The 209,174-nt window shown below is 47.9% G+C and overlaps 18 protein-coding genes and 1 long non-coding RNA gene across 56 annotated transcripts; 8 read left to right on the forward strand and 11 right to left on the reverse strand.

Moving 5' to 3' along the window:
• The first annotated feature begins 5,053 nt into the window (after nucleotides 1-5,053).
• Nucleotides 5,054-59,187, forward strand: LOC120906601 (low-density lipoprotein receptor-related protein 2). Of its 5 annotated transcripts, XM_040318393.1 has the most exons (17): nucleotides 20,375-20,707; nucleotides 25,826-25,835; nucleotides 26,113-26,779; nucleotides 34,444-34,587; nucleotides 34,667-34,798; nucleotides 37,325-37,597; nucleotides 37,676-37,930; nucleotides 38,006-40,324; nucleotides 43,285-49,145; nucleotides 50,639-51,045; nucleotides 51,129-52,636; nucleotides 52,731-53,043; nucleotides 53,865-55,630; nucleotides 55,715-55,876; nucleotides 55,959-56,226; nucleotides 57,017-57,285; nucleotides 57,369-59,187. In XM_040318393.1, exons 3-17 carry the CDS (start codon nucleotides 26,617-26,619, stop codon nucleotides 57,596-57,598), a joined length of 14,070 nt encoding a protein of 4,689 aa, XP_040174327.1. In that variant the 5' UTR covers nucleotides 20,375-20,707; nucleotides 25,826-25,835; nucleotides 26,113-26,616; the 3' UTR covers nucleotides 57,599-59,187. The 5 variants fall into 5 exon arrangements, with proteins under 5 accessions (XP_040174324.1, XP_040174325.1, XP_040174327.1 ...); XM_040318390.1 differs by lacking the exons at nucleotides 20,375-20,707; nucleotides 25,826-25,835 and adding an exon at nucleotides 5,054-5,304; XM_040318391.1 differs by lacking the exons at nucleotides 20,375-20,707; nucleotides 25,826-25,835 and adding an exon at nucleotides 5,054-5,255.
• A 1,548-nt stretch (nucleotides 59,188-60,735) lies between these two features.
• On the forward strand, nucleotides 60,736-64,120 carry LOC120906431. Its single transcript, XM_040318112.1, has 5 exons — nucleotides 60,736-61,433; nucleotides 61,503-61,981; nucleotides 62,842-63,126; nucleotides 63,328-63,395; nucleotides 63,491-64,120. Exons 1-5 carry the CDS (start codon nucleotides 61,296-61,298, stop codon nucleotides 63,559-63,561), a joined length of 1,041 nt encoding a protein of 346 aa, XP_040174046.1. The 5' UTR covers nucleotides 60,736-61,295; the 3' UTR covers nucleotides 63,562-64,120.
• A 972-nt stretch (nucleotides 64,121-65,092) lies between these two features.
• On the reverse strand, nucleotides 65,093-76,277 carry LOC120906429 (acetylcholine receptor subunit alpha-like). 10 transcript variants are annotated; one of them, XM_040318107.1, is made up of 11 exons: nucleotides 76,232-76,277; nucleotides 72,806-73,523; nucleotides 72,604-72,743; nucleotides 72,166-72,501; nucleotides 71,959-72,074; nucleotides 71,701-71,869; nucleotides 71,484-71,620; nucleotides 70,306-70,455; nucleotides 69,909-70,037; nucleotides 68,104-68,809; nucleotides 65,093-67,338 (listed from the first exon to the last, which is right to left on the reverse strand). In XM_040318107.1, exons 2-11 carry the CDS (start codon nucleotides 72,852-72,854, stop codon nucleotides 67,138-67,140), a joined length of 2,133 nt encoding a protein of 710 aa, XP_040174041.1. In that variant the 5' UTR covers nucleotides 72,855-73,523; nucleotides 76,232-76,277; the 3' UTR covers nucleotides 65,093-67,137. The 10 variants fall into 10 exon arrangements, with proteins under 10 accessions (XP_040174041.1, XP_040174038.1, XP_040174036.1 ...); XM_040318104.1 differs by lacking the exon at nucleotides 76,232-76,277 and adding an exon at nucleotides 75,536-75,684; XM_040318102.1 differs by lacking the exon at nucleotides 76,232-76,277 and adding an exon at nucleotides 75,526-75,684.
• A 2,782-nt stretch (nucleotides 76,278-79,059) lies between these two features.
• LOC120906432 (uncharacterized protein CG5902) lies at nucleotides 79,060-88,842 on the forward strand. The gene is made up of 6 exons (XM_040318113.1): nucleotides 79,060-79,326; nucleotides 80,893-81,331; nucleotides 84,105-84,781; nucleotides 86,116-86,201; nucleotides 86,300-86,530; nucleotides 86,615-88,842. Exons 3-6 carry the CDS (start codon nucleotides 84,354-84,356, stop codon nucleotides 86,809-86,811), a joined length of 942 nt encoding a protein of 313 aa, XP_040174047.1. The 5' UTR covers nucleotides 79,060-79,326; nucleotides 80,893-81,331; nucleotides 84,105-84,353; the 3' UTR covers nucleotides 86,812-88,842.
• Nucleotides 88,843-91,284: 2,442 nt separating this feature from the next.
• LOC120906430 (tyrosine aminotransferase) lies at nucleotides 91,285-94,939 on the forward strand. Its single transcript, XM_040318111.1, has 3 exons — nucleotides 91,285-92,107; nucleotides 93,533-94,332; nucleotides 94,422-94,939. The coding sequence occupies exons 1-3, from the start codon at nucleotides 91,915-91,917 to the stop codon at nucleotides 94,770-94,772; spliced, it is 1,344 nt and encodes a 447-aa protein (XP_040174045.1). The 5' UTR covers nucleotides 91,285-91,914; the 3' UTR covers nucleotides 94,773-94,939.
• Nucleotides 94,940-98,613: 3,674 nt separating this feature from the next.
• LOC120906433 (NADH dehydrogenase (ubiquinone) complex I, assembly factor 6 homolog) lies at nucleotides 98,614-100,083 on the reverse strand. Its single transcript, XM_040318115.1, has 2 exons — nucleotides 99,598-100,083; nucleotides 98,614-99,524 (listed from the first exon to the last, which is right to left on the reverse strand). The coding sequence occupies exons 1-2, from the start codon at nucleotides 99,696-99,698 to the stop codon at nucleotides 98,705-98,707; spliced, it is 921 nt and encodes a 306-aa protein (XP_040174049.1). The 5' UTR covers nucleotides 99,699-100,083; the 3' UTR covers nucleotides 98,614-98,704.
• Nucleotides 100,084-101,931: 1,848 nt separating this feature from the next.
• On the reverse strand, nucleotides 101,932-104,557 carry LOC120906386 (lysine--tRNA ligase). Of its 2 annotated transcripts, XM_040317998.1 has the most exons (3): nucleotides 104,397-104,557; nucleotides 103,958-104,231; nucleotides 101,932-103,786 (listed from the first exon to the last, which is right to left on the reverse strand). In XM_040317998.1, exons 2-3 carry the CDS (start codon nucleotides 104,131-104,133, stop codon nucleotides 102,067-102,069), a joined length of 1,896 nt encoding a protein of 631 aa, XP_040173932.1. In that variant the 5' UTR covers nucleotides 104,134-104,231; nucleotides 104,397-104,557; the 3' UTR covers nucleotides 101,932-102,066. The 2 variants fall into 2 exon arrangements, with proteins under 2 accessions (XP_040173932.1, XP_040173933.1); XM_040317999.1 differs by lacking the exon at nucleotides 103,958-104,231 and having other exon boundaries at nucleotides 104,295-104,557.
• A 3,270-nt stretch (nucleotides 104,558-107,827) lies between these two features.
• On the reverse strand, nucleotides 107,828-108,270 carry LOC120906211. Its single transcript, XR_005740059.1, has 2 exons — nucleotides 108,145-108,270; nucleotides 107,828-108,084 (listed from the first exon to the last, which is right to left on the reverse strand). It is a non-coding gene; the product is annotated as an uncharacterized LOC120906211 (long non-coding RNA).
• Nucleotides 108,271-109,094: 824 nt separating this feature from the next.
• Nucleotides 109,095-112,578, forward strand: LOC120906459 (hormone receptor 4-like). Its single transcript, XM_040318164.1, has 3 exons — nucleotides 109,095-109,356; nucleotides 109,444-111,233; nucleotides 111,342-112,578. Exons 2-3 carry the CDS (start codon nucleotides 109,487-109,489, stop codon nucleotides 111,464-111,466), a joined length of 1,872 nt encoding a protein of 623 aa, XP_040174098.1. The 5' UTR covers nucleotides 109,095-109,356; nucleotides 109,444-109,486; the 3' UTR covers nucleotides 111,467-112,578.
• Nucleotides 112,579-115,519: 2,941 nt separating this feature from the next.
• LOC120906685 (tRNA methyltransferase 10 homolog A) lies at nucleotides 115,520-118,050 on the reverse strand. 2 transcript variants are annotated; one of them, XM_040318541.1, is made up of 3 exons: nucleotides 117,836-118,050; nucleotides 117,657-117,759; nucleotides 115,520-116,794 (listed from the first exon to the last, which is right to left on the reverse strand). In XM_040318541.1, the coding sequence occupies exon 3, from the start codon at nucleotides 116,725-116,727 to the stop codon at nucleotides 115,687-115,689; it is 1,041 nt and encodes a 346-aa protein (XP_040174475.1). In that variant the 5' UTR covers nucleotides 116,728-116,794; nucleotides 117,657-117,759; nucleotides 117,836-118,050; the 3' UTR covers nucleotides 115,520-115,686. The 2 variants fall into 2 exon arrangements, with proteins under 2 accessions (XP_040174475.1, XP_040174476.1); XM_040318542.1 differs by lacking the exon at nucleotides 117,657-117,759.
• Nucleotides 118,051-118,387: 337 nt separating this feature from the next.
• Nucleotides 118,388-127,065, forward strand: LOC120905762 (centrosome-associated protein CEP250). 4 transcript variants are annotated; one of them, XM_040316857.1, is made up of 7 exons: nucleotides 118,388-118,627; nucleotides 118,765-124,059; nucleotides 124,991-125,074; nucleotides 125,156-125,330; nucleotides 125,435-125,652; nucleotides 125,831-126,145; nucleotides 126,690-127,065. In XM_040316857.1, exons 1-7 carry the CDS (start codon nucleotides 118,565-118,567, stop codon nucleotides 126,741-126,743), a joined length of 6,204 nt encoding a protein of 2,067 aa, XP_040172791.1. In that variant the 5' UTR covers nucleotides 118,388-118,564; the 3' UTR covers nucleotides 126,744-127,065. The 4 variants fall into 4 exon arrangements, with proteins under 4 accessions (XP_040172791.1, XP_040172792.1, XP_040172793.1 ...); XM_040316858.1 differs by lacking the exon at nucleotides 125,831-126,145; XM_040316859.1 differs by lacking the exon at nucleotides 126,690-127,065 and having other exon boundaries at nucleotides 125,860-126,000.
• Nucleotides 127,066-127,280: 215 nt separating this feature from the next.
• LOC120905763 (NECAP-like protein CG9132) lies at nucleotides 127,281-131,931 on the reverse strand. Its single transcript, XM_040316861.1, has 4 exons — nucleotides 131,121-131,931; nucleotides 130,458-131,042; nucleotides 130,193-130,383; nucleotides 127,281-129,900 (listed from the first exon to the last, which is right to left on the reverse strand). Exons 2-4 carry the CDS (start codon nucleotides 130,944-130,946, stop codon nucleotides 129,828-129,830), a joined length of 753 nt encoding a protein of 250 aa, XP_040172795.1. The 5' UTR covers nucleotides 130,947-131,042; nucleotides 131,121-131,931; the 3' UTR covers nucleotides 127,281-129,827.
• Nucleotides 131,932-134,290: 2,359 nt separating this feature from the next.
• Nucleotides 134,291-138,107, forward strand: LOC120905616 (basic salivary proline-rich protein 1-like). Of its 2 annotated transcripts, none has more exons than XM_040316576.1 (3): nucleotides 134,291-134,834; nucleotides 134,908-135,180; nucleotides 135,258-138,107. In XM_040316576.1, the coding sequence occupies exons 1-3, from the start codon at nucleotides 134,811-134,813 to the stop codon at nucleotides 137,205-137,207; spliced, it is 2,247 nt and encodes a 748-aa protein (XP_040172510.1). In that variant the 5' UTR covers nucleotides 134,291-134,810; the 3' UTR covers nucleotides 137,208-138,107. The 2 variants fall into 2 exon arrangements, with proteins under 2 accessions (XP_040172510.1, XP_040172511.1); XM_040316577.1 differs by having other exon boundaries at nucleotides 134,297-134,834; nucleotides 134,908-135,168.
• A 1,845-nt stretch (nucleotides 138,108-139,952) lies between these two features.
• Nucleotides 139,953-155,650, reverse strand: LOC120905617. Of its 5 annotated transcripts, none has more exons than XM_040316578.1 (9): nucleotides 155,430-155,650; nucleotides 146,113-146,520; nucleotides 145,838-146,041; nucleotides 145,640-145,759; nucleotides 145,259-145,450; nucleotides 144,250-144,358; nucleotides 143,880-144,139; nucleotides 143,599-143,673; nucleotides 139,953-141,540 (listed from the first exon to the last, which is right to left on the reverse strand). In XM_040316578.1, exons 2-9 carry the CDS (start codon nucleotides 146,399-146,401, stop codon nucleotides 140,639-140,641), a joined length of 2,151 nt encoding a protein of 716 aa, XP_040172512.1. In that variant the 5' UTR covers nucleotides 146,402-146,520; nucleotides 155,430-155,650; the 3' UTR covers nucleotides 139,953-140,638. The 5 variants fall into 5 exon arrangements, with proteins under 5 accessions (XP_040172512.1, XP_040172513.1, XP_040172514.1 ...); XM_040316579.1 differs by lacking the exon at nucleotides 155,430-155,650 and adding an exon at nucleotides 152,897-153,113; XM_040316580.1 differs by lacking the exon at nucleotides 143,599-143,673 and having other exon boundaries at nucleotides 155,430-155,639.
• Nucleotides 155,651-159,185: 3,535 nt separating this feature from the next.
• LOC120905433 (cytoplasmic dynein 1 intermediate chain) lies at nucleotides 159,186-176,957 on the reverse strand. 10 transcript variants are annotated; one of them, XM_040316180.1, is made up of 11 exons: nucleotides 176,809-176,957; nucleotides 175,339-175,529; nucleotides 175,085-175,231; nucleotides 174,868-174,992; nucleotides 171,210-171,242; nucleotides 169,305-169,325; nucleotides 166,011-166,058; nucleotides 162,014-162,163; nucleotides 161,779-161,935; nucleotides 161,331-161,703; nucleotides 159,186-160,853 (listed from the first exon to the last, which is right to left on the reverse strand). In XM_040316180.1, exons 2-11 carry the CDS (start codon nucleotides 175,482-175,484, stop codon nucleotides 160,023-160,025), a joined length of 2,031 nt encoding a protein of 676 aa, XP_040172114.1. In that variant the 5' UTR covers nucleotides 175,485-175,529; nucleotides 176,809-176,957; the 3' UTR covers nucleotides 159,186-160,022. The 10 variants fall into 10 exon arrangements, with proteins under 10 accessions (XP_040172114.1, XP_040172111.1, XP_040172112.1 ...); XM_040316177.1 differs by having other exon boundaries at nucleotides 171,210-171,272; XM_040316178.1 differs by lacking the exon at nucleotides 176,809-176,957 and adding an exon at nucleotides 176,044-176,802 and having other exon boundaries at nucleotides 171,210-171,272.
• A 2,642-nt stretch (nucleotides 176,958-179,599) lies between these two features.
• Nucleotides 179,600-181,378, reverse strand: LOC120906561 (osteopetrosis-associated transmembrane protein 1). Its single transcript, XM_040318322.1, has 2 exons — nucleotides 181,036-181,378; nucleotides 179,600-180,918 (listed from the first exon to the last, which is right to left on the reverse strand). The coding sequence occupies exons 1-2, from the start codon at nucleotides 181,077-181,079 to the stop codon at nucleotides 179,931-179,933; spliced, it is 1,032 nt and encodes a 343-aa protein (XP_040174256.1). The 5' UTR covers nucleotides 181,080-181,378; the 3' UTR covers nucleotides 179,600-179,930.
• A 2,028-nt stretch (nucleotides 181,379-183,406) lies between these two features.
• On the reverse strand, nucleotides 183,407-189,172 carry LOC120906125 (endoplasmic reticulum resident protein 44). Of its 5 annotated transcripts, none has more exons than XM_040317588.1 (9): nucleotides 189,037-189,167; nucleotides 188,434-188,609; nucleotides 188,110-188,185; nucleotides 187,498-187,589; nucleotides 185,940-186,333; nucleotides 185,795-185,806; nucleotides 185,411-185,677; nucleotides 185,135-185,333; nucleotides 183,407-185,014 (listed from the first exon to the last, which is right to left on the reverse strand). In XM_040317588.1, exons 2-9 carry the CDS (start codon nucleotides 188,473-188,475, stop codon nucleotides 184,867-184,869), a joined length of 1,230 nt encoding a protein of 409 aa, XP_040173522.1. In that variant the 5' UTR covers nucleotides 188,476-188,609; nucleotides 189,037-189,167; the 3' UTR covers nucleotides 183,407-184,866. The 5 variants fall into 5 exon arrangements, with proteins under 5 accessions (XP_040173522.1, XP_040173524.1, XP_040173523.1 ...); XM_040317590.1 differs by having other exon boundaries at nucleotides 189,134-189,152; XM_040317589.1 differs by having other exon boundaries at nucleotides 189,102-189,117.
• A 2,667-nt stretch (nucleotides 189,173-191,839) lies between these two features.
• Nucleotides 191,840-198,465, forward strand: LOC120906140 (dynactin subunit 4). The gene is made up of 3 exons (XM_040317614.1): nucleotides 191,840-192,119; nucleotides 192,241-193,502; nucleotides 198,058-198,465. Exons 1-3 carry the CDS (start codon nucleotides 191,991-191,993, stop codon nucleotides 198,320-198,322), a joined length of 1,656 nt encoding a protein of 551 aa, XP_040173548.1. The 5' UTR covers nucleotides 191,840-191,990; the 3' UTR covers nucleotides 198,323-198,465.
• Nucleotides 198,466-198,564: 99 nt separating this feature from the next.
• LOC120906139 (luciferin 4-monooxygenase-like) lies at nucleotides 198,565-202,431 on the reverse strand. 2 transcript variants are annotated; one of them, XM_040317613.1, is made up of 3 exons: nucleotides 201,863-202,431; nucleotides 199,925-200,695; nucleotides 198,565-199,828 (listed from the first exon to the last, which is right to left on the reverse strand). In XM_040317613.1, exons 2-3 carry the CDS (start codon nucleotides 200,635-200,637, stop codon nucleotides 198,733-198,735), a joined length of 1,809 nt encoding a protein of 602 aa, XP_040173547.1. In that variant the 5' UTR covers nucleotides 200,638-200,695; nucleotides 201,863-202,431; the 3' UTR covers nucleotides 198,565-198,732. The 2 variants fall into 2 exon arrangements, with proteins under 2 accessions (XP_040173547.1, XP_040173546.1); XM_040317612.1 differs by having other exon boundaries at nucleotides 201,808-202,431.
• Between the last annotated feature and the right edge of the window lie 6,743 nt (nucleotides 202,432-209,174).

The following is a 209,174-nucleotide window of genomic DNA, read 5'->3' on the forward strand; positions in this document are numbered from 1 at the left end:
TTTATTGGTATTTTCCGATTGGATATCAATACAATTGGACCAAAAAATTCTAAGGAACGACCAAAAAATCGTGGGAACGCACAAAAAAAATATGGGAACCCACCAAAAATTGATGGGAACCAACCAATAAATCGTGGGAAACCCTGTATATTAGGCGGATCGTGTGCACGATTCTAGATAAGTCTTAAGCATTAATCAATGGATGGATAGGGCCCTAGTCCTTCGCTCTCGCTTCTCATTGAATCCGTCGTGCAGTGTATGTCCAACAATGACACTGTTGGAGATCCCTCTGCAGTGGGAATGCGTTGAGCTTCACATAATGCATGGTTAGGAGAGATCGAGCAGGTTGGACGTAGGCTTTCGGAAAACACAATTGCAGGACCTCAGCACAATCTAGACACAATGTTCAAAATCGCTAATGAATCCATAGTAACGGAATCGCAAGATTTCATATGCTCACATGAATCTGTTCTAGCTCGATACTTATATTTCTCGTATTCCCCATTATTTCAAAATCTCCAGTCTCGTTAGCGTTGTTATATTTGACAGGCATTGATTCTGAGGCAATTTAGCAGAAGTTGCTTGCGCGGTCTTGCTCCAAATTTCCCTATCCACCAACAGGAAAAACAAAATGAAGATACAACATACAAAATTTTCTGACGGAATTGTACAGCCTGATGTCGGAACTAGTAGATAAGGCGGACCGTGTGCACGATTCTAGATAAGTCTTTAGCATTAATCAATTGATGGATAGGGCCCTAGTCCTTCGCTCTCGCTTCTCATTGAATCCGTCGTGCAGTGTATGCCAAACAATGATACTGTTGGAGAATCCTCTTCAGTGGGAATGCGTTGAGCTACACATAATGCATGGTTAGGAGAGATCGAGCAGGTTGGACGTAGGCTTTCGGAAAACACAATTGCAGGACCTCAGCACAATCTAGACACAATGTTCAAAATCGCTAATGAATCCATAGTAACGGAATCGCAAGATTTCATATGCTCAAGAATCTGTTCTAGCTCGATACTTATATTTCTCGTATTCCCCATTATTTCAAAAGCTCCAGTCTCGTTAGCGTGGTTATATTTGAAAATTATTGATTCTGAGGCAATTTAGCAGATGTTGTGTATGTGGTCTTGCTCCAAATTCCTCTATCCAACAAAGAACATAATGAAAATCACTTTAAAACATTTCCCGACAGAATTGTACAGCCTGATGTCGGAACTAGTAGATAAGGCGGATCGTGTGCACGATTCTAGATAAGTCTTTAGCATTAATCAATGGATGGATAGGGCCCTAGTCCTTCGCTCTCGCTTCTCATTGAATCCGTCGTGCAGTGTATGTCCAACAATGACACTGTTGGAGATCCCTCTGCAGTGGGAATGCGTTGAGCTTCACATAATGCATGGTTAGGAGAGATCGAGCAGGTTGGACGTAGGCTTTCGGTAAACACAATTGCAGGACCTCAGCACAATCTAGACACAATGTTCAAAATCGCTAATGAATCCATAGTAACGGAATCGCAAGATTTCATATGCTCACATGAATCTGTTCTAGCTCGATACTTATATTTCTCGTATTCCCCATTATTTCAAAATCTCCAGTCTCGTTAGCGTTGTTATATTTGACAGGCATTGATTCTGAGGCAATTTAGCAGAAGTTGCTTGCGCGGTCTTGCTCCAAATTTCCCTATCCACCAACAGGAAAAACAAAATGAAGATACAACATACAAAATTTTCTGACGGAATTGTACAGCCTGCTGTCGGAACTAGTAGATAAGGCGGACCGTGTGCACGATTCTAGATAAGTCTTTAGCATTAATCAATTGATGGATAGGGCCCTAGTCCTTCGCTCTCGCTTCTCATTGAATCCGTCGTGCAGTGTATGCCAAACAATGATACTGTTGGAGATTCCTCTTCAGTGGGAATGCGTTGAGCTACACATAATGCATGGTTAGGAGAGATCGAGCAGGTTGGACGTAGGCTTTCGGAAAACACAATTGCAGGACCTCAGCACAATCTAGACACAATGTTCAAAATCGCTAATGAATCCATAGTAACGGAATCGCAAGATTTCATATGCTCAAGAATCTGTTCTAGCTCGATACTTATATTTCTCGTATTCCCCATTATTTCAAAAGCTCCAGTCTCGTTAGCGTGGTTATATTTGAAAATTATTGATTCTGAGGCAATTTAGCAGATGTTGTGTATGTGGTCTTGCTCCAAATTCCTCTATCCAACAAAGAACATAATGAAAATCACTTTAAAACATTTCCCGACAGAATTGTACAGCCTGATGTCGGAACTAGTAGATAAGGCGGATCGTGTGCACGATTCTAGATAAGTCTTTAGCATTAATCAATGGATGGATAGGGCCCTAGTCCTTCGCTCTCGCTTCTCATTGAATCCGTCGTGCAGTGTATGCCAAACAATGATACTGTTGGAGATTCCTCTTCAGTGGGAATGCGTTGAGCTACACATAATGCATGGTTAGGAGAGATCGAGCAGGTTGGACGTAGGCTTTCGGAAAACACAATTGCAGGACCTCAGCACAATCTAGACACAATGTTCAAAATCGCTAATGAATCCATAGTAACGGAATCGCAAGATTTCATATGCTCACATGAATCTGTTCTAGCTCGATACTTATATTTCCTGTATTCCTCATTATTTCAAAAGCTCCAGTCTCGTTAGCGTTGTTATATTTGAAAGGAATTGATTCTGAGGCAATTTAGTAGAAGTTGCTTGCGTAGTCTTACTCCAAATTTCCCTTCGATAAAGGATCCGATGAAGAAACTAATATCTCAACAAAAATTGTACAGCCTGATGTCGGATTAGGCAGATGTTGTACACGATTCTAGATATGTCTTCAGTGTTAAATTTGGGATGGATAGATGGCCTTTATTTCGCTACATCAATGCCTCCGCCGTGCATCGTTGCGTTACGCTCAACTGCTAGATAACTTGAGCTGCACACTATGTCGTCTCACGCCCAATCGAAGAGGAGCACTGCTCGATAGTTACTACTTACTACATCTATTGAATTGTGACGGTTGCGTTCTGATTAATTTTGCCAGGAAAATACAGATGACTTTATTTAACGTTGTGGAACCGTGTCCACCAACATTTAGCACCACATCTAATATTTAAGAACACACCATAACCGATGCTTGAGATGAGCGTTTCGTGAGCCCACGAGTGGAATGGCATAGCATTTCCACGTGGAGCGTTCTGTGCTATGTCCACATGGCACTAAACGATAATGGGGTGGGCACACTCTCACAGTTTTGCCGTTTCTGACAACGAAACTACATCGCCAAACGCAAGGGACTTGCGCAAGAGTGACCGACAGGTTCCTGTCCGCAGCATGGGGTGCTCTGAATTATAATATTTTGAAGTGAAAAAAAAAAACGGCACCGAACCGTGTTAATTGCAGTAAGATGCGTACACAATATCTACAACCATTTTTTCTCCCTTTTTATATGAATATATTTGTAATAAAAATGAATCATAAAACAAACCCGTGGTAAACTGTTCCCAATGGATGCATTCTGTGAGTGCCACGCTGCGTAAAACACACTTAGGTGGCTGATTAATGGCTGATTTACAGTGAGCGCCGGCATTCGAGGGACGGCACCGCCGGTCTACCGCTGTGTGCCCCGTACGCTCAGAGGACACGCTTTGTTGGGGAAGGTGCGTAAAGCAGTACCATCATCATCGCCATCGCTCCCGGTCCGCGCGCATCGTCTTCACGCGCAAGCACGGGTGTCATCAGTGGCAAGCCGCGTGTTGTCGTCGTATCGTTGATTGAATAATGTGGGCTGCCTGAAAGCTGTCGCTGATTCAATTACACGCCCCCTTACCCTTACACCCAAAAGAAGATCACTCCACCACCGGTGTATGAGCTGCTCTTGTCGCATTAGCTGCACTTTATTTCTTTCTAGAAGGTCTCTGGCAGGGGAGAGCGAAGCGGATAGTGTTCTGAGGGCGGGCTGGTGGTGCTTGCTCGGTGACCCCCATGCTCCAGCCAGTACGAAATTAATCGTACGAGATTTATTGCGCAGGTTTGTTTGACAGCTTTGGTCGGCAGTGATTCCGGAGGGCGGCACGGGTAAGTGCGAGAGTGCGCCCGGTGGCGTGTCGCCTGGTATAAAGAGTTGTAATTGGTGAGTAAAACAAAACCAAAACATCACATCCGAATCTTCAATTCTGTACGCGGCTTATCAATCGTCCTCGCCGACTGTGTGCATGAGTGACGGCGTTCTTGCTGTGGGTTGTGGACGGGTTCTCACGAATACCCCCGGCAGATCAAACAACAAATCAAACACACCGCACACAAAAAAAAACGGTAGCGAACACGGATGCGATAAAACAGCGAATGGAAAAGTGTAGACACGACTGCAATATCACACAGGCACTCACAGTAAGTAGAATTAGCTTGGCAGAAGAGTTGAATCAACCACTACAGAGCTTGCCGGCACAATTAATAATTTGCGGGCACTCACGCTGCCGTCGTCGTCGCCTGCCGCTTTTACGTGTGTCTCGTTAGTCCGGAATGGGTTTTATTGCGACGGTGCACTGGCGAAAAGCAATCCATCGGGTGTGTGTGTGTGTGTGTGTGTGCTGGTTATGAATGTAGTGTGCAAAATTACATTATTACCGTGTGTCGCACAACCGTTTTTTTCCCACCGCGGCGCAGCCACAGTGTACACACACTCACACATACACACGGTCACTCTCGGATCTGCCTTCTCGATGTGTGCGCTGCATCACCTTTTTGCTTTTCTTTCCTCTTCTGTCCAGCTTATATCGTACCTTCCGCTTGTTGTTGTTCGAGTGCTCACTCGCAACGGTGTGAGTTCCTCGTTGCCGTGTGTGCCCAATCCGCTTCTCCTGCTTGCCTGCTGCTGTCTCTCAAACCGCCGGATGATGCTGCTGCTGCTGCTGCGATTGTCCAATGCAGCCTCCTCATCCCCCCCCCCGTTCCCTTCCCACTCCCGTTTCCAAATGGGGACCTGGGGATTGCCGGACGCACCATTCGCGCATCGGCTCTCCCCGAGCGCACCAGTTGCTTCTGAGACGCTTGCGCATACGGTCGCGCCCGTTCCCGACCGGACTAGAACGGTGTACGGCCCTGCCCAACGCTCCGACCCACCCAAAACCATCTCACCCCCTTCTTTCCCTATTCGGATCCTAGCTTCACTGTCGACGGTGGTGTTGCGTGTGGTGTTGTGTTGTGTGCAGCTAACAAGCAAAGAAGTGTGTTCCACTACCATATCTTTGTAGCGGTGTGTGTGTGTGTGTGTGTGTAAGTGTGCGCCCGTGTGTGCGATTTTTCGAGTGTGTGGGTGTTTGAGGGATGTGTCGCGGCGTGTAATTGCAATGTGCGGATGCGCGGGGTTGTGCTTGCTTTCTCCAAAGCTTTCCAGAACTCAATGCTTGCGTACCTGGATGGCCCGTTTTTTTTTTGTTACTTCTTCCAAAACACAACCCCCAAATGAAAGAAAACAGAAACGTTAAAAACAAACGCTTAAACGAAACACTTTTTGCCCTTTGTGGAGTTCGCGTCTTGTCAAGAGGCCCCGATCTGTGGGTGCGTTTTTACTAGGATAACTTACAACAGAAACGAAATTTTGGATGATCTCTGTATGTTCGTGTGCGTGCCGCTGCCTGTGCCCACTGAACTCGACCATCAACTAAACTTACCTGTCCGAACACGAAGAACCTGTTGGCTGCTGAGTTCCGTTTTTGCCAGTAGGCCTCAACCACAACGTGGATCGGCAGCCTGCACCAGTTGAGCAGGACACGAACCCCCAGCCATACGACACGCCACACACGGGTAAGTTCTACTAGCCGCACTAGTTCTTCCTCATCGCCGGCCGGGCTCTCATCCATTTCCCGAAACGGCGCGCCACTCATTCGGACACATTCATTCGCTCTAATCCCCGGCTGGTTTGGGGCCGGCGTGCAACGGCGTGGCTGGCAGCAGCGGTGATCGTGTTAAGGCCATCGCCACAATCTCCCGCAATCAGATCTTCCACCCCGGCTCTCACTCTCGCACTCTCTAACTCGTCGGTCAGCCGTCGGCTCTGTTGCCACTGATGCCGCGGCACTGCTACACCACTACACTACCTGCGTTTATCTTTTATCTGTGTCCGTTCCATCGCGTGTCCTCCTTTTGCGTGACCCCACGCATCTCCAGTTCCTCCCCCCCCTCCCTGTCCCCTGTACTTGTCCCACCAGTTCTGTTCCCTCTCACGTGATCATCGATTCCGAAGGGAAGGGTTTCGTGTGGCCCAAACTTCCCTCGCCTCCCCCTTGCCCACTTCTGGTTTGCTGGCCGTTGACGTTGGGGGTTTTCGTTCTACTTTCTGCCATCGATTCGTACGACTGCCACTACTCGTATTCTCTATTTCTCTTTCTTTTTTCTCTCTCTCTCTCTCTCTCTCTCACACACACACACACACATTACACATCTCTTTGCTTACGGGCAACGGGTTTTTGGAGTTTCATTTACAACGCTTCCCTCCTGCTTTCGGAGTACGTTTCTGCAGCCAGAGCACGTCTCCGCCAGGGTCTTTGCCTGTGTTTGTCTTGTCTTTCTTTCGCCATCGTCTCTGAAGGGTGGGGGGAGGTGGGGGAGAGGGAGGACCCAACAGAAACGTCGACGATCGTGACACATTGCGAAGCGCGAACCTTCTTCTCCGCCATCCGTCTTTGAAAGCCAGCCAGAAACACGTCACTTTGCTGTTTTCTAAGCGTTCTCTATCCGGTTCGAACTTCTAGAGAACATCTCGTGACCGAATGTGCTAAAGTTCCTAAAAAGTAAGTGGCTGAATCTGCACAGCGCGCCAGTGAAGAGCTTGCGCAAGATTATCTTATACCCTGGCCACTAGGGAGCAGCAAAAACGATTGTGTTGAAGAAGGAAGATTCGTTTTGTTGTTCGATATCCTCGTGGCTGGTGCGTTTGACCCTTCTACGCCCTCAAATATGTGGTCCTTCCACAAAAAAAAAACAAAGCTCCTGACTGCCGGCAGTAGTGCGCTTGTACATTACCGAAGCGCTACGGGCGTTATACCTTTGCCATCCGCAATTACATTGGCCCCATGGTCTTGTGATTCGGGGACAAGGGAAAGGGGAGTTGCTGCGAGGTGGAAAAAAGAGTGCGCGGGTTCAAAAAACCTAGCGCGGCCTGTAGTCGCTCGCAATGGCCAACGTGACATGGAAAATAAGAAAGTTCCTGCGGCGCTACGCGTCACGCTCCGTAGGCAAATTGTGTAGCTACATCTACTACCGACGTTTGTTTTTTTTTTTTTACTTTTGCTCCCTTGTGAGTGTGTGTGTGTGTGTTGCATGTGAGCGGTTTTTTTGTGTTGTTGGTTCAGACCTCTCAAACGTACGAAAAGCATCCGGCGTCATCGTTGGTCGTCGACGTTCGAAGATGGGCCGATTGTTTTTCGTCGGGCCGTCTTGGCAGTTGTTCGTGCCGGCATTAGCCGGGACGGAATGAAACAATTGTCTTTCGCTTTCGGGTTCGATTTTCGGTTTCGGGGATCTTCCGCAGCCACAGCCACGCACAGACCTGTGGAGGGGAGAGGGGGGGGTGCGCACGTACCGTGGAGGGTGCGATGAAGGTTCCAATGAAGTTTTCGCTTCATTAACATACCGGTGGCAAACAGTTAATAAGCATATCGTCATGGACGCCTGTCTCATCATCCCAGCGCCGTCCTCCATCCACAATCTCACCGACCACCAACCGACCACTTCCCGAAGCTCGGAAGACTTGCGGCGTCGGTATCGTTCGAACCGATTCCGGAAGTACCAATCGAGCGACATGAACACTTCCCGCTCTCTAGCACTAAGCAGCAAACGGTGGGGGGAAAGATATAAAAATTACTTCGATGCGTCTTTGTCTTCTTGCAAAACCATAATCGGCACAACTCGCATCGATCTGGCCAGACGTGGCGAACGGCAAAGTTGTGTGTCGAGCCGCTTTTTTATTTTTCCACCGTTGCCGATTGATGTGCCTCACGATTGATTGCGTTGAGAGCGCACGCAGGGAACACATCTTCCTCCTGACCTTATTACCGAGGTCTTAGGTTATTGTTTTAAGTGTTCTTCCTCTACTTTTGGTTTTGTTCCTCCGTGCCTTTCAAGCACACTAAGCACGAAACGGCCACACAAAAACGCGTCACCCCCGTTTCGCGCGCAAGATGAATACGATAATATTTATACGAATAAGCGCTCCGTCAGCGGGGTAAGCAAACTAAACAACAACAAACTTAAGCAAACAAATAATAATGCCACCATTGTCAGCGGTTTTTTTGCTGGTGTACTGTAAGCAACAAGAGCAGCGAGCTCTCGGCCCCTCTGGTGGTTGGGTGTTTTGGGGGGGGGGGGGGGTTTAGAAGACGTCGCAGCGCAGCGGGCAGACGAATCGCGATAAATGCAAACAATAACATAATGCCCGATTGCCCGGCACCAGCGTTCGTTTCTCTGTGTCTGTGTGAGTGGTTTAGTTAGAGATCTGTGACGGTAGAGAGATGCTTTAAGCTGTACAAATTCAAATCTGCGACGATAAAACGCTGCTGGTACAAGGGAGAGCCATTTTTTGTGGGCCTCCTCTTCTGTCCGCTCCCCGTGCAAGCTGTGTTGCAGGGGTTTTGTTACGGCACATGGTACTACAATCCGCAATTGTCGAGTAGAATTAGGAAGCAGAAAGCAAGAAAAACTACCGCTGGATGTCGCCAGAAAACGGGCCATATATTGGAGAGAAATTAACGACGGCTGCCTGGACGGGTAACATTAACAGATGACGGTAACAAGGTATCGGGAACTAAAACAGATACCTGGAACAGTAGAGATGTGGCTAGGTGAAGATATATGCAGTGCTGCAAAATGTCATGGGCATCACGAGATTTTCACCAACGAAAACAATGAACATATCCGTGGTAGCTTGATGCTCAATGCTGATACTCAATAAAATTGCGTTATGACGTGCTGAACACGACATGTGAATTTTTGAGTCCAACACGATACTCTGACTGAAAAGCTTAGCTTAATGCCGACGTAAGCATAATCATGATTTTTTCTGGCTTTGAACAGTGCTGCCAAATGCCACTGTTTCAGTCCTCCACACTCATGACTGAAACGAAGCTCAAATCAGATCACGTACACAACTGAGATGATCAGTGACGATACTTAAACAGTTGGGGAATCAATCACATGCTTGGTGACATTCAGTATAGCACCAAACTTTTGGTCACTCACTTGGTCGCGACATTTTCTATCGGTGATAATCACGGCATTCTTGGAATATACTTGGCGCGTGGGCTCTAGCAACACAATGAGCATGCTTTCTCCCTCTATCTGTTTTGATTATATGTCGGGTCAAACAGAGCGAGAAAACATGCTCATTTTGATTTCTTGGAACCACTCGCACGCACCGCATATCTCCCATGAATATCGTGATGACAGAAAATGTCATGACCATATGAGTGACCAAGAGTTGGGTGCTAAACAAAATGTCACCAAGCATGTGATGGTCGCACCAACCTGTTTGAGGCTCGCCTCTGATCATTACTGTAGAGCTCGTGACGCTGAGATGATTTTGTTTCAGCCGGAATTGGTTATGACTATGTCAGTGACATTTTGCAAAACTGATCACAGCAAAAGAAAGTCGTGAAATAGTGACTGACCAAGCGATGGTCGTAAACATGTCATGAGCATGTATTAGTCATACTAGCCGTTCTGAGTATCACCTCTGATTATCACATTTGAGTACGTGACGCTGATATGGATTTTGTTTCAGCCTGATTTTTTTATGACATCGACAGTAACATTTTGCAGCACTGGTTGCAGCCAACGGATCTTAAACGGATATATTGGCTGGTATCATTGAATCAGTTTGTAGGAGTAATATTAAGGTACAGGCTTAACATATAATACAACAAACATGTTGTGGCATCATTGTTCGTAAAAGAAAACGATACAGTCACATCGGGTTTAGGACAGGGCTTTAAGATTGATGTGGGGTAAACATCATTGGAATCTGTCTTCACCGGAGACAGTGCGGTTGGATAGTGCAAATGGCGATCGTCTGTTCTGCTAATGTTGTCTGCTGCTAATGAGCAGGAATACAACTGCACCAGAGCAGTGAAATCAATGTTGGCCCTGAAGAACAATAGCTCTTTTTGCTATTTGCATCTCTTTGGGTTGTTTTTGATTTACCATGTAAAGCTCGATCATCCAATTATTAAATTGTATAAAATATTCTTCTTTAAATCCTTAGATTTGTAGAATGGCTTTCAATCATGAATTCCTGATGAATCATGATGTGGGCAAATAATGACTGCTTTACATTGCGTTACAAGTAGTTTATAATTAGTTTTCATAATTTCTAGACACGTAATAAGATAAAATCATTCCAAATTCAATTATAATCAAAATGATGCTCTACAAACCTCAAACTTGATGTACAGAGCGATAAGTTTTACTTCAGTTTCGTGGATATCAGGTATTAGTTTTATACATGCAGTGTACTGCAGATTGCTTCTCTTAATAGGTAAATAAATTATTTGATATTATATATGATGTACCATACATTGGATAAATATTTGTCACGTGAAGGCTATGCGCAATATTCTTATACAGCAGGCCTTTTAGTGTTGCTCTATTAACGAAGGCATTAACAATATTGGTTACGAGTCAATAAGGCCCCCCTAGGGAAAAGACCATGAAGAACTACGACCATGAAAAGTGACGTTCTACGTGAAATTGGAAACGAAACAGGCGTTGAGCGGCAGGATTGGAACTCCTGTACCACAGTACACAGGACAACTTCGCAACGGACGCACCTGTAACCTAGGGCAAGGCCAGCGAAGGCCTTCGAAAGGGGCCGAACACTTATGCATGGGGACGGGGAAAATTACCCTTACCAAGCACGGTCCCCAGCTAGGTTAGGGACAGGGATAAAGAACGCGAACATATGCACCAGTATGCAACAGGAAGACAAAAAAACATAAACGCTTGCCAACCATCTTGCAATATGTGTGAGAAACCCTGTACGCGAAGCTCTCGCACACGGAATGTATCCCCCTCCGGCAGCCTGATTCGCAAACAGCGGGGAAAGGGAACGGGAAATCGGGGAACGAAGGCAACAACAAAAAACGCATAAAGCGATTGGGAATAACAAAATAGTAAGCCTAAAAGACGGAACGACGAAAAAGGTGCGGGAAATAGTCGCTCGATACAGGCCGCGAAAAAGCCGGCGCACAGCCATAGGACAACCTGGAATTGTTGAACCACACACGCACGCACACACACATGGAAAGACATAAAAACCACATCTTAAAGAAACCGCGGGCGCGCAAACAAATAGATGACACTGGCTTAAACACACACTAACAATACATGCAAAAAAAAAATAAAACGAAAAGAAAACGAAGAATCGCCCATTCCACGGGGAACATTGGTGGATGTTGTGTGCGTATGATTTCGAGCGCGCGTATGTGTGTGTGTATGTGTGTCGGATTTGTAGCTTCTTCTTCTTATTGTTACCTGGGCGATCTTTTGGAGGAAGAGAGGGTGAGAAGGGGGGTTAAGAGCAAGACGAAGTGGTGGAGTAATATCCCAACCGGGGCGGCAAAAGAGAGTTACACTGCTCACGGAGTCGTGGCAGAGCATCATCATCATCATCTTGCCGATGATGCCGATCATGATGATGATGAAGCTGAAGTTGACGAGCGGCTGAGGCGAAGATGAACCACCTCAGCATCCACATCTCGTTTTATGCCCCCCCCCCTCCCCCCCTTCCAACGCGTCCTCTTTCTTCTCGCCATAAATCCGTACTCCGTGCTGTGTGAGAAGGCGGAGGCGAACGATGGGAGGCACGCACGCATGCACGGACGGTGGTGGTTGGTGGGCCGTTGGGTGTCAGCGAGAGGTCATTCCAGAAAGTCAATCCCGTCAATTGATGGTGGACGGTTCGGTTTCGGAGCGCGCGCGAACGAGATGGAGAGCCGGCGGGAAGAAGGCGAAGCAACTCCAATTAACAGATTTTCGCTGGGCGACGCGCAAGCGGAAGTGCGGCTGAAAGCCGTACTCTGCAGCCGTCCACTGCCTGTTGGTTGGTGGTGACGGTGATGGTGACAACTTCGAACCAAGGCCTCGCAAGCCAATCCAAGTGCACCAAAGGGAGGAGAAAGGGAAGGGAAGGGGAGAAGAGTGCTGCGTACGAGTTAGCAGACGTAATGATGGGTTTGCGCGTGTGCTCACTGGAAGGGTAATATTGTCGTGCCGTCGTAAAGACCTCGCAGTACCAGTAAACCCCCTTTATGGTACCCCACGGTGTGTGCTCCATTCATCTCCGTGCTACGAGCCGGGACTCCGGGCGGCATTGTTGAATGAGCTGCCTGCCGCACGGGAACGGAGGTAATCGTAGAGCGTCGTTGCGTTCGGAAGTAGAGCTCTGGAGGACGTCTAGAGCTGGCGCTGAACGTAACAACCAAAACCCCAACTGCAACTACTGGCTTTGGTGCTTTGGTTTCGTTTGGATTTGAACTCCACCCAATAGCCTGAAGTCGGCGGAGAAAGATCTCGAACGCCCGCTAGACACGACACGATGTTCATCCATGTTCATCGTTCAAAATCGACAAAACTATACCCACTCCAATACGCTGAATATGTGAACGAAAATGAAACACGGAAAACGGCGAAGATACGAAAGAGAAAGCCCTGCCCCCCCCCCCCCCCGCTCGCTCTTTCCTTGTCGTCTAAACGAGCATGTGATCGCTCTTCTCGGGAAGCGCCGAAGAAGTTGCACCGCGATGGTGAACGGTATTGCAAAGTTTGACGAAATTCCAGGGTTTTGGTTTTCGAGTATTGCGAGATATGACACCGATTGGCTAGAAAGCTTGCAAAGATCTTGCCACGATGTGTGTGCGTGTGCCCGTCTAGCTCACTGGCAGCTAGACGAATGAACACAACACGAACTAGTTTCATCGTAGAGTTCCTGGGTGGCGCGCTGGGAGATCTGAGATGGTATGAGACGTTGGTTGGACCTCATGGCAAGATGTCTCGAAGTAGTAGAAGTAATAGTAGTAGTAGTGACGTGTAGGTTACGGCGAACGAAAAGAAAAAACACCCCCCCCTCCCAACCAGGGCCGGAATAGGAGATCAAAACAGGACTTCCAAAGATCAACGACCATAGATGGCCATAGCGAGGCTGCCAGCAGGCTTTGCTTTCCTCTTTCTCTTCGCTAGTGTGTACGCCGCGTGTTGTACACCGCACAACACCTACTTCGGCTAGGAGGAGGTAGATGGGGCAAAAGAGGAGGCGCTCGCCCAAAGGGAAAGGGCCCTTCGGGCGTTAGACGCTAGCGTGTGTGGCTATTACACTGCCTTTCGCCGGGCTGTTTGCTTCTCGCACTCTGTTTCTCTCTCTATCTCTCTGTTCGTGTGTTTGTTTCCTATCTTTCTTGCAGGGAGTTCAGGTTCGAGGTTCCTCACACTCGACGTGTACAGCCTCTCTCTCTCTCTCTCTCTTTTGGTATGCGTTTCTGGTCATGGAATACGCGTGTAAACAGAGCTGGGGCTGGGTCGCTGGTTGTCGGGCTACATTTCTCTTTCTCTTCCGGACATTCGCGGACTCCACGCGTTGAGCCTACCCTTGAAAAAGCGTTGAACTTCAGCTGTCAGGCAGGCGAATGTGGAGCGGCGTGCAATGGAAGGGAGCTAGTGTCCTGCGACGCAACAGCTCCCCCTTGTGTAGCTCGAAACACATGCCCGATGTATTGACGTTCACAGATCTTCATTGAAGATCTCTCGAGATTCGGTGGAGCTACCTCTAGGAACTCTGGGTAAGCGACGAACGTCGCAGTTTCTAGCGCTCAAACTCGGGTTCTCTCTTTCTCCTTATCTGTGTCTCTTTCTCTCTGTCTCTTTCTAATCCAAACATACTAGAAGTCAGAATTCCCAACTCTGAGGTTCTAATGGGGGTGTAAAAACCCCCAAAACAGGGCCCAGGGACCCGTTCGAGCTTTTTTTCTTTCTTCTCCCTCAGCTGGGGGGAATTCCTGCGTATCTAATCTCACTTTTTTGATGCTATTGATGCTATTGTTGTAATGTAGCTGGAAGATCACCTTTGCCATTTGTCGCACATTTGCTTGAAGGTCGTGTCGGCCAGCAGTATGTTGTGTTTGTGTGGCGCTATTTCGCAACCAGCTGCAAGCCCTGCAATGCAACCTGCAAATTACTTGCCTCGCACATGCACAAACAGAGCGGCAAACGAGGGGAGCAGAGCAAGTGCGCCAAGTCGTCCCCATCGTCCTCTCTGAGTGGCTGGGGCCCGACCGTCCGACCGTAGGGGCTCGCGGATCACTTCATCCGGTTATTTGCGCCCGAGCGCGACTCCGGGCCCCCGGTGGCATTACTAATACAATTAATTTTCGAGATGTTGCTGCTGCTGCTGCTGCTGTTGGTGCTGGTGCTCATTTAAATGCGCAACCCGTCGGCATCCCGTCCGCTCAGGGTGAGCGTGACCGTGTGTGAGCGCGCGCAAAGTCCTCGCACAGTCGCCCTTCCCAAAACCGGCCGTTCCGTGCCGTTTAGACCGTGCCGGAACCGGTTTAGGCGATGATGATGGTGCATCATCATCATCATCTTCCTCACAAACCCCACCGAACCCAGCGTGCGATGTGTGTGCGTGTGTGTGTGCGCGGTTTTAAGAGAAAACAGCAAAAGGGTTTCGAAGATGGCGCAAAATCCCCGCGAGCGCAAAACCGGACCAGAACCGTCCTGGCCGTCGCTAGGCGATTCCGTCGTGATTCCTAGCATCTTCAAGGTCACCATCACCAGCCGAGATATGGAGATGTCTCTCGCGCGTGTATGTGTGTGTTGGTGTGCTACCTGTTGCGCGTGCGCGAGGTCACCCAGGGCGGGAATTGCAATTACCTGTTCCAGCGTGCCTTGGCCAGCGGCCAGCCGGAAGCGGATGCGCCTCGATGGTCCTGTCGCGCCAGACAGATCGCCCGTGTTAAAGCGCGCCTCTCCGCGTAAAGCGATCTCCGGAGCCATTGCGTCAGCCGGCCATGTTTCGTAACTCCAAGCGCTCATCTCCATCGATCGAGACGCGATCCGCGATTCGATTGTCCGTGGTTGTGCGCGCGGATCGCACGATAAGCGAGGCGAAGCGACGAACTTTCCCATGTGCACGCGTGCGGTGCATGTTGCGCGAAGCCACTTTTTTTCGTTTTTGCGCGATGTAATTAGCGTTGCCGCGGTTCCGGGAGTTCGATCGGTACATTGGGTCCGAAACATGCACGTGCGCGCACCAAACGCACGCATTCCCGGTGCCCGTATCGCGCGGTGGGGCGTGGGAATGGCCTGCGTGAAACCTGCGCGAAACCGAGCGAATTGAGCCATTTCCGCAAGCGGGTTTCATGCTATTGCCGCCAGCTTTGGGGACACAGCTTGAAGCTTCGCCGAGCATCGAACGGCGGCACACGAAACTGCTGCAGCAGCAGCAGCAGCGGCACCTTCTCCGCTGTAACGGATGCAAACCCCGTTTAGCGGTAAACAAAGACCGGCGCAGTCGGCACAAACCCGCAAAAATGGTAAACAAGCAGCGACCGGGCGCTTCCGGCAACATCTTTTCCCCCCTTTTGTTTGCGCCAGAAGGTCAACCGGCAAATTTCTGCTGATGCCTTCCGTGAAAGTGGACAGCGAAGTTCTTGGATGGGTGGTCTTCTTTCGCATTTAGTTGTTGTTGTTGTTGTTGGTGGTTTTTGTTGGAAAAAGCGAAAGCGGGAAACGTTCCACGGAAACGGTGGCGGCTCTGTTTACATAACCGCCGAGTTTTGGTTTTTGGACCAAACAACCAAACAACCAAACAACTATTGCCCACCCTGAACTACACTGAGTCATGGCGTGTGTGTGTTTCTTGCTGCTTGTACCTTCCCTTGCCCAATTCTCGGCACAACGAGTGGGTAAAAGGTGAACGCTAGCTTGCGGTAGTGGCTCGCCGAGTGGCGAGGACTCTTGCAAGAAGGGAGGAAGGAGTGGCTGCATTGCCAAACGGTTCTCTCAGATCGTGCTGGCATTTGCAGTCGCTTCTTTGTGCCTCGTGACCTATGGGAATTGAGCACCTTGCTGCATTCTTGTTGCTCAGTCAAACTCCCAAAACCTCAGGGCCTACCTAGTCTATAGAGCAGAGCTGTCAAACATTCGTGGTTCGTTACTACAGGTGGTTCTGGGGATAGGTTCTAGATTCCGTTCGAATGTTTCATTCCGCTCTATTTCCCTGTCTAAAAGCATGGATGAGAATTAACGCCGAATCTTGGCAAAGTTATACCTGTTTTAGGTATTTTAATAAGTTCGGGCGGTTTTTAGATAGCCAAAAAAGAACCTTTATTACGACCATGTAGTAATTCAGGACATCTTTGTAATTGGAGAGCTTCTGGTGAGCCATCTAATGCTCCAACGACCACTGCAATGATTAACCGAAAGGATCAATGTCGAGGCTTTACAGCGGTGGATGAAAGAATGAATCTTCCAATTTCAGCTTTTCGTAATGCTATTTTACTGATGCCCGAGGAGCTGTTGCCCATTAGCCAACTAATGAGCGTTCTTCGTCTTGTAACTTCAGTTGACATGGGCATCGCTAGTCCACAGTCGTTCGCAATGCTTTTAATCGATGGTTAATGTCTTGCTGAGATACCTTAAGCGTCTATGAAAGTTCTTGATTTTTTTTTTGTAGTACAGGACTTTCATCGAGCCATCAAACTCAAATTTTAAGAGCTCCTGCCAAATGTTCTTTTTCTTCCAAAATAAAATTGCCAGTTTTAAACCGTGTAAAGCCAGCTAATGATCACCCCCAAAATACGATGACTTTCGGCAGCCATTTTCTTCGAATTGTCAATAGCAGTTTGGTGTATAAGTTACCGTGTTTGCATGCTTACAATCAACAATGTTGTATCTACAATAGCAAAATGACTATCAATGCAAAAGCAAAAGCCTAACGATGACTGCTTCAAAATGGCACTGGGTTGCCATTACTGCTACCAAAGTAAAATAAATTATCGACGACGCCTAGTCTGAAATCACACGAACTCATTGTCAGTCCCTAATAGATGTACGGGCAATTGGGATTGGATCACGAATCATCGAACATTCGGTGCAGCTAATGATGCAATTGTGAAACATGTTGCAAAGACTTTTGGTGCATTGAGATGTCTTTTGGTGCAATCGTGCAATGCAGCCTGCATTTAGTGCTATTTTAATGAGCTAGAATGTCTAGCACGGTGCAGCCGTCGACACACCAGAAAACCCATTCTTACCGGTGACACATCAGCCATGCACAAGACGAGACGCTCTGGGCTGGTCGTTCGTTGTGCCGTCCGTCTGCTGGGTGAGAACTGGTTCCTAATAGGCCGTCCCGCGTGTCTGTGGCTATTGAGCCTAACCGGACCCAGCAGCACCTGGCAGCAGAGGTCAAGTGCGCTTAATTGCGCTTTCACTTCTGGATTCTCGCCTTCTCGGGGACCGCCATCAGAGGGGTCAGGGCGAAATCTCAGTTGGTCTGGTTGGTCCGGTGCTGCCCGCAGACGAACCGGTTACCTTCCGACTTCCGGAATTTGCTGCTGCAGTACTGCTCTGCCGCAAAGCGATATTAGCAATAATGTGTACTTGGCAGGTTTGCTAATTTGAATTCCAAGCAACTGCGGGCAACACCACCACGCTGGCAAACTGACACCTGCTCTCCGGGGTATCGGGCAGCCCTGTCGGGTCGAACTAGAAACTTTGAACAATTCTTCAAACATTCTCAATGTTTGAGCCTCCGAAGAAGCCCGGAAGCGCAATTGCTGCATATGGTAGCGTGCTGGGAGATGATGACGATAAAGTCCGTCCCCTCTCTCTCTCCCTCTCTGTATCTCTCTCTCTGTCATTCTCTCTCGCTATCTATCTATCTCTGTCTCTTCAGCGTCATTTACAGCTCAGGTCGTCCGATAGTGCGGAAGAACCGGGCGGCCGTGCGCATATTGCACGCAGTACTGCACACACAATTACACGCCCGAGTTAACTTCGCATCATCATCATCATCATCATCATCATCATCGTTCTACCCAGTTGGCTTGTGTTTGCCGCCGTCGTCGTCAAGATCAAGATTGAAAGACTGCGGGTGCGCGTGATGTCTTCGCTGCTTGAGCCGCCCCAATTCACCGGGTCTGCGCGCGTACTGCGAAACTGTCACTGTTTTCCGGGCGTGATTTTGTGTGCGCTGCGTTGACTACCACCGTCCACCGCGCCTTACACACACCGGTACAATTATCGAAATCATCCGAATGTGCATTGCATTGGTTTTTTTTTTTGTTTAACTCTTCTTTGCTGCCATTTTTTTGTTTCGTTTGGTGTGAGCATGTACCACCACCAAACCCGCGCGTGTGGAGCGGTCGAAAAGCGGAACGGACTCGCTGAAAAGTGACTGAACATGGGGGAGGAGGAGAAGGTTGCTAGAGTAAAGCGGAGGAAGAATTAGTTAGATCATTGTTCCGTGCGCCTTCCGTAGACTGGGGCTGGGTGGGCGGGTTCTAGCGAGCGAGAGTTGTTTTTTTTATGTATATATTCTCTCCCAGTTTCAGGGAGAGGGGTAATAAAATACACCCTATCACCACCCCTCACTACCCCCACATTCACACACAGAACAGCACGCAAATCATGAAGAGAGAGATAGAGAGAGAGAGAGAGAGAAAGAGAGCAAGAATGAGGAGAATCAAATATGTAATCAGAAATATTTAGCGAAAGCTCCTCGCCGTAGTAGCTATTGTGGATTGTTTGTATGTGTGTGGTGCACTAGTGCTAAAATGAGCTTCTTCTTCTACTGATTTATACACACATACACACACACCCACACACACACACTACTCACCGCCGATTACACAATAAGACGTAACGATATGTTCAACAACAAACACCACGAGAAGAGTTGTTGATTGAAAAATGTGTTTCTAGAGGATCACACACCACCGTCAAGAGAGATTCGATCACATAACCCCACAACGGGTTGCGCACACTTATCGATTGCGCTATTCAGCCGGCTCGTTTGGGGCGCGTTCTATACTGGGTTTTGTTCTAAAGTACGTAACACATGCATTAAGCTTCTTACTTGTACAATCTGTATTTTAACGCGGAGAAACTTATTGTTACTATTTGACTGAAATTGAAAGCAACCAACAACAACAACAACAAAAAAGCATCATTTAGTTATTCCGCATTCCGGGGAAACCGATCGAGCCGAGCCGATCGAGTGCGGGGTGATCAGGTTGGAGCGTGAGAGCCAATCGATGATCGTTTCTTGGACGAACGATGAGATAAATTCCTGGAACCGACAAACCCCAACAGCACCGAACGAGGAAGGAAGGGTATCATCAACAACATCAACCTCATCGCTCCGATATGGAAGCATTCGAAGTGAAAGAGAAAGGCGCTCGGGCATTAGAGGAGGGTGGGGGGGTTAGTTGCGCCCCGGAAGGGTCTCGGAACGGTGTTTTCTCTCTCTCTCTCTCTCTCTCTCTCTCTCTCTCTCTCTCTGTGTTTTTGTGTATGCTACTCCTCGTGTGCTTCCGCCCACGTAAAATGTCGAGCCGAGGCGCTGTGAATGATCGTCACGCTGGTGCACCTTCGCCCTTCTGCGCCGATCGCCGATGGGAAAGTATGGGAAGGTAATGGTTTCAGCACAGAGGGTGAGAGAAAGAGCAAGAGAGAGAGAGAGAGAGAGAAGGATGACGGGATGAGATGTTGATGATTAGCAGCGGTAAGAGAGAGGTAAAGAGCGAAAGAGAGGGATGATGAAAAAGGCAGAAAAAGGTCGGTAGTGGGGCGGAAAGGTAATCGAAGCAATTTTGTGAGTGCCAATCCGAACTTTCGCTAAATCGGAGCTCACGAGAAAGATCGAGAGAGAACGAGAGAGAATATTTTGTCATTTGTTTGTTTTTTGTTTTCTTCTTCTGCCTTCTCAAGCGCGATTTGTCATATTTCTTCCCTTGAGCCCTTGGCCGCTGTTGGTCAATTGAAAAAAAACCCATTCAACCCAACAGCTCACAGTTGCTTGGGCTCGCACGTCGCGACTGGGACCGGCACTCACCCGGCGCTCCCCGTAGCTCTCCTGAGCCCCATCGCGCGGTGCCGGCCGGACCCGCTCGGGATGAGTGGCGCGCGCGCGCGCGATCGTGCTGGGTCTCGCGCGCTCTCTGTCCAGCGTACCGGTGCTGTACGGTGGCCACACACACACACACACGCTTGCGTGTCCGCGTGCATGCCACTCGCGAGCTTTAGCACGGTTCGCTCCCCGCGACAGCCAGTCGGGGCCGGACGCTGCGCGTTCAGTCTTTAGCGCACCACCGGACGGGCTCGATCGCGCTCCGTTCTGTCGCACCCCTGGCGCACCTTGGCAAAACAAAACCAAGGAGAAAAGAAGCGGAAGAAGAAGAAAAACAAAATACAGTAAAATAAAACAAAACAACAAACTCCCCGTGCGTACACGCACCCTCACAGCCACAGTACGTGCGTGAGCAGGTGTGTGTCCGTTTGTGCGTGTGTGTGAGAGAGAGAGAGACTGAAAGGTGAAACAAGTGGACAGAACGCGCCTGCAACATCAACAACAACAACAACAACAACACGGGCGGAAGGAAAAGCTACACTTCAGTCGCTACAGGTGAAGGAAAACCCATTCCACGCACAACCACACACACAGACACACAGAGTTGCGTTGTTGAAAACCCACACGGGGGTGGCGATCCAGGCAGTGCTTTTTGTTTGATTTCAAGCGGTTGTGGACATTGGAGAAAGGTGCGTTTCGGTGCCACTTCCGTTGCGTTCTGGTGGCGTTTTTTTGTGAGTGTGTTTTTTTCGGTTTCTTGTTTTTGTTGTGTTAATGTTGTTATTGTTTGTTGTTTTTTTTTCGCTGTTTCAAAGCGAACACACCAACGTAATCGGGCACACAGACACACACACACACACCAGCTCGGCCCGGGGAAGGTGTGTGCGTGATTCTGTCATCCATTCTTTAATGCTGCTGACCAACACTACAGCGTGTTAACGATCCGCTTCCTCTGGTTTGAGGTTTCCTCCTTTCAATCCTTTTTTTTTGCGTATCATTTGTACCGATGTGTATGCGTGTGTGTGTGTGTGAGCGTTTGAAGAAGTGTTCTTTCAAAGCCTGCACATGCATCCGTCAAATGTTGTGGTCAAGCCCATCAGGATCAATTAATAGCGATCGAACATTTTCAACAACAACAACAACAACAACAACAAAATTTGCTTTCAAATGGCTTTCAAACGCAAGACACACGCGCACACACACACGCAATAACAATTTGCGCACATAGAAAAAGACGCATTTTTTCGGCGTTTATTTTTAAGTTTCTTTTTCCTTGTTTTTGCGTGTGAAGTTCCGGTCAACGTGTTACAAAACTGGTCCCACATAACCACGTAGAAATGTGCACATGTGTGTGTGTGTGTGTGTGGTGGTGATGTACCGATACGAACACATCAGATGAGCGGCGGAGAACGTTCTCGTTCTCGGTGTGGTGTGGTGCAAGGTTCGTCGCTTGCGCGTTTCTGTCGCCCAGTTGCGTTTCAGTTCTTCGTTTTGAGGACGTTGGCACTTTGCGAGAGAGAAGAAAAAACACACACACACACACACACCCGGGAACAAACAAACCACATGACGGTTAATAATGACGAACTGCTTCATCATGGGGATGGTTTTTTTTTAATTAAATGTTTTGCTCTCTAAGAGCCAAGTCTTTTGTATTGCTTTTTGTGAAAAATAATTTAATTTTTTATTTTTTATTTTTTTAACGTATTATTCTCTGTATGTTTGCGTGTGTGTGTCTGTGTCGCTTATTACAAGTATGCCTTCTCAGTTGCGAAGCGTCGGTTTCTAACCGGCCCTCCTCTAAGTAGAGCCGTGCCGGGGCCAAGTCTTCTGGGTCGCGCAACAACACCTCCCGACTACCAGCGCTTCTTTCAAACCGCCAGTTCCTTCCCGTCAGCCGTGAAGGTGTTAAACGAAAACGTGTTTCCGTGTCTTCGTTGCTTGTGACCTGTTTTTTTCCCCCTCCTTCTTTCTCCGAATGGGGAACTTTTTTCTTGCCTCTTGTTCCCCGCTGATGGGGGACACCGAAACAGCCACTCCACCGTGGCCGGGCGACCATCCTGTCTCCGAGTGGGGAACGTTTCCGAGGGGGTGATGGTAGCGGTGATGCTGGTGGGAGGGGGGGGGGATGATAGACTCTATCTCTTTTTCTTGGCCCACATTCTGAGCGGAGCAGCAAATTTACACGCCGCACAACTCATCTGCATCTTTTATGGGTGCGGGATCGGTTTTTTTTTCTTCTCGTTATTGCAGACCGTTGCTAGGTCTTGGATAAGGCTTTTTTTGTCGCCTGCTGCTTCGCGGTTTCGTGTTTATTTATTTTACGATTTTTCATTGTACTTGAGTGTGCTTGTTTCTTCGCACCCGCACCTCGCTCTTCCGCCGACAGCTTGCTAGCACTTCGCAAGAGCGTGTTTGCTACTTTGCTTGTCCTCTCCCCCCTCCCCCTTTTTTTTTTGGGCGGCTTGTGACGTCAGCGAGTAAGCTTCTAGCTCTTCAAGAGTTTGAAGTGAAGTTTTTTTTTGTTTTGTTCTCTCGTCTAGTAAATCTTAAGTAACCCGTAGAACGTCCAGGGCAAGGCAGGCTGCAGAACCCGGGGATGGGAAACCCGAACGAGACACAACCGGTCAGTACCGGTTCTCAGTCACAATCAATCGCAAGAAGCTACAAGCAAACAGAAACAGAGGCAGAAAGCTTACTTATTTTCAGTCGCATATCCGCAACTGCATCCGACTTGGCTTTCCGACTGGGTGAACTCATTTATTATGCGTACAATTTTGTTTTTTTTTTCATCTTCTTTTTGGTTTCTTCCCCCAATTCCTCACCCAACACACACACACACACACACACACACTAATCGATCGGCCCCGGCGAGCCCGGCTGGGTCGGGAGAAAGTTGCGTGTCGTTCCAATGCGAACTCAAAGTCTCACCCAAAAAAAAAAACACAGAAAAAGAAAACCACACACACACACACACACACACACACACACACACACACACACACACACACACACACACACACACACACACACACACACACACACACACACACACACACACACACACACACACACACACACACACACACACACACACACACACACACACACACACACACACACACACACACACACACAAAGACTTCAAATTCTATCGCTATCTCACTCCTTCATATTAGAGCCCCGAGGTTTGATTCAGCTCAGGCGGTGGAAAAAGCAATGTGAATGAACCGGGGCGAGGGTTAGCGAGAGGAAGATGGGTGAAAAATCGACGCGGGGGAGAGGATGGGAGGGAAGGAGAGTGTTGCGGGGTGAGAGTGATTATATTATTTTTTTTTTATTCGCACACTCTCACCCTCACCCCGCGATCTACTTTCGCCTGCGCCTGGTCACTTGGCGATGAGGATGATCGAACACGGAAGGGAACGGGGCGATCGTTTCGCGTTTGCCAAATAAATTTTCACACACACACACACACACACACACACACACACACACACACACACACACACACACACACACACACACACACACACACGAAAATCCCTCCATGTTTGTGTGTATGTGTTTGATGCTAATGCCTCACGCGCTAACGCCCCATTTTGCGCGTGACGCGTGCCGTTCATTTTGCCGCTGGTGTACGCATTACCGTTTTTTTTGTTTGCGTTTAAGGGGTGGTAGACGAATTAATCATTGAACAAAAAAAAAAAACAAAAGCCAAAGCAATTTGCAACAGCAGTCTGTAGCCAGGCCCGGGCGCACCACCGGGTCGGAAAGTGCATTCATAAATGCTTAATGCTTCGTACGCTCTCGCACTGGCCCCCGGGAAGGGAAACCCGATTGTGTTCTGAGATTGAACGCACGCGCTCTCGCGTGCGTGCGTGCGTGTGTGTGTGTATCTATTTTTGAATTCTTTTTTCTTCCCACTTGTTGTTTTGTTTTGCTGCTGCATTAATGCTGCGCAATGAATAACGGAGGGCTTTTGACTTTATTTTCACAGCGCATTTGCGTGTTGCCAGAAGGGAGCAAGAGGAGTGGAGCGGGGGATGGGACTTGTTTTTTTTGTTTTTTTTTTCATCCTCAACTCCTCTCCTCCCCTAGAATGGATTAGTGACTTCTCGCACGGTGAAGCGAAAACGCACACAACGGCGCGGGCGCGCGCGCGCGCTCACACACAGCGGGTTCGTGGGTTGTTTCGCAGAATGTTTTTCATTCAGAACCGAAAACCCGGCGAAAAAGAAGAAAAAAAAAGAGCTCCGACCAATCGCATGAATCTGACGTGGCCGCACAAAACCACCACGTCCGCGGCGTGAGAGCAAGGATGGTGGTAGCGTGGCAGTATGGGGTTCGTCGCTTGTGCCGCACGGTTCGCCCGTTGAAGTCTTTTGCACCACCGCACTCTGGTGGTGGTTCTTGGTGCGACTTTCAACGATTGTACTGGGGAGGTGGGTGGCGCTGGGAAACACACGGTACATGGTTTACCGTGTGCACACACACACACACAGTGCGCCTCCTGTACTCCCCAACCAGTTCCAGTTCCTCGGTTTCATTTTGCCGTGATTCCAGCGCAGCAAACACTGTGCTGTGTCCCGTTCCAAACGAAGAAGGAGGGGGGGGGAGGGGGGAGAGGGGTGGTTGGGCGCGGTACGTGGAAGGAAAAATAAAACTTCATTTGTCAAGCCGGAATGTACCGTTACCATCATCCCCCGTGCCCAAAGGTTTCCACTCGCACTCGCTCGCACAACCAGCCACAGCTTCCCTTCCCCACTCCCTCGTTCTGCCATCAGTTTGCCCTTTTCGCTTTGCCTTCTGCGAAACAATCCCGTCCGCTTCGAGCACCGAGTGTCTGTGTGTGTGTGTGTGTGTGTGTGTGTGTGTGTGTGGAGCCGGTGTGTTGGGAGGAAAACAGAGAGAAGAAGATGGGAGAGAGAAAAAAATGGAAGCAAAAAGCAAAATCATTACCGTGCGCTCTTCGGGTCGAGTCCCAAGGGTGGTGGTGGTTGGGGGGGGGGTTTTGAGCTGATGATGATATCACCTCTTTCGCCCGACAAGCGACGAACCCACCGGCAGCCCCTCAATCCCAGCCCCATTCGACTATTGCTCGTATGATTGGCCGCCCTCTCCGCCTCTCGCGGCGACCGTACACGCGGGTGACCATTTTGAATGCGCCGCTAGAACCCGCGCTGTGTGTGCGCTGTGCACAGCCAATGGAAGCTAGCGCAGGAGAGAACGAACACAATCGCCCGGCAGCAGCGGGGCAAGAGCGAATGGAAAGCACACGTCACGATTCTTTGCTAGTTGTGGTGGTTTGTTCTTACAGTGGAAGGGAGGGGGAGTGGGGCAAAACAACACAAATCTCTCTCCTCCCCCCCTCCCTGGCGTATACGTTTGACAGCCGCTGTCAAAAACAGGCGAACCCCGTAGGAGGAGTGGTGTACGCGAACAAAAGAGACACGGCCAGAGATGGGAAAGGTCGTTGTGCCTTAAGAGGCCGTACCTCTTTCTTAGGAACTTTCGGCCATTTCGCTTTAAGACGCACGTCCGAAGTTCGATCCGCCGCGCCCGGGATGATAGTCTAGGTGCAAAAACCAATGCTAGTGCCCCACAAATGTCGTCAGCAACCTGTATATTAATATTCGGTTTTTTTCTTTTCTATTTTTTCTTTGCATACAGGTGCCGTTGTGTATGTGTGTGTGTCTATGTGTGTGTGCACAAGTACTTGACAAAGTGTGTACAATCCTTCAGTGCAGCTGCTACTATCAAAAGAAACACATAAACCGAAATTTCTATCAACCAAAACTACAGCAAGCAACCAACCTCGTGGGCGGCAGCAGCGGCGGCACACGCAGCAGCACACTATTCCACTCTTTCCTGGCGCCCGCCGGGAAACTCTAGAATCGAGTGCTTTGCTGCATTCAGCTGATTTTTTGTTTCGTTTGTTTTCCTTCCCTACTACCTAGTTTAGTATACCGTGTATAATTTGTGCAGATTCGCGCACACATCAAGTGAGGTGCGCGTGTGCGTGTGTGCGCGCGATCGCGTGCTGTGTGCGTGTTTTTCCAACAGTGTGTGTATCTGTGTGTGAGAGTGCATTCGGTGTAAGCTAGTGGGTGACAGTACCAGTCGTGCGTATACCTCGTCAGTGACAGAAACGGCAGGTTCGTCGTCTGCTTTTCGCGCTCGTGTCCGTGGAGCTGCGCGTGGAAAGCGCCCGAACCCGGAGAAGGCATGAAAGGTGTCGCGGCGGTACAGCAACAGTAGTAGTAGTAGTTGTGGCTGTTGGGAGTTGCCAACCAGGAAACCGGCCCCGGAAGCGCGGCTAGTTGGGAACGGGTTAGTTGGTAGTGTGGTACGCGAAGAAACCAGGGAACCGTAGTACCCGAACCTCGCCTGCCCATAAAACAAACAGCGAGGAAGCGAGGACGCGGCGGTGTGTCGACTGGGGGCACACCCAGTTGCGCGGCATGGAGCTCTCAACGCCGAACGACGGGAGCGGAACCGGCTGGCGACCGAGGTGGAGGAGGATGGTCCGGGGGGCTTCGAGGACACCGAGCTGGCTGCTGTTGCCGCTGGTCGCGATCGCCTTCCTGTCCACCACAATCCACGCCGAGTCATTGTTAGCAATAGGTAAGTGTTGCGTACCTTGTGGGATCAGGTATTGGGGGAGGGGAAGAGGGAGGGGGGGGGGTTGTTAGCGATCTAGCTCGAGATTAATTCTGCAAACCATTCCACCCAGATATTGCAACAGTTGGCGTAGCTGATAAACAGCGTGCTACTTCCAATTCTTGATATAAAAACAAATAATGTTTTCAATGTTTTTGAAACAAGTATTGATGACTCTTTTCCGATTCTACATGTAAACAGCTAAAAGTGCTAAAAGACCTTAAGTATCTCAGACAGTTTGTATCACAGAGGTTCAATGTCTTGGTCTAAGATGTCATGCTTGAAAGTTTTCAAATTTTGATTAAAAGATCTTGCAGATACTTCTACTCTGCTTCAAGATTACTTTTCAAGACTTCAGAATGTAGAGATTACTATTTCCAAGCATATCTCAATTGTCTAAAGTATGACCAAGCAGTAAATGTAGCTCTCAGCTCGCTAGAACCTCCTAAACCAGATCCACCGTAAACTCTTGCTCCGACAACCGTTTGCTGATAAACTCATCCAAGATCTTCCTAAAGGCATCGAGATCCTCTTACACAACAGGCGTAACATCGCTCCTCTACTTTTCAAGATTGCCTTGAAATGCTGGACTGCTCTAGCCATCTCCAACGATTTGGGTTTTTTTTTTCTCCCCGAAGTCAACGCTTACAATATTAAACATCCAATGTTTGTGACCTCAATCTCCTGCTCGGATCTTAAGGTATCTTCAACTCAACTAAAAATAGAACGCTGTGACATTGAAAGCAGGAAAATCAGGCAGCTTTTCGAAAGGAGCTCCACCATTAACTTTCAACTGACCGCGTGCTGCGCTGCGAACAAATTGCACCAGCTTGTGCAACACGTCGGTTTACCGCTTTTGCTCATTTCCCAAACGGTTGCCGAAACAGTTTGCCGAGTGGTTGCTAACTGCTTGGCCTGTTAAACCCGGGAGGCAGAAGCTCCCGTCGTGCGAGAGCGAGAGAAAGGAATCGATACACAAGTTCGATCTCGCCTCTATACAAAAGAAAACTAAATCCTATTCTTCCGGCTCTAGATAGTGTGGAGGCTTTGCCGAGCTCCAAGCATTGGCGGGAATAGCTACGCCTCAACCACCTACCCCGTTCACGCTTCTGGCGTGATATAATTCCAGCGTTTTCTCTTTTGTTTGATGGCCCAACAGCGCCGTCAAGGTTCGTCTTCTCCATGGTTCCATCAGATCGAACGATCTCATCTCACATCCCCATTTTCTCTTCGTGCTTGCACGTTCGACATTTCAGCCGAGTTTCAGGCGAGAAAAGGGCACGATACACAGATGCCGATGGGAACAAGATGGAGCAGTTGTGACAAAGCACAAAGCGCTGACACGTTTGATTACGCGAGATTACGCTAGAAAGGAAGACAAAAATACTCATACACAGACACACACACGCACAGCTCATCCATTTCGACTACGAGCTTAACATTTCTTTGCGGTGTATATTTCACAACTCGCAGCAATGTTTCACCACCGTGCATTTGGGATTGTTTGGCGAGCTTCGCGCTCTCGTCTGTCGTGTTTTTTTTTTTCTTTCGCGCCTGCTCTCTCGTGCCACCTTTTTGTGCAATTCAATTGCGGTTGGAAACAGAGCACAAACCCAGAGAGGCATAGGAAAAGTAATTCGCATAACGCGCGCCGTATGCAAATGCTCCCATGTCCGAATTCCCATGCCCATCACTCATAGCAAATCATGCAATTGGCTCCTAGCTGTAGGGAAAAGGGCGAAAGATATGCAACACAGCAGTGCAGTGTGCAAACTTCAGCTCGATAATGGCCAACAGGAGCTAATAGGAAGCACCACAAAAAAAAAGCGAAACAACGAAACACGTAAAGAAATGCCAAACCAAATCGAGCAAGGAAAGTAACGCACGCACTCACACGCTAAGCCCGACACTGATCGTCCGGGCCTGATAAGTGATAAGTGAAGGAGAAAGGGAAATTGGCGGCCTGTCTGCGATCGGGGCAGACAGAGGGAAATGAACGGAAAACACTCATAAACCGGGCAAAGCCTTGGGGTAGAAACCAAAATCGAATCCAAAACTCGAAATGATAAAGATGTGTGTCGAACTGCTTGGTTGGTTTGAAAAGTGCGAAAGCACGCAGAAGCACATATCTTCACGTGGAGTGAAAGGGTCGTGCGCTAGGCGCAGCGAATGGAGCCGGGAGAAAATAAAGCAACGAAGGAAAAGAAAGGTTACAAGAGCGGCCGAAGTTTTCTTGATGCTTTTCGGCACGATCGGGCACCTTTTCTCTCGACCTCGTTTCTTTCTCTCTCTCTCTGTCTCTCTCTCTCTCACTCTCTCTCTCTTTGGCCTTTATACTAGCTCTTACGGCCCCAGCGTGCGATTGAACATTTCCTTCCTCCCGCTAGTCGCAGCAGCAGCAGCAGCAGCAGCAAACAGCAAAAAAAGGCACAAACTCCTCAATTTCAGGTTTGCTTCTTCCTCCATTTTTTTCCGGTTTCAGAGCGCCACCCGATAAAGAAGGAAGTTAATCAAGCCGCGGCTACATCAACCCCTTTCCCTTCTCCCTCCACTGTTTGTTTCGCTCGCTATCGTGTATCGTCTTTCCTCACGCACACAGTGGCGGCGGTGGCGGCGGCGGCCATGAGTTTCGAGCAAAACCGGAAAAGGGAAGTTGCGCCGCGCGGTGCATCGTAAAAGCGAGCAAAATCGCAATCCGAACGGATGCCCCAATGGCTCCCCCCCCCTCCCACCTCCCTCCCTCTTCTACCCCCTTCCACATAATGGTTCCACATAAAGGGGGTTTGGATGTTTTCCTTTTCTGCTTTCCTTTCCGTTTTAACGCCGTCCGCGTCGGAGCGAGGATTTTGAACTGTGCTTGCGTGCGGCGGGGGTGTCGGTGGTGGAAAGTTGAAACTGGAACTTTCACTTTCGCCTCGCCTCCCCCCCCCACCTTCCCGCTTTTCGGAGAGCGGCGACCCCTCAACCATCCCCCGGGTCGTACTTTCCCGGTTAAATCGTTGATCTGGATTGGGTTTTTTTGGGGGCGGCTTCAGGGATGGGTTTGCGCTCGGGCCTTTATTTTACGATTCTGAATAGTTTTGAACGGAAGGCAAAAGAGGGAAGGGGTGTGGAGATGGTATTAACCAGTAACGACAGATATGGTACCGCTCCCGGGCTATAAAGCGTCGAATGAAGCATTTGCGGGGGGAAACCGTTTTCAGGCGGCAATTTAAAACAAAACAAAACGAAAAAAACACACACACGCGCGCAAAAACATTTAAAAAGGTGGAAAAGGTTGAAGGTGCACTGATCGCAGTGCATGGAAAAGAGAGCTTAGTTAGAGCTGGGTGAAACGTGTTGCAGAAAGTTGTTTTAATATTTCTACGCACAATTACCAGAATTTCCTGGACATTTGACCAGTAAAAAAAAGTAATGCTTTAGCCATTATAATAGTTAATGAAACAACACATTTGATCAAACTTTGGATATTTTCCGCATCTTCAGGCACATTTTTAGCATTTTAAGAGGTCCCTATTAATAAACTAATCTCCCGGACCAAATCAATGCGTCTCAAACGATGTTGTGTTATTTTAAGATGCGAGTATTCTTATTTTCCGCATCAATAGACAGGAAGCGCAGCGTTGCACAACGTTATTTCTACCCACAGTATTTCACAACCATGGGCAATGGTTGTGACAGTGGACAGTAAATAGGAGACAGTGAAAAAGAAATAAACAAATATACATTCTTAATAAAACATGTGTGACGCATTTGATTCTGCGAGAACAAATAAGAAGAAGAAATAAATACAGGGAGAAGATTTTATCATTTATTTTTTTTAAATTTAAAGTTACACGATTGGTGAATCTGGTATTTCTGAATCTGGAGGAAGTGGTGTAGCGTTGAATACAATACAAGATGCCGGCTGGACTGGTTAATTACTAGCATTCACAGGCTTGGCGGATACTGAACCAATTTTAACGCGCAACGAATCAGGTGCGCTTGTGGTCCAGCGGCAAAGTGCTCTTCCTGACATCTCACAGGTCGTGCGTTCAAATCCATACTAGTATGATTGGGTATATTGGTTTAATACTAACAATAAACTTTTAATCTGCAATATATTAGGGGTGGATCATTGGTAAGGTATAAAAAAGATGAAAAAAAGAAGAAACACATGCAATGAAGACAGAAAATATCGCACAAATATCCAAAACCGATATCACTCTCTTGAGGAGTAGTTCTTTGCATATATATGTGCCAAATCGCATTTTTAATGCTTTTTTTTGGAATTTTCAAGCTGTGTCCTACATTTGCCGCACAAGATGGAGTGCTTCCTCTGGTTGATGAAAAAACTATAACAACTGTAACCAGTTCTCGGTTCGTCTGGCGACTGGGGAATTTTATGGGTTAAACCATGGGCCCCCCTTTCCCCCACAACAACCTGCCACAGGTCTCACACACGGGAAAACGACACAGCAAAACCATACCAAACGGTGTGTCTACGTGTGTGTGTGTGTATGAACGGGTTTTATATACATTTTACGAACCTCTGGTAAGGCGGACAAGATTTCGAGCGGCTGAAAATTCCAAAACAAGACACACAAGACGAACCCCGAGAGAGTGTACCGGAATCCGGAAAAGGATGATTGAGCCGGTTAGTGCAAAAGAGTGTGTGTGTGTGTGTGTGTGTGTGTGTGTGTGTGTGTGTGTGTGTGTGTGTGTGCGTGGGGAGGGAGAAGAAAAAGCGGAAAAGCTCGTCAGCTTGCATTATTACGATATACACATACACTCGTGCTTCGGTTTTCCATTTCGACTGCTTCTTTTTCCGCCTTACGCACGCTTGTTGGCGTGTTAGGTCTTGGCCATGCGACCATCTTTTTTTTTAACTGGAAAGAGGCTTTCCCTTGCGTTAAGCCGGACGAGCGCCACCGGAACGGAAACCAGTCTTTGCACACGAGACCTAAACCCAAACAAGCCTGGAGAGGGAGCTGGTAAAGGCACTAAGAAAAACGTTCTACGCGCCTGGGGTTTGCTTGCTTTGTTATTTGCTCCCATCGCCGTACGGAGACGGCCCGATTGCACGGGAAATGTAAATAAACTGGCCGAACCCTCCCTCAGCTCCGTGTGCCCTTCATTTCGGCCGTTATCAATCCTGCCGCCTGCGGCAGATCCCACCGCTTGGGCCACGCTGGACGCTGAAGTGTGTGCGTTCGTTCGCACATGAATACTGGCCATTGTGGCCAAGACACCGGACCCCGAAAGCGAAGCACACGGCACGCTCGGTGGAAAGCAAAGCCACTACACACTCATGGTGTCGCCAATGATGGCAATGATGAACCCTCCCGCGGAATTGACATTCTATCCACTGCGGTGCGGTCGAGGGCGACCCAGCATCCAGCATTTTCCTTCACGAAGCGCCGTTGCGTGACGAAACGCACTCGGTTTGCTTTGCGCGGGACGGAAAGTACGCGGGTACGGGACCGGAAATTTGGTTTGGCTTCAATTGAATAAACTACTTTACCACCGAGCAGCTTGGGAAGAAGACGCGCTGTGTGTGTGTGTGTATGTGCGTACGAGGGTGTGTGTGTGTGTAAATCACTTTCACGTCAATCTCCTAATAACGACGCACTTGTTGGAGTCATGCCGTTAGGGACTCTTCAAGCTGTTGAGCCCTTGCTGGTGGTAAGATCTTTGCGGGATGGAATAGAAGATCTCCCAGAATATGCGTGTGTGTGTGTGTGTGTGGATCTGAAACTCTGGACATTTTTTGAACATCTAGTAACGGAAGAAATGTTTTGCGCGAGTCAGCACCAGTTTTGGTTTGTATATTTTCCGAAAGTCTAGACTAGACGGCCACAAAACCTCCACAAGCGTCTTCTGCAAACGGTGCGATAGCAAAGCCAAATTCCCAATATCCAAACTAAGCGTCAATACGAAACAACAAACAAAACTAACAGCGTTAGGAACTGTGAAGTCAGCCATAATACCCAACAGCAACCTCTGGGGATCTGAGGCTTTGCTGCTTGAACGGCCCATCATTCTCGAAGCATTCTAGTGGAATGGAACAGTAGAAGTAGAGCAACAGCAACTACAACAAACTCAATTCTCCTTCTAGAAGTGGGAGATGTTGGAATCTCAACCAGAGACCAACAATAAAGAGAAAAAAGAACAACAACACCAACAACTCCGCTGACTACGAGCAACAACAAAAAAGGTTGCAATTTCGCACGTTCCGTTCCCCGGAGCCCGTGATTTAACCTTCACGGCCGGGCATCAGAGATTCGGGCATCAGAACCTGTGCGAACCTGCATTCTCAGCACACTGCAGCCTGCTGCAGTGTGGGTCGGTGTTTTTTGTGTTTTCAGGTGATTGCGATGCGATTGGCTGCGATTTGGAGAGGCGGTGAGACAGCGCCCCTGCACTCCCAACGTTAAGGTGAATGATTGGTTGATGTTTTGCTTTTGTTTTGTTTGCCAGACTTTATGGCTTTTGCTTACGTACCTGCTAATGGTCAAATTGCATCACGTCCGGGTCGTAAAGCGCGTGTGATACTAGCCCGCATTTGTGTGTGTGTGTGTGTGTCTGTTCGATGTGAATTTCCCAGAGTTTCAATGGCTCAAACATGGCTTCCAGTCGCGCGATCGGAATGCACACGTGGAGGGGAACCTGGGACTGATTTGGGGTTCTCAACGGGTACAGCGCACGTATTCTAGCACGGCTTGAATGCGCATAACAACCTTTTGCTTCTTTTTTTCTCTACAAAATCACCTTCCCTCGTGTGTCCCAAAGTTCCCAGAGGAGCCGAGGTGGAAAGATGTACGTAACATCTCGCAGGCTGGTAGAGGTTTGGTACTAGAGCGCTCACCCAGCCCGTATTCCCCATTCCGGAACGTTCGGGGCACGTACACGTTCGGGTGAAAAAAAAGAAGCGCTCGGAGCATCCCATCATCATCCTACACAATGCAAACTGTAATGATAGCAGCAGCAGGTTCTAATAAGCACAATAGAAAACGATCAAAAGTGACAACGAACCTGCACGTACACGTGGATGATGATGACGCGGGCGAGAACGAAGCGTTGGAAATGGACCCCGCAGCACACGCAAACTTTTGTAAACCCTCCTCGAATGCGTGCCTCTGTGTGTTTGTGTGTGGATGAACTTTATCCGACCGCAGCGAACTGTAACAATAGCGTTATTCACATTAGCTTCATCATCATTATCATCATCATCATCGTCGTCGTCGTCGCGCAGTTGTTGTCGTCGTTGGTCGTCGTTTGTCGTCGTACGGTCATTATTATGGGCCGAGATTCGAGCGGACAAGATGCGGCGGAAGATCAGGCGGAATCTACCATCAATCAATGCTTATTTACGGGACGGGCGCACACACTCACACACAGTAGAAGCAGGGGAGGGGAGGGTCCCCGAGCAATATCCGGCCCCGCGAACCGTGGGGAAACATTTCGGAAGGTTCGCCGCCTAGCGGGAAACGCGGGATCGCAATTTGCGCTCATGCGGGGAGGTCCCTTGGCTGGCTACCTTTTTTTTGTGCCTCAATCCGCACTCGTCATGCTGTTATTAATTATCTATCCATCTCTCCTTTTCTCTTTTTTCCCTTCTCTCTCTCTCTCTCTCTCTCTCTCTCCAGGTGGCAGTATATTTAGTAATGAAACAGACGTGCCATGTCCGTTCGGAACGTTCAAGTGCCCCGAGGGAAAGTGTATACCGCAGACGTCGGTCTGCAACTATCAGAAGGACTGCGATAAGGGCGAGGACGAGCTGAACCATTGTCGTAAGTAGTGCTGGAGCGGCCGGGGTAGGCCTATCTCATCTATCTTACCATTCTATCTCTCTCTCTCTCTCTTTCTCAGCACCGCCCGAGTGCGAACCGGGACAGATCAGCTGCGGTCAGTACGTGTTTAACAAGACGTACTGCATTCCACCCCACTACAAGTGCGACATGACGATCGATTGTGTCGACGGTACGGACGAATCCGACTGCAGTAAGTATTCTTGTGGGGAGTAAGAGGAGGGGGAGGGGTGCAACTGTTGGGACAGCAGGTTGGGATGAGGTCAGCGTTTGGCACGAATCGGCGTGCTAGTGTACGTGACTGGGCTCTGGGTCCAGCGGGTGACTCCCCAGAGATCTGTTGATGTTGAAGCAAAGGCTACGTTGCAGCGAAATATTAACTAGCCAGAGCTAGTCAGTTGTAACAGCATGATAAAATGAACGCAGGAGATCAAAGTTATAAACAAATTGCCTTTAGTTACTCACAAAGCAGGTAGTTAGCAAGAATTGGTCATTGCCGTAATGGGATCATTTTAGAGCATCAGGTGAAAAAAACACACACCTCAAGCCACTCTATTCTAGCTACAATCCAAGTTTATTACATCTATGACGACACTCGCTAGCAATGTTCGATTGTCCAGGGTGAACAATGTTTGCGCAAATGGTAGATTGTACCACTGCCTACTAGATGACAAGGGAAGAAGATATTGAGGGAGGCGCGAGAACACGACGATTAAGTTACGAAAGCATCCAGACGACAGACGGCGACTCCCTTGACGCTGTAACATCCGTTGTACAGTACCCAAGCAAACAAAACGAGCTGCTAATTGCTTCTACCTTCGGGCTTTTATTCACTTTTTATGCATTTTTTTTTTTGGTTAGATTGAACAGAAATTTACACCTACTGCCTTGATAGTTTGCCTGTATGATGATAAACATTTTCTGTTGAAGGTAAAATCAAAGAGTGGCAAGAGCGTTCTTCAATTCGACGGACTGCTCAGAGTTGAGCACGCTAAAGACCTGGCCAAGAGTTCAAAATTGCAATCAATGTTGGCTCAAAATCCGGATAAAAAGATACACTAGATGCTATATTTTTTTTACACAAGAAGCATATTCTTTGAACCTGTTTGCACAAAAACGATTTGTAATCGTACACTAATTTTAGAAGAACTCTAGACAGAGTGAATTTGCTATGGACCGCTAGGATACTGCAGGAATTAAAAAGATTGAAAAGACTGAAATTTCAGCCTGTCAGCTGTTTGCATTGTATAGCAGTTTTCGAGCAGCTATCTAAGTGGGTATAATATACAGGTGGGCTTATTCCAAGGTGTTTGTATTTAGAAGGCTGATTTTTGTCGCTTCTGTTTCTGAATGAAGATTTTAAGAGTGTTTTGAGTATTCGCCAAGCCTCCAGAAAGCTTGTTGAAGAAAAGTTTTCACTCATCCTGTTAAAAAGAGATGCTCAAATTTGGTTATAAAAACATGCTATGAGACCACCTGGACTACATACACTTTGATTCTGGATTCCATCACCAGATCTCTTTAATGCACCTTGGGATAAATGTAAACACCACCTTGTTTTGCCATTTTTCGAGCAGGTACTCGAATCTAATTCTAGCTTTGAGGCTAGAATAATCTAGACTGAAAATTACAGGCTAGTTTTGTGTGTGGTTTTGTATGGAGTGTTTACATAATTTCAGCCTCCAAATATCAAACTCCATACAAAAAACTGACTGGAATCGTGAAGGGAGCCAATGTTAGGTTCTTTTGATAGTTGAAGAACCAATCCACGTTCCTTTGTGCCTTGGAAAAATGTGTACGAAAGATCAATATATTGAAGAATTTACTCTATTCCATACAGACAATCAGTTCAGCTACATTTTTGATGAAAATTCCTATCGTTAATTCAAATCACTCAGCCAGGCGATATGAGCAACCACTCGACACAATAGTATATTGCAGTCGTCGTCACTCTAAGCCCCTGAGGCTCCAATTTTTTACAATGTGTCCAAATGATAGTTGTCTATAGCATCAACTTTAGTCTCTCAGACATCCAATTTCGGTACACGGACTTTTGAAACTGTTTTTGCTTGTTTTTTCTCTCTCAAAAGTATTGAATTTAAGTCACATGATGAATAATGCAATCAGTAGAAAATAAAAAATTACAATCGTCATATAGACTTCAAAAGTTTCAGTAGTGTCTGCGAAGTCGTCATGCGTCCTCAGGCATAAACAACGGTGTGTAACAATTGATACGACTTATTTATTTTTTTCATTAAAAATATTAAGCTACCTACTTTTTTGAACACAGCAAAGATTTCATAAATCTGCTGAAATTCCTTGTGAATTTATTATGATTTCTACTGTAGTTAAACAGACAAAACCACGTAAGTTAAAGGCAAACATTGATGCACATTGATGTCAAAAATTAATGCCTCAGACTCAAAATGTACCGGCAACGACTCACAAAATCAAGAACTGGACTCACTGAGATATCTGAAAAGCTATTGTGAGTGACCCACTGAGTTGAAGTGGAGAGTTGCATGGTTGCCCAATCGTATTTTGGTTTCTTTCCCAAGCATTTTTGGATGCTTCTCATATTTGTTTGTATCCCGCAATTTATTGTACATCACGCAGATTTAGTTGTCCAATCATTTATATTTGATTTGCTATGAAACGGTACTAATAGATCCTTACTCCACTTCCTTGTTTTGTTCCCCCCCCTCCCCTCCCCCTTCAGCGTACCGCAAGTGCCAAACGGACGACATCCGGTGCGGTGCACCGTCGCTCGGCGTCTCGCTGAACGGGCGCGTGGCGGAGATCTGTGTGCCAAAGGAGAAGCGCTGCGACGGCTACCTGGACTGCCGGACGGGCAAGGACGAGGAGGGCTGCCCGGGCACGGCCTGCCGGCTCGATCAGTTCCGGTGCGCCAATGGGGTGCGCTGCATCGATACGGCGCTGAAGTGCAACCACAAGAACGACTGTGGCGACAACTCGGACGAGGTGGGCTGCAGTAAGTATTTCTTTTTTTGGGGCACTTTAGATGTGACGTAATGTGACATTTGTATTTGTTTTTTTTTTAATTTTGCAGACTTCCCACCCTGCCACGGTGGCCAGTTCCGCTGTGCTAATGCGCTGTGCATACCGGCCACGTTCCACTGCGACGGCTACCACGACTGCTCGGACGAGAGCGACGAGGCGAACTGTACCGCGATCGCCTGCCCGGACAACAAGTTCCTGTGCCCGCGGGGCGGCCCGAACGGCCAGGCCAAGTGCATTGTCAAGTCGAAGCTGTGCGACGGCAAGCGTGACTGCGACGATGGCACGGACGAGGAAACGGCTTGCTGTGAGTGTCGAGTCCCCCTTGTTTTTTGGGAATCATTTAATTGATTTCTTTTCCTTCCATTTTCTCTCTGTGCAGCAACCACGTCCTGTCCGGCGCTGGGCTGCGAGCACAAGTGTGGCCCGTCGCTGACGGGCGGCGTGTGCTACTGCCCGGCCGGGCGCACCCTCTCCCCGGACAATCGGACCTGCGCCGACCTGGACGAATGCACCGTGTGGGGCCACTGCGACCAGCTCTGCACCAACACGGACGGGTCGTTCTCGTGCGCGTGCGCCACCGGCTACACGCTGATGGAGAAGACGCGCTGCGTCGCCCCGACCGCCAGCAGCCTGGAGCTGTTCTTTGCGTACGATCGCGCCATCCTGCGCATGAGCGCGCACGGGCAGGACTCGCGCATCATCGCGAACGCGACCGGCGCCAGCGGCCTTTCCTATCACTACGCGAAGAATCTGCTCTACTGGTCGGACATCAAGACGCGCAAGGTGCAGTCGCAGGTGCTGGTGGACGGTGGGTTCGGCGGACACGACTTTACGCTGCCGGGCACGTGGGCCCCGGTCGCGATCGCGATCGACTGGGTCGGGGACAAGCTGTACGTGGCCGACCTGGTCGGCCAGAAGGTGGACGTGTTCGAGCTGGACGGCCGGTGGCACGCGGTCGTGCTCGGCTCGAACCTGACCAGCCCGGCCGATCTGGCGCTCGACCCGACGGCGGGCCTGATGTTCGTGGCGGACGGTAGCCACGTGCTGCGCGCCCACATGGACGGTACGCACGCGAAGTCGATCGTGTCGGAGGCGGCGTACAAGGCGTCCGGCGTGGCGGTGGACGTGATTGCGCGGCGCGTCTTCTGGTGCGACTCGCTGCTCGACTACATCGAGTCGGTCAGCTACGAGGGCGAGCGGCGCGTGATGATACTGCGCGGCCAGCAGGTGCCGAGCCCGTCCCGGCTCGCGCTGTTCGAGAACCGCGTGTTCTGGTCGGACGCCACCAAGCAGGGCATCATGTCGGTGGACCGGTTCGAGGGCTCGTCCAGCATACAGTCCATCTTCAAGGCGAAGGATATCCGGGAGCCGCGCGCACTGATTGCGGTGCATCCGCTCACGCAGCCGAAGGTGTCGAACCCGTGCGGCAGCAACAACGGCGGCTGCTCGCAGATGTGCGTCGTGACGGCGGTGCAGGGTGCGCCGTCCGGGCTGGGGTACCGGTGCGCCTGCCACACCGGCTGGCAGCTGTCGAAGGATCTGATGAACTGCCACCTGGTGCGCCAGTTCCTGATGTACTCGCAGCAGCGCTTCATCAAGGGCAAGGTGCTCGATCCGGTCATCGAAGGGTTTAGCGACGCGATACTGCCGGTCGTGTCGAGGCGGGCCCGCTTCGTCGGCCTCGACTTTGACGCGGTGGACGAGCACATCTACTACTCGGACGTGCTGCAGGACGTGATCTACCGGGTGCACCGGAACGGCACGGGGCGGGAAATCGTGCTCGCGTCCCAGAACGAGGGCGTCGAGGGGCTGGCCGTCGACTGGGTGTCGAAGAATCTGTACTACATCGACAGCCGCAAGGGCACGCTGAACGTGCTGTCGACGCGCAACACGAGCTACCGGCGCACGCTGCTCAAGAATCTGAAGCGACCGCGCGCGATCGTGGTGCACCCGAACCGGGGCTACATCTACTTCTCCGAGTGGGACCGGCCGGCCAACATTAGCCGAGCGAACGCGGACGGCAGCGGGCTGATCGTGTTCCGCAATCTGACGCTCGGCTGGCCGAACGGCCTGTCGATCGACTTCCGGGAGGATCGGGTGTACTGGTGCGACGCGCTGCTGGACCACGTTCAGCACGCCAACCTGGACGGGACGGACGTGCGCACGGTGAACTCGCGCCTGATCCGGCACCCGTTCTCGATCGTGATACACGAGGAGTGGATGTACATTACCGACTGGCGGCTCGATGCGATCGTGCGGCTGAACAAGCTGAACGGCGAGCAGGAGGAGATCATGGTGCGCGAACCGCAGACGAACCGGCTGTACGGCGTGAAGGTGTACAGCCACGGGGTGCAGAGCATCGACGCGAGCCAACCGTGCGGCGTCAACAATGGCGGCTGCGAGAAGCTGTGCTTTGCGCTGCCGAGGAACGACACGGAGGATGGGGCGGCGGCGGCGGCGAGTGCGGGCGGACCGACCAGTCCGTGGCTGGTCGTCAAGTGCGGCTGCCCGTACGGCGAGCGGCTCGGGGACGATGGGCGCAGCTGCCTGTCCGACCCGAACGCGGAACCGCCGGTCCAGGCGTGCCCGAACACGTGGGACTTTACCTGCAACAATCAGCGCTGCATACCGAAGTCGTGGATCTGCGACGGCGACGACGACTGTCTGGACAACTCGGACGAGGAGCAGAACTGTACCAGTGAGTAGTCTTGGCAACTCTTGAGTAGTCTTGGCAATGCTTGAACACTTAAATGCTTAAAATTGAAAGACATATCTTGATTTTTAGTAAATATTTGGCAGTAGGTATGACTTAGAAGACATTTTTTTTTAATTTGATCTCATTAAACTGAGTGATGCGAGATGGTCATAACATCTCGTCCAGTATGATTGGAAATTCCAAAATAGACATAAGCTAGTGATGTCCACATTGATTCAGAACGAGTGCATTGAGAAACAATTGCATTAAATGAATTGAATCGAATCATCGGGAGAAGTTAATTTGAGCCTTGCACTCAATTATGATTCTGATGAACGCCCCTTGAGCCTAGACTGGTAACTCACTCAACACAGTTCATCTGTTGCGAGTCAAACGATTCATTCAAGAGCTACCTCTCGATGAGTGAGATTAAATGAGAGTAAAATTAAGTACCCACGGAGAGTTTATTCAACTTCTTTACAATAGAACTCTCTGGGAACTGATAAACTTGTGTCACGTTCCCTACAAATAACTTTTTTTTCCACACAAAACACAAAATTTCTTTTCATTTCTGTTCCCACCTTGTGAGGCAGAACAAAAGTGGAACATGGTAACTCAGCTGAGAGTCACTTACTATTGCTGAGTGCCCCTATCATTTAGATCAGTGAGACCAAAGGAAGTAAAGCACTTTCATATGGGTTTTCAATCCTCTGTCTACAAATGTAGGTACTGGAAACGTTATGTGTAGGAAACGTGTCATAAGTGTATCAGTTCCCATTTAACACGGTTCATCACTAGCGAGTCAAACGATTCATTCAAGAGTAAACTAGATATGAGCGATACAATGAGAGTAAAATTAAGTAACCACGACTAGTTCATTCTACTTAATTTAACAGTAACCACGCAGTTCTTTGTTTTAACTCTCTGTGCCTGGACTGGTAACTTATTACCGGTTCAATGACATATTTGTCAGTGATTCCATGACATTCGTGACACCGGGAATGAAAGCATATGAGGCCGCGGGGCCTCATGGGATTTCTCAACGCTCACTTTATCAAGCACTCGTGAGTGCTTCTGAGAAACCTACGTTCTCAACGTTTGTCGATTCGGCACAAAATCGGTTTGAGAATCTTTGAGAATCTTTGAGAAAGTTGAATAGTTAAAAAAACCTCATCGAGCACTCAACACTTGTTCTCAGATACGAGCTCGCGGCCGACGTCAATTTTTCTCTCTCTGAGAATCTGATAAAACCACTCAAGCTTTATTTGACATATAAATAGAAAATAAGTACTTGATCGCATGTTTTTTTTAAACTTTTTCAATTATAAACATTGAATGCATTGAAAACAATTGCTTATATTTCAGTTAGTCAACTTTCTCAAAGGCCGCGGGGCCATGGGGATTCTCAGCGCTCATTTTCTCAAGCACTCATGAGTGCTTTTGAGAAATCCTCGTTCTCAGCGTTTGTCGAATCGGAACAAAATCGGTTTTGAGAATCTTTGAGAAAGTTGACGATGCAGCGATCGGCTAACTGAAATATGAGCAATTGTGCTATTTGTTTTTCGGTAAACACTTTGGAAAATGTATTAAATGTTTATAATTGAAAAAAAAAATGCGATCAAAAATATATTTTCTATTTAAAGCTCCAAATAAAGCATGAGTGGCAATATCAGTTTCTCAGAGTGAGAAAAACTGACGACGGCCACGGGCTCGCGTCTGAGAACAAGATTTGGGTGCTTGAGAAACTTAAATGAGTGTTTGAGAATGATTTCTCAGCTTGAGAAAGCCCCATGGCCCCGCGGCCAAAGATTCTCAAAGATTCTCAAACCGATTTTGTGCCGAATCAACAAACGTTGAGAACGTAGGTTTCTCAAAAGCACTCATGAGTGCTTGAGAAAATGAGCGTTGAGAAACCCCATGGCCCCGCGGCCTAATGCCACTCAGTGGTTGAATTCCTATCATTGGATGAAATTATTTTCACAAAATATATTTAAAAACAATTTTAACGCGATTTAAGATGGCTGTGGCACATAACAAAAACTCACTCTCCTCAGAGTCTTTTTATTAATCTCAGTTCTCTGTTAATCCAGTAAAAAAATAATCTATTGCACCGAGCTCGACTCATCTGACTCACTTTTTGTAGTTGAATATTCAAGTGATTGGCGCCGTTTAAAGCACTATTATAGAGTTTCCCCAGTCACTTTCGCATGTGCTCATTATTGATCACCACCTTCAAGATGTTTTTCAACAGCTTTCAAATGGGGTATTTGCATCATAACAAAAGTTCAGTTCTTGAACAATGATTTTCCACACACCATAAAGAACTGTCAAATTTAATTCAGCTTGAGACGTGTTGAAAATCTTGTGGAAGACCTGAAACATTATTGTAATGTAAGTACAACATTTGAAAGCTGTTGAAAAACATCCCGCAATCAATGAAAAATGTTGTAAACATTTACTCGCAAAACTTCTTCTTACTTCTTCTTCTACTCTTCTGCACTACTGTGCATGATACAAATGAGTTAAATCGTACAAATGAACGCATTCGAGCGATTCATCTCAGCACTCTTAGTAATTTATCTCTCTCAAAATCATCCCTCATCACCCTCTTTGATGAATCTCTCTTTCGAAGCGCTAATTCACACTGATTAATGATTTAAAAAAAAGAGTGTGAGTGATTTGAGTTACAAAAGAGTGAGTCCTCGCAAAAAGTGAGTGGGTTGAATCACAATCAAGTAGTCAATGACATCAAATCGTACGCTTTTCGTCTTTGAATCTTAAAAGAATCACCCATTATATCTGATTCAACTAACTGAAAAGAGTGACTCTTTGCTCTAATTCTGATGATTCTTTGTCTCTAAGTGTATGTCTGGTCAGTTCTTGCATTGAATGAGTTGTTGGCGAATGGTCTTGGGCTAATCTCAATGTTTTCCTCAATTCTTTCCTCTTTCTCCGCTGCACAGAGCCGACGTGCGGCACGAACGAGTTCCAGTGCAAGTCGGGCCGGTGCATACCGCTCAACTTCCGGTGCGACCAGGAGAACGACTGCGGCGACCATTCGGACGAGTTCGAGTGCGGCAACGTGACGTGCGCTGCGTCCCAGTTCGCGTGCGAGAACGGCCGCTGCATCCCGAACATCTGGAAGTGCGACAGCGAGAACGACTGCGGCGACGGGTCGGACGAGGGCCCGTTCTGTGCGGAGAAGACGTGCGCCTACTTCCAGTTCACCTGTCCCCGCACGGGGCACTGCATCCCGCAGAGCTGGGTGTGCGACGGCGACGACGACTGTTTCGACAAGCAGGACGAGAAGGACTGCCCGCCGATCACCTGCCTGGCGAACCAGTTCAAGTGTGCCGATCTGCGCCAGTGCGTGGAGGAGCCGTACAAGTGCGACGGCATACCGGACTGCAACGACGGCAGCGACGAGCTCGGGTGCCCCACGATGGAGCCGAACCAGTGCAACCTGGAGAAGCACTTCCGCTGCCGGTCGTCGGGCGTCTGCATCCCGATCGCGTGGCACTGCGACGGCTCAAACGACTGCGACGACCACTCGGACGAGGAGGACTGCAGCAAGATCACCTGCCCGAACGGGTTCTACAAGTGTGCGAACGCGAAGTGCGTGTTCAAGGCGTACATCTGCGACGGCAAGGACGACTGTGGCGACGGGTCGGACGAGAGTGTGGAGCATGCGTGCGTGACGCCGCCGCAACGGTGCGCCCACGGCCAGTGGGCCTGCCCGGGCGTGACGGAGCGCTGCGTCAACCTGACCTCGGTGTGCGACGACGTGCCGGACTGCCCGAACGGTGCGGACGAGGGGCTCGGTTGCGATCTGGCCCAGTGCCAGCACCAGACCGGCCTGTGCTCGAACGGCTGCCAGAAGACGCCGCTCGGCGCCCTGTGCATCTGTCCGCCGGGCGAGGAGCTGGCGCCGGACAACTTCACCTGCAAGGATCTAAACGAGTGCGACCCGCCCGGCCTGTGCTCGCAGCGCTGCACCAACACGAAGGGCTCGTACTTCTGCTCCTGCGTGGACGGGTACGTGCTCGAGCCGAACAAGCACACGTGCAAGGCGGTGAACCATCCGGCCGCCTTCCTGATCATCTCGAACCGGCACTCGATCCTGGTGGCCGATCTGAAGGAGCAGGGCCTCGAGCGCGTCCCGATCATCGTGGAGAATGTGGTCGCGACCGCCTCCAACATGCACACCGGCACCATCTTCTGGAGCGACATGAAGCTGAAGAAGATCTCCCGCCTCGACCGGGGCATGGAGCCGCAGGAGATCATCTCGACCGGGCTAGATCTGGTCGAGGGGCTCGCCTACGACTGGATCGGCCAGAACCTTTACTGGCTCGACAGCAAGCTGAACACGATCGAGGTGGCGCACGAGAACGGCTCGAACCGGCTGGTGCTGGTGCGGGAAAACATTACGCAGCCGCGCGGCATGTGCCTCGACCCGAGCCCGACCGCCAAGTGGCTGTTCTGGACGGACTGGGGCGAGAACCCGCGCATCGAGCGCATCGGCATGGACGGCACGATGCGGGAAACGATCGTGAGCACCAAGATCTACTGGCCGAACGGGCTGACGCTCGACGTGGCGACGCAGCGCGTCTACTTTGCCGACTCGAAGCTCGACTTTATCGACTTTTGCTACTACAACGGGACGGGCCGGCAGCAGGTGCTGGCGGCGAGCCACTATCTGCTGCATGCTCACTCGCTGTCGCTGTTCGAGGACACGCTGTACTGGACGGATCGGCAGCTGAACCGGGTGCTGTCGGCGCACAAGTACCGCGGCACGAACCAGACCGTGGTGAGCCACCTGATCTCGCAGCCGCTGTCGGTGCACGTGCACCATCCGTCGCTGCAGCCGATGTACGAGAGCCCGTGCAAGCGGGCGGCCTGCCAGCACGTGTGCCTGCTGAGCCCGTCCGAGCCGGCCGGGTATGCGTGCAAGTGCCGGCCGGGCTATCGGCTGCTGCCGGAGGGCCGCTGCACGGAAGAGGAGAACGCGTTCATCATGCTGCTCAAGGGCAACCAGATCGTGGACGTGCCGTTCAACGGGGGCGATGCGCGCTCGAGCGGCCTGATGCCGGTGGTGGGCATCGAGGGCGGCATCAGCCTGGACTACGACCGCAAGGGCGAGATGGTGTACTGGGTGCAGGGGCGGGACGAGTCGGACGATGAGAACTGCACGATCTACGCCACGCCGTACGGGGGCGGCAACAGGACCGAGTTCCTCGGCCCCGACACCGGCCTGGTGGGAGCGGCCTACACCATCGCGTTCGACTGGATCGGGCGCAACCTGTACGTGGGCAACCGGCTCGCCTCGAACATCGAGGCGATCAGCGTGGACGGGAAGGTGCGCTACCGGACGGTGGTGCTGGCGAACGACGGCAACCGGACGTCGGTGGCGAAGCCGAAGCAGCTCGCGCTCGACCCGGCCGACGGCCGCCTGTTCTGGATCGACGAGGGCGGCTTCGGCGTGCTGACGAAGGTGGCGTCGGCCGGCATGGACGGGTCGGATCCGCGCGTGCTCGACGACACGGTGCAGTTCCCCGAGTCGATCACGGTCGATGCGGAGAAGCGGCGCGTCTACTACAGCACCCGGCTGCCGCCGGCCGTCCTCTCGATCGAGTACGACGGCACCGGGCAGCGCACGATACTGAGCGAGGAGAACGCCATCTCGAAGCCGCGCGCGTTGGCCGTGCTCGAGTCGCGCCTGTACTTCCTCGACCCGACGTACGAGAAGCTGGCGCGCGTCGACCTGCCGAACGGGGACAACGCGAAGCTGATACTGGACAACGAGCCGGACCTGCGGCAGATGGTGATCTACCGCAAGCGGTCGTCGCTGCAGCACCCCTGCACGCAGAACAACGGTGGCTGCGAGCATCTCTGCCTGCCGCATGCCGGGGCGTCGCGCGTCTGCGCCTGCGGCGTCGGCTACAAGAAGGAGAACGAGGTCGCCTGCACGCCCTACAAAACGTTCGCGGTCGTGTCGCAGCTGGACGTGACGCGCGGGTTCAGCCTGCGCGACAGCACGGAGGCGATGGTGCCGATCGCCGGCCCGGGCCACCACATCCTGCACGTGGACGTGCTGTACCGGGAGTCGTGGATCTACTGGGTCGAGTACAACCGGGGCCACTGGAACGGCATCTTCCGGGTGCGGCCGAACGGCACGGAGCTGCAGCACATCGTGAAGGACGGCATCGGGAGCAACGGCATCCGGGGCATCGCGATCGACTGGGTGGCGGGCAACCTGTACTTCACGAACGTGTTCCCGCACGAGAACTACGTGGAGGTGGCGTGGCTGGACGGGACGCACCGGAAGGTGCTGGTGAAGACGACGAACGATGCGCCGCGCGAGCTGGCCGTGAATCCGATCAAGCGGCTGCTCTACTGGATCGACTACGGGCAGTATCCGCGCATCGGCAAGTGCTACCTGGACGGCTCGAACTGGACGCCGGTGGTGACGTCGGGCATTTCGAACCCGCGCGACCTCACGGTGGACATGCTGACGCACGACGTGTACTGGGTCGACTCGAAGCTGGACATGATACAGAAGGTGTCGTACAGCGGGGGCCACCGGCAGGTGATTCGGCGCAACCTAGCCAACCCGATGGCGCTGGCCGTCTTCCTCACGGACGTGTACTGGGTCGACCGCAATCTGGCGAGCGTGTTCCGGGCGTCCAAATTCCCGGGCAACAGTACGCGCCCCGAGCGGCTGCGCACCAACCTGCCCAAGCTGCGCGACGTCACGATCTACGACATCAACAGCCAGCCGATGGACGACGCGAACCCGTGCCTGCGGCTGGGCAACGGAGGCTGCGACCAGCTCTGCTTCGCCCTGCCGCCCGACTACAGCCAGAAGCCGAGCTTCCGGTGCGACTGTGCGGTCGGGCGGCTCGGTGCCGACGGCCGGCACTGCGAGCTAACGGACGAGTACATCATCTTCGCGACGCGCACGGAGATCCGCGCGATCGATCTCGACCCGGCCTCGACGAACGTGCCGTTCGCACCGGTCGCCAACCTCACCAACGTGGTCGGCCTGGACTTTGACTACGCGGACAACAAGCTGTTCTTCACGCAGATCCGCCCGTGGTCGAAGATCGCGTGGCTGCGCGGGGACAAGCCGGACGCGGCCGCCATCACGCCGGTGATGACGCGCGGCATCAACCCGGAGGGCATCGCGTACGACTGGACGCAGCGCAAGATCTACTGGACGGACAGCTCGAACAACTCGATCTACGCGATGAACACGGACGGCACCGAGCTGGTGATGATAGCGCGGGTCGAGCGGCCGCGCGCGATCGTGCTCGACCCGTGCAACGGCACGCTGTACTTCACCGACTGGGGGCGGTTCGGCACGTCCGGCAAGATCTTCCGCACCACGATGGCCGGCTCGCTCAAGCGGGCCATCATCGACCGGGACCTGTCCCAGCCGTCCGGGCTCGCGATCGACTACGACGACCGGATGCTCTACTGGACCGATGCGGTGCGCGAGAAGATCGAGCGGTCGCAGCTGGACGGCCGCAACCGGGAGGTGCTGATCTCGGCCACCATCTACCCGTTCGCCATCACCGTGTTCCGCAACTACATCTACTGGACGGATCTGCAGCTGCGCGGCGTGTACCGGGCGGAAAAGCACACCGGCGCGGGCGTGCACGAGATGGTGAAGCGGCTGGAGGATTCGCCGCGCGACATCCACATCTACAGCGCGACGCGCCAGCAGTGCCAGGCGAACCCGTGCCTGCAGAACAACGGTGGCTGTGCGCAGAGCTGCCATCCGGGGGCGAACGGCAAGCCGGAGTGCAAGTGCGACGACACGACCAAGCCGGTGAACGAGGGGCGCATGTGCGCACCGAAGAACCACACGTGCGACGCGAGCAAGTTCTACTGCCAGAACGGCAAGTGCATCTCGCGCATGTGGTCGTGCGACGGGGACGACGACTGCGGGGACGGCTCGGACGAGGACGTCAACTACTGTGCGTTCCATTCGTGCGCGGCCAACGAGTTCCGGTGCGCGAACGGCCGGTGCATCTTCAAGTCGTGGAAGTGCGACCACGAGAACGACTGTAAGGACGGGTCGGACGAGGAGGGCTGCTCGTACCCGCCGTGCGTGGATGGGGAGTTTACCTGCGCGAACGGGCGCTGCATCCCGCAGGCGCAGGTGTGCAACGGCGTGAACGACTGCAAGGACAACGGCACGTCGGACGAGACGCACGAGCGGTGCCCCACCAACACGACCTGCCCGCCGAACCATCTCAAGTGCGACCGGACGAACATCTGCGTGGAGCCGTACTGGCTGTGCGACGGCGACAACGACTGCGGGGACAACTCGGACGAGAATCCGCTGCACTGTGCGCAGCGCACCTGTCCGCAGAACAGCTTCCGCTGCCCGAACCATCGCTGCATACCGGCGACGTGGTACTGCGACGGCGACGATGACTGCGGGGACGGGGCGGACGAACCGCCGGAGTACTGCAAGTCGGAGGGCCGGACGTGCTTCGGCGATCTGTTTACGTGCGACAACGGCAACTGCATACCGCGCATCTACATCTGCGACGGCGACAACGACTGTCTGGACAACTCGGACGAGGACAACCGGCACCAGTGCAACGATCGCAAGTGCGACGAGGACACGGAGTTTACCTGCCACGAGAACAAGGCGTGGGCCCGGGCCCAGTGCATCCCGAAGAAGTGGATCTGCGACGGCGACCCGGACTGTGTGGACGGGGCGGACGAGAACACCACGCTGCAGCACTGTCCGTCGCCGCAGCCGTGCGGGGAGGACATGTTTACGTGCGCGAACGGCCGATGCATCAATCAGGTAAGTGCATCAGGTTCACCCCGCGGGGTGAAAGGTGACCTTAGACGTTTGGTTTAAACATCAAAATGTTGGGTTCGACGCTAATGACTCTTGGAATATATCGTAGATGCGTTTGAGTTTCAAATACTCAGCTGTAGAATGTTTTGTGAATTGAGGATCGTTTCAATATCAAACAGGTCTGTCTACTTCAAACTACTAGACAATAATCTGGAAGCTCTAAGACACAGTAGACTACTGCTAATCTGTGAGGTACCAAGATCTCCCTATTTTTTGGAGAGACTGTAAAAGATTTTGATGTCTTCAGACGTATAACAGATCAATATTTGTGCTACAGACATACAGTAGACCCTCGTACAACGAACTCTTTAAGGTCGTTACAACGGGTCATTCGATTAGAGTGCTCTTACTTATCAACAACTCGTTAAAAGAGGAAATCATTATGAAGGGGATTTCAATGTTCTTATATATAGATGAAAATACTTGGCTGGAAATTATCTGGAAAATGTGAAACTCATTATTCCTGTGTTGATCTAATATTTAACGGATGTCTTGATGAGTGTATTCAGTATCCCTGCTTAGAATTTTCAAATGCTACTACGAAGACTTTCTAGCTCTGTTATGATAAAAATTCTAGACATAAGAACATATGGACACATAAAACTGATCCAAAGATGTCATGACGTGATGTTTCAACTATAAGATTTGAGGCCCTATGTATGATGCCTCCAACTATTGAATCTGTTGGAATTCAACGTGTGTTAAAGGTGGTCTAAGGCTCTAATGCCACCCTATATCACCTCAATTCAAAGTCCCGCGATACAGATACAGCAGAGAAAAGACAGTCGATGTTATAAATATAGCGAGGAACAGTTTTAGCAGGTATTCTAGCTTCTGATGATTGGATATCCTCAGGAACCTATTTATGGTTATGGTAGGTGCTGTAGGAAAGAACATCAGAAAATGGGGCCTCAGCAACTAAGTTCTTTACATTGTGTCCCAGCCAAGATCTCAAATATGCACATATGGATACATAAAACTGATGCAAACATGTCATGCCATGAAGTATCAACTACAAAACTTGAGGCCTTTTGATATTTGAAGCCTCCAACTGTTGGATCTGTTGGTCTTCAACGTGTGTTAAAGGACTGTCATAACCCTATATCACCCCAATTCAAAGACCCGCGATACAGATGCAGCGTCAATTAATATTAAATGTTGGACGTATAGCGAGTAAAGGATTTAGCAGATATACTAGGTTCTGATGTCGTTTGGATATCCTCAAGAATATCATATAGTTATGTTAGGTGCTGTAGGAAAGAATATTAGAAAAATGGGCTTAAACTTTAGAGTCATTGTATAACCAATATAAGGGACAAAGCTCACTCAGCACCTGAGTTCTTCACATATGTCCCAGCCAAGATGTCAGATCTCAGTTAAGGTCTCCTAGCATACGATTCATCACCTAACGACGCTGCAACTTTCTTCCAACAAAGGGTTGGGTGTGCGATCACGACAACGACTGCGGCGACGGCTCGGACGAGGGCAAGAACTGCAACAGCCAGTATAAGACCTGTACGCCGCAGGAGTTCACCTGCCAGAACTTCAAGTGCATCCGCAACCAGTACCGGTGCGACGGCGAGGACGACTGCGGGGACCACTCGGACGAGGTCGGCTGCAAGAAGGACAACGCGACGTGCGCGGAGGGCAAGTTTACGTGCAACAATGGGCAGTGCATCGACTACCATCTGGTGTGCAACAAGGTGCCGGACTGTACGGACGAGTCGGACGAGCCGCTGCACTGCAACGTGGACGAGTGTGCGAAGGTGGAGATACACCGGTGCGGCCACAAGTGCGTCGACACGCTGACGAGCTATTACTGCGACTGCAACCAGGGCTACAAGTGAGTAATAGCGTGGGAGAACCTCTGCGCGGTGAGCGCTTGCAGACATTTCAATCCATTTGCCTCTCTCTCTTTTTTCTCAGATTGCTGGAAGACGGCAAGGCCTGTGCAGACATTGACGAGTGCATTGAGACGCCGGGTGTTTGTTCGCAGCACTGCTCGAACACGCCCGGAGGCTACTACTGCAAGTGTGACGAGCGGTACTACGAGCGACAGAACGATGAGCACACGTGCAAGCGTAAGGACGACACGAAGCCGTGGCTGATCTTCAGCAACAAGTACTACGTGCGCAACATGTCGACCGACGGTCACCAGTACAACCTGATCCACCAGGATCTGATGAACGTGGTGGCGATCGATTTCGACATGCAGCAGCACGAGATGTACTTCTGCGACGTGACGGCGAAGACGATCTTCAAGTCGAGCTTCGGCTCGCTGGTGGAGGACGGTGTGCGCATCGAGAAGACGCCGGTGATCAAGCACGATTCGCACGGGCTGGAGGGCATCGCGATCGACTGGGTCGGGCGGAAGCTGTACTGGCTCGACCGCCACTCGAAGAACCTGGACGTGGCCGAGCTGGACGGTACGCGGCGCAAGACGCTCCGGTCAGGCGTGGTAGATCCGCGCGCGATCGTCGTCCATCCGGGCATTGGCTATTTGTACTTCACCTCCTGGCATCTGCAGGCGTACATCGCCAAGATGGGTATGGACGGGTCGAACTTTACGCGCATTCTCACGTGGGAGGACGACATCGCGTGGCCGAACGCACTGACGATCGATTACTTCACCGACCGGATCTACTGGGCCGACGCCCATCTGGACTACATCGCGTTCGCCGATCTGGAGGGACGGCACCGGCATGTGGTGCTGTCCGGCGCACGGGTACCGCACGTGTTTGCGCTCTCCATCTTCGACGACAGCCTGTACTGGACGGACTGGAACCTGAAGGCGATCCTGCGGGCGAACAAGTTTACCGGCGCGAACTACACGGTGGTGCGGAACACGACCCACCGGCCGTACGACGTGCACATCAGCCACCCGCTGCGCCAGATCCCGTTCCCGAACCCGTGCGGCACCACCAACGGGGGCTGCTCGCATCTCTGCCTGCTCGCGCCACCGCTCGAGTCGACCTACCTGAACGTGGAGGGCTACCTGGAGGAGGGCGCCCCCAGCTACCGGTGCGCCTGCCCGAACCAGTTCTATCTGGCGCGCGACCAGAAGACGTGCATTGCGAACTGTACCAGCGGGCAGCACCGGTGCGGCGGCGACGACGAGAAGTGCATCCCGTGGTTCTGGAAGTGTGACGGCGAGCCGGACTGCAAGGACCGGTCGGACGAGCCGGCGAGCTGCCCGGCCCGGCACTGCCGGGCGGGCACGTTCCAGTGCGGCAACGGCAACTGCACGCCCTCGACCACCATCTGCGACGGCACGGACGACTGCGGGGACGGTACGGACGAGCAGAACTGCGACCTGCCCTGCCCGGTGTCGGACTTTAAGTGCAAGTCGAGCGGCCGGTGCATCCTGGACAGCTGGAAGTGTGATGGCGACGCCGACTGCAAGGACGGCAGCGACGAGGATCCGGAGATTTGTCGTAAGTAATTCTTGGGGCTTCGCATGTCCAAGGAATGATCTTGACCAGTGTTTTGATCATCACGCTGCTTCCTTTTCCTTCCTTTCCCAAACAGACAAGCGTACGTGCGACCCGGAGACGGAGTTCAGCTGCAAGAACGGGCGCTGCATACCGAAGCTGTGGATGTGCGACTTCGACAATGACTGCGGGGACGATTCGGACGAGCCGGCGTACATGTGCCGGCAGCGCAACTGCACCACCGGGTGGTCCCGCTGCCCGGGCCAGTCCAACTACCGCTGCATCCCGAAGTGGCTGTTCTGCGACGGCAAGGACGACTGCCGCGACAAGAGCGACGAGCTGCCGGAGAACTGCCCCCAGTGCAACCAGGAAACCGACTTCAAGTGCAACAACAACCGCTGCATTCCAAGGTACGTGTTTGTGTTTGCCCTGTCCACTTTGGGGTTTCTGCAACTTCAAGTACTACAATCTGGAGAGATGTTGAAGTTGCGTAAGGGAACATCTCTAAATTACGCAACGCAGAGTCCTTCTTTGGTCCTTCTGTAACACGTAAACTCCAATGTAGAGAAGATATTCCCGTCTACTTCAGTTTGAACGCTCTGTAATTTATGGATGCTACCCCAAGCGTGTGAGATTTGTTTTGAATTTTGTATGTTCAAAAATGGCTTCATCCCTGCACATAGACCTCGCTGTACTTTTGTTTTTTGACTTACTTTTGTTCAATTAAACTCTGGACCTCAATATTAGGACCCACAGTGAATGCAACAAACAACTTTAATTTCCCGTCATAGTTGAGCCTAGATAGTTGTAGGGATTATAACGTTAACCAATGAAAATCCATGCCAGTGACTCATATTTGACATTTGCTCGTCGAAAGGGGTATCGAAAGAGTGCTCGTTAAAAGAAGTACTCGTTATGCAGGGGGTCTACTCTATATGGGAGGCACAATGGTTGGATGATCAAAGATTCAAATATTGACAACATCTTAAAGTAAAGAAAAAAAGACTTGAGGGCAAACTCAATACTTCCCACATGAAGAATTGAACTTATAAGCGATCGTCCATAAATTACGTAACGCTAGGAATGAGATATTTTGTAGGTCCTTCCTAAAATTAGAAACCAATTGATTATTCTGATTCTCTAACTCTCACACAATGCTTTATTTTGCTGAATTTTCCCCCTCTCTTCCCTTCACGCCCCTCCCTTTCCTCACCCCCGCCACACACAACAGACAGTGGATGTGCGACTTTGCGGACGACTGCGGCGACGGTAGCGACGAGAGCGAGACCCAGTGCAAGGGCAAGTACCGCGAGTGCTCCGAGTCGGAGTTCCGGTGCGACAACGGCAAGTGCATCTCGAGCCGGTGGCGCTGCGACCACGAGGACGACTGCGGCGACAACTCGGACGAGTACGGGTGCGAGGGCTTCCAGTGCAAGAACGGCACGTTCCAGTGCAAGTCGGGGCACTGCATCGCCGCCTACTTCCGGTGCGACGGCGACCGGGACTGCCGGGACATGTCGGACGAGATCGGCTGTCCGCCGCGCTTCCCGGGCGGCCGCTACTGTCCCGAGTCGCGCTTCCAGTGCGCCAACAACCTGTGCGTGCTGCCGTCGGACCTGTGCGACGGTACGGACGACTGCGGCGACAACTCGGACGAGGCGGCCTCCGTCTGCACCAACTTCAACTGCGACACGCTGCGCCGGTTCCAGTGCGCGAACCATCGCTGCGTCGCCCGGTACCAGATCTGCGACGGGGTGGACAACTGTGGCGACGGGTCGGACGAGAACAACATGACGCTGTGCGCGGCCCGCCAGAAACCGTGCGACCTGTACACACAGTACCAGTGCGCGAACAAGAAGTGCATCGACCGGGCGCAGGTGTGCGACTACGCCGACGACTGCGGCGACGGCTCGGACGAGCTGGGCTGCCACCGGACGGCCAGCTGCTCGGCGCTCAACAAGGGCGGCTGCGAGCATCACTGCGTCAACCTGACCGACGGCTACATCTGCGCGTGCTACGCCGGCTTCATCATCGACGCGTCGAACAAGAAGCGCTGCACGGACATTGACGAGTGTGCGACCGGCACGCACGGCTGCTCGCACCTCTGCACGAACCTGAACGGCACGTACGAGTGCGGCTGCCGGGAAGGGTTCCGGCTGTCCGACCGGGTGTCGGGCGTGTGCAAGGCGCTCAAGGGCGAACCGCTGCTGGTGCTGTCCGGCGGGCCGGAGATACGGGCGTACGAGCCGGCCCAGAACCGCCAGTTCGACGTGATCGCGGGCGAGAAGCGGATCGAGGCGCTCGACTACAATCCCGAGTCGCAGATGATCTTCTGGACGGACAGCTACGACAAGACGATCAAGCGCTCCTACATGGTGAACGCGATGAACGGCGACGCGAAGGTCGGGTACGCGCAGGACCTCAACATGAAGGGCGGCACCAAGCCGACGGCCCTGGCGGTCGACTGGGTGGCGGACAACCTGTACTGGGCGGAGACGGACCGGACCGGGTCGAAGCCGCGCGGCCGCATCATGGTGGCGAAGACGGACGGCCGGTACCGGCGGGCGCTGGTGCAGGCCGGGCTGGAGGTGCCGACGGCGATCGCGGTCGATCCGCAGCTCGGGCGCATGTTCTGGGCCGACGCTGGCAGCGCGCCCAAGATCGAGGTGTCGTGGATGGACGGGTCGAAGCGCCGGCCCATCATTACCGAGGCGATCCGGCATCCGGCCGGGCTGACGGTCGACTACTCGCAGGACCACGCGGTCTACTGGGTCGACACGAAGCTGAACACGATCGAGGTGATGAAGCCGGACGGCACGATGCGGCGCACCGTGCTGAAGGGCGACCTGCTCAAGCATCCGGTGTCGCTGGACGTGTTCGAGTCCAGCCTGTACTGGGTGACGCGCGACACCGGCGAGCTGCTGCGGCAGGACAAGTTTGGCCGGGGCGTCCAGGTGACGGTGCAACGCAACCTTGCCAATCCGTCCAGCATTAAGGGTAAGCAGTGTGGGGTGAGATCCATCACAAAAACCGCTGACACTAATTGCGCGCCGCCGTCCCATCTCTATCTCCCATTTTCAGTCTATCATGAGTTGCGTTACAACACCACGCTGAACAATCCGTGCTACCGGAACCCGTGCTCCCATCTGTGTCTGCTCGTACCGGGCGGCAGACGCTGCTCCTGCCCGGACAACACCGTACCGACGTCGCACCGCAGCACGGCCGAAGTTGTTTGCGATGCTCGTACGTAAACGCAACGACACCTCGGATTCCCGAAACCCGCAGACGATCTCATTGTATCATTCTCTTTTATTCCGTTCCACAGCGGCTGAGCGGCCACGACCGGCACCGCGTGTCTGCCCGTGCCAGAACGGAGGGCTCTGCAAGGAGGCCGACGCTGGCCCGGGCGCACCGAGCAGCGAGCTCGTGTGCGTCTGTCTGCCCGAGTTCTCCGGCACCCACTGCGAGGTGTACAGCGAGAAGATACTGGGCGCCGCCGGCAGCAGCACGACCGCCATCTTTGTGCCGCTGCTCATCCTGATGCTGATCATCATCGCTATCGGGCTGTTTGTCATCGTCAAGAAGCGACCATTGTAAGTGCATTTTTTTTTTTTTTTGCGGTGCAGCTTAAGGTTCTGGATGTATGCAGGATGGTTGGACTGGCAGGTGATGCAAAGGTCCATGAATTTCCTCACGGATTATGGTTAGGACGAATTCTTGGAGAGTCATGAGTCTTCAAACAGTTGGGGAAATCTGTCTACTATGAATACATGTACGAAGTGGAACTAGCAGATAAAGCTAGATTCACCGATATCCTCGAGGATAAAGGCTCTTCGGGGCAAATACCTTGGAGATTCAGGATCATTCCATAAAATGGGAAAACCTGGAATCAAACTCAATTATTCTTAATAATTACACTAAGACGGATTAGCCTAGTATGCACGATTCATGAATTTCTTCAAGTATCTTTTTAGGGCTAATATATTGGAGATTCGTGAGCCTTTCGTAAATTTGTAAGGATCTCGATTAATACTCATAATTCCAAACACATTTAGGAAAGTTTAAAGGTACATGATACAAGATTCATAAATTTCTTCAAGGATCGAGTTCCTTGAAGATTCGTAAGCATACTACAGTATGCTCATAATTCATAATTCATAATTCTGAATAGATTCCACCTTACTGAAATTGATCAACAATAACTTATCAATTTCCTGAACTAACTTGAATCTTCCGGCAGAATTCATACATTCCTAGAATATTCTTGTGCCTTCCAAAATGAGGACTTCCATACATCCAGTTTATTGGAGATACCAGATTCATACATCCGATTTGCAAAATCATAACGACACACACTTTTACTTCCTGTCATCCTACCTACAGTGGCAAACCGAGCCTCAGCTCGTCCCAGAGCGTCTCGTTCCGTCCCGGCACGAACGTGGAGTTCAATTCGTCCGAGTTCCCGTCCGCCCAGCGGCTGCCGGGTGTGCCAGGTGGCGTCGCCACCGGTACCACCGCCGGCACCGCCGTTACCCCGCTCGATGGCTACAGTCTCGATACGCTCAACAACAAGAACACAGACTTTAGCAACCCGATGTACGATGCCGTCCAGGCCGGTTCCGATCCGATGCCGACCAGTAATATGCCCTCGGGTACGTATTCGAGGAGGAGGAGAAGGTGACGTTGCTTAGTGTCACGTACTAATCTTTACGTTCTACTGTTCCGCCTCCCCTAGACATCTACGAAGTGCCGTCGGATGTGGGCAAGCTGAACGGCAGGAAGGAAGGTGCATCCCTGTCGACCGGACCGTTCACAGAGCCGGTGTCGGCCATCCTGGCGCCGAGCAGCATCACGCACAAAACGTCGCCCCAGCTGAATCTGCGCCCGAAGGAGCTTAACCCTTCGATGCACGACACGGGCAAGGACACGCAGCTGCTGGTCGAGGAGGACAAGTCGGAGTGCTAAGGGGGACAGCAGCAGCGGGCGAGCTCGACGGGCAGAAAGAGAAAGAAGGGGTTTCCGTTGCCTCCTTCCGTTTTTGGGGGATAGATAACGGAAGGGGAGGGGAAAGTTCACTATTCCGCATTCCGATGTGTGCGTATGTGTGTGTGTGTGTTTCTGTGCGTGTGCATGTAAAAGTGCTGTAGGAGCCAAGCTCAAATCGCAAGGAAGGGGGAATTGAATAACGAAAACACAGTTGCGACTATAGAGGGTTAAAAGGGTCAATGCAGCCAATGTAGCGAGCAGGACAGTGAAGCAGAAGCGGGCATAAACACATGCCGTGAGGGAGCAGCGTGAGAGGGCTGTGGGAAACGGGCCCCGACACACGTTCCTCTGTTACGAAAAGCCTACGTTATAAGCAATACATTATATAAACGTATTCTAAGTTTTTTTTGTTATTAAGGTTTCTATAGAAACGGAGATGTTAGAACAGCAATAAAGTGTGAGTGAGAGAGATATATAGGGAGAGAGAGAAGGAGAGTAATATATGAGAACGAAATGGGTAAAGCAACATAAACTTAGCACGTTTAGAGGGGAAAAAAAAGAAAAACAGGAATACGATACAGCAGGTTGTAAAAGTAAATCAAGCTAACTTGACATAAACATTAACATCGTGCAAGTAAGAACAGACGAAACAGAAACGAAAAGGTTAGAAAACGAATAGAACAATGCATACAGACGATACGTCCAATTGAATTTGAACAGAAAAGAATGAAACAGAGAGAAAGAGAAGGGAAACGTTTTACAACTATTAGTTTTGTATATAATTAAAAGCAAGCGATTGTGTGGTGAATGTTGAAATCTGCTGCTGTGCTGGCAATGGCACACACACACACACACAAAGTGTTTTTTTTTTCTTCCCAGACCGCACTGCAACGATTATGTTGCAGTGCACACACAAACACACATACATAACACATACAACGCACATGTTCACACATCGGAAACAATCGGTGCGCAAGTCACAGCACACGAGCCTTGCACACGTTCCTATATAGAGGAGCAGACAGGGGGGACAGGGAGCAATTCGTGATCATGCAGATCACGTTTGCTGCATTAGTGGGGATGGGATTGCGAAAGAGCAAAAATAAGATGTTATTTTATCTTGAGTATTGTTGAGTTCTAATGTAATCTTACGATGATAATTACTACGGATCGATGTGCGGAGCCTGACCACCCACCACCTCCCACGGAAAACTGACACAACTAAACGTTCGGCCTGCTCGCCCTTCAAGCCTCCTTTTCTTGCGGCCCTCACGGGTAAAGTTGCAGTAAGGAAGGTGAGCCTGCGCAGGGAGGATGTAGCGATCACGGGGAGCAGGGCATGGGTGTGGGGGAGGGAGGAAGAGGGCCAGATGATCAGAGGACTGGCATCGAGCAAGGTGCCTTATTAGAGTCATAGGCAGGGATGTGTGACGGATGTCAGATGAGAAATCATAATTCAACGTTTTTAATTTCTCCCGATTCGTACTACAAAACAGAAACACACGCGGAAAGTCCAATTTCATCGTTGTTTGCAAATAAATACACACTTTAAAAAAAATCAGAAAAAATGTACAAATCTGATGATGCGATTAAATTCCGAACTGATGCAAAATTCATCATTCAATTACGACGCAAAGACTCTAAGCGAATGTTGCCGGTAGCCGACGTAAGTTTGTTGTTTCTATTTAATCCAAGTGTATATATTTTTATCCTTTTGTTGCAATGTGTTTCGCCTAACTTCATCTAATCATGACCTATATAGACTTCTAACATTCCGAGCAAAAATCTATATGATTGGGCGTGTGGTCAGATACGTGGGTATCAACATCAACGACCGTTATTCAATTCTCACTTGCTTCTGTACAAATGGTTCACATTGGAGTCTTATACTCAAGTGCCACAAATCCACTAAACGACCACTAAACGGCTTCTAAACGACTCAAGCTCTCTACCTAAACCGAATATAGAAAGACTTCGTTTAGCAGACGGCAAACGACTCATGCATTCTAAAAATAGCAAAAAAGCTGGTAGCGCTCTGTTGGTGGGATACCCCAACCAGTTGAGCTTCATCGCTTGGATGAGAGCTTTCTCATTTCCTCTTACTCTGTACCCTGTCCTCTGTTGTATGGTTCCGCATTGAAGTTATGCATCTCTAGAACTAGAAAGGCGATACGCTTGTTTAAATACTTAACTCCAACGAAAACCACCAGCACTGAAAGAAGTGAGATTTAAGTAATGGTCGTTGGTGTTGATACCCACGTATCTGACCACATGACCATTCATATAGATTTTTGCTCAGATAGTTAGACGGCTATATAGGTTATAATAAGATAAAACTTGTCGAAACACATTGCAAGAAAAGGATAGCAATATAATGATGAGTTGTAATACGCCATCTATTGATCAAACCAATGAAGCTGTGGAGCTTTCATTTTTTTTCTATGGATATTCAATTTTCCAGTCGTTTAAGCTTAATCTGTGGCGCTTGGGATATTTAAACAATCGTATCGCCGCTCTAGTTCTAGCAATGCATAACTTCAATGCGAAACCATATGACAGTACAGAGTGAAGGTGAATGCTCTCTAAGCTAAGAAAGCACTCCACTGGTTGGGTATTCCATCAACAGATGGCGCCACCAGCTTTTTTGCTATTTTTAGAATGCATCGGTCGTTCACCGTCTGCTAAACGAAGTCTTTTTAGATTCCTTTTAGGTTGAGAACTTCAGCCATTTAGAGCCTGTTTAGTGGTCGTTTAGTGGATTTGTGGTACTTGGGAAATGTTCATCATTTTATTCCACTCAAATAAGTGTACAACACAGCTTTTACAGAAAGTAACCAAATCCGCTACACGAAGATGCATCATCATGACAATTGTTTTGTTTTTTTTTTTTATTTTTGTTACGCTTGTGATGCGACATTAAAATAAATCATCAAAAAGGCATACAAAACTATGCGATGTGGCAAAAGAGATAAGAAAATAAATAAAAAAAACACTATAATAACGGTTTGTATTTGAAAAATTCAAATTTAATGTGTGTCATGTACATCCAAGGGTTAACTGTCAACAGAGCAGGAAGCATTATTGTATGTTAATTTTCTCCGTTTCATTTTTCACTTCGATTACTATTCGATTAGTGCGCTCGCAATGAAATTCATTCGCATTTACATAAAGTGTTCATTTTCCATTAATAATGCCCTTCAAAGTCACGTTTCCAAACGCCCCGCCGTACCATAACTGGCAGGTGGTTTGTTTATGTTTGGATGGAATCGATCAGCTGTCAGCGAAGCTGTTGCCCACCAGCTCAGCTCCATCTGTTTTCGTGCGGGAAGGCAAAGCAAGCGGTCGGCTAACTAGCGCATCCCGTGTGCCCGTGGTTGTGCCGTTGCCGGGCAACCGGGCGGACCAAAGCCACCGTGGTGTGAAAATTACCTTCGCCGCAACAACCGTCTGACAAGCAAGGGGCAAAACGTCAAAAAAACGCACAAAACGAAAGCTCTGCTCGGTCGCGCTTGTATGGTTGTTCGCTCTTTTTACCCAACATTTCCCGTTCCGTTTACCAAAACCCCCGGTGTTCCGGTTACCCTTTCGGCTGGTTCGTCCAATTCCAAATCAATGTGCAAATCATTCCGGTAGTGTCCGGGTGCAGCAAACAGCGAAACAGAATTGTGTGTGCGCGATGGTGCTGCTGCAGCTGCGTTCCCTCCGCTCGTGGCTTCTTTCGTCCGAGCACAGCTTCCGGGAAACGCTGAACAGCATCTTCTGGCTGAGCTGCCTGCTCGGGCTCATGTTCGTGCAGTTCCGGCGCCTGGTCGTGGTAAGTTAACCCCCTAAGCACAAGCCCGTCAAAACCGCACGCGCCCTAACTGTTGCCACTTTCCCGCAGCGACTGTTGCGTCTGGGGCGCGTCAAGGCCCACCGGCATGGCCCGACCGTGCAGCACTTGTGGAACATATGCTTCTACGCGAGCGCCACCCTCTTCCTGCTGCTCTACCAGGCGCTGTTGATCCGGCCGGAGGTGATGCGCGAGACCGGCAAATACTTCCCCCAGTACATCAACGCCATCTTTGCCACGGCGTGCGATCCGGCCAAGTTCGAGATCGTGACGGTCGTGCTGGTATCGTACCGCGTGCTCACCACGGTCACGCAGCTGTCCCGGGGCGACTATTCGGTCGCGTTTTCCGGTGCGCTCAATGCCGCCCTGCTGCTGTGCTGCTTCGCGCTGCGGCTCGAAAACTATAGCATCCTGCTCAACCTGTACCTGGCGGTGTATGGTGCGGGCGAGGAAGCGTTCCTGCTGGCCGCCTCCCGGACGGTCCGGCCCCAATGGTTGACAACGTTTGCGCTGCTCAAGTGTGGCACCTGGTAAGCGGGAGGGGTTGGTGTTGCAGTCAGTGCTGTAAAATGTCATGAGCATCATGACACGTACACCAACGAAAACAATGAACATATCCGTGGTAGCTTGATGCTCATTGCTGATACTCAATGAAAGTGTGTCATGACATGCCGAAAACAACATGCGAATGCTTGAGTTAAATGCGATACTCTGACTGATAAGCTGTGCTTAATGCCGGCGCAAACACAATCATGACTTTTTCTGGCTGTGAACACTGCTGCCCAATACCACTATTGCAGTCACCAACACTCATGACTGAAATGAAGTTCAAGTCAGCTCACGTGACACAACTGAGATGATCAGAGGTGAGATATACACAATTGGTGTACCAATCACATGCTTGGTGACATTTTGTTAACCACCCAAATCTTGATCACTCACTTGGCGATAATCACGACATTCTTGGAATATATTTGGCGTGTGGTCCCAAGCAGCAAAATGACCAAGTATGTGATGGTCGCAACAACTGTTTGAGTCTCACCACTGATCATCACAGTAGAGCTTGTGACGCTGACATGATTTTGTTTCAGCCGGAATTTGTCATGACTATGTCAGTGATATTTTGCAGAACTGATCGCAGTAAAAAAAAGTCATGACAAAGTGACTGACCAAGCGTTGTGTCGCAAAAATGTCACGAAGCATGCATTGGTCACACCAATCGTTTTGAGTATCATCTCTGATTATCGCTGACATGGATTTTGTTTCAGTCAGATGTTTGTATAACACTGACAGTGACATTTTGCAGCACTGGTTGCAGTACACTAGAAAACGCCTGAATCGTCTAACGACATACACACAATTGCTCTCTCTCTATCTCTCTCTCTTCCAGGATCTATCTGTTTCTGAATCTGTTGCCGTTCGAGTTTCTGATACCGACGCTGTACGCGCGCCGCGAGCTGCTCCCGCTCAAGGTGTGCTACTGGCTGTGGTACTGCTCGTGCGTGTGGAACTCGCCGCTGCTGAAGCTGCTGTACCACAAAATCTACCATCTGCACCCGCACGACTGTGCCGGCGGCGGGTCCGCCTTCCGCTGCATACTGTCCGACGACTGGCAAAACTTTCGCCACTTTCGCAACCTCCAACAGGCCTACCTCGAGCTAAAGCTGCACGAAAGGTAAATATTTAAGTACGGTGTTTAAGAGCTTTTCCGGCCGGAGAATGGAGCATTTCGAACCCATGCATCTACGTAATGGGACATCCATCCATGGCGTTGCAGTTATTTAGGCCGCTTCGTTTTTCAATTCCATTCTCTTTTGGCGTGCCTGCTCGGGCCCGGACTTATTTTCTAATGCAATTCCTTTATCCGTCTCTTCAGCAAACAGAAAGCTAACAAAGTAACGCTCACCGACATGTCCGCAAAGACCGCCTACCAGACGATCAAGTGTAAGTGGCGGGCTTGTACTTCCCGACGCAAAATAGGGCGTAACAACAACAGCAAAAAAACCAACATTCGCACTAATCCTTTTCGTCTTCCGCAGGTGTGCTCACTTTAAAGCGAAAGCTTAAACGGATGCGAGAAAACAGGGCGTCGCTGGAGCATCAGGAATAGAGGCGTAAGCGCAACCCTTAACCAGGCTAGGGCAGCTAGCGAAGCTCCCAACCATTATCCTAATTCATGTGAACATGTGATCTCGACCGAAAGAACTGTAACTTCATGTGTGTGTGTGTATGTCTGTTTGTATGTTTCATCCTCCACACCCGTTCCTGTCCCCGAGCGACCATTATTTATGTCCCATCTTCGTCTCTCTTGTTGCTGTCCCACTTATCCTCAGATTTCCATTCCTGTAACGCAACGCAAGTAACGTAGGTCATCGAATAACAGAAAACGAAGCTAGCGGCAAACACTAGAATAACGCAAATCATTAATTTATCGATTAGCCGACCGAGCGCGCCTAGTTTTGAAAGCGACTGGCAGGAGATTAGGGGGGGGGGGGAGAAGGGGGAACTCAAGACATTACAATTTCCCATTTACCAACCGAGCAGGGTAGACGGAGGTGAAATTTGGCTGTAAAAAAAAAATTTTCTTGTACGCGCGCAGAAGGATGGCATATTGCTATGTATAGGGTTTACAATACAAGGATTGATTTGCTCCCCTGCTAAAAAAAAAACGGTTTGACTGTTTTCTTCTCCATGTGTTTTCGCTGGTGGTGGTGAATTGGTGGCGACGAGTAGCCCAATAACAACGTTGGTTTTTGAAGATTAATCGTTCCATCTAGTATTTTGTGTATGATATTTTTGTCTTTTATTTTAGATATCCTTTTTGTTGTTGTCGTTGTGGTTGCTGTTGTTTGTCTGCTTTTAATATATTTATGCTAGCTTGGTTTGTTCTTTCTTTTTCTTTTTTGTGTTTGTTCATAAGTTAACTATGGTTCCCCATGCTTCCTCTCCCGCTCTTATCATTGTTTCGTTTGTTTTAATTTGTCTCTTGGTTTTGGTTGTGTTCGGATCGCTCCCTCTGCTGGTGACCACCGGTGAGTCCACTGGCCCCCCTATCCAGCCCGCTCACCCCGTCTCACCTCCCACACTAACCACATAATCGTTTCGTTTTGAGGTACTGTCCTGCTGCGGTCGTACACGCATCGAAAGCGGATCTTCTTTCGAGATAATCGAAATACACGATCTCGATCTGTCTCTTCTCTTTTTCTCCTTCTCTCTCTCTCTCTCTCTCTTCGTTCTTTTTTCTTCCTCTCTCTCTCTCTCTCTCCCTATACGCGACAAATTGCGTCGACAATTTGTGGATTGTTCCATTTTGTTTTTGTTTTGTTTTGAGCATTAGTTCACGTCACGTTTCATTGCCCGTTTTGCCCTACTGCTTGATTACTATTATAATTATTTTGTGAGTCGTTCCCTCTGTCTTCTCACTATCTGCTGAATACTTCGAATGGTTTTGTTTGGTTTTCTTTCGTTATTATAAAAAAAAATCAATCCTCTACGTTTCTACGCTGTCTCTCTGTGTGTTAGGTTGTCTGCTCTGTCTGACGCGTTCTGCCTACGTTATACCATTCTCCTCCTGTTTTATCGCATCTGTTTGTTGCTACTTCTCTGCTTCTCTCTCATATATCTATATTTTCGTTGAAACGTTGATAATTCGGCGTTTTTTTGTTTTTTTTTTTTTTGTTTGGTTTTGTTTTGTTGTATTTTGCTCCAAGCGAGCCGCAAATCTATGAATTATGGAAAACGAGCGCGTGTATGCTTTCTAAACAGTTACTGATGTGTGAGATAATTTTCTGCGCGAGTCTGTGTGGTAACACGATGCCGTGTGTGTTTTGTGTGTGTATGTGTGTGTGAGGATCTCCTGCGACACCGTATAGTACACCGTTTAAGCGTGAGCGAATAACGTTTTCCCGTGGACCTGAGTGCTGGGATGAGGTTTGGGGAACAGGGAACAATCCACAATGGCCGTCCCGAATGGCTGTCAATCGATTTGTTGTAACCACTTTCGGCAGTAAGGTGCAGAATGTATGTGGGTGTGTGTGGGAGAGACATCTGGGAATATTAAAAAGACGATCTAACTTGTGCTACTTGGATTTGTGCTTGCCAATTGTTCTAGCCAATCCCTCACCGTCCCTCCCCAGCCCAAGTCCTTGGAAATGGGTTACTCGCCGTGGTGTTCCGTGCCGGCTCTCGTGGTTAGCAGTGTTGTTGGATTTGGTTTTTGCGGCTTTTGCTTCCTCCCCCCCCCCTCCCCCTCATCTTAAATCTCAACACTTTGCCCTCGCGTGAAAAACACGCTTTTGCTTTCCTTGCTTTCCTGTGTGCCACTGTTACGTATGGGCCGCGCGGTTGCTTATCGATTAACGGTTTGTTGCTCCTGCCCCTAATTCGATCGTTTTCTTTATTCTTTTTTTTCGTTTGTTTGTTTGTTTTGCTTTAAAAAAACGACTCTCCTCTAGTCGAGTTGAGGGGGAGGCACGTCTAATAAAAATCTAGCATATAGAACGGACGTTGCGAGAGAGTAAAATCGTAACGAATTGTTTAACAACTTCCTGCGAAACCAGCAGGCCCCTACCAAAACCGAATGAGTCCTAGCGGGAGTGGGGATTGGGGGGGTGGCTGAAACGTGCACGAACGCGTGTGTGGGTGATACAAACGAACGAAATGTCGAGCTAGAAAAGCGTGTTAACGCGTTCGTCTCGTGCTCGCTTACGACGCCATCTTGTTCTACGACCGTTTACTTCGCTAAGTACATGCTGAAGTCCTAGTAGTAATAGTAGTAGTAATAATAGTAGTAGTAGTAATAGTAGTAGTAGTAGTTGTGGTACATGCTGCTCCATTGTAAGAGAGATTAAGCGTAAAGTGTGTGCCATAGCTTCCTGAACTCAACCAACCGGCAAGTAGAGAACCGAACGCTCGCGTGGTGCCATTTTGATCGGTCGCCAAATGCGCACGAGTATGGCGGGTAGTTTGTTTTCGTAATCCACCGCGCTGCTGCTGCTGCTGCTGCTGCTACCGACACGTGCTTATCGGGTGCGCGCGTCTGGCTTTACAAATAAGTGACAGCCCTGTCAGCTAACAGCACTAAGACGGGACTCAAACGCACGGAAAGCACGGTACACGTGTCTGTGTTGGTCTGTGTTGGTGTGTGTGTGTGTATGTGTGTATGTCGTAAGCAATGAAATTGAGAGTTATAGTTTAGAGATTGGTCTGCTAGTGCTAGTAAGTGAGCTTGCACCGCGTTAACATCCGGTGCACGAGTTACTATGTAGTGGTGTAGGTGTGTCTGTGTGCGGGCTTTTAAGTGCGCTTTTCGAAGGGGTGAGAGTAATGTCACGTGTCAGGTTGATGTTGATGTTTTTTGTTTGTTTGTTTGTTTTCCATTAAAAAAGTACTACTTAGAATAATTCACTACTAGCCAATTATCATATTCACCCTAAACCCTCCGCGGCATGCCAAGAGTGCATGCTTGTGTGTGCGTGCGTGTGCTTCTGTACGTGTTTGTGTTGTGACACAAGAGCACGCAAATGTGTTCGTGTTGGGTGTGTACTATGTGTGTGTTTGTGTATGTGTGTGAACGTGCCAGTAGGTTACATGTGGTTGATAGGTGCAGGAATTTCCATCTTCACCCATTTGCCATCAGATGGCGGCGATCCCGTAAACTCGCTTGTCGGACGCAAACTAACACACATTATAGTATCGGTTTGGCGATGTAAGGCTTCGCCGTCGTGGTCGCAATCTCCGACATCTTGATGTCGATCGGGACGCGTGTGTCGTACAGCGTTGGCGCCTGCAGTATGATACCGGCCGTACCGAACACGACCGCTATCGTGAAGATCCACAGAAACAGTCGGTCGAGCACCATCGCGACGTACTTCCAGTCCTCCTTGACCTGGTGGATAAGAAAGGTGTAAGAAGGTATGAGAAATACTGAAGTTCTTAGTTATCGGTGCGTCACTCTGGAACCGGAATGTATCTTCACGATCCGGAATGTATTGATTATCTTTTATCAAAAGATTCATGAATGTAGGGATAATAACTATGAATGCTCCTTGTAAGATGTATGAAGTTGGTTATGAAAGAGGTTTATGATCCTCCAATAGTTAATGATGCAATGATTGCTGTATCTCCAAAAGTTCAAATTGACATTCAATTATTGAAGTTTGCTTTACTTGATACGAGTTACCGTACTTTTTGGCATATCTGGGACACTACTACAAACGTTTATACCTTGTTCTAAAAGCAATAATTATAGCCAAGAGATGGTCATGAGATGATTGTAGCCTAGAGAAGAGGTAATCAAATAAGATGCGCTAACTTGAACTTCCTCTTAGGCCCTCCAATATCACAAATTTAAAAGCCCTTCAAGATGTCTAATTCTACGTCCCAAGATCCATAACAAAGATTCTTCGAAAAATTACAACATCTTCAAAGATTCAACGTATCTTAAGGCTCCTGATACGAATCAAAAGACTCCTGAACGGGTGAATCTTATCAGAAAAAAAACATAACGCACCCAACACCAGACATTCAGGCGTATTCTATTCCAATTGAGGGGATATCGAGCCTTTGGAGTTCATTTTGGCCGAATCAGAATCGTAGTCAGGAATAGCATAAGCCTGCCTTTGCAACCTTTTTGCAATCACTCTCTACCTACCCTGGAGCTTTCCTCCTCCTTGCGCGTATGGTCCGCAATGTACGTCACGCCATCCATCGCCTTGGTCAGCTCCGGACACTCCAGCCACCGGTTCCGGTTCGGGCCGGTCTTGTCGCCCTTCCCGCCGCCCGCCGGTACCGTCGTGCCGGTGTCGGTCGTGTTGATGATCATCCCGCTCGGCAGCACGTTCGTGGGCAGATTGTTGTTGAGCGGTACGGCGACCCCGTTGTCGCCGAGCAGCAGATCCGCGGTGGTCGCCCCGGTCGTCACTGCCGCCGCCTGCTGCAGATCGTTCAGGAACAGACTGTTGCAGCAGCTCAGGTGGCCGGTGGCGCTCGCCGTCTTGAGCAGCAGGTTGCCGGCGCCAGTCTTGCTGTCGTTCGTGTTGGCCGCCGCCAGGCTCTTGTGGAAGTTGCTGTTCGGATCGAGCAAACCGCCCGCCCCGGTCGTGGTGGAGTTGGCGGTGATGTTGGTGGCGGCCGGGTTCGGCACCGCCGTGCTGGCCGCGCTCAGCAGATTGAAGTTGATCGGGGACATGGGCGAGTTGTGATGGTTGTGGTCGTGGTACGGTAGCGGCATATCGTCCATCAGGTCCATGCCGCGCACCAGCGCACTGTGGTGATGGTGGTGATGGTGCCGACCGCCCCCGCCCGACCGATGATTGTGCAGGTGCGTTGGGCTGCCGTGCAATCGGCAGGTGTTGAGGCTGCGACGTCCGTTTCCCCCCCGCGGGATAGAGATGGGTCGCATGGCAAGAAGCAAGAATTATTTAGTTAACATGCGTACAAGGGGGGGAAGCAAGTGGGCTTGGGAGATGCATTCCGCAACCGGAGCCGGATGTTGCAACACCGAGAAAGGAGTTTTAATGAGGGGAAGATGACGTGCTGGGCCATCCAAGCGATTAGATTGCTTAAAAAATTAATGACACACCACTCACTACTAAAACACAACAAGCAGGAACACACCAAGGCGCACCGGGAAGGATCTCATACTGCACCCGCACCTACCCGCCCATTACAGGTCGGTGTGTGATGGATGTGATTTTAAAGAACAGGAACAACGAAACGAAAGACAGCTAGCACACAGGAGGCATGTAAACAAAATATTTACATCTTTACAGTAATGAAGCTCGCACAGGCCAAATTCGGATGTCTGCGGGGACTGAAAACTGAAATGTGGACCATCACTGCATCCGGAACACTGGGAACCGAACAAAGGAATTTAGGAACAAACACACACGCACACATAAAACACACACACACACAATTACATTTAAAAACTAGTAGGCGCTTAATGGCAATGGGCAGGTCATGCGATACGAAACAATGGTTGTATGTACAGATGGTTGAGGTTATGGAATGAGGTGGAACAAAATGCTTTGCTGGATGGACGGTTTGCTGCCACGTGGCCAACGGTCGGTTTGATTGGATGGATCGAGCAGCTCTGACTGCAGCTGTAAACTGTACATCTACATCAACACATTCCACCGAAAGAAAGAACGAAAGAAGAAGAAACAAAAACATACTGGGAGACATTAAGCGGGATATTCAGGCAGCGGGCAGACAGGAAACGATGCATAACTCGCACACCACAGGCACCATCACCGGAACGATGACGTTGGAGATCCCACCGCGGGGAGCAGTGTCGGCACACGCCCCAAACAACGGTACAACATTAAACAACGAGCAAAACATTAACACAGCAAAATGGCAATGATGGTATCTACAGATATCGGACCAGACCAGAGGGCACTCGTGGCGACCCCTTGAAGCCTTCTGCATCATCCTCGCAACCCTTACCCTTACCTTTCGCTGGAATCGAGCAAATGGTGATCGAGCAGTACCGACGGATCGAACGCGATCGTGGGCGGAAGTGGCGGAATATGATCACCGAGGCTGTTGCACGAGCGCAGCATGAACCGCTGAGAGGCGGCACTGTGCGCGAACGACCGGAAAGAAAAGATAACTTACTTCAGATACGACAGATACCGGCCAGAAGGGGGGGGGGGATGAGGGGGCAACATTAATATCGGGGTAGGAGACAAACTATTTTTTTGTTTTAACTCGAACCAGCCCGACATAACGGGCATGGGATGGTGACCGAGGAAGGGAACTCGCTAACTCTTTGCCTAACACTCGCTCTCTCTCTGCACGGAACGGAGACATGTTGCGCGTGGTGTTGGAGCTGTGCTGGCACACTTACCTGAAATGATGCAGCGGCTGGTAGATTGGGCGTCGCATCACGAGCAGCTTCGGCAGATGGTTGATGAAGATGGTGCGCACCCACGGTGCCATCGTATGCGTTTGCGGCGACCGGAAGTGGATGTTGAGCACGATCACGGTGACGCATATACTGGAACGATTTAATTGGGCATTTGCGTGAGTTCCTGTTTTTCGTTTCGAAGATTCAAACCGGAGACACTAATTAGAAGTGTCATATTACCTCAAAAATGAATGAACCATGGATGGTTCATGATGCTGAGCTAACGAAGAGTCATATAACTCCGAAAAGATATGCTCTATCGAGGATTCATGATGGTTAACTTTCCAAGATTCATATAAATTCAAAAAGTTATGCTCCATCGAAGATTCATGAATCTGAACTATCCAAGAATCATATAACGCCAAAAAGTGATGCACGAAGATTCGTTCTAGTGCACTAACGAAAATTCATATAACCCAACAAAGTAATAAACTATGGAAGATTCTTCATACAGAGTAATACAAGGTTCATGTAACTCCAAAAACCTCCAAAAAGTTTTGAGTTGTCGAAGATTCAAGATATTCTGAAGGATCATGAAACTTTAATGATCATCTAAGATTCCTATAACTTCAAAGATTCATGAGATGTTGAACTGAACTACTGCCATGATACGCAACAATCGAATCTTGAAATAGATACGAATCAAAACTCCATAAGAGTTAACTATAAGTTGAAGAGGAATGCATTCAAAGATTAAATTAAAGTATACTTTAGTGAAAGGTTAAAAATAATGTAACAAATTAACATTATTCTGAGTTTTAGCTGCCAGATATATTCACAAGATTCAAGAGAAAATATTCATCAAAATACTCGTATTAGATTCTACGTAGAAATTGGATGTTATAAGGGAAAAATTCTAATAAATACTCTTACGATGTCTTTACACAAAAGTATCGCTTCGAGTACAACGCTAACGCGATTAAGCGTAAACCATTTACACGAGCACCGACTCCTTCGGCGCTGCCTCGGAAAACCGGAACAGGAAATAGATTTTATCTTAATCTTTCCCACAGGCAGAGTTGCCACTACCGCCGGCAAGCAGCAGCCTGAGGCGGAAATTGCCGGAAGTGAAGCACAACCCTCCACAGCCGTAGCACAGCGCAGCAACAGCAACTCACCTAAACGTGTCCAGTATCATCGTGAACAGGACGAACTTGCCTAGCAGCGGGACCACCAGCGAGGTGGGCGGAATGATTTCCGCCAGCAGCAGGAAAAACACAGTCAACGATAGCAGAATGGATATGCTTAACGATACCTGTGGAAAATGTACGGGGGAAACGAGCATTAAAAAAGCCCGGTAGGGGTGGTTTTTGCAGGGCGCACTGGGAGAGCTACCTTTTCGCCACTGTCCGATGGCAGATAGAACACCAGTATGGTGAGGAAACTAATGCCCATGCAGGGAATGATGAGGTTCACCGTGTAGAACAGCGTCTTCCGGCGCATCGTAATGTTGAACGTGATGTCGAGGTACGGCTCGTCGCAGCAGGTGTAAAACTTTTCATTTCTGTAACGTAGGAGTAGCAGGAGCGGGGGAATTCCCGTTGACATTACTTGTGCGACCAGCCGGCCTGCACAACGCATCCACAAACTCACCTGACGGCAGGCACCTCCAAAATGTCCCACTCGACGGACGTGTAGAACTCGGACAGATCGACCCCAACCTCGACGACGTTCGTTTCGTTCATCTCGTCGATGTGGCGAAGATCCACCTACACCATAACCCCCCAGTGACAAAACCAAAACAAGAGCAGAACCATCTCAGATGACGTGTTCAGCATTACCGACAATGGAGCAGCGTACCTGAAACCCATCGTACGTCCAGCTGCCAAACTTCATCACGCACGTCTGCTCGTCGAACGGGAAGTACTCGACGTCAATCTCGCAGGAACTTTTGTAGATGGCGGGCGGGCGCCACTCGACCCGGCCGGTGTAGTTGAGCGTGGCCTTCGTCGCGAGCGTCACCTCGAAGTTGCCGTCCGCGTTGTTGTACAGCACGATGTCCGGCCGCCAGATGTGGTCGGAGGGCACGTGCAGCATCTCCACCCCGCCGTACTCCTTCGGTTCCCACTTCAGCTTGTAGTCGTACCACGTCTGCTCCACCCACAGGTTCGTCGTCATGATTTGGTTCTTCAGGTTCTGTGGGGACCACCATCACCGAAAGACATAAAAACACGCAAAACCAGGGGGATTTGTGCAATCGGCAAAATGAACAGCGCGACGAGGACTACTACTACTCACCACGTCGATCAGCTGCGACAGCTTCAGCTTGATCTTGACCGTGAGCGCATCGGTCACGTTCACTACCGGGCGCACCAGCTTGTTGTAGTTGCTGAGCAGATCGTCGTACAGCCGCTTGGCGTCTGGGTTGCCTCCGCACACTGCAAGACGTGACGGCGGTGTAATATATACAGCGGTACGCCCCAAACGCTGCCCAACTTACCGGAAACGACGGCGAATATCGTAAAGTATACACCGTGTAGTAGCCTCATTGCATTCCCCTGACACACACGCGCGCACCAGCAACTCTCCAGCAAACCTTAACCTCTATAGTACGCCCCCTGTGCGAGCTCTCCACCCTATTTCCTCGTTTTATTGGAGGAAGTGTACTGTCGTTCGACTGTGGATACAACAGTGTGGTTGTAGTAGCGCAGCTAGTCAATGGAGCATCTCTACCGACGCTAGGAAGCTGGCTAAGCTTGGCGGAGGCTGTGTGACATGTACTGTAGTGTCTCTGGCTTGAGCGGGAACTCGTAACAGGCGCTAGAAGACACCCGGTTTCCCTTACTCCTGAATGGTTTGTGAGCTGCGTTTGAGCAGGGTTCAGGTACCAGGCTTCTCTTACGATGTACTCTTCTTGTCGGACCTTACCAACCTGACGCTCCCACACGAATCTGCAATCCTTCGGATTATGTTCTTTGCCCTTTTGGTTGGGGCGCAAGATATCTGTGATAGGCTCTCGAGTGCCTACTGTTGCAGAACTAAAGAGAAATTTCCCAGAAACATCTTGCAAACGCACACACACACACTCACAAATACACACAACCACACACACATCGAGAGTTGGCAAAAAGGACTGCTGGATGATATCGTGTTAGGTGTGTTGAGCGGAGGGGGTTGAACGCATCAATATCCTCTGGTCAAGAGGTGATCATTGTTTCCTGTAAAAACAAAAAAGAGGAATAGATGTTGGTGTGTTGAGCTGCGAGTGGCGAACTCCTTGCTTGCAGTCCGATGACCGGTGAGGGTTGGAATGAGGGTTCGTGGAAGAGACACCGTGGGGTGGGCATAACTTTCGTATCACATTACGAGACCCGGCGCAAGAGACTTCTTCAACCGTCTCAAATTCGCTTCAAGGCGAAGATGAAACGGACTCTGCGGCGAAACAGGTTAAGAACAACGCTCCAAAAGCATCGCTCCTATTCGTCGCCATGAAGTGATGCCTCTTCACACCTCTTGGTGAGTGTAGCGGTACATATATATATACATAGCATGCCGCTCCCAACGCTCCCCGTGCTCTTTCCGCCTTCGAGCAAAACACCAGCAACACAGCCAAGGATGAAACCGAATTATATGTCCCTGGAATAGAGGGAGGGACCCCGTTGCAGTTGGCGAAACACGGGCTCGCTCGGCGCTACCAGCATCGGCCGATTTATCTCGAATGCGGCTCACGTTGGCGTGTCTCGTGGGCTCGTAGTGCCGTCCAATGTAAACATTATTAGATTAACGAGCACACTTAGCAGCACACATCAGCCCTGCTGCCCAAATTTGCACACATTTGCACCGGAGGCACTGAAAAAGGCTGCTAAATTTGTGATTTGCCTGCTCCCTTCCGTATGGGAGACCCCTGGTTGGTCCACTTCTCTGCTTAGGTGTCCTCGCGTGTATCATTTGGGAGGTTTTCGGAGAGGAGATGGTGGATTGTATATGATTAATGCTTCTTTGATTGGTGACCGAGTTTTGGTGCCACTGCTTTGGTATCGGTTTGTTGTTTCACACTCACACACACACACACACATGATCCACGCCACATCCAACCACCAAAACCGAATGCTGCTAACCCCTTTTATGTCAACACAATAGATACCGAATGGCATCCTCTCGCCTTGAGATGCCTAGGGTATGTACAAATTCTAGGCCAACCTTTCCCCCCCATACAAAGGATGGGTGTTTTCTTTTCCTTTGCCTTCGGTTGAACCAGCGGAAAAAAGGACATGGAAATCAGGCACACACACACACACATACACGCGCGCGCGAAAATACACAGAGTCGCATCTTACTCTCAGGCTCGTCCCCGCTCGTTCGAAAAACCGTTCCAAAAAGGGCACACTAGCGAGCCTGCTTCGATTCGGGTACCGTTTCGCCCCAATCCCCAATCAGATTCGGTCACATCCTTCCAGCCCACCTCTGTTGCCCTTATCACTGAGTACTGAGCCGTTTTCAAGCCACCTCACCTCTCCCCGCTGAGCATTGGAGGAAAATTGGAGTGGAACAGAGGAGAGACTTTTGTTATCGACTGTAGCTGCTTTGTAGCTTTGTTGGGGCAGGACTGCGCGTCAACTTGCGCTTGGGGACCTTCCTCTAATCCTCTCGCCTACCTCACGCTTCCCCTTCCACCACCAGTTCCTACGTCCTCGTTGGGCCCCACGGAATCGGCACACAAAGGACGATTAGAAGCAACAAACCACCGCGACCACCACCTTTGCAACAGTGTTTTTTAGAGGAGTGGGTCTTTTTGGGGGCTCGAGCTGTGTATGTGTGTGAGGGGATATTGCTGCTGGTCACTAGTCACCTTCACCTATGTGTGTTCAGTTTTTGTGCAAAACACGCTTCTTTTGTGAGACACAATCGATGCACAAACACACACAAACACGCTTCCCCGATTCCTCGCCGAACTTCAGCTGACAGATTTTTGCGAGGCACCCGAATTTCTAAGCGCACAGCATCCTTGAACTACCAGCACCCGCACGCTCCTGGCTGAATGCACAGCATCCCACTGCAGGTGTACCGAGCTACTGCGAGCCTACGCTAAAGGCCCCAAAACCGAACCAAAAGGCGCGCACGGAAGCTACTTCGCCAATAGTTACGGGCTTTTTGTTTTTGGCTGTGGAGTAGAAAGCACTTTGCCTCTTTGCCTGGCAGCAGCAGTTGTAACTGGATCACCTCGACTCACGCTGGAAAAGCTTGGTGTGCTCCTAATGGCAGCATAACGGATAACGATGACGGGCACGGTATACACACTGCTGTTCCTGTGCTTTCCTTTTTTTTGTACTTGCTTATCGGTTCCTCTCGTTCCTCGGGGGGAGACCCAGGTATAAACGGGCAGGGTCGCGAATGCGCATGCCTCGCGTGTCCGTATCCTTGGCGCGCTCTTGCCGCTCGCCTCTCCGTAACCTTTTCGTGTCTCTTGCTCGTTGCGAAAGTTGGACGAGAATTGAATAAGGTGGAGGAGAGAAAAAGCAAAAACCCGACACACACACACACACACACACACACACACACACACACACACACACACACACACACACACACACACACACACACACACACACACACACACACACACACACACACACACACACACACACACACACACACACACACACACACACACACACACACACACACACACACACACACACACACACACACACACACACACACACACACACACACACACACACACACACACACACACACACACACACACACACACACACACACACACACACACACACACACACACACACACACACACACACACACACACACACACACACACACACACACACACACACACACACACACACACACACACACACACACACACACACACACACACAGAGAGAACAGCAACCATGAAACAAACCGGAAAGCAGGCGAGAACTGTGCTAACACACCTCTCCACTGATAAGGCGAACACTGCTGTGCCGAAAGCGTCTTCGGAAGCTGTCATGCATAAGGCAGGCCGTACATATGGGCATTGAAGAAGGCGTAGAACTAAAACAACAACAGCAAAAACACATGCAGATAGGGCCTATCTCCTCAGCACGGCTCGGATGGCCCAAGACGATGGGTAGGCGATGAGTGCGACATTCATACCCCCACCGGAAGATAGTTTCGCGTTATCGATCAGACATCAGGGATCAATCAGGCTACTTGCAAATCGGTTTCGTGGGGGGGGGGGGGAGAGGAGATTCTTCCCTCCCCTTTAGCCTCTTTTTGATGTTGGAGATTGCGAAATAACACCAAAGCAACAGACGAAAGGGAAAAGGGTTCGTTTGCTTGCATCTGACAACCGCGTGTCGCGTCGTGGGCAGCGTGGCAGCATCCTTAATATGCTAAGCACGTGTGCGCGCTCTGCTACAACCGCGCCGCTATATGCGGGGATAGCGCATGGAGGGGGAAGCTTATGAAATTTTGATCACGGAATAGCGGGTCACACTGGTGGTGGTGTGGAGCGTGGCGATAGATAATACATACAGCTGCCAACAGAACCGCTGGTACAGGTGACGCGAGTGCATTTGGATTAGATTTTCGCGTCCTAGATTTTGATTCCAGGCACAACAAGCTCCCGGCATTCCAATCACATATCGGTGCTTCTAATTCCACTACTGGAGTCGACCCTAGGTATGGCCAAAGCAACTAAACCACATTTTGGTTTTCCCATCGAAAGCATAACCAGTTTTGTGTATGGGGCGCTTGGTCCTTTGTCCTAGGTCAAAATTTGCTGTTTTAGTACTTCTCAGATAGCTCAAAATGTGTAAAATATTTAAAATAATGATCGTAATTATAGTTAAGAGAACTGAGCGGACGCTTGAGGCCTAAATATCTTAGTCGGAAGGATGTCTTTCTGCTTCCCCAATGCACCACCTAAGAACTCCAGAACTATGCATATGGGTGGACCAGTTCACTGGAACTCGGTGAACTTCTCGTAAATCTGTAATACTCTGCAGATACTCTTCTTCAATTATATGCTCGCTAGCTTATTAGCCTATGAGTGAATATGGAGAGATATCTACTTGCTCGATCCCTCAGTTGGTATTAGTTACGTAGAAGAGCCGTATACCAATGATGCCTATAACATCCGCTGTGATTTGTGTGCCTCTTCAAGGACTGTTTCATTTCTTAGACATCCACAAAGTATGATATCACAACGAGTTTTCGTTAAACAGTCCCAAATCAGCTATGGAGTTCTAGAAGGTTATTTCGGATCAATCCATATCACAATCAGCCATTGAAGAATCAACAGCCAAGGCCGTACCGATGCAGCTGTTATTCTTCAATTGTTTGAACTATTGTTCGGGCATGAGTATAAATGTATGTAACTTTCGCCAATCATAGCAAGTAGAAGGCAATTGTAGGATAGCTTTATACAACCCTGCCTTCTCTTGTCCAACCCCTTTTCTATCTCAATTTGTAACCAATTTTCGGGCTCACTTGGCCATCTTTTGACGTTATGGTCCAGAGTTACTTGGTATGTGCAAATTCAAAATTTCAATTTAAATAGCTAGTAAATTTCTTGTGTCATGAATAATTCCTATCCTGCTCTTGAAGAAAAAAAATGTTTTCCACCAAACCAGTTCATCGCAGTCACCCAGGAACAAACCGTCACTAGGCGAAAGGCCATGGGAGTGACAAAATGGTAACAATTTTTTTCAAAACATGAACTTTTGTCACCTTTTTTTAGCTTTTGTCAAAATTTTGTAACCTAGAGCATCCAGGAAATAAAATTGACAAAAGTTAATAAAAAGTGTCAAAATTTGACGTTCGCGAAAAAACGTAAACAAACGGCAATTTGGCACAGTCGTGACTCATTGCTATGAAAATAGTGCTGAAATGCAAGTTTCTAATTGGTTTATGTACCTATTTAGTACTTCTTAAACAAATTATCGATGATATTCAGATGTTGGAGCGTTTTTTCGTTCTTATGTACTGCAATTATTCGCAGTACGCGATACTCGATATACGCGAATTCGCTGTACGCGATTCCTTGAAATTGAACAGGTCCATTTGTTTTTTGCAAATATTTTGATTTATTTGAAATATTTTATGCTCTTTTTGAATTTCCTTAAAGTTCTTAAAGCATTTTGCATTAAATTTGTGCAAATGATACCTGTTTTGCAACAAAAAACTGTAATGCAAAACTCTGTGGTGATATTTTTCAACCCTCGAACCAGTAGTGTAAACTATTTTTCCGTAGGAATCCGCTGTACGCGAAAACTCGAGATACGCTGTTGTGCTCGGTCCCGTACGATAACGTATATCGGATAATGACTGTATATTTTTGGTGCGGCCACGAGAAAAGCTCATTTTTGCAGTTGATAAGCAATTTTGACAAAGTTGAAAAAATTTTCAACATTTTTTCAGCTTCGTGGCCACGCGCTAACAGATGTTCGACTGTTTGACAATTCTGCCAGCGCACGCGGGTTGGGCATCCGCACAGCTGTTCAGCGCAAGTTGAAATGTAGAATGTGGTTTCGCAACAACTTCTTTGACAATTACCATCGTGGTCTCCCTTTTGTGACTTTAAGGCTGTAAGCCATTGCTCAATCGCATGGTAGTATCAACAAAAACATATTTTGTATTTTTTGTATTTCCAAAATTGATCGACAAGCACATTAACGACTATTTTTAAGCAATCCGTCACCTTATCTGTCAGTTTGCTTCCACCTGGCTGTCAAAGCGAACGCGTTTGCCACAACCTGTACTGTCACGCGTTGACTGTGTGTTGATCCCCCCGCTGCTTGCGACAAAGCAGGCAGCAACTGTATGGTTGTTGGTGTGCGCGAGCGAGACAGCGCGCCCGTGTTTATGCAGCCATCGTCAGCGCGTAGAGTGCGCGCCCTCAGTACGGTGGTATTCGTAAGCAGCATCGGACGCAGTGTGCCTACACCGTCTCAGCAGCAGCAGCAGCAGCGAAAGCAACAGCAACACCAGCAGCTAGTGTGAAAATAGGGAAAGGTAAGCAAACCGTTATGGGTGTGTTTGTGAGGACGAGAAAGAGACAGAGTTCCGCCTCCTTGGGTTGCCATCCGTGGTTCGCGATGTGAAGTTGTTCCAACAGCAGGTTCCGACCGTTTTCAATCACAAATATTACATTTGCCTGAGGCTGCGCTCCCCCCCCCCCCTTCACACAACGAAGAGCATCGGAAAAAAGGGAAGGAAGAAGCAGCAGCAGCAACCATCAAATTGGGGAAGGGGAGAGGAAGCGAACAAAGAAATGGTGTTGTGCATCTCTATGGTGAATAGTTTTCCGCGTCTCCACAGCAGCACCACACATCACTTACGTCGAACCCGTATGCGTGTGTGTGTGTGTGTGTGTATGTGCTTGTCGATAGAAAAGGGAAGGAGCGATCGCCTTCCAATGTATCCCCCCCTCCCCGCTGCAGACAAGTGGCCAACCTTCTAACCCCTGGCGTGCGTTTCAGTGCGTGTGGTTGTTTATTTATGCGTTCTGTGGCGAAGAAAAAAACAATCTCACAACTGCAACATTCCCTTTCCCCCCCCCTTCCCTTCATGCCACAAATGAAAACCCGGGGAGGCGACGGGGAGTTGGAAGCAAAAAGGTGGAATCCGGAAGAGAGGAGTGCCCGTCAAGTTTCTGTTCCGTCCCCGCAATCTCGTGCCTGCACCATGCAAAACGCACAGCCTGATATGACGTCACACGCACAGACTCACACACATAAGCACCATCTTCCGTTTTCGGACGCAAGACGTTTATGTCAGAGGCACACACACACACACACACACACACACAGGCACACACCAGCCACAAATGAGATGAAAATTGTGACACTTTTCTTCTCGTCGCATCGATCTGCCCTTCTGTAAAGCAATCGGGAGAGCAAAGGGTAGGAAACAAAAGGGAAGGGTGGAGGTGGGGTGGTGGCATCGAGTCTGTGCCCACACTTGTGTGTGTGTGTGAAGGGGCTGAATGTTTGTTTGTTTGTTTGTTGCGTGGTTGCGTTTGAAGCAATAGTTTGCTACGCACACCACAATAGCTCTTTTACATTCCCTCCTGACCCCCGCCACCCCTATTCTCTTTTTGGTGTGTTTTGTAATTCTTAGCGCAACCGATTCCCATTCACTTCCCTGTACACCGCGCCACAACTCCTTTGTTAAGGGGCGCCACAACGCCAGAAACAACACCTCTAACGCACCAACTACGCTGTGCATGTGATTGCTCAACCATGTATGTGTGTGTTTGATGGAAGAAAATTGTAGGGCTTTCCCGAGAGCCGTCACCAGCTGAGAGGAGATTTTGTTGTTGTTGTTGTGGTTTGTGTGAAGCAATAACGCAATACGCCAGCTGCCAAGGGAAATGGGTTCGTCTTGACAATCGGTGGAAAACGGCAAAAAAAACAGGAATATAAGCTCTAGTGGAAAGGGTGTGCCCACTGAGTAGCGGGGGGGTTTGCGAATGGGGAGGGGATAATATTCGATGGGACAGCCACATTGCAGACGTGTGTCAACAATTTTCTAACGATTTGTTTTTTCCTAAACTTTTTTGTTCTCTTCCTCCCTCAGCGCACAGCTCGTCTATGCTCCGTCTATTCATGCATGAGGGCCACCTATGTTGACACCGTGTAGAGCACGCTTAACTTACCCTTCGTGCTAAGGGCGTGCGAGAGAGAAAGAGCAAGACACAGACCCACTCAGCGCCATCCTGCCTACCATCAGCACTAAAGATGTCCGAACAGTGAGAATTCACGACAACAACCACCACCACCACCACCACCACTGCTCCTTTTCCCAGCAACTCCCTTCACCATTCCCTCCCCCTCCCTCCCCAGTCTTTCGTGCGTGGGTGTGAGTGTGTGTTGTCTACGCAGCTCCGGATCCGGAACGAGTGTGTGCCCAAACGAGGCGGACGCGACTGCCCCGGAAGAAAAACAACTCTCCCTTCTCCCCACAACAACAACAACAAAAAATACTTCTTCCGAATGCATACGGCGCAGTTACGCAGGTAAGGATGGAGGGCATATGCAGATGACTTGCCCGTCAAACCGGGTGCAGGTCAAACAACGTGCGCCAACCAACCGGGGGCAAACGTGTTCCGGTGCGGGGGGGGGTTACTTGTTTCGCGCAAGGGTACTTTTCCGTTGGCTGAACCGGACGCCCCACTGCACTGGATGGGGCGTTCGGCACCTTTCGCGTTGTTACTAACGCCTGCTTGTTGCTGGCAAACCCTGTAAAGAAGGGAATAGATGCTTGTCCTAGCTTCATGCTGACACGTTATTGCAGGCATCTCTCTCTACCTCTCAGACCGCCTGATTATCCGGAGCGGATGCTATTTTGAAGCGAAGCTGTGCGAGATGTTGAATCACACTAATCAATATTTCACTGGCGACAGCGTCACGACATGGATTTATTATTTTTACTTTATTCGCAGTACCTTCCAACTGCGGTTCACCAACCGGCGCAAAAAGTGAGACACATGCCAAGTGAGAAGCTAGGACAGCAATGTACATTTTCGTGACACCGTCTGCACAAAGCAAAAAATATTTTTCCTACATTTCAAAAACAACAAAAATATATCTAAAAAAATAAATATCAACTCCGACAATGTCCCCATAAACAAGATGTTTCTCAAGATGCAAATTTCTCATTTTTGCATAGGACGTAACTATGTAATTGTTCATTTTTTAGTCATTCTTTTACACCATTTTCCATGCTTGCATCAGTTTTGCATCAGACGGCTGAGGTTCATTAAAAGCTAATTCCCATTTTCAAAGTTTGGACCGTCAACATTCAAAATTCATAAGTCAAAATATCGCAGATAATTTAGTCCGAGATAGCATTGGATAGTAATAATCATTGTTATTTGGAAAAAGGATAAAGAAAGGTTAGGAAGATGGTTGAAAAGAAGAGCAAGAGAGCTTTTAACGAGGAGTTGAAGTCGAAGTGATCATGAGAGTGGTTAAAGCATCTGAGACAGGGCAGAAAACGATCATTATGACAATGGCAATGTGTGTCGTGTTACCACGCCTAGAGGATTAGTGATTGCAAATTAAACAATTGTAATCAGTGTTGCAAAATGTCACAGCCAAGGTCATACAAAAATATGACTGAAACAAAGTTCATATCAGCGTCACGTACTCAAGATTGATAATCAGAGGTGATACTCAAAACGATTGGTGTGACCAATGCATGCTTCGTGACATGTTTGCGACCATCGCTTGGCCAGTCCCTTTGTCAAGGCTTTTTTTTACTGTCATCAGTTCTGCAAAATGTCACTCGCCATAGTCATGCCAAATTACGGCCGAAACAAAATCATGTCAGCGTCACGAGCTCTACTGTGAGGATCAGAGGTGTGACTCAAATCACATGCTTGGTGACATTTTGTGCAACCAACTCTTGGTCAGTCAATGGGACGCGACATTTTATGTCGCGGATATGTTCATTGTTTTCGTTCGTGAACATCTCGTGATGCTCATAACAATTTGCAGCACTGATTGTAATCGCATGTTCATAGGAAATGAGCTGTGTAGAGCGAAACATACGTCAAAATGCAGCCCTGGTGAAGTGTCTTTGAACGTTTACCTCAATGCCAGAAGGATTACATAAAATACTAGCATATTTCAACATTGGACGAATTAGGCTTCAGTAGAGAGTTCTAGAACAGGGAAGATCTCCAAAATCAGATGAAACCTTCAGTAAGACTCCCAGGAGTTGTATTTGCTTTGCTTATAACATTTCCCAACTGTTGCTTGAAGTTTAACTGGCAATCAAGTGTAATCCCAAGGTCACGAAAAGACGTAACACGTGAAAGAGATACATTGAGCATACATAGTTGAAGATGATCTACCGGGCATAAAACCACGTTGTTTTATACTTTTGGCAGAAATTCTTCTTTTTCTTTTATTTGGCGTAACGCCCTACGCGAACATGCCGGCCTATACAGGCTTTCGAGACTTTAGCTCATTGCCATGCAGCTGGATCGTCAATCCTTGCTACGGGGGGGGGGGGGGGCGGTCCATTCTAGGCTTGAACCCATGACGGGCATGATATTGGGTCGTTAGAGTTGACGACTGTACCATGGTACTGCCCCAAACTACATTGATTAAAGAACATGTGGATAGATACAAAGTTCAAATGCCTTAGAAGTTGAACATGGTTGGGTTATGCCAGTATAATTGGAGATATCATGTTTAGGTCCTTTTTTGTGCACTGGAGGAAAATAAAAACCAGCAGGATTTCCACAAGGTCCGAAATATTCCCAGCAATAGCGATAAGTTACAAATCCTTGCTAGTGTATCCCTAGAATGCATCAATACTGAGACAGGGATACCAGATCAGGATCAGGGTTGTAGGATACTTTACTTACAGCAATGCTAGGAAGGCTGAATACATTTTCTGGCACATAGTTGAGGGCATTTACAAAAAAGATTGGGATTATCAATCAGTTCTGAGAAAATGGTTATGAAAATGAGTAGCGAAAAGCTCACAAATGTCAGCAGGGTTATTAACTACCCTAGAATAAAGGTGCATTTCGTTACGTAACGTATTACAGCTTCTACGAGACTTAGCAAACCTCCAAAAGGCTGAACCAGAATTCGACTAATGCAAGACATTATTATTTCGAAATTGTGTCCCTTAATCTCCTTTCAATCGGAAAATGTCAGCTTACTGATTTAAGAAGTTAATTTCATTTGAACCTGTCTACGCTGTTTCTTTGTTGACATGGAAACTAATAGAGTTAATCGGTATGCTTTCTTTCCTCGCCCCTCTCATTACAGAGTCTAGTTGTGATCTCATCCCCTACATCGACAACGTCAACTCCCTGCAACACTAGCTGCTAGCAGCGCTATTGCAATTTGCTGCGCGCGACCCGAGAGCTTTAGCAGCGTTCGTGAAGGTCCGTCGCTTCCACAAAACCGGAACAGCTGCCCGCTTCTCCTCCTCCTCCCCTTTCCATCAAGAAAAAAAACACGCACACTTACAATCAACCCCGACGCGTACTCGCGGTAAAAAGCAACGGTGCAACCATGTCGTCCAGCTGCTGCGGCACCAAGAAGCAGAAGCTCAACGGTAACTACTCGTCGACCAACGGGTACAGCACAACCGGCACGAACAATGCGGGGCCGCAGCGCAACGGCATCGTCGACGCTGGTGGCGCTACCCAGAACAATCACAACAGCTATCACGGCCGGGGAGGAGGCCAGCAGGCCCAGCAGCAGCAGCAGCACCAGCAACATCAACAACAGTTATCCTCTTCCTCGTCGTCGTCGTCGTCGTCCTCGTCGGGGTACAACGGCTACATGGTGAACGGGCACGGCAATCACCATCTGTCCCAGCAGCAGTCGTCGATGATCGGCTCGATGCCGGACATGTGCTTCTACTGCTTCGAGGTGCTGTACCGCGAGCTGCACAACCTCGAGGAACCACGCACGCCGTGCTTTACCAACGATCCGTTGTAAGTGGGCCTCTTTGGCAGCCTTTGTTTACGGTTTAAGCATTTCATCACGCTGTTTTTAACTGCGCACGTGTCTAGAGGAGGTTGAATAGATAAAGGGAAGGACATTTTTAAAACATAATTATCGAAAAATTCCTTCAAAAATTCCTGAACAAAACGGAACGAATTGTGCGGAACAAAACGGAACTAAACGGAACGAAGGTTTAGTGATAGTACTTTCAAAGCAGGCTTGGTTTTGGCAGTCATCAAAATGACAATTTCATACTTTTTGTTGGTTTTTTTACTACTACTACAAGGACAACATTTTTATATTTTTTTTACATTCACTGAAGTTGTATGTTGTATGAAGTTGTTGTATGTACGAAAAATGAAGTTTTCGTCGGAATCGATTCCGACTAACTCCGCAGTTTTCTGGAATCGTTTCCGGATAGTAGGTCCAGAATCAGTTTCCGGAATCGAATGCGGAATTGACTCTGGAATCGGTATCGGCTCTGTAATTGGAATCGGCTCCGGAATCGGAATCGACTCCGGAATCGGAATCGACTCCGGAATCGGAATCGACTCCGGAATCGGAATCGGTTCTGGAATCGGAATCGGTCTGGAAGTGGAATTGGTTCCAGAATTGGTTCCAGAATCGGCTCCGGAACCGATTCCAGCATCGGAATCAACTCTGGAATTGGAATCGGCTCTGGAATCGGAATCGACTCCGGAATCGGAATCGGTTCTGGAATCGGAATCGGTCTGGAATTGGAATTGGTTCCAGAATTGGTCCCAGAATCGGCTCCGGATCCGATTCCAGCATCGGAATCAACTCTGGAATCGGAATCGGCTCTGGAATTGGAATCGGCTCTGGAATTGAAATCTGCTCTGGAATTGGAATCGGTTCCGGAATCGAAATCGGCTTTGGGATTGGAATCGGCTCCGGAATCGGAATCGGCTCTGTAATTGGAATTGGTTCTGGAATCGGCTCCGGAACCGACTCCGGAATCGGAATCGATTCCAGCATCGGAATCGGCTCCGGAACCGGAATTGATTCCAGCATCGTAATCGGCTCTCGAATTGGAATCGGCGCCGGAACCGACTCCGGAACCGATTTCGAGCTCCCGCCACTACACTGAACAAATCTAGCAGGTTTGGAACGAAATTAAAAAAATACTCTTTATCTATAAATTGTTACAATTGCTACAAATGTTAGGCCCATAAATTCGTAGCTCAGGCCTCTATCTAACACCTCACAGTTAGAGTAATCAATTAGACAATCGTAACGCCTCATAGCAGACCAAGCAAAAAGAAATAATCTAACGTTCTGGAAACCTATTTTCCAAATAAAACAGTCCACTGTTCGTGACATGGAAAATCGGCAAGGACAAGCGGCTGCGCGGCTGTATCGGTACCTTCAGCGCAATGCGTTTACATTCAGGTGAGTTGGAGCGGCGTTGCGTGTTCGCTCTATCGTCGCCGTGTAACGTTCACCAATAATTTAATTACACAAATAACCCAAATCTTTTCCCGTGCCAGGACTTCGCGAGTATGCAATAACAAGTGCTTTAAGAGACTCCCGTTTCTCGCCAATCACCCGTGATGAGATCCAAAGACTGACCGTCTCGGTGTCAATCCTGCAAGGCTTCGAGGAGGCGCGCGGTTACCTGGACTGGACGCTCGGCATACACGGCATCCGCATCGAGTTCTACAACGAGCGTGGCTCGAAGCGCACCGCGACCTACCTGCCCCAGGTTGCGACGGAGCAAGGTAGGCATGGCCGGACAAAGACAAGACCGACCTCAACCTGTGTCTGACTGTGTTTAAACTCTTCTCACTTCGCACCCGTCACAGGCTGGGACCAAACGCAGACGATCGATTCGCTGCTGCGGAAGGGCGGCTACCGGGCCCAGATCACGCCCGAGACGCGCCGCTCGATCAAGCTGACCCGCTACACCTCGCAGGAGTGCCAGATGTCGTACAGCGAGTATCGCGAGCTGCTCGAGAAGCAATCTCACTACCACGGCCAGCTGTGCAAGATGCAGTGCTAACGGCATCGCCCGACCGGCGGCACCGCGACGACCGCCCCACGCCCTTGCCATCGCTGCCCATCCTCCTTCTCCTGCTCCTCCCCGTCCCTGTCCCTGCTAGCTGCTGCGGCTTCCTCCACCCTGCCCCCGCTTCCCAGCGCGTATGGCAAGCCGTGCCGGTACTCACCGCTCTATCCGCGCTTCGTGACGCTACTCTTAATACGCATTATCACATTTGTTTTAGGATAGGCCATTTGCTTTAAACAAAAAACAAACAAACAATCACACTGCGCACGGCTTTTGCGGTATCGCATCTTTATGCATTAACCTGTTGCAGCCGTTGCCGTGTGCTGCCCGAACGAAACCCTGCGCTACCAGCGCTAAGAAACACACACACACACGAGGATGGACGAAAGCGGAAGAAACTCGAAAAATCTTATTACACGTTAAAATTAAAATTACTAAACACTCTCTCCCATACACACAGACACTAACAACCATGGAGTTTGGAGCATGGAATACACCTAGAATATATTATTGTTTAGCTTTAGGTTGCGCTGTGTGTGTGTTTTGCTGTGTTTCCGCGTTTGCGTTTCGTTTTCACAGTTTGTTTTTTGCTCCCCCTCCTGCGGTATCTCTAAAACCTTCTTCACGTTCGTCTCGTTACGCTCTTGATGGCGTTAGCAAATAGGGTTAGCTTTCTTTTCTTTCTTCTTTCACCACTGTTTCGTTGCACAACGAACTAATTAATTTCAAAACTATCAACAGCGTGTCGTGTGGCATACGCGTGCGGGAAGCATGCACTGCGACCGCCAAGAGCTAATGGGGGCAGTAGATGGATTGTTAATGTTAGTACAGTTTTATAATGGTATAAAGTAGGTGACCGCTAACTGAGAGGTAAACAAGCTCCAGTTAACGAACAATGTTCGCTAACTGGAGTGACGTTTCTATGCATTGATTGTTTTGATTGGCGTTGACTGGAATAAACATACCAAACTTTTTTTTCATTTATGTTGATATAAAGTATAGTAATTCGTGTAATAACATAAATTCATATCAAACGTAAGCAAGAGACCCTAAATTTGTTTGAAAAATGCACATTTGCGACAAATTTCTCTTCATGAGATTCCGGATGTTTCATGTTTTGACGTTTAAGTGTTCGTTAACTGAGAATCACTCCAGTTAGCGAACCTCCAGTTAAAAAGCACTCCAGTTAAAACATATCCAGGTCACCTACTATAGTTTGTTTTTTTTTTCTTTCCTAAAAAATCCCTTCGTCCCTAGCTGTTAAGGTATGGTGAGCGGAGGTGCGAGTCAAGCATTCGCATCGCCTCGCGTAATTGTAACCCGTTCAGAGATAATGAGAGGCCCATTACTGCTACAGGTGTTGGTACGCAAGCCACCCGTGTAGCCTCAGCAACAATACGCCAAACGCTGCACGGCCTGCCCGTGCAGTAGAGTAATGCACTCGCAACAACAACAAACAAACAAAAAAAAACCCCAAAAAAGAAGCCGATGATGCGAAGCAAGGTGCAAGAAGCGCAAAAGAAGGGAGAAATTCGCACACTAATACGGGCAGGTTTTGTTTGTGCGCGCGTGTCTTTTTTTGCATTGTTTTTATCTTTCTCTTCAAACCGGGCAGGAGATTTAGGAGTAGTAACAGCCCATGCGGGCAAAGCAAAAATGCAAGAACACACAGCTCCTTCTTTCCCAGCGTGCCGCTGCATGGCGCAAGCCAATATTAATAATTAAAAAAATAACCATATTAAGTACAGGAAACGGAAGAGAAGATCGAAAGCAGAAGCAGAACGGTCGAGCAAAACAAAATAACAAACACAAACAAATGCAATGAAATGTTGAACCAAGAGAGAGAAAAAGCGAGTAAGAGAGAGGAATGGCGAACGAAAACGAAAACAGTGAAAAGAAGGGGAAAAAACGAAGCAAAACAACAACAAAAAGATGTTATACTATATATTAGACATATGTTTATATTTTTTCCTCTGATAGGATGCGATACACTTTAAAAACGAAGAAGAAGAAGAAGAAGAAGAAAACAGAATGTAAGAGAAAGCACAGGAAAGAGATAGAGAGAGAAAAAGGGGAAAACATGCAGGTGATAATGTGATTGCACTTCACTGCCACATTACTTTAACATAAGCAAACAGCGGAAGGGAGAAGATTACGTGAGAGGAAAAGGCTATTAAAGCAGAGCACCCCTATCACCCTCTCTCCATTCAGCCCACCTTTGCTCCCCCTCCGGTTCTACTCATCCTCCACTGATTAAATCCTCCCCAGGAAGCTAAATGCGCAGCTTTTAGCGAATCTGAGCCGCTCCCCACACGTACACTTCAAGCACGGAGAGAGACAGGAGGGTGTGTTTGTGTGTGTGTGTACGAGTAGGTTGTACAAAATATGCGCACGTACGTAGTTTTGCATTTGTAACACAAACGGGCGCGGGCAGCTTCCGATGGCTTGCGAGAACACAGCGCTTGGAAGGGGATGGATGGATGGGAGGAAGGAAGGAGGAGCGGGCGAGAAGGTACGGGGCGCGTTCGTGAGAGGCGTGAAGAAAGAATTTCCCTGCAAACTCAAATTCCAATTCCAATATAAACAAAACAAAAAAAAAACAGGAGGAGAAAAATGGTGTTGTTTTAATAAAAATAGATTCTAAAACCCAACACGCCTTTTCGGAGGCTCTGTATGTGTGTGTGTATAATATTTTAGTCTGAAAGGGGATGAGGGGTGGGAGTTTATTGGTTTCGGGCTTTGGGAGACTGTACCGTCGTCGCCTTCGGTGTTGCGTTTTATCTCAATTTATTCATGTCTCTGTGCGTTTCCCTTGGCGTGGGAAGAAAATGCACGCCTCGATGGTGTTTTATGCCTGCGTAAGGGAGGCACGATCGCTATCTGCTCCAGCTCACTAAAAACGCGACAGCGAGACAGAGAGAGAGAGAGAGCGAGAGACGAAGACTTGGATCTATATGTTTCGTTTCTCCCGTCGGACGATCACTCTATTTCTTAACAGAATTGATAAGCTTTAGGAGGGGAAAAGCCCAACGGCGGTGGAAGATGTAACGAGATTTCTAGAAAACTCCCGACGTTGCCCTTCGTATTCCGTAGGGCCTGGCTGAGCGGAGTGTTTCGTGTCGTAATGTCTTCTCACTTACTGATGTCCTACGGTATCTCTAGGCAAGCGTTACCGTTGGGCTGGATGTTCTTCCAACACGACTACCCTGATCACTGATGTCATCCAGGGGTTTGTGTACATCATCGCACTTACCATGTCCTTTCTTCGGCGCAGTAACGCCCAGAGAGACCCAATCCAACTCCAATCTCCAGGCAGAGTATAGTAGTCAGAGACTCCTATGTATATTTATCTCTCTCTCTCTCTCTCTGTCTCCAATTCTCGATTCCCATGACATGACAACCGGTACCGACGACCTGCTAGCGACGAGTCCGTTTTCTTCCAGTGTCTCCGAGGCGATGTCAATAAAACGTGAAAATAACATCAGCAACCTGTTGCGGGCGATGTGGATGGGAGTCGGAGATTGGCAACGTAAACGGCCTCCTCCAGGAATAAAGCACACACACACACACACACACACACACACACACACACACACACACACACGGGCACACACGGGCACTCAAAAAATACAGCGCAAAAAGTGACTCCAGAGGTTCCAAAGTTCGAACCTGGGGCCTGGGAGATTGGGATTTGCAATTGCAAACTAGGAAAGAAGAATACAACCACAACAACCTGCGTGCAGGTGGCCGTCGCTGCATCAGCATTATCCTTCCCAGTCGCCAAGAACGTACACTACAGCTCCGGATATATGTGTGTATGTCTGTTTGGAGGTTAGAAAACAGTTCGGCCTAGTAGCTGACGTTTGGACGCCCGGAGGACGCAACAACCGACACACGCGCCAGGGTACAGGTTATTATTCGCAGTTGGTAAAACTCGTTCCGGGCGTGTTTTGTTGTTGTGCTCCTCGGCTCTGCATCCTATCTTGACTCCTCCCCCCCCCCCCCTCAACTTGTGCTGCGTTCTTCATCACCAGGTTCGTCTCCTATGTCCGACTGCCGGAGTCTTTCATCAATTTATCATTGATGTGTATGTGTGTCGGTTTTATACGATTCAGTTTTTTTTTTATTGTTATTTTATTTTTGCAACTCCCCCTTTTCCAATATCCTCCCCTATCCCCCCCCCCCCGGTCCCCTTATCTCGGCACCCTTTTAATTCCTGGAGTGTTGGCTCTTCCGTTTTCGTGCCGCCTCAGCCGTTCCAGCGAACTCCCGAGCGGTGGTCCCGAGTGTGCCTCCAACTCACCCCGGACCCCCGGCGAAAACGGACGGGGATTGACGACGAAAACAAACTTCGTTGCAGTTGTCGTCGTCGTTGTGGTCGTGGTCGTGGTCGTCGTCGTCGTCGTCGTCGTCATCATCATCGGAATCCAACTGGTTATTGGGATGCTGCGAAGGTTTATAAACGCCCGCACCACCGTGGAAGAGCGGCTAGTAGTGAACTGGTATCCAAACGCGACGCGATCGAGAGCATCCCCCCGAAAAAAACAAAAAAAAAACAAAAACGAAACTACGACCGGGCAAGATATAAGATATCTCTCTACCGAAATTACCGAAAAACAAATAGTCCTCTGTGTTGGTTGCTGTTTTGTTGCTGTGCACGGTATGCAAAAGCTGGCGAAAGAAATTGGAGTGGTTGAGTAGTGGTAGTCAAAGTTGAAATTGTGCAAAACAAAAACAAAAAGTAACAAAAATCAAAAGTAAAATAGACGACGAACCCTTAAATGTGAGCATCACTAGGCTGGGGTAGTGTGCTGGTACGGTGTTAAGGACCTGCATGTGAGCAGTAATTACAAGCAAACTTCCTGGAGCACCTCAGGACCCCATCGCACCGCGAAAGCTCATGCATCGGCGAACACGCGCTTGAGGCACCATTCAACCAGGGTAACCAGTGCGAGCGAGCGGCTCACGGGGCTTGTGCGGGGGCTCTTTCCCGGAAGCAGGAGGCAAGTGGTACAATAAGGGGAAAAGGTAGTTACATTTCGCCCATATCAGAGAAGCTGTCGGCAGCGCAGTACCCACACCCGACATTTGGTGACTATGAAAGATCTGGTCGATCTGCCAGCGACGCTTCACCAACTCAACAACCAGCGCCCGATCAAGAGCAAGCGCAACCGATGGAACGTGGCAATATCGGAGTTCGCCCGGCTGACGCATAACCCGATCCGTGCCATCGTCGAGGGGCTGAACATCCAGCCGAATCCGAGCAAGCCGCTGATAGCGCTCTCGATAGGTAAGTGATAGGGAGATCCTCGCGCAAACTGCTTCGCCAAACTTAAGTACAAAAGCAGTATATAGGCCAGAACGCATCTTGCGCAATCGCTCCGCCCTGCTGGCTCCACGGCACGTGGCGCACGCCTTTTGTTCGGTGCGGGCCGCGAGGTTCGTCGCTTGCTTTTCGACTAAAGACACACAAAAAAGCCCACAAAAGCCCACTGTTCAGGTTTGGAATTGGCTTTGGAATTGGGAATTCTCCCCTTCGTCGTATCTCTATGTGCGTTGCCGGATAGTGAAGTTCCTCCTCACCACCCCCATCTCCCCCGGTGCTACCCCTCGTCCAAACGCTCCGTTCGAGCTTAGTTCGAGATTTCTAGCCGAGTGCGGTATTTGCATAGTGCCCAAACTGCTTTGTCACTGTGCCGCGGTGTCATTTCTTTTTACCTCTCCGCCAACACCCCCAACCATGGAGACGGCCCACTGCGCCAATCACGTCTACTGCGCCAATCACGCCACCTTGCGCGACCGGAGGCGCGCGCGCGAACCAATCAGTTGCGCCCGTGCGCACAGCCAAACAGGTTTTCCCTCCGGGTACCGCTGGACCCGAAATGGCAGGACCCATACCCGGCAACACACACACACACACACACACACACACACACACACACACACACACACACACACACACACACCTACAAAACAAGAATGTATGGTCGAAAAAGTAAAATCCTGAATTCCTTCCAAACAGCAACCGTCTGGAGGGGTCTCGATCGAGATTTGGATGGATGTGATATGGTTTTTGGTTTGGTCTGCTGAACCTGGCGCCTGGTGTGCCTTGTCCAAATGTCCCCTCCGTCTATTCATTCCACCTCCAAACAGCAGTTCTATCCTAGCTAGCAGGAATGCGAAGAATCACACCTTCTTCTAAACGACCATCTCGCGACGAACTGCATCTCCAACAGGTTTTGTTTTTTTCTTCTCGCTCACTGACGGTTGGAGGAGTCGACGAGCCTTGGGGCCTTTTGAGCTTTATTCGGCAGCTTTGGTGGCTTTCACTTCGCAGCCGCAGCCTGAAATTCTGACATCCCCCTCCTCTGTAGCAGCGAAGACGACGGCGACATCATCCAACGACCAAAACGTATCTCACACAATCCAGTTTGGGCTTTCGTTCCTCTTTTTTTTTTGTTGGTGGGTGGTTTGGTTGGTCTGGGAGGGGAAGGGGTGGTTTTTAGTCAAATCCAGTTTGCCGTCCTCTTCTTTTCGAGATGTCCCTTGTCTTGGGGCAGTGAGTTTGTTGCGTCGCAACTTCAATTTTGGAGGCTTGCCTGCCATCGCTCCTTCCATTCCCGTCCATTTGCATTGACTTTCGCTTCGTTGTTGTTTTCTTTCCTTTTTCTTTTTCCCCGGACAACTCGAAACCAAAATCGCCGCCAATCCGCAGGTGATCCGACCACGTTCGGCAACCTCAAACCGTCGCAGGAAACGGTCGACGCGGTCCGGCAAGCGCTAGAGGACGGCAGCGGCAATGGGTACGCGCCGGCGAACGGCCACCTGGAGGCGCGGGAAGCGGTCGCCCGGTACGTGCAGCACCAGGGGCCAGTGACGGCGGCGGACGTGATCCTGTGCAGCGGGTGCAGCAGCGCGCTCGACCTCTGCATCTCGGTGCTGGGCGGGCCGGGCCGGAACATTCTGGTGCCGAAGCCGGGCTTCTCGATCTACCGGACGCTGGCGGAGGGGTTCGGCATCGAGTGCCGGACGTACGATCTGCTGCCGGAGCGCAACTGGGAGGCCGACCTGGTCCAGCTCGAGCAGCTGATCGACGAGCAGACGTGCGCGCTGGTCGTGACGAACCCGGGCAACCCGTGCGGCAGCGTGTTTCCGCGCGCCCACCTGGAGGCGATCGTGGACATTGCCGAGCGGCACTTTGTGCCGATCATTGCGGACGAGATCTACGAGCACTTTGTGTTTCCCGGGCAGGAGTTCCACGCGGTCAGCACGCTGTCCCAGCGCGTCCCGGTGCTGTCGTGCGGCGGGCTGACCAAGCGCTTCCTGGTGCCGGGCTGGCGCATGGGCTGGATCATCGTGCACGACCGGGACGGGGTGTTCGGGGAGGTGCGGCGCGGGCTGGCCAACCTGTCCGTGCGCATCCTGGGCAGCAACACGCTGGTGCAGCGCGCCCTGCCCGCCATCCTGGACAACACGCCGAACGACTTCTTCGACGATCTGGTCGCGACGCTGCATGTAAGTGGTCGCGAATGCGGAGGATCGCTAGTGCTAGGCGGCATCAACCCCAATGGTTCCTTCTTCCTTTCTTTCGCTTTTCTCCACAGCGCCACGCCGAGCTGGCGTACAAGGGCATCAAGCAGATCCGGGGCCTCAACCCGATCATGCCCGGCGGCGCGATGTACATGATGGTCGGCATCGACGTGGAGCACTTTCCCGAGTTCGAGACGGATCTACGCTTTGTCGAGGCGCTGGTTGCCGAGCAGAGCGTCTTCTGTCTGCCCGGCCAGTGCTTCGAGTACCCGAACTACTTCCGCCTGGTGCTGACCGTGCCGGAGGAGATGATCGTCGAGGCTGTGAAGCGGCTGGAGGAGTTCTGCGAGCAGCACTACAAGCTGGACAACGATCTGCTGCTGCAGCAGCAGAACGGCCTGCTCAACCAGATGACGCAGCTGTGAGTGGGGAAATCGAGGGGAATTGGAAATGGGGAGGAGTTGAGTGTGTGAGGGGCGGAAGTTGATACCGGACCCGCTCGGGGTAACGCGATGTAGCTGTAAGGTATATATCTTTTTTCTATCTTGGGAAATAAAGGTGGATATTTTGTCTCTTTTGTTTTTGTACACCATCTTCGTTGTTTGTTTTTTTTTTTGTTTTTTTTGCGCCATACGAAAACTACGCCGCCAGGAATGGGTGTCTGCAGGCTCTTTGTACTCCAACAGTAATATCTTGGCCTTGATCAGGGTTGTGTAACTCCAGGGCGTGGTCCTTCGAATTTCCAACTTCTTTCGGTCATTTACATGAATTCTTCACAGATTCTATGAGTTCTCAGGATTTCTAGGAGTCTCGTACGTTGTCCTGGTATTATATACTGATCTTAATTAGATATTTTACTCTGTTGTTGGTTCTGGTTCGGTTCTTGTCTCTTCCAATGTCTAATTATTCGACTTGTTAGACTTCCGAAAGCCAGTATTGTGACCCTAGGCGCTAGTGATTATCTTCCCACTATACTATCCTGAGTTTATGTCCCTATACATTTCCTGTTCGGATGTCTATTATGTCGTCTTCAGCATAGCCACTAAAGAACTTCTGTATCTGATTGGTGTACTCTGCGAGAGTTTAACTTATGATTGGAGCATATTTTTAGATCGCAATTCCTGTACACCATGGTCTTGAGTATCTAGAGCAGGCGTCACCACAATATAGTACTTCTCATATCAGAATTTCTTCATATTACAGTTTTCTCATACATAAAAAAGAGTAAAATTAAGTCTTCACTAGCAGCTTTATAAGGCCTCGCAACGGCCACACTTAGCCAGTGGGTAGTAGTTGGGAGACCTCTTATGTAGATAATTAAGCTAATAGGTTGCAAGGTTGTTGCAGCCCATGGCGCATATCACGCGGACTCGAAGTAAGCAGAGTTAGCTTATACAGTGGCCGGCAATATAAAGTGGCCACTACTTACAATTTTACATTTTTTACATTTTTTCCGTGAAAAATGAAGTTATTGTACTGCTTTACTTTTTGAAACATTGCTCGTGATATGCTTAAGTATGCGCAGTACCATAGCATGACAAAAATGAGAAGTTTGCTCCAAGAAAAAATATTTTTTCCAAAATTGATCAAAATCACTGTGCCAAAATAAAGTGCCCACTTTATTCATTCTACAGAAAATATTTTTCTGAACAAATATAACACCAAACTTATAATTTATATGCGTTCCTCTCGCATTCTTTACATGTTCGAGGATCTTTAGCGTATTTTTTTTCTATTTTTTAAAGGTTTATCTAGTTCTGCATCTTGTTTTTGCATCTGGTTCTTCTCAAGCGTTATCAAGAGCTTAAAATTTAAAATTATTTGTTTGTGACACCAGTTTTATCCACCTTCGCACATAGAATCTGCCACAAATTCTCGATGGAACCAAGATTTAGACTTCATGGAGGACATGCAAGGTGTTTTATACGATACTAGTTGAGAAATGTTTTTTGTATTGATTGTGTGTGTTGAGATGTTAGCCTGTAGGAACATGTTTTTAGTTTTCAAACCCCATTTTTTTAAAGAAATATCCCAAAGAATTGATGAAGAATGTTAAAAAGGTATCAGCCATAGTTGTACTTTCGATTCACACCAGTTTTCCCGCTACTCCTAAAGATAAACACCCCCTAGCTATCACATTGCAATTTTCGTAATTTACTGCTCGTTAGATGTGGCGTCCTTCAAGTTCCTCGCCCGAGCTACAGCAAGACTAACAAAGCCAATTGGCTTCAATACGATCAAGAACATGCAGATGTATCGTTAGATTGTTGAAAAACTGATATTTGGACAGATGAGTCCAAATTAGAACTGATGTTCAAAAATATCTAGACGCGATCCAACAAACCAATATGTATGAAGAGTGCAATGTGATGACCAGGGAGGGGATTTTTATACGAGAAGTGGAGAGCATGGTTTGAATCGACGGCATAATGAAAACTAATACCTATATAAGCATCCTGTGTGAATTTATCTGTTTTCTGTGAAAAATACGGAGTTAGTAAATAAATTGATGTTACAACAGGAAGACGACTCAAGTTATACACGAAGAATTTTTGAATTATTTTTTTCAATCAAATCGAATAAAACTTCTTTAATGGCTCCCACTTAGACTTAACTTTAATCCTATCGAGATTTCGTGTGCAAATTTTGATGCAAATGTGGTGAGAATGACGTGATTATGAAAAACAAAATATGTTAAAGCTCTGAAATACTCCTAGGAAGAACAAATGCCAAATACGTGCAAATAACACAAAATAAATTATGTCAAAGGTCCTCGAACATGTAAAGAATGCGAGAGGAACGCATATAAATTATAAGTTTGGTGTTATATTTGTTCAGAAAAATATTTTCTGTAGAATGAATAAAGTGGGCACTTTATTTTGGCACAGTGATTTTGATCAATTTTGGAAAAAATATTTTTTCTTGGAGCAAACTTCTCATTTTTGTCATGCTATGGTACTGCGCATACTTAAGCATATCACGAGCAATGTTTCAAAAAGTAAAGCAGTACAATAACTTCATTTTTCACGGAAAAAATGTAAAAAATGTAAAATTGTAAGTAGTGGCCACTTTATATTGCCGGCCACTGTATGATCAGTGTGATTGTCATAATTTTGTCAACTCATCAGATTTCCAATAAAGGTACAGAAAGCGTAAATCCTTGAGTAGGTGTGTTCTTCTATTGAGGAATTTTCTTTTTTTCTTGATAAATGTATTATCTTCGTTACAGGACGATGGAAAAGAGGATAGGAAAGTTTCCAGTAATCGTCCACCGCGCTGTGTTGTGTAGGTTTGTGTTATTCAATGTCCAACGTTCTTAATTTAGGTCCCCTTCGATAGGAACTATGAGAGATACAGTGTTTCCCATGGTTTGATTGTTTTCTTTGATTAATAGACTTATTTTAACAAATCCAAACATCTTGGGAACCAGCAAATAAATCGTATGACAAGTTGAAACATATATGAAGCACAGTCAATAAGTCATGTGACAATATTGAGACAAATATTGAGAAAAATCAACACCCGGATGAGCCCGGATTATGGCGAAGTATGGCACTACCGCATGCAGAGTAGCACATTTCAAGTGTCCAGAATTTCCCCTCCTCTTTAAGATTCGTTACGTTATTGCAGGATGAAGCCTTAGCAACGAACAACGGATGAGCGCATTGAACATCCAGTAAAATCTGCTTTGGACCAGCTTCTAAGGTCCTTGAACTATTTTCTGCGCGCAATTTTGTGTGTCAACCGACTATTGGAGAGTGTGTGAGTGAGAGAGAGAGAGAGTGACATCGAGAGAAACTAAAACACAAGTGCGCCCGGAAAAAACGTAACACGTTCATCCTCGAAAGGTTGCAAATTCAAATCAGGGAAATATACTCTATTTCGCTTCTCTGTTTTTGTTGTCTGAAAATCAAACTTTATGTGCAATGACTGCACAGGCCTTTCCAAGAAGGGAACGCTGAAGTAGTTGATGTGCCTGAACTCCATTGCGCGGTGAAAGGTTGTTTTATGAGTATTTTTATCCCACGGCGTGCACCGTTCGACTGCCCAGAAGAGTTGGAAATAGTGTCCGATGCAACAACAACAACTACAACAACAACAAGCGCGAGTTCTCGATCACGGCCAACCGGCTCTCCAGGCTGGCGCAACATTGTACGGCGGTGTATGTGTGACTGCGCGGATTTACGTAATGCTCAGCGCCCCGATCGATTTGTTTGCTTGTTTGTCCGAGTTGTAGTGATTCATTTCAGCGGATCGCGTCACAAGTGTGCTTTTTTTGCTGTTGTTATTGCTTCCTTTACTTAATTTATTCTACACAACTAACCAACAAATGTATGACGCGCCCCACCCCGAGGGCTCAGTAGTTCCCGCGCAGCTTGCGCCAGTACAGCACGAGCGGCAGCAGCGAATCGGTGCGCATCACGCTCGCGTCCGTCAGGTGAAAGCGGGCGAGCCGCAACCGGTGCAGGTACCGCTCGATGCTGACGCAGGGAAGAAAGATGGGCCGAACCGGGCGCGGCACCGTCCGGATCAGCCCCCTGGCCGTCTCGAGATGGCGGAAGGCGACGCTGGCCAGCGCAAACGTCACCTCCTCCACGCCCTTGTCGTCCGGCCGGTTGCGCACCATCCGCTCCTGGTTGACGCCGTGCGCCATCAGCAGCTCCTGCGGGATCGGCACCGCGCTGCGGCGCGTCTGGTACGGTATCGAGCGGAGCAGGTTCACGATACCCTGCGCCTTGCCGAGATGAGACGCGGCATGGTCGCAGTGCACGTTGCGCGTGCCGTGCACCTCGAGCAGCAGGTAGAGCACGCTCGCCACCGCCTGCTCCGCGTAGTCCTCCAGCTGCTTCACCGTGACGAAGTGCAGGTTCGAGTTGGCCCGCGCCGTCACCAGCCGCTGCAGGTAGCGCTTGGACAGCTTGTGCTCGCGGACCGCCCGGTGCAGCTCGCGGATGACGGGATGGTCCGGCACGGCGCCGGCGTCCCCGTCCGCCGGCCGGTACAGCGTGGTGACGGTGTTTTCCCAGAACTTGAGCGGCATCACGCCCACATTGCCGGCCGACACCTTCTCGCTCACCTTCGCCACCTCCACGTTGAAGGCGCGCACGGCCAGCGCGCTGCGCCGCTCCGGATTCTTCAGCAGCAGCGTGCAGAGAAAGTTCTCCTTGTCGTGGTTCCTGCACATCGGGGAAAAAAAGAAACGTTACACAGAGAGCGCTACACGCACGGAGTTGATGATTGGCTGCTTACCTAACGAGACTGAGGCAGACGTTCTGTGCGCTGGCATCGCTCGATGCCGTACGGCGGACCGTTCCGCTCGAGGCGTATCGAACCGCCCGCCAGCACCACATGGTGGTTTCGATTGAGCAATTCGAAAAACAATACTATACAAAGCGAACACGCGGATGCTGCTTCTTTTTCAGTGGTTCATGCTGCCGTTGTCTCCCTGCCGTGTTGTACCGTTTGCCGGTATTTTTCACTGTTTTTTTTTCTGCACCGCCGAGCACCCCGCGAAACCTGTCAAAACAGGCGCCCGTATACGGGGTGTTGTTATTGCGGTGAGCAGGAAGTAACGGAACGGCTGGGAAGGGAAGGAAGTGACAATAACAATAACAAAACCAGATTTTGACAGATGCCCTACGCTGCGCGCTACAGCAACGGCCACATGTGATAATTCCGAAATCGTTCGCAAGGATTTCATCATCCAAGACAAAATGCAACCCCACTTATCCGATGCGCTCCTAATCCTGCCGCACTGTTCAGTTTCATTGGATGGTTATTCTTTCATTTGATCTTGTTTTTTTTTATAATTAAATTCCAAATTCCCCAGAATCGCTGGCGACACCGCAAAATGACGAAGAATTTCATCATACAACCCCATGCTGCACCGTGCAGCTTTTGCATTTCGCTAATCCTAGCCGAATTTATAAATACACTAATTCTGTTTATCTTGAGTTGTCGTCTTTCCGTTTATCGATGCATCTGATTCTTAGAATGCTAGTCATCTGCCAGTTCCTTATCGTCGTACGAACGTAAATCCGTTCATGTTTTATCTATTGTGCAGAATAAAGGGCTATGATTTGCTGATACGATGTAGAACTGCAGTAAAATCGAGCTCAAAGTAAATGTGTTTTAAAATCCATGTTTAAAGCAGTAAATCGTGCCTCTGTGTAATTAGATATGTATCAGTTCTTCAAAATCCTCTTTACTTTCTGATCGTGAGGGTCATCACTTTACAAATTCTACTAATTTTCTTACGTTATTTCCTACGCTGCACGTTTACTACCGGCAATGGTTTGTTGACTAGAACTGGAATTGTTACGGTTCCAGACCTGGACCGGATCCAAATATCGTTCCGAATTCAAATCCGGAACAGTTCCTGTCACTGTTCCTGAAAATAAATGCACTTGGGAGCTATTTCTAGATCAGTATCATCGGTTCCAGAACCAGTATAGGTTCATGATCGGTTCCAAGACCAGTATCTGTTCCAGTACTGGTATGGATTCATGATAGGTTCCAGGACCGGTATGGCTTCATGATCCGTACTTGGACCGGTATGGGTTCATAATAGTTTTCAAGACCAGTATAGGTTCAGTTTTAGGTCCAGTATCGGTATGGGTTCATTGATCAATTCTTGGGCCTGCACGACCAGTATTATTTCCTGAGCCATTTTGGACCGGCATAGGTTCAGTAATCAGGTTTAGGACCGGCGTTAGGCCATGTGCAGTTCTTGAACCATGTATTGGTGGTGTTTTGGTGTCAAGACTAGTATGCGGCTGGTTTTGGTTTTAGGTCTCTTAAGGGGTCGTCATAAGTACCTAATTTTAATTGAGTTTTGAGACCATTATTTTTGGCGTACTCTTAAGAGTAAAAGGGATCTTTGACATCAATTTGGGCAGCGCTACAACGTAGCCAAATTGACTAGTTGGAGCCAAAACGAACTGGTCTAGACAGCCGCAAAAATCCTATAAAGAATATGCCATTCCCAATATCTCTTTTCGAAAGCCTCATAGTTAACCATAAATAGTTAAATTTAACATTTTGTCGGCTTCTATTTCGGCTTTTATCGATCTTCTTTAATTCCTGCTCTGTATACCAAAAATTCGCGAACGAAACATCGCTACTTTCGTTACGCAGTTACAAGTACAGTGAAGTCTATCCAATGTCCAAGAGTCCGAACACTTATAGAGATGTTGAGTTTTGAATATTGATTTAATATTCGCCTTGGGAGACACATTCATCTTGAAGAAACTGAAAACACTGTATGGAATAAGGCGGGACACTGTTGGAAATGTCCATCATAAGAGAACTAAGCTGCAAACAGAACGGAAACGATCGTAGAAGCAAAGGAATAGATTCGGGTCAAAATGAACTTGTTTGCTCTGCCAAGTACAAGCCCGTCACCAGAATTGCGATAGGTGACTTAACTACTCTTTTCAACTGAAAGATAAACCGTTTTTCGTAAAAATGTGTATCCCACCGTACGCTACAAATCCCGCCACTGCTACCGTCTTATCAATGCAACGGACTTATCGTTTCTCAAAAATCGCTCACTAAAATAGGCAAAAAAAAAAGCAGAACCAGTAAGTTTATAGATAGACAGTTTTACTTCTGCAAGATTAGCAAACGCTATACACACAATCAATGGAAGCGGCCAGCCGCCGCTCCGTCACGATGAAATGCCCGTCTCTCTCTCTCACACACACACTCTCGCTTTCTCTAAGCCTCACTGCTGCCCGGCTCGGTGCCGCCAGCCCCAACCGCCGCCGGATGCTTGCGGTTCGGGTCGTCCGGCTTCATGGCCGGGAAGAGCAGCACCTCCTTGATGTTGTTCGAGTCGGTCAGGAACATGGTGAGCCGATCGATGCCCATGCCCCAGCCGCCGGTCGGCGGCAGGCCGTACTCGAGCGCGGTGCAGAAGTTTTCGTCCACCAGCTGGGCCTCGTCGTCGCCGGCGGCCTTGTCCGCGGCCTGCTGCTCGAACCGCTCCCGCTGCACCGCCGGATCGTTCAGCTCGGTGTACGCGTTGCACACCTCCTTGCGCATCACGAACAGCTCGAACCGCTCGGTCAGGCCGGTCGCGCTGCGATGGTACTTCGCGAGCGGGCTCATGATCTGCGGATGGTCGCAGATGAACGTCGGGTTGATGCACGTCTCCTCCAGGAACTCGCCCACCAGCTTGTCGAGCAGGCGGGCGGCGGTGCGCGGCGGCTTGCATTCGACCTCGTGCTTGACGCACAGCGCGTCCAGAAACTGGACCGCCTCGGGCGTGTGCAGCTGGTCCGCCGCCGGGAACTTTACCTTCAGCGCCTCCTCCAGCGAGCTGATCATCGAGATGCGCCGGAACGGGGGCGTAAAGTCGATCTCGTACTCCTCGCCCTCCGGCCCGTCCGGATGGTACTTGACCTTGTACGAGCCGTGGATCGCGTGCACCATGCCCGCGAGCAGCTGCTGCGTGATGTCGATGATGTCGTTGTAGTCCGCGTACGCCATGTAGAACTCGCACGTGGTAAACTCTGGATTGTGCGTCAGGTCGATGCCCTCGTTGCGGAACTGGCGCCCGATCTCGTACACCCGGTCGAGCCCGCCGACCGTCAGCATCTTCAGGTACAGCTCGGGCGCGATGCGCAGAAACAGATCCATGTTCAGGTCGTTGTGGTGCGTGATGAACGGTTTGGCCGTCGCGCCGCCCGGTATCATGTTCATCATCGGCGTCTCCACCTCGAGGAAGCCGAGGTTGTCGAAGAACCGGCGCACGTAGCTGATAATAAGCGCGCGCGTCACGAAGATGTTGCGCACGTTGTTGTTCAGTATCAGGTCGAGGTAGCGCTGCCGGAACCGCGTCTCCTTGTCCTTCAGCCCGTAGTGCAGGTGGGGCAGCATGTGCAGGCACGGCGACAGCAGCTTGATGCGGCGCGCCATCGCCGACAGCTCGCCCTTCTTCGTCTTGCCCGGCACGCCGGTCACGCCGATGATGTCGCCGCGCCGCAGCCGGGCCGTCTCCTCGAAGAACAGCTCCTCGCTCTCGTACGCCTTCGCGTTCGCCATCACCTGCAGCTTCAGGCCCTCGCCGCGCAGGTCGAAGAAGATCAGCTTGACGCCGGACTCGCGGATCGCGTGCACCCGGCCCGCCACGCTCACCGTCACATCGTCGAGCGTTTCGCCGTCCTGCAGCCCGCTGTACCGCTCGATGAACTCGCCGAGCGAGACGGTCACGCTGAACTTGTGCGGGTACGGGTGCGTGTCCGGGCTCTTCTTCAGCTCGGCGACGGCCGCACTGCGCAGCTTGAAGTACTCGTTCGGCGAAATCTCGTCCAGGTTCTCCTTGGCCGGCTGCTTCTTGTCCACCTGCCCGCCATCGGCGGCCTGGGCCGCGGCCGCGCTCTTTTCCTGCTTTTCTTTTTCCTTCGCTTCGGCTTTCAGCCGGCGCTTCAGCTCACTGAGAGGCAATGGAAAAACAGAGCAAACATTAGTCCGAAGGGCCTGGTTGGGGCATACTTTAAAGGGGGGGATGGTGGGCTCACTAATCTAATTGGTTCGCTACAAGCTAGAGATACAGCAAGGAAACAGAAAGAAGGGATTGTCCCTCCCCGGGGAATGGGAAGTGTACATTTTCTGTCGCTTCGATTTCCATCGCACCGTCTCGGTGGTGCCGAGCGGCGTCTGCACGGTGGACGGCAGTAATGCCGGCAGTGGTGGGGCCGCCGCCAACCGGCCGCCCTGGTGCACCGTCCACGCCGTCACACCGGCTCGCCGTACCAGCTGCCGCACCGTCGCCAGCAGCATCTTTTCGCACACTTTTCGCAAACACACACACGCGCACGAGGCCTACACGTCCGCACGACCGGTGACCGGTGGGGGGGAGAGGGTGCCGCGCGCCACGGCTACGGCGAGAAGGCAAGAAAAAGAAAAGAAAGCAGAGAGAAAGAGATTCGTTTCCCACTTACTTCTTGGATAGCTTTTCTTCGCCCTGCTTTGCGTCAGCCATTGTACTGTTTTTTTTTTTTTTTGTATGGAGGTGATGCAGTGGCAGCAGAACTTTAATTTACCGTTTCGGTTGCCTTGCTTTCTGCTTTCCGCCAGATGCCGATATTTATATATGTGGCAGCCTTCCCCTTTTTTTTGCTCTTGCTCGTTCCCAGAAAGCACTAACGTAGATTTACCATGCGACCATGCCGGACGGACTGACGTACACGTGTATGTGTGCGTGTGTTGGTATTTCGTTTACAGGGTTTCGAATCATATACAGGGTTTCTAATCATATAAGGGAATAGTTCAATCACTTAGGGGAATGTTGCAAATCGGGGAATATTGCATGCAAGCTGTGGATGTTTGCAATCACTTAGGGGAGTTTTGCAATCGATTAGGGGAATGTTGCAAGCGTACTGTGGAGCTGTCATCAGACTGTGGGTGCCGCTGTAAATACCTTAAAATACTTTCGTCAATCTTACTAACTTATCATGTTTAATTATGGCTCCGCAGCAGGATTTATTTAGTTTATCATGTGTACAACAGAATTCCACACTAAAATAACTCCAAACGATGTTTAAAAAAAAAACATCATCGGTACCAATGCGTAGCTTTTTCACCGGCACCCACAGTCTGATGACAGCTCTACAGTACGCTTGCAACATTCCCCTAATCGATTGCAAAACTCCCCTAAGTGATTGAAAACATCCACAGCTTGCTTGCAACATTCCCCTACCGATTTGCAACATTCCCCTAAGAGGTTGAACTATTCCCTTACCGTCCAAATAGACATACAGCGACAACGTCGCGCGGGACGACGTCGCGCGCGATAAAAAGTAGCTCAATTTTGCAAACAGAGCTACTCGTCGCGCGCGACAATTTTGCTTCATCCTAAATAATCGAATTATCCAGTGTTTTTACAAGCCAGATTAATGCCAAACGCAAAAAATAGATTTGAACACATTTTAAACTATTTTTGTGTGTTTTCAAACAAAAAACAAGTTGGTTGACTGAGTCAAATGAGCTTCTTTGATCTACACCGAGTGAAATTTTGAGCTATTTTTCAACGCGCGCGCGACGTTGTCGCTCTATGTCTATTTGGACGGTTATATGATTCGAAACCCTGTATTTTTGACGCACACACCAGGTGTATGCGGCGTTGTGCACCAGCTAGGTAGGCGCGGCAACCAAGGGGAGTGATAGAGAAGGAGCAATAATGCAGCCGCACGTGGAGTACGATAGAGTGGGATAGAAAACGGACTTCGTACTTCCTTCATGCGAATATGACACAATTGCACGTTTTGCTGTCATTTGTTCGACCACTCGGCCAGTTGAGCGGTGTGCACGGGAGGTACTGGCAAGGTTAATACATGTTCTATACAGGCTCAGAGACCCGAAAAACAAAATTCGAATGTACCGGTATTGTACTGACCGACTCATCTGGTCTACGCACATTCACGTCTACGAAAACAATCGAAATCCATTTGAAAAATGTGTTCTGATTTTTGTCATTTTATTCGAGAAGAATACATTTGGAATTGAAAACTACGATGCTTCACCTAGCGCGACTGTTTTAGGCTCGTTTATCGAAAAATCGTTCCGATACCCCAAGCCTCAACTCCACTGCCCACTAAACGGGTTATAAACGGCTTAAGTTCTAAACCTAAACGTAATATAAAAAGACGTCGTTTAACAGATGGTAAGGTAATGATAATCGCTCATGCGGGCGTGTGGGTGGAAAAATCTTCTTCTTCTTCTTCTTAATAAATTTGGAAGGTTGAGGCCTCCTACACCATCCGCTTTTAAAAGGTATACAGTCATTATCCGATATACGCTATCGTACGGGACCGAGCACGATAGCGTATTTTGAGTTTTCTCGTATAGTGGATTTCTATGGAAAAAGAGTTTATACTACTGTTTTCAGGGTCTAAAACTATTGAAATAGAGTTTTGAATTAAATATTTTTATTGTAAACTACACACTTAAAAATTTTTGCCGAATCTCGGTTAATTTTTGCCGAGATCTGCACAACTGAGATCTAGGCAAAGATCTCGGTTAAATTTCTGTTGCCGAAAGCTCGGTTAAAAATGCAATTGACATTTTGTGTTGACATTTACGTTTAACCGAGATTTTCGGTTAGAGCAATCCGAGATTTCAGCTAATTATAAAAACAATCTTTTTTTTTAATTTTAGTGATTTTATTTGCGTAAAAAGTTAGTTTGAGTTATAAATACAAACACAATTATTTATTGAGACATAACCATAACAGCCAGAGCCCATGCTGATTGCCGATGTACATTTTCTGCAGCATGATGCCACCATCGTATCTGTAGTTGGACGGCAGGAAGTCACCTCCCCCCCAATTCTGAGAGTTGTGGTGGGATGGGAAGCGCAGGGACGGGCGCCGATACAACACCAGATGGTGTACAGCGTCTGGATGTAGTAAGGGTGCAGGAAGATGGGCCGGGCATAGAGCGGACACCGGTACAGACACGGTTCTGTAAAGCGGGCAGAGTGAAACAAGCCTGAGTGAACCCTGATTGGAAGTCACGTGGTCGAGTATTTGGATATTTACCTCGTGAAGGTAACTGGAAATGAAACCTGGAAGTCTGAACGGGCCGGCAAAGGTTGGTCCAATCGAACTAGCATCCGGTAATCCTTGGATAAGGACTGCTTCGAGCGACGATCTTATGTGCACTGGCTACGTGCGTTGACAGAGCTTCGTAGCCCACCCGTGTCCGATCGTACGCTACTGATGATCGGTTTCTTCACGCTGGGTGTCATATTTTCATTTATTTTTCACACTATTGATTTCATAACACAAAATCACTCCGAAAGGTTTCTGCATCGACTAAATGATGAATGACAGATAGAAAACCGAGCCTCGGCTAACTCAAATAGCATGGCCGAAATTTCGGTTATTTTGACGGATGACCTCGGTGACAGCAGTGTTAACGTACGTAATCGGCATAATGTGTTGCCGAGTTTCGGTTAAAATATTTGTTTAACTGATATTTCAGTTTTAAATGGTACTGATTATCGGCATTGGGAAATTTTCAACTGACATATCAGCAAGAATCGAAAGAGCCGACGAATTTCGGCAGTTTTTTTAACCGAGGTCGTGAAATATTTTTAAGTGTGTAGGTATCTTTTGCACAAGTTCGATGCAAATAATGTGTATTTATTTAGGCCAGCGATCCTGTTCTCATACGATAAGTTACAATAATTTCAATTGTTACCCAAACTTAACCGTGGCAAATGAAACATTTCGTTGCAACTTAATAATCGCCTCAAACCTACCCGTTCCCAAGTAGCACAATCCTGTTAAGAAACCGTTAAAAGTATGCCTAAAAGTATTACTTTTAGCTTTCCATACAGCAGTAATTTCAGGGCTTAAAACACTGCGTAACGCTTTCCTGGCTTCGTCAATGCTTCGTTAAAAATTAAAATTTTGCCGGTATTTTTAACGAAAATGTCAAACTCAACGAACAAATCGACAGAGATGGCTGTATTGCTCTGTCTCATTCTATATGTATTTTATAGATCTTCGTTAAGTTACAACAGAAGGTGTTAATATTTCATGGAATAAATGCATAAATTCACCACAAATACTTTTATTCGACATTTCATCGTTTTGTCACTGCATATTGTCACTGTATCACATACGTTTCTTTCATTCCATGGGTTTCTTCCATAATATCAGCATGGAGGTCAGCTGCAGCAGTCGACGAAAAACATGATGTCCAAACGCTATCCAAATCAAATATGCTGCGGAATATAAAACTTATGTAGCTCATGTAAAGATATTGGTAATATCAATACTCTGACCTGTTATAAAATCATGATGACACACAAATTAAACAATAGCTGATAGAAATTGTCGCAGACGCTTGGTTTTGTTGCCATCTACACGCAAGCTACACGCACGAAGCTTGACGAACTTTTTGACATAAGAAATGGAGGCGCCATGTACGTGACCATATACAGTATGTCTCAAAAGTTATCGTCATCAAGAGCATATTATTTTGCCCAAGAAAATATACATTTTTTTGAAAAAAATTCTCATTTGCAAATATTGCATACCCTTTATCAAACTTTCACATGTATTATTGAAAATATTAATTTTTTTTAAATTCTTTTTTTTATTATCACCGCAGATTCAAACAGAGGAATAAAAGAAAACACATAGTTTTCAAACAGTTAATAAAAAAAAAGTTTGATGTAAAAATAAATACGCATTATTACATAAATAAGAATGAAAAATGATTTTCCGAATATTGAATAAATTGGAAATGGTGTAGATAAAATTTGAAAAACACTGTGTGTTATGTTAACCCGAATCGAAAAAAACGAGTGTAACGGAACACGTTGTTATGATGTAACGCTGGGAAATGTCATATTCTCTTAAGAAACTCTATTTGATTATTAAAGGCTTTAAAAAACTGTTAATAATCAAATAGAGTTTCTTAAGGCTACTTGGGTTGCTACCGCAACAATGTTCAATTAAAAAAACCCAGACCTTCATATAAATTAGTCTTATAAAAGAACCTGTGTACTGTTGTTGGTATAAATTTAGCACCCTGATTGTGCTACTAGCGAGTAGCGGAGAGAAATAGAAAGAAATGCAATCATTATTGCAGAAACATTGTGGAAAAGACACAACATTTATTTCGCTACCTGGGAACTGACCTCCGCGTATGTATAAACCTTTGCCCTGCGTGTTGTCAAAATCGGCTGTCTCGCTCTATCGCCTGCTCTGTCCCGTTTGCGCTCCCAGGCTTGGAAAATATTTTCTGTTTGTTTAGGTGGGCACGGGTGCGCTGCTGCTGGGTGGTCTTTTTTCCGTGTGCAGGAATTTCGAGGAAAAGCATCGACTCAGCGATCGAGAGGGGGAAAAACGGTACCCGCCTGCATTTTCTCAGCTCTGACTCGATGGTGGGATAAAACGGAAAACAGTTGTTCTCACTGCCAGAAAGATTACACTGGCTTCCGAAACAATCCCAACCGTGCTTTTGGCAACCATGTCGCTGGTCGTTTGAGGTAATTTAAACACAGGAAAAGGGCGTATTATTTTTTTTTTTTTGCTTTGTAGCGTGTGGCTGTAATTCCAATTGTAATTAATTTCAGCTTGCCTCTGCACTGTACTGGCCAACTAGCAACCCGCACACAAATGGATTTCTCTGAAGCGCTTAAAATTCCTATTGGAAAATCACACGCCCCACTGCCTGGGGGTGGCATCGTGAATGGTGGAGCTCCGGGCAGCAGTGCCGGTGGGGGTGGTGTTGGTGGCGGCGGCGGCGGTGGTGCTGGCAGTGTACACCTTCCGGACCAGCAGGGAGCAGGGTACGTGACGGAGAAGCTGTACATGCTGCTCCAGCTCTACCTGCAGAACAAGGGCTGGAACCCGTCGGTCGAGCTGCTGCAGTGCTTTGCCGAGCTGAAGGACACGCCGGTGCTGCCCAGCGCGGCCTACCTGCAGGCGCTGGCGAGCCGCGTCGCGCTGGACAACCAGGGCCGGCTGGTACTGCGCGAGTCCGGCAAGATCGTGCTGCCGTACGAGCACTTCGCGAACGCGGTCATGCTGAAGCACATGTCCGGGCCGCACGGGCTGCACCTGAGCATCGAGGCGACGGTCCGGGCCGTGATGGACTCGTACACGATCGGGCGCGACTGCTTCGGGATGGAGAAGGAGTTCATCGTCGAGGTGGTCCAGTCCTGCCCGAGCCCGGCCTGCCGCTACTACAAGGGCCAGCTGGGCGTCGGGTCGTACATCGATCCGAGCGCGTTCGGCGCCACTAGCGGCGCCACTGCCAGCTCGAGCGGTGCCGGAGCGGGCGGTGGAGGAGGAGCAGGAGGAGGAGGAGGAGGAGGTGGTGGAGTAGCACCACAGCCAACGCTAGCACCGCCGCCACCGCCGCCAGCGCCCGGGCACCTGAGCTCGGCGGAGTATTTGACGCATCTTCAGCAGCAGCTCGGCCAGCAGAGTGCCGGTCTGTTCGAGCTGGGAGTGGGCGAGCGCGATCCGGCCAAGGCGCTGCTCGGGCAGGCGGCGAAGCACGCCAAGGCGACCGCATCGCCCCAGCACCAGCAGCCGCACATGAGCGCCGCACTGTTTCAGCAGCAGCAGCAGCAGCAGAGTCGTGCCATCGTACAGCCGAAAGCTCCGCCACCGTTCGACGGGTTCAGCAATCTATCCGCGTTCGACAAGCAGCGGATGCTGCAGCATCTCCAGGACAAACAGAAGCATTTCGAGGCGGGCCACGTGGCACCGTCGCACGTGGTCGGCACGGGCGTGCACGGTGCGTCCGTAATGAGCAAGCAGCAGCAGCAACAGCAGGCAGCGACACTGCTACATCAGCACCAAACGCAGGCCCTGCAGTCGTCGGCGGTGCCGCATCACCATCTACACCATCCCTCGCAGCAGCAACAAGCACAACAGCCACCGTCGCAACTACCACCATCGGTGGTATCCTCCCAGCAACAGCAGCAGCAGCAACACGCACCCCCACCAACCATGGTGGCACCACTGATGCCGCCGATGATGAGCCAACCGCAGCAGCAGCAACAGCAACAACAACAGCAACAACAGCAGCAGCAGCAGCAGCTGGCCATGCAAGCTCACCTGAGCCAGCCACCGCTGCAGACGGTCAACATGGACACCGGGCACAAGCTGTCCGACTACATGCGCGGTGCCGTCGATCCGCACGAGTGCGTGTCGGCGGCCAGCAGCGAGCTGCTCGCGCTGCACAGCGGCGCCTGGAACCAGGACCGGGGCGCCGGCGACGGTGCCGCCATCAGCCAGGACAAGATCATACGCGCGTTCAGCGAGCTGATGCGCAACATCGCCAAGATGAAGACGTTCATCCGGCCGAGCATGTGCAAACCGTACGGCAAGCAGTCGGAAAGCTTGCAGAAAAGTAATACGAGTAGCACGCTATCGAACCGAAACGGCAGCTAACGCTTGTCTTCTCTCTCTCTCTCTCTCTCTCTCTCTCTCTCTCTCTCTCTCTTTTTCCTTTTTGCAGCACTGTTCGACACCATACAGCTGCTGCAGATGCTGCGCAACTGTCTGCCGGCACCACACATACCCGTCTCCTCCTGGAAGGGTACCGATGGGACAGGCGGCGGTGCCGAGACGGCATTGAACTGAAGCGCAGAAGGACGAGCCTGCCCCTCCCTCCCCACCCAAAACCACCACCTTCTCATTATAAATGTTTAAGCCATAACTTCACTAGAGTAGCGGTTAGAAGAAGAAAAAAAAACCTTAAAGAAACTGCTTAACACGGCCACAGGGCTACAGGTTGATGCTGTTAAAGGGTACGGAAAGCTCAAAAGGTGACCCATTTTTATGGTGGCCTCTCACTCTCTCTCTCGAAGAGCTAGAAGTAATTTAAATTCGCCAAAATTCAAAACGCGCGCACAAACGTTTGTGAACAGCACAAAATCCCCCCCCCCCCCCCCCCTTCTCGAATGAGATTTCGGACCGGTTGTAAACAAAATTTCCCTCCTTAAAGGCTTTTACCACGCGGCCGTTTCTAATCTCGCTGCAATATGCTTCCCAGCCCCGGTACGACTAATTCGGTAAACGACCTGGTAAACCTGGCCGTCATTAACTATACTATTATGATCATTCAATTATCTAGTCTTTGAAATGTGACCCACCACAGGTCGGTGAGGTGCAAACGATTGCCAAAGAGTATGGAGCGCGAAAGCGCCACACACACACACACACACGCGGACACAAACTCCTCTGCTTAGCGGGTAGTGTGTTTATCCACAACTCCAGCCATCCCTCTTCCTTAGCTTTAGTAAGATAAGCGTCTTTAGCTACCTTAGCGTAAAAAAACGCCACTGGGCGAGAAGAAGGCGAGAGAAAGAGAGAGAGAAAGAAAAAAAGAAAGAGAGAGAGAGAGAGAGAGAGAGAGAGAGAGAGAGAGAAAGAACATACAATCGAAAAGCTAGTGAAAATTGTCGGGCCAGTTTAGGGAAGAACCACGGCAAGGAGGCGAATTGGCACCGATAAAGGCACGTCTGCCATCTTCCGGACACTAATGTGATTATCCCTGCGCCTCTCTCGCTCTCTCTCTCTCTCTCTCGACGCCTCTCGGCCTGTTCATGTGCAATACACACACAATTACTTTACTTACTTTATCCCATAATCTCTTCTTGTAAGGGTGCCTCGATCGGCTGCGCCCGCACCCTACTTGCTCATGTGTGATGATTACAGTAAAAATAAACTACTAATTAAAATTCAACATTCAATACATACAATTCTGTTTCTGGACTCTCCTGTCTGCTGTTCAACATCGCTCTGGAAGGTATCATGCGAGGCGCGGGCTTCGACATCCGGGGCACAATTTTCACCCGATCTCTCCAATTCCTTGGCTTTGAGGATGACATCGACATCATCGGACGTATCATGATCAAAACATGATCGTATGCTGCTTTTTGGAGACTTTAATCGAGCGGATATTTCTTGGATACACGACACAATACATCAGTATTTTCGTGCACAAGTTTCCCCTACATCCGTTGATGCGTTTTTCGACATTATTCGTTTTTATAACTTGCGTCAGCTCAGTGGCATTTTAAATTATCGGAATGTTCAATTAAACCTAATTTTCTACTACTCTCATCATGATAACTACGCGTCTCACGTCAGTGTTCCTTCATTAGCGGCTTCTCCTCTATTACCTGAAGATCAGCATCACCCAGCATTAGAATTGTGTACTTCTATTAATCACACATCCATTAATCAGTTGTCAACTCATGTTAGGAGTAATACAGGGAACCTCTATTGCTCATATAATTTTAGAAAGTGTGATTTTCAAAAACTTTATAATTTGCTGTTAGGTACTGATTGGTCACGTGTGCACTCGGCACCTTCGCTAGACGAAGCGTTCTCTATTTTCACACAGATAGTGTCTTCAGCTTTCCCATTGTGCTGTCCTTTACGTAAAGCCCCTTCTTTTCCTCCCTGGTCCAATTCAATCCTTAAATCCATGAAACGTGATAAGCAGCGCTACTTACGCGACTATCGGGAATACCGTAATCCACACACTAAACGAATGTTCAAATATGCAGCAACGGCGTATCGCATTTATAATCGAACCCGTTATAAGTCCTACATAGCTTTCTTGCAATACCGATTTACTTTTCACCCAATACAGTTCTAACTAATCGACCACTGCTGTGAATTGATAATTGATAATATAGATGCTCCAGACTTGCTTTCCCAACTTAGTTGGTGTGTTCCTTCCAGGTGTGTAAGAAATCGGACTGCTCTTGCAATACCTTTCCGCAATACAGAGTTTGGCATTAACGACCCGTGGCTAATTTGTTTGCGTCAATTCAATGAACATTACCGGGATTTTAATTTCTAATTTTATGTTCCGGCTCTTTGTTATTTTTTCTAATTATGTCTATTTTATTCTTAATTTTTGTTTTTGTTTTAAATATTTTCTTCTTATCCGCTGCTTATTTTCCTTTCACTATGGATTTCCATTCTGTTACATCCTTTTCTATTTCCCCTTAGTTTAATTAAGTTACAGTTAGTTAGTACCAATAGGGCCAACTAGGTTTTTAAGCAATTATATGTTCAACCCCTGAGGCAGACATATTGAAACTAATAAATGAAATGAAATGAATAGATCATTTACAGCTAAATTTTGATTCTTTGCCCTTATCAACACATAGCATCATTAGACCCCAACGGCTATTCCTATGAAGATGCCGAAACCGACTCCGTTTCGAAGCCAATTCTGATTTCGGAGTCAATTCCGATGTCGGAGGCTATTCCGGAGCTGATTCTGATTCTGGACCTACTATCCGGAATCGAATCCAGAAATCTTCGGAGCTAGCCGGAATCAATTCCGACGAAATTTTCATTTTTCCCATCACTACTCAGGAGTGTCCGAAACCGCACACGGTGTCGCGCCTTATTCTTCCAATCCGTTATCCGTTAAGATCTACAATAACTAATGCTTGAAGTCATTTAAATTTGAAGAAAATTTTCAGAGCAAGAAAACTGTGGTATACACAAATATTCAAACTTTCAAATCAATCGAATACCTTTTAATCGGGTTAGCCGGTTACCTGGAATATGATTAAAGGTTGCCGACGAATATTCTCTATCCAAATCAGAGATAGTACAGCTCAACAGCCGCCATAAACATAATGTCTTGTCTTGCATAATGTCAATTTTTTAATGTATGCAGATGACATCAAAATTTACTTTCCCGTAAATGAATCAGCAAACCTTCAGGCGACATTAAAATCGTTCAATGTGTCATGTAATCGTAATGCGTTAAGTCTTTGCGTTGGAAAATGTGCTGTTGTGTCGATTTCTCGTCCACGCCCCTCTCTTATAAGGAACTATGCCATCGCCGGACAAGTCTTACAACGCAGTTCTGCAATAATCCTGGTGATTCTGGTGTAATACATGGCGACAAGCTTTGTTGCACGCAACACTACGACGGGATCATTAGACGGTCAAACAGAAGCCTAGGATTAATTTTTAAAATTACGAGAGACTTTGACCATCCTATGTGTATCGATCATAGCGCACTACAAAGTCGCACTACAAATCGACAGGTCGATTTCGATTCCGGAAACTATTCTGATTCCGGAGCCGATTCCGATCCTGGGATCAATTCTGGAGCCGATCCCGGAATCGATTCCGTTGCGGATTCAACTCCAGAATCGGCTCCGGAACCAACCCCGGAATCGACTCCGGAATCGGAATCAGCTCCGGAATTGATTCCGAACACGGAATCGAAATCGGGTAGGTCCGATTCCGAGCTCCCACCACTACTCCTGAGGCAGGCCAAGACCGCAAAGAGGTTGTAGCGCCAGATAAGTAAGTAAGTAACTAACTGTAGATCTTGATTTTTTTTTTTGTTTTTTAGTGACAACATATGACAAAAAAATTCTTTACAAATTTTCACAGCAAACGCTCGTTATCTGAGGTAAATGGTCATAAATAGCACCACCACAGACAAGTATTGATGGCATCGAACAATTTTGTATGTTAGCAAGGAGCACTCCAAAAATCAATTGCTACAGGGCCAGCACCATTCGTTGGTGAAATGTCTATCAAATATATTTCACGAACGTATTTATCTTTTCTATTGTTGAAATAAACTTATTAAAAATTAACTACTTTCGAATGTAAAACTAGCAAGTGAGTAAAACCAACGTGGCATTTACTGCAACGTCAGAGAAGGACACGTTTGTTTGTAATCCTGTTGAAAGAATTTAAACTATTTTAACATTCCATCAGATTCACACTGTACCGAGACTTATAAAGACTATAAAAAAAAAACGAAGAAGAAAAAAACTGATTCTGTACAATTCAACCAACACAACTGTTCAACCGCTCTGCTCCGCGGTTGCCTGGCAGTCCTCCGCATTGCCACTCTCCGTCGCTTTCGCACCATCCTCCGTGGCCAGCGGCACCGTCTTCGGCGTGACGCCCTTGCGGGCCGGTAGCACCTCCAGCAGCGTCTGCTGCCACTCCTTGCCCATGTGCACGTTCAGCAGTATCTCGAACACCTGGTTGATCGTGAGGATGGTGCGCGTCTTGATCACCAGATGCTCGGCGAGCGGCAACCGGGCGTGCCGGATGCCGTGCTGCTGCGCCAGCTGGTAGCAATGGCCCTTGTGCTGGTTGTGATCGACCAGCCCGCCGATCACGTACACGCAACCCTGCTCGAGCCGCTCCAGCACGTGCTCGGACTCGCTGGTCAGGTAGACGACGCGGGACGGCTTGAACAGCTGCATAAAGTGCTCGCTGCTGAACCGCACGTCCCAGTGCCGGTAGCCATCGTTGCGGGCGAGATGCCGCTCGACCGCACCGCCCGGCTCGATCCCGACGAAATGCAGCGGCACCGGGCGGGCCGAACGCCGGTTGAGCGTGTACATGCGCAGCAGCTGCTTCACGCACTTGGCCACATCCTTGTCGATCATCAGCTGGTCGAAGCTCAGGTCGACGGCGATCTCGATCGTCGCCTCGGCGTAGCTCACCTTTCGCCGCTTCAGCTCCTTCCGGCTCGGACCGGTGCGCACCGGCAGCCCCTGCTGGATCGCTTCCAGCCGCTTCGCCTTCATCTTTTCCTTCTCCTTCTGGCGCTTTTCCTTTTTCCGCTGCTCCCAATTCTCTAGCTTGAGCAGCTTTTTGCGCTGCCGCTTGGAGAGGGTGCCGTTCGGTTTGTCCGGCTCGTCGCTTCGGTCGGCTTCCGGTGGGGCTTCGAGTGCAGATTGACTTTGCGCCACTTCCGGCACGGTCGGGGTCTTGTCTGCCTCGGGTACTATCGGGCACTGCTCATCTTTTGGACAGTCTGTCTCCATCGTCGTCGTTTCCTGCTGGATGGCGGGTTCATCCCTAGCAGTGTTAGTTAAACTTTCTTCCATTCTGAGGGCCTTTGTCTCTTGTCGTTACAGAGCTTGTTTCGATGCTAATGTGGCCCTACACATCATCCTATCATCCAGCGTCAATAGGCGATACCATAAAGGGAAAGAACAGAATAGAATGACGCACTTAATAAAATATTTTCAAACCCGAATTACCGTTGTTTAAACCCATTCAAACCCAATCGACACCCTTCCTCGGTTCAAATCTTCATACCCTGTCCTTTTACCTGTTCCTGCCACTACCCTGAGACAGTTTGTCGTACCCCTGACCCGTTATTTGAATTATTTTGACTTTCTGTTACTGCCCGGGTTTGCTCTAGTGGTGGGAACTCGGAATCAGACCTACCCAAACCCGATTCCGTGTTCGGAATCAATTCCGGTGCCGATTCCGATTCCGAAGCCAATTCCGGAGTTGATTCCGGAATCGGAATGGGTTCCGGAATCAGAACCGGCTGCGGAATCGTAATCGACCTGGAGATCACCATTTGTTCCGGTAACAGAATCAGAATTAGCTCCGGAATGAGAATCAGTTCTTGAATTGTAAGAAGAAGTTTCATAAACGAAATTAATTCGGGAATCTTTATGAGAATGGATCGTTTATAAGTAAATTTTGATGTTTGCGGCTATCAATAGGATTCAAACGTTTAGGATTCTTATGGAGATGCTAAAAACGAATCCGATTTCGAAGCCGATTCCGATTTTGGAGACAATTTCGATTTCAAAGCCAATTTCGATTCCGGAACCAATTATGATTCCGAAGAAAATTCCGAAGCTGATGCCGTTTCTGGTAACGATTGCGGAACCAATCCCGAACCTACTATACGGAATCGATTCCAGAAAACGTCGGAGCTAGCCGGAATCGATTCCGAGGAAAACTTCACTTTTCCCATCACTAGTTTGTTGAATAATGTTCGTCCTAAAACCCGTACCTGTAGTACTTGCGGAACAGGTACTGATTGTATTTGACAGTATTGGGTCTCGTTCGTTTCGCTGCTCTTCTGTGGCGCAGGCAGTTACAAAATTACGCACGTGCTACAAATTCAAAAGAATTTGAGTATTAAAACCAATCAAACCAAGCATGCGACCTGGAGCAACAGTTAAACATTACCACGCGGCCAGCCTCTGGGAAAGGGTTCAGGATGAAGTTTATGTTTACGCCGCTCGTTCTCGCCGCTGCACCGATTGTTAGGGCGCCTTGGAGCTAGATGTTGCCGGCAAAGTAAGAGCAAGCAAGGAAACAACGGATTCTTGTCACAAAATCGGTGCCCTAGCTTTGAGGGCAACAACGCGTTCCGGCATGTTTAGCAATAACAAATACCGGCATTGACATATAGCGGCCGTGCTGTTTTTGACAGCAAACAAATGACAGCTGATCTCGGTTCGACACTGTTCGCTAGGGCTCGACACTGTTCTCTGTCGCAAAGAAAATAACGCTAAACAAAATGAACCGAAGTGGTAACTGTTTATATCGGCGCAATAAAGTACGAAATTTAGAGAAAGAGTTAAGAATAATTATTAACTAGACAGCTTAGCAAGTTATTTGCGAACAGAAGAATTGTTTATGCCAGCATCGTACACGACCGTTCGACAGGTGCTCGGTAGCTGCCAACCGAAACGGTGACGTTTGCTTGAATGCTTCAAATTTGTTTGATAACGGCTATTGCCAGTCGCAGCCGCCATCGTAAAACACCATCGTACGCCGATCTTGTCGGTTTGCAATTCAATCATCTTTCCATCGGATTACCGATGGCGTGCGTTTCTTAGCTTTCTACAGAGAAGCAATAGTTGTAGTATTAACCAAGTTTGATATTTTCGTGTGTGTGAGTGTGTGCAAACAATGGCCGAAGTTCCGTCGCCGAAAATGGAAGAAAGCTTCTGGCGTGGGGTGGTGCTGCGATGGGTAAATTTGATCCGTTTGGGAGGAAACTCTCTTTGCTTCATATGTATTTTAGGAAGCCCGGCCACTAACCTACGCTTGTGTTGATGTTTGCTCTTTCCCTTCCCTTCCCTTTCCTCCCACCCCATCCTCGTTTTAAGGTGGAACGTTCCGGCCTGAACCCCGGCCAGGATTACATCGATCTAGCCGCCTGCTACGACAGCTTCCGCAGCAAGCTGAAGGGCGCGTACGAGCTGCAGGAAGCGACCGTCGCGGAGTTTATGCGTGCCAAGTTTCCGCGCTTCGAGCTGCGGTTGGGCCCGGGCGGCGAGATTCCCGAGAGCGAGTACGTGTACGTCTTCTCGCTGATGCTTTACTTCTCCTGCATCAAGCACCCGGTGCCGTACTTTCAGAACATTGGCAAAGAGTTCGACGAACCGTTCCAGTACAGCATGAAAGCGTTTCTCCACTCGTTCGTGTCGGAGGGCAGCAAGGAAATGCGCATCGATCGTGCGTTTCTGGAGCGAGCGTTCGGGAACGCAGCACGATCGGCGCCCTCCTGCCGGGCGGATGCCGGGTCCAGCGCTACCCTCTGCCAAAGCGCGGTACAAATGATCACCAGCACGCCGAACGGCAAGCGCGAGATGAAGAAACCGTCCCCGGTGACGCCCAAAAGTGTGGCGCTCGAGTGGAAGGTGAAGAATCTGTCCGAGCTGCTCGTAACGGCCCGCGCCGAAAACACCAGCCAGGAGAGGCAGATCGAGCAGCTGCTCCAGAGCGTGCAGGAGCTGCAGGAGGAGAAGCGGCGCAATCTGTCGAAAATCAGCGCGCTCGAGCTGAAGGAAGCGTGCGTGTGCATGAGCGACGCGGTGGACTATCTGGCGCATCCGCTGAGCCGGGCGACCGAGCAGCTGCAGAAGCAGCTCGAATCGAAGAACCGCTCCATCGAGGCGCTGGAGGAGGAGCTGAGCAGGGCGAAGGAGACGGCCAGCACGGAGATGGAGCGGTACCGGGCGATGAAGAAGCAGTACGCCACGCTCGAGGAGGAAAATCAGCTGATGAAGCTGACGGCCGAGGCGCTGAGGGAGGAGCTGGCCGCGAAGGACGGCGTCAATCAAAACCTAGCGGAAGCGGTGAACGATTTGCGGCGCTTCATCAGGGAAAACCACTTGACCAACGGGCATCCGATGGAGCCGCTGGAAAGTTCGTTCGAGTTTTTGGACCGATCGTTTAAAAATGTAACCCCGGGCAATGATAGCCTGTGCAACGATGCAGAAACGCTGGCGGCGACGGTTGTGGACGTGAAGCTAAAGGAGAAGGAGCAGGAGGTACAAGAGCTGGAACGGCGATGGGAGGAGCAGTGTAAGGCACACGCGCAGGAACTTGCGCGGATGCAAACGGAGGCACAGCGGCTGGCCCAAACACTTGAAGCATGCGAGCAGGCCAAAGCGCAGCTCGAGGATCATCTGGAAAAGGAAAGGGCCACGACAAACGAACTGAACGCTTGGAAGGTACAGCTGAACCAGCAGTTAGCAGATGCAAAGGTTTTAATGGATAAGAAGGTGGCCGAGCAGCGAGAATCATTAGGACACGCGTTGGAACAAGCTAAAGCGGAACTCGTAGACCAGCTGCTAAAGTACCAGACCATTATGGAAGAGCTAGAAAACGAGAAGAAACAATTGATAAAGCAGCGTGAAGAGATAAAGGCTTCGTTGAGCGCGGAGAACGCTGAGCTCCGTCGATCATTAGAAGCGTTCGAGCAGAACAAAACACAACTTGCAGCTAGTTTGAAAATGGAACGGGCTTTGGTAGAGGATCTGACTCGTCGTAATCAGGAGCTGGAGGCCCAGAAGATCCAGCTGAAAGAAGAGTTTGAAACTTCGAAGGCCTCAACGGATGCGAAGATTGCGGCTCTACTGCAATCGTTGGACGCAAACGAACAAACCAAAGCTCAGCTTGCCGACAATCTGGAAAGGGAAATGTCAAAGACGCGGAACCTAACTAGTAGGAATACGGAGCTAGATGTCGTCAAGAAACAACTGACGGAAGAGCTTGAGTTGGTCAAGAAGTCCATGCATGAGAGCAATGCAGAATTGCAACGATCGCTAGAAGCGTTGGGACATACCAAAACACAACTTGCTGACAATCTCGAACAGGAAATGGCTAAGACTGCTGATCTGAACCGTCGGACGGAAGAGCTGGAAGTTGAGAAGAAGCAACTGATGCAGGAGCTTGAAGTTGCTAAAACATCGATGAGTGAGAACATCGCCGAACTCCAACGATCTTTGGAAGCGATCGAACAAACGAAAAAGCAACTCGCAGATAATCTGGAGAAGGAAATCGCTAAGACAGCTGATCTGAACCGTCGGACGGAGGAGCTGGAAGTCGAGAAGAAGCAGCTGACGCAGGAGCTTGAAGTTGTAAAATCATCGGGAAGTGAGAACATCGCCGAACTCCAACGATCTTTGGAAGCGATCGAACAAACGAAAAAGCAACTCGCAGATAATCTGGAAAAGGAAATCGCCAAGACAGCTGATTTGAACCGTCGGACGGAGGAGCTTGAAGTTGAGAAGAAGCAGCTGACGCAGGAGCTTGAAGTTTCAAAATCATCGGGAAGTGAAAATATCGCCGAACTCCAACGATCTTTGGAGGCGATCGAACAAACGAAAAAGCAACTCGCAGATAATCTGGAAAAGGAAATCGCCAAGACAGCTGATTTGAACCGTCGGACGGAGGAGCTGGAAGTTGAGAAGAAGCAGCTGACGCAGGAGCTTGAAGTTGCTAAAACATCGATGAATGAGAACAACGCCGAACTCCAAAGATCTTTGGAGGCGATCGATCAAACGAAAAAGCAACTCGCAAGTAATCTGGAAAAGGAAATCGCTAAAACTGCTGATCTGAACCGTCGGACGGAGGAGCTGGAAGTTGAGAAGAAGCAGCTGATGCAGGAGCTTGAAGTTGCTAAAACATCGATGAGTGAGAACATCGCCGAACTCCAACGATCTTTGGAAGCGATCGAACAAACGAAAAAGCAACTCGCAGATAATCTGAAGAAGGAAATCGCTAAGACAGCTGATCTGAACCGTCGGACGGAGGAGCTTGAAGTCGAGAAGAAGCAGCTGACGCAGGAGCTTGAAGTTGCAAAATCATCGGGAAGTGAAAACATCGCCGAACTCCAACGATCTTTGGAAGCGATCGAACAAACGAAAAAGCAACTCGCAGATAATCTGGAGAAGGAAATCGCTAAGACAGCTGATTTGAACCGTCGGACGGAGGAGCTTGAAGTCGAGAAGAAGCAGCTGACGCAGGAGCTTGAAGTTGCTAAAACATCGATGAGTGAGAACATCACCGAACTCCAACGATCTTTGGAAGCGATCGAACAAACGAAAAAGCAACTCGCAGATAATCTGGAGAAGGAAATCGCTAAGACAGCTGATTTGAACCGTCGGACGGAGGAGCTTGAAGTCGAGAAGAAGCAGCTGACGCAGGAGCTTGAAGTTGCTAAAACATCGATGAGTGAGAACATCGCCGAACTCCAACGATCTTTGGAAGCGATCGAACAAACGAAAAAGCAACTCGCAGATAATCTGGAAAAGGAAATCGCCAAGACAGCTGATTTGAACCGTCGGACGGAGGAGCTTGAAGTTGAGAAGAAGCAGCTGACGCAGGAGCTTGAAGTTTCAAAATCATCGGGAAGTGAAAATATCGCCGAACTCCAACGATCTTTGGAGGCGATCGAACAAACGAAAAAGCAACTCGCAGATAATCTGGAAAAGGAAATCGCCAAGACAGCTGATTTGAACCGTCGGACGGAGGAGCTGGAAGTTGAGAAGAAGCAACTGATGCAGGAGCTTGAAGTTGCTAAAACATCGATGAGTGAGAACATCGCCGAACTCCAACGATCTTTGGAAGCGATCGAACAAACGAAAAAGCAACTCGCAGATAATCTGGAGAAGGAAATCGCTAAGACAGCTGATCTGAACCGTCGGACGGAGGAGCTTGAAGTCGAGAAGAAGCAGCTGACGCAGGAGCTTGAAGTTGCAAAATCATCGGGAAGTGAAAACATCGCCGAACTCCAACGATCTTTGGAAGCGATCGAACAAACGAAAAAGCAACTCGCAGATAATCTGGAGAAGGAAATCGCTAAGACAGCTGATTTGAACCGTCGGACGGAGGAGCTTGAAGTCGAGAAGAAGCAGCTGACGCAGGAGCTTGAAGTTGCTAAAACATCGATGAGTGAGAACATCGCCGAACTCCAACGATCTTTGGAAGCGATCGAACAAACGAAAAAGCAACTCGCAGATTATCTGGAAAAGGAAATCGCCAAGACAGCTGATTTGAACCGTCGGACGGAGGAGCTTGAAGTTGAGAAGAAGCAGCTGACGCAGGACCTTGATGATATGAAGGCTACGAATGCAGCGCTGCGTCAATCGGTAGAAGTGCTCGAGCTAACCAAAACGCAAATCACGAACAGCTTAGAACTGGAATTGGTTAAAATCGGGGATCTGCAGCATCAACTTAAGGCAATGGACGAGGCGAAGACTCTGGCGGAAAAGCTTGGCGACAGTGAGCGGTCGGAAATGCTTGCGAAAATATCGCTACTGCAGCAGAACCTGGAGGAAGAGAGAGAAAAATCGGAGGAAATCAATTGTCAATACTTAGCAATGAAACTGCAGGCCGACGATCTAGATGCGCAGTGCACAAAGCTGATGAAATCGTTGTCGGAAAATCGGACGGAAGTGTCCGATCTGCAACAGCAGCTTGCGGGCAAGACAGCGGAACTTGAGCAGCTGAACTTGCAGTACGAAACGAAACAGTCTCAAAAGGCAAAGGAAGAGGATCTGGACCGTCTGGCGATCGAAAATGAAAAGATCAGCCTACAGCAAGAGGTCGCGCGTTTACAAGCGGCGATGGACGAGCAGACGGACACGCTGCGCCGATCGCTCGAGAGCGCCCAGGAAGCGAAATCGCAGCTCGCCCACGATCTCGAAAAGGAAAGACAAAGGGCGGTAGGCCAGCAAGCGGAAACGGCCGACAAGCTAGCCGTGCTGCAGCAGCAGCTCGACGTGGAACGGCAAAAGTGCGAAGAGCTCAACCGGCAGTACCTGGCAGCGAAACGGCAGGCGGAAGAGCAGACCGCAAAGTGCACCGAGCAGGCGCAGAAGTTGTCCGACGATGGTGGCCAGCTGCCCAGCCTGCAGCAGGAGATTGTCGCGAAGCAGGAGCAGCTGGAAACGCTGAAGGCACAGTACGATAAGGTACTGGCCGAGAACGAGAAGTACCTCAAGGATTGTGAAATATTGTCGGTGAAGCTGTACTGTGCGCGGAAGAATCACACCGACATGGAAGCGGAATGGGCCCAGAAGTGTGCCGCCCTAAAGAAGGAGCTGCACGAAAAGCTGCACGAGGCGCGGATCGAGCACCAGAACACCATGGAGAAGATGAAGAATCACATGGTAATTAGTCGAGGTGTAGTAGTAGTAGTAGTAGTAGTAGCAGCTGTTCTCTCACTTACCACGCTGACTTGGTTGAATTTCGCGCCCTAAGGCACCTACGACCCACGCGGACATACATTGCTCGACCGTTTTTTTGTTTTGTACTTGAGGCCCACCTCCGTCCAGGGTGGTGGGAACAAAATCGATCATTAGCACCGACACAACATTATAGCATGCTATCCATATCCCCCCCCCCCCTCAGACGATCCACATTTTGGGTATTTCGGGTTTTGTCTTCCTTTGCTCTAATTCCATCATTTTAACTCGTTTCGTCATCAAACACGTGGCAAGGTGTGTAATCCTGATTCTGTGGTGTCCGCTTTTTTTCTTCTTTCTTCTAATTACAGCATTCGGGCCGATCCGGATGGTCTTTGGTCTGTGTCATCCCAATCGTATTGCTTTGCGCGACGGTGGTTGCCACCGTTGCCTCGTCATGGTATCAATTTGAACTCATACTCAAGCCCAAACAGCCTCCCTACTTTTGAGAGTGCTGATGTGTATGTGTGTGTTTGTGTGTGTGTGTGCGTGTGCGTGGATCGATGTGGATAAGTTGCTAAAAGCCGTGCGAATACTCCAAAAAACGGTAGTATTCGCGCATATGTTTGCCTACATTATAATCGTTATTGATTGGTTGTTTGTTGAATAAAGATAGACTCGTTTGAACTTACTCACAGGGTTTTTGTTGTCTATGACATTATGTTTGATACCATCGTTAGTGCCTTTATATGGCATTTTGGATATTGGCTTTTTGCCTTCTCGGGGTTTTCAGTTGAAATTGTGCCACGTGGTCAGCGGAATTTGAATTAATGCAACAAAAACGAAAAAACTGAACGTGACCCGCGATGGACTTCTTTTTTCTCTTCTCCTCTCCTATCCCTTTTTTTCAAATTAGGTAAAGCTACACGAAGAATCGAAAACAAAGCTAGAACACGACAAACAGGGACTGGCAGCAACGGCGGAAGGCTACCGCAGAAAGGTACGTGCCAGCAGACGCGGAAAACTCCCAAAGATGGCTTCGAATCTCACGTGCGTGCTGTTTCATTTGTTGCACTTACAGATTGAAATCTTGGAAACGCGCTGCACCATGCTGCAGAAGCAGCTGGCCGAAATGAACGAACGTAATCTGGAAACGCGCAAGGAGAACCAGCTGCTGCAGCTCAGGCTGAAAACGATCGAGGAGCACCAGGGCAGCGATCGAAAGTCGCTAATGCTGCCCTCGCAGTCCAGCCTTCGTGAGTGGATTGTCTTTATTTTCTGCTACCGCCTTGGCTGCGTGTATCGTTTTTTTCCTATTCTTTTTAATCCATGCTGTGTGCCATATGCGCTGTACTTGCAGGCTCCAATCTGCAGATGGAGGATGAAGTGGGCGAACTGTTCGATAACATGTATCTGACCGAGCTGAAGAATGGGCGCTGTACGCCGCCCGATGCGATGCACGCCGACTTCGACCGCTACTCCGAGCTGTCCCGGCGCAACTCGAGGCAGCCGCCGCACCTCCGCACCAACTACATGGCCCTCGCACCGGACTGTATACCGCCGCAGGATGACACTGGGGTAAGCCAATCGCTGCATGTCCATGTCCCACCCGTTACGTCCCGTTACGTGCTTCCGTGCTCTCTTCCCTCCCTCCCCCCTCTCCCTCACCCCACCCGCCAACCTTTGCTCCTAATGTTTTGTGCGCGTGTATGTATGTATGTGTGTTAATGTGGGCGTGTTGCTATAATGTGTTTAGGATAACATTTCGACCACGTTCGACGACAGCTCCACCGGGCTGATAACGCGCCGAAAGGTTAGCGGCATCACCTCGTACAAGCGGCCCGGCCCGCCGACGCCGAGCAAGCGGGCCGGCCGCCTCTCGCTCAACGGTCCGCTCATGCCGGGCCCGGCCGAGGTGCAGTACCGGGATGCGTTGCGGGACACGAACGCGAATGGTGCGGCCGCGCAGGACGCATCGGCGGCCCGGACCGGGCGGACGAAGACGCCCGGCAAGTTCAAGCAGATGATGAGTGCGTCCAGCCTGCTGAGCAACTTCCAGCCGCGCGATGAGGTAACTAGCAGGAAGAAATTCTTTCCGTACTATCTTTGAAATTCCCATCGTGTAACGCCCAACGCGCGGTGTGTGCTGTGAGCATCTGGCAAACGGGTGCCCCTTTCGTTTTAGTAGAATCAGTGGTAAAACAAACAAAAAAAGAACAGTATCAAGTGGGAGGAATTTAGAAGCAAAAAAAAGTATTTAGTTTGTGACTGTAGGCACGAGAGAAACCCGTACAGTAATCATGATTGTGTATATTAATTTTTAACCGGCAAAAGATAAATGCATGCGAAGATGTTCCGTACTTAGAACCAGGTATAATAGGTATCCCTTCGTTTTACGATAGAAAGTAGCCTTTTGCCAGTTCTTGAACCGTTGTGCACGTATTCTAGCCATTAGGCACAACTAGTGTAATGTATATATATATATGTGTGTGTGTGTGTGTGTGAGGTTGTTTTTTGTGACTGCAACTTTCAAACAAGTCGCCACTACTCACTGTAAGAACATTCTTCCCTCAAAAAAAAAAATCCAACTCTGTTTCGATTTGTGTGATTTTCAGAACACCTCACCGAGGCGACGGCTCAGCTGGTTTAACAAAGGCAAAAAGTATTGAGCAGTGTGAACCAAGCAAACCCCTCCCCATTCACAACGGGTGCAATTTCAACAAATTTCCGTCGCTGTTTCGGTCCTGCTGTGCTAGGAGAGTTGATTCACAAAAAAAGCAGTTATATTGTTGCACGGTTAATCGTTTAGGACACACGGGAGCGATACCACAGGGCCGGAATTGTTAGGCAAGTTAATTTAACTTTAGTTAGTAGGCAGTGTGCAGTTTACTATTAGTCCACGGCGCGGTAGAAAGGGATGATTTTTTTTAATTCTGTTTAAAGGGCATAACATTAATAAATAACGCAATATATATCATTGATGTGTTCCAAGGTTGAGTTAATGTGTCTGGTAAATGTCACAGCGGAAGCGCGATAGTCCGAAGCGAATCCGTTTTGTTTTTTGCTGTTGAACGCGTTTTTTGCTAATTTTATTGAGCGGATTTTTGTATGTACGACATTGTGATGATGAGATGATACTCTTGCGCTTTATAAAAAAACAATAATCATGGTTTTGCATTAACAAACACGGCTTCAAACACGACTACTGGGTGTGTTTTGGTGATCCAACTATACAATTGCGTTTTTATTCGTTTCATTACATATACTTTCTGCTCTCGCTTCGTTCCACCTCCGTTCGGTTCCCCTCGCCATCTTCCCAAGGCGATCGATTTCCTAACCCGCGACCGAAAAGGGCGCTCGCACCACACCCTCGCTCTAAGATGGATCGAACATTCCTGCAATCTCAGACGCGGCCCTGTTCCGACAAGACAAACAAACAATCGATCAACTCCCTAGGGGTGTTATATGGGCTTGCGGGAGAGATTATACCCCTAGCGCGCGGAGTTCATCGACGTTAGCACGAATCTTCACCGGAAAGCAAAACGAACAAATCCATATCCGTATTGTATACCGTTTTAAATCTATATATAATCAACGTTTGCAACGTGCAACCGAAACCGCGCAAAACAACTTCTAGCTTTTTCCGCGTCTCGGTATCAGAGAGAAAAAGAAAAACACGAACAAACAAACAAAAAAACTAAACTCACAATATATAAGAACACGTACAAAAAGGAAATGCTTTTTCAACAAAGAACGACAACTAAAAGCGCACGAAACGAGAAACGTCGAAAATGCTATGGAATGCCTAAGTCACGTCCCCCGGTCCAACCCCAACCCCCTACTCTGCGCTGCGCAAGAGCCGGGCTGCTGCAGGGGGGGCACGGTGGTTAAAATGTTGCAGTCGATCGATGCGCTACATCGTCATGGAAAAAGGACACGGCGGCGGCACAAAAAAGAAGAAAAAATAATGCGAGAAAAGCACAAAAGCGACACGACTGGCTAACAGTGATACGCACGCGCGCGCGCGCCCTTACCCTACACAGGTTTGTCTGGGGCAGCAGATCTTTATCGCGTAACCACCACCGCCTCTCTTCTCCCTTTATCACCCTGCGCCGCTTTTGCTTCCGTTTTGCCCCCTCCCCCGTCGGTCGGGGCCAGCCGTAGCGAAATATCGTTAAAATAACAGCCACTAATTTACTTAACCCGGGATAGTAAACGCGTTTACGGTGCTCGGTTTTGAGCGGGGTTTGTTTTCGTTTTTTGCCTTTTTCCTTCTCTCTCTCTCTCTCTCTCTCTCTCTCTCTCTCTCTCTCTCTTTGCCCTCGTTACTAATTTTTTTTTTGCGCACTACAATATTAGATAACATATATACTTGCCAGCTTTCGCTACGCGAAGGGAAGTGGGTAGGGGCAAGAAGGGATTTATGGAGAAGGAATGAGTGGGTTATGGGAGATAGTATTTGTTTTTTTTTTTCTTGTATCTCAATAGCAACAATAAGTATGTAAATCTGAGTTTTTTCTTTTGCTTTTTCTCCTTTCTCATTCGTTCTGTCCAAAATTTCTACTACACCTGTATAATATAGCTAGCGCTGCAACTGTGTTTCTCATCTCATCTTCTTTCCCGCCCTTGCCTGCTCTGCCCCACAGCTGCAGAGCTTCCTACTGTTTGCCTAAAGGGCGCCTTTTCCTAGTAACGGCTTCTTTGCTTCGAGGGTTTTCTCTTGTGCCCCCCAACGTAAAGTTCAATTTTAAACAATTCTATTATTTCCTATGTATATATATATATATATACCCATACACATATATAGTTTTTTTTATCTCTCTTGCTAGGGGTTACGTGTGTATATGTGGTATATACATATGCAGCTAGCGACACATGCACGACTATAGAGCTCACACGCGCCTTCAGCCCCATACATACATAAGCGTTTTCCAGTAATATATATATGTATATGCGTGTGGTTGTGTATATATGTATATATTATATATATATGCTGAGAACGATACGCGCGTGTGTCTGTGTGTGTTATTGGTACGCGGGAGCGAATTTTCCGCCACTTTTCCTGCGACAAGAAACATCAGGACATGAGCACCACACACGTGCGCGATCAGTGCGTGAATTCCTACAATATGCGCGCGCCATCCCCGCGTACTATTATTCTGCTACGTCATTCTATTCTAATCGCACGGGTCTACGTGTGTGTGTGTGTGTGTGACTGTGATTGGTTTCTGTTTTCCACGTTTTTTTGTTGTTGCGCTCGATGAGTGTTTTCCATCCTTGTCCGCTCACTGATTTTCACGGTGTATTCATGCTTATCCGTTTCTATTAAAGTGTATGTGTTGGTGTGTGTGTGTGTGTGTGTGTGTGTGTGTGTGTGTGTGTGTGTGTGTGTGTGTGTGTGTGTGTGTGTGTGTGTGTGTGTGTGTGTGTGTGTGTGTGTGTGTGTGTGGTTCTAGATTTTTAAACTTAAAGATCACGCACGTTCGATATCATACTATCTTCTAGCCAAGTTCCGTCTTAAAGTACAGTGTTGCACCGTTTTACATACTTTTGCAACGAACCGTTTCTGCTCCCTTTTTCCCTTTCCCCCGTTTTTACAGCCGCCAGTCGCAGCTGACCATCATCCTCCACTACTTACTGGGGACTCAAACCATTTTAGCTTTTTTATAAGCAGTTGTTGCAATGTTTTGCCCATACCCCCGCGTGAATCTCGCTGGGGTCCAACCGCCCTCGCACAGAGTACGCCCACCTTCCTAAAACTGTACCCAGTTGGCGTTGGTTTTGCTCGGTGTGGCGGCCGCAGCATCTGCCGCTGTGCTTTGCACCCTTAAAACATGAAGAGAAAGGACAGAGAGAGAGAGAGAGAGAGAGAGAGAGAGAGAGAGAGAGAGAGAGAGAGAGAGAGAGAGAGAGAGAGAGAGAGAGGAGAGTAAGCACAGCGTGGTGATAAAGCGAACGCATTATGAATGTTTACAGGGCTGAGCTTGTGAAGCGATAAAAGCGGTGACAAACTATTCGGTCAGCAGCCGGGCCTTTATCAGACAAACACAAAGCCGAACCAAAAAAAATAATAATAATAATGACGTTGAGTTGCGTGAGGAGCAACAGCATTACTTACCCAGCGGAAGTGAATTCGCCCCACTCGGTCTGGCCGCCGCCGGCCGCCGTCGATGATGCGGCGGGCTGATGCGAAGGTGAGCTCGCCTGGGGTGGGCTGATCTTGTTGCCGCCCGGTGGCGGCGGTAGCAAACCGCCCGCGCCCGTTTTCTTCCCGGTCAGTCGGGACGAGGCCTCCGAGCCGTCCTTTTTCTAAAATGAGCACCAAAGAAGATAAATAAAACAACCTCACCTTTCCCCCCTCACGGCGGGCCTTTCCCACGCACCGTAATCTTCATGTTGATCTTGATCGTTTCGCCCTCCTTGAAGCCGAGATCGAGCTGCTGCTTCGGTTCCACCTTTTCCTTCTCGATCTTTTCCTCGTTCTTCACCCACTTGAAGTGGTCCTGCAGCGCGACGTTCATGTCGAACGAGTCGGACCGGTCGCCGAACCCGAGCCCGATGAACGCGGTCCGCCCGTTGCCGTCCTGGATGCGCAGCACGAAGTACCGGGAGCTGTCGGACACGGCCTCGATCGCCACGCCCGGGTAGCTCTCGATCGGGCAGTTCGCGAACAGCGTGCCGTTCGTCTTGTCCTCCAGCTTCACGCACAGCGACCGGCCCTTGGCGACCATCCGCAGCCGCCCGGTCCAGATCGGGTCGAGCAGGTTCCAGTCGGCCGCCCGGTAGCTCCGGTTGCTCTGGCGCGGCGGAATTTTGTACACAAACACCTCCTGCTTCACCAGCACCACGCTCTCGTACTCCGGTTCGCCCATCGTTTGCAGCGCCTTTTCCTCTTCTGTAGTGGGAAGGTGGGTGTTGTATGTGTGTTTATGCTCCTTTTGCAGAGGGGGGGGGGGGGTGGAAACGACCTAAAAAGAAAAACAAGCACCAAGTGATGTATAGTAATGTGCGATTTCGACTGTTCTGCTGCTTACGGCTCTTCGTACCCTTCTCTAGGAAAGCGGAGGAACGGAAAATACGATTGGTTGTTGTTTTTGTTTTTCACACGCACAAACGCACAGACATTCAACGGTGTGTGCTTTCGCTCTCCTCCGCCCTGTGGATGTGGTCGGGAAGAAAAGTGAGGTTTGGGGTGGCCGAGAAGCAGAGTGAGGAAGGCGGTAGGGCCACCAGGTGCAAACGACGTAGACGGCGGGGGGGGGGCGTTTGGCCCAGTTTTGGCCTGCTCGGCCTGGCGACAATGACCCCTCTCTGTCTCCCTCTATCCGGATGCGCTTTTCACCGCGTTTGCGATCATTGGAGGCGCGCGCGCGCGTGTGTGTGTGTGCAGAGTACACAAAAGGCGAGGCGATTTTCCCTTCCCGCTGTGCAGGGCTCGGTGCAGCTTCCCGTTCGGTGACGAATTGGCCCGTTGGCTGGCTTGTTCTTCTTCCCCGCCGGAGGAAACGATCTGCTCGCGTACTGGTGCACCGCCGCGGACTGGCTTCCCTGCTGCCGACCGAGTAATACTTTCGTGTTTCGATTGCTTTTATGACGTAAGCAGTTTCGCTGGTATCACTCTCCGCGCACACACAACCAAGATGAAGGGGTTTTTGTGCTGCTGCTGCTGTCACTGACGGCCTGTGACATGTTGTTGTTTGGCCAGTGTGTCATGTGTGTAGGTGTACGTGTGTGTGTGTGTGTATGCATGGATGAGGTGATGCTTTTCGAATGATGGATAAAATACTTTTTTATATCGGAGGAAATGCCTTATTGCGTTAATTATTACTATTTTTTGACAGTTAGACCAAAATCAATCGATCTTACTCATACTAGAAAGAATTAGAAAGAACACATGTAAACCCAAAAGATCATTTGTGCAAATGTGTAATTTACAGGGTTGCTCAGTTTATCCCTCATGCACGGAACACTTTTTCGCGTGAGCGTCTCTACATACACCGAGACTGCAGGTCACCGTCCAAATAGACATATAGCGACAACGACAAAAAGTAGCTCAATTTTGCAAACAGAGCTACTCGTCGCGCGCGACAATTTTGCTTCATCCTAAATAATCGAATTATCTAGTTTTTTTTACAAGCCAGATTAATGCCAAATGCAAAAAATAGATTTGAACACATTTTAACCTATTTTTGTGTGTTTTCAAATAAAAAACAAGTTGGTTGACTGAGTCAAATGAGCTTCTTTGATCTACACCGAGTGAAATTTTGAGCTATTTTTCGTCGCGCGCGCCGTTGTCGCTCTATGTCTATTTGGACGGTCAGAGTCTATTTGGACGGTTCGAAACGACTCCGGGTGATTCCGGACTGTTCCGAACGACTCCGGATAATGCTGAGCGAACCTACCTTGCTGAGTCCATTCCAAAATTATTGGAGTCGGATCGGAGTCGACTCCGGATTTTTGACAACTTTACCCATCATTAGTGTAGTACAGTGGAGCGCCGTTTATTCGGATACCTTTTATCCGGCTGTCCGTTTATCCGTGCTGTTGAGAAATGACAGTTCAATACAAAAGTTACATTGCGTTATGAGGAAGATATTTGAAAAAGCGGTTATACAGGGTTTCGAATCATATAAGGGAATAGTTCAATCACTTAGGAGAATGTTGCAAATCGGTAGGGGAATGTTGCAAGCAAGCTGTGGATGTTTGCAATCACTTAGGGGAGTTTTGCAATCGATTAGGGGAATGTTGCAAGCGTACTGTGGAGCTGTCATCAGACTGAGGGTGCCGGTGTAAAAAGCTACGCATTGGTACCGATGATGTTTTTTTTAAACATTGTTTGGAGTTATTTTAGTGTGGAATTCTGTTGTACACATGCTAAACTAAATAAATCCTGCTGCGGAGCCATAATTAAACATGATAAGTTAGTAAGATTGACGAAAATATTTTAAGGTATTTACAGCGGCACCCACAGTCTGATGACAGCTCCACAGTACGCTTGCAACATTCCCCTAATCCAGGGGTCTCCAAACTACGGCCCGTGGGCCGCATGCGGCCCTCAAGAGCTTATAATGCGGCCCACGATGACTTTGCCAGAGTTAATATAAATCCCAAGTGCCACAAATCCACTAAACGACCACTAAACGGCTTCTAAACGACTCAAGCACTCTACCTAGACGGAATATAGAAAGACTTCGTTTAGCAGACGGCAAACGACTCACGCATTCTAAAAATAGCAAAAAAGGTGGTGGCGCCATCTGTTTTTGGGATACCCAACCAGTTGAGCTTCCACGCTTGGAGGAAAGCTTTCTCATTTCCTCTGTACTGTTGTATGGTTTCGCATTGAAGTTATGCATCGCTAGAACTAGAACGGCGATACGATTGTTTAAATACTAAACTCCAATGGAGACCACCAGCACTGAAGCAAGTGAGATTTGAGTATTGGTCGTTGGTGTTGATACCCACGTATCTGACCACACGACTATTTATATAGATTTTTGCTCAGAAAGTTATAAGGCTATATATATATAGGTCATAGGTCATAGGTCACCTATAGGTCATTATAAGATGAAACTTGTCGAAACACATTGCGAGAAAAGGATAGCAATATAATAATCAGTTTTAATGCGCCATCTATTGATCAAACCAATGAAGCTTTCATTTTTTCTATGGATATTCAATTTTCCAGTCGTTTAAGCTTAATCTGTGGCGCTTGGGTTTTGTTGAACTACAATCATTTTTTAAAGAAATATTAATTTCATTTTAATCCCATTCAAATTGCAAAAAATTTCCAATTGCAATCGAAACACAAATCTCAATCGAATAGCATTAGAGTCTCGAGTTCAATCCAACCCCAATCCCAACCGCAATCGAATCTGCTCTAGTCTGATCGAAAACACATTCCACGATCCAGTTCGAAAACCCCTGCACTGACGCAAACCTTTCCTTGTATGAATCTTGACAAGGTCACAGCAACTGTCAACACACCGCGCTTTGTCGTCGGTAAATGTAAACAAATGGGCCGCATGATACAAAACCAAACGTATCTTCTTTATTGTGAGCTTTTGCTGCTCCTTTGGCTGAAAAAGTAACTTTGAATATTTTCAATTAACAAAACAAAAATTTTTATCACACATTTCACGGAGTTTAAGTATAATAACAACTCATTTCAGAGCGTGACAAAGAAGGAGAGAGAGCGAGAGAGCGCGTATACTGTCACATGGACCAGTTGTAAACAGCGCACACGGCAGCTGCTGTCATGCGGCCATTTTTTTTTTTGCGAATCCCGTGCCCGTGCGTCAGGGCGAAGAAGAAAAAGGAAGAAGAACAATGCTTCCAAATCGCCACTCGACTGGCGTCCGTTTTTATCCTTTCCTGTGGGCAGTAAATTGTGAGTGCGATAGTGAGTGCGTGATGCAGGGTTAGGAGCAAAAAAAGAAAGGGTTTTCCCGCACCTACTTGCGTCGATGTGTATGTGTGTGTACTTTTAGTGGACAGTAGTGTATGAAGACAAAGCGCACCATACGGACAAAGCGACGCACATCAAACCAAAGCAAAGGCCGTGTAGCGTTGTTGGTGCTGCCGGTGTCGATTTTTTGGTGGTGAAATTCTTTTTTTTTTGTCGGGAAATTACGCACACACCCGCTACGGACGAGTGTACCACAGCGGAACGTGGCTCGAAAGCGAATAAAGTGACGTAGCACACTTTCACGCACACTTGTGTACCGTAGTGCAGCACGATGTCGCTCGCCTACTCCCAGCAGGTAAGACGAGCCGCGTGATGGAAAGGCCTCGCTGTACTAATTCATGTTCCCTCTCTATCTCTCTCTCGAACAGTCACAGCAAGCGGCTGGTGGTGGTGGTCCGGGCGGGGGCCGCAGCGGCAACCCGCCGAACCGTGGCCAGGGTCCGCCGCCGAGCTCGATGCACATCCAGAAGATACTGGACGAGAACGCGGGCCTGATACAGACGATCCAGGAGTTCCAGTACGCGGGCAAGTCGAGCGAAAGCATGTCGTACCAGGTGGCGCTGCACCGCAACCTCGTCTACCTGGCGAACCTGGCCGACCCGCAGCAGAACGTTTCCTCGCTGCTTCCGGTGCGCTCTTCGGTTCTCCTCTCTCTCTCTATCGTATTTTTCGTGACCCCCTTTTTCACTCATCCCGCTTTTGTTTTGCCTTTTTTTAGCCGCCACAAATGCTGCACGCGATACAGCAGCAGCAGCAGCAACAGCAGCAACAACAGCAGCAACAACAGCAGCAACAACAGCAGCAGCAGCAGCCTCCCCCGCCAACGCACGACGGGAGCATGATGCAAGGGCCGGGCCAGCAGCCGGGCGGAATGCCGGGCTATCCGCAGCCCGGACAGGCGCCGCAACAGCCACAGCAGCCGGGTCAGCAGCAGGGCCAGCCGCACGCTAGCAACGGGGTGGTGGGGCCACCCGGCCAGCAGCACAATCCCCACGGGCCACCGAATCCGTCGCCCGGTATGCAGCAGCAGCAGCAGCAGCCGGGCCAGCAGCAGCAGCCCGGTATGCCTCCGGGCGCCGGGCTCGGCCCGAACGCGGTACCGCCGGGCCCGAACCAGCCGGGCCAGAATGTGGTAATGGGTGGGAGCGGTGGCAATCAGCAGGGCGGCTACCGTGCGCCTGGCACTGCCGGCGGGCCCATGCCACCGGTGTCCAATGCGCCCGTAGTCGGTGGCCAGCAGCAGCAGCAACAGCAGCAAGGGCTCGTTAATCAGCAAAATGTCGGCCCGGGCGGTGCGATCCGTGCCGCGGGCATTCCCGGCCCGCAGGGTGCTCAGCAGCAGCAGCAGCAGCAGCCGGCGAGCCAGCCGCTACCGCCCCAAACGTCCGGCTACCAGCAGCGGGCGGCCTACAACGTGCAGCACTCGCACTATCCGGGCTATCCGCCCCCGAACCAGGCGCCGTACGGAGCGCAAACCGGCTACTCGCCGTACGGTGGGCCGCCGAACCAGGTGCAGGGGTACGGGCCGCCAAATGCGGGCACACCGCAGGGCTACGGCCATCATGCAGGGGTCGTACCGCCGGCCGGCTCGGCTGGTGGGCAGGTGCCGCCGGCGTCACCGTACCCGGGCGCCACCACCGCCGGGCAGCATCCGGGAGCGGGCGGTGGGGCAGCCGCGGCTGGCGGTGGAGCTGGGCCGCAGGGCTACCAGCAGGGCCTGCCGCCGGGAGCGCCTAACGCGCAGCCGCACGTGGGCTACGGTCCGCCCGGGCAGCCGCCCGTCCAGTATCCGCCCCAGGGTGGTCCCGGTGGCCCACCGCCCCCGCACGGCTATCCGGGTTATCCGGGCGCGGGCGGCGGGGCCGGTGCCGGAGCGGCTGCAGCGGCCGGCGGTCCGAACGGCCCGTACGGGCAGCCGGCCGGCCCGGGGCAGCAGGGCGGCCATCCACCGCAGGGCCAGGTCGGGGGCTATCCGGCCCAGACGCCCGGGTACCCGATGCCCCAGCAGCCCCAGTACGCGACCGGCTATCCGGGCAGCGGTCCGCCGAACGCCGCCGGCCCGATCCCGGCCAGTGGCGCGGGCCAGGCCGGAGCGGGCGGGGCCGGTGGCACCGTTGCCGGACAGACAGCCGCCTACCCGGGCCAGCAGCAGCAGCAGCAGCAACCACCACAGACGGCCGTCACTGCCGGCGGGGTGGTACCGTCGTCGGCCATACCGGCCACCACGACCTCCTCCTACCCGACCGCCAATCCGGGCGGGGTGTCGGCCGGTGCGGGCTCTATGCCGCCCGGTGGCGCCTACAACGCCCAGCCACCGAACGCGCAGCAGCAGCACGGCCAGCCGCCCGTTTCGAGCTACCAGCAGCAGCAGCAGCAACAACAGCAACCAGCCAGCGCCGGCGTGCCCGGCCAACAGCAACAACAGCAGCAGCAGCAGCAGCAGCAAGGCGCCCCGGGACCGGCCGGACCGGGCGTTTATCCGCCCCATCCGCCCTACCATCAACAGTCGTACGCGCCGCTGCCCGTCCCCCAGGGCCAGTATCCGCCGGCCCAGGCCGGCTATCCGCAGTATCCGCAGCGTCCGCCCAACACGCAGATGCCGCCGCCCGGTCCGCAGGGTCCGCCGCCGCAGGGTGGCTACGGCTACTACGGTCAGCCGCCGCAGTAAGAAGCATTTTTTTCTGCCCCGGAAATCCTCTCTCCGTGGCGCTCTTTGGTTGAAACAAGAGCGATGGGATTTTAACTTCGTTCCCTGGACTGGCTTGTTGCGCAATTTTCGTGTATGAGTTGTATATTTTATCAAACGGTTTTTTTTAATGTATGTTTTTTTAATGTATGTTTTAATCTCGATCTTCCGGCGCAGTTATCCGGAGTGGGCAATATTTATGTATTTTGTTTCTACATCTCATATATATTGGGCGGATTTGTACGCGCTGCCACGTGCACGGGCGCATGCAAAGGGTTTAACCATTTTTCTTTTTTTTTGGTCTTTGACGATCCTCCTTAAATGATGCAAATAATTTGCAAAAAGGTGCTTAATTACGAGCAAATGCATTGTGAATAGATTAAATTACTCTTCTCGTGTCCCAGCGGGAGAGCGCAAAGAACATTTTTAACAAACAAAAAATACAGAACAAAGGCAACTCTAGAGGACAGTGTGCTTGCGGAATTGTGCATACGGTACGCTTCAATCAAATCTCAACCTTATAAAAAAACCTTATAGAAAGAGAGTCAGAGGAGGAAAGAGCTATTTACGCTACTTTTCCCTAAATCACGCTAACTAAATATAAGAATGGTGTGCATGTGTGCAAACATTATGAAAAAAAAAACAAACAGATTGCTGTATAACACTTGTATTAGATAAATGGCATATATATATTGTAAGATAACGGTTGCTGGCTCCTCCGCTGCAACACAGCCGTCGAATCGCGAATGCTTTATTCAAACCGGCTACCAGTTAACCATCACGGCTAAAGTAGTTGCATGCGTTCGGGAGGGAGAGATCCAAGCTCTCCCGCCTAAAAAGAAAGTGTAACGAATAAATGGTGTTCTTCATTGTGAAACCCAACGATTTTGTTTGTTGCAAAAACTCCACCCCTTCCTTAGTCAAGTTTGTTAACACTGTCACTTACTTATACAACTGCAGTAGAACCTCTCATAACGAGTTTAATCCGTTCCAATGACTCACTCGAATGAAAAGTAAAATCATTAGTTCCAGGCTTGGGACAAGCGCAGGTTTATCGGGATTATATGCATCACAACCATACGGAACACCTCCAACTGGCAACAGTAATGCATTGGTCAATTCTTAGTATTGAAATTCTCGCCTTCACGAAATGGAGCAATTAAACTGAAGACACTACCTAACTTACGCCACCTATCGTGGATCCGCAGTAAAACTCTCAGCTCCGCTATCTGCTCTGAAAAGAGCTATCTGGACGTGGAGTGGACGCGCCCACGACCCACCCCGGCTTTTTTCGATTCGTGTATGACCTCGGATGACGCACTTTTGGAAAAAGCTTGATTTTTAGCGATTCTTGGTATCAACGATTCTTGGTCGCATTGCAGTCTTGGACTGCCTCAGGAGTGTCCAAAACCGCTCACGGTCTCGCGCCTTCGTGTACCAGTCCGTTATCGCGACCTTAATGTCGAACGCCTCCATGACATCTTGCCACTTGAGTTTGGGCCTACCACGCCTCCTCTGTCCTTGTGGACGGCATAACAAGACTTTACGAGCGTACAACATGGCCAGCAGAGCCTGGCGAGCTTCTGCTTGCCCTTCTATAGAGCTCTACATACGTGGACAAGTATTCTTCTCGAACGCGGCTAACAGGGTTTCGTCAGATTTGGACAGTGTTCATGTCTCAGAGGCGTCAACCGGTACCATATAGGTGCTCTATACTAGTGATGAGAACAATGAAGTTTTTGTCGGAATCGATTCCGGCTAGCTCCGAAGTTTTCTGGAATCAATTCCGGCTAGTAGGTCGGGAATCAGTTTCTGGAATCTATCCCGGAATCCAATCCGGAATTGGTTCCTGAATTGGCTCCGGAATCGGAGTTGGCTCCGAAATCAGAATTGGCTTCGAGATCGGAATCGGTTTTGACATTTCCACTTTGGGCGTTTGGGTCCAATGATGCTACGTATTGATAGCCGCAAAGAATAAAAATTTACTTGTAAACGATCCATTCTCATTCTCGGGCTGATTTCGTTTCTGAAACATCTTATTTCAATTCAAGAACTGATTCTCAATCCGGAGCTAATTCCATTTCTGGAGTCAATCCTGATTAAGTCAACTCCGGAATCAGCTCCGAAGTCAAGGCCGGAATCAGCTCCCAGCTTCGTCAGGTTCCTTGAGGTGAGCTGATTTCTCAGGCTGTCGAATTACCGGTTGGCAGCCAGCTTCCCCCAATCAGCTATCCCAATAGCCCAATGTTATTGTCGTTGCTAACCTTCGACCCAATATAGGTGAATTCTGGGACGACTTCAACCGTGCGTCCACCTTTTTACGTCAAGCCTACGTAAGTTTGGATTTGTTGACACCATCAGTTTGGGCTTTGCCTCGTTTATCTGCAATCCGAGGTTCTCTGTCGCCTGCTCCCTTGGCTGATAGGCTTCTGTTACATAGGAGAGCCGCAGACCAATGATGTCTATATCATCAGCGTGTGCCAGGATCTGGAATGACTTGTAGCAGATGGTACCCGAAGTCTCCACCCTTTAGGCGCGAAAGGCCTTCTCTAGCTCCAAGTTCAATAGGAGAACCAAGTCAAGCCCGTCCCCCTGGTGGTGCTCCTGAGAGTGTACCATCCACCTTCACATAGCAATTGAGCTGCAATAGGGTAGCCAGGTGCCTGCAATAGGGGCTAGAAGAGTTGCGAGGGGCGTTTCTTTCATGAATGACATGGCTTTAGCGCAACCGTTTTTAGTTACAAATTTATTTACCCGGTAACTGGTGGCAAACTGTTTGCGTACATAGAAGTGTAATATAAGCGCGCTTGGAGAAGCGAAATTGGTGGCAAAAATCATGGCGGGAAAAAAGAGAAAGAAAGAAATAAAAACAGACCGTATCATCTGCTGCACGATATAGTGGCTGAACCAACGAATGGGAACGAATGATGCTTGTATTTTGTTTTTAAATATTATTTCAATCAACCCAAGCCTTGTTTAAGGATATGTACAATAGAAAGAATGAACAGTGTCCTCTGCTAACTCGTCAATGGTTGGTAGTGGGGAACTTCCATGCTCAACTTAACGGATGCCCCAGAACGCGTGCTCTAACGAAACAGGAATAAAGACACATGTCCGTCCACGTGTTGCGAGGGGGACACCATGACCATCTGTATCTCTTTAACGCCGCACGCTTACATTTTATATAGACAGGAAAATACACATATATTACTCTATAATTTATAAATATCTAAAACGGTTTCCCTTTACTAGAATCGCTTTTTGGTCCTTTTGTTTCGCTTTAATTCCTCCATTGGTTGCATCTTCAATTCACCCTACCGAATCCTTACTGCTTCCCCCCTGCCTCCTCCCTGATGACCCCCTCTTACTACTAAATTAATAGGAAAACACTCCGTTCGTCCATCCGCTTTTTTCTACACGTTCGTCGGTGCGTCCATCGCGCACACGATCGTTTTCATGACGGCGGCGGCCGCGAGCGACGCATAGTTTTGCCATTTGCGCGACGTCGTGCCGTCCTTGTAGTCCGCGATGCCCTTCACCAGGATGAAGCTGTCCCGGCAGTTGCCGACGATGCTGTCCAGCACCGAGTTCATCTCGCTGTCGGTCGCGAGCAGCTGGTACGCCTGGGCGTACTCGGTGCGCGCACTGTCCGACCGGACCAGCTCGTAGCCGGAGCCGATCGGGCCGGCATGCAGCCGGGTCTGGTGCGGTACCGGCCCACCGCCGCTCGCGTCCGTATCGTCGCCCCCGTCGCCCTCCCCGCTCGGCTGGGCGATCGGGTGCGCCACCTCGATCACGTTCTTGTTGCCGATGTTCATGTACAGCTTGTCCGTGTTGGGGGCCGGCCGGGCAAAGTCGTGCTCGGCGTGACCGCCCCGCCCGCTCAGCTGCTGCAGGCCCTCCTGCACGTACTGCAGCCACGGTTTTTTGCCGTCGTCGTTCTGCACGAGCGTGCGCCCGATCGCCTGCAGCCCGTCGTCCGCCGGGTAGTAGCGCTTCACCTCGCTCTGGCCGCCGCTGTACACGTAGCAGTACGGTTTCGGCCCGTTGCCGTTGGTGAGGGCCGGCTCTTGGGCGGCGGCCGCAATCACCACATCGCCGAGGCGGACGTGCCGCCGGTAGTCGGTGTAGTGCGGGATGCCGCCCGCCACACCGACGATGAACACGTAGTCCACCTTCTGGAAGGTGCCGAGTAGGCGGGTCGTCGTGTTGCCGGCTGCCGTCATCGCTTCGCGCGTGCTGCCGACCGACGGGAGCTTCGTGCTGACGATACGGTGCGCCCCAATGTTGCCGAGCGTGTACACGTTCGATTCGCCTGTGAAAGATTGAGGATGGAGACAGTGAAGGGGAGAGCAGCGAGAACAAAAAAGAACCAAATTAGTTTGTTATAAGGATTTTAAATGAAGGCATTTTTGGTGCTATTATTTAATTCCATCACCTCTCAAATGCACAAACAAAACTAACAAACACATAAAGCAACCAAAATGCACAGTTTGTTCTGACGGCCTTTTACAATGGTTTTTTTCAACACATGTTGGATATCAATAACTAGGATCAGAGCTATTAATGCGAGGACTACATGAAGCGGTGCGACATGGAATGTCTAATTCATCCTCGAAACTCCTAATGTTTTAATTTTATTATTTTAAAGCATCTCAAATCAAATCAACCTCTCTTAAGGAACAGGAAACCTGAAGAATTTTAAATGCTAAGCCATTCATTTTGTGTTTCTCTCAACAAATATAGTTTCGAAGCTTTTACGAGTTGATAATTGAGCCCTGCCGATAATAAACTGCCGTTCAGAAATTCATCCTAGAAAATCTGGGGTATGAATTAGTGGTGGAAGCTCGGAATAGAACCTACTTGATCAATTACGGAGCCGATTGCGATGCTGGAAACGATTTCGATTCCGAAGGCGATTCCGAAGCCGATTCCAGAGCCGAATCTGGAATCAGAATCTGCTCCGGAATCTACCTGGGAATCATAAGTTATTCCGGTAACAGAATCAGAATTGACTCCACAATTGGAATTAGTTCCGGAATGAGAATCAGTTCTTGAATTGAAATAAGAAGTTTCAGTAGCGAAATCAGTCCGGGAATCTCCATGAGGATGGTTCGTTTGCAAGCAAATTTTGATTTTTTGCGGCTATCAATACGTAGCATCATTGGATCCATACGTCTCTTCTTATGGAGATGCCGAAACTGGCTCACCGATTTCGAATCCGATTCTGATTTTGGAGCAAATTCCGATTCCAGAGCCGATTTCGATCCCGGAGCCGATTCTTATTCCGGAGCCGGTTTCGATTCCGGAACCGATTCCGATTCCGGAGCCGATTCCGAAACCAATTCAAGAGCCGATTCCGGAACCAAACCCGGAGCCAATGCCGAAACCAATTCCGAACCCGATTCCGGAACCAATTCCGAACCCGATTCCGGAACCAATTCCCAACCCGATTCCGGAACCAATTCCCAACCCGATTCCGGAGCCAATTCGCGAGTTGGTTCCGGAACCAATTCCGGAAGCGATTCCGATTCTGGAGTCGATTCCGGTAATTGATTCCGGACGTACTATGCGGAATCGATTCCAGAAAACTTCGGAGCTAGCCAGAATCGATTTCGAGGAAAACTTCATTTTTCCCATCACTAGTATGAACCAAACCGCAAACGCAGCTTATAGAAGTTCGTCTCTTGGTAAAGAGCCATGTTCCTAATGAAGCGACAAAGATCAAATGTATGGAGCATGACGGGACTGGTAACATTTTTATTTTGAAGAGTGTATAATGTTGAAATGGAATCGAGAACGAATGCTCTTGATTGATTTCTCCCTTCTTAAAGATTCAAAGCAGGGAACTGTTTGGAATTGTTCCTCGAGCCTTTTAGTAAGCTGAAGTAGATAATGAAGAAAATCACATTTTTCCTAAAAAAATGAAAATCTCGTTGCGCATAGAAATGCAACTAGAAAACTGCCTAATATCACCCTTTTTGCTTCTCCTAGAACTGTTACACTCTTGTTAGAACAAACTGTAAACCCCGTAGATGAATACACACAACATTTGCCGATCTGATGTGATACACTACATGCGCCGTTTGCGCGTAACGCCCATCACCAACAACGCCTTAACGAACGACCCGGAAAAGACATTCACTAGCAAACATATACTACGGGAAACAGGTAAGCTGGACAGGTAGTGAACATGGTGACTTGAGTGTGCTGCAAGCGGCGAACGAACACGAGGCGCGAGCGAACGAGCAGGATGTGCTGCGACGTCACGAGGACTTTCCGGTCCGACCCGAACACGTGAGCATGTGACGGTGATTGAGTAGAGTGTGTATGGGTGTGTGTGTGTGTGTGTGTGTGTGTGTATGTCTCTTACCGAACCGATTCTTTCTTCTGTGTCGGTGTCGTTCCGCTGTGTCGTCGTTAGTGGGCCTATCGGAAGTGGCTGTTCCTGGGCGTGAGACATTTAGGGGTTTTGGTTTGGGGTTGATTTGGTTTTAGTCATGCATTTTTTAGTCATGGTTTGGGGGAGAGGAAACGGGAGACCTTAGATACGACCCTGAAAACACGCCCACCCACCTTCGTCATGGTACCCCTCCCACATAAACCCATTAAAGAAAGAGAGCCCGGTCGGCTAGCAGCACGGTATGGTCTTACCTACGGTGGTGTACCGCACGAACGTTTCCTTGTTCTCGAGCATGGCGTCCACCGCGAGCTTCTCGCAGTACTGCGCGGTGATGATGGCAATGGTGGGCTGCTTGTTCGACGCGATCGTCGGCATCTGCTTGACGATTTTGATGGCCTGGTCGTCATGGTGAATGCGGGTGAACGCGTTGTACTCCATCGATTTAATCAGGCCGCGCTCCTTCAGCACCAGCATGATGGCGAGTACCTCCTCCTCCTCCCAACCGTGATCCCTGTGGGTGTGTGTGTGTGTTGCGAAAGGGTCAATCAATAATCGAGTCGAACCGCGGAGGGTTGTCGGTTTTTTTCGGGCTTTTTCCGCGACCGCCCGATGGCTACTTACTTTGCCAGGTCCTCCGGTGCGATGGGGTTCGGGTAGGCCTGCTCGATCAGTTCCAGTATTTTCTCCGGCGTCAGCGGCACCACCTCGAACTGTTCGTCCTCGAACGACACTGGGAAGGTGGAGTATAAGGGGAAACAGTTTAGTAAATTGAAGAAAAAGGAGCACATACGCGAAAGCGTAGGTTAATAATAGGGGCACGAAATACACAACGCGCTTTCCGGTTCCGGAAGAGTCAGTCAGATTAAGCGCAATCAAAAAACAAAACTATGTACATCACAATATCAGCAATCAATCAAATTCTGACGATGAGGTAATGTACCCAATATCTGGATTTACAAAACTCTGCGGCGCTCGACAATCTAGGCAAAAGCAGCCTGGGATAAAGTGAGGTTAGAATCGAAGGGCACTACTTTGAAATGTAGAAATATAGGCGGGCAAAAAACAACAAACAAACCAACCAGTTAGACAGCGAAGACTTCTGTTTATTTTTGAGCTCAAATGTCTAGCAATCGCAATCAACAGCTAATGGTAACAGTGAATTAGTTTCGGTTAAAGGGCGCTAAAAGATGGCGCCGCTTGCACAGCTACAATTTTAAAACATAATCATTCCAGTTTCAGGAAAAAAAGTAACCATAATAAGTTAGAAAAGTAGTTAAAATAAATATAAACAAAGCACAGTTAGTTTGAAGTATGAAAAGTAATAAACAGTAAATAAATAAGAGAGAAAAACAACGATAAAACTCAACATTACTGTACAAAACGAACAAACACAGAGAGGAGCAAACACATCGAAAAAAGATGACGCGGCAGCCATTTTGCCCTCCGGCCATCCTTTGACTGTAGATTAGTGTGCGTTAGTAGTTAGACAGGAGGCATTCTAAGTGTGTGTAAATGAGCCTCTCCAACAAAACGCACACACGCACAGAGAAACGTCTACATTAGTTGGCGCGATTGTACATGTCGACCCAGAGGCGCTTCATTAGTGTTTCGCCGCTAACGACAGCGGTACCTTCTAGGTCGTCCCGCTCATCCTTCTGTTTACGCTGGCTGATGGGTGTAACATGAATGCTGCCGCTACTACTGCCACCACCACCACCACCACCACCACCGTCGTCACCGTCCAGGTCCGGGCCGGGTTTGTTATTGTTTCGGTCGAGCTTGTGACAGTTGCCGTAGCAAACGATCACGTGCCCGGGGCGTGCTAACACAAAGATTTCCAAAATTTTTCGTTGTTGTTGTTTGAGCAGAGCAATTGAAGAGAAAGATGTAAGAGAGTGAGAGAGGACGAGAACACCCACAGCCTACCATTTCCATCATATATTGGGGAGGGATTGTGAAGGATATCCGGAGAAATATATAAAGGCAGTAAGAGAGCGCGCGTACTACTTACAAGGTCTCGATGGTGGTGCGGACGTTTGCTCCAATATTCGCAGCTCGATCTCGACGGCCTGTATTTCGTTGTAGCCCTTCTGGAGCAGCTTCATGATCTTCTTGATAAAGCCGACGTAGTCTGTGGGGTAAGAGCAACAACAGAGCTAGGCTAGAAAGACGTCCGTAAGTGAGGCTTCATAACCGCAATTGCGCTTACCCCTCGGGAACTCTTTCGGGCTGACGAGCTCGCGGAAGAAGTCCTGCGCTACCTGCGCCTGCACGTTCTCCGACGTCAGCCACGGCCGGAACCAGAACTTGATGCGGCGAGATTCCTGCGAGTGCTGGCCACTGTTGGCGCTGACCAGGAAGACGCGAAACTCGAGACTGAGCTGGGCCGGTTCGCGCTGTCGGTTCGATTGTTCTGCAATGGTTGAAATGTTGGAAGTTGAGCGTACGGTAAGCAGGACGACGCAGGAGCGTTGACACTTCTACCTTCAGCTGTTTTGTTGATGATGATGCCCCGATGGTCACCGCCGGCCACGTGTGTCCGTTCGCCGACCGACTGGATGAGCTTCCGCTCGATCAGCAGCACCGTGGAGGTGTTCGTCTTGCCCAGCGGTGTCATCACGACCTGCTCCTCGTCGGGCGTTTCGGAAGGAACTGCTGGCATGACCGGGTCGGCACCGTGCTGCTGCTGCTGCTGCTGAGGATGTCGCTCCGGTTTCGGGGGTGTCGGTGGCGGTGGAGGTCGTTCCAACCGCTTCACCGTCGGGGACATCATGATTGTGTGTCGTGGAACTTCTTACGGCTTGCTTCTTTAACTACCTCACACTCTGCCTCTATATCTCCCTCCTTTTCGGTTGTTTTGTCTATAAAGCCCCCAAAACCTTTAGAGAGCTCCTGAAAAATGAGGAAAGCACACAGCAACATCAAAGTCATTGATCCAAAAGGTAACGGGTATAACCTTGCTTTTGCGTGACCCGCCGACATGCGAGCCCACATTCTTGGAGATACTATTCTTCCCCCTCTCCACCCCCAGAGAGTAGAACAAATCGTAAATCTAAAACCGAAAACCTCCTTCGCCGAGGAACTGCGGAGGGGTTGTGTAGCGTCACGTGTAATTGCAGGTAAATAAATGCCCCCGCCCAGCGCGGGTCGTGCGAAAACTTGGGAACTTTTAGTTTATGTGACCCTGTCACGCACGGTTGCGACCTGCCGAAGAATTCGTTTCCGATGCTTTTAACGACCCGTGTGACTATTGCGCCTTCGAACTATCTTCGAACTAGCTGCTAGATCCTTACAGGGGTTTTCAGTGATTCTGAAATTGAACATTTCTAATGGATTTAAAAAAGAGCCTTTCCAAAAAGACTTCTCTGGAGTCTAATTCCTATCACACAGAGTTATCTTCGCTCAAGAATGAACCAAGAATTATGAGTGTCCCAGAATTATGAGAACCCCTGTATGTCAGGAGGACATAGGGATTCCACCAAAAGCAAGATTAGTTGGAGGCACCCTGGGTACAAGAATGAATCATTTGGCCGCTGAGTTCGACGTCCTACTTCTCTATATATGTCTTAATAGTCGTGACCCTGAGGGCCACAGTGTACGCTTCATAGTTTGTTTTGTTTTGGTTGGCAAAGCATCAACCAACCAAAGCAATCTTGGCATTCTATTTTGGAACTCGCAACAGTGCAAAACTGACAAAACAAAAAAAGAGGACACATACACCACGGTCACGGTGAGAGTTCAGTTTTTTTGCTGGTCTACTTCTGCTTGCCCCAAAGTACCTCCTTTGCTCGAAAATAAACCAAGAATTTCCCGAGCTGCTGGCTGGGCTGGCAACATCTGGACACTGTCGCCCACTCAGAGGGTAATAGATTTCCCACCACCACATCTCCCACACACAGTACACCCCCTCCGTTTGTGTGTGTACAGTTTGTTTGCGTTTGGTGGGCCGACGACGACGACCACGCACCCATTTTTCTGTTGCTGTGTAGGTGGAAAATCCAACGGAAATCTCGCTCGGTCCGGTGGGAGGATGGGAGGGGTTTAAGCAAACAGACACGAATCAATATCATACCAGGTCGGACATTCGGAACTGATAAGGGGGTCCAGGTCCGCTCCGTCTGTTTTGTAGAAGAGGCGCGAAAGCCATCTCCAGAAAAAGCAAGCAAGAAAAACCAACCCCAACAGAGAGTGGCACAGATCGATTATCGATTGACAACATCGGGGTCGCACCGATGATCACACTCCACAGTGGCACGGAGCAGGGAATGAATCACCTGCGAAGTGAGCGAGAGAAACGTGAGTCATCATCGCACGCTTCTTTCGCGTATTAATGGCGATGTGTCCATGCGGGACGGACACGAGCGAGTTTCCCTTGACATTTGCGCGCGTGGTTTGACGCCTTGTGTCGCGGGAAAATGGCTGGATCACACCATGGGGGTGCGCTCTATCGACGGGTTTGGTTCCGGTTCGGTTGGGCAACAGTGGAAGCCGGCGTCGTCGTTATCAGAGGTTGTCGTCGTCATTTTTGTTGGTCGGTCAACCGTCCCACACGGCTTTCCCTTACATTGTGCGCGACAAAACAGTGCAACGAAAGCAAAAAAAAATGGGTTCTTAGGGGAGTAGTTGAGTGTATAGTATAAAACCACGCACAATGGTGGCACTTGCGAGGACCATACGGCGCGCTCCAGCAAAACAAAACAAAAAAAAAGACAAAGGGTGCGCATTGTGGTGCAGCCGCAACGCGCCATTGTGGAATTCATTTCCCAACCCCGCCTTCGATAATCCCGAGCCCCTTTTGTTGCCCCTTTTCCCAGCGCACCATCGTCAATCTTTTCCATTATTTATGCACTGGGCGCTGCTCTTCTTTGGGGTGGGAGAGATTTTTGTTTACCCAAAACACTGATGCAATCGGCGAGAAGCAGCGGCTCTCGCTTGGCATAACAGAAAATAATAAACATTCCAACAAAGTCCACCACCACATCAGATGCGGAGGGAACTGAAAACTGGAGCTGGTGTGGTAAAGGAAAAACGGGCCAAAATGGGCACCGATTATTTAAGCATTATTTCACAAGGTTTAGAATAAACGGCTCGAAAACTCGCAATGTATTCTTTGAAGTGTTTCACCAACACCATGCATATTTCATGACGCGTTATTAAACAACAATAAAAAAAGTTTACGAATTAAGATCTAGCAGCAAGATTATGTTATCGTTACCACTACGAAACATGGTTTATACGGTGTATTTTTAAAGACATGATATTTCTATACAAGTTGAATTGAAGTTTATGTTTAAAAATGCATCGCGTGAGGCACAATAGGCAGCTTTTTTGACATGTGTTGCGCTTCATGAGGCTATGGTGATGCATTTTTGGCCACATTACTTCAAAATGATCCGATTTTGTCGACTAAAACGTGTAAAAAGCTCATTTCTGCAGGAAGAATTAGACGAGAAGGCTATCCAGAAACATCATTAATCTAACACTAGGAAGAGATACTACTTATTTATAATTAAGATATAGAGCCTCGATGGCCTACGTACACAATTACAACTAATGTCTTATAAACTATGGGCTCCTAAAATTAGATGTAATGCAGTCTCGTATGACACTTTTACATTTCGGGACACTAAAGGACAAGTCAATAAAATTTGAATATAAATTCAAATTCATAGACATCAATAATAACGGATCCCTAGCACAGAAAAGACGATAACGAAAATCAGTAATTAAAATTTATCGAGTTCTTAAAGGCCTAATAGGGACATACAAATTTACATTACTTAGCTTTAGAGGTGCATCGAGGTTCTTAATAGTTTAAACATAAAACATTTATAGTGCAAATCAGTATTATGACGTTTCACGTTTTGTTGATATAAAGAATATCCCCGAGAAGCGACTGTATTTGGGACCGAAAAAAAATCCCCAAGCAATGTGTACGTCGAAAAGCCCGTATGTCGAACATATTTCCATACATCGTTTATAACCGAGGTTGGTGAGTCTAAAACAAGAATTTCGTGCTTTTTAACCAAAATAATTTTCTGTATTAAAATTATTAAAATGCACTAATTAGTGCATCGGTGTAGGACATCTTCATAAATGTTTATGTAACGGTTACCATCAGTAAGAAATTATGAAAAATCTTACATTTTCAGCTGAATGAACACCGTACACGTACAAAATCAAGGAATGTGTAGAGACGAGGTAAAATGGGTTTGGCCATCTTGGATGCCATTTGACAACAGAAAGCCCTGGCATATTGATCAAAACTTCAAGCAATTTTCTGGCGATTTCCAGAACGATTCATCATTATAATTATATATAAAATTTGAATCGAAAAGGGCTCTTAGGTGTCAAATTGCCTGTAACGAAACTTTTGGCCACTTGTCAAATCGTTCAGCATTATGAGACCTTGTTACTACACAGTTCTTGGTCGAAATCAAAATCGTCGTAACACGAGTGTCTCTCCTGTACACCCATTTTGTCCCATAGCTAGCTATGTCCATTTTACCTCGCGTTTCAAAATGACGCCACTTGAACCATTAGATTTTATTTAATAGTTTATTTGTATTAATGGTTTATTTTGAGCCCTTGTGGAAATTTAAATCCAAAAATAAATACTAGAAGCATAGAATAATGTAAACAGAATTGTTTTTTTGTAAAATATTTACATATATGCTCATCAAACTAGTGTTGGGTTTTATGAATCTTTCGATGAATCTTCAGTGATGAGTGATTCGAATCTCGAGTCAAATCGTCAAAGATTTATAAATCTGTAAAGATGCACAAATCTTCAAAGATTCATAAATCTTCAAAGATTAATCAATCTTCAAAGATACATGAATCTGCAAAGATTCACGATTCTCTAAATATTCATGAATCTCCAAAGATTGATGAATCTATAATATTCATAAATCCATTAAAGGTCATATATCTCCTGGGATTCATGAATCTTAAGAGATGTATGATCTCCAAAATATTGAATTTGCCCAATCCCACCTACAACTTGCCCGTTGTCGGTTCAAATGCGTGGTACTCTCCAAGAAGTCTCAAAAGCGTGTATAGGCTGGTATGACCACGTAGGTTGTTACGCCAAAAAGAAGAAAAATAAGAGGCTCAAGCTTTATGAATTTTAGATATTTGTAAATCCTTAGAGTTTCATGAATCCCTAGAGATGCGTTAATCTTTCTAGATATAAAAAAACTTTTGAGATTCATGAATCTTTTGAAATTAATTAATCTTTCGAGATTCATGAATCTTTCCAATTGGGATTGAGATTCATTGGATCATTCCAAAGAGTCATTCAGTTTTATGAATCTAAATCCGAATAACCCAACACTACATCAAACTGCTTAACATGCCCATTTTGCCCCGGTTTTCCCCTACACCCTTACGTATTGATTTCTGCGTCTCATTGGGGAAGCCTTCACCTTTTAGCCGCCACCGGTCCTGGATGTGCATGAGTGAACGCAGCGCAGGTCTTTGCTAAAACCCGCACCGGCACCTGGCATATGGCCTCGGATCGTTTGAGCACGCTATTTCATCATCATTAACCCTTGAGAAGCCATCACATAGCGCTCGACAAGTTAACGCATCAACCAGTTTCCTGGAAGTTCAGCAGTGCGCTGCGTCATAAGCTTGCAAATTGCCTCGCACACCCCCCCCCCCTCCCCTAACCACCACCACATATGCAAACACCCACCCGCCGCAGATTGAATGCCGAAGGGGTGATTCCACGATTCAGCGGTTCTTTTGCTACCAACCGATGACATCATCTTCCTGTTTCGAGCACGAGCAGCAGTTTACTATCGCCACTTGTTCCGATATAGCGCAACAACAACAACAAGCAAAACAGCGACAAAAAACCATCGCCAACAGGTCACAAACAGCGCGAATAGACCATCAATGCCATACCGATTTGATATGAAAGGTAACACACACAAATGACTCCACCTCTTTTTCTTCCTCTTCTTTGTGTACTAATTCAATTTCAACCCGCTCACACTTGTAGGCTGCTGCGCGCGGACTCAACATAAGGGTGATTTGAATTTAAATGTGCCGGCGGTGCGACAAGCGACGAGCGTACTGGCTGACCTTGCGGCCGACTCTAGGTCCCCCGTCCAAACGGGTTTCTCTTTCTATTAATTTAACTACGTTTACCTCACTTTTGCGACGTTCTGGCCGCTCCTATTCTAGTTCTGGTTTGTGAAGTTGTTTTTTGTTGTTGTTGTTGTTGTTGTTGTTGTTGTGCTTTACTTCACTTTACTCCGAGATTAGTATACCGGCCGTGTGCTGGGGGTGAAGAGTAAACAGCAAATCCAATGCCAATGGGGCAAATGCATTGGGGCACCATGGGGAAGGGGGAGCTGTGGATAATGATGATTGATCTCGTAATGAGGGCGCCGGGTGTTTGGATCATTTTCCCAGCCTACCCCGCCGTTTTCCATTGTGCGGGTTTGGTTTTACATAATCGGAAAACCGATCGTACGCTGTGGCGTTATGAGTGAGAGTTGATGCTGGGCATACGGCTTTCGGTTACATCGGTATGTAATCTGCTGGTGAAGCTGCTGGGGAGACCTTCTTGTTGTTAGGTCATGGGGTTAGTACCTCGGTATGGGACACTCCCCACTTACAGCTCCAAAAGACCTGCAGATGTCGGTAGTGAGTTCTGTTAGCTCTTCAGAAAAAAAGAGCAGAGTTACATCTTCCGAGTTCTTGTTCGGAATTTCAGAAAGTTCCCTGCAAAGCAACTTGGGCAAGCATCCGAAAGATAAGAGATTCGCCCGATTCTAATTGGAGATAATTTGCCAATTTGGTTAGCACACGACCGATACCCAGTCAGTGCCTGCTGGCAGCACACCAACGCCGTGTGAGCGGTGATTTCAAGCTGGAACGTATCAGGAAGTTGCTGGAGAATTTTAACACCTCACACGTTAATGACACGATTGGCCAATAGTGCGCTCCGTTGATTGAACGAATTGACCTGGGAATTGAGGGAGCTACTAGGTTTGAAGGACAAACTACTTGCGACAAGATGTTGGGAGAATAATTCGATGTCCACAGAATGCATCACTTCTGCCTTCGAACTGTGTTTTGTTTGTCGCTTTCAAAACACTTTGAAGTCCAGCAGAAAGGGTAAAAATGCTACAATTTCTTGAAATACGAAATAATGTTGCAAGCTCACCCCTCCACTATCTCTGGAGACAAGAGATATCTAGAGGCCCGCACCTCTGCCAGTACCATATCACACGGAGATAAGAAAAGTGCTCACCACTGTAAAAAAATGCACATAATTTGACAGGTCCAACGATTCGACGAACTTCGGGGCACGTTTTTGGAGGCCAAAGCGGGTGCACAATTTTTGCAGCCGTGGCGGGACTACGGTTCCCAACCAGCCACTATGACGTCACGCCGCTCTGAGTTTGATCGTGTAGAATTGGGTCGTCGCCCAGCAAAGTTGAATTGGTTGATTGAGAGGGACACGGCACTTTGTGTCGCCGGACATGTAACTTGAGCAGAACGTGCAGCGTGGTGTGCGTCCCCCTCCCCCCCCCCCCCCCACAGACCTCCTCCCCGCTCGAGTGTTCCGGCTGCGGTTCCATTAGGCGCGATAACGGGCTTCCCGAGGTTTCTTACCCCCCATCCAACCCTCCTCTCCCGGGTCCTTTATCTCACGCTTTCACTGGCGGGGTCGTGCGCTAACGTCCGCTCTCTGTGCAGACTTATCATTTAGCGCTCTGGACAGCATTTTTTCGAAAATAAAGTAACAAGGAAAAAAAAACCCCACAGTGACCCATTCGTCGACCATTTTGCGGCTGTAACCACGGGGCGGTGTGTGTGTGTGTGTGTGTGTGTGTGTGTGTGGAGTTGATATTGTGAGAGCGGTTTTTGGGGCGTGTAGAGCGATAAATACACAGAAACATTGGGTTTGCTCCATTTTTTTTCTGAAGAAGTAAAAAGACTTTATGAATCTAGCATTGGTCACATAAAAAGTGAGAAAAAAACATACACACACATAAACGCATTCCTGGTGTGGCCAGTTGGTAGATCGGCAGGAATGATGATGATGATGGTGCTTCGATTGCGCCGAACGGAAAGTGCAGTACCCGTCGTTGCCTCTGCGTGCTCTAAAAATAAATCAGACTCTGTGTGCTCGGCTGATCGGGTTTCCCCTTCGCGTTCATCCCTCTCAACACACTCGAAAATCACACAACCCACGGTGGAAATTGGAGAATGTGTGTCCGCTCACGGGCTTACAATTTCTTACGCAGCGAACGTGCGCAACTTTGATGAACAGCAAACGCAACGCTTACTGCGCAAGCCGCTCTTGCGGGTGCATCTTCTGGTGGTCTACTGCCCCGGCCGTATGGTTCCGACTAGTGATGGGAAGGATTCCCATTCGTTGCGGAGCCGGGATCGATCCGATCCCGGACTGATCTCCGGGAGTTGGAATCAGACTCTCGTGTGAAGACCTCTAGCGGGAATTCAAACTCCTGCGTGAAAATCCTTGATTTCGAAGATACAATGTCCCTTCTGCACTGCAACAACAATTCAAGAACAGCCAGCAGGGCGACATTGAAGAACTTCTGAAGGCAGCACTAGGCTCTGCTTCACAGGCTCCCTGGTAAGATACTTCCAGCAAACGAGCTGTGTAAGATGCTAAGGCATGCCAAGTGAGGTGTTTGAAGCGAATGAGTGTGTCGTCTTCTAAGTAAAGTTGACAAACCATCATCGTAAGATGACTTAATAAAAACTGATGTACATACCTAAGAAAGATTCCTCTTAATTTCTAGTAGTGACGTATGACTTTCAACTTTTTCGTTTTCACTCTAACTTGTTCTTCATTCGCTCAATTCGCTATTTCTTTGCTAATATTTTCAAAAAAACAATTTTGCCAAATCTTCAATATGTTTCTTTCTGGTAGCAATGGCCCGTTAGAGGGAAACCCAAGCGACAAAATCGACATGCTTTCTCGCTCTCTCAGGTTTACTGATCTCTTGGGTAGAATGAGAAAGCATGTCGATTTTGTTACTTGGGAATATTAATAAAGAAGGTAATTAAACTGGAAACGAATTCTTTCGGAATTGTGGAGTCACAATCCGTTTTTTATCAGGAATCGGATAAGGTTTTTCAAAGCCGGAGTCGGAATGGATCCATGACCCTACACCGGATTACCCATCTCTAGTTCCAGGACAAGCGAGCACCAAAATCTGTCCCCGAAAACAAAGAAGCAAACCGAAAGCTAAGGGGAAAGAGACGAATGCAAAAACGCAATGCCAGTGCGTACGTCTCGAAGTGGTTAGTTCTCGTTCAACCCCTAATTTTGTAACGAACAAAAAAAACACACAGAATGATGCACCCCTATGTCTGGCAAACGAGGGCGCACTGAGGCGTGCTTGTGTTGGTGTGATTGAAGAATTGAATCCAGGTTCACTATCGGGCTGCACGGTACGGCGATAAGTGTGTACGCGCACACACACACACACACACACACACACACACACACACACACATACACACACACACACACACACGCTGAGGTAGATGTTGTTTGCCCCGTTTTGCTGCCAATTCTGATAAAAACGCTCGCGGGAGTTTTGAGCCCAATCGTTGTTTGTGCGAACCACACAGTCTCTGCTTCGAACCACAGCCAAGCTGAGGACACTATCAAAACAACTCGGGGACAGAGGAAATAAGGCACACAAACACAATCGCGCGATTCCAACGCAAACGCCAGCGCGATCGGGATTATCGGGTTCTTAAAACATCGAAAAATAAGTCACACTTCACACAACATCACGTACCAGGAAAATTGTAGACAAAACACACACACCGCAAGCAAAGCACTGCGAAACACTGCCGGCGTAGTTTGTTTGGATTTTACGCGTGTACCGAAACGTGTACGGCTTCGCGCACCTTCGAGAGCGGACGCTGCCTTTCGACTTGTAACGGACGCACCACACAGCGAACTGGCAGCCGCGGATACGCAGCGAAACGGTTGCGTATTGCTGTTGCTGGACGCACCGCCTTGCATCTCGCTTCCAATCGGTAGCGCGCTATCTCGTTTTCGTTCACGCGCACTCACACACGCTCGCACGGTACAGCACGCGCGAACGGCGCGTCAGCATCTTGTGGCCTGCCGGATGACTAATGTCTCATGGCGTCTCGCTACGCACACAGCGAAACGGGCAAACGATCACGTTTGCTCAGTGTGCGAGAGCGAGAGAAAGCATTGCTGTCATTGAGGGCCGATGGGTCTCTGTCGTCATTGAAGTGTCTGGATCGTGGTTTTGTGTGACACTCTTCCGGCCCAGGGCTCGGCAAGCTATACGGCCTAGGATATTTTTTGGGAGGATCTTTTTGGGAGGATATTTTTTGATAAATAAATTAAATATCTCTCCAACCAATCGTAAGGTTTTGTAAAGAATTAGTAAATCCATAACTAAATACCAAAACAAAACAAAATAGCTATCGACTTTTGCTACAACTATTGCTACAAAGTCTCTCAAAATTGGCTCGAAGTCTCTCAAAAAATAATAAATAAAAAAAATCATTATCACAGAATTGAAATTTCTCATAAAACGTATCCGTTGAGCTGTTAGTTTTAACCATTCCATACTTATTATAATATTGACCGACCAGGACTACACTGGTCAACTTCCAGTAGTGAATCCAGAGTTCGTATACGATACGTCGACAGGTCGATGGATAGCTCTTATTTTGAATTTATGCAAAGGTCTTGGATTTGACTAGTGTTGTGCTTCATGAATCTTTCGTGAGTATTCGTTCGTTTGAATCTTGAGTTTGAATCGTGATGTCAAACTCGTTTTGGGTCGCGGGCCGGATTACGGTTCAAAATATCCTCGTGGGCCGCAGTTGGGCGGCGTTGGGATGGGAGTGGTTTCAATCGGTAAAAATCATTAAGGACTTATTCCTACCTAGACCTAGATCTAGAATCTTATAGATTTTTTTTTCCGTAGCCTCCAATAAATAGTTCATGAAATTCATGAATTTATTCGTCCGTTACTTCAGTGGCGGTCGTGCCTACTCGGAAATGTAATAATTCATTTTCAATTGCTTCAGATATCTGCTAACCTTCAGGCTATCTGGACAGTACTTTAACCCTCGTATATTGCCATTGCATAATGACACATGAAGTACAAATGTTGCTTTTTGACTACGGTAATGACTAAAAACGAAAAAATCAAAATTTATCATTACATCGGCAAATATGGCAAATATCGGCCAATAATGGCTAGATATGTGGCCATTTTGTTGAGGAAATGAGACTACCAGTATATATTCGACCTCATACAGCCCAAATATCCAAATCGGCCTTAACCCACTGTAAAGCCACTTCAAACCCACGTGGGTTTGTGGTGGTCGATTCAGTCGTTATCCCACCAAATTTTAGAACAATTGTAGCTGTCAGTTCTAATATGATGTATTGACCTTGCCCACGCTTGCCCCACCTTTTCCAAACATGTTGACGAGAAAAAGATGGATCAAGTGCGGGCTAAGATCAACATGCTGAACATGATTTTAACACATCGATTATTTTAACACATTCACTAACATCAGAGCATAACTTCGGCAATATTATTAATATATAAACTGTGCACTGACCAGCAAAATGAAAGAGTCAATTTGCAAGTAAACAAACACACGCATCCCCATCTTGCACAAATATGTTTCACCACAAAAGAACTTAACACACAAGTTTTATTGCTTTCTTTGCACAATTAAACACATTTTGGGGTGATACATGATGAGCAAATGAATCACCCGTGCATTTAAAAAACTGACTTTAACAAACATTGAAGTGGCCGCTTCTGTAGATGTGTGGTTTAACCCACCAAACTGACAGTTTTTTGGCTTTGTTCGATGCAACTGGATTTTTAGCACAGGAAAATGGTGGCGTTTTCGGTATCTTGGTTATTTGGGAGTTCTTACCTTTTTGAGGGCTTGGTTTTTCATGTTCATGATTTTTGCAGCATATGTAGCATATTGTAGCGTATTTTTGTACCATATCTAAAGTATGCCCTCATCAATTATGTGAAGAAAGTGGTATTCCAATACATGATTTCCGAACTTTCCAGAAAGCCTCAATATCGGAAAAAGGGTGAAAATATTGATAGTCCGACTTAAGAGTGCTCTCAGGAAACAACTACTAAAACACATGCTATATGCCATCTTCGCGAATACCTTCCCAAACAAGTAACTATGAGTAACTTAATTCACTCTTCGATAATCGAACTATTAAAATTGAATGTCGAAAACTTCTTCCTCAGTAGATAAACATTAATACACCCGTTTTTCTTATCTTATTATTTACAATCTATTTCTGCTTTATTCAAATAACTGCCAAAGTTCTTTGCGGGCCGTATGTTTGACATGTCTGCTATAGAAATTCATAAAAGCAGATAGAGGCATCTTTGAACATTTGAATCAAACTCACGGAACTCAGAAATCGAAATTCGGATTCATTGAATCTCTTTAAAGATTCACTCAGATTCATGAGCCTAAATTACATGTTTCTAGATTTGCAAGTTACCTCGTTTAGTTTTGTACGCACAACGTTTAAATGAGTGTTAAATGTTAGGTTGGCGATTTTTTCTCCTTTTTTTGGTGTTTCGTTGGAGTATCTTTATTTAATGTAATAAAAAAAAACTATGGCCAAACATGTTCTCCGTTGTCAATTCCTCTGGAATCTACTTCGCAAGTTAGAAAATATCATCATAAAAAATTAAACAAAATTCAACATAATGAGTGTAAAGAGAAACAATCGAAATGAACGACGTTGCTAGGAATGGATTCCATCAATGTAACCAACGCGTTTCATTCAGATGAAAAAAAAATCACTTTACCACTTTTTTCACGTAATAATCAATGCAACAGTTTACTGGGAAAGAAACAACCTGCTCCAAAAAACGTCTTCCATGCACCATGTTTGCCCAACCCTGGCCCGGCAAGCCCGAAGGCACATCGCAGCGGCACATTATGCGCCCACTGGTCCCCATCCCCTTTTCGGGGCGCTCTCCGCTCATGGCGTCATTCTTGGCGACCGTCAGCATAATTACGTCATACCGCGCCTGCACTCGCCCGATGACGGAAGTCGTTAAACAGCCACAGCGTGAATGAGTCATCTTGGATCTCTCTCGCATTGCGATGACGATCACGAGACGCTTGCAGACACAGATGTGTCGCTAAAACGCTCACGCACTGAGAAAAATCCGAGCCTGACCTCATTGTGCACCACCACCACCACCTCCTCCTCCACCGTGTCTGGTAGGCGTGGGTGGTAGAGTGCATCATTTATGCACTTTTTTTTTTGTCTCAACATCGCTTTCCCTGCCTTTCCATTGAGGAGCGCAATAAAAGCAATTTATCGTGAATATAAATTAGACCTTACACCACAGCCCGAGACGCTCATCGTCGGGGAATGTACTGCAGTGGGCACAAGGTGGACAACACACTGCAACCGTTTCTTCACGAAGCGGGACGTACATTACGAAGAAGCAACAATTTCGGAGCATCCAACGCAGAGCAACTAATGATCGTGAAGTACATCTGGGTAGCCGTTTATTTAAGATGAAACGTATCTATTATTTGAATGCACTATGCTTTGTGGTTTAATCACTACACAGCGGATATAAGCACCACTTCTCAATGTGGTATAGCCTGGTTTCCCTCTTTCTCTCTGTGCCGTGGTTTGGTTTGCTTTAGAGCGCGACAGGCGGATGACTATATGGCGATTAGGGTGTTAGGATCCCGCCGCAGCACACACGGACACACACACACACACACACACACACACACACACACACACACACACACACACACACACACACACACACATTGGAGAGCTGCGATTGCTTCAACCTTTCCCCGCGATCTACCGCGGCACAATAGGCTAGCGCGATGTAACACTTTCGATTAAACATCGCCAGACTGAGTAAGTATGTGAGTGTGTCTCTGTGTGTGTGTGTCTCTCTGTGTGTGTGTGTGTGTGTGTGTGTGTGTGTGTGTGTGTGTGTGTGTGTGTGTGTGTGTGTGTGTGTGTGTTGGTAATAAATTAGATACAATATAGTAATATTATGTGTGTAGGGGGAAAAGGGGTTAATTTTATAGCATTCGCACAACTGCCACAATAAACAAATAAACAATTGCGATATAAAATTAAGAGAATAGAAACCCGCGTCTTTTGTTTGCTTCCTCGTTCCGGGGCACGGGGATCACGGGGATGACAATCTGAGTATCATCCGTTTTGTCTGCAGAGTGGCGTGCCAACATTCCACATTTCCCCTTTTCTAGCGTCCCTCGGCGGCGTTCATCATGCTGCTGCTGCTGCTGCTGGTGCCCCCGGCGCCTCCGCCGTACGGTCGCATCATTGAGTTTCATATGAGCGGCGAGCTGGTGAGGGAGGTGAGCGCGCTGGCGGTGCTGGTGTTCTGCGGCACCGGCGACATCTGGTCCTTCTCGTCGAACTCGTCCGTCTGGTTCATCTTGAGCTCGTACAGCACCGCGTTCAGCTTGTTCCACTCGTCCATGCGCGGGTTGGCGAGATTGTCCGCCACGTCGTACACGTGGATGCGGCCCGCCTCGTCGCCGACCGTCACGTGCAGGCCGGACGGCGTCCAGGAGACGCGGTTCAGCGCCGGCTGCCCGTCGACCGTGATCGAGGCGGTCGGCACCTCCGTGTCCTGGTTGAGGTTCCACAGGTCGAGCCGGCCGCTACCGTCCACGCCGGCAAACAGGGCCGGATGGATCGGCGACCAGGCGACGTCCATCACGTAGTCCGAGTTGTCCTCGAACGAGTACAGCGGCTTGTTGTCCTTCAGGCTCCACAGCTTGATCGTCCAGTCAATCGAGGAGGTGAGAAACAAGTGCCCGAAGTCGGGCGACGACTGGTTGTGGTGGGCCGACATGCCCGTTACCGGCCCGAGATGCTTCTCGTACGTTTCGCCGATGCCGGACCGGTTGCCGTGCCGGCTGGCCGAGTAGACGTAGCCGTCCTCGCCGCCGAGCACAAAGTTGTTCACCTCGTTGTGCGGGAACGCCATGCACGTGACGGAGATGGCCTTCGACTGGCGGTGCTGCAACTCGAGCACGTCCTGCGGCTGGGACAGCATGTCCAGGCTCCACGAGCACAGCTTGCCATCGGAGCTGATCGAGATGACGTTGTGCGCGTTCTGCGTGCCGACCATCGACAGACAGTACACCGGTTGCTACAGGAGGGAGTAAAAGCAGGGACGGATTTAGATGAGGAGACCCACGCATGAGAGTAGTGGTGGGAGCTCGGAATCGGACCTACCCGATTCAGTATTTGGAATCAATTCCGGAACCGATTCCGGAGCTGATTCTGGAGTTGACTCTAGAGCCGATTCCGGAGTTGATTCGGGAATCGATTCTACGATCAGAATTCAATTCCGATTTCGGAACCAATTCCGATTCCGGAACCAAATCCGATTCCGGAACCAAATCCGATTCCGGAACCAATTCCGATTTCGGAACCAATTCCGATTTCGGAACCAATTCCGATTCCGGAACCAATTCCGATTCCGGAGCTGATTCCGGAATCGATTCCAGACCTACTATAAGGAATGGATTCCAGAAAACTTCGGAGCTAACCGGAATCGATTCCGACAAAAACTTTATTTTTAAGAGTGCGTGAGTGACTGAGTGCTCGAGTGCCGTGTGCTTACCGTGTGCGCGTTGGCGCTCAGCGGCGTCCGGTGGATCGGGGTGCGCTTCTGCACCCGGTTGTCCCACAGCACGATCTGGCCGGAGTAGGTGCCGCCGAGGATCAGGTTCGGGTGAAATTTGGCAAAGCACGTCGACATGACCGCGCTCTGACAGTGGAACACCTCCTCCGGCGTCTGCTTCTTGAACTTGGTGTTCCACACCACCACCACACCGTCCGGCTCGTTCGGTGTCTCCTCGTTGCTGTGGTAGGACGCCACCATCAACTCCGGGAAGTGCGTCGACCAGTCGAACGACGTGACGCACCGGTTCTTCGACCAGCGGTCGCAGTAGAAGGTGCGATTCAGCGACAGCCGTGCGTGTGATTTTTCATCGCTGCGGCGTGGAGAGAAAGCAAAGAGACAGAAGGGTTATAAAGAGGCACATTGGAAGGGGGTCGGGACTGCTCACTTCATATCGTCCGCCTCGCCGTCACCGATGTAGTCCGTGTAGATGTCGACCGTTTCGGAGAGTGCCCGCTCCATCACCTTGCCGGCGCGCAGTATGAACCGCTGGAAGTCTTCCGACAGTATGATCATCTGCTTCTGCTCGGCGGAGAGCTCTTTCACTGTTGGCGAGAAAGAAGAAAAAAGAAAATAAATGAAATAAGAGTCATTCCATTCCTGCCACAAGCGACGACACTTACCCTCCTTGAGGTCTTCCTTTTTCTGCTCCTGCGGCGTGATGGCTGGTGCGACCTCCTTGACCGTCGGCAGCCCGTGGGGCAGGATGCCGGGCGGCAGCTTCGAGTGGAACCCATGGTCGATATGGGTGAGGGAGCTTTCCTCATCGTCACCTTGACCGTCCCCAAAAGTAAGCACTGTATGAGTAAAACTGTTTCTGATCTAGTATTGTCTGGGACACGCAGGGTGGGTGGTGGGGGTGTTTTTTTTTTGTTCAGGGTGGTAGGGGCTTGAGACGACTTAGCAAACTAAAAGGTAGGAGAGCGCTTGTGGTAAAGCCTGGTGGTGGCAGTAGTAGCAATAGTAACAGCGAATCAGTGTCCAAAAACAAGGGAAGAACATGCAAACACTTCCGCTTCGCTTTCTCTCTATCTCTCTCTCTTCTCATCCATCTCTCTCTCTCTCTATGTAATTCTTTCTCTTTCTTCCAGTTCCCATTTTCTCTCGGCTCCCTGTTTTCCCCTCTACATCACTCCCCAGCCCCGAGACTTGGAGGACGGGGGTAGTAGTGCTCTAGGAGTAGTAGCTTTATTTGTGAATATCAATTGGCATTCTCGGGGGTTTATTTATTGCATTCCATTTCGCACTGGAAAACAAATGAGCATCGGAAAAGTTTACCAGCAGTACACAGCAGTACGAAGTGAAAGCAATTATAATCACGCATTCGCATAGATATGTATGTATATAGGAGAGACCAAACACGTGGCATTACAGAGGATATGTACAGAGACACCGGTTTTGCACCGTCGCAGCACTGATTTTTTTTTCGCACGCGACAAAAAGAGAGCGAGAGAGCGAATAAACTACCGAAACAACGAGTATTAAAGATGCAAAACCAAAAAAATAAAATGTAAAAAAAAACACATAAAATAAACAAGTCATATCCATGTTCTGTACGATGCTGGTTTGAGAAGCAACGCGGAAGGCAACCTTACAGTACATACAGAGAGAGCATCGAGAAGAAAGTGTCACAACTCGAAAGAAGGGAAAGATGGAAAGAGAATAGATAGTGGAGAGGGAAAGAAAGAGTTCAGAAGTGTACAGAAGGAAATAGCACAGAGAGAAACACACTCACACACACACACGCACGCACAGATATAGAGGGAAGATAGATATTTCAGGGATTGTGAGAGCATCAAAAGGACAAGGAGGAGGGAAAGTGTGCACAAACGGATGGATGCGAAAAATGTACAACTTTCAGACGTTGGCACCAGATGGCGACTGCTGACACACAAACATTCCACAGCTGTTCGATTGGTTTACACTAATTTTGCACATTTGTCGGCAGAATCTGAACTGGATGTTGAGGTACGCCCTAGAGAGCCTGATATTTATCTTTGTTCTACAATATCAAGAGTTCCAATGTTTTTTTGCAAGGGTTTGCTACAATTTTGAATGCTTTTGATTCGAGACCTATCTGGAGGTTGAGGAGAATACCTCCGACGGCATCTTCGCCAGGCTAAATCTACAAGCGTTAGCTAGTGGCTGGTTCGCTTCAGGAAGACCAAAAGAAGCAGGTCAACAATTCGCTGGCATAAAAGAGCTAACTTGCGTATGCTTGGGGGAGGACAAACACTCATAATGGAGCCTGCTATCACACAGCTAGGTAAGTTGATTTAGTGTCTGACGGTTATTTACACATGTAAAGGGGCTAAAAAGCGCTCCACTCGCTATGGGTGTGTGAATAAGGATTGATGAATGTTTGCGTATGTGTGCGACCTGTCATCTGCAGCGTAGCAAGGAAGAAGCGAACTTTCCAACAGCGTGTGTGCCACTAGCCCTTGTGGCACTAGGCGGCACACAGCTGACACATCATTGCAGGCGGAGGATGAGAGCTTAAAAGCGTCTTTTTGTGAGGGATAGAAGGGAAGATGACAGGAGCGATAACATGGATGGTGACGCGGTGGATATGTTGATGATGATGACGGGAAGGGGAGTTTTTTGTATGTGAGGAGGAATTACTAGGAGCTAGTAGTAGTAGTAATAGTAGTGGTAGTAGTAATAGCAACAGTCGTTAGCAGAGGAGGACTTTGTGTTTTTGAATTTCTTGGAATCGTGAGATATCATAACGATTGGAGAGAAGTGGAGTATACTATCTTCACGCTGCAAAAGTTCTGGATGGATGATCTGGACGAGATCCGAGTCATATAGGAGAGGGGGCGACTAAGGGAAAAAGGCACAACGATCGGTATCTATCGCATCGATATACATTAACATCTTATTAGCATACGCTAAAGCATTATTCTATTTCTCCACCCATTTTTAGCGGGACATTCAACAAGACAGAGGGAGTACAGGGAGCAGAGAAGAGATAGAAGATAGTAGGTAGAACAGAGGACAGAGCAGTAGACAGTAGGAGGCAGGTTTGATGCCCATGATAGATGTACACGAAGAACACACAGATATGTTTTTGGGAAGGGTGCACAGGCAACACATTCGGTGGTGTCAATACGGTATTCTTGTTGCTTTTATAAAGAACAAATGGTAGTAGTAATAGCAATGTCAAAACTTCTTCCCCCTTCCGTCATGCATCCCCCGGATGTTTTTTTGGATGTAGTTGGCAAGCGGATTGCAGGGTAGTTTATGTTTATTTGTATAAGAAAGCTAGATTCAACATTACTATTACTAATTCCAGCACATGGTGAGTTCGGTATGGGTAGTAAGAAAGCGGGATGATGATGTTGGCCAGTCGACGAACCAGAGAAGTTAGAGCATGAATGTTAGGTTAGGGGACGGTGCATTGCAACACTCCACAACAGGGGGGGATATTGGAATAAAGAAAACACAGGAACCACATTGCACACAAAGCTACCACAAAACACAAACATGGAGACTCCGACGACACCGTTAGTACCTTCCAAAGTGGTTAAACCGAGAGCGACCTGATTGCGAGGTTGTGGTTAGAAGGTTTGAGTGTTGATGTGTATTAGAACTAGTACATCTAGCTTAACTGTGTGAATGTGTGTGTGTGTAGCAGTAGTTGGTTAGTATAGTCCAGTGGAGTAGACCAGAGTACAGGGGTTCCCCGAGTTGTCAGCAAACTTCACAGCCACCGCACCACGTGGCTTTCGATTGCATTTAGAATGGAGTTTTTGTTTTTTGTGGGGAGCGATGTAGATTTTTATGTAGGGATCCCGCGAGTTGAGAACAGAGATGCCAAGTAGGGTTTATCAATGGTACTACAGCACTACAAAAGGAAGACGAGAACAGGAAGTAGAGAAAGAAAAAGAGACATAGACAAAGGTACAGAGACAGCGACAGACAGAGAGAGAGAGATAGACAACGGACAAAAAATGTTCATGATGCGTGGTGATCACTCATCACGTTCCCCGGATCACTGTTCACGGAGCAACTCTAGAGCAACACTATGGGTACTAATTACAAAATAGCGAAATAGTTTCATTGAACTATTGCAACAATAGCAATAACTTTTCAACAAGTTTTATTCATCTACTTAAACGGCTACAATAATTAAAAAAAAAAAAACATAAACTACAAAAAACCTGCGAAGTAATAAGAGTTCCAATGAACTGAAACTCTACGCAACGATAGGCAAAAATAACAGAACATAGTAGCAATGTAAAAAACAATAACAACAACAACAACAAGGCACACATGAAGCAAAGCCACTAAGCTTCAAAGAAAGAAAGTAAAAAACGAAACCAAAAAAAGCTATCATTATGTCTGCATAAAATTGCGTCTAGATGAATAGTACCGAATCAAAAGAATAAAAAGGGAAACATCTATTAACAAAACCAGTATAACAACGTACAAACGACTATATGTGACATTTGTATACGTATCTATTATAGAGAGAGGAAGTAAAATGTAACGACAAAAAAAAAGAAACAAGTAAAGAGTAGTTTTGCGCAATTTTGCAATAAAAGTGTATAAACAAAAAAAAGGAAAGAAGAACAAGAGGAGCAGAGATTAATTTGTGTTGTTATGGCAAAAACCTACCTGTAAACTCATCCTCCCACTCTAAACCGGGGTTAAGATTGTACTCATCTTGAAATGGGAAAAAAAGCTAACTTAAACTTTTGTGTATCTTTTTGTGTTTTTTTTTTTGCAGGGCAGGGTATATATTTTGTTTGTTTGTTTGTTTGTGTGAGCATTTTTTAGATTTAGATTTTGCTTCTTCCTTTTAAGGAAAGAACAGGCATTTTAAGAAGGGTTTTTTTAATTTCTTCAAATTTTGAGGTTTTTAGGTATTTAAGATTTAAATTTACATTATCCATTTGTTTTATGAAACGAAAAGCAGCAGATTAGTATCAAACGCTTTAATAAATCTCAATAGCAAATAAGAGAGGGGGGAGTGGGGTTGGTTTGCGGTGTGTGTGTGTGTGTGTGGGCGGATAATAGTATGAGAATGACAGAGTGGTGCTTGGTTGGTTTCGATAAAAAACAAAAAAAAAGATATGATAATCGGAAAAGTGGAGTGTGGAGAAAGGGTGGTTGGTGGTTTGCATTGGGGCCGGGCGGGAAAACATTACAAACACAATCAGGTAACAGTGGACGCGAAAAAGTTTCACAGCGGCACTATGGCACACAATGGAGCAGGCTAAAGAACGAACGCAGCCATATCGTTTCCGTTTCTCGTCTATTTCGATGTTTTTTTAAGGGTTGGAAAAGTGAGAGTAGCAGGGAGAAGGATATGCGGACAATGGGGAAGCGTACAGTGCTTACATTGTTTTCCAGGAGTTCTCATAGCTGTGGGACACTTTATTCACTCTTTCTTATATGACATGAACTTATTGTAATGGGAATTTGACTCTCTAGCACCCTTGTTGGACAAATCGAATAGGAATGTCCAACGAGCCTGTCCCAAAAGGGTTCCATAGAGTTCAATTTCCAACATATGCAGTTGACTTCCCATAGGAAAGAGTCAAGGAAGTGTCCCACAACTATGAGAACTCCTGGAAAACCCTGTGTTAACACTCGCGGAAAAATAATTAGGAAATATTTTGAAAAAAAAGCAAGGTACGTTTGGGGCTTTCTCACGCTGGACTTGGAAAAGTTTGCCTATCGTTAATGGAAGCGGAAATCCTATTCGCTGTGTCAGTATTCTGCTGTTTCATCCAATAAGAAAAACACTCATACATTCTAATTGATAGCTATACATACGGAGTAATGTGGGATTGATGAGCACTATGCGTAATTACGTAGGTGTACAAATTGGTAAAAAATAAACAAATGCTACCCCAAAATAAAGCTATACAATACAGCTATCCTTATCCGTGTGTATACTGCCACCGAGGGGGGGGGGGGAAGAGGGGTCATTAATTAATCTTAAACATTTCCTTAAACTTGCTTAAACACCTTGGTTACTTTTGAGATGGATGGGGGGATGTGTGGGATGACATTTTCGCGCCCGCTCGTATGGCATATAAAGGTGAGCTCGTACTTATTTGTCTACAGTGTCCGGGCAGTGGGGGATGGAGCAGTTTGCCTAAGAGACTAGAATGAAGATGATGGCAAGGGGTGGCTGCGACCAAGATCACACGGACAAACAGGACAATCCTGACCGGAAGCATTTTGTGGGTCTAAATCGACAACCAACTGCAATCATCAAGGCTGGCTTATTGCTAAAATTCCGGTTCTACAGAGACGTTGTGAGGTGTTTAAAAATGTTAAAATTCTCTATTCCAGCTCAGCCTTTTTCCGAGACAACATCATTCATTCGACAGGCTGCGTTCTTCTTCTTCTTGGGTATTTGAAATGTAAGAAAACCAGAAAATGAGTAAAAATCGATTTAGGAAGGCGTCATGATTGTGAATATTACGTGTGGAGAAAATAAGAGGAATTTCAAACAAATAAATGTTGAACACGAAAATGAAAACCACGGTACCATTTTCCCCGTTTCAAACGGTTAAACATAGAAACACGATATTGGTAAGGGAGGAAAGAGACAAACAAACACACACACACAAAAAGGATTGCCTTTGGCACCATGCAAGTTACCGTTAGGGGTTTGGTATGTAACTTTGCCGCACGATTGTATGATAACAGAAGAAACATTAACGAACAAAACAAACAACACAGTAAAACAAACGATTGCATTTTCAACCGTCAAACCACGCGTGAACCACGTGTACAATCTGTATAAAAAAACGTAAAGGCAAGGGGGGGGGGCGTAGAAGATTAAAAAAAATATTGGAAAACAATTGTGGCTGGTGGTGGTGTAGCGAAATGAAAGAGACTATGAAATTATAAACGAAAAATAAAGTAAAACAATAACACGGACAGGTAGTACGAACGGATAATAGTGATTCCCCGCAACAAATAAACAATGAATACTTAACTAAGATAAGAGAAGTAAAATAGGAATATAAAAAACGCAACAACAACAACAGAAAGAAAAGGGAGAGAAGAGAAATAGAAATAGAGAAAAAAAAAAAACAGAGAAACACAAATGGGTGGAGAAACTAAAATGTACTTGTACTATTGAAAAAAAAACGCGGCACGCGCAAGATGGCAGGGGGAAAAGAGGGGTCGGATTATTTCTTTATCATATATAGTTGGCTGTTTCCGTAGCAAAAGCTCTTCTCGGGGCACGCGCACACACGCGGGCGAGGGAACAGGATAAAGCAATGAGAACAAAACCGTATTGTTTATAAGGTAACTAACGAAACTAGAGTAACACAAACCTAATATCATTTGCAGACAGAGGTGAGAAAGGCAACAGAAAGGCGAAGGAAGAGGGTAAGGGAGGTAAAATGATGACAAAGGAAACAGGATAAAAGTGTGGAAAAAAACTCTTGAGGAAGTATCTAAGGATGGTGTGGTGTGGTTGTTATAATTGTAGAGCAAAAAGAAGGGGGCTTGATTTTCTACTTCAACAATAATGATGATTTGGATGATTTTGAATGCCTTCGGTGAAGGGTTTGGGGTACATGAAAGCAGATGATGTTCGATCGCTACGAGTAAAAGAACACTCCTTCAGAGTGGCATAACGCCGCCGCTGCGAGCGATGCTAGGAAGCATTGATCTACTCGATTAGCATCGATGGATGTAGAGGCTTGTGGAAGGGAAGGCGTTACGATGTAGTAGAGATCATAGTAGTAGTAGCAGTAGTAGTAGAGGAAAGGATGTAATGTTACATTAATGGTAGCGCAGAAAGGTAGGGCGCGCGTTTGTGTAACGTTACGGGTGATGCGTTAAGAAAAACGGAGGGGTTGAGAGGAAGCCTTTTGGCAGTGACAATGTTGGGGGGGAGGGACGCTAAAACGAATCGCGCTGAAACGCATTACTCACCGTAATAGTCGGTTGCGTGAGCTGTGTGACGTTTGTCCGAATGTTCCAATCCGTTGTTTGCAGTCGCCAGCGTCGGTGGTTCCAGTTAGCAGGTTCCAATATTTCCCAGACCAGACACACCGGAAACGAGGGGGAAGGGGGGGGGATGACGAGAGAGAAAGTTGTGTGATTAGTTTACAAACACTTGACACTGGTTATATCTTTACATTCTAATGCTAGCTAGAGAGCTCCGGTCGGTCTGCCGGTTACGATGTACGCACCAGTACAAATGCACAATACACAAGCTGACAACGATAGCGATAACGGTACAACAAATAATGAGAAGAAGAGAAAAAACCAATGCAAAGACGAAGATGTAGGAGAAGGTTCCAAAGATCTATTGCAATTAAGGCTAGAGGAAATGTGTGTGTGTGTGTGTTGTTCTTGCCATCTTTCAGTATTGTTTTGTATAAAATGTTCAATATTACTAAGAAGAAGAAGAAGAAAAAGAAGAAAACACACACACACGAACGCTATAGGAGCTAATGCCTGGGGAGCTAAAGAGAGGGAGAGTGAGAGAGAGACATAGGGAACATTGAAACGACAAACCGAAGAGGAAAATAGAAGAACGGAAAGAATAAAGTAACAAATGAGCAAACGCAACCAGTGCTGGAAAATGTCACTGTCAATGACAAATCTGACTGCCAAAAATCTGACTGAAACAAAATCCATGTCAGCGTCACGTACTCAATTGTGATAATCAGAGGTGATACTCAAAACGAGTGGTGTGGCCAATGCATGCTTCGTGATATTTTTGCAACCATCGCTTTGTCAGTCACTATGTCATGACTTTTTTTAACTGAGATCAGTTCTGCACTGACATAGTCGTGATGAATTTTGGCTAACACAGCGTCACGAGCTCTACTGTGATGATCAGAGATGAGACTCAAATAGTTGGTGCGATCATCACACACGCTTGGTGACATTTTGGGAAACTAACTCATGGTCAGTCACTTGGTCGCGACATTTTCTGTCGTTGATCATCACGATACTCATGTGGTGCTGGCGAGCAGATAGATCAAAAAGCACGCTCATTCTGTTGCTGAGAACACACGCCAAAGAATATTGCAAGAATGTCGTGATTATTGCCGACAGAACATGTCTTGGCTAAGTGTTTGACCAAGAGTTGGGTGCTAAACAAAATGTCACCAAGCATGTAATGGATCCTTCAACTGTTTGAGTTTCACCCCCTGATCATCACAGTTGTGTACGTGAGCTGACTAGGACTTCGTTTCAGTCATGGCTGTTGGTGACAGAAACAGTGGCGTTTGGCAGCACTGTTCACAGCCAGAAATGTTTATGCTTGTGACGGCATTAAGCTTAGCGTGTGAGTGAGAGTATCGCGGTTGACACAAGCATTCGCATGTCGTTTTTGGCAAGTCTTGACGCACATCCATTGAGTATCAGCAATGAACGCCAAGCTACCACGAATATGTTCTAAATTTTCGTTGATAAATATCTCGTGATGCGCATGACATTTTGCAGCATTGAACGCAAACAAAGTAAGCAGCACGGAAGAGAATAATAAAAAATAAATAAAGAAACAAACTAGGATGTAAAAGCGTATGCTTTTTTTACACGAAAAACAAAGGAAGAAAAAATAACGTGTACCGATCCTATATCTATGCAAGGAAGCAAGGGCGGAGCGGAAAAATAATGGAAAAATAACTACTATTTTTCAGGCTCATCAAAATGCTAGTCATTGGTTTTGGCACGATTTTCTGTGTTCGTTTATCGATAGCGGTACACGGTACACAGCACGGCTTTCAATTGCTCTGTTGCGTGTACGTTTCGAGTGTATGCGAGTGTGGGTGTGTGTTTGTATGTGTGTGTGTGTGTTTATATCACATCGATATCATGCTTTACCTTTGCGCGGTCTCCACCAATCCTCCATATATCCTGACAGAGGTGAGGAATGGCAAGAAAAAACTGTATTTGTTATTTTATTTCACTTATTGTCCCACTGGAAGTGTGCCGAAGGCAAAGCGGGAAAAGAGTGCTGCGGGTGGAGCGGACGGGGAGGAACACTGTTTTAGAACACTTTGGGGGCGAAGCGCGCGTGAACCGTCGCAACAGTGGAGACATACCGGGATAAAAATTAAAGTTTTTTAATTTTAAGATTTGAATGCGGGCAGTATATTGTCTGCTTTCAAGTAGATAAAATTACATTAAGAAAGCCAAACAAATAGGTCTTTAAACCCGCTAGAAAAAAAAATGCAAACATGTTTCAAACAAGGCAAATGAAAAGAAACCTCTTTAAACGACAATAATTCCGACACTGCTGCACGGAATTGTATAACGTCTTATTCTTCTTCTGCTTTGGCACATCTTAGGCGGTTGATCAAAGCGTTTCTTCAATATTGAAGATTAATTTCAAATGTAAATAAGGCCTGCCCTATCATATATGCCGTGAAGTAACAGCTTTGTCGTTCAAATTTTAATTAATTCGTTATTTTTAACAGTCATGCGATTTTGGTCGTATTTTACGTTCTTTTCTTGTGGCTTATGATATTAACGAAATATTAGACTTTGGAAGGTCCTAAAATATAAAAAAAACAACATAAATTGCATTAAAGTGTACAATGTATGAATAGTAAAGCGAATACACTGTACCAGCACAAGTGAACCTGTTAGAAAACAACAAAACTTTACTAATTACGTTATATTTACGCAAACAAAAAATGGACTATAGAAGCGTTTTTTTTTCACTAACAACTATTAAGATCTATAATGCAACATATTTGTATCCCGGCGGTTGTGTTGGGCTTCCTTCCACTGTGCGTTGGTTTCCCCCAGCCCAGTCCCGGGGAGGGGCGGGGAGGATTGAGCGGAGTGGGTTGGACGAGCACGGACATTATCGGGTGGATGGCAGGCGGGCGCGCTTTTCATCTCTCGCGTCGGTAAGCGAAACTCCTGCCAAAGCTATTTCCGGGCGGGTGCATTTGTCCTTTGACAAAAAACCAAAAACCGGCAAAGTGAAGGTTTGACTGTTTCCTGTTCCTAAACCTTTCGCAAATCTGCAAACCAGAGACTCTCTCACACACTCTCTCTCTCTCTCGCTTGTACGTCAAGACGGTATGACCGGGGACAGTAGGGATGGGGCTGATTTGATGTTTGTATGCGATGTGCCGTAAATCAGTCCATTTTTGAACAAATAATCATTAACTATTGCAGCAGAATTTGATTTCTAATTGTTTTCATTGCGCCAAATTAGCTCATTTTGCAGCTGCGTCCCGGTAGGGGAAGGTATGTAAAGACGGACACTAGCGGGTAAGATAGGACACTTTTCATAAATGCATGAAAAAGGTAATTTTCGAAAAAAAATCAATAATGTATGCCAAATTTGTAAAATTCACGAACAAAACAAATGTGAAATCGTGAGCACCCCTTTGTGGATCTAATTTAATTACTGTGGAGCTTAACGTCTACCACATTTATTGTTTACATTTTCGAAAGTTTTATGACATGAATGAGTAGTCGTGATTATTAAGCAACAACTGGCGAAAGAACGAGAATGCAACCAATAAACAATATTGTTTTCTGGTGGTTTAAACATCCTAACACCGAAGCGGGAAAGGCGGACACTCTGTCGTAGGGAGAGAAGGACACCGAAATTATTGATTTATTTTACTTCATCGATTGCTGATGAATAGATTTCATCAAATACCTTAAATAAGGATATTTAAAAGATATAAATCATTCAGCAACTAAATAAAGCATGCAAATATGGGAGAAACGGCACACCAGTCAAAATAGCAGCCATCAGTTATGCTATGACTCTCGCTCGACGCTGATGAGGCACTTCACGAAATTCAATGTCACGACTTACACAACTTTATGCAATAAAAAGAAGAGATATTGATACGACCTCATTCAGGAATAGATGAGAGATTCTATGGGATTGAAAATATCAAAAAGTTGAATTTTGACATGAAGGTAAAAATGACTTCAACTATTATCAACCTGAAAAATGCTGGAGTCGTAGACTTTCCACGGAGGAATTTCCTAAAGGGAAGTTCTAGACAATTGTTCTGTAAGCTGAAACATCGTCAGCTCTGTTAGTGCGCGATATTTCAATAATGTATTAGATTCCACATTCTACGATGTATTAGAAGCGGTGCTTACAATTCCCAAAATTCACCGCCGAATGAAACGCCGTTGCAATTGGCCAAGAATTGGTTTACGTACGTACCAGGACGTGGAAAGCAATGGGATATGTTGAAATAATATACAGTAGGTGACCGCTAACTGAGAGGTAAACAAGCTCCAGTTAACGAACAATGTTCGCTAACTGGAGTGACGTTTCTATGGATTGATTGTTTTGATTGGCGTGGACTGGAATAAACATACCAAACTTTTTTTTTTCATTTATGTTGATATAAAGTATAGTAATTCGTGTAATAACATAAATTCATATCAAACGTAAGCAAGAGACCCTAAATTTGTTTGAAAAATGCACATTTGCGACAAATTTCTCTTCATGAGATTCCGGATGTTTCATGTTTTGACGTTTAAGTGTTCGTTAACTGAGAATCACTCCAGTTAGCGAACCTCCAGTTAAAAAGCACTCCAGTTAAAACACATCCAGTTAGCGGTCACCTACTGTAAACCTATTCAATTTCCAACGTTTTCTAAAGGTTCTTCTTACCCAAACATTTCAAAACTGCACGAAAAAAACCTTATTTCATGCATAAAAACCACATAAAAATCGTGAAAATTTTAACACATTTTCAGATAAAACATGAGTGTAAGATAATGTATGCACATTTTCATGAAACATTTTCATGATTTTCATTTGCATTCATATATCTCAAGTTTTTTTTATCTTCCTTAACGTGTCCGTCTTTATCTACCTTCCCCTGTAGGAACTAGTGTTGGGTGAGTGATTCGTATCTCGAATCGACTCTTCAAAGAATCATTTATCTCTAAAAAATCATGACTCTCGAAAAATAAATAAATCTTCAAAGATTCATAAATTCATTAAAATTCGTATATCTCCAGGGATTCATGAATCTTTAGAGATGTATGATTTTCAAAATAATGCATTTGCATTTCGGTACACGTTTTGTTTTCTTCCTTTGTTTTTCGTGTAAAAAAAGCATACGCATTTGGAGATTTATGATTTTTTGGAGATTCAAGAATCTTTGCAACCGAGATTCAGATTCATTGAACCATTTAAAAAATCCATTCAGATTCATGAATCTGAATCAGATTTACCCAACACTAATAGAAACACGGATTACAAAATGAAACAGATGTTTGAAAAATTCCTCGGCAGGTTTCGATCATGATATTTTTTTTTTATAAAATGCACAACCATTTAAAATAGTTTCCAACAACAGTTATTGAGAGTTTTGCGACAAAAATGGAGTGAATTTCAAACGCATTATTTGATAGGGAGTGTAGATGTGTTTGTGTGTGTGTGATCCAATGAAAACGCTTGGACGATTGGGAGCTGTGGCGGGGGTGGGGGAAAGGGGGGGGTGCGGAAATCGATAGCAATCGATCGCCCAATTACACTTACCGTCGCGCTCGTGACCGCCGGAGCTGTTCGTTTGTGTTTGCTTCGAGTAGACGACCGTCTCCTTCGGGGGAATGTTGGTGGCCTGCACCGATACCAGGCACAGGTTGACCGGCTTCTTGCGATAGCTGGCGGCGAACCGGGGGGGCGGAAATGGAAAGGGTGCAACACCGTTTAGGCTAAAGGTGCAAACGACAGGGGAAACGGGACAAAACCATACCTCACACCGTTGATGCTGGGCTGCAGGCTGGCGTCGGGCGTGTGGGTGGTGGACTGGTCGGAGGTGGCCGAATTGACCGAGGACAGCGAGGACAGCACCTCGGACACGGGCGCCACACCCAGCGACGAAAGCATCTCATCCAGATCCCTGTGCCACGGGCCAAGAAAAGAAGTAGAAGAAGAAGAAAACACACACACAGTCCATTAGCACAGTGTGAAGGGTGGGCAAGCGTGTGCTGTGGGGGCACCACTCACTTCCGCGTGCTGGTTTCCGAGGTGCCCAGCTTGCCGGACGCCTCCTCCAGATCCTTCTGCTCCTTCTCCTTCCGCCTGCGGTCCTTCTCCTCGCGGAGGGCCTGCAGTTTGGCCTTCTTCCGCTCCAGCTCCGCCTTACGGTTCATCTTGGAAAGTTTCGCGAGTTGCTCTAATTGCTCCAGCTTTCACAGCTGGAAGAAAAAATGCATCATTATTGGTACGCGTGTACGTGTGCGTGTGTGTCTGTGTGTTTGCTAGGGTGCACTAGCAGGTGTGTAAGACTAAAAAAAACAACAACACAACAACAAAAACTGTATGGCGCAGTGAAAGAGTGTCTGCCGAAAAAGCCGATGACGTCATTTTGTCATCGTTTTTTTCGGGCGTTTCTTTTTCTTCTCTCTTTTACTTTTTGTTTCGCGTTTCGATTTGTTGGATTCGAAGCAAAGCCAGCAGCAGCAGCAGCAGCAGCAACGACAGCAGATAGAGAGAAGATAGAAGAAGAGGGAAGTTGCAGTAGCAGGAGTACAGAAAGCGAAGCAGAAAAAGGCGAATGGCAAAACGTTAGACTATTAGTGTGTATGTGTGTGTGTGTGTTTTTTTTGTATGTGTGTTAATGTGCGTGTGGATATGAGTGGATTGTGACTGTTGTTAGTAGAAGCAATTCGGTAGGGGGTTTTCTTTTTCATTACTACTGGGAGCACTCACATTTTTTGTTCCACCACGCGAAGGAAAAGTTTAAGTATTATTTGTTTTAAAATATGTTAAGAGGAGAGGAGTTTCCGCCTTTTGGTTAGACACTACCCAATGGGGAGGGGGGTGTGAGGAGGATGGGGTTGATGTAGTACGATTTTTAACAGTTAGGTCAGTTGCGTAGATTGCTCTCTTCTCTCTCTCTCTCTCTCTCCTGCTCGCTTTCGTAGCCACCGCCTTGATCGGCCAGGAGTGGGTGGGTGGGTGTTAGATGCACAAAGTTGCCACCTCAGTACCGATTCCCTTTAGAAGGAAGATGGGGAGGGCGCTGGGGAGGCAACCCCTATTTCTTCTTCCTCTTCTGGAGAGCGGTCGGCACCTCCTTCCGGTGAGACTTTCCCGTAACCTGCTTCGGTGGCAAAGTGGTGTGCTGTTATTCACATTCCACCGAGATGATAGAAGAGCCGAGATGCGTCATTTGTTGATCGGGACGTGGACGTGATTTTGGGGATTGAAGAGCGAGAACACCCGGACACACACACACTTGCGTACAGAGACACACACAGAGAGCGGTACACTTGGTGGAGGCCCCCACCGAGCGGTAAGGGGGGTCGACGACAAGGCAGGGATGATGCAGGGATGATCTGATCGTGTTAGTACACCACTACAGGAATGGGGAAAGGTGGGGCAATGAGCGGACAAGTGATGAAGTGGTAAACGATACTGATTGCTGCCTTTTTTTTCCGGCAGCAGCCGAAAGCTGGAAGGTTGGTTCAGTACCCGAGCTGGTGAAGAAAAGCGGTTCGGCGTGATTGCGCACTTTCACTCCGTTTGCGTCCGCACGGTTGCACTTCGGGAAAAATTTTGCACCACCAAGCGCACGTACGCACATGCACAAATGCACACACGCACACAACACATGCTCACTGAGGCAGCCCGATTATTCGCACCAGCCCGGACCATCCGCATTCTCTGCCCGATATTTGACGTAAGCAGCGTTTATACCGCACGGTTGGCAGCTCGCACTGTCACCGAGCACAGTGCCGTGCACACAAAAGGCGGCATAGCGCACAGGGAACGATAGCACAGACCGAGTGAAAAGTGGTTCTTGTAATTTAGAGGTTACTGTATCGTTGAGAATGCATTAGGCTGGAAATAGACGAACCGAGATCGTCGCGGTACCGCGAAATTCGCACCTTGTTTATAACAGTTGTAGAACAGTTGAGCTGTCAAATCTTCCGCTCCTCCAATCGCGCCTGCTGTTTCGCAGAGATACCCAACTTCGGTATTGCTGAGATTTTCGCGGTAGCGCGAACCGATTATTTTTACTTTTTCTGGCGGATTTGTGTGAAAACTCGTGTCGAGAAATGAGTTTTGTATTTTATTTTCCATAAACTATGTGAAATAAATAATTTGATTCGCAAATTGATAGAAAAATATTTCTTCTAGGCACATTCAATCGTCACCAGACCTCGGATGGTTCCATACACGAACCGCGATTATCTCGCCTATCTGTCAGATTTTATAATTTAATTGGCAGCTCAAGTCATACGCGATTTTCGCGGTACCGCGATGATCTCGGTTCGTCTATTTCCAGCCTTAGGCCGAAAATACACGAACTGGAATTTCGCGGCCGCGGAATTCCGCCTGCTGTCAAACCCATATACAAAATGTCAACGGCAACTTTCCCGAACTGTCATATCCATACATTTTTCAGACATTTTCGGCCTTAAAAATACAATTGATAACTCGGTAATTGTTATTTAAATTATTACTTTTGTACACTTATTATTAAGCGGTTTCGGACTCTCCTGAGGCAGGCCAAGACCGCAAAGCGGTTGTAGCGCCGGATAAGTAAAAGTAAGTAAGTAAGTAAAACACTTATTTAATACGATACGTGCCGAACATTCTGATATTTTTGGCTTTTAAGTGGATACAATTTATTAACAAAAATGTAATTTATACTGCATTGGACAGTTCTTGAAGCAAATTATATTGATTTGACGTTTGATCGGTCAAATTTAGAAATCCGCGTATCTCCGAATAAATAAGAACCATAAGTCGAGAACCGCGTAACTCGGGAATAGACTGTATGTATCCATTGTCGGAAACTTGCATGCAAATCGAACCGACTTGGCATCTGAGTTTTATAGCAGTGAAAGTTTTTTTTTTTCAAAGTGAAAAACTAAATTTTAAATTATTTCGGGCAATATGTTTGAGGCTATGCATCGAACAAATTTGTATCGTTTTCGATGAATATTAACTTTTTTGTAATACCCAATAGCCCAAGCACCACAGATTAAGCTTAAACGACTAGAACATCAAATATTCATAGGAAAAAAACGAAAGCTCCTTAGGTTCACTGCTTTGCTAAATAGATGGTTCATGACACAGCTTCATTTAATCATGACCTTTACAGCCTGTGCACACAACTCTCCGAGCAAAAATTTATACGAATGATCGTGCGGATAGATACGTGGGTATCAACACCAAGGACCATTCCTCAAACCTCACTTCATTCAGTTTTCGTTATACGAATTAGAGTTTAGTATTTACCCAATCGTATCGCCGTTCTAGTTCTAGCGATGCATAACTTCAATGCAAAACCATACAACAGTACAGAGGAAATGAGAAAGCTCTCCTCCAAGCGATGAAGCTCAGCTGGTTGGGGTATCCCACCAACAGAGAGCGCCACCAGCTTTTTTGCTATTTTTAGAACGCATGAGTCGTTTGCCGTCCGCTAAACGAAGTCTTTCTATATTCCGTTTAGGTAGAGTGCTTGAGTCGTTAAGAAGCCATTTATTGGTCGTTTAGTGGATTTGTGGCACTTGGGGTTACTCCAATTGAAAGCTTTTGGGATGTTTATGAAATTCCTTCTTTCAGACTATTTTTCATAAACAATAATGTGTAAAACCTCGAATTTTACTTATTTGAATTAAACGTTGAACGTATCACAAAAGGACAAATACGCAAGGCAGAAGAATAAACCGAAGGCTGAAGGTGTTGTCAGTACAACGATCCGTAAACGAATGATCTTTATTTTGACATTCAGATTATCGCACAGTTGTCACGGTGATGGTCATATTCTGATCCGGCATATTGGGCACTATGGTCTTATCAGGGGTCAAATCTCCAGGATATTACAAATGTAACAATGAAAAATATTAAACTTATGATTTACTTGTTATTTAAAAATAAATCTCGTAGAAATCAATTCATCTTAAATCAATTTTTTTAATCGCAATTTAAAATATTTTTTATTCGAATAATGTACACTGGTCGGTCGCCTGGATGACAAAACTGTAGTAAAAATGTTGCTTGGGAATATTTTAAGGGATGTAACGCTTCTCCAATGAACGTAGAGGGCTGAGCTTTACTTTTACCTACGACTATTTCGACTTGCGCCTTGCTTTAAGGCATTTTTTCGGTCCCAAATTCAGTCGTATGTCGGGGGACACTTGTATGCTTTTGAATCTTATTATGTATTTTTGAATATTTGTTAATTACGGGTTATAAAACTTACATGGTATTCATAGAAAACTGCAATTAATACATTTTGAGCCTTGGAATGTACCTTTGCTGTGAAATAATGCTTTAATAGAGGGAGACCATTTTGCCCCGTTTGCCCTTACACAATTTCCTTTCTTTGCGATGCGCACACACGGCAACCGTTCTCGCGAGGAGTTTCAATCACGCCGCAACGATACGCTCGAGAGTTCAATCGTTTATTTTTCCAGCGTTTCTATCGCTCTGTACAGCTACAAGTTTTTGGTTGTGGCCAGTCGAACTGAACTTCGCCCAATCCGACCGGGAATGATTCGAATGACTCTGTAGCAAAATCCCAAAAAAACGCAAAACTGTAACATGGCTTACTTCCTAACGCTCTACCGCCCTTATCCACCTCACTGCAGCAGACTTTCGTCGTCCGATGCATCCGTCCGGGCCGGTGGTAGCGGCATCGTGTGCTCCTCCTGCGGGCCGGCTATGTCGATCAGGTTGCTAACCTTCACGTCGAGATTGTTGGTTTTGATGGCGTCCTCCTTTGCTGTCCCGCTCCCTGACCCGTCACTTGCCTGCGTCTTCAGCTCTTCCTCTTCTTCCTCCTCCTCGTCAGCGTCCGTCTCGACGATACGTTCCATTTCCGGCTGGCGCAGCACACCGTTGCCCGGCCGCTGGACCGACGAGCCGGACGGCTGCGATCGTTCCTCGCACCGAGCGCTTCCCCCGCTCGTTGCGGTCAGCAGGGTAAGCCGGCGTGCCTCCTGCCGCACCGTGACCACGTGCATGACCGCGTAGAACAGCAGGGGCAGCGCGCAGGCGACCGACGCGACCGACGCGAACGCCACCATCGAGCGGCGCTTGTCGTTGCAGCAGTTGTGCGTGCCGGACCAGGACCGGCGCGTCTGGTTCATCCGGTCCGCGATGTCGAAGCAGAGCCGGTCCGGGCCGTGCTGCGCCTTGTCCAGCCGGGCGTAAAAGTCCTGCACGCGCTGATAGTCGTCCGCGCACAACTCGCACGGGCTGGTGGCATGCACGACGATGCAGTGGTCCAGCACGGTCGACAGGCGCATAAACTCGGCGGTTTCGTTCACCGCCCCGGCACAGGCGTCACAGTTCGCCGAGCTCCACAGCCCGGTCAGCTGGTTGTAGATCGTCTCGTACACGTTCATCCGGTTCTGCACGAGGTACCGCTGGCAGATGGGCGACTGCGTCACGTTCCGGTAGAACGCGGTGGCATTGTGATAGTCCTCGATTGCCTTCGGGCTGGTGCACAGGTTAAAGATGGGATAGGTATGGTACGGTAGCGATACCATCAGCTTCTCCACCGCTTTGAGAAACTGGTGTAGTTCCATGCATTCCGGCTCGCCGAGGACTTCCCACGAGAAGGAGCTGAAGACAACAACAACAGAAACGCCGAAGAAAATAAAACGCAATGGCACATTTACAATGGGTATGGGAAATGGGTGCAACAAAGATGCGATTTTTACAACTGTGCACATTACTTACAGCGCAATCACGGCACAAAACGCTATCACGCACGGTTTCGCCATTGTTTAGAAGAGCTACTGCTGCTGACTCATAACGGCACGAAATGATCCGTGCGTTTGGACTTTTGTTTATCTCAGCCTCTTCTTTCTTTGTTCTTCTTTCTCGTTCCGCTGTCGCTGCTGCCAGCGATGTAAACATCCCAGAAGCGGTCAAGAGTTATATGACGAGATGAGCTGGGCAAGAATTTCATGTGAAAAGTTATCAATATTATTTTGTTTGCTATAGGTAAACACCTATAATAAACGTCGGTGCCCTTCGAATATTGAACTTAACTTTCGCTTATTACTTGTCAAACCAAGCTTTATGTTAAGCAGCACGCCACAGCTCATTGAGCTCAGTGAGACGTTCCGTGGCATACAAAGCTCACAGGCGTGAGACGGTGATCGTGGGGGAAACGCACGGAAAATGGAAAACCATCCACAATCGCTGAACGTAACACAGGGTATTAATGAATCTCTAAAGATTCGAAAGAATCAAGAATCTCGAAGGAATCATGAATCATCATGGAATGAAAGATCTATGAATCTTCAAATATATATGAAGCTATAAGGTTCATAAATCCATTATAATCCAGGGACTCAAGAATCTATAAAAAAACCGGAATTGCACGATTATGCCCAACAACATGCCTGTCGTGGGTTCAAGCCTCGCATGGAGCGTCTCCCCGTAGCATAACAAACTACAGTGGAACGTCGATTATCCGGGCAGCTCGGGACCGGGCGGTTACCGGTTAATCGATTTGCACGGATAATGGTCCAAGAAATGTCAAACTCATATAAAAATTAAAAAATCCACTAATTTTATGATTAATTCACCTTGAATCAATCAATAAATCGTTAGTAGAATATTATTTTAATCAATAACTACAGGTTGAACCTTTGTTCATGAACAAAAATAAATTTCGAAAACACCACTAGACACTACAGAGCTGCACAAAAAACTGGTTACCCACTTGACTATCGCAGCAAATGTTCGCTGTACGTTTGAACAGCTGTCGCATTTATGCGCACGGTTAAGCCGCCCGCCGGTTAATCCGCCCCCGGATAATCGACGTTCTACTGTATGATGCGTGGTACTTGCCCAAAGTGGGTAGAAAGGAGGTGTCGTCATGTAGAACAATTGGGCATCGAGGCTTTAGAAAAAAGCACAAAACCAGGATCGACGGCAGTTGTCAAATGGGACGAATGTTGCTGGTATTTGGATAGGATAAATGTATTGTTTTCGTTTAATTAACATTTGTTTAGCAATAAAAAATTGTATTTTGCATCCACACTCCATAAATCGGCATTTTACACGTTATAATGCAGCTGCTGCCTGTAAACAAAAATCGACGGCTGTTGTCAAACTGAATCTCAAAATGGCAACATGCCAAACGCTAAGAAGACACCTCCTCTATATTCCACCTTGGTACTTACCAAGAATTCTCGAATGCCTGTATAGGCTGACATGGTCATGTAGGTTGTTACTCCAAGAAGAATAATAAGAAGCTCAAGCGCTATGAACCCATGGAGATTTGTGAATCTCCTGCAATTCACGAATCCCTAGAGATTCATGAATCTTTCGAGATTCACGAATCTTTGGAGGTCCTGTAATCTTTGGAGGTTCATGAATCTTCGAGTTAGATGATTCTTTAGGATTCATGAATCTTTGAAATCGAGATTCAGAATAATTGAATCATGTTAAAGATTCATTTAGATTTATGAATCTGTATCAGATTTTCCCAACACTAGTTTAGTGTAGTAAATCAGATTCAGATTCGTATGATTCTTGAAGATTCTTGAATCTCGTATGATTCATGAATCTCAAAAGATGTTTATGCCTCGAAAGATTAACAAATTAGTAGGGATTCATACATTTCTAAATAATCTTTAAGCTTGAGCTATTTATCATTCGTCTTCTTGACGGAACAGAACTTCTTTCGAGATTTCTTAGAAAGAACCACACAGCCGGATAGCTTGCTTTACTACGGGGAGACGGTCCATGCGACGGTTGAACCCACAACGGACAAGTTTTAGGTGGGATTGGGCATATTAAATATTTTGGAATACATCATCATACATCTAAAAATTCACGAATCCGTGGAGATATATGGATTTTATTGGATTTATGAATCTTAAGAGATTGGCATTGTGGCACATTGAAGATTCGTGAATCTTTAGACACTCATCATTCATTACTGAAGATCCATATGAATGAATCTCAACGAAAAATTCTTGAAACACAACACTACCATAATGTATTCTTGTAAACCGCTGCGCCGATGTACTTTCCTGCACTTTTACCTACAATTTCTTTCAATCCCAGAGATCGACACGCCGAACACACAATGGGAAATACTGTATAGTTGTCTTATTACTGAAAGCCTTGCTGTAATAGCCCTATTACAAGACGGTTTTATGCTATTTTTCCTTTAAGATTTAGATTCGATTTAATCCTGATAACAACCTCTTTGCTTTTCTGTTGGCTTGAAACTGATCTCAATCATTTGTCGGAGCGGAAGCTGGAGCAATTTGAACAAATTAATTACATTATTCTCAATGTTGGGAGGGCGTTCTCCCAATTATTTCCTTTCCCTTTCCGGATAAGGTGGCGAGCTAAATTTTTAGATGCATTTTTAAAGCGAAATTTAAGAAAACAGACTACTTTTGGCCTTCATCTGCGTGGACCGTTCATTGCACAAAAAATATTCCTGCTTGTATACGGAGTGAATTGCGGATTTTAGGGTTAACGCTAAATTAAAAAAAGCACAAATTATTGAATGCTTCGTGCTGGGACGGGAAGCTTTTTTTGGTGTGCCCTCGCAATATCGTTAAAGCTGCAGACTTTTCTTCTTCTTCAATTTTTGTAAACTCGAACCTGTCTTTTGAGAAGCGTGGGACACCATCTCGTGCCTACAGATGTAAGAGAGGCTGTTCCCATGGGGCCGCACCGTATCATGTTTCGAATTCCTTTGTTTATTTAATTTGTTTGCTCCTACGCCCTTGTGTCTCCTCGTCTAAATCATTCGCCCCTCCTGTAGTGTTAGCTCACAGCACAAAAACAAAAGTTTACATAAAATGCATTACACACTTCTTTCGTCGTTTTTTTTCTTCTTCTTCTCCTTTTCCTCCTCTTCTTCATAATAATCCTACACATGTGCAACACGACTGACTATTTTGTGTGTTGCATTTCTGCTACCGGATGCGCATCCAGTAAAAGTGGGAGGGTTTGGGAAAGATGGTTGTGGAACAGTGAACGCATTTTTCAAAAATACGGTAACTCCGACCCCCTGCAGTAATCCATATATGCCCTGCACAAACACGACGTCGTATTTTAAAATGCTATTTTTAATGTATTTCTCACTAATATGTTGTAGCATTAGAAAACAACCAGTGTTGCTATCGCCGCAAAGACGCTAAACATAAGACAGAGAGGTTCGTAAGAGAAGCTCTTGGTTTTGCCGTCCTACTTCTTTATCACTCACCGGCGAAGCAGTAAGTGAGCAAAAATTGAATTGAACAACGAAAAAAAAAAGAAGAAGATGCAGATTCTGTTCCAGATATGGTGATCATGTGGCACCGTTATCGGGCTGGTGTTGATACGGTCCCGATGCTGATTTCCCTACAATTCTTATAGCTACAGTTTGCTGTAGGCGCGCGCGGATTACCTTCCGGGGATCGGAGCTACCCCCCCTGCTGCTGTACGGTATGCTGGTCTGGAAATGGTTGGTTTACGGCCCGTTGCGGCACAGCGCTGCCACACTGTCGACGCGCGGGCCGTGGGGTCGGCCGGTGCTGGTTCCGTCCGCTCTTAAAGTTCGTCGCGCAGCAAGGTGTATCGGTTTTTCGACGGGCCAAGCTTTTTAAACGTCGATTCCGGGGGCGTCGTAGGGTTTTTGCTGTCCTCAATCGCGTTTGAATCAGCAGCCGTGTCCTTTTCTGGACCGTAATGGAACTCACTATAATAGGAAAGAAGAGGACATCACATAACATATCGTTGGAAAGGCTCAGAGCAAAACTACCCGGCTCAAAGACACGCTGGGTTGACTGTTTTACTTTTGCCTCGCCGCATCACTTACCGGTGCAGTTTGCCGCTGTACAGATCGTTCAGGAATTGTTTCAGCTTGCCGGGCACGTAAATGTCCTTAAAGTTCGGGAACAGGTACATGTGGCGGAAGGAGTCTATCGCAATCAGTGGCAGATCTGCCTGCGTCTTGCCGAGATGGTGCAGCGGATGCGCAAACCGCTTACCGTCGGCGGTGAGGAAGTTTACGTTCTCTGTCGGGGAAGACAACAACGGTCAAATACGGCCCAGAAGGGTTAAAGGCACATGGCGGAGCACAAATCGTTCTTACGCTTCTCCGAGATGAGATCCATCTGCACGATTGCTTTGTAGTCCTTGATGGACTCAAGGTCGCCCGGCGCGTAGAACAAAATCAGGAACGGCAGCCCCTCCTCGGTCAGCTCTTCCGCGTTTTCGAACGTGATTTCGCGCACCAGCGGCACACACTTCTCCTGCACCCAGATGTTCAGCTCGTCGAAGCTTTTCAGATCGCCCATGTACGTTTCGTCGTTTTCGTTCGACACGGCCACGTCCGGCCGGAACACGATGATGGGATGGCCTAAAATAAAACCGAAAAAAAAAAACGATCAGTACATCAGCCAACGTCAGTACAAAAGGGTCCAATTTCTAAAGCAGCTTCTTCAAACTAAAGTAGTTTTACACACACGACACGTACTTGTTGAATATCCTGTTTTTTCCCCCAGTGAATTGCATTCAAAACAGTGGAAAGGAAATGGAGCAAAATTGTTAGTAACATCCGAAGGACTACACAGACACAACCAGAGAGAAAAAAAAAGATGAATCAAACGAGCCTCATTTACCTGGGGGATGCAGCGCTTGCACCACGTCGCCGAAGCCCACGTGGAACTGGCAGTCCTCCTTCAGGTTGGTGGCGACGCGCCGGAACGTGTTGTATTCGGGCATGTCGCGCCGGTCAAAGTATCCGACCACGATTCGCTTCTTCGAGTCGAGCTGCTCCAGATCCTTGATGTTCTGGAACTCCCGGATCGGGTCCTCGAGCTGCTTCTTGATGAACTCGGTGAACGCCTCGACCGTGCGTGCCCCGCGATACTCGCGCTTGGTTGGCTGCCCGTTGCGCAGCACCTTCAGCGTGGGATATTTGGTGATATGAAAGCGGGACGCGACGGACGACTCGCGGTCACAGTCCACCTTGCCCATCACCACCTTGCCCGGATCGGGGAATGCTGCCTGGACCTGAAAGGACAAGGGGGGAGAAGGGGGAAAGGCACGGTATTACAGAACCGGTGTTTATCGGGGAGCCTCTGTACTAGTGGTGGGAAAAATGAAGTTTTCGACGGAATCGATTCTGGATAGTTCCGAAAATTTCTGGAATTTATTCCAGTGGGTACGTCTAGAATCAGTTTCCAGATGGTTCGTCTGGAATCAGTTTCGGAATCGATTCCGGATAGTAGATCCGGAATCAATTTCCGGAATCGATTTCAAATAGTAAGTCCAGAATCAATTTCTGGAATCGATTCCGGAATCGGCTCCAGAATTGGTATAGGAATAGGCTGCAGAATAAGAATCAGCTTCGGAATTGGCTCCGGAATCAGAATCGGTTACGGATTCGAAATCGGTTAGGAATCGGAAAAGTAGCATAGTAGATCCGGAACCATTTTCCGGAATCGGCTCCAGAATAGGAATCAGCTCCGAAATCAGCTTCGGAATCATAATCGGTCCCGGAATTGAAATCGGCTAGGAATCGGAATTGGCTCAAAATCAGGAAATCACGTTCGAAATCAGAATCGGCTTCTGTATCCCCATAAGAATAGACGTCTGGATTCAAAGATGCAATGTATTTATATAGCCGCAAAGATTCAAAATTTACTTTTAAACGATCCGTTCTAATAGACACTGCCGGACTGATTTTGCGTCTGATATTTCTTATTTGAATTCAAGAACGGATTCTCATTCCGGAGCTAATTTCAATTCTGGAGTCAATTCTGATACCGTTACCGGAGCAAATTGTGATTCACAGGTCTATTCCGATTCCGGAGCCGATTCCGGAATCTGCTCCAGAATCAACTCCGGATTCGGCTCCGGATTCGAAAGTGATTCCAGCATCGGAATCGGCTCCGGAATTGATTCCGAACACGGAATTGGAATCGGGTAGATCCAATTTCGAGCTTCCACCACTACTCTGTACGGTGTGTGTTGTTCTGTTTAGATTAGCGTTGTCTAGGCTGTTCCAAGCGCGTTGATTGAAGCAACAATCCTGTGTTCATTCTGAGCTACAAATACTATCTATCCCGCCAGTTGATAGTTGATCTTTTGGAGCAATTTCCTTCGGTCGCGGTTGATTGGTGCTTGTCGTAGGGACTGTATTTAATGCTCTATCATGTTTTTTTTTCGACTCACCTTTTCTGCCGCTTCATCGAAGATTGGCTGTAGGATGTTGCTGAACCGACACCAGTCGGCATAGAAGTTGATCAAAACTAGCTCATTGGATGCTGGAAGAAATAATAAAAAAAAAACAATTATTTTTTCTTCAATACGGCAAGGCCGTAATATTAAACTTAAAAATAAATCATTATTATTTCTATCGTTTCAATGCTTATCCCTCCCATTTCGGCGATGTGCCGGTGTCGTGCAACACTTGTTCAAACAAGACATATAGCCGGTGCGTCATTTTTATATGGGCAAAAAAATGAACCAAAAAAAAAAAATTGCAGGAACAAAATAAACCATCCCCTGCCTGATATATAGCATCATTTTATCGGTTATTCTTTTGTACGATCATTTTGGATTTTTTTTTCTTTCATTTTAAAGCACTTGCACAAAAATTGAATGATAAGAACAAACGATTGAGTCTAAGAATGGGTAGACGATATCGCAGATAACTGTTTTGTGATAGACACAAGAGACAACGCTTTTTGACGACTTGTAAAGGCGCGATAATGGGCCTGGGTGGTGTCTTTGATGTCCGGTCGGCAGCGGCCCGGGAGGGTGATTTTATAATTATATACGCACCGAGGGTCATGTCGATGTTTTCACTGTTCAGCTGAACGGCTCCACTGTTCGACGGGTTGTAGAACATGACGACAACCTGAAATGAAGCAGAAAGTGGATATTAACGTAACGCTGGCTTCGCAAGTGACGGTTTTGCGCTTCCATCACAGCAGTCTTATTAAATGGTTGTTTGTGCAAATCGCGACTAACCATCTAGGGACTGGTGGTGATGGGAAACGCACACCCAGAAACCTATTTAGCGCACGGTGGGCGGAAACAAATGTAGGCAGACTATTGTTTCTGTGATACGTGAGGAAGATCCCATTCGCCGTTCCGGCTACTTACCATTAAATAATTAAATAGCACTAATTTTACACTGGTAGCCATGTTGCTTTTGATGTTTTGTTATTTCCCAATGCGTCCAAGGGGCTGCGGAACTATACAGGAATTCGGTATACACACACACACACATACACACACCCGGCTATCTGGGGCGAAGGGTGCACTGGGAAGGAATGATGCTAGGGTGGAAAAGTGATGACAATACTGTAGCCTGATTTCCCACCGACTGGTTTTGTTCTCTCTCGCTCCCTTCCGGAAGCGGTCCACAAACGAAACAGGCCGCGGAATACGGTCGGGAAAAACAGAAAAAGACAGCCACACGGTCCCTTGTAGCGATGGGGTCAATTTCTCTTCTCGGGCGCTGGAAAGTTCACCCGGCTCATCCAAAATAACAATCCAATCACATGCAAACGGTGCAGGAGGAGGGGGGGAGAGTAAGGGGGGGAAGAAGATGCCACTACGGCAAGCGCTGGTCACAGCAGGGCGGAGAAGTCCCGGACCGCAAGCAAAAATGGGTTTCACTGCACCGGAAGCGCCGGCGGACACGTCAGGGCAGCGCGTGGAAAAAGGAAGTGGCAGCGAAAGGCGCCCGGGGAAAACACACACTATTTTCCAAACGCCTCGACGGCGGTTCCGATTCTGCTTTCGGGGGAAAATAAAAGTGCACGCACACAACAGTGCCGCTGCGCCGAGAGACACGTACACCTTTCCCGGATCCGTGGTGACAGCTGTCGTTCTGGAAGCTGCTCCCCGCTGGACGTTTTACTGCTCGGTCCGACGGGCGCCCAAACCAAGGTACTTAGCGGCTGATGTAGCTGTCCCAAAAATTACCCTTCCAGCGGAGTGACCAGAAATTCCGATTTATCTGTATTCCTACCGATTTATATGCCGATTCACAGATAAGCAGCCTAAAACTACCGACACAGATTTGTTTTATTTTACTCATCTAGAAACCATAAAATCATTTTTCCATACATTTTATACGTTAAATTCCACATGAAGATATTGAAATCACTTGCGCTCAGTACAAGAACCCAAGCGTAACACATTAAGCATAAACGAGTGGAAAATCAAATAGCCATAAAAAGTAAGCTTCATAGCTTCATTGGTTTGCTCAATAGATGGCGTTTTACAACTCATCATTATATTGCTGTCCTTTTCTTGTAATGTGTTTCGCCAGCTTCATCTAATCGTGGCGTATATAGCAGCCTTCTAACTTTCCGAGCAAAAATCTATATGAATGGTCGTGTGGTCAGATACGTGGGTATCGACGCCATCGATCTTTACTCAAATCTCACTTGCTTCAGTGCTGGTGGTTTACATTGGAGATTAGTATTTAAACAATCGCCGTTCTAGTTCTAGCGATGCATAACTTCACTGCGAAACCATACAACAGTACAGAGGAAATTAGAAAGCTCTCTCCAAGTGAGGAACACAGTGGAATCCAACCTACAGAAGTTGTGTTATTCTTGTGACCGCTGAACTAAATCTAATCAATCCATCTCCTTGGAGTAGATAAAGGATGTATTTTATCGTGAGATGAAAAATTCGTTACTTGCATTACAAACCCCTCTCCCCCCCCCTTAATACAATTATTTTTAACTGAGTTTCGAATTTTAAAACTACAGACAAAAACTGGAACTCCTACCGAAAACTACATAAAAAAAATTGGTGCTCCTACCGAATACCGCCAACATACTGCCTGCTCAAGGAATTCGAACGGTAGTGGAACGGAATGGAACAAAATGCTTAGAATCAAACTGAAAAATATTGTAAATGTTGTGTCCGCACAAAACCCCCTTCAGGGCTTCGCGCAAGCCCCGAGCGTGCCCATCCTGCGCGATGGCGGTTGCGCGATGGTGGTCTCCGTACTGCGTCGGTTCTTTGTAGGTTCCCCCCTACGCGAGGAGGATCCCATCCTCGTCGTCACTGTTGTGTCCGCACAAAACGAACATGAGACGGTGGTGTACTGCACAAACAGAATATGTATTTTATCACTATCTTTGGTATATGTTCAAAATGTAAAACAAAAACAAATTAACTAGGGTAACTGTACCAGTTTTCGGCAGGCTAGTGCAGCAGTTTCACAAAAATTGCTCACACATCAATATTTTTCATTATTTTTCTTGAAAGTGTTGTTATTCTGGTTGATAAACTATCATAGTATGTTATAATATTTTTTATTTGCCGGTTCAAAGCCCTTTTTCATAAATATTCGTGAAAATGCAAACATTGATTTTGCTTTTATTTTCGGCAGTTAGTTCCTATTTTCGGCAGGCTGTGTTCCTATTTTCGGCAGCGCGAATACGGGTCAGAAAATGTTTGTATCAATGTGAATATGTACAAAAAAATGTTTAAAGCAATTTAACACTCTTACTTTCCTAAGATTGGTGTTAAAAAGCACTTTAATTATGAATTTTATGTTGCTTATTTTGGCCCGTTTTGACAGCCATTTTGATGCGACGTTTAAACAGAGCAGCCATTGACAGTTTGAAGGTTATAGCGTACGGTGCGAACTGGCTTACAAATATTAATTTTTCTCTTAAGTCAGTGCATTGTTTGTCGTAAAATTGGTGATATTTGGTACAAGAAAGGTCATATTATGTGTCGACATACGCATTGTAGTGTTCTGATCAATTTTAAAAGGAATATTTAGCCAAATTCAAAGTGTGTTATTGTTCCGAGTTTCGGCAGGAGCCCACTACATTGAGCTGTCAAAAATGAACATTTACTGTGTACCTATTTTCGGCAGCATTTAAAGTGAAAAATAACCTGTTTATCGTGATTTTAAAATTCCGAACAAGTTAGAATAAATTAAATAAGCATAAAATCTTTAATATACACCACTTTTTCATTGTTTTACTGTTCTGATTCTCTTAATCACAAAACCTGCCGAACGATTGGCTGACAGCAAAGCTGCCGAAAAAAAGCACAATTTATTTGATATTTTGGAAAATACGTAATGAAATGGTGTGAAACTTCGTATGTGAATATCAAATAAGTACACCTTCACTACAAAATTGTATTTTGTGAAATTTTTCACCGTATTTGTGCAGAATTTCACGTTTTTAGCTACCCTGCCGAAAACAGGTACACTGCCGAAAACTGGTACAGTCACCCTACGTTCAATATTCCATGTCACTTCCCGTTCAACCTTCCGTTGGAGTGCCGGGATCAGGTAGATAATCTGGCCACACTGTTTTCCTGTATCGTGATACATTTGTGGTTTATTGGGAGTATTTTACGTCCGAATGTCACGGTGAGCTAATTAACAAATTTGCTACAACACATTTAGCAAAATAATTGTTTACTGTTTTTTGTATAGAAAATCACCCAGAAGGTAATTTTCCATTCCGGGTAGTTTGCAGCAACCTTGGTGAAATTGGGACAGGGATTGCTTGTCAAACGAAGACAGTTTCCCTCCCGCTCATCCGCTCATCTTTGCAACACCACCCAGTCAGCAGGTGGCTTTGATGGAGGTACGGTAATTTGTGCAAGGAAAATCCTCACCTGTGTAGTGCTAATTCCGCAAAAGTGTGGCCTCTCTGCCTGCGCACAGGATGGCGTTCTTCAATTTGCTAAACCGCGTAGAGTATGCGTGTGTCTGTGGGCTGCTGAACCCGCTGACGAAGCTCTACTTCTGTCGCCATTGCATGAAGCTGCGCTGCGGTTTCTGTGTGTGTCAGGAGGTAGGGAAAGCCGTGTGCACGGTGCACTGGCACGGCGGAATGATGTCACCCTCGAGTACCGCTTTGACTGTCTCTCAATCACACACACACACTTTCTCTCCCTCGCTTCTTCCCGCCGTAGGTGGATTCGAACTTTTGCTCCAACTGTCTGGAAAACATACCGTCGTCCGAGACGAAGATGCGCAAGAACCGCTGCAACACCTGCTTCAACTGTCCCAGCTGCCAGCATACGCTTTCGGTGCGTGCCTCGATCGCTACCGTACCTTTGGCTGCCGGCGCCGACTCAAAGGAAGGCTCGCCCGCCACCGAAGACGCAGCCAAGGCTGCAAAAGGCGGCAGTAGCAGCACGCCGGGACCGGCGGTGAAGCAAGTCACGAAGAAGATGTACTATCTCGCCTGTCTGACCTGTCGGTGGAACTCGCACGACATCGGCATACCGGATCAGACGGCAGCGACCGGGCAGTGGCCGGAGCCGGAGTATCCGAACGCGACCCGGTTTGCGCTGCTGCTCGAGCACTACCAGTCGGTCGTGCTGCACGACAAGCAGGAGCGGCAGGAGCTGTGGCGGCGCAAGATGCCGAAGAAGAGTCAGTTTCCCAGCCTGACCGATCGGACCGGACTGACCGCGTCGATGATACGCCGCCAGATGGGGTGGTCCGACGGGAAGGTGCAACTCAAGACGACGCCGATCCCGATCAAGGAGTCGGTCGCTTCGGAGGAGGTGGACGAGCTCCCAGCGGAGCTGTTGCACGCCGGCGTCAATCTGCGCACCGTCACGACGCTAACGCAGCGGCTGGCCCAGCCGGCCAAGCAGTCCGCCTCGTTCAGCCAGCTATACCCGCAGCACAAGCTGCTCTCGATCAAATGCTCGCTGCGCTGCCGGCAGTGTGACCACAACGTGATCAAGTCCGAGTACAACCCGTCCTCGATCAAGTACCGCATCGCGCTATTTGCCGCCTACCACGTGCCGGACGTGCGGCTGGTGCGCTGCGATCCGCTGCGGTGTGAGGGCGCCGAGTCGGCGCTCCTGCTGCGCATCACCAATCCCACGATCAACGAGATGACGGTGACCATCATGGAGCTGCCCACGGTCGACGAGGAGCGGCTGCTGATACATGAGCTGAAGGCGATGGCGCTCGAAAGTGCGACGGCAGCGTCCGTCGCATCCGCCGGTGGTGCCGGCGGTTGTAGCGGCGGTCAGACATCCCTGACCAGCTTGAGTCAAGGATTCGCCCGACAGGGCACGCTAATCGAGGAACCGAGGCTGGTTGATCGGGCAGTCAACGGGACGCTCAAGCTGCCCGACAGCAGCTTCACCGTAAACCAGCGCGACGATTCGGCCGAGTTCGACGAGTTCGTGCAGGGACACCAGGATGAGCCGAAGTAAGATCACCTTTGCTATACACTTCATTGCTATTCATTTCACACTAGTGGTGGGAGCTCGAAATCGAAACTACCCGATTCAGTGATCGGTACAAATTCCGGAGCTCGATTTCGATTCCGGAGCCGATTCCTATTTCGGAACCAATTTTGACTCTGGAGCCGATTCCGGAATCGATCCTACCATCCGGAATCGATTCCACAAAATGTCGTAGCTAATCGAAATCGATTCCGACCAAAACTTCATTTTTCTCATCACTATTTAATACCCTCTTATTCTTAGCCACATTGCAGCTAAACATGTTTCGCCTTTGGTTTCCTTTAACTTCCTTTCCTGGAGGGCTTTGGTTTTGATCCAGAGTTTCAAAACCAAGCCGCTCATATATCGGACGCCTTTAAGATACGCCTCTAGTGTTTACCAATTTTTAGCTTGCAGTAATCTGCTTTTTAATTTCATGAAAAATGTGTAAATTCTTTCACTAAGCTGAACAGTCACGATATGATTCTGCTAGTCGTAGTGAAATGCATTTTTCGGCATCAGATTGAAAATGAAATGTGACTGAATGATGATATTGTAATATTTACTTGTCTCCTTAATGCTTTTCCTTAGAATTGCTTGTGGCCTTTAATCACAATAGCTTAGGTATAAGCATGTTTTGTATACTCTTACTAGCACTATTCCCTTTTCTTGAGAACAAGATAGTCTGGCAACATTTTTGCTTTGCCTTTTGTATTTCTTCGATTTGGGTACATCTTAGCGTTGAGCATTTAGGCTTGATAACATAATCTTTGGTTCAAAAATCTTTTCGATCGTATAGTTCAGTGCTCTTCAACCTTTTTTAGAATCTCGGACCACTTGACTATTAAAATACGTTTGCCGTGGCTTACATAAATTGGAGGCATATATTTTTTTTAACTTTATTTTTTAGGCAACATGTTTAAATTGTATTCTAGACATGTCTGTTAAAGCTTCAGACTTGGTTGTGGGGAAAATTTTGCTCGATGTGTATTGTAATAAGCTTTTCGTTTTCTTAAATTAGTTCTTTCGCAGACAACTACTTTTAACTCCACGGTCCACAGGCTGGAGACCACTGGTGTAGTTCAGTGATCGGCAAAGATAATAATCCACGTTCATTTTCACTCGATCTCAAAGATCTTTAGCCGAAAACGTTATTCTTGCTGCTAACCTGTTTGAAGTACCTTCGCGAATGAATGTTCCGTTTCGCGTTAAATGATTTTTATACAAAACATGTCTTTTGAGACTTTTCCTAGAAGTTCCTATTTTTCCTAAAATTTTCTTAAACCCGATCCAAACGGATATTTTTTCCAGAATGGCTTAATGGTGGTAGCCTTTGATGTTTTTAAAACATGTTCCCACATTGCAAGGATCACTGAACAGTGCTCTTTGGAAAGAAATTCTTGTAGTCAAGGTTCTTTGGCAACTGCATCTAATGTTTCTCTTCGAACGAGATAGGGAAACTGTTTGAACTGTCGAAAACGACGCGTTGTTTTGCGCCAAATATCTTACAGTTATTATTCAAATTACGGACAGCTTCAAATTCCGGACATTCGGTATGTTTTTATCTTCATACACAGCCCCTGGACTTGCAGCCTTTTAGTTTTAGATGTTTACCATGATGTTATAGAATAAATAAAAAAAATGTGTCTGACCCCTAGTAGGCCCTGATGCCACAGTAAATACACAATTTCTGTCGGTCAGTTCACCTCCAGAGGCATTCTTAGCAGTTTTGCTTCAACCCCACGCCAGTGTTATTTCTTCGATAATTCCTATTCATCGCGTCCACGTGCATTGAAATACATCAGAATCTACTGCGGATGTAGTTATCTACGGGAAAACAACAGTGTTTTATCATATTGTGCTCTGAATTTTATAAAATCACGTATTTAATTCCGTCTGGAATTCTAAGCGATTTTTTATCTTGCTATTAATTCTGGACAGCCGAAGTAAATTGTGATTTAATGCATAAAAATATATGTTTACACTTTGGTTCAATGCACAGCTGTCTGTGAAAACCAGGAATCAAACCTCTTTTTTTTAAACCGTTGTTCTGTCGGTCTCGGAGAACATCAAGTGTCCAGACCTTTAAACAGGCTAAAAACTAAAAAAGTATAATGTGTGTGTAAAATTTTTTAGATTATAAAAGGAATTTTGTGGCTGTCCGGAATATGATTCAATCGTCCGTAAATTTAAACATGGGCTCGAAACTGTCCGGAATATGAACCAACATATCATTGCTGTTTCATTCCCACACTGGTTGGTTGAGGTGGCGTCGCTTCTGTAGTCCGATCGTTGCTCATTTGTTTTATTATCACATAAAGTACACTTCCCGTAAAAAATATTCAAGAAAGTGTCCCAAAATTAAGAAACCCACTGAAACTTCCTGTATGCTATTCGTGAGGTGCATCATCAGCGTCGTGCGAGTAACAGCATAATGCATTACCCTTTTTTAAGGTTGTGTGATGATATCTGTTAATCAACAATTGATAGCAGATGAAAAATATCTTTGCCACGGGGTAAAGTCTTTACACGTTAGTGTCTTGATGCTAAACCTCCAAAAAGCAATATTTGTTAAGCTTTTTTGTCGTTTTTTCATCAGTTGTTTGCTCATATAAAACTTCCGAAAATATAAAGAATGCATATTTAAATCCATAGTGCTTAAGATCCATAGTAGCCAAATTAGATTCACAAACGAGCGCACAATTGAAAATTTGTTTGTACAAATTTGATAGAAATCATTCCAAAAATGGTTCTCAAATGTGTTGTCACACCTCCAGATTGGATATTATATTGTTGAATAATTCACAAATAACTTTTATCCAGTTTTTTTATGACAAGTTTCCATCTTTCCCGTAATGCCCGCGTTTACTTACCATTCTCTAGATAACGATTTTTGAAAACGTATGATATAATAATTTGGAATTGAAGTATCGATAAAACCGGCACCGGCATAGTGAACCGGGAAAATTCAAAAAAAAAAAAATCCCGGGAAAAACCGGGAATTTAAAATCCTCGAGTGGCCACCCTGGATAAAATATTGTATTAACAAAATATTGCACTTCAGGTTTTTATCGTTGCTCTAATGCAGACATGTCAAACAAACGATCCGAAGGCTTTAATCAGACCCGTTAAAGAGTTGGGCAGTTATTTGCACAAAGCAGGAACAGATTGTAAATCATAAAACAAAAAAATAATAATAATGGCTGTGCTAATTTTATTTCGCTTTGGATAAAGGTATCAACATTGAGTCTTATTAGTTCAAGTAATTTACTCATAGTGGCTTCTTTGGTAAGACAACGGCAAAGAGGGCATGTAGCGTGTGCTTTTTTAGTATAAGTAGCGGGAGCCTAAAGACAGACTTCTCATATTTTCACCCATTTTCTGACTTAGGGGCTCTTTGGACAGTTTGGAAACTGCGTAATGAAACACTACTTGCCCTACTTCATTGATGAGGGAGTACCCTTGCGCCATGTTTCTGCCGAAAATCAGGCCAATATCTTTAAAAATCTCGAAAAACCAATCACCTAAAAGAGAGAGAATTTAAGGAGGTAGACGTAAAGTTGATAAGTTTTTTTCGTTAACAAAATGATTTCATAGCTAGCCAATATTTACCAATGTAGTGTTATAATTATGAGTTATCGTTATTAATCATTGGCACAGTCAAAAGGCTGCATTTATAATTCGTGTGCCTATTAAATGACCTAAATTTAGAACACCAGTTCCGAAAATTAATAAAATGGCTATGCTTGGTTTTCCATAACTGTTTTTAGATGCTGACCAGATCTTTTGACCGCGCTCAACCGAAGCGTTTAAAGAACTGTTCAGGAAGGCTCAAAGTTTGCACATATGTGGAGCACTGCGTAAGAATTATAAAATGTCCATTTTAGGACGACCGCCACTGAAGATAGGATTAAATGTCATGAAGCAAACCTTAGTAAAGTTTTATTTATATGTTCCTTTTTTCTACATAATCAACGATTTATGGGAAATTATTTGACATAAATCGATTCGTTGGGGCCTATCAACATATGTAGATATGATTCTAGGTCCAATGATATGTACTTAATGATTTTCGCCGATGGAAAGCAACGGCTAAGGAAAAACTAACGATTGACCAAAAATTAAAATTTATTATTATTTCAAAATTCTTCCAAAATAATGGAATATATAAAAATCATTCATATGCCCTTATAAGTCCATACTTAATTAGAATCTTAAAAAAAAAGTAAAAGAAACATCCACAACCAACTCATCCTTCCTGCCTATTTTGTTTTAGTTTTTCCATAAAAACAAATTAGATTTTGATACAGATTTAAAACGGAAATATTAAATCAACGGATCCTCACCATTTCCGCTTAACTGCGGCATGCGCGAATATTTCTAACTGCATTGTGACCCGCGACCCAAAACCAGTTTGAAATTATTGCATTAATGATTCCCTTTTTACAAGAAGATTTTCATTGCATTTTTCATTTTTCCGTCGTTTATTCTATCATGGAAGAGTAACGTGTATTTTTCATTGATTCTATCCTTTTTCAGATTCATCGTCTGGCGGAAGGCAAACCATGTCGTTATTCGACTCGGGGTGCAGCCAAAACCGGACGTGCAGCCGGACGAGGACGTAGTGGTTGGGTTCACGCTGCAGTACACCTACTTCAATACGGTTGCGGACAAGAGCGTTGCTTCAGCCGCCGCAACATCCACACCGTCGCTGAGCGGTACGAGCAAGGAACAGAAATGGCACGCACTAAATACGCGCATTTACATAAACCTAGGAAAGCTGCAACCCGTGGGCGTTGAATGAGTCGCGTGGGCGTAGAATAAGATCAACGCATTCGTTGCTTAAAGTGGTTCGATTAGGGGATAGGGCTTCGCTTTCGTAAGTGTGGCACGTATTATTATGGCACTGTCGACACGAAAACGAGCAAGCAAAAAAAAAAAAAACAAGTAACTCACGTTAAACCTGCTGTAGCATGATATCTCCATTTTATTTATGATATATATTCTTTCGCTTATGGTACAAGCAATAAACACAATACTACCCTATAAATAGATAAATGTATTTTTTTATTAATTTTTTCAAATATAAACGTTTCTAGTGAAGGTAAAATATGTCTGCGTACAAGCAGACGCTTCCCATTTTACGGCATTAATAATAAGTTACTATAAAATCAATTCTTCACGATTCTAAAACCTCGCCAAGCCACACTCGTTCTACTGTGTGCTTTGGCGCGCCTTTTGTACAATTTCCAAACACTTGCGGCGCACAATCTTGCCGGACGGTGTCAGGGGCATTTCCTCGGTAAAGTAAACCCCGCCCCGGAGGTGCTTGTGGGCAGAGACGCGTTCGTCCACAAACTGGCGCACCTGGTCGGCGGTAAGCGCTGCGCCAGCGGCGCCCGGTTCGCGGAGAACCAACGCGGCCGGCAAATCGGTGCCCTCGTCCGGTACGCCCACGACGCAGCAGTCCAGCACGCCGGCCAGCTGCTTGGCGAGCACTTCCAGCTCGGTCGGCGATATCTGGTTGCCGGCGTATTTGATGATGTCCTTCTTGCGATCGATCACGTACAGATGGCCGTCCCGGTCGAAGTAGCCGATGTCGCCGGTCCGAATCCAGCCGTCCGGGCTCATTAGCTCGGCCGTGGCGTCCGGGTTGCCGTAATACCCGGCGAAGGGAATCTGCACGCGCAGCATGATCTCGCCCGGTTCGTCCGGCGCCAGCCCACGCTGGTCCGGCCCATCGTCGACGATGCGTGCCTCGACCCGGGCCTGCAGCGTACCGACACAGTCGTCCCGGTAGCTGTCACCGTCGGTCAGCGTCACTAGGCAGGACTCGGACATGCCGTACCCGATCTGGATGCGCGTGTGGGACGGCAGGCAGCGCTGCAGCGCCGCGTACAGCTGCTTGGAAACGCGTGCCCCACCGCACAGGAACAGGCGCAGCGCGGGCAGCGGCGTTTGCGCGAGCAGTGGCTCGTGCACGAGCAGGTTCGACTGGAAGGGCGAGAAGAACGCGATCGTCACCGGGTGGCGCTGCAGCATTTCGAGCGCGAGCGTGGGCGTGAACGGTGCCCGGGTGATGACGCGTGCCGCCTGCGAGACCGTGCCGATGACGAGCGAGGCAAAGCCGGACAGCCAGTAGAGCGAGCTGAAGGCGAGCAGACAATCCGTCGGCGCCATCCGCCACAGGGACGGCAGGTTGGCGATGCAAAACGTGTGCGTGTAGGTTACGCCCTTGGACAGGCCGGTTGTGCCGGAGGAGCACAGCACAGCGGCGACGTGGGTGGTAGGGTCATCCAGGTTGGTGGGTCTGTTGGGAAAGTCGAGCAAAACATTCGAGGGATCAATTCAAGCCGAGCCGGTAATTGAGCAAACCTGGAACTCACACTCGGTTTTGTATACTCACACGAATGAATCCTCGGTACCGGTGGGCTCCAGCAGATCCAGCACGTGCCGGTAGCCCGCGGTGCGCTCCTCGAACAGCACAATCTCGGGCGCGATGGCGGCACGCTGGGCCGCTTCGCGCACCACCTCCAGGATGTCGCTCTCGCAGAACACCAGCGCCGGCCGGGTGACGCCGAACATGTGCGCAAAGTCGGCCACGTTGAAAGCCGTGTCGAGCGTGTTGATTGGGATGCCGAGGGCAAAGCAGGCAAATGCGACCGGTGCGACGTGTTCGCCGTTGCGGGACGCCAGCGCAGCCATCGGCGTATGCTTGCCGTAGCCGAGCTGGGCCAGCCGTTCGGCGATGCGCACCGTGCGCAGGTACATCTCGCGGCAGGTCACCGTGCGGCCGCCATCGTCGCTGATCTGGGTGATCTGCGCCGGGTCGCACCGCTGCAGCACGCCCAGCACCAGCTGGCCGAGGCTTTGATTGGTGTTGAAGAGTGGCGGCGTCGACAAACCGGTCCAGATGTGGGTCACCGGATCGTAGTACGAGTGCTGACCGCGCCGTTCGCCTTTGCTATGCATGATGTTGATTGTGAGCACTTCGAGCGCGGGCCAAAGGCTGGCATCTGTTCCGGGCAACGCACTGCAACCGACTGAGGCGAGCGTCGTCTCGTGGGGCCGTTCAAGTATTAACTGGCCTGGCTTTGCAGCACGCACGCGAGCACACATGCGATTCTATGGAGCAGACGATGGAGGTGGCGTGGCGAAGGATCAGCCTCCGTTCTAGCTGTGAATGAACGAGGAAAACTGCGTAATCGACAGTGGACGATAGGGCCACGCGATAGGGCATGTCAGCAGGAGGGCGGGCTGTCCGACAAAGCCGGGGAACGACCAGACTCAGGCTAGAAGTCATCTGCACTCCCTCACCAGTATCTCGTGCCGGATGGACGGTGGGACACTGGACCCATCTGTTTACCCCGTCCCTTTTACCATGTGCGGGAAGCATAAAATCTGGAAAAACCAGATCACGAAGCGAGATTGTACCAGGGTTGATCGCGTGTTGCAGTTTGCGACCACTTGACCAGTGGGATGGAGTGTAACGAAGAAAAAAAAAGTAGGACTCATTAGCACGACAACAGGTTTGGCAGGAACAATTCAAGGTGAGCCGGTAGTTTTTGTACCAAATCGATCAACATTTTAAGACAGAGATGGGCAAAGGTATTCGGAAGTCCAAGAACATCCCACGATCAAATATCCAAACACATAGGTATCTTGTAGATGTTTCCCTTTTTTGCCGAGGAACAACTTTATCAAACACAAACGCCGAACAAACGATGCGATGTTCTTTTGTACTTCGTTTCAGCTCGTTAGATACGTTAATTGACCAATTTTGCAAACCGCCAGTTAAGCCGTTTGTGTCGTTTCACGCAGGCATCATCCACTCCACTCTGCTATCTGTTAGCGCACACCGCCCGCAGTACCTGTGCGACCTTTGAGCCCCGTTAAGCCTTCACGCTACAAGAACACAGCTGGTCGTCACCCGAGACAGGCCTTCCCTGATGGACCCTGACACATGCTTGAGCAATTTACGGCCCTAGCGGGATACGGACCGTTGTTATCGTACATTATCCCGCGCAATGTTTGTCCCTACCGGCCCTCTCGCTGTCCGTCGTGCATCATCTCCGTTTGCTGAACGTACAAACAGTAGTAGATTTCATGTACCAAGCTCTACAACACGGGAACACGACGTCATGTTTGGAACATGCTGATGATACTCAGAGTTTCACAATTATTATCTATGTGGTGCGAGCTCCGCCACGGTTTGCTGAGTCATTGCGTCGTAGGTGACACATATATTAGGAGATCATCCCAGATAACAGTGCCGAGATTTCGTCTTACATGAGAACAACATGGTGCACAACGCCTAATCACAATAACTATTTGTTTGACATACTTTTCCAGCAAAAAAAAAAACACTATATTCTACGTTCGAACTTGCATAACCGGAATGATACTAGCTCGTAAATAGTATTAATTTCAAAGAGCTTTATTTTCACACTTGTACGATAACACACGAGGTACAAAGACAGGTGGACTGCGTCGATTCGCCTTGACGATCTAAAGCAAGAGAGTGAGAGTGTTCCAATAGCGACACGCACATCGACGCATCTTCCTGTATCGTTAGTATCCGTGCGGGAGCCGAAGATCGGAATCATCCTCGATTACTCAATCCATCTCACGAACGCATCTCTGCTGGCTGCGTCTGGTTTAGTGTTGGGAGAATCGGGATTCGGAAGATTCGAAGATTCAATCCGTAGAAAGATTCGATCTGTTTCAATCGGACCAATGTTTTCCATTGGTACTCGGGAATGGCACCGCTGCTGCATCTCATTCCGGACCCGATCGAACCGTGGACAGTGGAACAGCACGTGTTCAACGTCTTCCACGGCGTCCCCACATTCGGGGCAGTTGGGCGAGCCCTCCAGGATGCCTTTCTCGACGAAATAGGAGCGCAAGAACCCATGCCCCGTTAGGAGCTGGGTGAGGAAAAAGTCGACTTCCCCATGCTTGCGGCTGACCCAGAGATTAATGTCTGGAATCAGCCTCCTCGTCTGCAGTCCTGGTGCTCCTGGTTGTCCTGCACCCGTTGTCCACTGGTCCTTCCAGCGCCTCATCGTCTCCTCCCGTTGCCGCTTCCGTATGTCCCATTGAACACCACCACTCGCTACCTTTTAGTCGTGGCAGCGGATATCCTCCTGCATGACAAGGACTAACGGGGTGGAGTTGGTGATAACGCAACCGGCATTATAAGACACGGTCTGGAAGAGTTAAGAACACATGCGTTGGAATTGTAATAAAAAAAATAATTTTATTTTTTTCAATTTGTCGCGCACATATTCTGAGTTCAAGATGTTGATTAGAACTGCCTAACCTTTCCTGATTTCATGTTATATATGTTCGGTTCCCTACTTTTCATTGTTTATGCTATGGTTATTATGTTTATGCTACGGTTATTTATTAGATGTTTGATTTGGCCAGATGTTGATACGATGTTGGTGCGTGGTGCTGGTTCCGATGATTACTTTGTTGATCATAGCATATTTCGCTATGAATGGTGTTGCATTGTTTTGGTGCTGGTGTTTTGCTTTCGGTGCTGTGATGTCGTGTTAACTGAAGGCACTGGCGACTCGGAGAGCCCCCGGTCGATGCGCCCTTTGGACCGATTTGCGTTGGGTCTCCTTATCGAGCACCCATCGCCTCCAGGTGGCAACTCCTTATCGGATGATACTGTTGCCGACGTTCACGAGCTGTCTCCTACTGCGGCTCTTAGGACCATGCTTATTCGACATCAGGCAGGTCAAGGCATTCGTTATACATGAAGCCTTATTGACCACTCTTTCCAGATGCCGGCTGTGGTGCTGTTTGCGACAGAGGTCCACTCCCAGGTACTTCAGCGTTTCCGGGGATTGGATCGAGTGACCGCCCGCTTGTAGCTCTGCGAGCTGCGGGACATGATGGGTACCAACGATCATGAACCCGGTTTTTTGGTGGGCAAGTTCCAATCCGACTCCTTGCAGCTACCGCTCGATCCTCTCCAGGTTAGCCGTTGCTAATTCGCTGACCTGTTCCGAGGTCCTTCCCAAAAATGTGAAGGCCACGTCGTCAGCGAACCCGATGATGTCCGCTCGTAGTCCTTCGAGCGGCATGCGGAGTAGGTCGTCATACATGACATTCCACAGTGTTGGTCCTCGAACCGAACCCTGAGGAACGCCAGCAGATACAGTCCTCGACACTACTCCTTCATCCGTATCATAGTGGAGCGTTCGACCAATAAAGTAGTTCCGCAGCAACGCCTGGAAATAAGGCGCTGCAGAGCTTCGGTCTTGGCCTGCCTCAGGAGTATAATAAAATCGCTCGCACTTTCGTCTGCCAATCCGTTATCCTGGCCGGCGGACGCCTCCACGTCATCTGTATACCTCAATTTCAGCCTACCATGCCCCTCTGTCCTTGTAGACGGCCTAAAAACATTTTACAGGCTGGGTATTCCAGTTCCATGCGTGGCACATGGCCATCGCTCCGAACCCAGTACATCTCGCATGTTTATCTAATTCTAGTTTTAGTTTATCTTTCATCTTTCTATTCATTCTAGTTTATCTAGCTTTTGGTGTGATAACTGTGGTATTCTTCCTTAGTAAATTGATCTCGTATCGGTTTTCTTTGCATACCAAGGTTGTCTGCTGCTGTTAAAATGTTGGCGCATTTTTTTTATTTTACTCCGAATTCTTCAATTGAGAAGAATTTCCGCATGTTTGATGACGTTAATTGTTTATCTTATTCTTTTTGATCATTTATTACAAAAAGAAGGCATCTATGTTTTTTTTTGAAATATATATATTTCTTCTCCGAGTACTGCAACCTCCTTAGTACCAATCAACACGTATTTAGAAATAGGAAAGGTACTGCAACATATTTTGCCGAATTTAACGAACTATTTGAAAATATTATCCCAAAGGCAGCAGTATATAACACTATACAATATTAGAAGACTGTGCAATATCAGAAGATTGTGCAAAATTAGACTTCAATGTTTACGGAAACGAAATATCAGATCGACTAACCAACGCAGGACGTAATAACCCCTCACAATACCCTTCATCAGAGAGTGCTACCACACCTTTGGATTGGACACACCCGGCTCATCCCCACCTTTTTATTGCAAAAATCCAGCACCCCACAATGCAGTTTCTGTGGAGTTAATATTACCGTCCGCCCCATCTTAACCGATTACCTTGGATTTACTGGGGTACGCATCACCTGTAAATTGGATCCCATCATAGACATTTTCATCTCACGAGACTCCGATTGCCAGCGAAATATTTTAAAATTTTATCCGAATTATAAAGAACCTTTATCCAGAACTTTAACCAACGCGACTTATAAACCAGATATAGTTTTTTTTATAAAAACCACTGATACCATTAAGTTTACCCAGATTACCCAGGATAAGCTAATTGTAAGCCACAATGGCTTGCAAAGAAGAATGCTAAATTTTTAGATTATATGTCAATCTTGATTTAAAGAGGCTAATGAGGTAAATCGGCTCAAAGTCTTTACAAAAATCAGGTTCATAAAGACGAGAGTTTCCCCTGCCAATTGCTGCCTCTTGGATGAGTTTCATTTGCCTACATGTGTGTTACACCAGTATGTTTTAGATATTATGTCAAGGAATTTATAGGCATGTTATATTCCCGTCGTTCTGAGAAAATATTAACAACTACAAAATTTCAAATACGATTAAACATTTAATAACGGAAATGTTTAACAAGGAACAACTAACTTTTCATACACACATACAGATAAAAAGATCATTCTAAAAATAGTCTGCTTGGGAAATTCGAAAGAAAAAACTAAATAATTCGACCACTTTTTCAAGAAAAAAGTTTAATGATAACGGCAAAGGAACAGTGAATTACACATATCTTCGAAATAATTAGTATTATGAAGACCTTTTCAATTTTTTAGATGTACATGTGCCTTATACCAGCATATTTGCGACCCTGGAACCTGGATATAGCCGAACACCGCTCAAAGGTTATCCAAAAATATCTAAGCTTTCGGATAAGTTAGATAATACAAATAAGGGCCATAAAAAGTAATGGGATAAATTAGTGTCAAGGTGGCGAGGGAGTAGCTAAGCTCCGTAAAAATTTAAATGAAAGTAAACGAAATATGTTCCATAACCTCATTCAAGAAACTGTTATGCTACGAAAAAACATTATTTCAAAGGATTGTAAATAAATATCAAACCTTGATGGTAAATCCGATTAAGTTTAATTAACAATAATGGCTCCTATACTAAGGAAGAAGGAATCGATAGGAGGAGAATAAATAGGGGAAAGCGGAGCAAAATGAGCATGTTAAGCAGTTTACTGAATATTTCTTTGAATATGCCACAAAACACCATTTTTCTTTCATTATTGTATGGCTCCATAGCGGGGCAAAATGGGCATGTGGGGCAAAATGGGCACTCAAAATGGACTATGCCCATTTTACCCCGCGTGTCAAAATAGCTTCTCGTAAAACATCAACTTTTATTTTACACTGTTTTCATGATTTTAAGTTGTTTTCATTCTATTTGGCAATTTTAATCCGAAGATAGGGTGGAGGCATGCAATAATGTAAAAATAATTGAGTTTTGTGGCATATTCAAAGGAATATTTAGTAAACTGCTTAATATTTTGCCCCGCTATATCCACATAGAATGAAGCCTAGTAATACAACACAGAATTCTATTCTATTTAGCGTAACGTCCTATGCTGCCAACCATGCCAACCTATAGTTATGCGTGGGATATTTCAAGTGCCATTAAAAACAATATTTTCATTAATCCATCTAACAGGTCTGACGCAGATGAGGTGTGAATTAGTGATGGGCAAAACGGCTCCGAAGCCGGAGCCGGCTCCGACCGGCTCCAGGCAATATCGGAGCCGGCTCCGGAGCCGGCTACGCTCCGACGGCTCCGGAGCCGGCTACGCTCCGACGGCTCCGGAGCCGGCTACGCTCCGACGGCTCCACACCAACGGCTCCGGAGCCGGCTCCGCTCCGACGGCTCCGGAGCCGGCTCCGCTCCGACGGATCCGCACCAAAGGCTCCGCTCCAACTGCTCCGGAGCCGGTTTTAACACAAAGGACCAAAAGAACTTTTTCAATGAAGTTTCAATCGAGGAAATCCGTAAATAGCGGAGTAGGTCATGTTTAAAAGAATTTATCAAAAAAAAAACATCGATTAGTTTTGAATATTGTTAAGAAAGACGAGACTAACGAATGCTATACAACGTCATGCATGTCAATACTGCAATCATATCGTGTGTTAGCTTCCACACGTGCGAGAATATATATTAATTTATGGAACGGAGGCGTGAGTGTAAAGCCGTTAGTCCGGAGCCGGCTACGGAGCCGTCGGAGCAGAGTCGGCTCCGGAGCCGTTGGTGCGGAGCCGGCTCCGGAGCCGTCGGAGCGGAGCCGGCTCCGGGAAAAAGTCGGAGCCGGCTCCGGAGCCGTTAGTCCGGAGCCGGCTCCGGAGCCGTTGGTGCGCTCCGAAACGCCCATCACTACAGTGTGAATCTGACACTAAACTAAACTAGCTGTTGATATTTCCTATGTGTGAAATATATTCACTAAAGTACTGGACTGTGATATTAACTTGTGTAAATTTGATGAGAATGAAAAGAGTGCACCTTAATCGTCGGTCTGTTTGCAACTGTATATTCGTTTGTCCCATAGTTCATATTTGAAATATTAATATTAACCCAAAATCCAACATTACCGGCCACCAAAGAAGAAACTTCTTTAAAATTCAAGACTAATTGAAAAATGAAAATAATAAACAAGCTGCTAACCAAGCGTAAAGCGAACGCGTTAATTCTAGCTTCCGTTCCGTATGTACGTGGGTGTGTATGTGTGTATGTACGGATCCTGTCCTGCTATCACTGACAAGTGTCCAACGTAAACAAGTCCGGAATAAAGTGTGGTGTGTGCAAAAACAATGTAGTGTAGTTCAAGGCAGTTTACGTTACTCAGTGGCAGTGTCTCCTTTCTTCTCCAAATTGCTGAGTACGTCGGGGTTTGGTAGAATTGCCAAACGATTAGCTGCGCGTACGATTTGTTTTCCGGCAGCTGTGCGCAGTGTAACCACGCGAACGACTCCGTCCTTGCCTGGGTGAACTGCAACGATGCGACCCATCGGCCACGAGGTAGGATGCATGTTGTCTTCCTTGATGATCACAAGCTGGTTTTCTTGCAGTGACACCGATTGCCCGTTGCAATGTTTGGCTCGCGCTTGCAGTTGTTGCAGATACTCCGGATACCATCTAGCCCAAATGTTTTGCATGTGTTTCTGCACCAACTGGTACTCCTTCAACCGATTGTCTGGTGTTCCGGTGTGATCGACGTCTGGTACCGCTTGCATATTAGAGCCGATGAGAAAGTGTCCCGGCGTCAACGGTTCTAAATCAGAAGGCTCATCTGATAAAGGAGTTAATGGTCGAGAATTCAAACACTGTTCCACTTGTGCCAGCAGGGTAAGCATATTCTCCTGTGTTATGCTTTTCGTTCCTATGGTTCTTATTATGTGTTTTTTAGCTGCCTTCACCGCTGCCTCCCATAAACCTCCGAAGTGTGGTGCCCGTGGAGGGATAAATTTCCATTGGATTTCGTTCGTCGCGCACCAATTGAAAATAGTAATACGATCGTTCTCATCGCATTTGAGCATTTTGTAAATGCGGTTCAGCTCGTGCGATGCTCCCTTAAATGTAGTGGCATTATCTGAGTGTAGCTCACTAATTTGTCCGCGACGTGCAACTAAACGGCGTAGTGCATTTAAAAATGATGTGGTGGTGAGATCGGCTACGAGTTCAATATGAACGGCTCTAGTAGAAAAGCATACAAATATCGCAATATATGCTTTGATTGGACTCTTGTTGCGTATAGTTGCCTTTAGGTATATTGGTCCACAATAGTCTACACCGCATACAGAAAAAGGCCTCGTTGGAGTGACTCTGGACGTTGGTAGATCAGCGATGCTTTGTTTGACGAGGGTAGGTTTAGCTTTAAAACAAGAGTGACAACTGTGGTAGACCGATTTGCACAAATTGCGACCTCCTATGAGCCAAAATCGTTGGCGTAGCGTTGTAAGAAGCATTTGAGGCCCGGTGTGTAACTTCTTTAGATGCAGTGAAACTGCCAGTAGTGCTGATAATGGATGCTTTGCAGATAATATAATGGGATGCTTAGTTGAATCTGCCAGCTGTGCGTTGCTGAGCCGGCCACCAATGCGTAGGATACCTTGACTATCGATGAACGGTGATAGCCATTTCAGTTTAGACTGTTTAGGGATCTCTTTGCTTTTTTGTAGACAATGTCTTTCTTCGGAAAACGAGTCTAATTGTGACAAATAGCACAATTTCAATTCTGCCTGTGTGAGCTCTTCGACCGTGAGTAGTGGAACGGATTTAGCATTTGGTTTAGTTTGCTGGCGGTGTTTTATGTTATGAATGAAGCGCAGGCAATATGCAACAACCCGTTGAAGCTTGTGGTAAACCGAATACCGTGAAAACAATCCGTTGCGAAACTCGCAGATTGTTGATGTTGTTGCAATCCGTGATGCCAACCTCTCCTCTTCCGCGTTCCCTGACTCATTTAGTGATGGTGGATCTTGTGGCCATTCTTCCATGCCTCGCGATAACCAATGTGGCCCGTGCCACCAGC

This window comes from Anopheles arabiensis, chromosome X, assembly GCF_016920715.1.
Source record: "Anopheles arabiensis isolate DONGOLA chromosome X, AaraD3, whole genome shotgun sequence".
Taxonomy (NCBI): domain Eukaryota; kingdom Metazoa; phylum Arthropoda; class Insecta; order Diptera; family Culicidae; genus Anopheles; species Anopheles arabiensis.

Coding starts and splice junctions, on each gene's coding strand:
- LOC120905762 (XM_040316857.1), top strand. CDS start 118,565: ATGGCCGAAGTTCCGTCGCCGAAAATGGAAGAAAGCTTCTGGCGTGGG. Junction 118,628..118,764: donor GTGGGGTGGTGCTGCGATGG/GTAAATTTGATC, acceptor CCTCGTTTTAAG/GTGGAACGTTCCGGCCTGAA. Junction 125,653..125,830: donor CGCCGCAGGATGACACTGGG/GTAAGCCAATCG, acceptor TAATGTGTTTAG/GATAACATTTCGACCACGTT.
- LOC120906433 (XM_040318115.1), bottom strand. CDS start 99,698: ATGTGGTGCTGGCGGGCGGTTCGATACGCCTCGAGCGGAACGGTCCGC. Junction 99,525..99,597: donor GTCTGCCTCAGTCTCGTTAG/GTAAGCAGCCAA, acceptor CCCGATGTGCAG/GAACCACGACAAGGAGAACT.
- LOC120906139 (XM_040317613.1), bottom strand. CDS start 200,637: ATGTGTGCTCGCGTGCGTGCTGCAAAGCCAGGCCAGTTAATACTTGAA. Junction 199,829..199,924: donor GGTACCGAGGATTCATTCGT/GTGAGTATACAA, acceptor CTTTCCCAACAG/ACCCACCAACCTGGATGACC.
- LOC120906432 (XM_040318113.1), top strand. CDS start 84,354: ATGTCGTCCAGCTGCTGCGGCACCAAGAAGCAGAAGCTCAACGGTAAC. Junction 84,782..86,115: donor TGCTTTACCAACGATCCGTT/GTAAGTGGGCCT, acceptor CAAATAAAACAG/TCCACTGTTCGTGACATGGA. Junction 86,202..86,299: donor CGCAATGCGTTTACATTCAG/GTGAGTTGGAGC, acceptor TTCCCGTGCCAG/GACTTCGCGAGTATGCAATA.
- LOC120905433 (XM_040316177.1), bottom strand. CDS start 175,484: ATGAACCGTAAGGCGGAGCTGGAGCGGAAGAAGGCCAAACTGCAGGCC. Junction 174,993..175,084: donor CCCAGCATCAACGGTGTGAG/GTATGGTTTTGT, acceptor GTTCGCCGCCAG/CTATCGCAAGAAGCCGGTCA. Junction 160,854..161,330: donor TGAGCGCCAACGCGCACACG/GTAAGCACACGG, acceptor TCCCTCCTGTAG/CAACCGGTGTACTGTCTGTC.
- LOC120906429 (XM_040318107.1), bottom strand. CDS start 72,854: ATGAGGCTACTACACGGTGTATACTTTACGATATTCGCCGTCGTTTCC. Junction 72,502..72,603: donor TGTCGCAGCTGATCGACGTG/GTGAGTAGTAGT, acceptor TGGTCCCCACAG/AACCTGAAGAACCAAATCAT. Junction 71,621..71,700: donor CATCGGACAGTGGCGAAAAG/GTAGCTCTCCCA, acceptor CATTTTCCACAG/GTATCGTTAAGCATATCCAT.
- LOC120906431 (XM_040318112.1), top strand. CDS start 61,296: ATGGTGCTGCTGCAGCTGCGTTCCCTCCGCTCGTGGCTTCTTTCGTCC. Junction 61,982..62,841: donor CTGCTCAAGTGTGGCACCTG/GTAAGCGGGAGG, acceptor TCTCTCTTCCAG/GATCTATCTGTTTCTGAATC. Junction 63,396..63,490: donor CGCCTACCAGACGATCAAGT/GTAAGTGGCGGG, acceptor CGTCTTCCGCAG/GTGTGCTCACTTTAAAGCGA.
- LOC120906685 (XM_040318542.1), bottom strand. CDS start 116,727: ATGGAAGAAAGTTTAACTAACACTGCTAGGGATGAACCCGCCATCCAG.
- LOC120905616 (XM_040316576.1), top strand. CDS start 134,811: ATGTCGCTCGCCTACTCCCAGCAG. Junction 134,835..134,907: donor CGCTCGCCTACTCCCAGCAG/GTAAGACGAGCC, acceptor TCTCTCGAACAG/TCACAGCAAGCGGCTGGTGG. Junction 135,181..135,257: donor TGCTTCCGGTGCGCTCTTCG/GTTCTCCTCTCT, acceptor GCCTTTTTTTAG/CCGCCACAAATGCTGCACGC.
- LOC120905763 (XM_040316861.1), bottom strand. CDS start 130,946: ATGGGCGAACCGGAGTACGAGAGCGTGGTGCTGGTGAAGCAGGAGGTG. Junction 130,384..130,457: donor AGATCAACATGAAGATTACG/GTGCGTGGGAAA, acceptor TGCTCATTTTAG/AAAAAGGACGGCTCGGAGGC. Junction 129,901..130,192: donor GGCGAATTCACTTCCGCTGG/GTAAGTAATGCT, acceptor TCATGTTTTAAG/GGTGCAAAGCACAGCGGCAG.
- LOC120906561 (XM_040318322.1), bottom strand. CDS start 181,079: ATGGCGAAACCGTGCGTGATAGCGTTTTGTGCCGTGATTGCGCT. Junction 180,919..181,035: donor TTTTGTGCCGTGATTGCGCT/GTAAGTAATGTG, acceptor TGTTGTCTTCAG/CTCCTTCTCGTGGGAAGTCC.
- LOC120906601 (XM_040318390.1), top strand. CDS start 26,617: ATGGAGCTCTCAACGCCGAACGACGGGAGCGGAACCGGCTGGCGACCG. Junction 40,325..43,284: donor CGAGGAGCAGAACTGTACCA/GTGAGTAGTCTT, acceptor TCCGCTGCACAG/AGCCGACGTGCGGCACGAAC. Junction 52,637..52,730: donor CGAGGATCCGGAGATTTGTC/GTAAGTAATTCT, acceptor TTTCCCAAACAG/ACAAGCGTACGTGCGACCCG.
- LOC120906140 (XM_040317614.1), top strand. CDS start 191,991: ATGGCGTTCTTCAATTTGCTAAACCGCGTAGAGTATGCGTGTGTCTGT. Junction 192,120..192,240: donor GTTTCTGTGTGTGTCAGGAG/GTAGGGAAAGCC, acceptor TTCCCGCCGTAG/GTGGATTCGAACTTTTGCTC. Junction 193,503..198,057: donor GGACACCAGGATGAGCCGAA/GTAAGATCACCT, acceptor ATCCTTTTTCAG/ATTCATCGTCTGGCGGAAGG.
- LOC120906125 (XM_040317587.1), bottom strand. CDS start 188,475: ATGGCTACCAGTGTAAAATTAGTGCTATTTAATTATTTAATG. Junction 187,590..188,109: donor AAACATCGACATGACCCTCG/GTGCGTATATAA, acceptor TATTTCTTCCAG/CATCCAATGAGCTAGTTTTG. Junction 186,334..187,497: donor TCGATGAAGCGGCAGAAAAG/GTGAGTCGAAAA, acceptor TTGTCCTTTCAG/GTCCAGGCAGCATTCCCCGA.
- LOC120906386 (XM_040317998.1), bottom strand. CDS start 104,133: ATGCTGCTGGCGACGGTGCGGCAGCTGGTACGGCGAGCCGGTGTGACG. Junction 103,787..103,957: donor AAATCGAAGCGACAGAAAAT/GTACACTTCCCA, acceptor ATTGCCTCTCAG/TGAGCTGAAGCGCCGGCTGA.
- LOC120906459 (XM_040318164.1), top strand. CDS start 109,487: ATGGATTTCTCTGAAGCGCTTAAAATTCCTATTGGAAAATCACACGCC. Junction 111,234..111,341: donor GTCGGAAAGCTTGCAGAAAA/GTAATACGAGTA, acceptor TCCTTTTTGCAG/CACTGTTCGACACCATACAG.
- LOC120906430 (XM_040318111.1), top strand. CDS start 91,915: ATGAAAGATCTGGTCGATCTGCCAGCGACGCTTCACCAACTCAACAAC. Junction 92,108..93,532: donor GCTGATAGCGCTCTCGATAG/GTAAGTGATAGG, acceptor GCCAATCCGCAG/GTGATCCGACCACGTTCGGC. Junction 94,333..94,421: donor ATCTGGTCGCGACGCTGCAT/GTAAGTGGTCGC, acceptor TTTTCTCCACAG/CGCCACGCCGAGCTGGCGTA.
- LOC120905617 (XM_040316578.1), bottom strand. CDS start 146,401: ATGATGTCCCCGACGGTGAAGCGGTTGGAACGACCTCCACCGCCACCG. Junction 146,042..146,112: donor CATCAACAAAACAGCTGAAG/GTAGAAGTGTCA, acceptor CAACCATTGCAG/AACAATCGAACCGACAGCGC. Junction 145,760..145,837: donor CCCGAAAGAGTTCCCGAGGG/GTAAGCGCAATT, acceptor CTTACCCCACAG/ACTACGTCGGCTTTATCAAG.